Below are 288,358 nucleotides of genomic sequence, written 5' to 3' on the forward strand. Positions count from 1 at the left end.
GTCTGACACTGTCTGTCTCTGTCTGTCTGACTCTGTCTGACTCCGTCTGTTTCTGTCTGACTCTGTTTCTCTCAGTCTGAAACTGTCTGTCTCTGTCTATCTGAATCTGTCTGTTTCTGTATGACTGTCTGTCTCTGTCTATCTCTGTCTGTCTGACTCCCGACTATGTCTATCTCTGTCTGTCTGACTCTGTCTGACTCAGTGTGTCTATCTGTCTGACTCTGTCTATCTCTGTCTGTCTTTATGGCTCTGTCTGTCTATCTGTCTGACTCTGTCTGTCTGTCTGACTCTCTCTGACTCTGTCTGTCTGACACTGTCCATCTGACTCTGTCGGACTCTGTCTGTCTGACTCTGTTTGACTCTGTCTGTCTGTCTGACTCTGTATGTCTGTCTGACTCTGTATGTCTGTCTGACTCTGTCTGTCTGTCTGACTGACTCTATCTGACTCTGTCAGTCTGACTCTGTCTAACTCTGTCTGACTCTGCCTATCCGACTCTGTCTGTCTGACTGTCTGTCTGCCTGACTCTACCTGTCACTCTGTCTGACTGCCTATCTGACTCTGTCTGTCTGACTCTGTCTGTTCGTCTGACTCTGTATGTCTATCTGAATCTGTCTGTCTGGCTCTGTCTGTATGTCTGACTCTGTCTGACTCTTGTCTGACTCTGCCTGTCACTCTGTCTGACTGCCTATCTGACCCTGTCCGTATGTCTGACTCTGTATGTCTGTCTGACTCTGTCTGTCTGGCTCTGTCTGTATGTCTGACTCTGTCTGACTCTTGTCTGACTCTGCCTGTCACTCTGTCTGACTGCCTATCTGACCCTGTCTGTATGTCTGACTCTGTATTTCTGTCTGACTCTGTCTGACTCTTGTCTGACCCTGTCTGACTCTTGTCTGACACTGTCTGTCTCTGTCTGGTACTGTCTGTCTGACTCCGTCTGTCTCTTTCTGGCTCTGTTTGTCTCAGTCTGAAACTGTCTGTCTCTGTCTATCTGACTCTGTATGTTTCTGTATGACTCTGTCTGTCTCTGTCTATCTCTGTCAGTCTGACTCCTGACTATGTCTATCCCTGTCTGTCTGACTCTGTCTAACTCAGTCTGTCTGTCTGTCTGACTCTGTCTATCTCTGTCTGTCTGTATGGCTCTGTCTGTCTATCTGTCTGACTCAGTCTGAAACTGTATGTCTCTGTCTATCTGACTCTGTCTGTTTCTGTATGTCTCTGTCTGTCTCTGTCTATCTCTGTCTGTCTGACTCCTGACTATGTTTATCTCTGTCTGTCTGACTCTGTCTGACTCAGTCTGTCTGTCTGTCTGACTCTGTCTATCTCTGTCTGTCTGTATGGCTCTGTCTGTCTATCTGTCTGACTCTGTCTGTTTGACTCTGTCTCTCTGACTCTGTCTGTCTGACACTGTCCGTCTGACCCTGTCTGACACTGTCTGTCTGACTCTGTATGAATCTATCTGTCTGTCTGACTCTGTATGTCTGTCTGACTCTGTATGTTTGTCTGACTCTGTCTGTCTGTCTGGCTGACTCTATCTGATTCTGTCAGTCTGACTCTGTCTCACTCTGTCTGACTCTGCCTATCTGACTCTGTCTGTCTGACTGTCTGTCTGCCTGACTCTACCTGACACTCTGTCTGACTGCCTATCTGACTCTGTCTGTCTGACTCTGTCTGTCTGACTCTGTCTGTCTCTGTCTGTGTCTGTCTGACTCCGTCTGTTTCTCTCTATCTGACTCTGTCTGTTTCTGTCTATCTGACTCTGTCTGTCTCTGTCTATCTCTGACTGTTTGACTCTGTCGGACTATGTCTATCCCTGTCTGTCTGACTCGGTCTGTCTGTCTGACTCTGTCTGTCTGTCTGACTCTGTCTATCTCTGTCTGACTCTGTCTGTCTGTCTGACTCTGTCTATCTCTGTCTGTCTGTATGGCTCTGTCTGTCTATCTGTCTGACTCTGTCTGTCTGACTCTTTCTCTGTCTGACTCTGTCTGTCTGTTTGACTATGTCTGTCTGACTCTGTCTGAATCTGTCTGTCTCTGTCTATCTGACTCTGTCTGTTTCTGTCTGACTCTGTCTATCTCTGTCTGTCTGACTCTGTCTGACTGTCTGACTCTGTCTGTCTGACTCTGACTCAGTCTGTCTGTCTGTCTGACTCTGTGTATCTCTGTCTGTCTGTATGGCTCTGTCTTTCTATCTGTCTGACTCTGTCTCTGTCTGTCAGTCTGACTCTGTCTGACTCTGTCTGACTCTGCCTATCTGACTCTGTCTGTCTGACTGTCTATCTGCCTGACTCTACCTGTCACTCTGTCTGACTGCCTATCTGACTTTGTCTGTCTGACTCTGTCTGTTCGTCTGACTCTGTATGTCTATCTGAATCTGTCTGTCTGGCTCTGTCTGTATGACTGACTCTGTCTGACTCTTGTCTGACTCTGCCTGTCACTCTGTCTGACTGCCTATCTGACCCTGTCTGTATGTCTGACTCTGTATGTCTGTCTGACTCTGTCTGTCTGGCTCTGTCTGTATGTCTGACTCTGTCTGACTCTTGTCTGACTCTGCCTGTCACTCTGTCTGACTGCCTATCTGACCCTGTCTGTATGTCTGACTCTGTATTTCTGTCTGACTCTGTCTGACTATTGTCTGACTCTGTCTGACTCTTGTCTGACACTGTCTGTCTCTGTCTGGTACTGTCTGTCTGACTCCGTCTGTCTCTTTCTGGCTCTGTTTGTCTCAGTCTGAAACTGTCTGTCTCTGTCTATCTGACTCTGTCTGTTTCTGTATGACTCTGTCTGTCTCTGTCTATCTCTGTCAGTCTGACTCCTGACTATGTCTATCCCTGTCTGTCTGACTCTGTCTGACTCAGTCTGTCTGTCTGACTCTGTCTATCTCTGTCTGTCTGTATGGCTCTGTCTGTCTATCTGTCTGACTCAGTCTGAAACTGTCTGTCTCTGTCTATCTGACTCTGTCTGTTTCTGTATGTCTCTGTCTGTCTCTGTCTATCTCTGTCTGTCTGACTCTGTCTGACTGTCTGACTCTGTCTGTCTGACTCTGACTCAGTCTGTCTGTCTGTCTGACTTTGTGTATCTCTGTCTGTCTGTATGGCTCTGTCTGTCTATCTGTCTGACTCTGTCTCTGTCTGTCAGTCTGACTCTGTCTGACTCTGTCTGACTCTGCCTATCTGACTCTGTCTGTCTGACTGTCTGTCTGCCTGACTCTACCTGTCACTCTGTCTGACTGCCTATCTGACTCTGTCTGTCTGACTCTGTCTGTTCGTCTGACTCTGTATGTCTATCTGAATCTGTCTGTCTGGCTCTGTCTGTATGACTGACTCTGTCTGACTCTTGTCTGACTCTGCCTGTCACTCTGTCTGACTGCCTATCTGACCCTGTCTGTATGTCTGACTCTGTATGTCTGTCTGACTCTGTCTGTCTGGCTCTGTCTGTATGTCTGACTCTGTCTGACTCTTGTCTGACTCTGCCTGTCACTCTGTCTGACTGCCTATCTGACCCTGTCTGTATGTTTGACTCTGTATTTCTGTCTGACTCTGTCTGACTATTGTCTGACTCTGTCTGACTCTTGTCTGACACTGTCTGTCTCTGTCTGGTACTGTCTGTCTGACTCCGTCTGTCTCTTTCTGGCTCTGTTTGTCTCAGTCTGAAACTGTCTGTCTCTGTCTATCTGACTCTGTCTGTTTCTGTATGACTCTGTCTGTCTCTGTCTATCTCTGTCAGTCTGACTCCTGACTATGTCTATCCCTGTCTGTCTGACTCTGTCTGACTCAGTCTGTATGTCTGACTCTGTCTATCTCTGTCTGTCTGTATGGCTCTGTCTGTCTATCTGTCTGACTCAGTCTGAAACTGTCTGTCTCTGTCTATATGACTCTGTCTGTTTCTGTATGTCTCTGTCTGTCTATGTCTATCTCTGTCTGTCTGATTCCTGACTATGTCTATCTCTGTCTGTCTGACTCTGTCTGACTGTCTGACTCTGTCTGTCTGACTCTGACTCAGTCTGTCTGTCTGTCTGACTCTGTGTATCTCTGTCTGTCTGTATGGCTCTGTCTGTCTATCTGTCTGACTCTGTCTCTGTCTGTCAGTCTGACTCTGTCTGACTCTGTCTGACTCTGCCTATCTGACTCTGTCTGTCTGACTGTCTGTCTGCCTGACTCTACCTGTCACTCCGTCTGACTGCCTATCTGACTCTGTCTGTCTGACTCTGTCTGTTCGTCTGACTCTGTATGTCTATCTGAATCTGTCTGTCTGGCTCTGTCTGTATGACTGACTCTGTCTGACTCTTGTCTGACTCTGCCTGTCACTCTGTCTGACTGCCTATCTGACCCTGTCTGTATGTCTGACTCTGTATGTCTGTCTGACTCTGTCTGTCTGGCTCTGTCTGTATGTCTGACTCTGTCTGACTCTTGTCTGACTCTGCCTGTCACTCTGTCTGACTGCCTATCTGACCCTGTCTGTATGTCTGACTCTGTATTTCTGTCTGACTCTGTCTGACTATTGTCTGACTCTGTCTGACTCTTGTCTGACACTGTCTGTCTCTGTCTGGTACTGTCTGTCTGACTCCGTCTGTCTCTTTCTGGCTCTGTTTGTCTCAGTCTGAAACTGTCTGTCTCTGTCTATCTGACTCTGTCTGTTTCTGTATGACTCTGTCTGTCTCTGTCTATCTCTGTCAGTCTGACTCCTGACTATGTCTATCCCTGTCTGTCTGACTCTGTCTGACTCAGTCTGTATGTCTGACTCTGTCTATCTCTGTCTGTCTGTATGGCTCTGTCTGTCTATCTGTCTGACTCAGTCTGAAACTGTCTGTCTCTGTCTATCTGACTCTGTCTGTTTCTGTATGTCTCTGTCTGTCTATGTCTATCTCTGTCTGTCTGATTCCTGACTATGTCTATCTCTGTCTGTCTGACTCTGTCTGACTGTCTGACTCTGTCTGTCTGACTCTGACTCAGTCTGTCTGTCTGTCTGACTCTGTGTATCTCTGTCTGTCTGTATGGCTCTGTCTGTCTATCTGTCTGACTCTGTCTCTGTCTGTCAGTCTGACTCTGTCTGACTCTGTCTGACTCTGCCTATCTGACTCTGTCTGTCTGACTGTCTGTCTGCCTGACTCTACCTGTCACTCCGTCTGACTGCCTATCTGACTCTGTCTGTCTGACTCTGTCTGTTCGTCTGACTCTGTATGTCTATCTGAATCTGTCTGTCTGGCTCTGTCTGTATGACTGACTCTGTCTGACTCTTGTCTGACTCTGCCTGTCACTCTGTCTGACTGCCTATCTGACCCTGTCTGTATGTCTGACTCTGTATGTCTGTCTGACTCTGTCTGTCTGGCTCTGTCTGTATGTCTGACTCTGTCTGACTCTTGTCTGACTCTGCCTGTCACTCTGTCTGACTGCCTATCTGACCCTGTCTGTATGTCTGACTCTGTATTTCTGTCTGACTCTGTCTGACTATTGTCTGACTCTGTCTGACTCTTGTCTGACACTGTCTGTCTCTGTCTGGTACTGTCTGTCTGACTCCGTCTGTCTCTTTCTGGCTCTGTTTGTCTCAGTCTGAAACTGTCTGTCTCTGTCTATCTGACTCTGTCTGTTTCTGTATGACTCTGTCTGTCTCTGTCTATCTCTGTCAGTCTGACTCCTGACTATGTCTATCCCTGTCTGTCTGACTCTGTCTGACTCAGTCTGTCTGTCTGACTCTGTCTATCTCTGTCTGTCTGTATGGCTCTGTCTGTCTATCTGTCTGACTCAGTCTGAAACTGTCTGTCTCTGTCTATCTGACTCTGTCTGTTTCTGTATGTCTCTGTCTGTCTCTGTCTATCTCTGTCTGTCTGATTCCTGACTATGTCTATCTCTGTCTGTCTGACTCTGTCTGACTCAGTCTGTCTGTCTGTCTGACTCTGTCTATCTCTGTCTGTTTGTTTGGCTCTGTCTGTCTATCTGTCTGACTCTGTCTGTCTGTTTGACTCTGTCTCTCTGACTCTGTCTGTCTGACACTGTCCGTCTGACTCTGTCTGACACTGTCTGTCTGACTCTGTATGACTCTATCTGTCTGTCTGACTCTGTATGTCTGTCTGACTCTGTATGTTTGTCTGACTCTGTCTGTCTGTCTGACTGACTCTATCTGATTCTGTCAGTCTGACTCTGTCTCACTCTGCCTATCTGACTCTGTCTGTCTGACTGTCTGTCTGCCTGACTCTACCTGTCACTCTCTCTGACTGCCTATCTGACTCTGTCTGTCTGACGCTGTCTGTCTGTCTGACTCTGTCTGTCTCTGTCTGTGTTTGTCTGACTCCGTCTGTTTCTCTCTATCTGACTCTGTCTGTTTCTGTCTATCTGACTCTGTCTGTCTCTGTCTATCTCTGACTGTTTGACTCTGTCGGACTATGTCTATCCCTGTCTGTCTGACTCTGTCTGTCTGTCTGACTCTGTCTGTCTGTCTGACTCTGTCTATCTCTGTCTGACTCTGTCTGTCTGACTCTGTCTATCTCTGTCTGTGTGTATGGCTCTGTCTGTCTATCTGTCTGACTCTCTCTGTCTGACTCTTTCTCTGTCTGACTCTGTCTGTCTGTTTGACTATGTCTGTCTGACTCTGTCTGAATCTGTCTGTCTCTGTCTATCTGACTCTGTCTGTTTCTGTCTGACTCTGTCTATCTCTGTCTGTCTGACTCTGTCTGACTGTCTGACTCTGTCTGTCTGACTCTGACTCAGTCTGTCTGTCTGTCTGACTCTGTGTATCTCTGTCTATCTGTATGGCTCTGTCTGTCTATATGTCTGACTCTGTCTCTGTCTGTCTGTCTGACTCTGTCTGACTCTGTCTGTCTCTGTCTGATTGACTCTGTCTCTCTGACTCTGTCTGTCTGTGTGACACTGTCCGTCTGACTCTGTTTGACTCTGTCTGTCTGTATGTCTGTCTGACTCTGTATGTCTGTCTGACTCTGTCTGTCTGACTGACTCTATCTGACTCTGTCAGTCTGACTCTGTCTGACTGTCTGACTCTGCCTATCTGACTCTATCTGTCTGACTGTTTATCTGCCTGTTTCTGCCTGACTGTCTGACTCTGCCTATCTGACTCTATCTGTCTGACTGTCTATCTGCCTGACTCTGCCTGACTCTGTTTGACTCTGCCTGTCACTCTGTTTGACTGCCTATCTGACTCTGTCTGTCTGACTTCGTCTGTCTGTCTGACTCTGCATGTCTGTCTGACTCTGTCTGTCTGGGTCTGTCTGTATGTCTGACTCTGTCTGACTCTTGTCTGACTCTGTCTGACTCAGTCTATCTCTGTCTGTCTGACTCTGTCTGACTCAGTCTGTCGGTCTGTCTGACTCTGTCTATCTGTCTGTCTGTATGGCTCTGTCTGTCTATCTGTCTGACTCTGTCTGTCTGTCTCTCTCTGTCTGTCTGACGCTGTCTGTTTGACTCTGTCTCCCTGACTCTGTTTGTCTGACACTGTCTGTATGACTCTATCTGACACTGTCTGACTCTGTCAGACTCTGCCTGTCTGTTTGACTCTGTCTGTCTGTCTGACACTGTCTGTCTGACTGACTCCGTCTGTCACTCTGTCTGTCTGACTGACTCTGTCTGTCACAATCCGACTGACTCTGTCTGTGACAGTCTGACTGACTCTGTCTGTCACTCTGTCTGACTGACTCTGTCTGTCACTCGGTCTGACTGACTCTGTCACTCTGTCTGACTGACTCTGCCTGTCACTCTGTTTGACTGCCAATCTGACTCTCTCTGTCTGAGTCTGTCTGTCTGTCAGACTGTATATGTCTGTCTGACTCTGTATTTTTGTCTGACTGACTCTATCTGACTCTGTCAGTCCAACTCTGCCTAACTCTGTCTGACTCTGCCTGTCTGACTCTGTCTGTCTGCCTGACTCTGTCTGACTCTGCCTGTCACTCTGTCTGATTGCCTATCTGACTCTGTCTGTATGTTTGACTCTGTATGTCTGTCGGACCCTGTCTGTCTCTGTCTGTATGTCTGACTCTGTCTGACTCTTGTCTGACTCTGTCTGACTCTTGTCTGACACTGTCTGTCTCTGTCTGTCTGACTCTGTCTGACTCCGTCTGTTTCTGTCTGACTCTGTTTCTCTCAGTCTGAAACTGTCTGTCTCTGTCTATCTGAATCTGTCTGTTTCTGTATGACTGTCTGTCTCTGTCTATCTCTGTCTGTCTGACTCCCGACTATGTCTATCTCTGTCTGTCTGACTCTGTCTGACTCAGTGTGTCTATCTGTCTGACTCTGTCTATCTCTGTCTGTCTTTATGGCTCTGTCTGTCTATCTGTCTGACTCTGTCTGTCTGTCTGACTCTCTCTGACTCTGTCTGTCTGTTTGACTCTGTCTCTCTGACTCTGTCTGTCTGACACTGTCCATCTGACTCTGTCGGACTCTGTCTGTCTGACTCTGTTTGACTCTGTCTGTCTGTCTGACTCTGTATGTCTGTCTGACTCTGTATGTCTGTCTGACTCTGTCTGTCTGACTGACTCTATCTGACTCTGTCAGTCTGACTCTGTCTGACTCTGTCTGACTCTGCCTATCTGACTCTGTCTGTCTGACTGTCTGTCTGCCTGACTCTACCTGTCACTCTGTCTGACTGCCTATCTGACTCTGTCTGTCTGACTCTGTCTGTTCGTCTGACTCTGTATGTCTATCTGAATCTGTCTGGCTGGCTCTGTCTGTATGTCTGACTCTGTCTGACTCTTGTCTGACTCTGCCTGTCACTCTGTCTGACTGCCTATCTGACCCTGTCTGCATGTCTGACTCTGTATTTCTGTCTGACTCTGTCTGACTCTTGTCTGACTCTGTCTGACTCTTGTCTGACACTGTCTGTCTCTGTCTGGTACTGTCTGTCTGACACCGTCTGTCTCTTTCTGGCTCTGTTTGTCTTAGTCTGAAACTGTCTGTCTCTGTCTATCTGACTCTGTCTGTTTCTGTATGACTGTCTGTCTCTGTCTATCTCTGTCTGTCTGACTCCCGACTATGTCTATCTCTGTCTGTCTGTCTGACTCTGTCTGACTCAGTGTGTCTATCTGTCTGACTCTGTCTATCTCTGTCTGTCTTTATGGCTCTGTCTGTCTATCTGTCTGACTCTGTCTGTCTGTCTGACTCTCTCTGACTCTGTCTGTCTGTTTGACTCTGTCTCTCTGACTCTGTCTGTCTGACACTGTCCATCTGACTCTGTCGGACTCTGTCTGTCTGACTCTGTTTGACTCTGTCTGTCTGTCTGACTCTGTATGTCTGTCTGACTCTGTATGTCTGTCTGACTCTGTCTGTCTGTCTGACTGACTCTATCTGACTCTGTCAGTCTGACTCTGTCTGACTCTGTCTGACTCTGCCTATCTGACTCTGTCTGTCTGACTGTCTGCCTGACTCTACCTGTCACTCTGTCTGACTGCCTATCTGACTCTGTCTGTCTGACTCTGTCTGTTCGTCTGACTCTGTATGTCTATCTGAATCTGTCTGGCTGGCTCTGTCTGTATGTCTGACTCTGTCTGACTCTTGTCTGACTCTGCCTGTCACTCTGTCTGACTGCCTATCTGACCCTGTCTGCATGTCTGACTCTGTATTTCTGTCTGACTCTGTCTGACTCTTGTCTGACTCTGTCTGACTCTTGTCTGACACTGTCTGTCTCTGTCTGGTACTGTCTGTCTGACTCCGTCTGTCTCTTTCTGGCTCTGTTTGTCTCAGTCTGAAACTGTCTGTCTCTGTCTATCTGACTCTGTCTGTTTCTGTATGACTATGTCTGTCTCTGTCTATCTCTGTCAGTCTGACTCCTGACTATGTCTATCCCTGTCTGTCTGACTCTGTCTGACTCAGTCTGTCTGTCTGTCTGTCTGACTCTGTCTATCTCTGTCTGTCTGTATGGCTCTGTCTGTCTATCTGTCTGACTCAGTCTGAAACTGTCTTTCTCTGTCTATCTGACTCTGTCTGTTTCTGTATGTCTCTGTCTGTCTCTGTCTATCTCTGTCTGTCTGACTCCTGACTATGTCTATCTCTGTCTGTCTGACTCTGTCTGACTCAGTCTGTCTGTCTGACTCTGTCTATCTCTGTCTGTCTGTATGGCTCTGTCTGTCTATCTGTCTGACTCTGTCTGTCTGTTTGACTCTGTCTCTCTGACTCTGTCTGTCTGACACTGTCCATCTGACTCTGTCTGACACTGTCTGTCTGACTCTGTATGACTCTATCTGTCTGTCTGACTCTGTATGTCTGTCTGACTCTGTATGTTTGTCTGACTCTGTCTGTCTGTCTGACTGACTCCATCTGATTCTGTCAGTCTGACTCTGTCTCACTCTGTCTGCCTCTGCCTATCTGATTCTGTCTGTCTGACTGTCTGTCTGCCTGACTCTACCTGTCACTCATCTGACTCTGTCTGTCTGACTCTGTCTGTCTGTCTGACTCTGTCTGTCTCTGTCTGTCTCTGTCTGACTCCGTCTGTTTCTCTCTATCTGACTCTGTCTGTTTCTGTCTATCTGACTCTGTCTGTCTCTGTCTATCTCTGACTGTTTGACTCTGTCGGACTATGTCTATCCCTGTCTGTCTGACTCTGTCTGTCTGTCTGACTCTGTCTGTCTGTCTGACTCTGTCTATCTCTGTCTGACTCTGTCTGTCTGTCTGACTCTGTCTATCTCTGTCTGTCTGTATGGCTCTGTCTGTCTATCTGTCTGACTCTGTCTGACTCTTTCTCTGTCTGACTCTGTCTGTCTGTTTGACTATGTCTGTCTGACTCTGTCTGAATCTGTCTGTCTCTGTCTATCTGACTCTGTCTGTTTCTGTCTGACTCTGTCTATCTCTGTCTGTCTGACTCTGTCTGTCTGTCTGACTCTGTGTATCTCTGTCTGTCTGTGTTGCTCTGTCTGTCTATCTGTCTGACTCTGTCTCTGTCTGTCTGTCTGTCTGACTCTGTCTGTCTCTGTCTGTTTGACTCTGTCTGTCTGTGTGACACTGTCCGTCTGACTCTGTTTGACTCTGTCTGTCTGTATGTCTGCCTGACTCTGTATGTCTGTCTGACTCTGTCTGTCTGACTGACTCTATCTGACTCTGTCAGTCTGACTCTGTCTGACTGTCTGACTCTGCCTATCTGACTCTATCGGTCTGACTGTTTATCTGCCTGTTTCTGCCTGACTGTCTGACTCTGCCTATCTGACTCTATCTGTCTGACTGTCTATCTGCCTGACTCTGCCTGACTCTGTTTGACTCTGCCTGTCACTCTGTTTGACTGCCTATCTGACTCTGTCTGTCTGACTTCGTCTGTCTGTCTGACTCTGCATGTCTGTCTGACTCTGTCTGTCTGGGTCTGTCTGTATGTCTGACTCTGTCTGACTCTTGTCTGACTCTGTCTGACTCAGTCTATCTCTGTCTGTCTGACTCTGTCTGACTCTGTCTGACTCAGTCTGTCGGTCTGTCTGACTCTGTCTATCTGTCTGTCTGTATGGCTCTGTCTGTCTATCTGTCTGACTCTGTCTGTCTGTCTCTCTCTGTCTGTCTGACGCTGTCTGTTTGACTCTGTCTCTCTGACTCTGTTTGTCTGACACTGTCTGTCTGACTCTGTCTGACACTGTCTGACTCTGTCAGACTCTGCCTGTCTGTTTGACTCTGTCTGTCTGTCTGACACTGTCTGTCTGACTGACTCTGTCTGTCACTCTGTCTGACTGACTCTGTTTGTCACTCGGTCTGACTGACTCTGTCACTCTGTCTGACTGACTCTGCCTGTCACTCTGTCTGACTGCCAATCTGACTCTCTCTGTCTGAGTCTGTCTGTCTGTCAGACTCTATATGTCTGTCTGACTCTGTATGTCTGTCTGACTCTGTATTTTTGTCTGACTGACTCTATCTGACTCTGTCAGTCCAACTCTGCCTAACTCTGTCTGACTCTGCCTGTCTGACTCTGTCTGTCTGCCTGACTCTGTCTGACTCTGCCTGTCACTCTGTCTGACTGCCTATCTGACTCTGTCTGTATGTCTGACTCTGTATGTCTGTCTGACCCTGTCTGTCTCTGTCTGTATGTCTGACTCTTTCTGACTCTTGTCTGACTCTGTCTGACTCTTGTCTGACACTGTCTGTCTCTGTCTGTCTGACTCTGTCTGACTCCGTCTGTTTCTGTCTGACTCTGTTTCTCTCAGTCTGAAACTGTCTGTCTCTGTCTATCTGAATCTGCCTGTTTCTGTATGAGTGTCTGCCTCTGTCTATCTCTGTCTGTCTGACTCCCGACTATGTCTATCTCTGTCTGCCTTACTCTGTCTGACTCAGTGTGTCTATCTGTCTGACTCTGTCTATCTCTGTCTGTCTGTATGGTTCTGTCTGTCTATCTGTCTGACTCTGTCTGTCTGTCTGACTCTCTCTGACTCTGTCTGTCTGTTTGACTCTGTCTCTCTGACTCTGTCTGTCTGACACTGTCCATCTGACTCTGTCGGACTCTGTCTGTCTGACTCTGTTTGACTCTGTCTGTCTGTCTGACTCTGTCTGTCTGTCTGACTCTGTATGTCTGTCTGACTCTGTCTGTCTGACTCTATCTGACTCTGTCAGTCTGACTCTGTCTGACTCTGTCTGACTCTTTCTATCTGACTCTGTCTGTCTGACTGTCTGTCTGCCTGACTCTACCTGTCACTCTGTCTGACTGCCTATCTGACTCTGTCTGTCTGACTCTGTCTGTTCGTCTGACTCTGTATGTCTATCTGAATCTGTCTGTCTGGCTCTGTCTGTATGTCTGACTCTGTCTGACTCTTGTCTGACTCTGCCTGTCACTCTGTCTGACTGCCTATCTGACCCTGTCTGTATGTCTGACTCTGTATGTCTGTCTGACTCTGTCTGTCTGGCTCTGTCTGTATGTCTGACTCTGTCTGACTCTTGTCTGACTCTGCCTGTCACTCTGTCTGACTGCCTATCTGACCCTGTCTGTATGTCTGACTCTGTATTTCTGTCTGACTCTGTCTGACTCTTGTCTGACTCTGTCTGACTCTTGTCTGACACTGTCTGTCTCTGTCTGGTACTGTATGTCTGACTCCGTCTGTCTCTTTCTGGCTCTGTTTGTCTCAGTCTGAAACTGTCTGTCTCTGTCTATCTGACTCTGTCTGTTTCTGTATGACTCTGTCTGTCTCTGTCTATCTCTGTCAGTCTGACTCCTGACTATGTCTATCCCTGTCTGTCTGACTCTGTCTGACTCAGTCTGTCTGTCTGTCTGACTCTGTCTATCTCTGTCTGTCTGTATGGCTCTGTCTGTCTATCTGTCTGACTCAGTCTGAAACTGTCTGTCTCTGTCTATCTGACTCTGTCTGTTTCTGTATGTCTCTGTCTGTCTCTGTCTATCTCTGTCTGTCTGACTCCTGACTATGTCTATCTCTGTCTGTCTGACTCTGTCTGACTCAGTCTGTCTGTCTGTCTGACTCTGTCTATCTCTGTCTGTCTGTATGGCTCTGTCTGTCTATCTGTCTGACTCTGTCTGTCTGTTTGACTCTGTCTCTCTGACTCTGTCTGTCTGACACTGTCCGTCTGACTCTGTCTGACACTGTCTGTCTGACTCTGTATGACTCTATCTGTCTGTCTGACTCTGTATGTCTGTCTGACTCTGTATGTTTGTCTGACTCTGTCTGTCTGTCTGACTGACTCTATCTGATTCTGTCAGTCTGACTCTGTCTCACTCTGTCTGACTCTGCCTATCTGACTCTGTCTGTCTGACTGTCTGTCTGCCTGACTCTACCTGTCACTCTCTCTGACTGCCTATCTGACTCTGTCTGTCTGACTCTGTCTGTCTGTCTGACTCTGTCTGTCTCTGTCTGTGTTTGTCTGACTCCGTCTGTTTCTCTCTATCTGACTCTGTCTGTTTCTGTCTATCTGACTCTGTCTGTCTCTGTCTATCTCTGACTGTTTGACTCTGTCGGACTATGTCTATCCCTGTCTGTCTGACTCTGTCTGTCTGTCTGACTCTGTCTGTCTGTCTGACTCTGTCTATCTCTGTCTGACTCTGTCTGTCTGACTCTGTCTATCTCTGTCTGTGTGTATGGCTCTGTCTGTCTATCTGTCTGACTCTCTCTGTCTGACTCTTTCTCTGTCTGACTCTGTCTGTCTGTTTGACTATGTCTGTCTGACTCTGTCTGAATCTGTCTGTCTCTGTCTATCTGACTCTGTCTGTTTCTGTCTGACTCTGTCTATCTCTGTCTGTCTGACTCTGTCTGACTGTCTGACTCTGTCTGTCTGACTCTGACTCAGTCTGTCTGTCTGTCTGACTCTGTGTATCTCTGTCTATCTGTATGGCTCTGTCTGTCTATATGTCTGACTCTGTCTCTGTCTGTCTGACTGACTCTGTCTGACTCTGTCTGTCTCTGTCTGATTGACTCTGTCTCTCTGACTCTGTCTGTCTGTGTGACACTGTCCGTCTGACTCTGTTTGACTCTGTCTGTCTGTATGTCTGTCTGACTCTGTATGTCTGTCTGACTCTGTCTGTCTGACTGACTCTATCTGACTCTGTCAGTCTGACTCTGTCTGACTGTCTGACTCTGCCTATCTGACTCTATCTGTCTGACTGTTTATCTGCCTGTTTCTGCCTGACTGTCTGACTCTGCCTATCTGACTCTATCTGTCTGACTGTCTATCTGCCTGACTCTGCCTGACTCTGTTTGACTCTGCCTGTCACTCTGTTTGACTGCCTATCTGACTCTGTCTGTCTGACTTCGTCTGTCTGTCTGACTCTGCATGTCTGTCTGACTCTGTCTGTCTGGGTCTGTCTGTATGTCTGACTCTGTCTGACTCTTGTCTGACTCTGTCTGACTCAGTCTATCTCTGTCTGTCTGACTCTGTCTGACTCAGTCTGTCGGTCTGTCTGACTCTGTCTATCTGTCTGTCTGTATGGCTCTGTCTGTCTATCTGTCTGACTCTGTCTGTCTGTCTCTCTCTGTCTGTCTGACGCTGTCTGTTTGACTCTGTCTCCCTGACTCTGTTTGTCTGACACTGTCTGTCTGACTCTGTCTGACACTGTCTGACTCTGTCAGACTCTGCCTGTCTGTTTGACTCTGTCTGTCTGTCTGACACTGTCTGTCTGACTGACTCCGTCTGTCACTCTGTCTGTCTGACTGACTCTGTCTGTCACAATCCGACTGACTCTGTCTGTGACAGTCTGACTGACTCTGTCTGTCACTCTGTCTGACTGACTCTGTCTGTCACTCGGTCTGACTGACTCTGTCACTCTGTCTGACTGACTCTGCCTGTCACTCTGTTTGACTGCCAATCTGACTCTCTCTGTCTGAGTCTGTCTGTCTGTCAGACTCTATATGTCTGTCTGACTCTGTATTTTTGTCTGACTGACTCTATCTGACTCTGTCAGTCCAACTCTGCCTAACTCTGTCTGACTCTGCCTGTCTGACTCTGTCTGTCTGCCTGACTCTGTCTGACTCTGCCTGTCACTCTGTCTGACTGCCTATCTGACTCTGTCTGTATGTTTGACTCTGTATGTCTGTCGGACCCTGTCTGTCTCTGTCTGTATGTCTGACTCTGTCTGACTCTTGTCTGACTCTGTCTGACTCTTGTCTGACACTGTCTGTCTCTGTCTGTCTGACTCTGTCTGACTCCGTCTGTTTCTGTCTGACTCTGTTTCTCTCAGTCTGAAACTGTCTGTCTCTGTCTATCTGAATCTGTCTGTTTCTGTATGACTGTCTGTCTCTGTCTATCTCTGTCTGTCTGACTCCCGACTATGTCTATCTCTGTCTGTCTGACTCTGTCTGACTCAGTGTGTCTATCTGTCTGACTCTGTCTATCTCTGTCTGTCTTTATGGCTCTGTCTGTCTATCTGTCTGACTCTGTCTGTCTGTCTGACTCTCTCTGACTCTGTCTGTCTGTTTGACTCTGTCTCTCTGACTCTGTCTGTCTGACACTGTCCATCTGACTCTGTCGGACTCTGTCTGTCTGACTCTGTTTGACTCTGTCTGTCTGACTCTGTATGTCTGTCTGACTCTGTATGTCTGTCTGACTCTGTCTGTCTGTCTGACTGACTCTATCTGACTCTGTCAGTCTGACTCTGTCTGATTCTGTCTGACTCTGCCTATCTGACTCTGTCTGTCTGACTGTCTGTCTGCCTGACTCTACCTGTCACTCTGTCTGACTGCCTATCTGACTCTGTCTGTCTGACTCTGTCTGTTCGTCTGACTCTGTATGTCTATCTGAATCTGTCTGGCTGGCTCTGTCTGTATGTCTGACTCTGTCTGACTCTTGTCTGACTCTGCCTGTCACTCTGTCTGACTGCCTATCTGACCCTGTCTGCATGTCTGACTCTGTATTTCTGTCTGACTCTGTCTGACTCTTGTCTGACTCTGTCTGACTCTTGTCTGACACTGTCTGTCTCTGTCTGGTACTGTCTGTCTGACTCCGTCTGTCTCTTTCTGGCTCTGTTTGTCTCAGTCTGAAACTGTCTGTCTCTGTCTATCTGACTCTGTCTGTTTCTGTATGACTGTCTGTCTCTGTCTATCTCTGTCTGTCTGACTCCCGACTATGTCTATCTCTGTCTGTCTGACTCTGTCTGACTCAGTGTGTCTATCTGTCTGACTCTGTCTATCTCTGTCTGTCTTTATGGCTCTGTCTGTCTATCTGTCTGACTCTGTCTGTCTGTCTGACTCTCTCTGACTCTGTCTGTCTGTTTGACTCTGTCTCTCTGACTCTGTCTGTCTGACACTGTCCATCTGACTCTGTCGGACTCTGTCTGTCTGACTCTGTTTGACTCTGTCTGTCTGTCTGACTCTGTATGTCTGTCTGACTCTGTATGTCTGTCTGACTCTGTCTGTCTGTCTGACTGACTCTATCTGACTCTGTCAGTCTGACTCTGTCTGACTCTGTCTGACTCTGCCTATCTGACTCTGTCTGTCTGACTGTCTGCCTGACTCTACCTGTCACTCTGTCTGACTGCCTATCTGACTCTGTCTGTCTGACTCTGTCTGTTCGTCTGACTCTGTATGTCTATCTGAATCTGTCTGGCTGGCTCTGTCTGTATGTCTGACTCTGTCTGACTCTTGTCTGACTCTGCCTGTCACTCTGTCTGACTGCCTATCTGACCCTGTCTGCATGTCTGACTCTGTATTTCTGTCTGACTCTGTCTGACTCTTGTCTGACTCTGTCTGACTCTTGTCTGACACTGTCTGTCTCTGTCTGGTACTGTCTGTCTGACTCCGTCTGTCTCTTTCTGGCTCTGTTTGTCTCAGTCTGAAACTGTCTGTCTCTGTCTATCTGACTCTGTCTGTTTCTGTATGACTATGTCTGTCTCTGTCTATCTCTGTCAGTCTGACTCCTGACTATGTCTATCCCTGTCTGTCTGACTCTGTCTGACTCAGTCTGTCTGTCTGTCTGTCTGACTTTGTCTATCTCTGTCTGTCTGTATGGCTCTGTCTGTCTATCTGTCTGACTCAGTCTGAAACTGTCTTTCTCTGTCTATCTGACTCTGTCTGTTTCTGTATGTCTCTGTCTGTCTCTGTCTATCTCTGTCTGTCTGACTCCTGACTATGTCTATCTCTGTCTGTCTGACTCTGTCTGACTCAGTCTGTCTGTCTGACTCTGTCTATCTCTGTCTGTCTGTATGGCTCTGTCTGTCTATCTGTCTGACTCTGTCTGTCTGTTTGACTCTGTCTCTCTGACTCTGTCTGTCTGACACTGTCCATCTGACTCTGTCTGACACTGTCTGTCTGACTCTGTATGACTCTATCTGTCTGTCTGACTCTGTATGTCTGTCTGACTCTGTATGTTTGTCTGACTCTGTCTGTCTGTCTGACTGACTCCATCTGATTCTGTCAGTCTGACTCTGTCTCACTCTGTCTGCCTCTGCCTATCTGACTCTGTCTGTCTGACTGTCTGTCTGCCTGACTCTACCTGTCACTCTGTCTGACTGCCTATCTGACTCTGTCTGTCTGACTCTGTCTGTCTGTCTGACTCTGTCTGTCTCTGTCTGTCTCTGTCTGACTCCGTCTGTTTCTCTCTATCTGACTCTGTCTGTTTCTGTCTATCTGACTCTGTCTGTCTCTGTCTATCTCTGACTGTTTGACTCTGTCGGACTATGTCTATCCCTGTCTGTCTGACTCTGTCTGTCTGTCTGACTCTGTCTGTCTGTCTGACTCTGTCTATCTCTGTCTGACTCTGTCTGTCTGTCTGACTCTGTCTATCTCTGTCTGTCTGTATGGCTCTGTCTGTCTATCTGTCTGACTCTGTCTGACTCTTTCTCTGTCTGACTCTGTCTGTCTGTTTGACTATGTCTGTCTGACTCTGTCTGAATCTGTCTGTCTCTGTCTATCTGACTCTGTCTGTTTCTGTCTGACTCTGTCTATCTCTGTCTGTCTGACTCTGTCTGTCTGTCTGACTCTGTGTATCTCTGTCTGTCTGTGTTGCTCTGTCTGTCTATCTGTCTGACTCTGTCTCTGTCTGTCTGTCTGTCTGACTCTGTCTGTCTCTGTCTGTTTGACTCTGTCTCTCTGACTCTGTCTGTCTGTGTGACACTGTCCGTCTGACTCTGTTTGACTCTGTCTGTCTGTATGTCTGCCTGACTCTGTATGTCTGTCTGACTCTGTCTGTCTGACTGACTCTATCTGACTCTGTCAGTCTGACTCTGTCTGACTGTCTGACTCTGCCTATCTGACTCTATCGGTCTGACTGTTTATCTGCCTGTTTCTGCCTGACTGTCTGACTCTGCCTATCTGACTCTATCTGTCTGACTGTCTATCTGCCTGACTCTGCCTGACTCTGTTTGACTCTGCCTGTCACTCTGTTTGACTGCCTATCTGACTCTGTCTGTCTGACTTCGTCTGTCTGTCTGACTCTGCATGTCTGTCTGACTCTGTCTGTCTGGGTCTGTCTGTATGTCTGACTCTGTCTGACTCTTGTCTGACTCTGTCTGACTCAGTCTATCTCTGTCTGTCTGACTCTGTCTGACTCTGTCTGACTCAGTCTGTCGGTCTGTCTGACTCTGTCTATCTGTCTGTCTGTATGGCTCTGTCTGTCTATCTGTCTGACTCTGTCTGTCTGTCTCTCTCTGTCTGTCTGACGCTGTCTGTTTGACTCTGTCTCTCTGACTCTGTTTGTCTGACACTGTCTGTCTGACTCTGTCTGACACTGTCTGACTCTGTCAGACTCTGCCTGTCTGTTTGACTCTGTCTGTCTGTCTGACACTGTCTGTCTGACTGACTCTGTCTGTCACTCTGTCTGACTGACTCTGTCTGTCACTCGGTCTGACTGACTCTGTCACTCTGTCTGACTGACTCTGCCTGTCACTCTGTCTGACTGCCAATCTGACTCTCTCTGTCTGAGTCTGTCTGTCTGTCAGACTCTATATGTCTGTCTGACTCTGTATGTCTGTCTGACTCTGTATTTTTGTCTGACTGACTCTATCTGACTCTGTCAGTCCAACTCTGCCTAACTCTGTCTGACTCTGCCTGTCTGACTCTGTCTGTCTGCCTGACTCTGTCTGACTCTGCCTGTCACTCTGTCTGACTGCCTATCTGACTCTGTCTGTATGTCTGACTCTGTATGTCTGTCTGACCCTGTCTGTCTCTGTCTGTATGTCTGACTCTGTCTGACTCTTGTCTGACTCTGTCTGACTCTTGTCTGACACTGTCTGTCTCTGTCTGTCTGACTCTGTCTGACTCCGTCTGTTTCTGTCTGACTCTGTTTCTCTCAGTCTGAAACTGTCTGTCTCTGTCTATCTGAATCTGTCTGTTTCTGTATGAGTGTCTGCCTCTGTCTATCTCTGTCTGTCTGACTCCCGACTATGTCTATCTCTGTCTGCCTTACTCTGTCTGACTCAGTGTGTCTATCTGTCTGACTCTGTCTATCTCTGTCTGTCTGTATGGTTCTGTCTGTCTATCTGTCTGACTCTGTCTGTCTGTCTGACTCTCTCTGACTCTGTCTGTCTGTTTGACTCTGTCTCTCTGACTCTGTCTGTCTGACACTGTCCATCTGACTCTGTCGGACTCTGTCTGTCTGACTCTGTTTGACTCTGTCTGTCTGTCTGACTCTGTCTGTCTGTCTGACTCTGTATGTCTGTCTGACTCTGTCTGTCTGACTCTATCTGACTCTGTCAGTCTGACTCTGTCTGACTCTGTCTGACTCTTTCTATCTGACTCTGTCTGTCTGACTGTCTGTCTGCCTGACTCTACCTGTCACTCTGTCTGACTGCCTATCTGACTCTGTCTGTCTGACTCTGTCTGTTCGTCTGACTCTGTATGTCTATCTGAATCTGTCTGTCTGGCTCTGTCTGTATGTCTGACTCTGTCTGACTCTTGTCTGACTCTGCCTGTCACTCTGTCTGACTGCCTATCTGACCCTGTCTGTATGTCTGACTCTGTATGTCTGTCTGACTCTGTCTGTCTGGCTCTGTCTGTATGTCTGACTCTGTCTGACTCTTGTCTGACTCTGCCTGTCACTTTGTCTGACTGCCTATCTGACCCTGTCTGTATGTCTGACTCTGTATTTCTGTCTGACTCTGTCTGACTCTTGTCTGACTCTGTCTGACTCTTGTCTGACACTGTCTGTCTCTGTCTGGTACTGTATGTCTGACTCCGTCTGTCTCTTTCTGGCTCTGTTTGTCTCAGTCTGAAACTGTCTGTCTCTGTCTATCTGACTCTGTCTGTTTCTGTATGACTCTGTCTGTCTCTGTCTATCTCTGTCAGTCTGACTCCTGACTATGTCTATCCCTGTCTGTCTGACTCTGTCTGACTCAGTCTGTCTGTCTGTCTGACTCTGTCTATCTCTGTCTGTCTGTATGGCTCTGTCTGTCTATCTGTCTGACTCAGTCTGAAACTGTCTGTCTCTGTCTATCTGACTCTGTCTGTTTCTGTATGTCTCTGTCTGTCTCTGTCTATCTCTGTCTGTCTATCTGTCTGACTCTGTCTGTCTGTTTGACTCTGTCTCTCTGACTCTGTCTGTCTGACACTGTCCGTCTGACTCTGTCTGACACTGTCTGTCTGACTCTGTATGACTCTATCTGTCTGTCTGACTCTGTATGTCTGTCTGACTCTGTATGTTTGTCTGACTCTGTCTGTCTGTCTGACTGACTCTATCTGATTCTGTCAGTCTGACTCTGTCTCACTCTGTCTGACTCTGCCTATCTGACTCTGTCTGTCTGACTGTCTGTCTGCCTGACTCTACCTGTCACTCTGTCTGACTGCCTATCTGACTCTGTCTGTCTGACTCTGTCTGTCTGTCTGACTCTGTCTGTCTCTGTCTGTGTCTGTCTGACTCCGTCTGTTTCTGTCTATCTGACTCTGTCTGTCTCTGTCTATCTCTGACTGTTTGACTCTGTCGGACTATGTCTATCCCTGTCTGTCTGACTCTGTCTGTCTGTCTGACTCTGTCTGTCTGTCTGACTCTGTCTATCTCTGTCTGACTCTGTCTGTCTGTCTGACTCTGTCTGACTCAGTCTGTCTGTCTGACTCTGTCTATCTCTGTCTGTCTGTATGGCTCTGTCTGTCTATCTGTCTGACTCAGTCTGAAACTGTCTGTCTCTGTCTATCTGACTCTGTCTGTTTCTGTATGTCTCTGTCTGTCTCTGTCTATCTCTGTCTGTCTGATTCCTGACTATGTCTATCTCTGTCTGTCTGACTCTGTCTGACTCAGTCTGTCTGTCTGTCTGACTCTGTCTATCTCTGTCTGTTTGTATGGCTCTGTCTGTCTATCTGTCTGACTCTGTCTGTCTGTTTGACTCTGTCTCTCTGACTCTGTCTGTCTGACACTGTCCGTCTGACTCTGTCTGACACTGTCTGTCTGACTCTGTATGACTCTATCTGTCTGTCTGACTCTGTATGTCTGTCTGACTCTGTATGTTTGTCTGACTCTGTCTGTCTGTCTGACTGACTCTATCTGATTCTGTCAGTCTGACTCTGTCTCACTCTGTCTGACTCTGCCTATCTGACTCTGTCTGTCTGACTGTCTGTCTGCCTGACTCTACCTGTCACTCTCTCTGACTGCCTATCTGACTCTGTCTGTCTGACTCTGTCTGTCTGTCTGACTCTGTCTGTCTCTGTCTGTGTTTGTCTGACTCCGTCTGTTTCTCTCTATCTGACTCTGTCTGTTTCTGTCTATCTGACTCTGTCTGTCTCTGTCTATCTCTGACTGTTTGACTCTGTCGGACTATGTCTATCCCTGTCTGTCTGACTCTGTCTGTCTGTCTGACTCTGTCTGTCTGTCTGACTCTGTCTATCTCTGTCTGACTCTGTCTGTCTGACTCTGTCTATCTCTGTCTGTGTGTATGGCTCTGTCTGTCTATCTGTCTGACTCTCTCTGTCTGACTCTTTCTCTGTCTGACTCTGTCTGTCTGTTTGACTATGTCTGTCTGACTCTGTCTGAATCTGTCTGTCTCTGTCTATCTGACTCTGTCTGTTTCTGTCTGACTCTGTCTATCTCTGTCTGTCTGACTCTGTCTGACTGTCTGACTCTGTCTGTCTGACTCTGACTCAGTCTGTCTGTCTGTCTGACTCTGTGTATCTCTGTCTATCTGTATGGCTCTGTCTGTCTATATGTCTGACTCTGTCTCTGTCTGTCTGACTGACTCTGTCTGACTCTGTCTGTCTCTGTCTGATTGACTCTGTCTCTCTGACTCTGTCTGTCTGTGTGACACTGTCCGTCTGACTCTGTTTGACTCTGTCTGTCTGTATGTCTGTCTGACTCTGTATGTCTGTCTGACTCTGTCTGTCTGACTGACTCTATCTGACTCTGTCAGTCTGACTCTGTCTGACTGTCTGACTCTGCCTATCTGACTCTATCTGTCTGACTGTTTATCTGCCTGTTTCTGCCTGACTGTCTGACTCTGCCTATCTGACTCTATCTGTCTGACTGTCTATCTGCCTGACTCTGCCTGACTCTGTTTGACTCTGCCTGTCACTCTGTTTGACTGCCTATCTGACTCTGTCTGTCTGACTTCGTCTGTCTGTCTGACTCTGCATGTCTGTCTGACTCTGTCTGTCTGGGTCTGTCTGTATGTCTGACTCTGTCTGACTCTTGTCTGACTCTGTCTGACTCAGTCTATCTCTGTCTGTCTGACTCTGTCTGACTCAGTCTGTCGGTCTGTCTGACTCTGTCTATCTGTCTGTCTGTATGGCTCTGTCTGTCTATCTGTCTGACTCTGTCTGTCTGTCTCTCTCTGTCTGTCTGACGCTGTCTGTTTGACTCTGTCTCCCTGACTCTGTTTGTCTGACACTGTCTGTCTGACTCTGTCTGACACTGTCTGACTCTGTCAGACTCTGCCTGTCTGTTTGACTCTGTCTGTCTGTCTGACACTGTCTGTCTGACTGACTCCGTCTGTCACTCTGTCTGTCTGACTGACTCTGTCTGTCACAATCCGACTGACTCTGTCTGTGACAGTCTGACTGACTCTGTCTGTCACTCTGTCTGACTGACTCTGTCTGTCACTCGGTCTGACTGACTCTGTCACTCTGTCTGACTGACTCTGCCTGTCACTCTGTTTGACTGCCAATCTGACTCTCTCTGTCTGAGTCTGTCTGTCTGTCAGACTCTATATGTCTGTCTGACTCTGTATTTTTGTCTGACTGACTCTATCTGACTCTGTCAGTCCAACTCTGCCTAACTCTGTCTGACTCTGCCTGTCTGACTCTGTCTGTCTGCCTGACTCTGTCTGACTCTGCCTGTCACTCTGTCTGACTGCCTATCTGACTCTGTCTGTATGTTTGACTCTGTATGTCTGTCGGACCCTGTCTGTCTCTGTCTGTATGTCTGACTCTGTCTGACTCTTGTCTGACTCTGTCTGACTCTTGTCTGACACTGTCTGTCTCTGTCTGTCTGACTCTGTCTGACTCCGTCTGTTTCTGTCTGACTCTGTTTCTCTCAGTCTGAAACTGTCTGTCTCTGTCTATCTGAATCTGTCTGTTTCTGTATGACTGTCTGTCTCTGTCTATCTCTGTCTGTCTGACTCCCGACTATGTCTATCTCTGTCTGTCTGACTCTGTCTGACTCAGTGTGTCTATCTGTCTGACTCTGTCTATCTCTGTCTGTCTTTATGGCTCTGTCTGTCTATCTGTCTGACTCTGTCTGTCTGTCTGACTCTCTCTGACTCTGTCTGTCTGTTTGACTCTGTCTCTCTGACTCTGTCTGTCTGACACTGTCCATCTGACTCTGTCGGACTCTGTCTGTCTGACTCTGTTTGACTCTGTCTGTCTGTCTGACTCTGTATGTCTGTCTGACTCTGTATGTCTGTCTGACTCTGTCTGTCTCTCTGACTGACTCTATCTGACTCTGTCAGTCTGACTCTGTCTGACTCTGTCTGACTCTGCCTATCTGACTCTGTCTGTCTGACTGTCTGTCTGCCTGACTCTACCTGTCACTCTGTCTGACTGCCTATCTGACTCTGTCTGTCTGACTCTGTCTGTTCGTCTGACTCTGTATGTCTATCTGAATCTGTCTGGCTGGCTCTGTCTGTATGTCTGACTCTGTCTGACTCTTGTCTGACTCTGCCTGTCACTCTGTCTGACTGCCTATCTGACCCTGTCTGTATGTCTGACTCTGTATGTCTGTCTGACTCTGTCTGTCTGGCTCTGTCTGTATGTCTGACTCTGTCTGACTCTTGTCTGACTCTGCCTGTCACTCTGTCTGACTGCCTATCTGACCCTGTCTGTATGTCTGACTCTGTATTTCTGTCTGACTCTGTCTGACTCGTGTCTGACTCTGTCTGACTCTTGTCTGACACTGTCTGTCTCTGTCTGGTACTGTATGTCTGACTCCGTCTGTCTCTTTCTGGCTCTGTTTGTCTCAGTCTGAAACTGTCTGTCTCTGTCTATCTGACTCTGTCTGTTTCTGTATGACTCTGTCTGTCTCTGTCTATCTCTGTCAGTCTGACTCCTGACTATGTCTATCCCTGTCTGTCTGACTCTGTCTGACTCAGTCTGTGTCTGTCTGACTCTGTCTATCTCTGTCTGTCTGTATGGTTCTGTCTGTCTATCTGTCTGACTCTGTCTGTCTGTCTGACTCTCTCTGACTCTGTCTGTCTGTTTGACTCTGTCTCTCTGACTCTGTCTGTCTGACACTGTCCATCTGACTCTGTCGGACTCTGTCTGTCTGACTCTGTATGACTCTATCTGTCTGTCTGACTCTGTATGTCTGTCTGACTCTGTATGTTTGTCTGACTCTGTCTGTCTGTCTGACTGACTCTATCTGATTCTGTCAGTCTGACTCTGTCTCACTCTGTCTGACTCTGCCTATCTGACTCTGTCTGTCTGACTGTCTGTCTGCCTGACTCTACCTGTCACTCTGTCTGACTGCCTATCTGACTCTGTCTGTCTGACTCTGTCTGTCTGTCTGACTCTGTCTGTGTCTGTCTGACCCTGTCTGTTTCTCTCTATCTGACTCTGTCTGTTTCTGTCTATCTGACTCTGTCTGTCTCTGTCTATCTCTGACTGTTTGACTCTGTCGGACTATGTCTATCCCTGTCTGTCTGACTCTGTCTGTCTGTCTGACTCTGTCTGTCTGTCTGACTCTGTCTATCTCTGTCTGACTCTGTCTGTCTGTCTGACTCTGTCTATCTCTGTCTGTCTGTATGGCTCTGTCTGTCTATCTGTCTGACTCTGTCTGTCTGACTCTTTCTCTGTCTGACTCTGTCTGTCTGTTTGACTATGTCTGTCTGACTCTGTCTGAATCTGTTTGTCTCTGTCTATCTGACTCTGTTTGTTTCTGTCTGACTCTGTCTATCTCTGTCTGTCTGACTCTGTCTGACTGTCTGACTCTGTCTGTCTGACTCTGACTCAGTCTGTCTGTCTGTCTGACTCTGTGTATCTCTGTCTGTCTGTATGGCTCTGTCTGTCTATATGTCTGACTCTGTCTCTGTCTGTCTGTCTGACTCTGTCTGTCTCTGTCTGTTTGACTCTGTCTCTCTGACTCTGTCTGTCTGTGTGACACTGTCCGTCTGACTCTGTTTGACTCTGTCTGTCTGTATGTCTGTCTGACTCTGTATGTCTGTCTGACTCTGTCTGTCTGACTGACTCTATCTGACTCTGTCAGTCTGACTCTGTCTGACTGTCTGACTCTGCCTATCTGACTCTATCTGTCTGACTGTTTATCTGCCTGTTTCTGCCTGACTGTCTGACTCTGCCTATCTGACTCTATCTGTCTGACTGTCTATCTGCCTGACTCTGCCTGACTCTGTTTGACTCTGCCTGTCACTCTGTTTGACTGCCTATCTGACTCTGTCTGTCTGACTTCGTCTGTCTGTCTGACTCTGCATGTCTGTCTGACTCTGTCTGTCTGGGTCTGTCTGTATGTCTGACTCTGTCTGACTCTTGTCTGACTCTGTCTGACTCAGCCTATCTCTGTCTGTCTGACTCTGTCTGACTCTGTCTGACTCAGTCTGTCGGTCTGTCTGACTCTGTCTATCTGTCTGTCTGTATGGCTCTGTCTGTCTATCTGTCTGACTCTGTCTGTCTGTCTCTCTCTGTCTGTCTGACGCTGTCTGTTTGACTCTGGCTCTCTGACTCTGTTTGTCTGACACTGTCTGTCTGACTCTGTCTGACTCTGTCTGACACTGTCTGACTCGGTCAGACTCTGCCTGTCTGTTTGACTCTGTCTGTCTGTCTGACACTGTCTGTCTGACTGACTCCGTCTGTCACTCTGTCTGTCTGACTGACTCTGTCTGTCACAATCTGACTGACTCTGTCTGTGACAGTCTGACTGACTCTGTCTGTCACTCTGTCTGACTGACTCTGTCTGTCACTCGGTCTGACTGACTCTGTCACTCTGTCTGACTGACTCTGCCTGTCACTCTGTCTGACTGCCAATCTGACTCTCTCTGTCTGAGTCTGTCTGTCTGTCAGACTCTATATGTCTGTCTGACTCTGTATGTCTGTCTGACTCTGTATTTTTGTCTGACTGACTCTATCTGACTCTGTCAGTCCAACTCTGCCTAACTCTGTCTGACTCTGCCTGTCTGACTCTGTCTGTCTGCCTGACTCTGTCTGACTCTGCCTGTCACTCTGTCTGACTACCTATCTGACTCTGTCTGTATGTCTGACTCTGTATGTCTGTCTGACCCTGTCTGTCTCTGTCTGTATGTCTGACTCTGTCTGACTCTTGTCTGACTCTGTCTGACTCTTGTCTGACACTGTCTGTCTCTGTCTGTCTGACTCTGTCTGACTCCGTCTGTTTCTGTCTGACTCTGTTTCTCTCAGTCTGAAACTGTCTGTCTCTGTCTATCTGAATCTGTCTGTTTCTGTATGACTGTCTGTCTCTGTCTATCTCTGTCTGTCTGACTCCCGACTATGTCTATCTTTGTCTGTCTGACTCTGTCTGACTCAGTGTGTCTATCTGTCTGACTCTGTCTATCTCTGTCTGTCTTTATGGCTCTGTCTGTCTATCTGTCTGACTCTGTCTGTCTGTCTGACTCTCTCTGACTCTGTCTGTCTGTTTGACTCTGTCTCTCTGACTCTGTCTGTCTGACACTGTCCATCTGACTCTGTCGGACTCTGTCTGTCTGACTCTGTTTGACTCTGTCTGTCTGTCTGACTCTGTATGTCTGTCTGACTCTGTATGTCTGTCTGACTCTGTCTGTCTGTCTGACTGACTCTATCTGACTCTGTCAGTCTGACTCTGTCTGACTCTGTCTGACTCTGCCTATCTGACTCTGTCTGTCTGACTGTCTGTCTGCCTGACTCTACCTGTCACTCTGTCTGACTGCCTATCTGACTCTGTCTGTCTGACTCTGTCTGTTCGTCTGACTCTGTATGTCTATCTGAATCTGTCTGTCTGGCTCTGTCTGTATGTCTGACTCTGTCTGACTCTTGTCTGACTCTGTCTGACTCTTGTCTGACACTGTCTGTCTCTGTCTGTCTGACTCTGTCTGACTCCGTCTGTTTCTGTCTGACTCTGTTTCTCTCAGTCTGAAACTGTCTGTCTCTGTCTATCTGAATCTGTCTGTTTCTGTATGACTGTCTGTCTCTGTCTATCTCTGTCTGTCTGACTCCCGACTATGTCTATCTTTGTCTGTCTGACTCTGTCTGACTCAGTGTGTCTATCTGTCTGACTCTGTCTATCTCTGTCTGTCTTTATGGCTCTGTCTGTCTATCTGTCTGACTCTGTCTGTCTGTCTGACTCTCTCTGACTCTGTCTGTCTGTTTGACTCTGTCTCTCTGACTCTGTCTGTCTGACACTGTCCATCTGACTCTGTCGGACTCTGTCTGTCTGACTCTGTTTGACTCTGTCTGTCTGTCTGACTCTGTATGTCTGTCTGACTCTGTATGTCTGTCTGACTCTGTCTGTCTGTCTGACTGACTCTATCTGACTCTGTCAGTCTGACTCTGTCTGACTCTGTCTGACTCTGCCTATCTGACTCTGTCTGTCTGACTGTCTGTCTGCCTGACTCTACCTGTCACTCTGTCTGACTGCCTATCTGACTCTGTCTGTCTGACTCTGTCTGTTCGTCTGACTCTGTATGTCTATCTGAATCTGTCTGTCTGGCTCTGTCTGTATGTCTGACTCTGTCTGACTCTTGTCTGACTCTGCCTGTCACTCTGCCTGACTGCCTATCTGACCCTGTCTGTATGTCTGACTCTGTATTTCTGTCTGACTCTGTCTGACTCTTGTCTGACTCTGTCTGACTCTTGTCTGACACTGTCTGTCTCTGTCTGGTACTGTCTGTCTGACTCCGTCTGTCTCTTTCTGGCTCTGTTTGTCTCAGTCTGAAACTGTCTGTCTCTGTCTATCTGACTCTGTCTGTTTCTGTATGACTCTGTCTGTCTCTGTCTATCTCTGTCAGTCTGACTCCTGACTATGTCTATCCCTGTCTGTCTGACTCTGTCTGACTCAGTCTGTCTGTCTGTCTGACTCTGTCTATCTTTGTCTGTCTGTATGGCTCTGTCTGTCTATCTGTCTGACTCAGTCTGAAACTGTCTGTCTCTGTCTATCTGACTCTGTCTGTTTCTGTATGTCTCTGTCTGTCTCTGTCTATCTCTGTCTGTCTGACTCCTGACTATGTCTATCTCTGTCTGTCTGACTCTGTCTGACTCAGTCTGTCTGTCTGACTCTGTCTGACTCTGTCTGTCTGTATGGCTCTGTCTGTCTATCTGTCTGACTCTGTCTGTCTGTTTGACTCTGTCTCTCTGACTCTGTCTGTCTGACACTGTCTGTCTGACTCTGTCTGACACTGTCTGTCTGACTCTGTATGACTCTATCTGTCTGTCTGACTCTGTATGTCTGTCTGACTCTGTATGTTTGTCTGACTCTGTCTGTCTGTCTGACTGACTCTATCTGATTCTGTCAGTCTGACTCTGTCTCACTCTGTCTGACTCTGCCTATCTGACTCTGTCTGTCTGACTGTCTGTCTTACTCTACCTGTCACTCTGTCTGACTGCCTATCTGACTCTGTCTGTCTGACTCTGTCTGTCTCTGTCTGTCTCTGTCTGACTCCGTCGGTTTCTCTCTATCTGACTCTGTCTGTTTCTGTCTATCTGACTCTGTCTGTCTCTGTCTATCTCTGACTGTTTGACTCTGTCGGACTATGTCTATCCCTGTCTGTCTGACTCTGGCTGTCTGTCTGACTCTGTCTGTCTGTCTGACTCTGTCTATCTCTGTCTGACTCTTGTCTGACTCTGCCTGTCACTCTGCCTGACTGCCTATCTGACCCTGTCTGTATGTCTGACTCTGTATTTCTGTCTGACTCTGTCTGACTCTTGTCTGACTCTGTCTGACTCTTGTCTGACACTGTCTGTCTCTGTCTGGTACTGTCTGTCTGACTCCGTCTGTCTCTTTCTGGCTCTGTTTGTCTCAGTCTGAAACTGTCTGTCTCTGTCTATCTGACTCTGTCTGTTTCTGTATGACTCTGTCTGTCTCTGTCTATCTCTGTCAGTCTGACTCCTGACTATGTCTATCCCTGTCTGTCTGACTCTGTCTGACTCAGTCTGTCTGTCTGTCTGACTCTGTCTATCTTTGTCTGTCTGTATGGCTCTGTCTGTCTATCTGTCTGACTCAGTCTGAAACTGTCTGTCTCTGTCTATCTGACTCTGTCTGTTTCTGTATGTCTCTGTCTGTCTCTGTCTATCTCTGTCTGTCTGACTCCTGACTATGTCTATCTCTGTCTGTCTGACTCTGTCTGACTCAGTCTGTCTGTCTGACTCTGTCTTTTTCTGTCTGTCTGTATGGCTCTGTCTGTCTATCTGTCTGACTCTGTCTGTCTGTTTGACTCTGTCTCTCTGACTCTGTCTGTCTGACACTGTCTGTCTGACTCTGTCTGACACTGTCTGTCTGACTCTGTATGACTCTATCTGTCTGTCTGACTCTGTATGTCTGTCTCACTCTGTATGTTTGTCTGACTCTGTCTGTCTGTCTGACTGACTCTATCTGATTCTGTCAGTCTGACTCTGTCTCACTCTGTCTGACTCTGCCTATCTGACTCTGTCTGTCTGACTGTCTGTCTTACTCTACCTGTCACTCTGTCTGACTGCCTATCTGACTCTATCTGTCTGACTCAGTCTGAAACTGTCTGTCTCTGTCTATCTGACTCTGTCTGTTTCTGTATGTCTCTGTCTGTCTCTGTCTATCTCTGTCTGTCTGACTCCTGACTATGTCTATCTCTGTCTGTCTGACTCTGTCTGACTCAGTCTGTCTGTCTGACTCTGTCTTTTTCTGTCTGTCTGTATGGCTCTGTCTGTCTATCTGTCTGACTCTGTCTGTCTGTTTGACTCTGTCTCTCTGACTCTGTCTGTCTGACACTGTCTGTCTGACTCTGTCTGACACTGTCTGTCTGACTCTGTATGACTCTATCTGTCTGTCTGACTCTGTATGTCTGTCTGACTCTGTATGTTTGTCTGACTCTGTCTGTCTGTCTGACTGACTCTATCTGATTCTGTCAGTCTGACTCTGTCTCACTCTGTCTGACTCTGCCTATCTGACTCTGTCTGTCTGACTGTCTGTCTTACTCTACCTGTCACTCTGTCTGACTGCCTATCTGACTCTGTCTGTCTGACTCTGTCTGTCTCTGTCTGTCTCTGTCTGACTCCGTCGGTTTCTCTCTATCTGACTCTGTCTGTTTCTGTCTATCTGACTCTGTCTGTCTCTGTCTATCTCTGACTGTTTGACTCTGTCGGACTATGTCTATCCCTGTCTGTCTGACTCTGGCTGTCTGTCTGACTCTGTCTGTCTGTCTGACTCTGTCTATCTCTGTCTGACTCTTGTCTGACTCTGCCTGTCACTCTGCCTGACTGCCTATCTGACCCTGTCTGTATGTCTGACTCTGTATTTCTGTCTGACTCTGTCTGACTCTTGTCTGACTCTGTCTGACTCTTGTCTGACACTGTCTGTCTCTGTCTGGTACTGTCTGTCTGACTCCGTCTGTCTCTTTCTGGCTCTGTTTGTCTCAGTCTGAAACTGTCTGTCTCTGTCTATCTGACTCTGTCTGTTTCTGTATGACTCTGTCTGTCTCTGTCTATCTCTGTCAGTCTGACTCCTGACTATGTCTATCCCTGTCTGTCTGACTCTGTCTGACTCAGTCTGTCTGTCTGTCTGACTCTGTCTATCTTTGTCTGTCTGTATGGCTCTGTCTGTCTATCTGTCTGACTCAGTCTGAAACTGTCTGTCTCTGTCTATCTGACTCTGTCTGTTTCTGTATGTCTCTGTCTGTCTCTGTCTATCTCTGTCTGTCTGACTCCTGACTATGTCTATCTCTGTCTGTCTGACTCTGTCTGACTCAGTCTGTCTGTCTGACTCTGTCTTTTTCTGTCTGTCTGTATGGCTCTGTCTGTCTATCTGTCTGACTCTGTCTGTCTGTTTGACTCTGTCTCTCTGACTCTGTCTGTCTGACACTGTCTGTCTGACTCTGTCTGACACTGTCTGTCTGACTCTGTATGACTCTATCTGTCTGTCTGACTCTGTATGTCTGTCTGACTCTGTATGTTTGTCTGACTCTGTCTGTCTGTCTGACTGACTCTATCTGATTCTGTCAGTCTGACTCTGTCTCACTCTGTCTGACTCTGCCTATCTGACTCTGTCTGTCTGACTGTCTGTCTTACTCTACCTGTCACTCTGTCTGACTGCCTATCTGACTCTGTCTGTCTGACTCTGTCTGTCTCTGTCTGTCTCTGTCTGACTCCGTCGGTTTCTCTCTATCTGACTCTGTCTGTTTCTGTCTATCTGACTCTGTCTGTCTCTGTCTATCTCTGACTGTTTGACTCTGTCGGACTATGTCTATCCCTGTCTGTCTGACTCTGGCTGTCTGTCTGACTCTGTCTGTCTGTCTGACTCTGTCTATCTCTGTCTGACTCTGTCTGTCTGTCTGACTCTGTCTATCTCTGTCTGTCTGTATGGCTCTGTCTGTCTATCTGTCTGACTCTTTCTCTGTCTGACTCTGTCTGTCTGTTTGACTATGTCTGTCTGACTTTGTCTGAATCTGTCTGTCTCTGTCTATCTGACTGTCTGTTTCTGTCTGACTCTGTCTATCTCTGTCTGTCTGACTCTGTCTGACTGTCCGACTGTCTGACTCTGTCTGTCTGACTCTGACTCAGTCTGTCTGTCTGTCTGACTCTGTGTATCTCTGTCTGTCTGTATGGCTCTGTCTGTCTATCTGTCTGACTCTGTCTCTGTCTGTCTGTCTGACTCTGTCTGACTCTGTCTGTCTCTGTCTGTTTGACTCTGTCTCTCTGACTCTGTCTGTATGTGTGACACTGTCCGTCTGATTCTGTTTGACTCTGTCTGTCTGTCTGTATGTCTGTCTGACTCTGTATGTCTGTCTGACTCTGTCTGTCTGACTGACTCTATCTGACTCTGTCAGTCTGACTCTGTCTGACTGTCTGACTCTGCCTATCTGACTCTATCTGTCTGACTGTTTATCTGCCTGTTTCTGCCTGACTCTGTTTGACTCTGCCTGTCACTCTGTTTGACTGCCTATCTGACTCTGTCTGTCTGACTTCGTCTGTCTGTCTGACTCTGCATGTCTGTCTGACTCTGTCTGTCTGTATGTCTGACTCTGCCTGACTCTTGTCTGACTCTGTCTGACTCAGTCTATCTCTGTCTGTCTGACTCTGTCTGACTCTGTCTGACTCAGTCTGTCGGTCTGTCTGACTCTGTCTATCTGTCTGTCTGTATGGCTCTGTCTGTCTATCTGTCTGACTCTGTCTGTCTGTCTTTCTCTGTCTGTCTGACTCTGCATGTCTGTCTGACGCTGTCTGTTTGACTCTGTCTCTCTGACTCTGTTTGTCTGACACTGTCTGTCTGACTCTGTCTGACACTGTCTGACTCTGTTTGACTCTGTCTGATGGACTCTGTATGTCTGTCTGACTCTGTATGTCTGTCTGACTCTGTATGTCTGTCTGACTCTGTCTGTCTGTCTGACTGACTCTATCTGACTCTGTCAGTCTGACTCTGTCTGACTCTGCCTATCTGACTCTATCTGTCTGACTGTCTGTCTGCCTGACTCTGTCTGACTCTGCCTGCCACTCTGTCTGACTGCCTATCTGACTCTGTCTGTATGACTTAGTCTGTCTGTCTGCCTCTGTATGTCTGTCTGACTCTGTCTGTCAGACTCTGTCAGACTCTGCCTGTCTGTTTGACTCTGTCTGTCTGTCTGACACTGTCTGTCTGACTGACTCTGTCTGTCACTCTGTCTGTCTGACTGACTCTGTCTGTCACAATCCGACTGACTCTTTCTGTGACAGTCTGACTGACTCTGTCTGACTGACTCTGTCTGTCACTCGGTCTGACTGACTCTGTCACTCTGTCTGACTGACTCTGCCTGTCACTCTGTCTGACTGCCAATCTGACTCTCTCTGTCTGAGTCTGTCTGTCTGTCAGACTCTATATGTCTGTCTGACTTTGTATGTCTGTCTGACTCTGTATTTTTGTCTGACTGACTCTATCTGACTCTGTCAGTCCAACTCTGCCTAACTCTGTCTGACTCTGCCTGTCTGACTCTGTCTGTCTGCCTGACTCTGTCTGACTCTGCCTGTCACTCTGTCTGACTGCCTATCTGACTCTGTCTGTATGTCTGACTCTGTATGTCTGTCTGACCCTGTCTGTCTCTGTCTGTATGTCTGACTCTGTCTGACTCTTGTCTGTCTCTGTCTGACTCTTGTCTGACACTGTCTGTCTCTGTCTGTCTGACTCTGTCTGACTCCGTCTGTTTCTGTCTGACTCTGTTTCTCTCAGTCTGAAACTGTCTGTCTCTGTCTATCTGAATCTGTCTGTTTCTGTATGAGTGTCTGCCTCTGTCTATCTCTGTCTGTCTGACTCCCGACTATGGCTATCTCTGTCTGTCTGACTCTGTCTGACTCAGTGTGTCTATCTGTCTGACTCTGTCTATCTCTGTCTGTCTGTATGGTTCTGTCTGTCTATCTGTCTGACTCTGTCTGTCTGTCTGACTCTCTCTGACTCTGTCTGTCTGTTTGACTCTGTCTCTCTGACTCTGTCTGTCTGACACTGTCCATCTGACTCTGTCGGACTCTGTCTGTCTGACTCTGTTTGACTCTGTCTGTCTGTCTGACTCTGTCTGTCTGTCTGACTCTGTATGTCTGTCTGACTCTGTCTGTCTGTCTGACTGACTCTATCTGACTCTGTCAGTCTGACTCTGTCTGACTCTGTCTGACTCTGCCTATCTGACTCTGTCTGTCTGACTGTCTGTCTGCCTGACTCTACCTGTCACTCTGTCTGACTGCCTATCTGACTCTGTCTGTCTGACTCTGTCTGTTCATCTGACTCTGTATGTCTATCTGAATCTGTCTATCTGGCTCTGTCTGTATGTCTGACTCTGTCTGACTCTTGTCTGACTCTGCCTGTCACTCTGTCTGACTGCCTATCTGACCCTGTCTGTATGTCTGACTCTGTATGTCTGTCTGACTCTGTCTGTCTGGCTCTGTCTGTATGTCTGACTCTGTCTGCCTCTTGTCTGACTCTGCCTGTCACTCTACCTGACTGCCTATCTGACCCTGTCTGTATGTCTGACTCTGTATTTCTGTCTGACTCTGTCTGACTCTTGTCTGACTCTGTCTGACTCTTGTCTGACACTGTCTGTCTCTGTCTGGTACTGTCTGTCTGACTCCGTCTGTCTCTTTCTGGCTCTGTTTGTCTCAGTCTGAAACTGTCTGTCTCTGTCTATCTGACTCTGTCTGTTTCTGTATGACTCTGTCTGTCTCTGTCTATCTCTGTCAGTCTGACTCCTGACTATGTCTATCCCTGTCTGTCTGACTCTGTCTGACTCAGTCTGTCTGTCTCTCTCTCGCTCCACAGCACCAATGAGCACCACACCAGCAAGAGTCAGCACCACCACCGCTGGATTCAGCAGCAGCCCAGCATCAGTCAGCACCAATAATGCATTAATCTGCACACACCTTTCACACTGCACCCATGATATGCCCCTTAAGCTTCACACATATGTCATTCAGTACCAAGACAGCATCATTCATACCACCACTGCATCACTCAACACCACTAGAGCATCACTCAGCACAACACACCATTAAACAGCATCACCACAGCATCAGTCAGCACCACTACAGCATCAGTCAGCACCACCACAGCATCAGTTAGCACCACTACAGCATCAGTCAGCACCACCACAGCATCACTCAGCCCCAATACTGCATCAATCTGCACACACCTCTCACACTGCACCTATGATATGCCCCTTAAGCTGCACATAGATGTCCTAATAGACCACAACTGTATCCTTTATGCTTTGTACTGCAGTTCTGGTCTTTCCAAACTGTACACGACTTTCTCTCTGCATCTCACTGATGTCTATGCTACATACACATTTCACAATGAAGCTCACCTCACGCCACCAGAATGTACCTAGCTCTTCAAGTGCACCTCACACATTTCGCACATATTACACTCCACATACAATATGTTTGTTGCAAAACAAACACACTTCCTAGTATACATTGCATTGGACACTCACACAGCACATAACGATTACCTAACGCTACATACACCTTTAATACTGCTCCTTAGATGTATCTCTCAACCTCCGCACAACTTGCTAATGTATCCTTATTGTGTCCCTCACGCTTACATACAGCTCTCACACTACACATTACATCAGGCCCTCACACTACAGACATATCTCTCTCCAAACCAAAAACAATGGAACATATTTAGGGAATAACAGTAACCATCATGCCATTTTTGTTTATGTAAAAGAACCAGCATAGCCAATAGGTCTTGCCCTTAGGACATTATAAGTGTTTAACCATGCAACAGTTAATGTTGTTGCACCAAGGATATTGTGCTGCATAACTAAATACTTATAAGGTCCTAAAAGTGAGACCTATTGGCTATGCCAATGCTTGTTAGTCCTCCCGGTGGTATTTCAGTCTGACTATGGTGCTTACCTGTTGCCGTGACCCATCCGGGCTCTATACTGTGCATTACGACTGCAGCACGCACCCCTGTGGCTGGACGAGGCTGAGGGGATGAATAAATGGGAGCTCTGCTGCTCCAGGTCAGTCTGAACAGTGACAGAGTGTTTGATGTGCAGCTATTTGCCCCAGCAGGTAGCCAGGGTAGGCCTGCACACATTGGCAATGAGAACGTAGTTCGTCATGGACTACCTTCCCCACGTACAGCATCTCAGTTCCTTACCTGGGGGCCCAACTGAGGATAGGGGGAGATCATCTGCCGGTATGACATAACAGTTTCGTGTCTGGCTGCCCATCCCACATCGTTCTCCAAAAGGATTTTGGGGGCCCTGGGCTAAACATATTTTTGGGGCCAATGTTTTACGTTTATGATCATATTTCAGCTCTTTCACACCCTCTTTGGCCAGGTGACTGACACTGCACAGGCACACTGGTCCACATACTAAATGTGTTTCTATCTAATATTCAGGAATAGCGATGTGTGTTTTCAATGTTGTAATATAGAAGCATGTCACTAGTATTAATGCAAATAATCTCTGTGACTGAGGTTCTCTTTTGATCTGAAAGGAAACTTTTCATGGATGGTGAGTGGTGTTGAAAAACAAACGTTTCTCTGTGAAATATCTGCAATAAACTGCCATGCATCACGCATATTAAAAATATATGGAAAATAATATTTAAAACAATCTATGTTTAAGAATCATTCAAGGTTATCAAGACAGGACTTTGTTGAGATCAGAGTCAGATCTATCAGGGGTCCCCTGAAAGGCCGGGGTCCTGGGCCAGAGCCCACTTTGCCCATGCCTTAAAACATTTCTGAGGAGCAGCTGTTGCCTTAGAGCAGGCAGAGGGATGCCACATACATGGGTGTGGCTTGACAAGAGCAGGTCACCCTCCCTATTGGACATACAAAGACTAGGAAGTAATGTCCCCCACTGCTAGGCTGAGCCGCAGGCCCGAGGAAAGTGCAGGGGCGCTCATGTACCACCTAGTGGTGCCCCTGAGAATTACGGCCCCCTCCACCACAGAAGCAAAGCATGGGCACATATGTGTAGAGTGGGCACACATGGGTACTTAGACCAGGCACTAGGACCAGCAGACAAACGAGGCCGCAGGGATACCACAAGCAGCAATCTCTGAGGCAGGAAAAGCCTGAGGCAGAAAGGGAGTCATCATGCACAGCACTACACCTGCACCCAGATAGGAATGGTGAAAGATGCACAAAAAATGCCTGGACAGGCAACGGCCTGGCAGTACACCTCTCAGGTAGAACAATAGCCCATGCTTCTATTTTGGCACTGCAACCTTTCAGAGAGTTTATCAGTCCTGCCACAGTAGCCCTCAGGTGGAAAACATGGGTTGACTGCCTCAATAATTTATGACTTCAGAGGAACCAGGGATACAGATCAAACCGTGAAACGATCGCTACTGCTGCACTTCACAGTCAAAGAGATCTAAAAATTATTCAAGCACCTCCCAAAGATAACTATGGCACTGCTGTTACTTTGTTAAATGCCCATTTTGACCCCCATCTGCACCTCAACATTGAGAGGTCGAAGCTGAGGCAAGCCCAGTCAGGGGAAGGAGAGACAATTTACAACTTCCACGCCCACCTATGAAAGTGGGCAAGTACATGTACGGGGGGTGACCAGGTAAAAGAAGTCCACGCTCAGTTGATCCAAGGGTGTTGATCATCCAAACTACACCACCTTATTCTCTGCCAGCCGAGCATCAAACTCGAGATCCTCGCCCGGTCCCACGACCTATCAAGCACTTGCACCAAGGAGATGGAAATGGCTCTACTGCGCCAATGGTCTGACAGATCAATCTGGAGGGAAACGAGATGCCTCACTCCAGAAATCCCAGAAGGTAGATGAGTGGAAAGCCAGAGGAAGACAAGACAGAAGATGAGGAATCCATCAGGATCTCTTTTCCATCCCCCGTGAAGGAGTGACAACCACAGCCGGTCTGTTAAGTGGTAATTGCAGGTACAACAGTGAAAGCTCTCATAGACACCCATAGTCACCAGGACCTTGGTGAATGTAATGAACATAACCCAGTACCAGAAACGAAAACCTTGGCCCACCTTTACCACAACAAAGACACAAGTATGGCGGTTGTGTGTCAATGAGAAGGTCTTAGATGTGATGCTTGTTTTTAGAGAGTAATCGAGCATTTTTTAGTAGGCAGTTTAGAGAATGTGTTTTGGTGATGAAGTGACTTTGTTTTAGTGGACTTGTAGCAGGTGTGTCCTTAGTTTTGGTATTCACTGCCTGAGGATAACAATAGTGTAGTTTTTCTGTATTGTATTCCTCATCCAGCAGGCTAAGAAGGTATTTTGATGGGTCTGCTTGTGAGGGTGGTGGAGATGGTGGTTGAGAGTGGGTTAGTGAGCTGTGTTGTTTTTTCAGAGTAGCCTATTTGTGCAGTAGACATGGAGATGCAGAGTTGTGAAGAGTAGAATGCTGTTTATTTTGTTTGTGTCTGTTTAGCGCTGAAAGTGCTTGCCGTGACGCAGCTGGTTCTACTATCCGTGACAGAAGCCTAGAACTGTTCGCGCTGAATGAAAAAAGTTATAATTTCCCAAATGATCAGCATAAATAGTGTAAGCCCTATTGAGAGTGACACTCCTGAGGCGAAAAGCCGGGAGTCTGATACTGCTATTTTTTAAACATTGTATGCTGTGTTTTTAACTTGCCTTATTTTGCACATTAATGATTCTGGCACCTACCCCAGCCTCGCCGAGCAGCTGATATTATAGCTGCTGGGGCACAAAACGATCGCTTCTTTGGTGCCATTACCACGCCGAGGGAGCCTAGAGACACGCCCATCTCTGCTGGCCACCACCCCCGCCACAGATACAAATAGAGCGCGCTGAGCACAAGCGCTGCCCTATTGAGAGTGACACTCCTGAGGCGAAAAGCCGGGAGTCTGATACTGCTATTTTTTAAACATTGTATTCTGTGTTTTTAACTTGCCTTATTTTGCACATTAATGATTCTGGCACCTACCCCAGCCTCGCCGAGCAGCTGATATTATAGCTGCTGGGGCACAAAACGATCGCTTCTTTGGCGCCATTACCACGCCGAGGGAGCCTAGAGACACGCCCATCTCTGCTGGCCACACCCCCCTTTCCGACGCCTGAACCACCACTACTAGTAATGAGTCCATACCGGAAGCGCAGCGGACGCGCCGATTGCGCGCCGAAGGCGCGCTAAAGGCAAGCTCGTCTGCGCTCGTCCGCGACGAGGACGCGACCAGCGCAGCCATCTCTGCCCAAATCTGCCCGCAGCCCCCACAGTATACCCGGGACACGCTGATTAAATTGCAAGGGTTTGCTCATGAAGGTAAGCTCACCTTTGCCGACACAGCCTCTCCACTGCTTGACTTCACACCTAAGGGTCTGCTCCTGGGAGGTCTTCTGAACGTTAGATCTCTACCAAAGCATGCTAACGAAATCCATCTCCTTATAGAATCCCACCTTTTAGATGTACTCTTTCTAACTGAGACATGGACTCACGCCGACTGCGACATTGACCTAGCAGGGGCTTGCCCTCAAGATTTTAATATCCTGCACCTTCCCAGACCGTGGTGGCGGAGTAGGCATTATCTTCAGAGCCTCATGGAAGATAGACACCATAGATATAGATCCAGTGGCCGGGATTGAGCTTTTCGGCCTTTCCATAAACTGCCATCTAGGAGATACCTTCACGGCGATCATTTGCTATCGACCTCCAGGGTCCTTTTCCTCCCATCAACAGCAAGCACTACTCACTACCTTTACGAACATGGCAACCTCCCATAATAAACTTATGATTTTGGGGGATTTTAACCTCTGGCCAAACGGTAGCCTAGACACTGGTCTAGAAAATCTCCTGATGTCCTGTGACAGCGTAGGACTTCACCAGCTGGTCAAGCAACCTACCCATTCAGCAGGGAATCGACTCGACGTTATCTTTTCTAGTCCTGGGTTAACACATGTGAATGACATTCTGCCTATGAGTTGGACGGATCATGCTCTTATCACATTTTTTATTACCTGCACAAAAACTAGTAAACTGGACAAACGCATTATACCAGAATTTACGTACAGAGATTGGAAAGCTCTGGAAACACTGAGTTCTTCCACCACTGTTTTCAATGTGGAAGATAGCTTCTCACCAACCAACTCGGTTGAAAACAACTACAGAACATTTAGCATGAAGATAGTGTCCACCACGGACTCTATTGCTCCACTGAAACGTTGTAAACCCAAAGTCAGAGCACCTGCTCCATGGTATAATGATGCCCTGAAGAACCTCAAGCTTGCCTGCAAACAGGCTGAGAGGAAGTGGAGACAAGGTTATTGCGACACTAATAAAACCACTTGGAAAAATAAGCTCCTCGAATATAAATCTGCCATCACAAAGAGCAAATCGACCTATTACTGCTCCACTATAGTTAACGCAGCTAATAGCTCGAAAAGTATATTCCAGATCCTTGATAACCTCATCCACCCTGACTGCGCTAAGAAAATCATCCCCCCCTCACAGACCCTCTGCGACAATATCGCCCAGTTCTTCTCGGACAAAATTGAGACCATCATTAATAACTTGGCAACTCCCCCACCGCAAAACAATCTAAACTCCCCCGTAGCCGACACCACCGACTGTGATCCACCAAGCCCTGGCTGCCTACCTAGGGAAGGTCTACCGGCGTTCCCCCCTATCCCCGAGGAAGACTTCACTAGACTGGCACATGGAATCACCTCTGGGTCCCCCCTGGACCCACTGCCCCCTAAAACCTGGAAGGCGTACGGAACAGAACTTTTCCACACCCTCCGGAAGATCTGTAACCAATCGCTGTGTTGCGGACTCGTCCCCACCCCCTGGAAGCGAGCACTCATTACCCCGCTGCTGAAAAAACCATCCTTGAACCCAGAATGTCTTTCCAACTTCCGACCTATTTCGCTTCTACCCTTTCCTGCGAAAGTGGTGGAACGCTGGGTTAGCGCCTGCCTATCAACATATCTCGAGCAGAGTCACGTTCTGGACGACTTCCAATTCGGATTTCGACCAGCACATGGCACCGAAACAGCAGTGCTCACAGCCATGGAAGAACTTCGTATGCGTGCAGACAGGGGCCACGCAGTGGCCTTAATCCTATTGGACCTGTCTGCCGCATTCGATACGGTTAACCACGTGATTCTGCTAAAGAGACTGCGAGAGGCAGGGGTCGGTGGCACAGCTCTGCTCTGGTTCCATTCTTATCTCAGAGATAGGAAACAAGCTGTATCCCTCCCCCCTTTTCAATCCGCCTTCTCCCCAGTCCCTCACGGTGTACCCCAGGGTTCGTCTATTAGCCCGATCCTTTTTAATATTTATTTAAAACCATTGGTCACTTTAATCAGAAGCCACAGAATGAAAACAGTAAATTATGCGGACGATACCCAGCTTATTCTCTCTTGGGAGGGAGAAGACTCTATCCCCATGGAAGCATTCCATGACTGCCTAAGAGATACAGCCGGCTGGCTGCATTTGAATTCCCTGCAATTCAATTCCTCGAAAACCGAGGTCCTGTTCTGCCCCAGGAGCAGAATCCCTCGCCCTTTCCCAGTGGAATTCTGGCCCCCGGAAAACTCTGATAAACCACAGCCGGTTACCAGTGTCCGCAATCTGGGCGTTATGCTCAACAATAACCTAAGCATGGAAACACAGGTAACCAAAACAGTCTCCACCTGCTCGGCCCTTATGCGTTCTTTACGCAAAATCCTGCCTCTCCTCCCCGCCCAGGCCAGAGCGCTGATAGTCAGGTGTACTATTCTTAGTCGCCTTGACTACTGTAATGCTCTCCTGCTCGAGTCCCCAGCTGTACTATTGGACAGACTCCAACGTGTCCAGTCGGCAGCTGCCAAACTGGCCCTAGGTTGGACAAGGAGATCCTCGGCCACAGTAGCCTTAGCCGAGCTACACTGGCTTCCTCTGAAACAACGGATAGCCTTTAAGGCTCTCTGCCTGGTCTTCAAGGCTTTACATGGATCAGGCCCCAGATCCCTGCAACAGATGTTTTCCTGGTACACCCCCACCAGGACCTTACGATCTGCTACAGCCTGCCTTGTGACGGTACCTAGATTCTACAAGGTAAGGACCGGGGGAAGATCCTTCAGAGTGGCCGCTGCTAAACTTTGGAACAGTCTGCCCGCAGACATTCGTCAAACTCCACAGCTTCTACCTTTTAGAAAGCGAATCAAAACGTGGCTATTCCCCTAGTTCTTCCTGCCACCTCATTCCTCAAACAGTCCCCCTTGCTTCCAACTCAGGTGTAAAACTCTCAGCGCCAGGATACCTGCCAGGTGACAGCTGCGATCTACAAATGTATTAAATAATAAATAAATAAGGTGTATGAGTTAGGAGTGGTGGTGCAGCATGTGGGTCATTTTGTAAGGTTCTAAATTGTCCAATGGATAAAAGGTGGTTGAAAGAGAGTTTCTTTGTTGCTGTATATGTGTTAGCTGTGGTGAAAGCAAGTACACTTGGCAGTAAAGTTGGTTTAAGGTGTGTATTATTTGTGTAGTCAGGAGGACTGGGTGTATGTTTTCAGTTTGTAGTGGAAAGTATTATGAGGTAGTGTATGTGTGATATTTTGTTTTCTTGGTGTGTGTGTTATGTTTTGATTTTGAGGAATAGTGAGACAAGATGATGATCTAGTTGTTTTCTGAGAAGTATTTGTATGTAAAGTATTGTTGGTGGGTGGAAGCTGAAAGGTAAAGGGGTGGTGATGTGTTTTGTAAAAGGGTGAATTTTTGTGTATGAGAGGGGATGGACAAGAGTAAGAGTGTTTATGTTGTATTTGATTGCTTCCTGCCGCTGCCTCACTGCGGCCCTGCCCCCCTGGTGCCGCATTTGACGACCCGCTCCCGCCTCCCAGCTGCTCCTCCCACCCTCAGCCCCTCATACGCTGGTGCGCCAAAGGCAAGCCCGTCTGCGCCTGTCCGTGCCTGGACCGCGCCCAGCGCCAGAACCCCTGCCCCAGCCGAAACCAAGAAACCCCTCGAAAGTACGACCCCACCAACCTCCACGCACTGAACACCGGCCGACCATCTGCCTGCTACCAAGCCACTCCGAAGCGCACCCACGGACCCTTCTCCTGCCAAACCTGCAAATTCACCTGCATCCGAACCTGCACCGCACCACCCGGATCAGGCAACAACACCAACCAACTCAAATGCATCCTTCTCAACATCCGCTCCGTCCACAAGCACGCCGTCAAACTCTGGGACCTCCTCGACACCACAGCACCAGACATCGCCTTCCTCACAGAAACCTGGATGAACACCTCCTCAGCCCCCGACATCGCCATAGCCATCCCGGACGGCTACAAGATCACCCGAAATGACTGCGCCAACCAAACCGGAGGAGGAATCGCCATCATCTACAGTAACACCATCAACGTCACGACCAACTCCGAAGATGCCCTCACCCCTGCCGAACACCTACACTTCCAAATCCACACCGACCCCAAGACCACCCTCAGGGGAACCCTCATCTACAGACCCCCGGGCTCACGCACACAATTCAGTGAAGCCATTGCCGACTTCATCAGCCCACATGCCCTCACCTCATCAGACTACATCCTCCTAGTGGACCAGAACTTCCACCTAGAGAACAACAACGACAACAACACCACCACCCTGCTCGACAACCGCGCCAACCTTGGACTCAAGCAACTGGGGAACACCCCCACCCACTACGCCGGCCACACACTTGACCCCATCTTCTCCGCCAGCAGCCATGTTGCCTTCAGCCACTCCACAGGACTACATTGGACCGACCACAGCTGCATCCACTTCACCTTTAAGAAGACCACATCCCACCACCGCCCGCAACAGATCCCCCATAGATACTGGAGCAAAGTCACCGCAGAACAGCTGACCGCATCTCTGAGCCGGAACCCTCTAATCAACACTACCGACACCAACGACTGCAACTTCACACAGTGGATCATCAACTGCGCAGACGACCTTGCAACACTGAAAACCCCCCCAGGCAACCCCGGCAACAGGAAGACAACATGGTTCACCGACAACCTCAACGAATCAAAGAAATCCTGCCGAAACCTCAAGAAAACCTGGCACAGCGAATAGATGACAGAAAACATGACAGCCCTCAAGAACGCCACTCGCAAACACCACCAACTGATCCGCAACACCAAAAAGACTTCGTTCAAAGAACAGCTGGACAACAACACACACAACAGCAAGGAATTCTTCAGCATCGTGAAAGAGCTCTCCAACCCCAGCGCCAGCAGCAGCGACATCACACCATCGCAAGAACTCTGCAACTCACTCGCAATGTTCTTTCACCGCAAGATAGTCGATATCCACGACAGCTTCGGCACTCAGACTCCACCCCCAACCACCGAACCAATGCCCCCTACAACCACCCTCAATGCCTGGACTCCCATCAGCACCAAAGACACCACCCACGTTATGAACCCCATCCACTCCGGCTCTCCTTCCGACCCTTGCCCTCACCACATCTTCAACAAAGCCGACCCCATCATCGCACCCCAACTCCGGAACATCATAAACAACTCCCTCGCGTGTGCCACCTTCCCAGAGAACTGGAAGCACGCTGAGATCAGTGCCATACTGAAGAAACCCACAGCGGACCCTAAAGACCTCAAGAACTTCCGCCCCATCTCTCTTCTTCCCTTTCCTGCAAAAGTCATAGAGAAGACCGTCAATAAACAGCTGACAGCATTCCTCGAGGCAAACGGCTCCCTTGACCCATCCCAGTCTGGATTTCGAGCCAACCACAGCACCGAGACTGCCCTCATCGCAGCCACCAACAACATCAGGACCCTACTCGACAACGGAGAAACCACGGCCCTCATCCTCCTAGACCTCTCAGCCGCCTTTGATACAGTCTGCCATAGCAACCTAATCACTCGCTTCCACAACGCCAGAATCCAAGGTAACGCCCTGAATTGGATCACTTCGTTCCTCTCTGACAGAACCCAGAGAGTCCACCTTCCTCCCTTCTGCTCAGCTGCCACCGAGGTCATCTGCGGCGTACCCCAGGGCTCCTCGCTCAGCCCAACCCTCTTCAACATTTACATGAGCCCCCTCGACACCATTGCACGCAAGCACAACCTCAATATCATCTCATACGCAGATGACACCCAGCTGATACTCTCCCTCACCAAAGACCCAGCCACAGCCAAATCCAACCTCCAGTAAGGAATGAAAAATGTTGCAGAATGGATGAAACTCAGCCGTCTCAAACTGAACTCAGACAAGACGGAGGTACTCATCCTCAGACCATCCACATCCGCCTGGGAACACTCCTGGTGGCCCGCAGCCCTGGGCACCGCACCAATACCCACGGACCACACACGCAACCTAGGATTCATCCTGGACTCCTCCCTCACGATGACCAAGCCAGTCAACCCCATCTTATCCTCATGCTTCAACACCCTGGGCATGCTCCGAAAGATCTTCCGGTGGATCCCCACCGAGACCAGAAAGACCGTCACTCAGGCACTCGGGACCAGCCGACTGGACTACAGAAACGCCCTCTATGCAGGAACCACAGCCAAACTTCAGAAAAGGCTCCAGCGCATACAGAACGCATCCGCACGACTCGTCCTCGACATCCCTCACCACAGCCACATATCTGCCCACCTGAGAGACCTGCACTGGCTTCCCGTCAGCAAAAGGATCACCTTCAGGCTCCTCACCCACGCACACAAAGCGCTCCACAACAAGGGCCCTGAATACCTCAACAGCCGCCTCAAGTTCCACACTCCAACCCGCCAGCTCTGCTCCGCCAGCCTCGCCCTCGCCAGCGTACCACAGACACGCAGAGCCACCACCGGAGGAAGATCTTTCCCCTACCTTTTCCACTCAACAAGTCCCTATGGAGTGGAAGAAGGCCATAGTACTGCCAATAAGGAAAAAACCGAATGTAAGCATGGAGGTGCTGGAAAACCTCAGACCTATTTCCTTATTGCCGTACGTGGCGAAGGTGGCTGAGAAGGTGGTCAACGCTCAGCTTACGGAGCACCTGGAGAGATGGAATCTATTTCATCCCTCACAATCAGGATTTAGGGCGGGCTACTCTACGGAGACGGCTCTCCTTCGAGCCACTGAGACCTTAAGAGCAGGGGCAGATGCAGGTCATACAACGGCCCTGATCATGCTCGACCTAAGCGCGGCTTTTGACACCGTAGCGCACTCCATCTTGCTACGGTGTCTGAGCGAAGCCGGGGTCGTTGGTCCTGCGCTGTGCTGGCTACAGTCGTTCCTCACGGAAAGATGTTTCCAGGTACAGCAAGGGACATGTCGCTCAGTTGAGATGCCATTCGATCAGGGAGTGCCTCAGGGCTCAGCTCTGAGCCCCACCCTTTTTAATCTTTATATGGCCTCCCTGGCGAAAGTTGTACAATCATTTGGGGTGGAATTGGTGTCGTACGCCGACGACACCCAGCTGCTGATCTCCTTATCACAGAACACCTCTAACACCCCCACCAACTTTAAATCCTGTATGCAGGCACTAGCTGAGTGGATGGACTCCCATTGCTTAAAGCTCAATGGCTCTAAAACAGAGGTGTTGGTGGTGGGGGGAAAAAGCGACAACTGGTCAGCTGAGTGGTGGCCTTCATGCCTGGGCCCTACTCCTATACCGTGTGAGGAGGATAAGAATTTAGGAATCTGGACGAACCCCTCTCTCTCATATGATGGCCACATAAGGCGTCTTGTGGGCAAATGTTTTGGAATACTAAGACCCTAAATAAAACCTTAGACCTCCTACCCTTAGCGGCCAGAAGGACACTAACACAGGCACTGGTGACCTCGCGGTTGGACTATGGAAACATTTTGTTCCTAGGGGCAACCGAGGGCAGCCTAGGCCGCCTACAAGTCATACAGAACTCCGCCGCCAGACTGGTGTTAAGAAGACCTAGGAGAGCTAACTCGCAAAAGGCGCTGGATGCGCTTCATTGGCTGCCTGTTAAGAAACGTGTGCTGTTTAAGTGCCTCCTCTTCTGTCACCGAATTGTCTGGGACAGGTCGCCCGCATACCTAAAGGATTTAGTCAGCCGATATGAACCAACTAGGACCCTCCGTTCGGAGGGTGCCGGACTGCTGACAGTCCCCAGGACAAGGAAGGCTAGATTAGGTGGACGATCCTTTGCGCTCCAAGCAGCTCAACAATGGAATAAACTTCCCCCTGCTCTGAGACTGGAGAGCAGTGAAGCGAGGTTTAGGGCCATGCTTAAAACACTACTATACACTGCGTAGATCATAGGCTCTTATGTCATGCTGTTTCACTGATAGCTTCAGCGCGGGGACACGCCGCGATGGCGTTACTGAGCGCTCTATAAGCTCTTTATTATTATTATTATTATTATTACCTGGCTGCCAAGACGTGGAACTCCCTTCCCACCCACCTACGATTGACCCAGGACCATTTCACCTTCAGGAAACACCTCAAGACCTGGCTATTAACTCAGATACTCTGTCCATCACCACCCCCTTTTTGAAATTATTTTGGCCACCACAAGTGTGGAAGGTTATGCTCAGACATGAGTCCCTTGCTCACTGCACCATCAGGATTCAAGCAAGCCCGGCCGAAGACGGCTGTAATGCCAGAAACCGGTCCCTGGAAGCTTGTTTCCTTTCCAGTGAAGAATTGGCTTGGTAGTTTGGTCTGCCCTGTTCCCATGATGCACTGGGCCAGGGACAGACTAATTTGCATATAGCCAGGTTCTGAACTGGGATGGTGCAGTGAGCTAAAAAACGGTGATGGATCAAGCCCTGATCTGTTGACTGGGTAGGAGTGTTCTGATTAACTCAGATACTCTGTCCATCACCACCCCCTTTTTGAAATTATTTTGGCCACCACAAGTGTGGAAGGGTATGCTCAGACATGAGTCCCTTGCTCACTGCACCATCAGGTTTCAAGCAAGCCCGGCCGAAGACGGCTGTAATGCCAGAAACCGGTCCCCGGAAGCTTGTTTCCTTTCCAGTGAAGAATTGGCTTGGTAGTTTGGTCTGCCCTGTTCCCATGATGCACTGGGCCAGGGACAGACTAATTTGCATATAGCCAGGTTCTGAACTGGGATGGTGCAGTGAGCTAAAAAACGGTGATGGATCAAGCCCTGATCTGTTGACTGGGTAGGAGTGTTCTGATTAACTCAGATACTCTGTCCATCACCACCCCCTTTTTGAAATTATTCCAGCGGTAGCAGCTTCTCCCCTGCTCTCAGTGCCTTGAGACCCTCACGGGTGAGTAGTGCGCTTTATAAATGTATTGATTGATTGATTGATTGGTTGATGGTATTTTTTGGTGGTTGTTGTGATATTGAAAACTGGTTTGGGTTTGTTTGTAGTAAATGAGTAGAATGCATTTGTTGTGAGTGTATTAACATGTTTCTGGATGTGGATGAGTTAAGGTGCTTGCTAATGAATGGAAAAAAGGGTAGCATTTCTGGCCCTGGGCCAGATCTGTCCCTAACAGGCCGAAAGAGTCAACTGCCCTTGTCCACTCCATCCTTAGTCACAATGTAATGCTGAGACGCCTTAAGCTTAAATAGCCCTAGGTCAGGTGACCTTTTGCCAACGGGAGCCTTAGCCCTAACCCTAACCAATCAGAACCCTAGCCCCAAATCCTCCAATGGGGAACCTGCCCCATTCATCCAATCCCAGCCCTAGCCCGGTTAGCTAATGAGAACTCTAACACTCAGCCCTAAGTTAAACAGGCACCCTAGCCCCAGGAACCAGTCAAAACCCTAGACCTATCCACCAATCAGAACCCTAAGCCCTAAGTCCAGTACAATTACTACTGCAGGGACCAATCAGAACCCTAGACCTATCAGCAAATCAGAACCCTAACCCTAAGGCCCGTAGAAACACCAGATACAGCAGCTAATTAGAGCACAGATGTAACGTCCAATGGCAAACTTATATGAGTGTGACCTCAATCCCAAGTTGATGGCCAGGGGGCAGTGAGTTGCTCCTGAAGGGTAGAATCTCCTTGGATACCACACTAAGAGGCCCATTATGATTGCGGATAATACTACCGCCGGAGGATGCGGATTATCCGCTGTGGACTGAAGAAATACCCCCCGTCAGATTAGGATGGCGGGGGAATATTTTTTCAGTCCGCAGCTTTTCCGCCGAGGTCGCCTTCCGACCGCGGCGGAAAAGCTCTAACATGTCTGGCGGTGTCTAATAGACACCGCCAGGCATATTAGGATGTCTGCGGTACTATGCCTTTCCACGGCGGCGTTTCCGCCGTGGAAAGGCATACAGTCTTTTGTTTGGGGGCCCGTTGCGGGTCCCCAGGGGTGAAGGGGGGGTGGGGGTTGCACATGGGGGGTACCTATGGTACCCCCCTGCCTTTGCGTGCACGAAGCGGCAGGCACCACGCGGTGCCTGCCGCTTCGTGCATGCAAAGGTCAACATGCATTTTTTAACCTTGCGGCGGGTGCTGCTTGAAGCAGCATCCGCCGCAATGTTAAAGGTAGGGGATGTGACCGCCAGGGTGGCGGTCACATCCTAATTGTCATGGAGGGATCGCCGCTGCCCATGCGGACGGTCCCTCTTCCTCGGGGGTGGCGGACGGACGCAAGTCCGTCTGCCATCATAATAGGGCCCTTAGTTGCTCCTGGATCACCCTGCAGGTAGGCCCAAATCTGAATCACTTAAATATCACTTTTTGCACACTACATCTAATCCCTTTTTCTAGCCAAAAACCATGAATACATACACTTTCCAAACACAGTTTTAAACTTTAAAGCAGATTCAGCAGTCTCAGAAACAAACTCTGCTTAGCCTCTGAGGGTATAGAATACCTTTTTAACTTTGAAAATACCCAAAAGGAGGAAGTCTGGGGGGTGGCCCCTACACGCTTAAGCACAGTACAGGGGAAATTGGGACAGATTTTCAAGCAGTTACGAGTGGAAAAGCAGCAGCTTAAAACAGTACCCAATTTACAGATACCAACAGTTCAATTCAAACAGTCACAAGCAAAAAATGCAATTTTTAACAGCACCAATTGCACACAAGACAAGTGTTTAAATTCAAACAGTGACAGGCAGAAAAAACAACAGTTTTAAAGCTATAAAACACCGCACAGGTTTGTGTCCTTACCACCTTCATCTCTCCTATGTTCAATGGGCTCTGTAGGGCACAGACAGGCTGAGGCTACAGGACGGAGGTGGCAGCTCATTTGTTTTTAAGTGGAAATAGTGGAGAATTCTCCAATGGAGAACTGAAATGCAGGTGATTTTCGTTATTGCCTTCAATATAAAAATCACTTTTGTTTTTATTTTCACATACTATTTTGATTGAAGTATTTTCTAGGCTGAACATTACATTTCTACAGCTAAGCCTTTTCAAGATTCTGAACAATTGTGATGTGTAAACTGAAAGGTAATACTTGCTTTTATAATGAATCCTCACTATAAAGAGGTGGAAGGCATATAGAATATGTTTATCTGGTGCATTATGACTAGGTAAAAGCTGAAAATACAGAGCACTTTAACCACATACTTAAGGGTTTATTAAGAGTCTGCTGGGTTAGGAGCACCTTATAATCTGACAGTGCTCTTGTCCTGCCAAACTCCTAGTTGCCCACCCTATCTGGAGGTGGGGGAACTCCAGGGTTACCACGGACAGAACCTCAGCTGGCTCCACTGTTAAGAACACTTGATCTGGTGGCCCTTCACCACAGGGCTGTCAGGTAACAGTGGCAGTAGCCCAGTCCTATTAGGGCATGGCTACCATCCTTCATTTTGCTTTTAAGCACTCTAGTGATTTTTTGTTGCAAAAAAAGAAATGTTGAGCAGGCAAAATGAACATGGTGGAATGATAAGCATTCCTCAGTGTAAAGATGCATCCTTCACAGTGACAGACACATTTTGTCACAGACATCCCTACCTAGCAGGTTGAATGTTTTGGAGGTAGATGTTTCTTCTACCAAGGTAGTCGAGGTACCATGTTTGGCACACACACAATGTTTGCTTTGTGAAAAAGCACATTGCGTTCCACATCGACCTTTTACATCAAATTCCATACCGACCTTTTATTTTGTTGATCGCACTACAAATGTGGTGAGGTTCTTCACCTTAGAACAGTGGCAGCTGCCAGGAGGGACACGTGGAGGGGCAGACTGGGGGATAAATACATTGAAATTAAACTTACCTGCCACCTAGGTGCTCTTCTCCTGATCACTCCCCCTGTGCCAATCTAGATGCTCCTGAGGGACTGGGAACCTGTGCCTCCTGTTCTTCAGTAATAGCCAGGAGACATCTAAGTGCTATTGCTGGAGACATCTAAATGCGCATGACAGTTTGGCCATCCAAAGACAGCAGGACAAACTGTCATGTGCCCTTGCAGTGCCCACCACTGCATGTGCCCTCCATTCTTGTCTTGGCCCTTCCCACAAGACCTAGCTCAGCTCTGGCCATGAAACATGAAATTATAATAAAACTGCTTTATTATCATTTCATTTTATTTTACATGTTTTTACGCTGCTGAGGCAGTTGGACGTCACTCCTCCACTACAACAGAGGAGCCGCTGCTGCCTTAGAATGTGTAGTCAGTCTGCCTTCATTTCATGTAAATGATGGATGTGACTGTAGAGCAGGCGGACACTTCAATTTTGGGCCATCCACTTTCTCTTGCCCTCATAGTAGAGTAGTGGAAAGCTGTGGAGTGGGTGAGAGACCTCTAATTGTTGGTAGAGGTTCTCTTACCACTCTTCTCTAAATCTAGCATTTAGATGAAATAACTTCTTTATGTTTGCAGTTCAAGAATAAACAAAGTAATTACTCTACATTCTATTTTTTACTGACATTTCAAACAGATAGAATGATGACAAAAAAAGAGGACCACTATAGAAACTTTAACAAGATTCCTAGGCCAAACAGGGATTACTGAGCTCAGATTGTGATGATCAGAGCCTTTTACAACTGATGGTAGGCTTATCCTTAGAACTGAACCCAGAACTGAGCACTAAGTACAGCCCTTTAGCACTTGCCCCTCAGGGTAATGAAGTTGAGCAAAGGCTTACTCCAGGAGGTGGTGTTGCGTTAGACTCTGAACTCAACAGGCTAACCAACAGTAACCAATACATTCATGGCAATCCAGTGATTTTACATAGGAAAGAAAAAGTAGTTTACTTTTGCAGTCAACACAATAGTGTATGTAAGACTTAGGTGGGCACTCTGCATGTTACCCCAGTATCGAAATTAAGAGTAATGGTGCTCTCGGGGGTACAGCCTCAGCTGCTCCATATCTGACAGATCTCAATCAGAAGCTGTGCACAAGCAGACCTTGCACTCTTACTGGGATCCCAGGGGAAGCTGTCCAGATGCATTTCTCATTCCCTTGTTTGGGTTGACCCCCCTGCCCCAGAGCTGGTCAAGTTCAACAAAAATACTGATTTGCATCTTCTGTGTCTGGGGTCACAGATTTGCACAGTACCTTCTCTGTCTCTTATGGGCATGTGTACAATCTGGGCCTGCAGTTGTTAAGTGTTGGCACATAGGCACATACAAGGTCAATAGAATGTAGCCCACACCAGTGCCACAATTAGCTGTGAGCAGGTCACACTGCTTGTAGTCCAGTCAGTCTTGGCTTTATTTTTACTTCCTTGAGCCCAACAACATCCCACCGCCCAAACAAGGCTAGAAGCCTATCCGGGTTGTACAGTTGATCTTCGGGCATTGATTAATGGCCTTTCCGAGGACAAGCGAGACTTCTTTCTGGACACTGGTCAATGAGGTGGGACCATCAAATGCAGCTGTGAGTTACTCAATACTTCCCTCTTCTAGGTACTAGATTCTCCAAGTGTTCTAATTGCAAGGTGTGTTGGCAGTCCTCCACAGTTCATGCACTGCAGGGAGGCCTGTAACACTCAGATCTCACCCATCGGCGTGAAGGTGTAGGTCCTTTTGAGCTTTTTGGAGCATAAAAGAGTTTCTATGTCCCAATTGGCATGAGACCCTGGATTCTGGTAGAGAAAGATTGGCACAATGACTGGAAATTATTATTATTATTTATTATTGAAAAGTTCTTATAGAGTGCATAGCAACCCACAATGGGCTTCCCGGGCCTGACAGAACAACGTGGGTAAATGAGGACAATGTACTACTTAGATAAAAAGATCAGTTTTCAACTGTTTGCTAAAGCCCAGTACATTTTTGTCTTGTTTAAGACAGATATGAAAGCAGTTCCAGAGTTTAGCCACTAGGTAGATGAATGAATAATCCCGCCTCTTGCTCTCCTGATTCTGGGAATGACAAGAAGGAAAAGGTCATTCAATCTCAGCACTCTAGGGGCACTGTAAGGAGTGATGAGATGCTGATGGAGATGCAGATCCAAAGAATGCTTTATCCTGTTTGTAGGAAGCTGGCTCTTTATATGATATATCAAGAATCTGGTCAGGCCAGCTGCTTTTTCTCTCCTGTCTGCTTTTGTGTCCTCTCTCATCTTAGGTCATTGGGATCTCCTTCTCTGGGGCCAGGGACTCCCTTAAATACTGAATTTAGGGGCATTAGGGGAGTGTATAGCAGTAGCCAATGGGCTACTGACCCTTGGGGTTACCCCCTATATGACCACGTCCTGTGGGAAGTGCGCATAACAATGTCCCAGAATTCCTAAGTATGCTAACCCAAAGATGGCTACTTCTGAAAAATCATGTCCACCTCAGTGTAGCCCACCTTCGGGGTGGTACTAGTCTGGAGGTGGTATACTTACCTGACTAGCTAAACCTCCTGCCTGTCCAGGTGCCAAAAGGGTCCTAAAGGGTCCTGGAAAAAGGGGCAGCTTACTGTCCTGTGAGGAGAGCCAGAATCACATTCCACAGGTGGCAGCTCTTTGAAGCTTGCCGGCCCGGGGAGGCTAATCAGCAGGTCATCCTGTGGGAGGGGCTGTTACACCCTCTTCCCAAACAGGCTTTTGTTCTGGGCCTCCTGAGAGGAGAGATTCTCTCCCAAGAAGTCAGAATAGTGTCTTGGGTGGAAGGCTGGCAGAAACCAGTCAGAGAGCACACCAGAGGCTAGTATGGTTTCAGGGGTCGCTTCTAAGTTGCCCTCTGAGTGCGTGTATTAGTAAATCAATCACTGGAATCAGTGTGGGTTTATCAGTATGAGATGTTTGATATCAAACCTCCCTATTTTCAGGAAAGCCATCATGTAGCTGGGGAACTCGTTTTCACCAGTGTCCAGCACATGTTTAAAAATGGCTTCCCTGTCCACTTGCACTGGCAGCACAGGGGCATATCCGTTCATGCTGGTATGCCCTCACATTTAATATTGAGCATCCTGCCCTAGGGCTGTCAGACCTGCTATAGGGGTGACGTACAAATATCACATGCAGTATTATTAGACCTGGTACACAGGGATGTGTGACATGTCGTATTTTTACGTTTGTCTGCATTAAGACATGCAGCCTGCAATGGCACACTTGTATGTCCTTGGTGAGGGGTCCCTTAGGGTGGCACAATTTGTGCTGCTATCCTTAGGGAGCCTGTTTAGTAACTTAGGCTCTAAGGACGAGGGTACCATTTATTAGGGAGTTACAGAGTGTGATAAAATATTTTTTTCAATTGGGAAACAATTGTACAATTGTACAGTTTTAAGGAAAGAACACTGGTATTGGGGACCTGGTTAGCAGAAACCCAGTACACTTCAGTCAAAGTTGCATCAAATACCAGGCAAAAAGTGGGTGTGGGAGGCTACTACAACAAGAACCAAGCTCCCTACACAATTGGCAATACATAAGGCCTTAAATTCTATTATTTTATTTGTAGCCAACCAATAAAGGGGAGCAAGCTCTAAGTGAGCAGATTGAGCTTTGGACTGACCCAGCAAAGCTCTGGCTGCGGCATTCTGAGTAACTTGCCAGTTTCTGATGACATATGAGGTGGCTACCCAAATAGAGTGAATTGCCATAGTCCAAACGGAAGAGTATCAGGCCTTGAACTACCGTAATACGACCCTACATAGGGAGCCAAATGAGTGTCTTCTGAAGAGACCTCAGAAGGCCAAAGCACGTGCCTGCAACCTTCTTTGCATGGTTAGATCTTTATCTAACATGACTCCAAGGCTCTTTATTTCAGGTTTAAGACATTTCTTTCTCATCCTTATATGAAAGTTGCAGACTGTGTATTCAGCGTTGAAATGGGCTTGAAGTAATTCTGGCCTTTTGCTTATTCCTCTCAGACTGGTCCAGCCATGGACTTTGTTTTCCGTTGTCAGCAGGATGATGGAGTGGAGTCAGGTATCCTCTGTCAGGTGAGACCCACAACAAGGGCATAACAGAGGTAGAGGCCAGCCGACTTATCTGCCCATCATTAACCTGCGAGTGGAAATCATTCCAGTGAACATAAGGATAGGAAAGAGCAGGTACTTTTCCCCAAAGTTTAAAGGGACCATCTCTCCCCATCCACACCCTAAAGACTGACCCATAACAAAAGGATCTTCTGAATGTCCTGGAGGACCCTTGTTGATTGCCATTGCTAGCCCATGAAGGACATTAGATACTGAATATCATGGATATTCAATCTAGTATAATAGAAAAAGAAATACAATCGTTATTTTCTCAGATGTCACATAAAATATTAAACATACGAAGAATGATGGTATGGATACATATTTAATACCCACTCATTGTGCAGAATACTTACTGAATGATATTTCAGATAATTTCTCATCTGGATAAAAGAGCGCAGGAAAGGCACATTTTTCATAGTAGCCCCTAAATGGCAGGAGGTCTGTAGAGGAGGTCGGTCTCCTGTTCACATGGATCCAGCAGAAGTGGTTAGCCGAAAAAACTCTTGAAATCAGATATAGCCTTCCTCAGGTAAGCTTGTTGAAAATTAGTTGGTTTTAAAGGATTAGGGGGCATATGTATCATCCGTTTTTTTAGTCGCAAACGCTGCGATTCACAAAAAGCCGTGATTGCGGCTAAAAAAACGGAAAATGCGATGTATGATTGAAATCGCATCGCAAAATTAAGGGACGGCAAAGTTTGCAATTCCTTAATTTTGCGTCAGCATTTAAGGAATCGCAAATTGCGATTCCTTAAATGCTGTGTATGAAGCACCCAAGTTGTGCGATATCTAATTAAGAAATCGCATATTACCACCAACTTGAAGTTGGTGGTAATTTGCGATTTCTGTCACAAATGCACTTTTTGCCATTTGTGAAGGTGCAATGTGGCCCACATTTGCGCCATATGCGCACACATGTAAATTTCAGGGTAGCATCAGGGTGTCCTTATGACACCCTTGCACCCGTGAAATTATTCTCAATTTGCGAATCGCAAATTGAGAATAACTTCCCATTCATTCCTATGGGCCTCCTGGCCCATGGAAATGAATGGGAAAGTATTCCTTAATTTCGATTTCGCAAATTGTGAATCGCAATTAAGGAAAACTAAGAATTCGCTAAAAAATTGCATTTTTTACATACATCCCATTTTGCAATTCTCAAATAGCGATTCTCAAAAAATCTCTATTTGAGAATTGCAAGCACGGATGTTGATACATCTGCCCCTAGATGTCTAAGGGTCTAGAATTACAAAATGTAACCTGTTTGATTTTGTAGTGCATTTTTGGTACTATGTACATTGCTTAACTTGAGGCTTTTGTGCTTGAAAGAATCTTAAATCCACTGTTTTGATTTTTAAAGATGAAATACCTGTATTTTCAACGAATGCGTATGTCAAATCCACAAATGGCGCAAGCTATCAAAACCTCATAAAAGGTACATTTGGTGAGAAAGAATGAAGGGAGTATGATTAGTGTGTGGGAAAACGTCCATCACCAAATATAAGTATCTTTACTAACAAGATCATTGAACACAATTAAACAATAAAAAGTACATCTAAGTTTGCAAATATCTTATACATTTACAATTAGAACCATTGTAATTAAAATGTCCAACATGACAACATTTAAGGCACCTTGGAAGGAAGAGTTCTATTACCTACACAATGTCCTTCAGTAAGTATCCTCAGTCTCTAAATTGAAAAGTAGTCAGAAACCCTCAGGTTTTAAAATTCATCTAATTATTCACCAGCCAGAGCCTCTTGGAAAGACTAACATTGTTAAGAAAGAGTAAATGTAGAACAAACATATATAATGCTTGCAGACGTAACTGACTATGTCCACAAAAACATTTTAAGACTATGCCCCTTACACTGACAGAAAATACAGGATTACGGCAAAAGAGTAGGCATTGGTTAAGGTTTTCCCCAAAAGTACAAAATAACTATGATGTGGACATAATATTGATACTGAAACTAACTCTAATAATAATATTGTTACTGCTAATAACAATCATAGTGTTAGTATTAATAATTGTGTCTTTTACATAGCGGTACTTCTTTGCAATATTGCTGTTCCTTAGAGCTGTAATTATCAGTTTGTGTTATTACCCAGCTCAATAGCAAAGCCTTTGTACTCTAATACTTGCTGGCTGAGCATCTACTTCTAGTGTAAATCCTAAAGAACAAATTGTGGGTGTAATTGTGAGGGCCCAGTGTGGATATGTTTTCCCGCTAGATAAAAAGATCAATGAGGTCATTGCTCACTAACCACTTATTCAGTAATTGTATCCTAGCAGCAGCAAAACACATATGAACCTGGCAGGTGAAAACTATTGCAGTTACTCAGTAAGAAGGGCAAAAGAAAGATCATAAAATGTTTGCTCACCTTTGAGTGCTTTCTTAAAGGTAACATGAAAGAGGAAGTGCTCCAACTACTCAGTGGCGTAACAAAACTTGAGGGGGGGGGCCAGGCAAAGTGCATGGAGAGGGCGCCCCACGCTCCAGACCCAATGAGGAGCTCTCAGACCCGCCTGTACACAGTGCTGGAGGGCGCTCCCTGGAGCTCAAAGCCCCCCCCACACTGCGGGGTCTGTGGGGGCTATTGTTACGCCACTGCAACTACCCAATTTAAAAGCAGAGACTGAAAAAAGCGTATGTAGAAAAATTCAGGTACTGTAAATAGTATATATGCAGCTGCACAGAGTGTAATATGCTGTTTATTAACATTGTCGGGGCAAAGGGGCATTATCAGGCGAGATGAAGCCTCAAATGAGCCCCGATGCCCCTTTCCATTCCAACAAAAATTTGTAATAAACAGAATATTATACTCTGCACATCTCCATATGTAGTTTGTGTTATGGTATTTTTCATATGCCTTTATCTTACTAAAAGGTATATAAATGAATCCATGTTTTAAGGGGTTACATTTGTTTAATGTGGTAATGTGACATTGAAATGACTTTGTGACTGTTAGGAGAGTTGTTTCCTTGTGTAAAGTAATTGCTACATGCAGTTCGTGAGGTAGTACATTTTTTTTTCTCATGTCACTTTTGCTGAACTGTAGTAGTAAGTAGAATTTAACCTTTGCACTGTAGTAGTAAACAAGTGATTGTGCATTCAGTAGAACAGTTGGTATAAATAATAGTTATTTGGACACATTTATTTTCGCAGCCTTGGCATACATCCATTTATATTCATGTAGAATGATGCAGTAGTGTACTTGTAAATGAATGGGCATAGTTGAAATAATCAAATTCTCACTACATTTATCTAGGTACAGTTCTGGGTCTGCTCTTTAATCTGAAGTAATACTGCAGCCAGTTATAAACATTTGTAACTGGTCTCACCATTGATAACTTTAATAGTTGTTTCTTGGATCCCTGACCCCAACACATCTTTAACAGAGCCAGAGCCTTCATCGCACCAGAACTCTGCCGCACAATCAACTGCTCCATCAACTCTGCCACCTTCCCTGGAGACTGGAAACATGCAGAGATCAACCCCCTGCTGAAGAAACCATCTGCCGACCCGGTGGACCTAAAGAACTGCAGGCCATTTCCCTGCTCCCCTTCACAGGCAAAGTTATCGAGAAGGCCATCAATGTCCAAGTTTCCAAGTTCATCAAAACAAACAACATCCTCGACCACTCCCAATCTGTATTCAGAAGCAACCACAGCACCGAGACCGCTCTCCTTGCTGCCACAGACGACATCCGCATTCTCATCAACAGATGCAAGACCCCAGCCCTCATATTTCACAAAGGTAAACGGAGATGAAAGTCTAACTTTCCAACTTTTGGTATTCACAAATGGCATTTACGAGTAGTAAAGTTAGACTTTTGTCTCAGTTAAGCTTAAGGTTTGGTCTTAAGTTTAACTGGGACCAAAATTTAAACTTAAGACAAAAACATAAGTTTAACAGCAACAAAAGTCTAACTTTACTACTCGTAAATGCCCATTGTGAATACCAAAAGTCGTAAAGTTAGACTTTTGTCTCAATTTACCTTTGTGAAACAGGTCCAGAGAGTCAAACTTCCACCTTTGCTCTCATAACCCTCAGATATCAGCTGCAGAGTGCCACAGGGCTCCTCCTTGAGCCCCACCACCTTCAACATCTACATAGTCGTGCTTATAGCCATCGTCAAAACCACAGACTCAACATCATCTCCTATGCCGATGACACCCAGCTGATTCTCTTCTTCCCCTACGAACCCACAGCTGCCAAGAACAACTTCCACAGCGGAATGAAGGCAGTAGCCACCTGGATTAAACACAGTCGACTCAAGTTCAACTGACACACGAACCAAAGTCATCATCCTGGGCCCCACTCCTTCTGCCTGGAATGACTCCTGGTGGCACACATCGCTCTGGACCCCACCACACTCACGGACCACGCACAAAGCCTCAGTATCATTCTGGATTGCTCGCTCTCAATGAACCACCAGATCAACGTTGTCTCGTCCTCCTTCTTCCACATGCTCCTGAAAATCTTTAAGAGGATCCCCACTGAGTCCAGGAAAACGATCACCCACGCACTTGTCAGCAGCAGACTTGACTACAGCAACACACTCTATGCCGGCACCATGTAAAAACTCCTAAAGAAGCTGTAAAATCCAAAACACCTCAGCCAGACTCATTCTGAACATTCCTGGCTGCAGTCACATCACCGTCCACCTAAGAGACCTCTACCTGCTCCCGGTCAACAAAAGGATCACCTACAAGCTCCTCACAATCGCTTACAAGGTCCTCCACAAAGCTGGACCCGCATACCTCAACCACTGTCTCTCCTTTCACATTCCCACCAGACATCTCCACTCCGCCCATCGGGCCCTGGCAACCATCCCATGGATCCGCAGGACCACTGCTGGATGAAGATCCTTCTCCTACCTCACTGCAAAGATCTGGAACTCACTACCTCTGCATTTCAGGCAATCTCCATCACTGCCTCAATTCAGGAAGGACCTCAAGATCTGTCTCTTCGACTGAACAGCAGCTCCCCCAGCGCTTGGAGACCCTTACAGTTGTGCCTTACAAGAACACTGATTGATTGATTTCTCAAGGGCTCTGCATATTCTGATTTGGAAAAGACCCACAGCATCCTCCTGTTAGTGTGAACATACCCATCAATGGCAATAGCACATTCATCAGATATGCCATGGTATGCACTTACAATTTGATGGACCGTAAAAGTCTGGTAAGATAGTTGAATTCCAGTTGTATGTAGTATGTATTATAATCAGTTGATGTTCATTTCAATGATCATAATATGAGTAACTGAAACCTGCTACCCATTATCTACTACTTTCAAGATGCCAGACAACCATGGTGATTTAATAGGAAGCCTGAGCTTTGGCAACGGCACCTGGATATTGCAGTTAAAAACAGCAGACTGTCTTGCTTGAAATATCTCTAATTCAATACTAGATATCACTTTGTTAGGCTAATAATGGTTTATTAACATGAGTCATAATTTAATATATAATGTGTTCCCGGAGGATTTCCTCTGCTGTTTCCTCTTCATGCCTTTTTCTTCTTCTTAACAATGTGTTTTCACATCCTTCTTAGCCAACCAAATTTTACGCCTTCTTTAAAAGACAAAGGTCCCTTTCACAAGCGGTTGGTTAAAACATCTTCCACTTAAGAGCGTCCTTCTTTTGATGAAGTGGGGGTTGCATCACCCTACACTGATTATTTGGTAGCTGCTTACATTGGTAAATGTGTGGATCCCACTGATAAGCCTCTCAAATTGTGTTTCTGCTGTTTGCTGACACTGATTTCAATTCATAATTTTCCAAACGGTTTTGCATCTCTTAATAAAAATCTGAAATCTGTTCATTGGGTTACTAAGAACAGATCACTAGTTTCAAATTCTTCTTTTTCTTCTAAATCTTGATAATATCTATTTCTGGATATTTAATATAGACCACCATAATTGTGTTTGAATATTCAAGATCTAGATTAATGTTAATTAAATTAATTAGTTTCTGTTTAATAGTCTTATGAGAAACGAAAAGATGATATACTATACTAATATGCCACATTTTGCGCACATGAGAATGTCCTGCATAAAACTGAATTAAACAGGAAGCTGTTTATATTAGGTGATTACAAATTAGATTAACCATGAGAGGAGAGTTATTGGGATAACAAATGGTGTTCTGCAGAAAGAGTGTGATGTCCATTGTCAGGATATAGTTGTTAGGAGTGGGAGGGTAGATGGGAACTTGGGGGCATATTAACAACACACAGCGAAAAATATCGCTGAGCGCGCTTAGCGCTATTTTTAGTAACGCCGGCTATCGCTGGATTGAAATGCTGAGATGACGCGGTTTTATCAACGTTTATCTCCAGAGCGTTAAACTATCCGGCGATAGTGGCAGTATAAGGGGACATCGCTGGAAATCCAGCGATACAAATGAGGCGATCAGGAAATCCTTGTAAATAGGGAAATGTGGATTTAGGCTTAGAATCCACCTCCCTTTATAAATATAGCTAAGTCTGGCAATTTGCAGACGTTAGCTAATGGCTATAACCGCGGTTAGCGCGGCTTTTTTATCGCTATGGGTTTCTTGTGCCATCTTGTTAATAGGGAGAAGCGCTGTTAGCAATATCTTCCCTGTTGTTTTTGAAGAAACGCCTACTTTGCATCTCATTAGAGATGCAAAGCGAAGGGTGGTTACAAAGGCTGCTAACATGCGCTAATGCATGTTAGCACTGCCTTGTAAATAGGGCGAAACCATTATCTCCATTTTTTTGGCTTTTAAATCCAAAAAAGCGTAGATAAGGCCCTTGATAATATGCCCCTTTGATAGTAAGGGGGTTACTATTAGTATTAGTCACAGACCAGGAGGAATCGGTCACCTGGTGACTTGCATTGCTGTTTCTGTGGCTCTTAGCCCTCAGTCATTTGACAGTAGGATCAATTCACTTTTTAGTAGTGTACTGTAGAAGGAGTAGTTAGGTTGTGCTCACATGGCTAGTGGGAGAGTGCTCCCGAAATTATCCTTGGATTTTAATCTTTTGAACTTTGACTAGTGAACAGTCTGCTGGATGAATCCTAGATCATTGATTCACATAACTTTGACAAGCATTGGCAATGCCAATAGGTATAGCTGTAAAGGAATGTTGTATGGTAACATGTAAAAGGAACAAATGATGGACGGAATGATGAAGAATGCAAGCATTCACCCCCAGTCATCTGGGTTTAATCCATCATTCTTTTGCTCACCACACCACCCCAGTTTGGACCGAGCCATATGCAAATCAGTCATGACCCTGCCCCAATGAGTACAGTCCAGCCCGAACTGCCAAGCCAGGTCCTCCCTGTTCTGGAAACAAGCATCCTGAGACCGGTTTCGGGACATAACCCCTCATTAGCCAGGCTAGCATGAATCCATGGTAACATGCAGCATTAGATGTAAATAGTATGGAAATAGATATGTATTTATGTGGAAGCAAAGAACTGTAGAATATTTATGTGGCAGCAAGGAACTGTAAAATAATATTGGTGTAAGTTAAAAGGTCAGGTGGGAATCAAGTCAGTCAAGTTAGACCTAGAAATGTATGTAGGCTAATGACTGGCCTGCTCCCTTCTGTGCTGCTGCCAGAGAAAAACAACATAAATTGTCCCTAGTTACCTTAGACTCTTTGATAGCATTCCAGTGTCTTGTGTGTGCCACTGAAAGTTGAAAAATTTAAATATCTATGGTTGCCCAAATGTTTGCAGTGATGGAGGAGTACTGATAATAAATCAGCGTTTTACCAACAGAATAAAGACCTTATTCTGTCTTTACTTCACTGAAAGCTATATTTACAGTATGGAAATGTGTATGCATGTTCGTGCCTTGTTTTGTAAACTGCATTTTATCCACTAATGTCCCTCATCTTGTCACTAATCTACTGCCATTGCTATCCCATTACTGCATGGAAATCATGTTTCTGGAAGTCTGTGAAGGGGCAAAGTCAGGAGTAGCCTGCAAATGATAGCTAGAGTCCTTCCAGAAAAGAGCAGCCACATGGAAAAATCTATGGTTGCCCAAATGTGTGCAGTGATTGAGGAGTACTGATAATAAATCAGCGTTTAACAAGCAGAAAACTCAGAATTCTATTGAGTACCAACATCCTCTGTACCAAAGTGCACCTTTATGAAGACGTTCGACTGGTATCCAATGAATTAGCCTAAGAACAGGAATAATATGATAAAAAAGGCAGTCATGACTAGAGGCCACCAAGCAGCATTTCTCAAATGTGGCAACCATCTCAACAGATAGTCACGATATCAAGATAGTGCCCCTTAGCATAGTATACCCTGGAGAGGATTTGCAAATTTGCTGCCTCAACCTGCTTATAATAAAACAAGACAGGAGCAAACCATATACCAGTTGGAACCTGGGGATAATAATTATACTCCAACACAGCGATCATTTGGAGCTTATTCGGAAAACGTTTATACAAATTTTGTGGTGAATAGAATGCATAGACTCAATGGATATATAGGAGAGTCATTGACATCACAATATAGGTGTTATCGAAATTTTAGAAAAAGGTAAAATGTGTGAACAGATGTTGAGCAAAGTATATATACTGTCTGTGAAAAAGCACACAACTATACTCCAATTAGATTTTATAGACATAATAAGTTTAGTTCCTTGCATCAGCATTGCCATGTCCTGTTAATTTCTGCCATCCTGTCTGATTGAAGCACCGGAAATAAGCACAAGCATAGCTAGAGCCCTGAGGGCCTCACTGAGTCCTGATAAGTGCTCTATTCTACTAACCCTACAGTAGACAAATGGTCCATTTTCTTTGCTTGGAAATAGGACAAAGCAAACACAAGGAGATGATGGACAGAGTGCTGAAGCTTTTCAGACACTCACCCCTATTCACAGATCTAGGTGGAATCCATCATCGTTCTTTAGATCACTTTGCCACCCCAGTTCAAACACAGCGATATGCAAATCCGTCTTGACCCTGTGCATCATTGGAACAGTCCAGCCCGAACTGTCAAGCCATGTGTTCCCTGGACCAGAAACAAGCATGCTGGGACCGGTTTTGGGCTAACAGCCCTCATCATCCAGGTTAGCTTGAATCCAGTGGCAAAGTGAGCAAGGGGCCCACGTCTGGGCATACCCTCCAACTTAGGGTGAACAAATCAAACACAAGGAGATGATGGACGGAGTGCTTAAACTTTTCAGACACTCACCCCAGTCACAGATCTGGGTTGAATCCATCATTGTTCTTTAGCTCACTTTGCCACCCCAGTTCAGACACAGCTATATGTAAATCAGTCCTGACCCTGTGCCTCATGGGAACAGTCCAGCTCGAACTGCCAAGCCATGTCTTCCCTGGACCGGAAACAAGCATCCTGGGACTGGTTTTGGGCTAACAGCCCTCATCAGCCAAGCTAGCTTGAATCCAGTGGCAAAATGAGCAACGGACCCAAGTCTGGGCATACCCTGCCAACTTAGGGCGAACAAAGCAAACACAAGGAGATGATAGACAGAGTGCTGAAGCTTTTCAGACAATCACCCTCAGTCACAATGGTATCCTTGCTACGTTACTGGGAGTAAGTACTCTCTAGAATTTCACTCTTGGTGTCACACAAACTAAAAACATATGTAACAATCGCTACACTCTTGACGCCCTCCCTCCTATCGACCCCAAAACACTCTCGGAGCTTCTGTCTCAGGGTCAACTCCGGGTCGCCTAATGACAGCTGCCCACCACACACTCTGAAAGAGGTCTGCTCGGCTCTACCCCAGAGCATTCTCCCCTTCCTGAATGAATCTCTTTCACAGTGCAAGCTCCCTTGCACTTTTAAAAACGCAACGGTCGTCCCACTCATAAAGGCCTTGGTGCTCCTGGATCTGTCGGCCGCGTTCGACACGGTCGACCATAACATACTGTTGAAACCATGTCGAACAGGCCGGCCTCAGGGGACCCGCTCTCAGATGGACAGCCTCCTTCATCACCAATCGTCAGTGAGACTTGGAACATTTACAGCCCGAGACTATCTTCCCTCTGTGGGGTGCCTCAGGGTTCGTCACTGTCGCCACTTTTGTTCAATCTATACCTCAGACCCCTGATACATTCCCTAAAAAAACGCAAGATTACCATTTTCAACTACGCTGAATTCCCCAGACTCAGCGGCAGAGTTCCAGGCAACAATGTCTCACATACGGAGGCTGGATGGACCTGAACCATCTTAAACTCAATCTGGGCAAGACAGAACTAGTACTGCCCGGGAAGAGTGAGCTCAGTTGGGGCCCACATTTCTGGCCGACCGATATGGGCTCCTCGCCCACGGCTTCCCCTTCGGTCAAAAGCTTAGGGGTCGTCCTCAGCGCCGACATGTCACTTAAAGGACAGGTGGTAGCTGTCGTCTTCTCTAGCTTTTTCCAACTTCGGAAGATCAGGAAAATTGCACACCTGCTGACCCACTCGGCACTCATACAGGTAGTGATAGCCCTGGTACTCTCTTGTTTGGACTTCTCGAATGCCCTATATCTTGGCCTGCCAGTGGGACTGCTAAAACGACTCCAGATGGTCCAAAATCTGGCGGAAAGATTTATATGGAGACAACCCAAATGGCAGTCAGCTAGACCTGGTATGGCAAAACTACACTGGTTACCGATGGCCCAAAGGATCGCCTTTAAGACGGGCTGCACTGCTTTCTAGGCACTGCACAGTAACGGCCCTAAATTGTAAGAAACATGATTAACAACTACAAACCCCAGCGTAGCTTACGCTCTGCCAATCTTTGCCTGGTCACCATCCCCTCGTTCAAACGAAAAAGGCAAGGTGGAAGCTTCTTCTCCTATCTGGCTGCCACTTTCTGGAACTCCCTTCCCTTCTCACTCAGGAACTGCAACAATCTCTTGGTCTTTAGGAAGTCCCTGAAGACGTGGTTGTTCGAGCAAGCCTACGCTTAGGGATTGGTTATGTCTCCCTACAACAGCGCTATGAAACCTACGGGTGTACGCGCACTCTATAAATGGTTATTAACATAACATAACATAACAAAAAAACAAAAGTCAAACGTAGACCATGGGTGTAAACAAATGACCATGCACACACTCTAAGGTGCCCCTCTTATTCTGCTGTCCTGATGAGACTGCAACAATACAAAAGAGGTCAAAATGTTGTTGACAATTAACAGTACACAAATTCAGGAATTAGAAAGAACTAATCTAATTATGGACCAACTTTGCTGGATCAAACATATAAAGACTTTGATAGAAAAGCAGACATTTGAGGTGAGCAGATCTAGAGTGTCGCTGGTGTTGAGAGTGCGCTATACTGGAGCTGCTTTCCACCTAAACCTGAGAACTAACCAGAGTTCTCTACTTCTTTTTTGCATAATTTATTTATTACTCTATGCCTGAAAGGCAATTTTTTTACTTATACTGGGTGCTCCCTTGTGTCTGGAAAAAAGCTATACCTCTCTGAAGAGCTCTAATTAGAGTGAAACACTGTGTCAGGTGTTGCTTTTACTCATTTCAGGTTGGCTTGGTTGGTATTTTGCCAATTCAAGGCTGTAATACTGTGCCTGGAGTGGTAAATGGCTTTTGTCATTTTACAGCTTGACAAGGACAGCACTGTCCTAGTCCTATGGTTAAAAACTTTGCTGTAGGAATGGCAAAATACTTGTCCCTTTCTATCACTGCTTGGATGGCACTGTCCTAATCCTATGCTTAAAGAGTTAGATAGAAAAGCAGACAGTTGAGGTGAGCAGATCTAGAGTGTCGCTGGTGTTGAGAGTGCTCTATACAGGTGCTGCTTTCCACCTAAACTTGAGAACTACCCCTGCGCCCCAAGGACCGCCAACTCCCCCACGCTTTCTTGCTTTTATAAGAAGGAGGTGGGCCAAGGGGACCAGCACCTCCCCCAGGCGGCCAGTGCAAATAGAAGGAGGGAGGCCGTACACCCCCCTCCTGGAGCCATACATGGCCTTAGGGATCACCACCCTCTAGGGACAGGTCCTCCTATGTCCTGTGGTGGGCATTCCCAGAACATAGCTGTTTGCTTTAGCTTGCCGGGAGCTCACAGCTCCCACTAAGCTAAAGGAAACACTCTGCTTCCCGCAGGTGGGAGCTGTCATTTGCTCCCGCCCACTGGAAGCGTAGGTTTCTTCTCGTGCAGGGAAAGAGATGAAACAGATTGCTCTTGCACGTATGGAGTTGCATTTCCAGCAGCTCCCTGTGTGCAGCAGCAATGCCAGCTCCTGCAGCAGGTGGAAAGAGCAAAATAAAGGAGAGAAACAAGCAGAAAGAGGCAGAATAAAGGTGAGAAATGAGCAGAAAGAGGCAAAATTAAGGCGAGAAACGGTCAGAAAGAGGTAGAATAAAGGTCAGATGGGAGCAGAAAGAGGCAGAATAAAGGTCAGAAACAAGCAGAAAGAGGCAGAATAAAGGGCAGAAATGAGCAGAAACAGGCAAAATAAGGTGATAAACAAGTAGAAACACGCAAAATGGAGGTCAAAAACTAGTAGCAAGAGTCAAAATATAGCTGAGAAAAGAGTAGAAGAGGCAGAATTAAGGTGAGAAACGAGCAGAAAGAAGCAAAATAAAGGGGAGAGTGGAGCAGAAAGAGGAAGAATAAAGGTCAGAAACAAGCAGAAAGAGGCAGAATAAAAGGTCGGCATTTAGCAGAAAGAGCCAAAATAAAGGTGAGAAACTAGTAGAAAGAGGCACAATAAAGGTCAGCAATGAGCAGAAAGAGGCAAAGTAAAGTTGGGAAATGAGCACAAAGAAGCAAAATAAAGGGGAGAATTGAGCAGAAAGAGGGAGAATAAAGTTCAGAAACGAGCAGAAAGAGGCATAATATAAGGTCAGCAATGAGCAGTAAGAGGCAAAATAAAGGTCAGCAACATGATGTAAGAGAATCAAAATAAAGTTCAGCAGGGAGGAGCAAGAAGCAAAATAAAGGTGAGAAACTAGCAGAAAGAGGCAAATTAAAGGTGAACAACGAGCAAAGAGAGGCAAAATAAAGGTGAAAAACAAACAGAAATAGGCAAAATAAAGATGACAAACAAGAACAGACAGGAAATACATTACATTTTTAGAGACTGAGAATGTTGTATGGCATTTTAGATTCCGAATGGATTTTCCAGATTCTTGCCCTTATATACGTACAATTCACGTTGCCCTCATTTAGGCATAGCCCATGCAACTCAAATACAGGCATGGCTACTTCCATCGTTCACCAAACGTCACAACGATTTCTTGGAAAACCAGCTTAAGCCGTTAGGGACTTCCCCTTGCTTGAATATTGATTTCTCCAAGAACTCAGTTACTTTACAATGAACAACTATTATAATAGTGACATGTGTTCATTGTTGTTACTTTATACGACGAAGGGGCTTTCAGCCCCGAAATGCATTGGGTTTTAAATAAACACTGCGTGGAATGAACCTGTGCAACTGTCGTGTTTGAGCAAGAGGTCCGGATGGGCACAGTTTATACATGAGAAACGTGGAAAATTGGCAACAGATCCCGTGTGTGGAGCATTGAATAAATTGGAGAGAATATAAAGTTTAAAAAAACAGAATTAAATATTGGTGGAAATGATTACAGAGGATTACATGATGGATGAACTAGTGAAAAGCCACGAAGGCTTCAACTTGCTGTGCATTTGACTTGGGGCGAGAGGTCGCCTCATCCTACCCTATTGTCTATATTATTGGGCCACAGGGCAAGGCTCGATGTCAATCTGCACGCATTCTTATTAATGATGGATAACAACTGTGATAAATGACTACATAAAAATGGTGTGCATCCCGCTCTTCTTGAATTGAAAGACATCATTATGCTAGCCTTCTCCAACCACATTCCAATTCATTTAAAATATATCTATGACAGGAAATGGGCAGTTGCCCAAGCTCCCGCATTATATAAAATCATGTAGGATGGGATGAGGATTCTCCTCACCATAAAATACAGTTAAAAAACCAACAAACTGCACAAAGGCAGTACCCAGTTAAGCAAGAAGCTAAAAAACAGGTCAGGGAGATATTAGATCAACTTGAATACCAAGGGGTGATTGAAACATGAACCTCGTCCATGAACAATCCTTTGTTTCCTGTCTCCAAACCAGACAATACATATTGTCTGGTATTGGATTACAAACACTTAAACTCTTGTTGCAAAACTTTTGCAGTACAAATGCACATAGTGCGGCATTAATGAATAACATTGTGCGTAAAAAATACAAAACCACTTTAGATATTTCTAAGGGTTTCTTGTGTCAAAACATTGCACCAGAAAGTAGGTATTTGACCGATTTCTCAATTATGGGACACAGCGTCACTTCTGCCGTCTCCCTCAGGGATTCAAGAATAGTCCTGGGTTATTTTCAGCAAGAGTAACAGAGTTACTACAGACATATGATGATGAAGCCTTATCATATGTAGATGACATCTATCTAACAGACGATGACTTGGACAGGTACTTGAACAGGGTGAACACCATCATACTTGGCTTTGTCTCTGAAGTGTATAAATTCAATTTTAAGAATTCAAGAATTGCCTACCTCAACGTCCTTTCCCTAGGATATGAGTTATCAAGTGAAGGAAAAAGCCTGGCAGCCAACTTTTTAGAATAATGTGTGCTGCTTCAACCTCCAAAAACTCTGAAAAACTTACAGTCGATTATAGGTTTCCTAAATTTCAGAAGAACATACATTCTAAATTATGCAGAAAGGGTTAAACCTCTCTACGAATTAATCAAACCTGATTTTAAAACAGTTAATTGGACACAAAAACACACTGAAATTTTGCGTTCAGTCCAAACAGACATGTTAGTAACCAAACATTTGCAAACATGCGTAAACGTACGCAACTTAGTGATCTGAATCATTCCAGGACAATGCGGATTCACATTCTTAACTTTTAACGAAGGTGAAAAAGTACCAATTGCTTACAAATCACACTTGTACACACAAGCTGAACTGAAATTCAATTCTACAGAAAAAATTCGAACAGCGGTTCAAACTGCAGTAGCAAAAGAGAGAGCCCTCGCACAGAGTAAGCACATTATGGTCGTTACACCTGAACCTGCCTTTGAAGCAGTGACAAAAGCGAGCATTCCAAATGATAAAGCTTTACATCCGAGATGGATACAATGGGTTAATTCTCTTGCTGCAACAGACGTTGAATACGTTTTTGATCCTTATTTGAAAACACAAGAATTTCTACAATACGAACAAGAATGTCCTCTGCCTGCTGAAATTCTGCCTCTAGAGCAGTATGAATGTATAATTTATACTGACGGATCAGCACAGCCCGCTACGGGGTAAACAAGCATATAGTGCTGCGTGCGTGATCGTTAAAGGTCACTAAGACTCAATCCTTAGGAGATTGTACAGCTCAAGGAGCTGAACTACAAGCACTCAAGATGACACTTGAGAATACGGACCGCTAATTCCCCACACTCATAGTGTGTGATTCGTATTATTGTGTTCAATCTTACAAGGAATACTTGCAGTACTGGGTTTAAAACGGTTACAAAGATGCGAAAGGTGGCACAATCAAGCATAAGTTGCTTTGGGAACAAGTAGTTCAGTTACGACAAGGACTACAAAACACTCACGTGATACATACACTGAGTCATCAACGTGATGGCGTTCACGTTGCAGGGAATTCATTGGCTGATGAAACCGCGGAGGCAGCTGTGCAAACGGCTTCCATAGCTGCAATCACTTGTTCATAAATGAAAATAGACGGCGAAATAATGCTAGCTGTCAATGCTCCAAGCAAAGACAGTGGTAAAACATTACCTAAAGGGTTTCCACTAAAATACTCATATATAACTGATGCAAATATTGTTCAGTTTGCTCTAATCCCTGGAGTGGGGGATAGAGTAATTCCAAACATGGAACATAGATTAGGACTAATCTGAGCAGCTCATGAAGGGCTTGCCTCTGCACATTCAGGTGTTTCCGCCACAGTGTCATTATTAAAACAGAGATACTGGTGACCGCGCATGAGGAAACAGACCCGGAACTATGTTTTGGAATGTGAAATCTGCCAAAAGATGAAAGTCTCTACAGTGAAACGTCCTGCGCAGACGCCCCTGTTAATTTAAGACTAACCATTAACTTGCGTTTACCTGGACTACTGCGGTCCCTTACAGAGGGATGGTAACTATCATGTTCGCAGTGGATTTGTGTTCAAGATTCATTTGGATGTGGCCTCAGCGCTCGGCTGGCGCTCAAACTGTTATAAAAGATTTGTGAGTCTTTATTGGCACATACGCAGTCGGCACGCTACATTCTGACCGAGGTCCTGCGTTTAGCTCTCGAGCTTACAAGGATGCCATGGCCAATCTGGGCATTGCATTGCGGTACTCTAGTCCATTCCATCCTGAGGGAAATTCGGTAGTGGACTTAAAAAAACGGGACATAAAGAATCTATAATAGCTAGGGTATTAGGTTCGGATAACGGGTGGGTCAAACATCTAATAAGTGTACAACGTAGTCTTAACAATCTGCCAAGAACTTCTCTAGGGGGTATCACTCCATATGAAGTCCTTTTTGGGACTAGAATGATAGTAGCGCACCTTGATTGTCAGACTTCAGTGGTAGACCAAAAACCCTTTGATATCAAAGACCGTTTGGCTGTTTTACAGGACTTAAATGAAATAAGAACGAAGCAAAGTAACGTGTTCCTGAAGCCAACAACCACTGAAGAGAAACCGACCATCCCAGCAAGGCCTGTCTGGATCCCAAAGCTCGGCGATCTTGTCACAGAAAAGATCGAGGACAAGGAGGAATTTGGGCCTTCTTACAGACAACCAGTACCTGTCTTAGCAGGTGCACAGACATAATATCGACTCCAAAATATCGTTTGGACAGAATATCGAGTTGTAAATATCGTTTGGACAAAATATCGACAGGACAGAATATAGACAGCCAAAATATCGTTTTTAAGGTAAGTGAAGTAATATCGACTGTAAATAATATAGAAAGTGAAAATATCCAAGTATATAATCTAGATAGTAAAAAATATAGTTTTTTAAATAATATTTAATTATTTATAGTGTTTTTATGTTATAATATGTGTGAAAAGTGTCATTTTATGTTATAATTATTTTTAATTAATGATTTTTTTAAAATTATTGTGTAATTTTATTCTGTAGCGGGTTGTGGGTTTATAGGGGAATAGGGTGGGAAGTAATTTAATTATAATTAATTAAATATGTAAATTTATTAATTGGTAGTAATAATTAATTAATTGGTAATTAAATAATATTTGTTAATTATTTAAAATTTAATTGGTAATTAATTTAATTTAATTGATTAATTGCTAATTATGTAAATTAAAATAATTTATTTCCTGTAGCGGGTTGTGGGTTTATAGGTGAATAGGGTGGGAAGTAATTTAATTATAATTAATTAAATATGTAAATGTAATAATTGGTAGTAATATTTAATTAATTGTTAATTAAAAAATATTTGTTAATTAATTAAAATGTAATTAGTAATTAATTTAATTTAATTGATTAATTGCTAATTATGTTAAATTAAAGGGGTATTTTTAGGGTTCAGGGTCAGTTTTTGTTTTTTGGGTAAAGGGGTATTTTTAGGGTTCAGGGTCAGTTTTTAGTTTTTGGGTAAAGGGGTATTTTTTGGGTTCAGGGTCAGTTTTTAGTTTTTGGGTAAAGGGGTATTTTTTGGGTTCAGGGTCAGTTTTTAGTTTTTGGGTAAAGGGGTATTTTTAGGGTTCAGGGTCAGTTTTTAGTTTTTGGGTAAAGGGGTATTTTTAGGGTTCAGGGTCAGTTTTTAGTTTTTGGGTAAAGGGGTATTTTTAGGGTTCAGGGTCAGTTTTTAGTTTTTGGGTAAAGGGGTATTTTTAGGGTTCAGGGTCAGTTTTGGGTTTTTGGGTAAAGGGTTTTTTTTAGGGTTCAGGGTCAGTTTTGAGTTTTTGGGGTACAGGGGTACAGTGTAAAAATAAAGTAAAATTAAATGTACATTAATTTAATTTCATGAAATGAAATGAAATTAAATTATATTAAAATAATTTTAAATAATTTAAATAAAAAAAATTATTATATACTTACCAATACTTACGTTGTAATGGTAGTGCGTTGTAAAAGTTGCGTTGTAACGTCATATATCCACTGTTGCACTCTTTGGAGTGGGAATAGTAATTTTAACCCCTACGCTATCCAACGCTTTCCCTACTGTTGCACCCACTGGAGTGGGAATAGTAATTTTTACTCTTTTGTATTTGTACGTTAATAATATTGGCTATTATTTAATTAAATTTTGTTACTATATATATATATGTTTTAAGAAATATGATAAAAAAAATATTATTTTTTTACTTTCATTAATTATTTAATTATTAAAAGTTATTTTAAGTATTGTTAAGTATATTTTAGTAATTAATTTTTTATATTAATGTAATTAAACATTGTTTTTATTAAAGTCAATATTTTTTACAACTATATTTTTGTAAACTATATTTTTAACTCGATATTTTTGTACTTACCTGTTTGTAGATAGAAACTCGATATTTTGTCTCTCGATATTTTGTCAACGATATTTTTGTTGGTCGATATTCTGTCCCTCGATATTATTTCAGTGATCCGTCTTAGCAATCCACAGAACAAGACCAGTATTACTGCCGCTCCTTGCTGGTAAATAGGATAACAGGTTTGTGTCCATCGACCTGGTCTACATCATGTGCCCGATCATAAGCAGTAGGTCAATTGGACTCCGCCAATGTAGCAGACGCCCAGCCCTGGCTACTATCCAAGAGGTTCAAACTGAGAGACTCATCACCTTTGTGAATCTGCAGTGCGAAATGAAGGACTAAGCAACAAAGCGATGGAACTTGTACCTCTTGAAACCCAAATAAAAGTTCGTCAAGAAACGCTTGTCTACAACGAAGTAGCATCTTACTACACAAATGTAACAAGTGATCAAGTGGTTCCAGCGATTTCAACTAATCCTGATGCAATCCCAACAATTGACAGTACTGCCTCTGGCTATTTCATTAACTTTGATACGTTTTCTGAGGATCCCAGCGAACCTAAAACAACGCCAGTAAAAAGAACTTTGAAAGAACAAGCAACAGAACTTTGTCATCACCTGGAAAAGACTTATCTGGTTTCACCATGGATTGAACTTTGGATTGTGTTGGGTGTGCTTTTTCTTCTACTTTGGTTGACTCTGGTAATAACTTTGGGAATGCTGATCAATGGAAGATATGTCAAAATGGACACAGCAAGTAGGCACATTAACTTACTCCTCAAGCCACACAAATCATCTCATCGTGAACAAAGAGACTTGTCATCAGTAAACATCACAGCCGTTCCTATACCTGGGGGTATAGCTTGGGACAGAACTGATTATGACATTTTTGGTCCTGCAGAGCTGTTGAAGATTTCACACCAGTTCAAGATTTCCTTGAATGACTTTGTTTCATCTAGTACCTTTTCTGATGATTGGAACTTCGAGACTGTTAATAATATGATGTTAGACTTAGGAATGTCTGCTGTATTTACAAATCATGAATACTTAGAAGCTTCATCAGATTATGAACAAATGTATTGTTATAATCACTATGGTCATCATTTCTTTCTCAAAGCTGCAAACCCTAGAAATGTATTGATGTATAACCAATGGGAACATTGTCCTACGCCACGAAAGGGTAGCTCAAAAACATTGAATGGAAAATGTCCATACTTTTCAGGTTTCAATGTATCCAATCCAGAATCATTTTACTTTAAAAATGTTAACAAGACAGGATTGAAAAGTATGTTGACAAATACCAAACAAATGTATTCTGCAGCCTTTTATGCTCAGCTACACTAGGTTTTGACTTTTGGAAAGACAACATTGAGACAAAAACTGTCAAGATAAAAGACCTAAACAAACCGTGCATACCTGTACCTTCACAAATTAGTGATAACACTTCAAAGGGGGGGGTCGATGTACATACTATTTTGCATCACAACAGAACAGATCTAGATTGGAAAAATGGTTAATCTGGCACAACAGACACAAACAACTGTCAAAATAGATTCCTGAATAAAACACAGGGGTTCACATTCACTAGGCCAGATCCAAAATATGTTCAGAGACAGCATCCCGGAATAGTAACAACATACAGTGTAGGGAAACTATGCCTTGAATGGCTACATAGATCTACACTTACAGATGTTAAACAACACTTATCTTTACTTAAAGAGGGTGCTGATCTTAGGGAATTCTTGCTAGGACCAAGAACACCGCATCATAAACGTTTGATATATATCGGTATATATGCTGCATATAATGAAATATGGAAGATTACCCAATCAGAGACTGCAGAAAGAATACGAGAAATTGATCGTATTAACTTAGAAAAATCTCTCTCTGTAGTTGACAATGGCTTAACAACTCTGTCGTCCAGGATATATTCTTTGGACAGCATAGTATCTTCTGCCATAGACATCAAGGAAAAGGAACAGGACTTGGTAATGTTGCAACATGGTCAGTCACAATCACGTTTGATAATGCTATTAGGCTGGACATTACAAAATGTTCGTTCAGGCTATGTGCCTTGGCGTCTAATCAATACCACGTCACTGTTTTCAGAATTTAATCTCACTGATAAACAGATCAAATTGGCACAGAGGAGAGCAGACTATATGATGCTGAGCATTGAAAAACTGGAAAGATTGCCATTTACTGTCACTGAAAAGACAGCTACAGAATGGATTATACATGGAACAATCACTCTGCCTGTTACAATTTTCCATTTTCAGTATTGCCTAAAACACATACCAGCAGGCACATATGAAAGGTTGGGTAGAGAATACATCAAGACATCCTGGGAATTACCGTACACTTACAGATGTTGGAGTGGGGGCCGTGAAGTGTTTCTTAGCGGAAAAACTGTAAAAATGCACTAAGCGGTTCCCTCCTTTGTCAGGGTATAAGCCTACACGGGGCCTGAAATGATTCCTCTAACAACTTATCCTGCCACCTGCAAGGTTCCCCGGCTGCGGTGATTGACCCACTTTTTGGACAACTTTCAAATGGAAGTTACGTTATGTTGAATGATCACAGCTGCTGTGGCATTTTGCCAGGAATACCATATCTAGTAACTGTGTCAGCCAGGGTCACTTGCTGTATGCAAGCATTGTTTTCAAAAACCAAGACAGACCTGGAGTCGCCTTTATGGCCTTCACTGAACATCTCTTCTATATGAATTGATACTTTAAGCAGAATCAAAGCCATTCTTTTACAAAAAACTGTGCCACTGACCTCGGCCAAAGAAACCTATGATCTGCAAGTCGCAAGGACTTCTGCAGAGATACATGCCCTCTTAACTACAAATTGCCCTATACATTTCTCGGAAATGTTAAGTCGTATCTTAAACATGTCTGATACGAGTGGTATTGTACATGTATTTAAGACAGTATTTTCTGGACTGTTAGCACCTTTTGAAGCAGTCCTAGGAATATTTCCAAACTTCGTGCACTCTGTGTTTGGCGGATTGTCTCTCATTTTGGGACTCGCTGCAGGAATACTATTTTTGCTCCTACTGCTGCGATATGGCAAGTCATTCAACAAGCGACATCCAGTTCTCCATGGAGACAACTCTACTGGCGGTGAAGTGTCATGAGCGCATCGTCCACATTTTGGGACTACCTCGTCTAAGAGAATTAAATACCACATGCTTTCTGTCATTCAGATCAATTTGGCAAGATTGCTTCTTACCTGCTCTACGATGACTGCTATGCGGAGAAGAATGCGTGTTAGGTACCTGTCTCACACTCCCATCAGTCATGCCAACGGAGGTTGATACTTTGCTTGAACCAGTAACGGCCCACGCACTGTGTTGTCCCCAGCGGCTACCAATTCTGATGACGGTATTCACTGAGATCTCACAGACGCAAAATGGTACTGCTGAGGTATGAGAAACAACAGGCACACAGGTACCCAACAATTCGAACATTGCTAATGCGACCAATGCTGATGGTGATGCTTCACATCTATGTGCGGTTGATCTTCTTAACCAGGTAATCCAACTTTCACCTACAATGGTAGACAAGTTTTTTACAGACTTAGAATATTGATGTTTTCTCCTAACACAAACACTGACTTTTGATTTGGCACACAGTGTTCTGAGAGACTCTGAATTCAACCTTCATTTTTCAAAACAAAGTTCTAACTTTGGAACTCTTTTTTTTCTATGATTATTATTTTTTTCCAAATTAGTATTTTCCATTTCTTGGTTCAAAGTAATCTGCTTAAAGTAGAACTATTCATAGAGAACTAGAATTCTTTGAAAAACTTCCAGAGACAATATTTGACCTTGTCCTAATACCAACAGTTATATGTATCATGACATAAAATGGTTTCAGCACCTTTTCTCGTCTGTATTTACGAGCCATTTCATGAATGTATTTTCATGATTCATTCAGATAGCATTTTTCAAATGTCATCTATATGCTTGGAATGAAACATTGCTTTAAATGCATACAGCACAAGTGCTCTTTTCGTGTACAACCGGTACCATTGCATTTTTATGTATTTTAAGTGGGTTTTAAACACTTGTTGTATAGATAGTATTTAGATACATGTATTCATGCTTAGAACTTAGTATTAAGTAGAAGTCGTACCTAAGAAAGTGGAGTGGGTGTTGTATGGCATTTTAGATTCCGAATGGATTTTCCTGATTCATGCCCTTATATAGGTACAATTCACGTTGCCCTTATGTAGGCATAGAAATCAAACCCTTATTTAGGCATAGCCCATGCAACCCAAATACAGGCATGGCTACTTCCATCCGTTCACCAAATGTCACAACGATTTCTTGGAAAACCAGCTTAAGCCATTAGGGACTTCCCCTTGCTTGAATATTGATTTCTCCAAGAACTCAGTTACTTTACAATGAACAACTATTCCCTAGGGGTTCATTCATGACATTCATATGCCCGACTTTACGTCAAACATGGCATTCCTAAACACCTTCAAGGTATAAATATACCTTCACTTGCTATGGCAAAGCACGGTGGTTCAGTGCAGTTCGACAACCTACTTGCCCGACGCAGCTCGCTACAGCAGGTGCCGAAGGACGCCGACTCTCCAGCTGACGCACTGATCAGGAAGCTGCTCTCCTCTGCTGAGAAATCTAGCTCCAGTGTTTCTGACTCACCTTGTGGGTGTTGGGAAATCGAGTCCAGAGACAGAGATACCAGACCTCCTTCATTCTAAGGTATGGAGCTGATTAGAACCTAGAGAAACCTTTGGCAAATTCTTGGCTAAAGACCATACTTACTTTTTCCCTCGTACTAGACTTAGGTTAGGTACATTGGGGTAGGCGTATTTTAGAAGCACCAGTTGAGTATTTTAGCCTGTGTTATTTATTTATGTATTTTTATATGGCTTAGAAACCATACAATGCTCTTACAGTATTATTTCATATTACTGTTTACGCTGTATGCATTATACTTTGCATTCTGCCTAGCGAGTGTAGCAGTTCACCTCTCTTGCATGAGAAAGAAGACTGTTCAATAAACCCTTTTTATTGAAACGCCCGTCTCTCTATTTCTGTGACCCTCTGTAGAAACGAAGCATGCACGATTGACTGAGTGAAATACGTATCTATTGTTTCCACGACTCTGAAGATAGTTATTCCAGTCCTAGGGAAACAAAGTTGTCATGTTTATGTGGTTGTCAGAAACGAATCCCTTCTTGTGTATTCAAGAAAGTTTCTAGTGACCTCTGAGCTAGCTGGCACTCACTATTAAGTTTAGTATATCCGATAGAGACCTACTGACCTAAGTTGTGCGTCATATCTATAGGATATACTATTCCAATGCGCAGAGCCTATTGGGAATATAGGAACTACACTACAAGAAAACTGATCATGAAAATAAATAAACGTGCACCAGCTAGACGTTATAGAAAAGTTGGCGAAAACAAAATAATTTTAGTTACTGCATCTTAAAAGCATGCAGAAAAAGTGTAGATTAGATTATAACATTTGTATAAGTAATATGTATTGTGATTTATTAAAGAAACAAAATACATTTTATTAATGTGTGCTAGAAAAGAAGCAAAATGGTGAACTTTTTACGTTATGGAGTTTATCTCTAAACATTGGGAAAAGAGTGGAGGCAGCACCAGATATGAAGTAAGACAGGACCACGTTGTATCAAAAATTATATTTTTCCTTTATTTTTTCATTTTTAAGACAGCCAACGCGTTTCGCTCCCCAACCATGGGAGCTTCGTCAGGGCTGAAAACAACATAAAAATGATACACCAATATTAATAACACATACTAACATTTAAAATTCACAACAGAGAGACAAACAATATTAAAAACACATTGAGTCAGGCTTCTAAGAGAAGAGATGGCAACACCTGAAAGAGCCACGATGGTGATGCTTCACATCTATGTGCGGTTGATCTTCTTAACGAGGTAATCCAACTTTCACCTACAATGGTAGACAAGTTTTTTACAGACTTAGAATATAGATGTTTTCTCCTAACACAAACACTGACTTTTGATTTGGCACACAGTGTTCTGAGAGACTCTGAATTCAACCTTCATTTTTCAAAACAAAGTTCTAACTTTGGAACTCTTTTTTTTCTATGATTATTTTTTTTTTCCAAATTAGTATTTTCCATTTCTTGGTTCAAAGTAATCTGCTTAAAGTAGAACTATTCATAGAGAACTAGAATTCTTTGAACAACTTCCAGAGACAATATTTGACCTTGTCCTAATACCAACAGTTATATGTATCATGACATAAAATGGTTTCAGCACCTTTTCTCGTCTGTATTTACGAGCCATTTCATGAATGTATTTTCATGATTCATTCAGATAGCATTTTTCAAATGTCATCTATATGCTTGGAATGAAACATTGCTTTAAATGCATACAGCACAAGTGCTCTTTTCGTGTACAACCGGTACCATTGCATTTTTATGTATTTTAAGTGGGTTTTAAACACTTGTTGTATAGATAGTATTTAGATACATGTATTCATGCTTAGAACTTAGTATTAAGTAGAAGTCGTACCTAAGAAAGTGGAGTGGGTGTTGTATGGCATTTTAGATTCCGAATGGATTTTCCTGATTCATGCCCTTATATAGGTACAATTCACGTTGCCCTTATGTAGGCATAGAAATCAAACCCTTATTTAGGCATAGCCCATGCAACCCAAATACAGGCATGGCTACTTCCATCCGTTCACCAAATGTCACAACGATTTCTTGGAAAACCAGCTTAAGCCATTAGGGACTTCCCCTTGCTTGAATATTGATTTCTCCAAGAACTCAGTTACTTTACAATGAACAACTATTCCCTAGGGGTTCATTCATGACATTCATATGCCCGACTTTACGTCAAACATGGCATTCCTAAACACCTTCAAGGTATAAATATACCTTCACTTGCTATGGCAAAGCACGGTGGTTCAGTGCAGTTCGACAACCTACTTGCCCGACGCAGCTCGCTACAGCAGGTGCCGAAGGACGCCGACTCTCCAGCTCACGCACTGATCAGGAAGCTGCTCTCCTCTGCTGAGAAATCTAGCTCCAGTGTTTCTGACTCACCTTGCGGGTGTTTGGAAATCGAGTCCAGAGACAGAGATACCAGACCTCCTTCATTCTAAGGTATGGAGCTGATTAGAACCTAGAGAAACCTTTGGCAAATTCTTGGCTAAAGACCATACTTACTTCTTCCCTCGTACTAGACTTAGGTTAGGTACATTGGGGTAGGCGTATTTTAGAAGCACCAGTTGAGTATTTTAGCCTGTGTTATTTATTTATGTATTTTTATATGGCTTAGAAACCATACAATGCTCTTACAGTATTATTTCATATTACTGTTTACGCTGTATGCATTATACTTTGCATTCTGCCTAGCGAGTGTAGCAGTTCACCTCTCTTGCATGAGAAAGAAGACTGTTCAATAAACCCTTTTTATTGAAACGCCCGTCTCTCTATTTCTGTGACCCTCTGTAGAAACGAAGCATGCACGATTGACTGAGTGAAATACGTATCTATTGTTTCCACGACTCTGAAGATAGTTATTCCAGTCCTACGGAAACAAAGTTGTCATGTTTATGTGGTTGTCAGAAACTAATCCCTTCTTGTGTATTCAAGAAAGTTTCTAGTGACCTCTGAGCTAGCTGGCACTCACTATTAAGTTTAGTATATCCGATAGAGACCTACTGACCTAAGTTGTGCGTCATATCTATAGGATATACTATTCCAATGCGCAGAGCCTATTGGGAATATAGGAACTACACTACAAGAAAACTGATCATGAAAATAAATAAACGTGCACCAGCTAGACGTTATAGAAAAGTTGGCGAAAACAAAATAATTTTAGTTACTGCATCTTAAAAGCATGCAGAAAAAGTGTAGATTAGATTATAACATTTGTATAAGTAATATGTATTGTGATTTATTAAAGAAACAAAATACATTTTATTAATGTGTGCTAGAAAAGAAGCAAAATGGTGAACTTTTTACGTTATGGAGTTTATCTCTAAACATTGGGAAAAGAGTGGAGGCAGCACCAGATATGAAGTAAGACAGGACCACGTTGTATCAAAAATTATATTTTTCCTTTATTTTTTCATTTTTAAGACAGCCAACGCGTTTCGCTCCCCAACCATGGGAGCTTCGTCAGGGCTGAAAACAACATAAAAATTATACACCAATATTAATAACACATACTAACATTTAAAATTCACAACAGAGAGACAAACAATATTAAAAACACATTGAGTCAGGCTTCTAAGAGAAGAGATGGCAACACCTGAAAGAGCCATAGTATCAATCCTATATTTTAAGGGACATATTTACTAAAATCTGAAGATGCATATACAAAAATGAAGAAAGCAGGGTAACTTCAAAATAATACATTAATACACGCTGCAGAATGCAACCAAATATATAGTGTTTACGATAAGAGCTGGAAAGGGGAGACCGGGGAGGTATATGAATTGAAGTCCATGCGAGGGATAGAAAAAGTAAAAAGTAGAGGAAACAGAGAGGATTAAAAAGAAAGGGAGTCATAATAGCACTTGAGTAGACTTGTACAGAATAGTTGCCCAATGTGATAGATATACACATACACCCACTCACAGGTGAATTTGCCCAAAGGTTGAAAGTATACATAGTGCCATTCTCACCAAAGATGTTGGTAAATCCTGATGCGACGCAATAACGTAGACACGGAGACTGGTCAATACACTAGCAAGAGATTCTAAAATGAGAGGACACAGATTGCATGAAATGACTGTGTTGAGATCAAAGCCTAACAAGTATACTGAAGTAACCAGACTCCTTACCCAATATCAAGATTCCTATATCAGGACAAAAGATGAGGACAGCGTCACAGGCTTTAAGGTAAATCTCATCAATAGTCAGGAAGGTAATATTTCAAATATATCTGAAGAGGAAATGAGATTCAAAAAGTATCTCTAAACATGCTTTATTATCATTTCTATGTGTGTACAACTCATGAAAATTAGTTTATCATCAAGATTTAACCTGAATATGATGACAAATTCAATTTAAATGTATTTTTCCTGTGTGAAAGTGTACTCCGAAATGACAAAAGAAATGTAGGTGCCACACAATCCACAGTAAGGATACCTTCTTGACACGTTTATAGATTGTATTTCATACATGTACTAATGCAGTGCAGTCATAACAAATATAATTAACTAATGTTTTAAATGTAATTACACGTAGATACATTAAAAATATGTCTGTCATACTGACATGTATTATTTGTGAACCATACTAAATGATTTTAAGAACATCAAAGTCATGCTTGAATCATGACATCCTATTATTTCTTATAAATGTATGCTAAATAATTCAATATTTTTCACGTTATATCAGCATGATTTAATGTAGGCCAAACTGAATATGTAAAGTCTATGCCTTACTGCATCTACTCTTCGTGAGTGAATTTCTAAGTATAACAAGTAATGTACTACAGTGTTGTCTTTCCTAAGTTCTCACGTACTGTACGAGATACTTTGCTACATTTTAGTGATACAATTCTGACTAGCTGCTAAGGAAACTATCCTCTTGAACTTCCCTGTGTGCTCTTGCTAAAGGAGCATTGTTCTAACGTTTCTCACACAGGATTGGTTAAGGACTGCTTAATGGTCCCACCTTTTTTTCCGCATTTTGTGTCTTCTTTATGTCGCCTGACACCCATCCTATACAAACTGACCAATAGACTGAATGGTCTGAACGTGGTGTAGTTCCCACTAATCCGAAGGACCTGCACGTTTTTTGGACAACATAAACTTTGGGTGAGTTGCCTAGACTGATTCCGAGCACCCCTGCAGGATATGTTGGCCTAACAACCAGCTCGCTCACAGTGCCATTGTAAGCCCCCTAACCTTATCAAGGAGCAAATGGTTTCTTGCAACCACTGAACATGACACCCCTGAACCCTCAGGGATCATGGAAACAGATTGGTACCTTTCGCTCAGTCAGTTGTGCTTACTTGTACTCAGAGAAATATACAAAATACATAGTGGGACATTTTCAATATATTTATTGAACCAACATTATTCTTGTTTAGAATACAAGTGCTGAGATAATCAGTAGACAGCAGCAGATGAAAGTGATTGCAAGCACCAAAAGAGTACATAGTAGATATAGCTTCACCCTGGTGCTAAAACCGTGTACATATGTAGGCATATAAACAAGGCAGCAATCTGGTGTACTCCTACTATGTAATCCCTACTCTGCGTGTATTTAGAGTGTGTGCAGGTGTGAAGCCAAGATTCCCCCTGTGATACGGCATCCCAAGCAGCTGGGACTTTCAAGATGGAGCCCACCGAACTTCCCATGGACACAGAAGGTGACGTGCAAGGGGTGAGGACGGACCGGCATTAGAAGTCAGGTCTGGCACAAAAGGAGTCATGGGAGACTGACCAGAGAACGACGCGAGAGGAGCAGAAAGGCGAGACCGAGAGTCAGGAGGAGAGAAGTAGCTGTGTGCTAAAGACAGAGCTGGTGACCGAAGGAGGCAAACGAGAGGAAAGGAGAGGTGAGAAACCCGAGATACCGCCTAGAGGCAACGCTTACATATTCTGAGGTCCAGAGAGAGAGAGAGGACATTGTGATACCCCTTACTGTGGTCAAGGAGGGCTGCAGTTTTAGGCAAGACCCATTGTTCCACTTCATTAAAAACTGGTGGGGAGCTGGGAAAAAGTTATTCACACCCCAACTGTGGTGATAAGAAGGGAGTACTACCTTTCACTCCCCCCACCCTTCTTTTTCCACTTTCACATTGGGTGACAGCACGGGAGATGGGTAGTTAAGCTAACAACTATAAAATACCTCCAGGTCTGACCTATTTTTTTTATTTTATTTTTAGTATTCCATTGCTTCGGGGTCAGCAGACACATTGCCAAGAAGAACGTGGACTCAAAGAGGACCAAGCACATACATTTCCTGAACCAGGACTGGAAAAGACCAGACAGACTTTGGTTGCTTTATCTTTACCTTTTGTTTTCTGGCCTACCTTACCTGAGAACTTTATGATAGCCTTTGTTTTTTTGGTTCAAAGGCAAACAACAATAACATTTCTGACAACCCTAAAAAGGACCTTGGCTTTATGTAGAAGTAAGATAGCCCATTGACCATCATAGGTTCAGAGACATATGAAACCTCCCAAGTGACGATCCAACCTCATCACCTGGTGGGAGAGAATGTAGAAGCCCAACTTGGTCACGAACTGGATACCCCCTCACAGAGATGTCAGACCACTGCAGGGTGAAGTCTCAGCATGCAGGGACCCTTGGTGTCAGCTAAAGTGCCTCCTCTGATAATCTTTTGGGATGCTCATTATTTATCATTGAAAGCATCCTTGTGATATGCATATAGATTAGCGATGTTATGGATATGTAGATAGCCCTGGCGCTCCGTGGCTGAAGATAGAACGACATTTTTACATAGTGTGTCAAGAGGCATTGTAAATGGTGTTCGAGGCATTGTTATATTGATATATGAAGCTAGCTGTGTAAACAAAGTCATTTCAGAGAAACTAATCCAACACTGTTGCACATACAAATATGTACAAAAGGTCACAGCAGAGATGTTACTGTGCAAAATTAGAACACTGGAAGAAAAATGTGTAGCTCCGTTACTTGGGGCTAACCCGGGAACATAACATGACCAGATGAGGTGATTCCAGGAGGTGAACAGCAAAACACACAAGATGATGGACGGAATGTTGCACAATGGCAAAACATTCACCCCCAGTCACAGATCTGGGTTTCATCCATCATTATTTTGCTCTTGTTTGTTTTGCTGTTCACCCTATGTGGGAAGGGTATGCCCAGGCGTGGGTCCCGTGCTCACTGCGCCACTGGAGTCAAGCTATCCTGGCTGAAGATGGCTGATAGCCAGAAACCGGTCCTAGGATGCTTGATTCTGGTCCAGGGAAGACATGGCTTTCGAGTTCGGACTGGACTGTTCCCATGAGGCACAGGGTCAAGACTGATTTGGATATGGCCATGTCTGAACTGGGTTGGCTCGGTGAGCAAAATAACGATGGATTAAACCCAGATCTGTGACTGGGGGTGAATGTTTTGCCATTGTGCAACATTCCGTCCATCATCTTGTTTGTTTTGCTGTTCACCCTATGTGGGAAGCTTATGCCCAGAAGTGGGTCCCGTGCTCACTGCGCCACTGGAGTCAAGCTATTGTGGCTGAAGACAGCTGATAGTCAGAAACCGGACCTAGGATGCTTGATTCTGGTCCAGGGAAGACATGGCTTGGCAGTTCGGACTGGACTGTTCCCATGAGGCACAGGGTCAAGACTGATTTTCATATGGCCATGTCTGAACTGGGGTGGCTTGGTGAGCAAAATAACGATGGATTAAACCCAGATCTGACACTGTTTTGCCATTGTGCAACATTCCGTCCATCATCTTGTTTGTTTTGTGATTCCAGGAGGTGTCAGCACCAGAACTTCAAGAATATGATATTGTTCTAATGAAATGGACAAAGAAACTCCTCTGGACACACACGCCACAGCTGTTTCTCGCCTTGCCTGGCTGGAGTGAGAAACGGCTGAGTTGTGTCCTTGTGGAACTTTTCCTTGGCAAGTCTTGACTTGCCCAATGTAGACTCACCTGGCTTCTTTTATGACCTGATGCATGCGTTATGTGCGCTGAGTGGTCTCTTCCTTTCTGGGAGACTGCTTGAACTGGCATGTTTCATGTCACCTCCTGAACTCTTGAGCTTTGGTATCTTATTTCAATTTCTTATTAGTATCTGACTAGCTTCCTTTAAATCTGAGATATTGATGCACTTACCTTAAATTTCTGATAAACTAAACTAAATTGTTCAAACGACTCAGCTATCATTATAGTCTCACTTTATTTGGGTGTGCATTCCTAATCTGTGAAAAATGACCAGGGGAGATCATATTAGAGAGATCTCAGAATATCAAATACTAATACTACTATTTCACATTTCTTTAACAGAATGCTTAGTGTGTATGATTTTGGCTCGCCAGCGTTTCTTCAGGAGGTTTGAGCTGGCCGTATTAATCTTCTATCTTTATAGTATGGTATTGTGAGTAATCTATAAGAGTATAATTTCCAGTCTGTAGTTCAGTTACCAAATTCCTGGTACTCATTGGATGACTGTTGGGACCCTTTATATACAAACCCTCTCGACACAAAGAAAGATTCATCGGAGGGCCAAGAGTAAGAGAGAGGTATGAAACTCTGACAGGGAAACTGAATGACAATTATCTTATATTGGCCTACCAACGCTTCAACCAAAACAAGCAGAAAGTGGCAGAATAAAGGTATGCAACAAGTAGAAAGAGGCAAAATAAAGGTCAGCAATGAGCAGAAAGAGGCAAAATAAAGGTCAGCAATAAGTAGAAGGAGCAAAATAAAGGTGACAAGCTAGCAGAAAGAGGCAGAATAAAGGACTGAAGGGAGCAGAAAGAGGCAGAATAAAGGTCAGAAACTAGCAGAAAGAGGCAAAATAATGTTCAGCAATGAGCAGAAAGAGTTAAAATAAAGGTGAGAAATGAGCAGAAAGAGGAAGAATAAAGTCAAGAAGGAGCAGCAAGAGGCAAAATAAAAGTGAGAAACAAGCAGAAAGAGGCTAAATAGAAGTCAGAAACCAGCAGCAAGAGGCAAAAGAAAGGTGAGAAACGAGCAGACAGAGGCAAAATAAAGGCCAGCAACGAGCAGAAAGGTAAAATAAAGATGAGAAACGAATAGAAAGAGACAGAATACATGTCAGAAGGGAGCAGAAAGAGGCAGAATAAAGGTCAGAACTAGCAGAAAGATGCAAATAAACAGTTAGCAATAAACAGAAAGAGGCAAATAAAGGTAAGCAACAAGAAGAAAGAGCAAAATAAAGTTGAGAAACCAGCAGAAAGAGGCAGAATAAAGGTGAGGAATTAGCAATAAGAGTCAAAATAAAGGTGAGAAAGAGGCAGAATAAAGGTCAGAAGGGAGCAGAAAGAGACAGGATAAAGATGAGAAACAAGCAGAAACAGGCAAATGAACAGTTAGCAATGAGCAGAAAGAGTCAACATAAAGGTGAACCACAAGCAGAAAGGGCAAAATAAAGGTGGGTAACAAGCAGAAAGAGGCAAAATAAAGGTCCGCAATGAGCAGAAAGAGCAGAAAGAGGCAAAATAAAGGTGAGCATCCAGCAGAAAGAGCTAAACAAAGGTGAGAAATTAGCAGAAAGAGGCAGAATAAAGGTGAAAAATATGCAGAAAGAGGCAAAACAAGTAGAAAAGCAGAATAACAGTGAGAAACGAGCAGAAAGAGACACAATAAAAGTCAGCAAAGAGCAGAAAGAGACATAATAAAGGTCAGAAATGAGCAGAAAGAGGCACAATAAAGGTGAGAAATGTGCAGAAAGAGGCAAAATAAAGGTCAGCATCAAGCAGAAAGAGGTCAAATAAAAGTGAGAAAAGAGTAGAAAGGCAGAATAAAGGTGAGAAACGAGCAGAACGAGGCACAATAAATGTCAGCAAAGAGCTGGCAGAGACAGAATAAAGGCCAGAAACTAGCAGAAAGAGGCTAAATAAAGGTGAGAAACAAGAAGAAAGAGGCACAATAAAGGTGAGAAATGAGCAGAAAGAGGCAGAACAAAGGTAAGAAATTAGTAGAAAGAGTCAAAATCGAGGCCTGACACAAGTAGCAAGAAGCAGAATAAAAGTCAGAAATAAGCAGAAAGAGGCATAATGAAGGTCAGAAAGCAGCAGTAAAAAATCTAAATAATTATCAGAAACTAGCAGAAAGAAACAGAAGAAAAGTCAGAAGAAATCAGAAAGAGGCAGAATAAAGGTCAGAAACTAGCAGAAAGAGGAAAAATAAAGTTCAGAAACCAGCAGTAAGAGGCAGAATAAAGGTCAGAAATGAGCAGAAAGCGCAAAATAAAGGTCAGGAGAGAGCACGAGAGGCGAAATAGAGGTCAGAAACAAGCAGCAGAGGCAGAATAAAGGTCAGGAGCAAGCAGTTAGCAAAATAACAAGAAAAATGAGCTGAAATATGCAAACTAGAGGGCAGGAGCAAGCAGAGAAGAGGCAGAAAAATTAGCCAAAAACAAGCAGAAGAGGCACAAAACTGAAGGCAGCACAGGGTGGTGGACTGCAGACAAGTTGGACAGGAGGACCGTCACAAAGGGAGCTGGCACCAGGACCTGCTCCTGCATGCCTCCTATGTTTTTACGAGACACCTACTGACAGACCCACTCATGCACTCACTGAAAGACCCACTCAGACTCACAAAACAATTTACAGGCACACTTAGACACCCATTTACCTACTCACAGATCTATTTAACCACTCATAGACCCACTGAGAGACTCACACATACACCCATTCAGACTCACACACACATTCATACACCTACTCACACACTCATGCACCCACTCACACACCTCTGCAGAGCCACAGACTCACTCAGACATGCACCCACTCACAGATCCACTCAGACACTCATGCACCCACTCAGAGACTCTAACAGACCCACTCAGAGACTCAGCCAGTAGAGAGGTGTGGTGCAGCGGCCAGGGCAGCTGACTTCGGAGCACAGGATTCACGGTTCGATCCCCAGTTCCGGTGGCAGCTCAGCTCGGCACCATGTGACTCTGGGCAATAGCTCACTTAATTTCCACGACAGCCCCCAGCGCCTTGAGACCTGTAAGGGTGAGTAGTTCGTGATTTACAAATAAGGATTTACATCCACTCACCTACAGACCCACTGAGACACTCATGTTCCCATTCACAGACCCACTTCCAGACTCTTGCACCCACTCACAGATCCACTCAGAGACTCATAGACCAACTCAGACACTCACACACGCACTCACTCACCCACCCATTCACTCACCCGCCCGCTAAGAGTTTCATTCATCCACTCACAAACCTTTAAAGATACTCATGCACCCCCTCACAGACCCAGTCAGAAACTCACACACCGACTCACAGATCCACTCAGACATGCATGTTCCCATTCACAGACCCACTCCGATACTCTTGCACCCACTCACAGATCCACTCAGACTTATACACCCACTGACTGACCCACTCAGACACTCACACTCGCACTCACCCACTCAGAGACTCATCCATCCACTCACAGACCTTCAAAGACACTCATGCACCCACTCACAGACCCAGTTAGACTCACACACTAACTCACAGATCCACTCAGACACTCATGCACCCACTCACAGACCCACTCAGGCACCCATTCACTCACCCGCCCGCTAAGAGTTTCATTCATCCACTCACAAACCTTTAAAGATACTCATGCACCCCCTCACAGACCCAGTCAGAAACTCACACACCCACTCACAGATCCACTCAGACTTATACACCCACTGACTGACCCACTCAGACACTCACACTCGCACTCACCCACTCAGAGACTCATCCATCCACTCACAGACCTTCAAAGACACTCATGCACCCACTCACAGACCCAGTTAGACTCACACACTAACTCACAGATCCACTCAGACACTCATGCACCCACTCACAGACCCACTCAGGCATCCAGGTACAGAGCCACTAAGAGGGTTGTATGACATTACAATGCATGCTTTTACCCCTGTATGCCGTTACAACACAATATTTTACCCCAACTTGCTGATGGGGTGCGCTGGAGTTTGGAATAGTATAATTTACTATTCCAACTCCAGTCTGTGCAAAAGTAGGGAAGGTGTTGGAGTTAAATCCAACACCTTATACCCCCTACAGCAAGACATTTTCATTGTACTGGCATGCGTGGTAAAAGCATGCATTGTAATGTATGCGTTTTAACGGTTGTTTCACCACTAAGACACTCATGAACCAATTCACCGACCCACTCAGACACTCTTGCACCCACTCACAGACGCACACAGTCACTCCTACACCCACTTACACAGGTATTTATTTATAACACTTATAGAGCGCACAAATACCAGTCGGTGTCCTGGCGCTGAAAGTGGTAACTCCCTGAGGTTCAGACTCCCGGGCTAGAGGGTAAAAAGCCATGTTTTAAGGTTTTTCCTAAAGGCTAACAAGTTTGTGTTTAGTTTGAGGGTCAAGGGGAGGGAGTTCCATGCCTTTGCTGCTCCCCCCACAAAGCTCCTACCCCCCAGCGTGACTTCTTAATCCGGGTTGTTTTAATCAGTCCCATAGTGGCAGACCTCAGTTGTCTCCCTGGTCTGTACCACTGGAAATGATCCTGAAGAAACACCGGGCCCAGACCATGCAGTGCCTTGTAGACAATGCAGAGGGTTTTGAATAAAATCCTCTTCCGCATCGGGAGCCAATGCAACCTCTCCAGTTCCTTAGTGACTGATGAAAACTTGGACAGGCCCCCGATCATGCGGGCAGCTGCGTTTTGTAGGACCTGAAGTTTGTTCAGCACCCCCTGTTGAGCCTCTAGAAAGAGGCTATTACAGTAATCTAGGCGCGAAAGAACGAGTGCCGTCACGACCGTCCTTCTGCTTCCCTCTGGTAGGAAGGGAAGATCCTTCCTGATTGTTTTCAGAATCCAATATATGGACGAGGTCAGCGCCTTGACATGGGGTTTGAAGGTCAGTTGGTTGTCTATAATGACTCCAAGATTTTCACCTTTTGTACTGGAGATGGCGGAGTGCCCATATCTGTAGGCCACCACTTGGAACTCCAGAGATTTGTGTTTGACCCGACGATGAGCACGGTCTTGGAGGAATTTAATTTTAAGCAGCTTTTTGCCATCCAGGAACTGACTGCAGACATACAGTCCTGAAACCTAGCTGCCACCCCCAACTCTTTCCCCGGAAGCACCGAGACCACAATCTGGGTGTCATCTGCGTAGGATGTTAACTCGAACCCGAAGGAACGAATCACTGGGGCAAGGGAGGATACATAGATATTAAATAAAGTGGGGCTAAGGGAGGATCCCTGAGGGACCCCCCCCGGGGAGTTCGAAAGGTCTTGATTCGAAGTCCCCCATAGCCACCACTTGTATCCGATCTTTCAGGAAGGCCTTCAGAATGTTGAGTGCTTGCCCCTGGATCCCGCAGGCCTCCAATCGGTCCACCAGCATAGCATGGTGAACCGCATCGAAGGCCGCTGACAGATCCAGTAGGATCAGCACTGCTTGGCCCCCATCGTCAAGCACCTTCCGGACCTCCTCTGTGGACTTGATCAGGGCGGTCTCGGTGCTATGACCTTCCCTGAACCCATGTTGGGCCGGATCTAAACCCTTCGAGTTACGCAGAAAGGAACAGAGTTGAGAGTTCATAATTTTTTCGATCAGTTTTGCCGGCAGAGGTAATCTGGCAATTGGCCTATAACTGTTAGGGTCGGTGATATCCAGTGATGGTTTCTTAAGTAGTGGGCGGATGGATGCCCGTTTCCACGCTATGGGAAAATCGCCCTTCTCAAACATCAAATTGAATATACTGGCTAAGTAGTCCGAAATAGGGCCAGCTGCCAGTTTTGCAATTGACGTAGGGCAGGGATCTTGAGGAGACCCTGATTTGGTTGCCCTCAGAAGTTTTAAGACATCACCCGAGTTAACTGGCTTGAAGGCCAAGAATTTATCCTCCATGGATCCGGCAGTAGGTGCCCTATGAGACCCCTCCGCAAGACTAAGGGCCACATGATGTTCAAGCGTGGTGAAAATTGCTTGAACTTTAGTCCGGAAAAAGTCAGACAATGATTCGCACAGTTCGATGTTGGAAGGCCCTATCGCCACTTTGGGGGATGTTAAACTGACCACAGTATCGAAAAGTTCTTTGGCTGAATTCTTAGCCTTCTCAATCCGGTCCGTATAGAAGGCAGTCTTGGCCTTTCTAATACTGTCCTTATATGCCCTAAGGCTGATTTTTAGTTTTTCTTTATCAGGCTCATAATAATTTGCTCGCCAGACACGTTCTAGCTTTTTGCATATTGCTTTTGCTTCTCTAAGCTCAGCTGAGTACCAAGGGGCCGAGGGAGCCTGCCTGGTGGGCCGGCACAACTTAGGCGGAGCTAACCTATAACAGGCCCTCTCGAGCCATTCCATATACTTGGAGGTGGCTTCATTCACATCAGTGTGTGTGACAGGCCTAGAAGCTGTCAGCACCTCCTCCAGGGCTGTACTGTCAATATTTTTCCATGCCCTGCACATCCTAGTTAATTGCCCCTCTCTCCGGATCTTCTTAACCGGAGGGCTGCGGATGGTAAATAGTACCACCCCATGGTCTGTCCAGGACACTGGTTCAGCCTTAGAGAATGCCAGATCAGGATTGTTCGAGAAAATGCCATCTAATGTGTGGCCGGCCTGGTGCGTTGCCCCAGAGACCACCTGGGTCAAACCCACTGCGGACATTGCTTCCACTAGCGCCATAGTGTCAACATCCGAGCTTCCTTCCAAATGAAAGTTAAAATCACCCAGGACCGTAAAAGAGTTGGTACAGAGGGCTTCCTCCAGAATACTCCCCACAGCTTCCAAAAAGACGGACCTTTTCCCAGGAGGTCTGTATAAGAGGCAACCCTTAAAGGATTGGTGATTGGAAAGTTCCAGTTTAAACCCCAGGGCCTCACATGCCACCGAGGTCACTGGGAAAAAAACTCCTTGAAGGGATGCTTTATAAATGATGGCCAAGTCCCCTCCTTTTTTAACAGGTCTATCTAAAACATAATTACGATAGTTTGGTGGTGTAGCCTTTACCAAATCGGGGCCAGATGCTGCGTCCGTCCATGTCTCAGTGATAAAGGCAATATGCGCGTTACGATCTAAAATCAGCTCGGCACACTCAATGCTATGTTTTACCAGTGATCTGGCATTAATGAGTAGACAGTTAATAATTTGATCCCTTCGACTCTCTTTAGGCATAGAGGAATAAGTAAAGGCTCTAGTTCTTCCACTGATAATCAGTGGAAGGTTAACTTTGCATGCAGAACAGCGGTGCTGGCCTACCAGCAGATCTTTATCTGGAGCCATCACAGAACAGCCAATCTTCTTATCCCCCCCCCCAAGGTTCAGGAGCTGCGCTCGATCGTATGTGACCCTCCTTAGAGGATCTAAGGGAATCCGGCCAGGGGGAGTGGCGCTGAGCGCGGGCCCGGCGCGGACGGGCGCAGACGGGCTTGCCTTTGGCGCGCCGCCGGCTTCGCGGACGAGGCCCTATGGCCATTTTATGAGGGCGAGAGGAGGGCAGGAGGCTGCGACAACTAGTGTGCACACCCATATAGTCAATCAAACACAAACTCACCCACCTATACAGCCACTCACACACCCACTCTCACTGTAGTGTAGTTCGTATATTCCCAATAGGCTCTACGCATTGGAATAATATATCCTATAGATTTGACGTAGGACTACTAGGTCTCTATCGAATATACTAGATTTAATGGTGAGGTCCAGCTAGCTCAGAGGTCACTAGAAACTTTCTCGAATGAACAAGAAGGGATTCGTTTGTGACAACCGCATAAACATGACAACCTTGTTTCCCCAAGATAAAACTGATCTTCAGAGTCGTGTAAACAATAGATAGATATTTTACTCAGTCAATCGTGCATGCTTCGTTTCACCAGAGGTGCAGAGAAATAGAGAGACGGGCGTTTTCAATAAAAGTATTTATTGAACAGTCTTCTTTCTCGTGCAGAAGAAAGGAACAGCTACAATCGTAATACTGGCTGTAAAGTATAATGCGTACAGCAAGAAGAGTATTATAAAATAATACTTGAAAAGCATGGTATGGTTTCTAAGCCATAAAATACATACATAAATAACAAAAGGTTAAAAAGTACTTAACTGGTGCTTCTAAAATACGCCTACCTCGATGTGCCTAACCTAAGTCTAGTACGAGGGAAGGAGTAAGTGAGGTGTAGAATAAATCTAGTATTCTTTTTGCCAAGAATCTATCCAAGATTTCTCTTAGGGCCTATTCAGCTCCGTACCTTGGTTTAGAATGAAGTAGGTCTGGTATCTCTCTGTCTCAGGACTCGATTTCCCAACATCCCGCAAGGGGAGCTTGGAAAAACTGGAGCTGGATTTCTCAGCAAGAGAAAAGACAGCGTCTCTCTCAGTACGTCTGCTGGAGGGTCGGCTTCCTTCGGCACTTTCTGAAGCAGGATGCATAGGCAACTAGATAGTCGAATTGCTCCAAACCACCGTGTGTTTGCTATGGCAAGTGTGGGCATATTTATACCTTAAAGGTGCCGAGTTTGACGTAAAGGTGGACATAAAAACATCATCAGAGAGTCTCAGTTCTTTGAAAACTCCATGAGTTCTTGGACAAATCAATATTGAAGCAAGGGGAAGTCCCTAACTGCTGCAGCCGAGTTTCGAGTTTTTGGAACTAGTGGAAGTAACCATGCTGTATTTGGACTGCATGGGTCATGTCTAAATATGGTTATGATTTCTATGCCTATATAAGGACAAGGTTATTCATACCTATATAAGGGCATGAATCGGTAAAATTACACTAGGGTCCTAAAACGCTATACAGCACCCACTCCACTTTATTATGTTCAACATTACTAAATCTTAAGCACTAAAACATTATCTAAACCATGTGTTTACAATCCCACCCAAAAATACATAAAATGCATTTTTTAAAATGGTTGTACACAAAAAAATGCACATTTGTACAGTACGCATTTAAAAGCAATGATCTCATTGTAAGCATATAGTGTGATATTGACAATGCTAACTGAATGAATCATGAAATTACATTTATGAAATGGCTCTTAGTTACAGAAGAAAAAGTGGAGACCATCCCATAGCAGAATATATAAACTGATTTGGTTTGCTGATAAGTCAATATTGTTTCTAGGAAGTATTCAAAGAATTCTTGTTCTCTAAGAATAGTTATACTTTAAGCAGATTACTTTGTGCCAAAAAGTTCAATTTTGGAAAAAAGGTCAAATCAAATCGTAGAAAAATACAGTTCCGAAGTTAGAAGTTTTGTATTGAAAAACGAAGGTCGAATTCAGAGTTCATAGAACACTGTGTGCTAATTTCAAAAGTTATTCTCGGTGTCAGGAGAAACCATTAAGTCGTCAAGGCTGGCAAAGAAATCGTCTACCACAGTAGATGAAAGTTGAACCACTTCATTAAGTAGATCAATTGTACACAGATGTGAAGCATCGTCCTTAGCGTCAGTCGCATTAGCAATGTTCGCAGTAGATGGTGCCTGTCAGTCCACATATCTCACCCTCAGCTGGAATTGCCGGTGAGACCTCAATGAATGCCGTCATCAGGATTGGTAGCCTTTGGGAACAACACAATGCATGAGCCGTTACCGAATCAAGCAAAGCGTCAACATCCGTTGGCAGTGCTGATGGAAGTGTTAGACAGATATCCAACACGCATTTATCTCCACAAAGCAGGCATCCTAGAACAGGTAAGATGGAATCTTGCCAGATAGGTATGAACGATAGGAACCATGTGGTATTCAGATCTCTCAAACGAGCCAAGCCAAGAATCTGTGTTATGCGATCACGATACTGCACTGCCAGAAGAGCGTTCTCCATGGTAATCTGGGTATCGCTGGTGACTAAACTTGCCATAACGGAGCAGAAGGAACAAAAATAGTATCCCTGCTACGAGTCCCAAGATGAGAGGCAGGCCCTCGAACACAGAGTGCACGAAATTTGGAAAAATGCCTAGGACTGCTTCAAATGGTGCTAACAGTCCCGAAAAAATCGTCTTAAATACATGTACTATACTACTGGTATCAGACATGTTTAAGATACCTCTGCGAAATGTATGGGGCAGTTTGTTGATAATGAGGCATGTATCTCTGCAGAGGACCTTGCAACTTACAGATCATACGTCTCTTTGGATGAGGTCAGTGGCACAGTTTTTTGTAAAAGAATGGCTTTCATTCTGCTTAAAGTATCAATTCGTATGGAAGAGATGTTCAGTGAAGGCCATAACAGCGACTCCCTGTCTGTCTTTTGTGTGTGTATGGTAAATCCCAGGTCGACTTTATGTATTCTTTACCCAACCTTTCATACATGCCTGCTGGTGTGTATTTTAAGCAATACTGAAACTGGAAAATCGTCACTGGTATCGTGATGGTGCCATGTATTATCCATTCAACGGGTGGTTTCTCAGAAACGGTCAATGGTAATCTCTCCAGTTTTTCTATGCTCAGCACCGTATAATGTGCTCCCCTCAGTGCCAAAGAGATTTGTTTATCTGTAAGGTTAAATCCAGTAACCAATACCGTGGTGTTGATTAGACGCCAAGGCACATAGCCTGAACAAAGGTTTTGTAACACCCAGCCTAGCAGCATTATAGAACGTAATTGAGACTGGCCATGTTGTAACATTAGCAAGTCCTGTTCCATTATGTCTATGGCAGAGGATACAATGCTGTCCAAAGAATACATTTTGGACGACAGAGTTGTTAAACCATTGTCAACTACAGAGAGTGCTTTCTCTAAATTAATAAGATCAATTTCTCGTATTCGTTCTGCAGTTTCCATTTACGTGACTTTCCATGCTTCATTATAAGAAGCGTATATACCGGAGTATATGAAACGTTTATGACATGGTTTATAAGGTCCTTGTAAGAACTCCCTCAAATCAGCGCCATCTTTAAGTACAGTTAAGTGTTGTTTTATTTCCGGGAGTGCAGACTTTTGTAGCCGCTCAAGGCACATTTTTCCTGCACTGTAAGTTGTTATTATCCCAGGATGTTGTCTCTGGACATATCTTGGATCTGGCCTAGTTACTGTAAACCCTTGTGTCTTATTCAGGAATCTATCTTGACAGTTATTCGTGTCTGTGGGCCAGATTCACCATTTTTTCCAATCAGGATTAGTTCTGTTCTGTTGTAAAAGGTAGTTTATTTCTACCTCTTCATCTGTAGTTCCATTACTATCAGGTGTGGGTTTAGGTATGGACGGTTTGTTTAAATCTTTTATCTTAGCCAGGCCAAGACAAGATGTATGTTGAACAGTTTCATTTAAAAACATTATTTGTTCTGGGATGATGCAGGCTCTAAATAAGGCTTCTAAACTTTGCACCTGCCAGTCTTTTGTGCCCCAGACAGTTTTTGTATCAATGTTGTCTTTCCAAAAGTTAAAACCAAATGTGGACAATTGAGCATAATTAATATTTCTAAAGTAAAATGTTTCTGGATTAGTGGTATTGAAACCTGAAAAGTACGGACATTTTTCATAAAATGTTTTAGAGCTACCCTTTGGTAGCGTTGGACAATGTTCCCATTGATCATAAATTAAAACATTTCTAGGATTTGCAGATTTGTGCAAATAATGGTGACCAAAATGATTAAAACAATACATTTGTTCATAATCTGATGAACCTTCTAAGTATTCATGTTTTGTAAATTTTGCTGACATTTCTAAGTCTGCCATCATTTTATTAACAGTTTCAAAGTCCCAATCATCAGAAAATGTGCTGGGTGAAACAAAATCACTCAATGAAACCTTAAATTGGTGTGGAATTTTCAGCAGCCCTACAGGGCCATAAATGTCATAATCAGTTCTATCCCATGCTATACCACCAGGTAGAGGAACGACTGTGATGTTCACTGATGACAGGTCCCTTTGTTCACAATCAGAGGATTTATGTGGCTTCAAGAGCAAGTGGATGTTCTTACTTTCTGTGATTCAGAAAAGGGGGTGGTGATGAACAGAGTGCCTGAATTAAGCAGACCACTCTTACCCAGTCCAAAGATCAGGGCTTGATCCATCACCGTTTTTTAGCTCACTGCACCATCCCAGCTCAGAACTTGGCTATATGCAAATTAGTCTGTTCCTGTCCCAGTGCATGATGGGAACAGGGCAAACCAAACTACCAATCCAATTCTTGTACTGGGAAGGAAACAAGCTTCCGGGGACCGGTTTCTGCCATTTCAGGCGTCGTCGGCCCGGCTTGCTTGCTTGTCCATTTTACTATATTTTCCATCTATCAGCTTTCCCAAACTTAAAACGAGAATCAGCCATAGTAGGAGAAAAAGTACACCTAACACAATCCAAAATTCAACCCATGGTGAAACCAGATATGTATTTGCAAGCTGGTGACAAAGTTCTGTTAATTGTTCCTTGAAAGTTTTATTTGCTGGCGTTGTTTCGGGCTCACTGGGATCCTCAGAAAAGTTATCAAAGTTGATGAAATAGCCAGAGGCAGTTCTGTCAATTGTTGGTATTGCATCCGGATTATTCGAAACCGCTGGACATATTAGTATAGTCAGATGCTACATCATTGTAGGCGAAAGTTTCTCGACGAACTGTTATTTGGGTTTCTAGAGGCACATGTTCCATGGATTTGTTGCATAGTCCTTCTTTTCTCACTGCAGATTCTTCAAAGGTGATGAGTCTTTCAGTTGGAACCTCTTGGATAGTAGCAAGATTTGGTCTTCTGCTACATCTTAGGAGTCCACTGGGCCTACTACTTATTTTAATCCACACAATGTGGTTTGACCAGCTCGATGGACACCAACCGGTTCTCTTTTCTTCCAGCAAGGGGCGGCAGTAACACTGTTCTTGATCCGTGGTCCGATAGTACAGGTACTGGTTTTCTGTTAGAAGGCCCAAATTCCTTCTTATCCGCTATCTTGTGCTTAGAATTTTTCTTGTTTCATTTAAGTCTTGCAAAACAGCCAAACAGTCTTTGATATTAAAGGGTTTTTGTTCTACCACTGAAGTATGACGATCGAGGTCTTCGACAATCATTCTAGTACCAAACAGGATTTCACATGGAGTGATTCCACCCAGAGAATTTCTTGGCAGGTTATTAAGGTTACGTTGGACACTTATTAGAAGTTTGACCCACCCATCACCAGAACCTAATACCCTAGCTGTTATAGATTGCTTTATGTCCCGGTTTTTTCTCTCCGCAACTGAATTTCCCTTAGGATGGAATGGACTCGAAAATCTCAATGCAACGCCCAAATTGGCCATGGCTCCTAGTAAGCTTTGGAGCTAAACGCAGGACCCTGGTCAGAACGTAGCGTGCCGATTGCGTATGTATGTGCCGATAAAGACTCCCAAATCTTTTATAACAGTTCGGGCATCAGCCAACCGCTGAGGCCATGTCCTAATAGTTATGGGACCGCATTTGTCCATGGTGACGTCTGCAATGGTGTCTGTACTGGGCTAACTAAACTGTATTCCGGTATCTGGCAGCATTCTAAGCTGTGATCTCTGTAACAGACATCGCAATTAATCCCAAATTCATAAATATGGGCGCTCATCCCTGGCCACCAGTACATTCCCTTTAATGCTAGTAGAGATTTTGAGATCCCTTGATGTATCAGACCCTCTCCCATATGTGTTTCTTGAATCAAAGCACCTCTCCGATTCCTGTTTGGAATTACCCTGTCCCCCACTCCAGGGATTTGAGCAAAAGGAACGGAGTTGGCATCAATTATGTATGTATATTCAAGTGGATAGTTCAGAGGTAACGCTGCACCGCAGCCTTTGCTTGTGGCATTGACAGCTAGCATCGTTTCTCCGTCTATTTTTGTTTTTGAACGAGTGATTGCAGCTATGGAAGCCGTTTGCACAGCTGCCTTCGCGGCTTCATCAACCAATGAATTCCCTTCAACATGAATGCCATCACGCTGATGACTCAGTGTATGGATCACGTGAGTCTTTTGTAGTTCTTTCTGTAATTGAACTACTTATTCCCAAAGCAATTCATGCTTGATTGTGGCACCTTTTGCGTCTTTGAAACCGTTTTGAACCCAGTTCTGCAAGTATTCATTGTAAGACTGGACGCAGTAATACGAATCGCACACTATGAGTCTATGAGTGTGGGGAATTCGCAATCGGTATTCTCAAGCGCCATCTTGAAAGCCTGTAGTTCAGCTCGCTGAGCTGTATAGTCTCCTAGAGATTGAGTTTTTGTGACCATAGGTCTGAATTTACCATCGCGCCAGCGACCTTTAACAATCGCGCACGCAGCACTATAAGCTTGTTTACCCCCAATTGCGGGCTGTGCTGATCCGTCTGTATATATTATACATCCGTAGTGTTTTAGAGGCAGAATCTCAGGGGGCAGAGGACATTCTTGTTCGTATTGGAGAAATTCTTGAGTTTTCAAGTAGGGGTCAAAGACGTATTCAACATTTGTTGCAGCAAAATAATTAACCCATTGTATCCATCTTGGATGTAAAGCTTTTGCATTTGGAATGCTTGCTTTTGTCACTGCCTCTAAGGCAGGTACAGGCGTAACTACCATTATGCGTTTTCCCTGCGCTAGGGCTCTCTGTTTTGCTACTGCAGTTTGAAGAACCGTCAGAATTTTTTCTGTTGAAGTGAATTTAATTTCAGCTTGTGTGTACAAGTGTGATTTATATACAATGGGTACTTTTTCACCCTCATTAAAGGTTAGGTATGTGAATCCGCATGTCCCTGGGATGATTCGGATTACAAGGTTGCGTACGTTGTCGCGTGTTTGTAAATGTTTTGTTGCTAACATGTCTGTTTGCACTGAACGCAAAATTTCTGCGTGTTTTTGTGTCCAATTAGTTTGTTTGAATTCAGGTTTGAATAATTCGTAGAGAAGTTTTACCCTTTCTGCGTAACTTAGAATGTAAGTTCTTCCGAAATTCAGGAAACCTAGAATTGACTGTAAGTTTTTCAGCGTTTTTGGAGGTTGGAGCAGCGCACACTTCTCTAAAAAGTTTGCTGCCAGGCTTTTCCCTTCACTTGATAAATCATATCCCAACAATAGGACGTTGAGATGGGCAATTCGTGATTTCTTAAAATTTAATTTATACCCTTCAGAAGCGAACCCCAGTATGATGGTGTTCACTCTTTTCAAGTGTACGTCCAAATCATCATCTGTAAGAGAGCATTCTAAGCTGTGATCTCTGTAACAGACATCGCAATTAATCCCAAATTCGTAAATATGGGTGCTCATCCCTGGTCACCAGTACATTTCCTTTAATGCTAGTAGAGATTTTGAGATCCCTTGATGTATCAGACCCTCTCCCATATGTGCTTCTTGAATCAAAGCACCTCTCCGATTCCTGCTTGGAATTACCCTGTCCCCCACTCCAGGGATTCAAGCAAAAGGAACGGAGTTGGCATCAATTATGTATGTATATTCAAGTGGATAGTTCAGAGGTAATGCTGCACCGCAGTCTTTGCTTGTGGCATTGACAGCTAGCATCGTTTCTCCGTCTATTTTTGTTTTTGAACGAGTGATTGCAGCTACGGAAGCCGTTTGCACAGCTGCCTTCGCGGCTTCATCAGCCAATGAATTCCCTTCAACGTGAACGCCATCTCGCTGATGACTCAGTGTATGGATCACGTGAGTCTTTTGTAGTTCTTTCTGTAATAGAACTACTTGTTCCCAAAGCAATTCATGCTTGATTGTGGCTCCTTTTGCGTCTTTGAAACTGTTTTGAACCCAGTTCTGCAAGTATTCATTGTAAGACTGGACGCAGTAATACGAATCGCACACTATGAGTCTATGAGTGTGGGGAATTCGCAATCGGTATTCTCAAGTGCCATCTTGAAAGCCTGTAGTTCAGCTCGCTGAGCTGTATAGTCTCCTAGAGATTGAGTTTTTGTGACCATAGGTCTGAATTTACCATTGCGCCAGCGACCTTTAACAATCGCGCACGCAGCACTATAAGCTTGTTTACCCCCAATTGCGGGCTGTGCTGATCCGTCTGTATATATTATACATCCGTAGTGTTTTAGAGGCAGAATCTCGGGGGGCAGAGACCATTCTTGTTCGTATTGGAGATATTCTTGAGTTTTCAAGTAGGGGTCAAAGACGTATTCAACGTTTGTTGCAGCAAAAGAATTAACCCATTGTATCCATCTTGGATGTAAAGCTTTTGCTTTTGGAATGCTTGCTTTTGTCACTGCCTCTAAGGCAGGTACAGGCGTAACTACCATTATGCGTTTTCCCTGCGCTAGGGCTCTCTCTTTTGCTACTGCAGTTTGAAGAACCGTCAGAATTTTTTCTGTTAAAGTGAATTTAATTTCAGCTTGTGTGTACAAGTGTGATTTATATACAATGGGTACTTTTTCACCCTCATTAAAGGTTAGGTATGTGAATCCGCATGTCCCTGGGATGATTCGGATTACAAGGTTGCGTACGTTGTCGCGTGTTTGTAAATGTTTTGTTGCCAACATGTCTGTTTGCACTGAATGCAAAATTTCTGTGTGTTTTTGTGTCCAATTAGTTTGTTTGAAGTCAGGTTTGAATAATTCGTAGAGAAGTTTGACCCTTTCTGCGTAATTTAGAATGTAAGTTCTTCCGAAATTCAGGAAACCTAGAATTGACTGTAAGGGCCCGATTCACAGAATGAACTTAAGACTAAATCCTAAACTTACTACTATTTGGTATTCACAGAATGCACTTACTACTTTCGGGATTCACAGAGTGAACTTACTACTTTCGGGATTCACAGAATAAACTTACTACTTTCGGTATTCACAGAATAGATTTAAGACTACTAACTCTAAGTCCGAAATCGGGGAGTAAATTCCGGCCCGGAGGCGGAGCTTACGGCCCGGAGGTGGAGCTTACGGACCGGAGGCGGAGCTTACGGCCCGGAGGCGGAGCTTCCGGCTCGGAGTCGGAGCTTGCGGCCCAGAGTTGGAGATTTCAGCATGGCAAAAATCCCCACCTCCGAGCCGGAAGCTCCGCCTCAGGGCCGTAAGCCCCGCCTCCTGGCCGTAAGCTCCGCCTCGGGCCGTAAGCTCCGCCTCCGGGCCGGAATTTACTCCCCGATTTCGGACTTAGAGTTAGTAGTCTTAAATCTATTCTGTGAATACCGAAAGTAGTAAGTTTATTCTGTGAATCCCGAAAGTAGTAAGTTCACTCTGTGAATCCCGAAAGTAGTAAGTGCATTCTGTGAATACCAAATAGTAGTAAGTTTAGGATTTAGTCTTAAGTTCATTCTGTGAATCGGGCCCTAAGTTTTTCAGCGTTTTTGGAGGTTGGAGCAGCCCACACTTCTCTAAAAAGTTTGCTGCCAGGCTTTTTCCTTCACTTGATAAATCATATCCCTACAATAAGACGTTGAGATGGGCAATTCGTGATTTCTTAAAATTTCATTTATACCCTTCAGAAGCGAACCCCAGTATGATGGTGTTCACTCTTTTCAAGTGTATGTCCAAATCATCATCTGTAAGATAGATGTCATCGACACAGGACAATGCCTCATCATCGTACATCTGTAGTAACTCCGTTACTCTGGCTGAAAATAACCCTGGACTATTCTTGAATCCCTGGGGGAGACGGCAAAATTGTGTCTGTGTCCCCATTATTGAGAAAGTGGTCAAATACCTGTTTTCAGGTGCGATATTCTGACAGAAGAAACCGTTTGAAATATCTAATGTTGTTTTATATTTTTTGCGCACGTTATTCATCAGTGCTGCACTGTGTGCATTTTGTACTGCAAAAGTTTTGGAACAAGAGTTTAAATGTCTGTAATCCAAAACTAGGCGATATGTATCGTCTGGTTTGGAGACAGGAAACAAAGATTGTTCATTGACGCGGTGCATGTTTCAATCACCCCTTGGTATTTAATTGATCTAAGATCTCCCTGACCTGTTTTTTACCTTCCTGCTTAACTGTATACTGCCTCTGAGCAGTTTGTTGATTTTGTAACTGAATATTATGGTGAGGAGAGTCCTCATCCCATCCCACATGATTTATATATAATGCTGGAGTCTGGGCAACAGGCCATTTTCTGGCATAGGTGTATTTTTTATGAATAGGAATATGATTCGAGAAGGCTGGCATAATGATTTCTTCACCATGTGGGCATTCCCTAACACATTCTGGTGGCCAGTCTTTTTCAGCTAGAAGAATGTCATACCCCTTTGAGAGCTTCTCCCAAAAGAGTGCTCTTATTTTTTTAGTTATGTCCCCCTCTATCCGGAGTGTTACTTCATATAACTTATGGGGTACACTAACCCTGGTATCTGAAGTTTCAACTTGAATGCATTCATTCAGATCCACTGTCTCCAGATGATCCTTCAGGATCCTGCGAGCTTTGGTGACCTCTGCTGCGCTGTCCAGCATTGTCTGGGCCCACTCCCCGTTCTTGAGTTGTGTCCTTAAGATCCTCTGCATTTCTCATTTTGATACTTGCTACTTTCTTTTTGGAGAATTGAGTTTTCTTATTTTTTGGAATGTGTTGATCGTCTTTAGACTTCACGCGTGCTTCCTTGTGTTCTGATCGTCCTCTTCTTTCGGATTTCTGCGAGGAAGTCCGAAAGGTCTGAGAGGAACGTGTATCAGTATTTTGATATCTATCGGGTTTTCTCAAATTATCCCTATTTCTTAGGTTATATCTCTTTTCAGAGTGCTCCTTTTGATTAGACCTACCTCTGGATTGAGAACGCTTCTCTTTAGGAAGTGTCTGTTTAGTATTTTCCCACTTCTTCTTAGGAGTAGTGAGTGTGTTTTTAATAAAAACTTTTTCAGGATTTTATAGGTTTCCCTCCCAAACTATCTCTTCCTAGTTCTTCATAGGATTTTTCTATTATTCTGGCCACTTCGTGTGGTTGCTCAGTTATCTCAAGTTCTTTTAGTTTTTGTCGGATTGCTACTGATGCTGCTTCACCTTTAATATTAGCTAATATTATAGCTGAGACCTTTTTGAACTGCTTCAGTAATTTCATACCGAGATTTAAAGCAGGTCCTGCCCCATATTCATTTTGAATCTGTTTCAGGACGTCTGGTATTACCGCCATGGACGGAACACCATGTGTTTTTGTGTAAATTGCAGCAAAGACTGTACCCCAACTGTCACAGTCCTCCAGGTGTGGTGCAATCCCCATTGGTAAACAGATTGTTAGAATCCTGTGTTTCTCATGAGGTGTACTATCAGGAAATACTGCCTCTATCTGAGTAATTTTTTCAGCTAACCAGAATGGAATTTGTTCCCTTTTTGTGGGTAATTTACCAATGACTGATTGTATAGTCTGTGGTTTAATTTTGTTTGTGTTCCCCTGATGAGGGGTGTGCTGTGGAATTCTTATAGCAGGTTGGACTGTTAGAGTCCGCATGACATATTGTACCAATTGTCTATGTATTTTAATTAATTGTTTTAGCTGAGCTAACAGTTCTGGACCTGTCATTTGTTCAATGGCAGGATGTGGTGTATAGCTGGCTAGTACCGGCCATGTTGCTCCTGGTCTACCTAGTGGACCGAGCCTGGTAATGTGATTTTGATGTTGTAGGGCGCCCTTAAACCAGAGCTGATGCTCTTGGTAAGTTAGTGGAATTTCAATGTCCTCGAAAGGAGCGTATTCCGCTGGATATTCCTCTATCTTATAGAAGTGGAACACGTGCTGTTGGATTTGCTTCAGGGAAGATAATCCACAAACAGAATACCTCTATCTGCCGATATTCATGTGCCTCTCGGTGATAGGCCATTTTCTATAAGCTTTTATAGCTATGTTTTTCCTTAAGTTTTCCGGGATGATTATAGCATCCGGGTCATTTTGTTGGAGACCTGTAACGTCTAAACCCGGTTGGGTATTAGTGCCTGCAGATCTACCATTCTCTTCGTCGCTATCTTGCATTTTGTTGCAAGTCTTGCAGAGCATGCTTCAAGGAAACAAAGATAAGGTGCACAATATTTTGGAACACTGTATCCTTCAACGTTGAACAAAACCAAAAACTAAGACATAGGATTTTTCGTCCTACTTAGTTATGGCGGATATTTTATCCTTTAACCCACTCCAGATGTCTATTGGAGTATTTTACGGGAAAAAAGGGGTCTCTGTGAAAAGCGCGACTGAGTTACTCTAGTATCTAGTGTTAAATTAGTGTCTTGCACCACGTTGGGCGCCATGTAGTGTAGTTCCTATATTCCCAATAGGCTGTTCGCATTGGAATAATATATCCTATAGATTTGACGTAGGACTTATGTCTAATAGGTCTCTATCGAAAATACTAGACTTAATTGTGAGTGCCAGCTAGCTCAGAGGTCACTAGAAACTTTCTCGAACTAATTAGTTTCTGACAACCGCTTAAACATGACAACTTTGTTTCCCCAAGATAAAACTGATCTTCAGAGTCGTGGAAACAATAGATAGATATTTTACTCAGTCAATCGTGCATGCTTCGTTTCACCAGAGGTGTAGAGAAATAGAGAGACGGGTGTTTTCAATAAAAGTATTTATTGAACAGTCTTCTTTCTCGTGCAGAAGAAATGAACTGCTTCAATTGTAATACTGGCTGTAAAGTATAATGCGTACAGCAAGAAGAGTATTATAAAATAATACTGTAAAAGCATGGTATGGTTTCTAAGCCATAAAATATACACATAAATGGGAAAACATGGCGGCAGCCTGCTGAGCTGCCGTGGCGCTCCGTAACCAAGGCCCCCGCTTGAAGCCGCTCCATCCTGCATGACTCATGGTAGCGTGGTCCCTAATCTCTAGGCGCGTGTGCATTTGATTCTCGGTGCTAAAATAAAGGTAAAGATCTGGTTTGGAGGTGCTTAAGGTGCTATTGGGGAGAAATTCGCGGTGCTGAATATATGATTCCTACCGCGAAGTCTGTCTTCCCTCCCCATGCCTGATCTTCACTGTGGAGTTCGCGGCTGGTCGCTTTTTCCGTCTTGTTCCCCCGAAGTGAGTCCAGCGCCTCTCGCTTTTCCGCCGACTTTGTTGGGCTTGTGGTTTTGGTCTATGGCCGCCCTGGAGCTGAGAAGGGGCAGAAAAGCACGAAGTCTCGTGCATGCACCCTGCAGTGAATCTCTCGAGCACCAGCGGTACGAGGCTGTGGGGAAAGAGACTCAGCCGGTTTACACCGCGATAGTGGAGGGTTTCGAGAAAGCCGGTTTAGTTGAGAGCGGTAAGGAGGGTGCTTTGGGTTTACCAACGGTGCAGCTTTATTCTCCCCAGCCTTCCCAGCAACAAAATAAACTTAAAAACAAAAGTGGGCGGAAAAAGAAGGAGGTGTTGATAAAGGATGTTTCTTCGGGTTTAGACTCTGCTGTAGACTCTGTTGTGAGCCCTGAGGCTGTAAGGAAGAAGCCCTCGTCGTATCTGTTCAATGAGGTGAAGTCAAAAAGGACGAGGTCTTCCAAAACTACTAAGAACCTCAAGGCTGCGCTTAGTTTGGGGACCAAAACAACTCCTTCACTATGTTCCTATTTTAAAGCTATTCCGCAGGTACTTGATCTTTCAGAAGATCGGGCGATGTCAGTTTCTGTAATTGCCACTTCTTGCCCGGTCCCTGCCCTTAAGTCTGTCTCTTTTTCTGCTGATATTAATGTTGAGCCACTGCCAGAACCATCAAGCCCAGCTTTAATAACGACCCTAGAAATGGTTCAGCCACTGTTAGATCCTCCCCCATTAATGGCTCAGCCGGCCTGTATTTTGAATGATGGGCTCAAAGGTGATCTAAGAGGTGCAGCAGATATCGAGGTACGGAATGTTCAAGAGTGTCTTCAGCAAGGGGACCTTATTATGCCCTCCAGTTCTATTTTCAAGCCTCCCGATGCCGGCATTGCTGTTGCCTCTCTACAAGCAATGTTCTCCTCTTTGTCGCTTGACATAAAGAAGGGTTTTGACGAATCTTCTGCCAATCAGATTGAGATCAGGAACTATTGTGAATCCTTGGATAATAAGATAGACGGTCTCACGTCAAGAACAGGGAAACTGGAGGAGACAGTAGCGGCATTATCCATTCATTTGGATCAGGCTAAAGAGGATATCACCAAGCTTAGAAGGGAAGATTTGGCCTTGTCCGAGAGGATGAAAACCTTAGAAAACAATGCTAGACGGAGTAACATCCGTATCCTTAATGTCCCTGAAGGCTCAGAGGGATCAGATATCAAGCAGTTTATTACCCATTTACTGAAGGAGTCATTATGTCTGGATCAATCTACGGAAGAACTGGCTCTTGACATCCAGTGGGCCCATAGGGACCAGTTTAGGCGAAACCCTCAAAGGTCTAAACCTAGTAAAATCCTCGTAAACTTTCATACGTATTCACTGAAAGAACAAATCCTTAATCTGGCCTTGAAGCAGAAGTCCTTGGCTGGGAAAGGATTTACTTTTCAAATAAGGTCTGACCTTTCTAGGGTCACTTTAGAAAAGCAGTGGGAGTTTGTGAGGCGTCTAGACGCTTTTAGGAAGTTAGTTGCAACAGCACAACTCATGTTTCCTGCTGCCCTAAAAATTATGCACAATAATAAGATGTTTAACATCAGATCGGTGCAGACAGCTGATGAGTTATTGTTGGATCTCGGTAATAAGGGCTCTTCTGATTAGGTCTATATCTGGGTAACATCGTTTCGGCCACCATGGTATTGTTCTACTTGTTCTACTTGTCTTAGAGCTGAGGCTCTATGAGTGATTTATAAAACCAAATAAACAAAATAAATAATGAGGAGCGTTAAAAAGGGGAAAAAAAAACACGTATAAAGGAAAGGGGAAAAAAAATGTAATCTTGTTTAAACCATCCCATCCCATCAGACTTCAAGTAGTGGGAGGTTAGGCTTTTGCTATATCTTCCTAGAAGCGATGAGGAGTGGTTCCGATCTTTCCCCAGCACACATGGTCACTATGCGTAGTAAGGAGAACTAGAGGCGGAGTGGCTTAGCGAGAGCTCGGGGAGGAGTGCTATCTACTGGGCTTGTTCCGGTTAGATAGAGCAAGGGTTTTCCGAGGGGTGGTTGGGGGGTAGAGGGGGGGGCACTGGGGCAGGAGGAGGGTTGGGTGGTGGGAAAAACTTAAAAATGTCTTCATTTTCCTTTTGAGTTTTGTCGGGTATGGAATGAAGCAGGTAATTTCTAACAAAATGTTTTTTCAGTTAGGGGGGAATATTGATAACTTCCTCTTATATGGGTGCTTAGGTGGAGTCTGGGTCACTTTATATGTGTAGTTTTAGAATTATCTCCTGGAATGTTAACGGCCTCCGCACCATACCAAGAGCTGACAAAATCATGTAGTATTTACGGGATTCAGATGCGCAGGTCATTATACTCCAGGAGACCCATTTGACTCAGACTGAAACACTTGCCTTAGTAAAGAGGAATAGGTGGATTGATTTTGCGGTGTCCACATCACAACCCATGAATATTAGAGGTATGTCTAATAGCTTTAAGAAACAACTTAAAGTCAGGTTAGTCTCTCAGATGGAAGACCCAGGTGGCAGATGGGTCATCACCATGGTAATCATTGCTGGTGTACAATATACAATTCTGGGTTTACTATGGGCCCAACTTAGATGACCCCTCTACGTTAAAGTCTATTTTTTCACATCTGTTGTCCTTCCCTGAACCGAATATTTCGGCAGGGGACTTTAACATAGTATTGGATCCGCTTTTAGATAAATCTCCTAATAGTCGCCCCCTTGCCCATTCTAAATCTAGGACCTTCTTGCTTAACTCCATGAAGCAATATGGGTATGTTGATATCTGGAGAGTACAGCAACAGGGTATCTCTTTCCGGAATTATAAATACCATCATCAGTCTAGAATAGACTTTGTACTAATCAGTCAGGGATTGGTGGATTCCGTTAAGAGTATACGTTTTCTCCCTTTACATCTGTCCGACCATTCAGCGGTGTTTATGGAACTTGCGGGGTCCCCTAAGGTTTCCCTTAGAAGTTGGTCATTTGACCGTTCTTTTCTCTCACACTCCGACGATATCTCTTTTCTTAGAACTGAAGCCCAAAGTTTCATGAGCATAAATATTGGTTCGGCAGCATCTGGAGTTGTGTGGGACTCCTTTAAGGCTTTTTTAATTATTGGTAAAGTGTCCGATTGAAACAGTTTAAGGAGGAAGTTGTTTCTATTGAAGCAGACATAGCTAAAGCACAACTCGATATTGATGCTAATGCTGCCTCCATGGACCCCGTTTTAAAATCTCTTCATAATCAATTACTTTCTTTGAAGGGGCATTATGGCTCGGTTCTAAATAAAAGAATTCAACAGAAATGGGTGGCCAGTAGGATAGCCCATTTTGAGTATGGCGAGGGGGCAGGGAAGCTATTGGCCTGGAAGGCCAAAACAGATCAAGTCCGTAACAATATTGAGTCTATTACTGTCAACAATTCTACATTCTCCTCAGATGAGGATATAAGACGAGCTTTTAGAGAGTTCTTTCAGATAATTTATCATGAGGACAATAACATCAACCCAGAGCTAATTAAGGACTGGTTAAGTGGAATTTCCCTCTCGGCCCTTTCAGCTGAGCAGCGCACATTCCTCGATAGTGATATTTCAGAGGAAGAGGTTAGGATAGCCATCCGAAGTGGTAAGAAAGGGAACGCGGCAGGACCCGACGGGTTATCAGCCGAAATTTTTAAAGCCTTAGAACAAGAAAGAATATCACCCCTTACCATTCTATTTAATCAAATCTTACAGGATGGCCAGCGTCCCCCTGTCTCTTGGGACAGTGCATCAATCACCCTGATCTTGAAACCTGGGTAGCCAGCCTCTTGTTGTGGGTCTTCAATCTTAAACATAGACTACAAAATCTTTGCTACAGTTCTTGCAAGGAGGCTGGCGATGGTGGCCCCTGATGTTCTACATCATGACCAGAAGGGTTTTGTTAAGGGGCGCCAACTCTATGAGCTGACATACGACCTAATAGGTGCCATCGACATGGCTTTAGCTGAGTCCCTTCCCTTGGTCACTTTAACGTTGGATGCTACCAAGGCCTTCGACAGGGTAAATTGGTTATACCTGTCGGAGGCCTTGGCCAAGTTCAACATCGGGGGAGGTTTCCGGCGGGCCGTCGACCTTCTGTACCAGAGCCCTACAGCTTCTATTCTGACCAATGGAGCATTATCGGACCCCTTTAATATCACAAGGGGGACGCGACAGGGCTGCCCGCTCTCCCCTCTCCTATTTGATTTGTATATTGAGCCCTTCGCTCAACGCTTGAGGGAGGACATTAATATTAAACCTTTTATCTATAGGGGATGGGAGAGGAAAGTGGCCCTGTACGCGGATGATGTGCTTATCTTTTCTTCAGATGCACATACTGCACTCCCTGCAGTACTTAATACTGCTCTAGAATTTGGGGAAGTTTCCGGGTACGAGGTCAATGCTTCAAAAACCGAGATAATTGTCTGGAATGATCATGAATGCGATATTAGTATACAGCCCGGGTCATCCATGTGCTATCTGGGTCTCAACATTGTGAAAGACATTAACCAAATAGTTGCAATCAATTTTTCAGCTGTCGCAAAGGTCTGTCGCAAGCTTATGCAATCTTGGGCACAACTTCCACTATCTTTATCAGGGAGAGTTAATTTGATCAAAATGATCATTCTACCTAAAATTTCTTTCTTATTCAATACCATCCCATTTCATTTTCATCCTTCTTTAATAGCGAAATTACAAGCGGAAATTACTTCCTTCATTTGGGATAAGCATCTCCCAAGGATTGCTTGGAAGAAACTTAGGAGGCGCAGGGAGAAGGGTGGGCTGGCGGGGCCGGAACTGCAGATGTATGCTTGGGCATTCCAGCTTTCCCACGCCCGAATGCTTTTAAAGATGCCTGTAGATCTTGGAGTTGGTTCTCTGTTTTCAGCTCTGCTTAAAGGGGAAGGAGTCGGCCAGTCTGGTTTCCTGTTTAAATTTGGTAATCCAAAGTTTTTTAAGAAGATTGAATTGAAGGTCTTGCAGGGGATGGCAAAAACTTGGGCTAAGTTAACGATGGCTATAAAATTGGGTTACTTTGGCAGTAGGACACCTCTTTGGGGTCTTCCTGAGTGCCCTGTCTGGCTGGGTGACAGTTTAGCCGTTCCACTAAAAGAAGCAGGGCTGGAGGTTTGGGGGGACCTGTTTATGGAGGGGGGCTTGCTCCCATGGGAATGTTTAAGAAATAGGATTGGTCCCGATTTTGCAAGGTTTAAATATATGCAAATTGCTAGTTGGACCCATTCTTATGTCTCCCGGCCCTCCAGAGGAAACAGGTTCCCTATTGGGGGTCATAGTCACTTAGTATCCCTACTGCTAGATAAACCACCTGCTAAAAAGGAGATTTCCCTATGGTATAATTTGATCCTGGAAGAAGCTGATGGCGAATTTCGGTTACCGGATCTGCTTTGGGGATCTACCCTTTAAAAGAAAAAAAAAATTATATTTATTTTAGAGTTTTTCCTGTGAGTAACAGTGTACAAATGAATATAATTCTAAGCCCCCATCCCGCCAATCTGACTTTGTTCACATCCTTGCATTATCAAGAGCGCCACTTCCTCCACTCAGGTGTATACACAGCCATTTAGCCAACAACCCATAGTTGGGCAGGCGGCGCTAGATGATATATTTTAATGTATGCATCCACATAATAGGCAGTTCTTGACAATCAAAAAGAAATAGACATGTCTCTAGTAATCAAGATAAAATCGCGTCTCAGTGTCTCAGAGAGGATACCCTCCACCTCAAGCACTTATAGTGATCCTATGTACCCTCTGCTGAGCGAGTGGCACCTTTATTAACCTGGTATGTCTGGTACAGCCCCCATAAGTTCTTAGGTCTGCTGGTGGGGGGCAGGAGTTCACTGTAGGTCTCCGACTGCGTGCAGCAATACAACATATCATGCGCCCAACGCTTGAGTGTAGGCATGGGGCCTCTCATCCAACAGCATGCAACAACCTTCCGGGCCATGAGCAGACCAATGTCCACTAGTCTCCGTGCCGCTCTAGGGAGTTTTTTGGTATATCCTAGTAATTCTACCAAGGGGTCAGGAGCAAGATCAATCTCTGCTATGTTACTGATATCGGCAAAGACCTGTTCCCAGAAGTCCCAGACACCAGGGCACTGCCAAGCAAGGTGTAGAAAGTCTGCATTAGGGGCATGGCACCTTTCACATTCCGCAGTGGTTCGTAGACCATATCTGCACAATCTAGCTGGAGTGTAGTACACCCTGTTCAGAAATTTAAAGTGTACCAATCTGTGTCGGCCATTGAGGGAGAGTTTCGTAGTGTTAGTGCAGCAGTATTGCCACGTGTCATCATCGAGAACCGTATGTAGGTCAGTTTGCCATGTCAGCCATGCCTTAGTGTATGTGTGCTCTTTGTGTGCCTGAGCTAGTCTATACAGGTTGGTCAAACGTTTGTGGGGAGAATCGGCCTTGATGACATAGGTGAGTTCCGGAACTTCCGGGGGCTCTGCCATGTCTCCACCCAGTAAGTCGGATAGAGCGCTACGAACTCTATGAAACTGGAAACGTGTCAGAAGCGGCGACGCCTCGCTGTCACCCGCAACCCGCTCCCATGTCTTGGCCACCCCATCGCTGAACAAGTCGCCTGCGGCTTTGATGTTCAGTTTCTGCAATGCAAGAGTCACCCCTTTCTCCTGGAGAGGGGGCAGCCACCGGGCCCAGTCTACCGGCATCACGGGGGAGTATAGCAGAGCACCATCTGTGCCTGTAACAGGCTGTGCCAGGCGTGGTTCGTGGCCGTGATTGAGTCTAGTACTCCAGTCCTGCGATCTGTCGGCTGGAAGATCGTGTGAGGAAGCGAGAGTGGACTTGCTAAAAGTGCTTCCATGCGCACATGTGGAATGCCGCGATCCCCATGGACCCAGGTGTGCAAATGAGCAGCCTGGGCTACTCTGTAATAGAGTTCCAAGTCCGGAGCGCTAAGTCCCCCCATGGTGTAGGGCAACGTAAGTAGCGTCCATTTGGCTCGTGGTTGCCCGCCCAGGCTAGTTTAGTCATTAATTGTTGTAGGCGTAAGAAAAAAGATTTGGGGAGGACTATCGGAATAGTCATAAACAGAAATAAAAACCTGGGAAGCACGACCATTTTCATTATGGATATTCGACCCATTAGGGAGAGCGGAAGCTTACACCAGGCCTCAACGTCATCTTCCAGTCTGCTAAAGGCAGTGCCGTAGTTAGCTCTGAATAAGATCTCTACATCCGTGTGGAGTTGTACCCCCAAGTACCTGACCGTGTCGGTGGTCCACTGCAGTGGGTACTCCATAGTTGTATTTTGCGTGATGGGAGTCAAGGGGAAGGCTAGTGACTTTGACCAATTGACCTTTAAGCCCGATAATGCGCCAAATCGGACAACTTCTCTAAGTACCGAAGACAGGTTACTATCCGGATCATGATCATACAGTAGGGTGTCATCTGTGTACATTGACACCACAATCCTGTACCCTGGAAAACCTATGCCCTCGTTCCCGTGGTACTCCCGGAGGGCGCAAGCTAGCGGCTCTGCCACCAGGGCATACAGGAGGGGCGAAAGCGGGCACCCCTGCCTGGTGCCTCTACTGATGGGAAAGGAGTCCGTGACCAGGTCGCCCATTCGGAGCCGAGCCCGCGGCTGATTGTATAGTGCTCCTATCATCTGCAGGAAAGGTTGTCCTAGGCCCATACGTTGTAGCACCAATCGCATAAAAGGCCACTCTACTGAGTCGAAGGCCTTTTCCATATCAAGGAATACTGCCAGAGCCTTCCTATCCTGTCGTACATGTTGTATCGTGCCCAATACCGTCCTGATATTGTATACTAGGTTCCTGCTAGGGATAAATCCGGCCTGTTCTGGAGCTACCAGCTTGGGAGCAAAAAGCGCCAATCAGGTGGCCAAAACCTTAGCGAATAATTTTGCATCGACATTCAGCAGAGATAGAGGCCTGTAGGAGCTACACTCATCCCGGGGTTTGCCCTTTTTCAGTATAGTGACTAGGAGCGCCTCCCTCATGGATTGGGGCATGCTGCCCTCCACGCAGATATCTTTAAAGAGGGCCGATAGGTGGGGGAGCAGTTGAGCTTTAAAAGCTTTTGTAAAAGCCTGCTGTGAGGCCGTCTGCACCCGGCGCTCTGCCCGACTTCATACTGGACAGAGCCTCCAGTATTTCATCTTTTCTATAGGGAACATAAGGAATTCCCTATGTGCGTTAGTCAGCATGGTAATTTCAATGTGGCCAAGGTAGTCATCGATGTCGTCCTCTATGTCCCCACACTTGGATGCGTACAGTTCAGCATAGTAGGCCTTAAATACGTTTGCTATGTCAGTTTCGTCGGTGTGCACCTCTCCGTCTGCGGACTTTACCTCTGTGATATGTTGCCGCCTTCTATTCCCTCCCAATATCCTGGCCAGAACTGCACTGGGTCGTTCACCCTCCCCGTATACCCTAGCTGTGGCATATTTCCCCATGTGTTTAATTTCCCTGTCTACCTCCTCATGATATTCATTGAGTAGCGACTTAATGTCATCTCTTATCGCACTGTCTGCTGTTCTGCACTGTCTGCCCTCTAGGTTAGCCAGCTGTCTCTCCAGGTCTGCTAGTCTCTGTCGAATGGACTTAAGTATACCAGAGTGTTTGGACATTGCTATGCCCCTTATATACACTTTGAATGCCCCCCACACCACTTGGAAACTAGCCACAGAGCCCACATTAGCTTCAAAGAAGACATATATTGCTTCAGCAAGTTCTCCTCTGAACACTGGGTCCAGTAGGTAGTATGGTGGGAATCGCCATGTGAATGGCGGTATGGCCTTTCCCGGGATACGCATCTCCAAGAGCACCGGCGAGTGGTCAGACAGGGTTCTAGGCAACACTCTGCAGTCCCTAATCTGTCCTAATCTGTTGGAGGGTGCCAGCCAGTAGTCTATCCTGGTATGGATGTCATGGTAAGCGGAGTAGTGTGTGTAGCCCCCCTGTTGTGGGTTTCGGGAACGCCACACGTCATCCAAGCCCAAGCACCTCATCACACTCTGCAACTCTAAGGCGGCAGCCGGGGGTCTACGATGAGAGCCAGCTGACCTGTCTAGCGCAGGGTTCAGAATGAGGTTAAGATCCCCCCCCACATGAGGTGATTCGGTTCATAGTGTTTGGCCCTGGCAGCGAGGGTCTGATAAAATTCAGGTGAGTCATAGTTGGGGCCATATGTGTTAATGATTACTAGTTCCAGACCTGGTCCTGTACACTTAGATATGACAAATCTACCTTCTGTATCTGCTAATAGGGTTTGTAACGTAAGTTTAGATTTCGGATTCACCCAGGTTAAGACACCCCTTGCGTGTAAGGTGAAGCCAGCAGCGGCAATGTTACCCTCTAAGCCCCTACAACGCAACATATTACTATTCATGGGGAGATGAGTCTCCTGAATTAGAGCTATATCTATGTGTTGGCGCTGTAAATAACTGATTACTTTCCTGACTTTTCGGTGATCATTTAGGCCACGAACATTCCACGTGAGTGCCCTGAGCCGGGGAACATGTGGAGCCTCAGTCTCAGTGGTCAAGTCAGTCATTGCAGTGGATCTCAGGCGCTCTAAGTGGGAATAGCACGCTCGTGCCTAATGCGCATGTAGCGTCGGAAGTCAGATAAAACAACCCCCCCATTATGAACTGAACATTCCTTCCCCAAAGTCCCTTTACCCCCCCACCCACAGCAGACCAACCCCAACCCGGCCTTGCATGATAGAACCACTTCCTCCCCCCTCCCAACCCTATTAGCTAACTAGTAATAGCTCGAAGGGGCTAAAGGTGCATACAGCACGGGGGCCAAGGTTACCAAGCAGTCAGTAAGTAAACTGAGCACAGCACTTGCTTGAAACCCGGTCCGTGGAGCACCGCCTGACATCTTTGCTTCAGCCGATAGAAACAGTCTAGCACTAATTAACCCGTGGTCCGCGCAGGCTATGAGTGGACATTACGAGCAGCCGCGCCTGCACATACCTCATGGACTAAGCACTATCTCAATAATCATATTAGCTATAGACCCAAAAGGCTGGTTTCATACATAACATGTATAACGGAATAGTCTTACCAGCATTCAGTTCAAACTGTTAACCTGATCTCGATCCAAGTTAGTCTGACTACCCCCAACTCAGGAGGATAGTGATAGCCAGCCTCAATTCCAGTCCCGGGCTAGGCACAGTTCTGATGATCGAGGTAGGTAAGTTCATCTCAAAAACACGACTAGGTCGTTTGCAGCCCATGTCAGTCCTGTTAGTCAAGCTGGCTCCGGCTCCCCTCTCCATCTGCTTGGCTGCCGATGTCTTTCCGATGATCCTTGGACCACACCTTCAGGGCCTGCTGCAGTGCTTTAGTGTCAGTGAAAATATGGGAGTGACCTTGCCGATTAATTCTCAGTTTTTCAGGGTACAACATGGCATAATCTAGCCCTAGATCACAAAGCTGTTTCTTGTATGGGGCGAAATGTCTGCGTTCCTCCTGCACTCTGGCCGTAAAGTCTGGATACAGGGAGATGTCAGATCCCTCATACTGCAGCTTCTTCTTGTCGCGTGCCAGTCGGAGGGCTGTGTCTCTGTCTCTGTAATTTAAGAGCTTAGCAATAATGGGCCGGGGTGGGGCTCCAGGGCGTGGACGAGGACCCAGCGAGCTGTGTGCCCGCTCCACTACAAACATTGGGGAGAAGACATTGTCCCCCAGAAGTGTGACCAGAAGCTTCTCGACGAACTTTTCCATGTTGCCCGTTGGCGTCGTCTCCGAAACCCCCATGATTCGTATGTTGGAGCGTCTTGAGCGGGCCTCTAACTCCTCCGCCTTATCTTGTATGACCTGCAGTAGCTTGCCAATTTTCTTGCGGTCGTTGTCCAGTTCCATTTGAGCCTCCTCCACCTCCGTTAGGCGCCGCTCGGACATGTCCAGACGCTCCGCATGTTTGTCACGCGTTCCGCCATGCGGTCCATCCGATAAGGGAGGGCATCTATTTTGGTGCCTATAGAGGACATACTGTCTTGCAGACCCTTCTCCATCGATAATAGCAAGGATTTGATATCGGAGTAGACCGTGTTCTCTGCGCCGCCCGCATGGTGGGTCTGATCCGCCTCTTGAGTTTCGGAGGGCTTGGTTCGGCGGTTCTCGAAAGGGAGTTTACTTTGAGTCTTGTCCCCTTTCCCCATAGTGGCGTCTAGTCCGTCTGTGTTCCTGGGGCCAGCACCACAAGATTTTGGGGGGAGCGAGTGTCGTCCAGTAGTGGGATAGCACCCCGAGTGGCACATCGCGAGCCGCACCCCGCAAGGATCCTCTCCTGGCGATGTATTGAAGGTCACTAGTGCTCAGGGCGATGGCGAGGCCCGCGTGAGGCAACGGGCATCAAAGATCCCCCAAGGCACCGGGGGCGACCCCCCCGAAGTCCCCAAGGCTCAGTCAGCAAGGCCGGTTCCCCTCGCTCCACTGCGAGTCGGCCGAGGGCGTCTCACTGCGCCACTGGGCCACGCACAGCAAGCAAGGCCCAGCGTCTGCTGTAGGAGTGTTTGCGCGCCAAATGCTATTTTCAGGCCTCAGCGACCCGCCAGCGCACAGATGTGGCGAAGGACAGCCGCCCCGATGTAGATTCAATGTTCCTAGGCGTTCTAGTGCACACCCTTTGCTGTGTGCTCTCCATTGGCTTCCTGTTGCCCTCAGGATTCAGTTCAAAATTTTAGTGATGGCCTACCGAGCTATTCATCAAATTGGCCCTATCTACTTGTGGAAAAGGTTCCGCTTGTATGTCCCTAATCGCCTCCTGCGATCGGCCAACCTGTGCCAAATGTCCGTTCCCAAATTCAAATACTGCAGACTTGGCGGCCAATCTATTTCGGTAAGAGCAGCAAAATCCTGGAACACCCTTCCCCTTCACCTAAAAACTGCTTCGACTCTCAATGTTTTTAAGAAAGGACTAAAAACTCACCTTTTTAATACAATAGCTTAAACTGTTTTTTCTTTTGTTCAGTTATTAGTTATTAGTCCTCTCCCAACTGTTCTGCCTTCAACGCGCCAGGATACTATTTTTTTAGTAATAGAGCGCGATATAAAAGCTTTTAATAATAATAATAATAATAAAGAGGCGGGACATGGTAACTTCCCAGCAGTGTAGGGGACCCCCACTCGCAGAGTTACGTGGCTCCAGGTGGGTGCAGCTGACAGGATTCAGGAGCCAGGAGGACCTCTCCAGCAGCGCTCCACAAGTGTATAAGCACAGGGGCCTCAAAAGTTCCACAGCCCCCACAGCACGATATCAGGCCGAGGTGCGGGAGTGGGGGGGGGGGTGAAGGACGGAGGAAGTGAGGATGCCCCGGGCGCCTCGCGCCTCACCTCCTCGCGAGCCGTGAGCACCGGCACCCCCCGGACGCACGTCAATGCACGTCCCCCGGCGTTCATCTCACGCAAGGTCGCGGATCTGCGGCCCAGTCTGCGCTCCGGATCGTCTAAGGCGCTGGCGACGCTCGAAGCCCCCAGGGTCCGCAATTCGGCTACCGCTGCAGTCTGGAGCGTAGCAAGTGCTAACTGGGGCTTTTCTGTTGCAAAGAAAACAGCAGATGCAGGATTATTGTTGTATTATTTAGGCGGCGGCACGGAGCTCGGGAGTTATGTGTCCGCCATCAGTGCCGGCAAGCTCCGCCCCTTGGGGATCTACCCTTATTGGTCACAATGTGCAGGACTTGTGGATCACATCGTGTAAAGTTTTGTGGGACATCGTCAAGCCAGCATGGTTGCGTAGGAATCATCTGTTTACGCTCCACAGAGCATATTATTCCCCTTTCAGACTTTCAAAGTTCTCACAAGGGAACCCAGTAGTTTGTGCTAAGTGTGGGCTGACTGCTGCATCGGATGCCCACATGTTCTTTGAATGCCCCTGCTTGGCCCCTTTTTAGGATGCTATAAGTAACATACTCTCTGCATCATTGGGTGTGCAAGTAGTGCTTGAGCTCCCTCTTGTGATCTTTGGGATTTTGGATGGGGTTCAGGGCCAGGCAAAAAACCTGCTGTTTTATTCCATCCTACTTGCCAGAAGGGAGATCTGCAGAAAATGGAAAGTCCCTATATCCCCTTCTTTTACTGACTAGCAGGCCTCAGTTTTGCAAGTCTAAAGACTAGATCTAGCAAGAACTGGCAATCAAGATAAAAGAGCATTCTGGAGCTTGTTGGTCTGGGGCCATTGAGTTGGCCGGGGTTTTTTTTTTTCCCCTGGTCCGATGATTACACAGCTGTGGTTCTTTCAACCTGTAAAGCCTCTAATCGATGGGAAGTTTGGAAATGAATGGCTGTATTTTCCACCTGCACCTATTATTTTATTTTATTGCTTACTTGCTTTTCTTGGTTTCTTTGGTGTTTGTCTCTGAGGAAACGTCATTTCTGAGGGATGCTGGTAATCTATATCAACTAATCCCTGCCAGTTTTCTAAACTGTGACAGAATGTCGTATTACTGATTGCGGCTACACCTGAATCCATGGTGGTAAATGAGGACCCAAAAAAATTTAGAAAAATTATATATATATATATATATATATATATATATATATATATATATTCACTGAAAAAACCATAGGTTATAGACCATATATAGTTAGGAATTAGCATTTAAAAAACCTTATTTTACTCACACAAAACCATTGAAATTCCATATATAGTTAGTTGCACTAACTATATATCGCGCACCTGCAATCCACTGCTGATGATGTCACATATTACATCATTCATGACATGGTCAGTGACATCACTGATGACATCACTGATGACATCTCAAATGACATCACTGATGACATCACTGATGACATCATCCAGTGACTGTGTGTTTCTGTAAAGTTTAAATATGTTTTACATATTGAAGAATGAGTAGATGTATAACTGTCTGGACGAAGGATTTAGTAGGTGCATGACTGAATGTATGAGTGAGTGATTAAATGTGTCTCACTGAGTGCATGGGTTAGTGACTAAACTGTCTTAATTTGTGCATCATTATGTCTGTTGTTCTGTAAACTGCTGCATGTGTTGATCAGTAGCTATATGATTAACTATATGTGTTATTGATTGATTGTCCAAGTATTTGTATGGGAGACTGAGTGTGTGTGTGGCTGGCTGGGAGGTGTGTGACTCTGTGCAGATCAATGTGTACTTGTATCAATGATTGTATAAGAAAGTAAGTATGTGTTAGTATAGGTTTGAAAATGTAAGGTGCTCTATGTTTAACTGTATAGACAAGAAAATGGAAGTGTGATTGATTCTTTACAGGACTGACTAGGTGTGTGAGTAACTCCATGGATGAGTGGCAGAGTGTGAGTGTCTGTATAGGTGTATGAGTGCATATGATAGTGTTGTAAAGATGAGTGATTGTATGTATGAATGATTGTATGGGTGAATGAGTGAATGTGTGTGTAGACGTAGGAATCAGTGAGTACATATGTAGTAACTAGTATTGGTGTGTCAATGGTTTCAAAAATTATACTCTGTATTTAACACTGGGTGAAACAGAGGTTATATTAAAATGTGAGGAGATGCATTGTATTGTCACATGAATGATATCATCAGTGATGTGGTCATTGATGTCAAATGAGATGTCATCAGTGATGTCATCAGTGATGTCATTTGAGATGTCATCAGTGATGTCATCAGTGATGTCACTGACCATGTCATGAATGATGTAATATGTGACATCATCAGCAGTGGATTGCAGGTGCGCGATATATAGTTAGTGCAACTAACTATATATGGAATTTCAATGGTTTTGTGTGAGTAAAATAAGGTTTTTTAAATGCTAATTCCTAACTATATATGGTCTATAACCTATGGTTTTTTCAGTGAATTTTCAAGGTTTTGTAAATGCTAATTCCTAACTATATATGATCTATAACCTATGGTTTTTTCAGTGAATTTCAATGGTTTTTTAATAGCAAATATCATAAGCTGTCGAATGTCAAGTACGTGGTAAGTGAAAACATTTTCGTGTTTATGCACACTGATCTGCTTTGAATGGTGCCCCCCCCTCATTTCTATTAGGAGTACTCTCTCTTTGCACATAGTGAAGGGTAGTTAACGCAGGCCTTTGCCCCCGTTGTAATACGTCGTGCCTGCTTCTCTCTCCATTTGATTGATTGTTATCCAAGTATTTACTGTTTTAGAATTGGTTCTCTTTGGTTCATTCTCTATTTACAAACAAACACAGAGCCGCAATACTCTGTTTAGTCTTTGCAGATAACGAAAAATCGTGTAAAAAAAAAAGAAAAGGAATCGAGCAAAATCAGTAGGCCACTAACGGGATCTCTTTTTGACCTCGCTAAAATAGAAACATTAGGAACAACCCCTCATGACAAATACAAAACTAGTGAAATGAACTGAACTCCACACAATGATGGCTGCAAAACAGCTCGGCTCCGCCACCCACCCCGCCCAAAATAACGATAAAGAGCGGCTGCCATGATTGGTTGCGGAATGGCCACGACGGAGCTACGAAATGGTACTGCTCTCATGCTAACCCCAGCTTCAGTCTGAAACATCCAGAAACACTGTAGACTACCAATTCGATCAGTTCCGGTAGCGCCCCAATGTAACCCGGTAGAGAAGTACTAGCCCTCCCCTCTTTGACTGATGTTTCTTGTTGCCTGTCCCTTCTGTTGTCATTTAACAGAACTATTTAGCCTGCTGAAAGGGGTTGTGTTCCGACCGCTGGTTGGTGGAGACATTTTGACTATATTCTGGACCTGCGTTGTCGCGTAATGCGTCATATGACGCGCCGCGTTAGCGCATCCGGAAGTCATCCGGGGCGCGCAGCGCGTAACGTAAGCATAACAAGTCATGTGACTTGTTAATAAAACTTTTCATTGGTTCATTTTACTTTTCTTATTCTAATGATGAAAGGCTTGGTCATATGACCTAAAAATTACGCTTTTTATTACTTCCGAACATTATTTTTTCTTAAATATATGTTATAATGTTCCAGGCTAATGTACTTTCCCGGAAAATTTACAACTGTCCTGCAAGTAAAATATATTCTTTTTTCGAGAAAAAGAGCGTTTCTTCGTCCCATGACGGAGCCGTTGAGCAAAAGAGGGTCGACCTGCTGTCTTAGTCGCCGATACGCCTGAATATGAGATTCTTATCGATCACTTTATGTTGCAGGAATAGAAAACACAACAGCCCTTGACCATTTATCTTTACTGCGTTCCTTCGTATTATACCTTTTACCCTTCATGTAATTGGTCTGCTTTATTTCACTTGCCTTTTAATGATTCTAAAACAGTGACTATTATTAAAAACTTTACCAATGTATATACTACTACCATGTTTTCTTTTAAAAACCTTTATTGTGAAAATTTCATTATACAAATACGAGCCTATAACCACGTGGGCCGGCCACGGAGCAAACTGTAATCGTATATGATGAGTAGACATTTACACTGTAGAGGAACGTAACGGGCGGGCCATTAGGTTGCAAGAACTAAGGTGTCTAACAGTTACGGAATCGGTGGACGTACATTTTATAATTAAAATACGACAGGGCCAGTTACAATAAAATTATCTAGATATACATTTGCGGGCAAGTACCATGGGTGACGTTAATTCGAACTTTCAATAGTACAGTAATCAATAACACATCAGAACTTAATATCAATAGGGATGTCGAAATACTCAATCAATTCTCGTCCCCGCCCGCCATGTGCTTCAAAACTGCATACGTATCTCGTGATTTCAAGGTTCTGCAACCAGTACACAACAAGGAGTTACGAGTCCCATTTATTCCGGCGCCATTTTGGGCGAGGACGGGCAGGTCCAGGATATAGTCAAAATGTCTCTACCAACCATCGACTATGATGATGTTCATATGCTGTATTTATTAGAGTAACACTCATCTGTCCACATGAAATTAATTTGCCACAATCTAAACATGTCATTTTAATCTTTCCAAAGTTCTTCTAAATATTTGGGACCGTTTCCCTTGCCTCTGATGCTGTCAGTGCCACTTCTTTGATGAATGTACTAGCAGGTCAGGGGTTCTCCTCCAAATCTCTCTTTTATGCAGCACTATAATTAATTGGTGCCACCTCTCCATATGACGATGCATGGTATAGTTACCATAACTATATTTTTTTTCGGTTCCTCTGGAGAGTTCATCGTGGCAGATGAAGCGTGTAACGTACCGGGCATTTACCTTTTTTTGCATGTACAGGAAAGGAAAAAAAAATCGAGCGTCCGAGTTCTAAGGTGTCCCAGGGCCATTTTAGTGGACCAGGCCCAAATCCAAAGAACAGGCTGCCATTTTGAGAGTCCTGTTGCAGCCGCCTGTCGCTGTAGCATCAAGAGCAGCCGAAACTCAGCTGAATGGCAACTGAAACGGTAAAGGGGTGCCCCACTACAGCAGACGAGCCTCCACCTAGGAAGGCCCGTTCACGCCGCCTCCCCCCCCCCCCCCCCCTTCGGGCACCCCACGCCGTTATTCGGAGCAGTATTGTAGGATGGCCACACCAGTGCGGCAACTTGCTAGACATCACCTCGGTGGTAACCGAATCTCAACGCCTTGTGGTGTCTTCTATTCAGAAAACATTCTTATGCTGCCTTCGACCTATTCGCCGCAAGTGCGCACACAACTCAACTGCATAGCTTGCTAGACACCACCTCGGTGCCATCCGGATCTTGGAATCTCAGCGCCTTTTGGTGTCTTCTCTTCAGAAAATATTGTTGCACTGCCTTTGGCCCCATTCGCACATCGGTCCGCTACTGACGCCATCTCACAGGCTAATGGGGCGCCCCACGCCGAGTTTCAGCATTGTAGGATGACCACACCAGTACAGCAACTTGCTAGACATCACCTCGGTGCCATCCGGATCTCGGCGCCCCACTGCAGATGAAGTGCCTCTCAACTATGAAACCACCACGGTGACATCCGGATCTTGGCGCGTTGTGCTGCCTTCGGCCTATTCGCACATCGGTCCGCTACTGACGCCATCTCACAGGCTAATGGGGCGCCCCACGCCGAGTTTCAGCATTGTAGGATGATCACACCAGTACAGCAACTTGCTAGACATCACCTCGGTGCCATCCGGATCTCGGCGCCCCACTGCAGATGAAGTGCCTCTCAACTATGAAACCACCACGGTGACATCCGGATCTTGGCGCGTTGTGCTGCCTTCGGCCTATTCGCACATCGGTCCGCTACTGACGCCATCTCACAGACTAATGGGGCGCCCACGCCGAGTTTCAGCATTGTAGGATGACCACACCAGTGCACCTTACTAGACACCACCTCGGTGCCATCCGGATCTTGGCATCTCAGCGCCTTGTGGTGTCTTCTATTCAGAAAATATTCTTGCGCTACCTTTGCCCCATTCACACATCGGTCCGCTACTGACGCCATCTCACAGGCTAATAGGGCGCCCCACGCCGAGTTTCAGCATTGTAGGATGACCACACCAGTACAGCAACTTGCTAGACATCACCTCGGTGCCATCCGGATCTTGGCATCTCAACGCCTAGTGGTATCTTCCATACAGAAAATATTGTTGCGCTGCCTTTGGCCCCATTCGCACATCGGTCTGCAACTGACACCATCTCACAAGCCAACAGGGCGCCCCACGCCGACTTTTACCATTGTAGGATGGCCACACCAGTACAGCAACTTGCTAGACATCACCTCGGTGCCATCCGGATCTTGGCATCTCAACGCCTAGTGGTATCTTCCATACAGAAAATATTGTTGCGCTGCCTTTGACCCCATTCGCACATCGGTCCGCAACTTAGACATCACCTCGGTGCCATCCGGATCTTGGCATCTCAGCGCCTTGTGGTGTCAGTCAGAAAATATTGTTGCGCTGCCTTTGGCCCCATTCGCACATCAGTCCGCTACTGACACCATCTCACAGGCCAACAGGGCGCCCCACGCCGACTTTTACCATTGTAGGATGGCCACACCAGTGCCACAACTTGCTAGACACCACCTCGGTGCCATCCGGATCTTGGCATCCCAGCGCCTTGTGGTGTCTTCTATTCCGAAAATATTGTTGCGCTGCCTTTGGCCCCATTCGCACATCGGTCCGCTACTGCCGCCATCTCACAGGCCAACGGGGCGCCCCACGCCGACTTTCAACATTGTAGAATGGCCACACCAGTGCGGCAACTTACTAGACACCACCTCGGTGCCATCCGGATCTTGGCGCGTTGTGCTGCCTTCGGCCTATTCGCACATCGGTCCGCTACTGACGCAAACTCACAGGCCAACGGGGCGCCCCACGCCGACTTTCAGCATTGTAGGATGGCCGCTGCAACTTGCTGGACACCACCTCGGTGCCATCCGGATCTTGGCGCGTTGTATTGCCTTCGGCCTATTCGCACATCGGTCCGCTACTGACGCCGCCTCACGTGCCAACGTATTTTCTCCGCATTTTATACCCTATGCCGCATAACAGGTCATGTGACTTGTTTATAAAACTTTTCATTGGTTCATTTTACTTTTGGTTTCCTAATGATGGAAGGCTTGATCATATGACCTAAAAACAACACTTTTCATTGGATGAAAACTTTTTTTTTCCCAAACGATGAAAGCCCCACCTTGTTTCTGGATGTTTCAGACTGAAGCTGGCGTCAGCATGAGAGCACCACCATCTCGTAGCTCCGTCGTGGTCATTCCGCGAGCAATCATGGCAACCGCTCCCCACCAGAAGCCTACAGGAGTCGGGGGCCCCCAAAACTTTTGATAAATCCTCAAGGCGGAGGGGACGCTTTCGAGAATGGGGTCCAAGACCTAGCAGACAAGCGTCCGATTTCCAAGGTGTCCCAGGGCCATTTCAGTGGACCAGGCCCCAAAAGGAAAGAGCCTGCCGCCATTTTGAGAGTCCTGTGACAGCCGCCTATCGCTGCACCACAAGAGTGGGCACAACTCAGCTGAATTGCGGCTTTTGACACAGTGGACCAAAAACGGACGGAATGGCAAATGAAACGGTAAAGGGGCGCCCCACTACAACAGATGACACTCCACCTGGAGAAGCCCGTTCACGCTGCCTCCCCCGGGGCGCCCCACGCCGTTATTCGGAGCAGCATTGTAGGATACCAAAACCAGTGCGGCAACTTACTGCACATCATCTTGGTGCCATCGTTCTGCTGCCTTGGAACTATTCGCACAACAGTTTGCTACTGATGACCCACCCCCCGCGACGCCCCACGCCGTTATTTGCTGGGTGGCAACTTACTAGACATCACTTTCGTGTCATCTAGATTTCAGCGCGTTCTGCTGCCTTGGAACTATTCGCACAACAGTTTGCTACTGATGACCCACCCCCCGCGACGCCCCACGCCGGAAATCTGGACGTTGTGCTGCGTTGGGACTATTCGCACAGCCGACCGCTACTTCGTTGTTTTTCCCTAAAAATGTTTATATGTTATTACTATTTTTGTTTTCTTGTATATATTTATAAATTATTAAAGTTTTATAATCTTACTACTTTGTCGGAGTGCTATATATTTTTAATGTGACACATAATTGTAAAAACTTTGATGTACAAAGAGTCATCCCTGGAATCTTCCGCTTCAGGCTCGGTCCCCTCCCCAATCACAATACAGGATGGTTTTCAGATAATAGGAACGCTTCTGCTGTGACGAATCTCATCGAGTGTGGGCCTTGATCTACTATAACTCCTTTGAAGAGGGGTGATTCTTTACAGCTGGGGCCATAAACTACATCTGCAGGGCTAGCTGATAGCCTAGGACCGGCCTGGACAATCGGACACAGAGGAAGAGGAGTGTCAGAGGGTGCGGTAGTGAATAGGGCGAAAGGGAGGTGTCGGGCGGGCACAGGGTGTGATTCTCAGGGAAGAGCAGCGCAGATGGGGGGAGGTTTATTACCCATGCATAAGACAGAAAGCGGGGGTGACCACTGCCTGGGGGAGATGCTTGCGAGGGTGGGGAGCCATGCTAAGGATCGACAGCGTGCAGAGAGTGGGTCTGGTCAAGGCATCTAAAATGGCTGCCGTGCACGACAAAAGTGTGGCATTTGAAAAAAGACAAGATGGCGCAGACAATGTTTTTCAACACTTCCTGATTTCCTTCGAATCGAACGTTAACAGACGTTGGGGCATATTACCAAAGTTAAGCGATATTTATCCCTAACGATGCTTAGCAACGATTTTTTTACCGCTAAGCATCGTCAGAAATTATCGCAGATAAACCTTGCTATTATCAAGGTTTATCGCAAATACGATAATAAACGACCGCAATGCATTAATATCGCTGAAAACTCAGCGATATTCATGCATTACCGAGCTAATGCTCTTAGCCATGTTATCCACCTCCCATTGGATAACATGGCTAAGAACTGCTCAGGGCAGGTGCTACTTTTTGGAGATATTCGCGCTTATCTCGAATATTTCCAAAAGTTGATAATAGGAGATAGCGATGTTAGCGACTGTTTCCAGTCGCTAACATCTTGGCACGCCCACTTTGCATGTCATTAGTGATAAATATCACTCACATGCAAAGTGGGGCCCAAGATGGTCGCTATCTCCTACTAGCCGTCGCTAACTGGTGTTAGCAACAGCTAGGTAATACAGATATAATTTTATCTCCGCGAAGCGGAGCGCTGTTACAGATATATATCTTGTTTTTGAACGTTAATTTCTCAAAATCCACTGAAGCACATATATTGAGACCTAGCAAAGGCACATCGAGCTACCAGTCCCTACAATTTTGCCAAGTTTCGTGCAAATCCATTCAGCCGTTCGATTATTATTATTATTTTTTTTTTGCCCCGCGGGGCCCTTTTAAAACCTCCGCATCAAACCTAAGAGGTCAAGGAGGATCTACTATGCCCCCTTATGGTCATTTGCCCCTTCGCTTTGGCCTCCTCTTGTCTCTCGATCCTACCGAGAGACGAGATGGCGGCCGCTACGGACTGTTTGCAATGTTTACAGACGCCGGAGAACCAATCAGCTTCGCAAACCTCCGTTACGCGAAGCGGAGCGCTGTTACAGATATATATCTTTTTTTCAACGTTAATTTCTCAAAATCCACTGGAGCACATATATTGAGACCTAACAAAGGCACATCGGGCTACCAGTCCCTAATATTTTACCAAGTTTCGTGCAAATCCATTCAGCCGTTCGATTATTATTATTATTATTTTTTTTTGCCCCGCGGGACCCTTTTAAAACCTCCACATCAAACCTAGAGGGTCAGCGAGGATCTACTATGCCCCCTTATGGTCATTTGCCCCTTCACTTTGGCCTCCTCTTGTCTCTCGATCCTACCGAGAGACAAGATGGCGGCCGCTACGGACTGTTTGGAATGTTGACAGACGCCGGAGAACCAATCAGCTTCGCTTCACAAAGCTCCGTTGCGCGAAAAGTACGCGTAGCGGAGCGCTGCCCGGTCCGCTGTTACAGATATATATCTTTTTTTGAACGTTAATTTCTCAAAATCCACTGAAGCACATATATTGAGACCTACAAAAGGCACATCGGGCTACCAGTCCCTACAATTTTGCCAAGTTTCGTGCAAATCCATTCAGCCGTTCGAGCTAAAAGTGAGGCCAACCGCCCTATGGGAAACTCAATGTTAAAAACACGTTTTGGGACCCCCCTTTTTTCTCGGCCCCCCCTTGACGAACCCCCCCAAATTTTCAGGGGCTGCTCAGAAACAAAATGTTCCATTTTCCTGAAAATTTCAGCCAATTCCGTCCACAAACGCCAAAGTTATTAGACATAGAATTTTCAAAAATCCCATAGAGAAAAAATCCTAACTATATATACCTACTGGCGACCGCCAGTAGGTAATATATACATAAATAACAAAAGGTTAAAAAGTACTCAACTGGTGCTTCTAAAATACGCCTACCCCGATGTACCTAACCTAAGTCTAGTATGAGGGAAGGAGTAAGTGAGGTGTAGCATAAATCTAGTATTCTTTTTGCCAAGAATCTATCCAAGATTTCTCTTAGGGTCTAATCAGCTACGTACCTAGGTTTAGAATGAAGGAGGTCTGGTATCTCTCTGTCTCAGGACTCAATTTCCCAAAACCCCGCAAGGGGAGCTTGGAAACACTGGAGCTTGATTTCTCTGCAAGAAAAAAGACAGCGTCTCTCTCAGTGCGTCTTCTGGAGGGTCGGCTTCCTTCGGCACTTGCTGCAGCAGGATGCTTCGGGCAAGTAGATAATCGAACTGCTCCAAACCACTGTGTGTTTGCTATGGCAAGTGTGGGCATATTTATACCTTGAAGGTGCAGAGTTTGACGTAAAGGTGGACATAATAACGTCATCAAAGAGTCTCAGTTCTTTCAAAACTTCATGAGTTCTTGGACAAATCAATATTCAAGCAAGGGGAAGTCCCTAACTGCTGAAGCCGAGTTTTTCCAAGAAATCGTTGTGGCTTTTCGGAACTAGTGGAAGTAGCCATGCTGTATTTGGACTGCATGGGCCATGTCTAAATATGGTTATGATTTCTATGCCTATATAAGGACAAGGTGATTTATACCTATATAAGGGCATGAATCGGGAAAATTACACTAGGGTCCTAAAATGCTATACAACATCACAGGTTACAGGTCACAGTTAGGAAATAAAATTTCGAAAACCGTTGACATTCACTGAAAAGAAACAAAGGTTACAGGGAGGTTATAACTAGGAATTAGAATTTCTAAAAAAATGTAGAAATTTCCTGAAAAAGCCAAAGGTTATGTGGACGTTATAGTCAGGAAATAGAACTAAAAAACCTTTGAAATTCACTGATAAAACCCAAAGGTTACAGGGACATTACTGTTTGGGTCAGATTTCATTCGTACAAAGCCACTGAAATTCAGAAGTTATAGTTAACTGAGCTCACTATAACTTATACCCCCACAGTACACTGTTTATGACCTCACATATTATATCACTCATGACATGGTTAGCGACATCACTCATGATATCTCAAATGGCATCACTGATGAGATCATCCACAGAACCACTCACATACCCACTCACACCCCATACAGCCTCCCATACACCCACTCAAACACCGGCAGAACCACTCACATACTCATTCACAGACCCATTCAACTACTGACACACACTCACTCATTCATACAGGTATTCACACAACCACTCATACACCCATATAGCCACGCACACACCCATTCACCCACTCACACACACACCCACACAACCACTCACATATTCATTCCTAGACCCATACAACTGCCAACATACACAAACACTCAGTCATATGGACACTCACACAACCATTCATTCACCCATATAGCCACTCACACAGCTACTCACAGACTCATATTGTCACCGATCTCCACCAAAACAGTGGAAAGTAGTGTAAGTGGTACAATCTGAAATCTCTCATTGAGAAATAGTGGAACTTGTCTTGTTCATATATAGTTAAACTCAACCTCTTCCAGGCTGGAAAGCAATCTTGTGTGAGATCAAAAAGGACTAGCCTATTTAAGACAGTGTACAAACCCTTTTGTTTGTTCATGAAGCCCTCACCCACCAACCTGGTTGGTGGCATGCTTCATGATCTGGCCCACCCAGTGACACAGAGTGTGTCCTGGGTGTACTTCGACGCCTGAATACAGCGGAGCAGGTATGTTTCTGAGTGTGCAGTGTAGTGACATGAAGGGGAAAATTTTAAAGCTATACAGGGATCCCAGTACCCGAGGGTAACATATATTTTAATAACTGGGTCACTGTTAGCATTAAAAAAGGCTGTTGGATGTTATAGGAGTGTTAATTAGGGTCTCCAACATCCAGGTGTGGTCTACATGTATCAGCCAGGCCTTTATGATTAAAACTGGCTTTCCTCAGGACCAAAGTTTGTAGGTGCAAATTACTTAATTTTAAAGTGATTGTGTGATTTTGAAAACGAACGATGGATTTGGGCCCAGATCTTTTGACTGGGGGAGTGTGTGACATTGATCCACATTCAGTCCATCACTTGTTGTTTTTTGCAATTGCCGCCCTAAGTGCGCTGGGGATGCCCAGACGTGGGTCCCAGGCACTCCACACCACTTGGAGTCAAGCTAGCCGGGCTGAAGAGAGGTGTTACCTCGAAACCGGTCCGGTCCTCGGATGCTTGATTCCGGTCTGGGAAAGATATGGCTGTTGTAGTTCGGACTGGACTGTTCCCATGGGGCAACAGGGTCAGAGCTGATTTGCATAAAGCCATTATCTGACCCAGGGTGGTGTGGAGTGCAAAAAAACGATGGATTTGGGCCCAGATCTTTTGACTGGGGGAGTGTGTGACATTGATCCACATTCAGTCCATCACTTGTTGTTTTTTGCAATTGCCGCCCAAAGTGCGCTGGGGATGCCCAGACGTGGGTCCCAGGCACTCCACACCACTTGGAGTCAAGCTAGCCGGGCTGAAGAGAGGTGTTACCTCGAAACCGGTCCGGTCCTCGGATGCTTGATTCCGGTCTGGGAAAGATATGGCTGTTGTAGTTCGGACTGGACTGTTCCCATGGGGCAACAGGGTCAGAGCTGATTTGCATAAAGCCATTATCTGACCCAGGGTGGTGTGGAGTGCAAAAAAACGATGGATTTGGGCCCAGATCTTTTGACTGGGGGAGTGTGTGACATTGATCCACATTCAGTCCATCACTTGTTGTTTTTTGCAATTGCCGCCCTAAGTGCGCTGGGGATGCCCAGACGTGGGTCCCAGGCACTCCACACCACTTGGAGTCAAGCTAGCCGGGCTGAAGAGAGGTGTTACCTCGAAACCGGTCCGGTCCTCGGATGCTTGATTCCGGTCTGGGAAAGATATGGCTGTTGTAGTTCGGACTGGACTGTTCCCATGGGGCAACAGGGTCAGAGCTGATTTGCATAAAGCCATTATCTGACCCAGGGTGGTGTGGAGTGCAAAAAAACGATGGATTTGGGCCCAGATCTTTTGACTGGGGGAGTGTGTGACATTGATCCACATTCAGTCCATCACTTGTTGTTTTTTGCAATTGCCGCCCTAAGTGCGCTGGGGATGCCCAGACGTGGGTCCCAGGCACTCCACACCACTTGGAGTCAAGCTAGCCGGGCTGAAGAGAGGTGTTACCTCAAAACCGGTCCGGTCCTCGGATGCTTGATTCCGGTCTGGGAAAGATATGGCTGTTGTAGTTCGGACTGGACTGTTCCCATGGGGCAACAGGGTCAGAGCTGATTTGCATAAAGCCATTATCTGACCCAGGGTGGTGTGGAGTGCAAAAAAACGATGGATTTGGGCCCAGATCTTTTGACTGGGGGAGTGTGTGACATTGATCCACATTCAGTCCATCACTTGTTGTTTTTTGCAATTGCCGCCCTAAGTGCGCTGGGGATGCCCAGACGTGGGTCCCAGGCACTCCACACCACTTGGAGTCAAGCTAGCCGGGCTGAAGAGAGGTGTTACCTCGAAACCGGTCCGGTCCTCGGATGCTTGATTCCGGTCTGGGAAAGATATGGCTGTTGTAGTTCGGACTGGACTGTTCCCATGGGGCAACAGGGTCAGAGCTGATTTGCATAAAGCCATTATCTGACCCAGGGTGGTGTGGAGTGCAAAAAAACGATGGATTTGGGCCCAGATCTTTTGACTGGGGGAGTGTGTGACATTGATCCACATTCAGTCCATCACTTGTTGTTTTTTGCAATTTGAAAAATGTGTAGCACTCGCTAAGGTGCTTTACATGTGTGAGGGGGATTCCCTCTTAGAGCATTACTGGACATACAACAAGTATGACAAAACACACATACAGGAGAGAGTCTTAGTATGGTAACATATTCACATAACAGTTTGATTGCCGATATCTATTGTGCTGTGTAGACGATAAATAAGCGGCAAATGGTGTAGTCATATTGGTGGTATGGCTAGGGGGAAAGTTATAATATATACAAGAAGTTTTGTGGTGGGCTAAGCATCGTAAGCGCATCAACACAAAAAAACGGTGGTAAGTGCATGAAAGGAAGAGTAGCCTCACGTTGGCTTGTTGCCAAATTTGCCCCATGGAGTAGTCCGGCAGAGGAGTGTACCCTGAGAAGATAAAGGGGCCTCAGGGGGTTAGGGACCTGTGGAAAGAGAGCTTACCCGGCTCGTAGCTGAAGCGCTCGGTTTACTCACGAAACTTTCGGTCAGTGTCTGCGTTGAACCTCTTGTTGTCTCTGCGGCCCCCGAAAGACTGTCCTGGGCCGTGTTTGTGCCTTAAATGCAGTCTGCATCATTTGTATCACCTGTGCAGGGAAGGACAGAGAAAACAGACTGTGCGAGGACAAGCTGAGTCATGGCTATGCTGCGCGTGTGCAGGAGAGTAGTGTATCCTGCTGTGAGCATGCCCATGTGTGGGAAAGTAGTGTATCCTGCTGTGAGCATGCCCATGTGTGGGAGAGTAGTGTATACTGCTGTGAGCATGCGCAGTACCGATTGTCGGCGCCTGTCCATTGGGTGTGGCTGTGTAAGCTGTACCCAGTGTACAAAGGTTAGTGTACAGGTGTAGTAACATGAACGGTTGAGAAATAAAGAGCACTAACTGGGAAAAAAAGGACTTAAAAAGCGCTGTGGGGTTAAGTTGTGAGGCCAGGAGTATAACTGGCTAATACAACAGAGGGACATTTAACACGGAGAGGAATCAAGAGTAGTGTTTCATGTGAGGAGAAAGAAATTCATGTTTTCAGTGAGCTCCAGGGTATGGAGTCATTCAAGCCCAAACCCAGTTGCAGGGTGGAGAGGAGATAGATCCATCTCTGTTCTTTTGTATGAAGGATCCGGTCATTGTCTGTTTGGTTAATGTCAAATTGTTCAATGATAGTCCAGGACATGTTATTGGGGTTGTGGTGTGCCGTGAGGTTGTGCTCTGTCAGTCTGCTGATGTTTTTGCCACACCTGATCGTGATTCTGTGTTCAACCACTCTAGTTCTGATTTTGCGGGTCGTCATGCCCACGTAACGGAGCCCGCAGGGGCATGTTATGAGGTACACAAGGTTGCTGGAGTTGCAGTTGGTGTGTCGGCATTGTGTCCAGATTTTGCCAGGTTCATGGTTGAGAGTTTTCGTTGGTTTAGTGAGATGGCACACACTGCAGTTGTTGCATGGATAATGGCCAGTGACTTTGGGGAGGCCCCAACAGTTAAGGACTGTATTGTCCATAGATTTAGGAATGGCACGTGGTCTTGTTGACACTAGTTTGTCTTTAAGGTTGTTAACACGTTTAAATGCAAAGCGCGAGATCTCCCATTCTCTCGTGCCTGAATTGATTATCTTCCAATGTTTGCGGATGATACTAGAAACTAGATTTGACGCTGTATTATAGGTGGTCACACAGGTCATGGGTGGTGGTTCCTGGTCTTTTGTCACAGTTTCCAGTAGCGATTCTCTGTTTATATTGCGGACCCTTTTGCTGGTTTTGGTAATAATGGCGTTGGGGTATCCATGTTCCTGTAGTTTGTGTGATAAGACGCAGGATTGTCTTTTGTAGTCCTCTAGGTGGCTGCAGTTTCTGCGGATCCACTTACGATGCTTAGCCACCACAAAACTTCATGTATATATGATAACTTTCACCCTAGCCATACCACCAATATGGCGACACCATTTGCCGCTTATTTATCGTCTACACAGCACAATAGATATCGGCAATCAAACTGTTTTGTGAATACGTTACCATACTAAGACTCTCCCCTGTATGTGTGTTTTGTAATACTTGTTGTATGTCCAGTAATGCTCTAAGAGGGAATCCCCCTCACACATGTAAAGCACCTTAGCGAGAGCTACACATTATTCAAAATTATACAATCACTTAAAAATTAAGTAATTTGCACCTACACACTTTGGTCCTGAGGAAAGCCAGTTTTAATCATAAAGGCCTTGCTGAAACATGTAGACCACACCTGGATGTAGGAGTCCCTAATTAACACTCCTATAACATCCAACAGCCTTTTTTAATGCTAACAGTGACCCAGTTGTTAAAATATAATGTACCTTCACGTCACTACACTGCACACTCAGAAACATACCTGCTCGCTGTATTCAGGTGTCGAAGCACACCCGGGACACACTTGGTGTCACTGGGTGGGCCCGATGATGAAGCATGCCACCAACCAGGTTGGTGGGTGAGGGCTTCATGAACAAACAAAAGGGTTTGTACCCTGTCTTACAGTCTTGAGTCTATGTAAATTCACAAATAGGCTAGTCCTTTTTGAGCTCACATATAAAACCCCGGGGATACGGACTAGCTACCTAGTCCTCTCTCTCTCTCCTTTGATAGTGATAGATATGGAAAGCAATTTTAACATTCAAACTTTAGCTCATCCAAATTAAAGCTTCTGCATTGGTATTTTTTTTTACTTCAATTATGATTTTAAACCCGATATTTGGCTTGATCTTTGATTTTAAACTTTTCAAACACACTAAACATGCTTCCCACTTCCTATTGGCAACATGTAAAGTCAGGGGCCAAGGGTAGAATTCAATGCAGATCTTTAAATCTCTGGGTCCACCCACCTGAAAACCCCTGAGGCATTCACTCAATTAACCACATTTATGAGATCCATGCTTCTTTATACCGCTAACTACAATTTAGGATTGGTGTCATGACCTTCTAGAACGTGCTTGTTTCATCTGTTCGGGAGGTGCAACCTCAAACTCTGTTGTACACAAAAATGAAACCTTGCACGTTTAATGTGACCTTCTGAACACTAGAAGCAGGAATCATAACATATGTTTACAAATTCATGGAACTTACATGTATAAAAAAAAGTGATCAGCGTGGTGAAATTCACTAATCCTAATTCCCAGAATCTTGATCAGTGGACATGTGTGCTTAAACCTGAACGTACAACTGTGGATGATTGGCCAGAAGCCTACGATGGAAATGTAAGCATATTTACTTCAGGGAAACGCTAGCGCACCAACTGATAAACACAACCCTATCTGCCATGGCGTTTTAGTGGCGGGGTTTCTCCATTAGAAACAATGGTTGCCCAGGGGAGTAAAAAAATACATAAGCCCTCATTGTGAGTAGCCAATAAATCCCATTATGTCCTTTAACTATTGTTAACACACATACCAGAATCGTGAGTTGTGTGGCAAACACCACTTGCCTGCAATTTTGGCATGGTAAATTTCAGCTGGTTAAACCTGCCGAAATTTACCGGAGGAAACCTTTTTGTAATTGCTAGAACATATGGATTTTGGTGTGGTTCTCAATGAAATCTGCATGCTATTCCCCAAAACATTATAATTGCACGTAAAATGTAACACTTAAAGGTGGACATAATAACGTCATCAAAGAGTCTCAGTTCTTTGAAAACTCCATGAGTTCTTGGACAAATCAATATTCAAGCAAGGGGAAGTCCCTAACTGCTGAAGCTGAGTTTTTACAAGAAATCGTTGTGGCTTTTCGGAACTAGTAGAGTAGCCATGCCGTTTTGGACTGCATGGGCTATGTCTAAATATGGTTATGATTTCTATGCCTATATAAGGACAAGGTGATTTATACCTATATAAGGGCATGAATCAGGAAAATTGCACTAGGGTCCTAAAATGCTATACAACATCACAGGTTACAGGTCACAGTTAGGAAATAAAATTTCGAAAACCGTTGACATTCACTGAAAAAAACAAAGGTTACAGGGACGTTATAGCTGGGAAATAGAATTTCTAAAAAAATGTAGAAATTTCCTGAAAAAGCCAAAGGTTATGTGGACATTATAGTCAGGAAAGAGAATTAAAAAGCCTTTGAAATTCACTGATAAAACCCAAAGGTTACAGGTACATTACTGTTTGGGTCAGATTTCATTTGTACAAAACCAGTGAAATTCAGCAGTTATAGTTACCTGAGCTCAGTATAAGTTATACCCCCACAGTACACTGTTTATGACTCACATATTACATCACTCATGACATGGTTAGTGACATCACTCATGATATCTCAAATGACATCACTGATGACATCATCCACAGAACCACTCACATACCCACTCACACCCCCTACAACCTCTCATACACCCACTCAAACACCGGCACAACCACTCACATACTCATTCACAGACCCATTCAACTACTGACACACACTCACTCATTCATACAGGTATTCACACTACCACTCACTCACCCATGTAGCCACTCACACTCCCATACACCCACTCACACACCCACACAACCACTCACATATCCATTCCTAGACCAATACCACTACCGACATACACACACACTCAGTCATACAGACCCTCACACAACCATTCACTCACCCATATAGCCACTCACACAGCTACTCACAGACTCATATTGTCACCGATCTCCACCAAAACAGAGGAAAGTAGTGTAAGTGGTACAATCTGAAATCTCTCATTGAGAAATGGTGGAACTTGTCTTGTTCATATATAGTTAAACTCAACCTCTTCCAGGCTGGAAAGCAATCTTAACATTCAAACTTTAGCTCATCCAAATGAAAGCTTCTGCATTGGTATTATTTTTACTTCAATTATGATTTTAAACCGGATATTTGGCTTGATCTTTGATTTTAAACTTTTCAAACACACTAAACATGCTTCCCACTTCCTATTGGCAACATGTCAAGTCAGGGGCCAGGGGTAAAATTCAAAGCAGATCTTTAAATCTCTGGGTCCATCCACCTGCAGGCCCCCGGGGGTATTCACTCAATTAACCACATTTATGAGGTCCATGCTTCTTTATGCTGCTAACTACAATTTGGGATTGATGGTATGACCATCTAGAAAGTGCTTGTTTCATCTGTTCGGTAGGTGCGGCCTCAAACTCTGTTCTACACAAAAATGAAACCTTTCACGGTTAATTTGACCTGAGCACTAGAAGCAGGAATCATAACATATGTTTACAAATACCTGGAACTTACATGTATAAAAAAACGTGATCAGCGTGGACATGTGTGCTTGAACCTGAACGTGCAACTGTGGATGATTGGCCAGAAGCCTACGATGGAAATGGAAGCATATTTACTTCAGCGCCGACTGATAAATGTAACCCTATCTGCCATGGATTGTAGAGGCTGGATTTCTCCATTAGAAACAATGGTTGCCCAGGGGAGTAGAAACACATAAGCCCTCATTGTGAGTAGTCAAAAAATCCCATTATGTCCTTTAACTATTGTTAACACGCATACCAGAATCATGAGTAGTGTGGCAAACACCACTTGCCTGCAATGTTCACATGGTAAATTTCAGCTGGTTAAACCTGCCGAAATTTACCGGAGGACACCTTTATGTAATTGCTAGAACATATGGATTTCGGTGTGGTGTTTACTGAAATCTGCATGCGATGCCCAAAAACATTGTAATTGGTTGTGTTTATCACACCCAATAAATTACGACCTCCACAAACTCGTTTTTTATTGGGGGGGCATCAAACGCAGGACACTCATAATTAGGACGAAAAACCTGGTTCATTTGAAACATTTTGACTATTTGCATACACATAGACGACTAGGCCTACGCCTGCAAAGATTTCATTTTCTTTTAAAACGCGCGAAAGTATATACAAAATGTGTAAGTGTGTCACAAATCCAAAGTTCCAAAATGTTGATACATAAATAATCTCACATATTTTTTCTTAAATATAAGAGCAGGCAATATGCACGTGGCAGAATTATCTGAGCCAGAGATTTTTATAAACCTTTAGTCATTGCAAACCGAAACCAGGACAGGAAAACGAAATGTTTCTACGATCACAAACTCACGTAGGTCGCCTGTTTAAGTTCTGAGATGTGTTTATCTTTAACTGGGAGAATCACGGGTGCACTTAAAATGTAACCACCCCTGTGGCAAAGGTGTTTTTTTATAACCTCAGTTTGGCAGGCACCAATAAAGTGGAATGCTAAAGAAGCTTTAGGAGTGATGCCATTCAATTGTACTAATCTCACATAATTCCTCTAGGGCAAAGTCTCAAATGTTCGGTGCCAATAAGGAAAAAAAGCGAGACTTTGTCTTCTGAGGAATTACCACGTCAAAATCAGACCTGCGAGGCGCCACGCCTAAAGTGTAGTTTCCATTATAAATCATTCCATGTTCTCTTGGACGTCTGTAGGGCAGAACGTTGTGTTCATATTCTACAAGATGTTGCCTACAAAATTCTTTTTGTGTGGGCCTAATAACCTTTCTAGTGGGCATGCAGGCCTGAACTCAGATATAAAAGGCTCAATTAAAGCAGATTAGAAAGAACTCATTGCGGAAAAAAGATTGAAAGCAAGGGAGTAGCCAGAAAAATAAAACACCCCACACTTTGAACCCTACCAATAATGGCACTGAGCGAGCCAGTGAACTTAATGGTCATTCAGGGAGTTGCTTCCCTGGTGGGAAATATGGGATTTCCTTCCCACCAAAATTCTTTCGGTCCTCTTCTTGTCCTACTTCCCTCATTCCTTGTTTCTTTTTTCCATCTTACCTTCCTTCATTCTCCCCATCCATCCATCCATCCACAATGCTTTTTTTGTCGTCATCCATCATTATCCATTTAGTGTTCCTTCTCTTGATCCATCCATCCATCCATCCATCCATCCATCCATCCATCCATCCATCCATCCATCCATCCATCCATCCATCCATCCATCCATTCATCCATCCATCCATCGGTCTCTCAGCCCTCCGTTCCTTCTTTTCATGCTCTTTTGTTCCATTTGTTGACTCGCCCCAGAGCACCATCATACTCTGCTATACTTTTGAGCTTCTCATCGAAGACCAGCAGTTTCCAATTGGAAATCAAAGGCGCTGTGAAAAAAATATAAATGTTTTACATTAATCACAACTGCTCTGAGGCACCAACTCCCTGCTCAAGCTGCAAAAGTGGAGAGTTCATGATGCCCCTGTTCAAAAGAACATTGGAGGAAGGGGTACAAAACAGAAAAAAATAATCTCATAGGATTATAAAATTGTGATCCAATTCCAATTGTATGTAGTGCGATGTATATCACACCAGCTAACTATATGGTGTGAAAAAGTATGCACACTCCATTTTGAATAACAGCGGAATAACAGCTGAATCAAGAGATAGAAAAATAAAGTTACTACGACCTACCCTGGAAGGAAGAGACCGAAGTCCAGCGCGACTGCTCCTCACTGAACTACGAGACTGCCACTATCATCGACTGCTGAGGGCACCGGAGGACGCGGGAAGGCGACTACAAGACGTGTCATCCCGGCACGGTCGATCGCCTCGCATCGACGAAGGCATCGGCTACCACCGGACACAGATGAGCAGATTGCCACTTTGCCCCTGGATGCTCGGCGCCCCCTTGGGAATACTTCTACAGCCCCTAGATTTCCTCCGCGTCAACGAGGAAGCGGAACGAAGAGTGGAGAGCGCCGTTCACTGACGCTGCACCGAACCGAGGTGAGGGACGGCAACGGAGGCGGAGCGAAGGTGAAGCACTTGGGAAGAATTCAAAGGGACCCTGCGCCCCCTAACATAACGCAAGCGGGGGCTGAAGTAAGAACAATCAATACTACTAAAGAGCGGATAGTGAGACTGAAGGAAAATTTCGAAGCGGCGCGCCTGACTTTAAAATGGCGGCCGCTTAGGACAACTCGATTACCCTCTTTAGGAAAGGATAGGTAGCTCTTGCTAATTACAGAGAGAGTACTTCAAAATGGCAATTATTCAGAGGCAGGTGCAATAGAAAGAGGACTGACGAATTACTGGACAGGGAGAAAGGAGCCAATTCCAGATCCTAAACAGATGATGGAAAGTGAAAGAGGACAAATTCTAAGAGTAGAAAGAGAGAAAGTATTCAGCCCATAGAAGGTCAACCAAAACGGCAGACATCTTGAAAAGTCCATTTTAACACCATAAGATCATAACAAAGGCTAGTTAATCAATTATATGAAGAGAGCACTTTCTAGTGGAATTACAGAAGAAACCACATGGAAGAGGAAACTACAACAAGAATCTATTACAATTACTAAAGATAATTTTATTGTTATAATTCTTGATAGAAGTGTGATAATTACTAATCAGTAATTAATGCTAAGAGAATTACAATACCACTAGGAAAAAGGCCTCCATTTTCTACAACGCCAACACATATCACAAGATGGAAGACAACTACCTGGAACGAATAGGCAAGAACGCTTATAACATACTATACCCTTCCTATCTCTCCAAAAATAGAGCCAAAAAATGTAAGCATAACCTCATGAGGAGAAACCCTGACACATTGATCTCTGACACTTCCTTTTGTATGGATAAAGGGATCATTTTAAAAGATATGATTTTCTTCACCAGAAGGAGGGCGAAATGGCGCAATACCTTTACAAACCTGTTACATATTAAAGCCACTACCAACATCCCGCATGGAACAAAATTCATGACCAGGGCATCACCTAAACTCAGAGCGGACATTTGCATAATTATCTTTAAGAATGGAATAGTGTTGATCCAAGCCTCTAACGGCGATCTGGAAAAATTTGACAACATCTTCGCTACCCTAAAAAGAAATGTGGAGAACACGAATCCACTCCTTCACCAGAGTAGATCAGAAGACAATCCCGTCCCACCCGACAATCCCTCTACAAGTAGCTCAACAACTAGAGACCACCAGGAACTGGAGCAAGCCACACAAAGAAAAGACGCTTGGCATTTGCAACGCCTGAATCGGTCAACGGACAACCCATTCTCATCTGACAATAACCCTATAAGTAGTAGCCCAATCAAAGTCCAAATGGAACCGAAACAAGCTATGCAAATAAGAGACACTTCGCTGGTACAAGTCCAGAATACGCCAACAGACAACCTAGGCTCAGCTGACACCAACACTATAAACATTACTCCAACCAGAGAACAACAGGAACCTGTACAAACCAACACCCCATCGAATAACCCACGGGAACTAGTCCCCCAACCTAGAGCCATAGGCGAAATAGAAAATTCGTTAATCGAGAATGAATCAGAGAGAACACAAAATACATATAATAACAGATATAACTGTGGCTCAACAAAGCATGATAGAACGACTAACCCAGAAACCAATGAGAGAGATAATAATCGACCAAAGGGAAATATCAAGAAACCAATGATACATTGCTCTAAACTGAAACTCAGGAATAGAAATAGTGAAAATGGGAACTTATGGAAGATTATTCACACTATGGCACCTAAGGACATGAGAACTATCCACGAGACCCAAACACAAATCGGCAATCTAGCAAAGGATATACAAAACTCCATGAAAGGGATAGAAAAAATATGTGATATCACAAAGAATACTCAGAATGAAGTAAAACTCATCAGAGAGTTAGTAAATACATCCATAGGTGTAAACAACATGAGATCTCTACCATTGACAGACAGACAAAACAGACCAGATAGGAACCAAAATTATCTAACCGAAGAAGGCATAACATCACTACTCCAGGATTATGAATCATCAGACCCCATGATAGCACAGGAAATCAAAAGAGTAGCGATAGACACAAACAGAACATCCACAAGGAAGGAAAGGAAATTAAACCTCAACAACTTACAACAAATCCAAATAACCACGGATCCGTTAAACATGACCTCAACCAGAACGGAGAAATCTCTAAAATGTCTGCTACTCAACTGTCGATCTGCTGCGAAACATGCTTCGGACATAGCTGACATCACCATCAAACAAGAAATAGACATAACAATCCTGACTGAAACCTGGTTTTCTGAATCCTCATCGCCAGTCCTGGACCTTCTGGTACCACCGCACTACAACATATTAAGACTAGACAGGCAGATAAAGACAGGGGGAGGTATTGCCTGTATCCATAGATCGACTTTAGAAGTTGGCCAATTTCAATCCAACACCCTCGAATCATGCGAATACCTAGGGCTCAACATAAGAGCGGCAAACAAACAGATCTGCAATCTACATGCTCTATATCACCCACCAGGAAACAATATGAACTTCATTGACCAACTGATGGAGATCATCGCGGCTAACGCCAACTCCGCCATTAATAATATATTTTTAGGTGATTTCAATCTTCGTTGGAACGACAACAACGACAAACAGGTCAATGCCTTTAAAGAATTTTTAAATGATCTAAAACTATCCCAAGCATGTCTTTAACCAACTCACTCAAAAGGAGCTACACTGGACTGGATTATCTCGAAGAACAAGGACATCGCAATCCTCTCCATTGAACAGTGTGACTGGTCAGATCACCACGCCATAACCTTCCGAATACCATCACGGGAGAAAATAAAAACGACTCAAACTACCAAAATGAAAAGATGGATTCGAGATACCAGGGACTCAAATTTGGACTTGCTATCTGAAAGTGGCAAGAGAGACTTAAACCCACCTGACAACTTAAAAGATGTGAACGATCTAACGAACCATTACAACCCCACAGTAACGGAAATAGTCAATGCCACCATACCACTCAAATTAAAAAGAGTTACGGAAAAGAATACAAATCCATGGTTCAATGGAATATTGAATGAAGAAATACGTAATTTGAGACGAGCAGAAAGAAAATGGAGACAACACCCTTCCTCCCCTACACTGAAATCTCTTAGAAAAATCAGAAATGAATATAACAAGAAGATCATCAACACAAAAAAGGAATTTATCAGAACAGAATTGGATAACGCCAAAAACAGACCACGTAAATTATTGAAAAAATCATAAAACAACAATCTAACAAGCTGGCAAAATCTGTCCAAGAGGTCACTAAAACACAACTAAGTTGCGATGAATTTTCTACCTTCTTCATTAACAAAGCCAATAAGTTGGAAGAAGAACTTAGGACCGCCGCAGATAACATTAAAGACAACACACCTCCATCACCATCTGATCCGAATTATGCAAACAAGATGACTAAAAACAAAGCACACTGGAACACTTTCAAATTATTAGACCATAAGGAAATTGCTAAAACACTTGCGACCACGAAACCCAACAACCATTATAACGAACCACTACCATCGAAATGCCTGAAAGAAATCAGCCATACTATGATTCCAATATGGACAGATATCATAAACGCCTCACTCACACAGGGGTGCCTGCCAGAAAGCCTGAAGACTGGACAAGTAGTCCCGATCATCAAAAAACCCACAGTGGACCCAACAGATCCAAACAACTATCGCCCAGTGGCCAACATCCATTTTCTGGCTAAACTCACAGAGAAATGTGTACAGAATCAGTTGAGTAAACATATCGACAACTTCTCATTGCTAGATGACTGCCAATCGGGATTCAGAGCAAATCATAGCACGGAAACAGCAATCCTACACATTGTCGATGATGCTCTTCAAGCTCTAGATCGCAATCAATCTTGTCTACTCATCCTCCTAGACTTGTCAGCAGCATTTGACACAGTTAACCACGAAAAATTACTGAACAGACTTCACGACAGGATGGGAATGTCGGGCACGGTACTGAAAAGGTTCGAATCATTTTTAAAGAACAGAACTCAGAGATTCCTAATAAACCAAGCACTATTGCCATCATACCCAAACACACTCGGAGTACCGCAAGGATCCACCTTATCTCCTTCACTGTTTAACTTATACATCGAACCTCTCACAGAAATTCTGCGGAATTCGAAAATATCCTACCACATGTATGCAGATGACATGCAACTTTACATCGAGATTGCTAGTCTGGAAGACATAACCACAATGAATGACGCCCTCAAAATATCGCTAACATGGTTAACTAACAATCATCTCAAGCTTAACGCTAACAAAACAGAATTCTTACTCATCACACCACATACAAATCATTCCTTAGTGAAAGAATGGTCCAAAATGATTACAGCATTAAATTGCATCCCAACTCTAGTTGACTCGGCGAAATCTCTCGGAATCACACTGAATGAGAACCTTGATATGAAAACCCACATTAAATCTATGGCAAAAAACGCCCGTTTCCACTTGAACTATCTGAGAAAGATGAAATCCTTTTTAACTGAGACAGACTTGAAACTAGCTGTGCAATCACTGGTTGTCTCTAGGATCGAATATGGTTGTACTGCACTTGCTGGTCTACCAAAAATCTCAACAGCACCCCTAAAAGCCTGCCTCAATACAGGGTATTACAGGGTCAAGGAAATTTGATCATATCTCGCCTCACTTGAAGGCCTTAAACTGGTTACCGTACGAAGCCAGAGTACAGATGAAAATGGCATGTATCTCCCATAAAGCGATTCATCACAACACACCTAAATATCTCGCCCACAAAATAGAAATCTCAGGAAGAAACAGACTTGTCAGGAGTGCCAATTATCTACTCCTGAAACCACCTATCTTTAAAAAGAAAAAAACATATAAGAGGACATTCTCAGGCATAGCTCCCAGGATATGGAACTCCCTTCCTGCAAACATCAGAAAAATTACAAACACTATAATATTCAAGAAAGAAATCAAGAACTTTCTTATGAGCAAGTTCCTTCCATAAACAAGACAAATGCTACCGAAGACTTGTCATTGATTGTATGACCAGATACCCAATATGGGAATAGAATTGACTGAACCTCAAAGAAATACTACCTCAGAACATTGTTAACTTAAGTCTTAATCAATACCGTTCCGTTATTGTTTTCCTTCCCCTATATCAGCCTTTTTAGTTACTAGGTCTAAAAAGATATTATTAAGTCTGTACGATCTTATTTCTCTATGTACACTGTGTCTGAAACCCATACCATATGATGTTAAGCGCTCTGATACCCATGGGTCATGTCCGCACTATAGAAAACTGTAAATAAATAAATAAAATAAATAAGGGACTGTAAGACCTGTTATCCTCAGGGTGGCGTTTCCCAAACATTTTGCTTGCTTACCTCATCTTTTTTCTGTATCTTTTTTTGGCCTTAGGACTCTGAGCACTTTACCACTGCTAATCAGTGCTAAAGAGATTGTGCTTCTCCCCTAAACATGGTGATATTGGTCGTACCAAATTGGCATATTTAGTTTACTTATAAGTTCCTTGTAAAGTGGTATACCATATACCCAGGCCTGTAATCTAAATTTAACTAGTGGGCCTGCAGCACAGGTTTTGCCTCCCACACAAGTAGCCTTTTAAACCTGTACCAGACCTGCCATTGCAAGGCCTGTGTGTGCAATTGACTGCCACCTCCACTTGCATGTAAAACAATTTGCCAAGCTGTAAACTCCCCTTTTACACACTAAGGTAGACCCTTGGTAGCACTAAGGGAAGGGTGCTGTGTAAGTAAAAGGTAGGACATGTACTGTTAAGTTTTACATGTCCCAGTAATGACAAACAGCTAAATTTGTTTTTTACTATTGTGAGGCCCTCATAGACTAGCATTGGGAAATCCTAAACATCATTTTAAGCTATAATTCATAATTAGAAAGGAGTAGCTACATCATGTTTAATTTATTTCGAATGGTAATGATAAATCGTCTTTACTGGTAAAGCTGGATTTAACATTACTATTTTAGAAATGCCACTTTTAGAAAGAGGACATTTCTCTGCTCTTACTGCTCAATCTGCCTTACAGACTGTCTTCAATACACATTTGGGATGGATGACAGCTACACTTTGTGTATTCCCTCTATACAGCCAGACACACAGGAAGGTTGGGTGTGACCGAGAACTCATTTGCATTCTTCTACATTCTGATAGCTTTTCCTGGGCAGGAACATCAAAGGCTTCCTGCAACTCTGCAACATCACCTGGGCTCTTGCAATCTGTGAGTCCTGCCCTGCCAATTGATGTCAATTCAGTCCTGGGCCCTTGAAAGGTGATTCCGCAGTCCAGAACCATCAGAAAAGACGCAGTGACAACTTTGCGCCCATCGGAACTGACGCAGTGCCCTTCAACGCTGATGCAATGCCGATTCGAGGGCATCCCTGCAAGGCTGGATGACAACGTGGAACCCAACTGCAAAGTTGGATGTCACCGCAGTGCCTGCATCATAAGGGGTTGGACGACGACACAGGACACGACTGGGAGGCTTGACGGTGAAGCAACAACCCGAATGCGTGAATCAGAATCAATGCAACAAGTAGTCTTCAATACGGACGCTTGCTACATCGAAGGTACTTTTTCAGCTGGCCCGCGTGGGCCTTTTAGCCGACCTTATCTCCATCTCGGTCAGCTTGAACTTTGGATTTCACTCTGGATAAGCACCACTTTGACCTGCAGTAATTGCTTTTCAGCTAGTCAGGTTAGACTCATGCCCTGTGCTGCTGCTGGTGGTGGATTTCTGTAAGGACTTTAAAGTATCTACAAGGGGTTTCACTAGGGGTCTCCACCAGAAACCTGTCCCCAGAGGAGCTGTCAGACAGGATAGAGAAAAGGAAATTAAAGCTGTAGCTTGCTAAGTTGGAGCAGGCTCATGAAGAAAGTAGGCTGACCACAGAGGAGATAACATTGACCCATGAGATCAACCTCAAAGAGCTGGAAATTAGAGCCCTACAACTGGAGCCCAGCAACCGCAACGGTGGCAGCATACCAGCAGTGTCCACTGGTGAGTCTAAAATCAGGGTTCCAAAGGTTTTGGTGCCTAGTTATGTGGTGGGGGATGAAATAGACAAATGGTTTTCAGCCTATGAAGTAGCTCTGAGAGTACACACACTAGTCTACTACCCTGGACCGGAAACAAGCTTCCGAGGACCAGTTTCTGGCATTCCAGCCGTCTTCAGCCCGGCTTGCTTGAATCCAGTGGCAAAGTGAGCAAGGGACTCACGTCTTAGCAGTTCGGGCTGGACTGTTCCCATGAGGCACAGGGTCAGACTGAATTGCATATGGCCATGTCTGAACTGGGGTGGCGGAGTGAGCTAAAGAAGGTGATGGATTAAACCCAGATCAGTTGGCGGGGGGTGAGTGTTTGTCATCCTCTTTGGTTTTTCTTTGTTCGCCCTAAGTTGGCAGGGTATGCTCAGACGTGAGTCCCTTGCTCACTTTGCCACTGGATTCAAGCAAGCCCGGCTGGAGATGGCTGTAATGCCAGAAACCAGTCCTGGGAAGCTTGATTCCGGTCCAGGAAAGACATGGCTTGGCAGTTCGGGCTGGACTGTTCCCATGAGGCACAGGGTCAGACTGAATTGCATATGGCCATGTCTGAACTGGGGTGGCGGAGTGAGCTAAAGAACGGTGATGGATTAAACCCAGATCGGTTGACTGGGGGTGAGTGTTTGTATTGTCAACGCTGCGTCTATCATTCCCATTGGTTTTTCTTTGTTCGCCCTAAGTTGGCATGGTATGCTCAGACGTGAGTCCCTTGCTCACTTTGCCACTGGATTTAAGCAAGCCCGGCTGAAGACGGCTGTAATGCCAGAAACCGGTCCTGGGAAGCTTGATTCCGGTCCAGGGAAGACAAGGCTTGGCAGTTCGGGCTGGACTGTTCCCATGAGGCACAGGGTCAGACTGATTTGCATATGGCCATGTCTGAACTGGGGTGGCGGAGTGAGCGAAAGAACGGTGATGGATTAAACCCAGATCAGTTGACTGGGCGTGAGTGTTTGTATTGTCAATGCTCCGTCCATCATGTTATGTTAAGGGGGTGCTTATAAAGCGCACTGTCACCGTGAGTTTCATGGCGCTGATTGGGTGCTGAAGAGAATAGAGAGACTATTAGCTAGATTGTGGGAAGAGGCAGGTTTTTAGTGATTTACGGAATTGGATGAGAGTGTTAGAGAGCCTAACTGGGGGAGGAAGGGAGTTCCAAAGTTTGGGGCCAAGGTAGGCGAATCTCCGACCACCGGATCTACAGAGTTTAATGGGGGGGACAACCAGGAGGTGTAAGTGAGATGATCTGAGGTTACGTGAAGGACAATAGGACCGAATGAGGGATTTCAAAAAAGCAGGGCAGGAGCCAGAGAGAGACTTAAAAATAAGGCAGCCAAGCTTGAAGGCGGCCCTTAGGCTGACAGGGAGCCAGTGCAATTTGATAAGGAGGGGTTTGGCAGACTGCCATTTCGGTATCCCGAGGGCCAGTCTCGCCGCCTGGTTTTGAATGATTTGCAGCCTATAGATGGAACATTTAGGTAAACCATAATAGATGGAATTCGAAAAATCCAGGCGGGAGAGAACGAGGGCCATGATAACTTGCAGCAGAGCATCGGGGGTGAGGAGGTAAGCCACCTTCCTAATCCTGCGCAGTTGGAACATGCAGGAGGAGACCACCGTCCCCACCTGCGGCCCGAGAGAAAGCCCAGCGTCAATGGTGACCCCGAGGCTTTTCACCGAGGCCACCGGGATAGGAGGGGAGCCAAGCTCTGCCGGCCAGAAATGTGGACCCCAATGGATGGCGCTCTTACCAGGCAGGAGGAGCTCCGTCTTTCCTGGGTTCAATTTAAGCTGGTTCTGGCACATCCACTGAAAGATATGGGACATAACTGCCAGGAAATTGGGAATAGCAGAGGGGGAGTTTAAAGAAAAGATGAGTTGCAGGTCGTCCGCGTAATTAAAGACGGTGACGTCCCACTGCCTCAGAGAAAAAAGAAGGGGGCGAAGATAGAGATTAAAGAGAAGAGGGGATAGAGAAGAGCCCTGGGGGACCCCACAGGGCAGATGCTCCCTGGGAGCCCTGAATGTACCAAGGCTGAGGGTCTGAGATCTCCCAGTGAGGAAGGATTTAACCCATGCCAACGCCAGGCCCTGGATGCCGGCCTGTTCGACACGGTGGAGAAGGATGTTATGGTCCACCGTGTCGAAGGCGGCCGACAGATCTAGTAATACCAAGGCCTGGGGGGTACCCTTGTCAGCTCCGTCTCTCAAGGTGTCCAGGACGGCCAGGATCACAGTCTCCGTAGAGTGACCAGGTCGAAAACCGGCCTGGTTAACTTCGAGAAAGTTAGAACTCTCGATAAACCTAGAGAGACAGGCGGTGACATGGGCTTCCAAGATTTTAGAAAAGAAAGGTAGAAGAGAGATAGGACGATAGTTCGCCGGGACGGCGGGATTGGCTCCAGGCTTCTTCAACAGAGGCACCAGAACGGCCTCCTTGAAGGAGCTGGGTACCGTCCCGGAAAGAAGAGAAGAGTTAAGCAAGGGGAGGATACAGTCAGGTAAAGAGTGGCAGATGTCCCGTAGTATCAAGGGCGGACAGCGGTCGTCAGGAGAACCAGACTTAATGCGAGCGGCCAGAGTGGCTAGAGATGTAGGATCTAAGGGGGGAAGCTGAGTGATGGAAAGAGCATTATGGGGGGGGTAACAGAATCAGCGCCCGATGAGGTGACCGGAATAGTGTCCTTAATCAAAACAATCTTCTGTATAAAAAAAGTGGTGAGTGCATTGCAGGATTCCTGTGTAGGGGTCTGGGTCGGGAGCGTTCTGGGATCGGAAGTGAATTCATCCAAGACTCTAAAGATCTCCTTCGACTTGCAGGGGGCTAATAAGATTCTCTCTGAGGCATAGGCTTTTTTTGCTGCAGAGATGGCAGATTTGTACTTATTGCGGACTGCCACATAAGTATCTCTGCTTGACAGACAGTAATCTCTTCTCCACTTACGTTCTGATTGGCGGAGTTCCAGCTGTATGGCTTTTAGATGGGGAGTAAACCATTTATGAGAATTGCTGTGTCGAGATCGAGGGAACTTAATTAGAGGGGCGAAGGTGTCGCTAGCTGACACGAGCCAGTTGGAAACCTGGCCATCTAGCTCGTTGATGTCAATATTGTTAAGGATTGGAGGGCGTGTGTGAGACAAATGAGATAGCAGTTTGGAGGAATCAACAGCCTTCCACTTACGAGCCATGCCACCCTCCCGCGGGAGAATCCTGATCTGGCCAGCCACCAAAATGGTGGTGTCAATAAGCAAATGATCAGACCACACACAAGGTGTGGTAAGCGGGAGGGAGGGCTTCACCCCATGGACCCAGATGTGGTCCAGTATGTGACCGCCACTGTGAGTGGGAGAGGTGACCAATTGGCTGAAGTTCAAGCTCGAGAGACCTTCAAACAGTTCAGTGGTATGAGGACCAGCATCCTTATGCTGGAACCAGTAGTTAAAGTCCCCAACAATAGCTATACGTGGGGAAGAAGTAGCTAGACTGGCAAGCTGTTCAATGAAGGATGCAGGAAAAGAGGGCATAGGCTGGGGAGGGCAATAGAGTACCATAAGGGTAACTGCGCCTACCTCAGTCCCAAGGCTGAAAACCAGATTATCCACTTCCGGAAGAGACATAGAAGTGGAGGCAATAACCTTGATGTTCTTACGTATTACCGCTGCGACCCCCCCCCCGGGGCGGCCCCCTTGGCGGTTGGTGTTAAGCAGATAATAATCTGGAGGTAACGCTGCCAGTATGTCCGGGAGGGAGTCATCCGTGAGCCAGGTCTCGGAAAGGAGAAGGACATCAGGCCTCTCAGTCACAAGTAAGTGAAAAATGTCAGTTTGGTGTCTGACGAAAGAGCGGGTGTTTAGATAAAGTAAACGGATCTGTGACACGGGGGTAGTAGGAGCGGTGGGAGGAGTGACTGGGCCCAAATAAGGGGGAAGGTCGCCAGCGATTCCGAGTGAAATAATCCGTGTCCAAGTGTCCAGCGGTAGGGGACAAGCGGCGGATTGTAGGTGCATGAGGACAGAAGGAGAGTAGGAAATAGCGGTAACAGCGTCCCTAGCCCCTGGGCCCGTCCGGCCGCGGACGGGCGCAGACGGGCTTAACTCTGGCGCAACTCCGGCGCGCCTGCGTCGCGCCCGCTGCGCTCGTCCGCTGCGCTTACACATGGGGGACGTCTATATAGGCTATGACGCGGTGATGGGAGGAGTCAGGAGGGCGGGATAGGGGGGAGTGAGTTAAAAATAGAAGTTACCGTTCGCCGCTCGTACTCAGCGGGACGGGCAAGGCGTGGAGCTGCTCGCAGTCAGCAGCAATGAGCAGGAAAGTTAAAAGTAAAGTTACAGCGCTCAGCGCGCAAGCCCTCTGCCCTCTGCCACAGGGCTTCAGACTTCACGCGAGGAAAAGTGGGCGGAGCCTATATAGGCTATGACGCGGTGATGGGAGGAGTCAGGAGGGCGGGATAGGGGGGAGTGAGTTAAAAATAGAAGTTACTGTTCGCCGCTCGTACTCAGCGGGACGGGCAAGGCGTGGAGCTGCTCGCAGTCAGCAGCAATGAGCAGGAAAGTTAAAAGTAAAGTTACAGCGCTCAGCGCGCAAGCCCTCTGCCCTCTGCCACAGGGCTTCAGACTTCACGCGAGGAAAAGTGGGCGGAGCCTATATAGGCTATGACGCGGTGATGGGAGGAGTCAGGAGGGCGGGATAGGGGGGAGTGAGTTAAAAATAGAAGTTACTGTTCGCCGCTCGTACTCAGCGGGACGGGCAAGGCGTGGAGCTGCTCGCAGTCAGCAGCAATGAGCAGGAAAGTTAAAAGTAAAGTTACAGCGCTCAGCGCGCAAGCCCTCTGCCCTCTGCCACAGGGCTTCAGACTTCACGCGAGGAAAAGTGGGCGGAGCCTATATAGGCTATAACGCGGTGATGGGAGGAGTCAGGAGGGCGGGATAGGGGGGAGTGAGTTAAAAATAGAAGTTACCGTTCGCCGCTCGTACTCAGCGGGACGGGCAAGGCGTGGAGCTGCTCGCAGTCAGCAGCAATGAGCAGGAAAGTTAAAAGTAAAGTTACAGCGCTCAGCGCGCAAGCCCTCTGCCCTCTGCCACAGGGCTTCAGACTTCGGTTTTTGGTTTTTCTTTGTTCGCCCTAGGTTGGCAGGGTATGCTCAGATGTGAGTCCCTTGCTCACTTTGCCACTGGATTCAAGCAAGCACGGCTGAAGACGGCTATATTGTCAGAAACCGGTCCTGGTAAGCTTGATTCTGGTCCAGGGAAAACATGGCTTGGCAGTTCGGGCTGGACTGTTCCCATGAGGCACAGGGTCAGACTGATTTGCATATGGCCATGTATGAACTGGGGTGGCGGAGTGAGCTAAAGAACGGTGATGGATTAAACCCAGATCAGTTGACCGTGGGTGAGTGTTTGTATTGTCAACGCTCCGTCCATCATCCCCTTTGGTTTTTCTTTGTTCGCCCCAAGTTGGCAGGGTATGCTCAGACGTGAGTCCCTTGCTCACTTTGTCACTGGATTCAAGCAAGCCCGGCTGAAGACGGCTGTAATGCCAGAAACCGGTCCTGGGAAGCTTGATTCCGGTCCAGGAAAGAAATGGCTTGGCATTTCAGGCTGGACTGTTCCCATGAGGCACAGGGTCAGACTGAATTGCATATGGCCATGTCTAAACTGGGGTGGCGGAGTGAGCTAAAGAACGGTGATGGATTAAACTCAGATCAGTTGACTGGGGGTGAGTGTTTGTATTGTCAACGCTCCGTCCATCATCCCCTTTGGTTTTTCTTTGTTCGCCCTAAGTTGGCATGGTATGCTCAGACGTGAGTCCCTTGCTCACTTTGCCACTGGATTCAAGCAAGCCCGGCTGAAGGCGGCTGAAATGCCAGAAACCGGTCCTGGGAAGCTTGATTCCGGTCCAGGGAAGACATGGCTTGGCAGTTCGGGCTGAACTGTTCCCATGAGGCACAGGGTCAGACTGATTTGCATATGGCCATGTCTGAACTGGGGTGGCGGAGTGAGCTAAAGAACGGTGATGGATTAAACCCAGATCAGTTGACTGGGGGTGAGTGTTTGTATTGTCAACGCTCCGTCCATCATCCCCTTTGGTTTTTCTTTGTTCGCCCTAAGTTGGCAGGGTATGCTCAGACGTGAGTCCCTTGCTCACTTTGCCACTGGATTCAAGCAAGCCCGGCTGAAGACGGCTCTAATGCCAGAAACCGGTCCTGGGAAGCTTGATTCCGGTCCAGGGAAGACATGGCTTGGCAGTTCGGGCTGGACTGTTCCCATGAGGCACAGGTTCAGACTGATTTGCATATAGCCATGTCTGAACTGGGGTGGCGGAGTGAGATAAAGAACGGTGATGGATTAAACCCAGATCAATTGACTGGGGGGTGAGTGTTTGTATTGTCAACGCTCCGTCCATCATCCCCTTTGGTTTTCCTTTGTTCGCCCTAAGTTGGCAGGGTATGCTCAGACGTGAGTCCCTTGCTCACTTTGCCACTGGATTCAATCAAGCCCGGCTGAAGACGGCTGTAATGCCAGAAACCGGTCCTGGGAAGCTTGATTCCGGTCCAGGGAAGACATGGCTAGGCAGTTCGGGCTGGACTGTTCCCATGAGGCACAGGGTCAGACTGATTTGCATATGGCCATGTCTGAACTGGGGTGGCGGAGTGAGCTAAAGAACGGTGATGGATTAAACCCAGATAAGTTGATTGGGGGTGAGTGTTTGTATTGTCAACGCTCCGTCCATCATCCCCTTTGTTTTTTCTTTGTTCGGTCTAAGTTGGCAGGGTATGCTCAGACGTGAGTCCCTTGCTCACTTTGCCACTGGATTCAAGCAAGCCCGGCTGAAGACGGCTGTAATGCCAGAAACCGGTCCTGGGAAGCTTGATTCCGGTCCAGGGAAGACATGGCTTGGCAGTTCGGGCTGGACTGTTCCCATGAGGCACAGGGTCAGACTGATTTGCATATGGCCATGTCCGAACTGGGGTGGTGGAGTGAGCCAAAGAACGGTGATGGATTAAACCCAGATCAGTTGACTGGGGGTGAGTGTTTGTATTGTCAACGCTCCGTCCATCATCCCCTTTGGTTTTTCTTTGTTCGCCCTAAGGTGGCAGGTTATGCTCAGACGTGAGTCCCTTGCTCACTTTGCACTGGATTCATGCAAGCCCGGCTGAAGACGGCTGTAATGCCAGAAACCGGTCCTGGGAAGCTTGATTCCGGTCCAGGGAAGACATGGCTTGGCAGTTCGGGCTGGACTGTTCCCATGAGGCACAGGGTCAGACTGATTTGCATATGGCCATGTCTGAACTGGGGTGGCGGAGTGAGCTAAAAAACGGTGATGGATTAAACCCAGATCAGTTGACTGGGGGTGAGTGTTTGTATTGTCAACGCTCCGTCCATCATCCCCTTTGTTTTTTCTTTGTTCGCCCTAAGTTGGCAGGGTATGCTCAGACGTGAGTCCCTTGCTCACTTTGCCACTGGATTCAAGCAAGCCTGGCTGAAGACGGCTGTAATGCCAGAAACCGGTCCTGGGAAGCTTGATTCCGGTCCAGGGAAGATATGGCTTGGCAGTTCCGGCTGGACTGTTCCCATGAGGCACAGGGTCAGACTGATTTGCATATGGCCATGTCTGAACTGAGGTGGCGGAGTGAGCTAAAGAACGGTGATGGATTAAACCCAGATCAGTTGACTGGGAGTGAGTGTTTGTATTGTCAACGCTCCGTCCATCATCCCCTTTGGTTTTTCTTTGTTCGCCCTAAGTTGGCAGGGTATTCTCAGACGTGAGTCCCTTGCTCACTTTGTCACTGGATTCAAGCAAGCCCGGCTGAAGATGGCTGTAATGCCAGAAACCGGTCCTGGGAAGCTTGATTCCGGTCCAGGGAAGACATGGCTTGGCAGTTCGGGCTGGACTGTTCCCATGAGGCACAGGGTCAGACTGATATGCATATGGCCATGTCTAATCTGGGGTGGCGGAGTGAGCTAAAGAACGGCGATGGATTAAACCCAGATCAGTTGACTGGGGGTGAGTGTTTGTATTGTCAACGCTCCGTCCATCATCCCCTTTGGTTTTTCTGTGTTCGCCCTAAGTTGGCAGGGTATGCTCAGACGTGAGTCCCTTGCTCACTTTGTCACTGGATTCAAGCAAGCCCGGCTGAAGATGGCTGTAATGCCAGAAACCGGTCCTGGGAAGCTTGATTCCGGTCCAGGGAAGACATGGCTTGGCAGTTCGGGCTGGACTGTTCCCATGAGGCACAGGGTCAGACTGATTTGCATATGGCCATGTCTGAACTGGGGTGGCGGAGTGAGCTAAAGAACGGTGATGGATTAAACCCAGATCAGTTGACTGGGGGTGATTGTTTGTATTGTCAACGCTCCGTCCATCATCCCCTTTGGTTTTTCTTGGTAATTACTTTGAGCACACTGTCTGGAAGGAAGTGGAGCTCAGGGCTCATGTGGAGATGTTGGGGTTACCTGCTTATATCTGTGCAATGACAAGGTCTATGGCTGCTCAGGACGGGAGTCAAAAAAGCTGGAGCCTGGAACAATGGCCTAGCCAGCTGCTAAGAAAGGGAAAGGCAGAGGGAATGGGAAAATAGCCCGAGTGTCTTTCTAGTGAGTTGGATGGGTCCCCTGTATTGGACATCCAGGAGTACACTGAGGAGGACACTTCTTCCCCTGGCAACATACCTACACTTCCTGAATGACATGTAGAAGAAGGACTCACCAAGGAGGCGCTCTGTAGGACACAAAAGGAGTGTAGAACCTTTGAGGGCATGAGGAAACAGGCTGAAGCCCAAGCAACAGGTGATGCTTCTGGGAGTTATCACATTTACTGGAAGGACAAACTCCTTTACAGTTAGCCTACGGCTCTTGTGCATGCATGGGACAACGAGGGCCCGGATGGTCCCCCAATGCTATAGGGCCCTCGTACTGGACATGGCTCATGGGATTTTCCTGGCAGGACACGTGAATCAAGACAAGACATGTGCAGGGCTGGTTCCACACTTTTATTACCCTAGTATCAAGAATTTCTCAGATGCATTCTGTAGGACTTGTGTAACCTGCTAGGCCAGTGGGAAGACAGGACAGAGGCTAAAAGCTCCCCTTCATCCCTTGGCTGTCGTTGGCGTACCCTTGCAGCGAGTGGACATTGCAGTTGTTGGCCTATGGATCCCCAGACTACATCAGGCAACAGGTTTATCCTGGTTCTGGTGGATCTGTCACTAGGGACCCAGAGACAATCCCTTAGAGGACAATTAATGCACCTGCGGTAGCAAAGGCCTGATGGGGATTTTTATCCAAGTGGATTTCCCCAAGGAAGTTGTGTCTGACTTGTGCACAAAGTTAAAGTATGCATATATGCAGTCCATGTGGAAGGAGTGTGAGGCAAGTTCTATACCCCGTTCCATCCACAAACCAATGGGCTTGTTGAGTGATTCAACAAGACACTGAAAGGAATGATTAGAGGCGTTTCTATCAATATGGAGCTATAGAGGGACATAGGAGCCAGGTCGCCCTCCTCTCAACTCATTCAAAAAACACACAAGACCTGTTCCTTAAGGCTTATCACTTCTCTAATGTGGACGTAGACTAATTCTCTTTATATCTACGTTGATTACTCCTTCAAATTTTTGTAAGGTAGTATTAAACCACTTCTTTTGCCTATTTTTCTATCTAAAAAACAGTGTTTTTTGTCAAATGACAGTCAAAAACCCATCCATTAATATTTAAACGGGTCACCTTGGTATAGATACCAAAAAACACATCCATCCATGTGTTTTAATGTTCCATAAGTGAAAAAATAGTGAAAAAAGCAAAATGGCACCTCACATGCTCACCACCAGTCGAGCTTGCTGATTGGTACTCGCCAGCTATGCTCACTTTTATCATCATCGGCCACCATTTTGATGAAACTCATAAGTGTCCCCAAAAAAGTGATCAAATGATTCAAAAACAACACACTCTATGTGTTAACTAAGACCCAATATAATATAAAAGCTGAAGTAAGACGCACAGATTTACCAATTTTATTCTTTCCTTGTGCGCTTACTCAGAAGTTTAAAACCGGTTTCATACATGCAAACCAACTCTTTTCTTGGCCTGACATGTTTCATCACCATTAAATCTTTCAGGCAATTTTGTCAGGGCTGGGTCATTCGTCGCTAGGACACTGGTGCACTATTCTTAAAATGACTGTAAAATGACAAAACAACACAATGGCCCGGTTACTACCACCTATACTGTCCTACCCGCCCCTTTGGGAAGAGGGGGGAAGGGAAAGGCACATATACATCACTCAGGGGGAACATCATTACCATAAGGGGGCCAGGGTCAGTCGTACCAGCTCTCCTTAATGTAAGGAGGAATCCTGTTGTGAAATCCTCCCTTCAGGGGCATATCCTACATTAGGTTCCTAAATGTAGAAATATGTAGATATTAATACACACATCAACATCTACCCTTACATATTCTTTCACGGTCATCTCTAACACTTCTGTCATGACTCCCTTGGTGTTGTATGGGTTATTAATTAACCTAAATCTCACACCCATATCTCAGCTGTTGTAACTTTATTTATCCCTTCCTACTCTTATGCTTTCGCTTTGCACTCCCATCCTTTATTCAATATGCCTTCTTTCACATTTCAAAAGGCTTCTTTATAGAACCATGTAGGAAAACAATTCTCTAGCTTCCACACGCCATCCAAATGCAGCCGTTATTTAAAACAAAATGCAGTTCACTTCATTAAGGGTACTGCATCTCTGATCCCGATTTACCAAATTTGGCACCCATTCATCTAACACACCACCATACCAGAATTTCTTATATGGGGTAACATTGTAACTGCCCTCATATAATGCGCTTATCATATGCCCGTATATTGCTCACCGCCCGTCTCCGCAATGCGTGCCTCTTCTCGTCCCTCGCTATCGGGAATCTGAAAATGCCGTCTTTACACGCAATGCTCGGCTTCTCACGTGACCTAATTCTATTCACGTGGTTTGTTTACAATTACTGTCGGCCATCTTGTACTGCCATTGAACCTATGTAATTAGATCTTGTGTACACTACACTTCGTTCAATACAATTCGGAATTCCTTTTTCGAGATCAACTTTCCACAATCTCAACTCTTTTCAGTCAATTGTCGTATTTCTAAGACAAACTACATGTAGGATAATAACATGTGGCAAAATAAAAAACCTTTTGCTATTTTCCTCCTTGCTGTCCCACGCTCAACCATTCTGATTGAAACTCATTTGGAGTGTTCTTTAGTTATATTCATATATACTCCAATCTTTGACATTTTGTAAAGACCTCCTAACAGCTTGCATTGGGCAGTATATCAACAAACTTTATTGATCCCCACATTTCTCTGTCTCTCACGAAATACAATTATAGCTCCAACCAACACCCAATTGTGCCACTAAGATTCATATTCATTTTTTCACAGTAGCCACTTTGGGTATTTACCCACATCTTTAGCCTGTTTTTATAATCAAAAAGTGGCACAGGGTAATAGTATCTCACGAACACTCAATTCCTTGTTTTGTTCCATTCAATGAAATCATTTAGTCCTGTTCGGTCACACCATTCTTGATAAATCCAGCGTGCTTCTTTCATTGCTAGGATCCTCTCTACACTATGCGTATCTCCTGTGACCTTCTCCTGCACTACCCACGTAAAGGAATGTCTATTTTCCTTGTAGTGTTGTACCAGTTTTGTGGATAGTTTACCTTCCCTTATGGTGCTGAGATGTTCCTGTATTCTTATTTTGATCTTGCGTGTTGTGAGGCCAATGTATTGTAATCCACACTCGCATGTCAAACGGTACACTACTTTCATAGTGTTACAGTTGCTAAATTGGGTCAGATGCCATACTCTCCCTGAATTTAGCACCACTTCCGTGGTCTTCTTAGTCAGTTTACACACTGAGCACATACCACAAGGGTAGTGCCCCGGTGGTACGGTAGAGTCAATTTGTGTAGGTCTTCGGCGGGAATGTACCAATTTATCTTTCAAGTTGCAAGATCTTTTAAAAGCCAACCTGGGTGGAGGCATTTTAAACTCAGCCGTTGACAACATAGCCCAATGCTTCCTGATCGATTGCCTGATCCGTGTTGCCAATGGATCAAATGTCATCACAATAGGGAGACAGTCTGTCTTGGTCCTTGTATTTCTTTCTAACAAAGCGCTAAGAGGGGTATTAAAAGCTCGTTTACGCGCCTGCTTGACAACTCTCGGAGGATAGTCTCTTCTTTCTAATTTTTCACAAAGTTCTTCCGATTGTGACAAGAATGTTGCTGTAGTGGAACAATTCCTACGGTACCTAAGAAATTGACCAACCGGGAGATTATCACGCAACGCTCTGGGATGGTACGATTTGTAATGTACTTTTGTATTAAGCCTGTTGTTTTTTGCCTTGATATCCAAATCAAGAAACACAGCTCCCTGGTTACTATATGTCCAGGTAAAGCGCAAGCTGGCGTCCTGTCCATTCAGCCAGCTTAGGAATTCCTTAAGGGACTCTTCACACCCGGTCCAGACAACTATCACATCGTCTATATACCTCTTCCAGAGGAGAATGTTCCTCTGGAAGGGATTAGACTGATGGTAAATGCATTTGTCCTCAAACTGGCCTACATAGATATAGGCCAAGCTCGGTGCCTTGGTTGCGACAATAGACGTACCTGTTGTTTGCAAATACAGGGCGTCTTTATAGCAAAAATAGTGGCGAGTAAGTGCTATCTCTATGCACTGTAGTATGAAGGACTGTGGTGTGTCATAGAACCACTCCTGTTGCCCCAGGGCACGCGCTGCTGCCACCAGCGTGGCATCCTGGGGAATACAGGTGTACAGTGATTCTATATCAATTGTCACCAAAAAGTTCCAGCAGTGTCAAACTCGATGTCCTCTTTAGCTACTCCTACCATTTCTTTTATCATGTTTTGTAATTCACCTACTGGGTAACGCACAAGTAGTGGATAGTTATTCCGTGCCCCAAGTAATCTCAGGACTTCTGTATCGTAGTCTATAGTGTTCATAACAACCACTGCTCCGACTTTATCGGCTGATTTTATTGTGAGCAGATGGTTGTTTTGTATACTATTAACTGCCTTCCAGTCCTCCTGGCTCATATTGTTATAGCCTTGGCATCGATTCCCCTGCTCAAGTGCAGTGATATCCTCCAGCACCTTACTTTCAAATACCACTACTTCAGGACCCACCATGGAATTAGTGGGGCAGAACTGTGATGGTTTCTTTAAAGTTGAAGTGAACAAGGATGGGGGATCTTGTGGTTTATCTGTAAAAAACCTTTTCAGTTTTATTTTTCTCATTGTTTCCTGAAACTCAAGTCTACATTTAAAGCTATCATGAGTTGGTTTTGGGACAAATCCAATCCTTTATTCAACACTTTCACCTCACTAGGCGTCAGTATATAGTCAGATAGGTCGACCACTATGTCATCGACGCCTGATTGCGTGCTCGACTCCGGGTTACTCTGGAGAGGTAAGTTTGCCACGTCTGATTCCGATTGCCTCGGCCTCTGCCTATATGGCCGCCCCCTCTTCCACCCCTTTGATTCTGACCTAAAAAAGAATGGAGTAAATCTCCCAAATCCTCGTTAGTCTTTTCTTGTTGGTTGAACCGAACTCTATTCGGATTAGGAACCTGCGAAGAAAAGAGTTGGTTTGCATGTATGCAACCGGTTTTAAACTTCTGAGTAAGCGCACAAGGAAAGAATAAAATTGGTAAATCTGTGCGTCTTACTTCAGCTTTTATATTATATTGGGTCTTGTTTAGCATATCGGTTGTGTTGTTTTTGATACATTTGATCACTTTTTTGGGGGACACTTATGAGTTTCAGCAAAATGGTGGCCGATGATGATAAAAGTTAGCATAGCTGGTGAGTACCAAACAGTAAGCTCGACTGGTGGTGCGCACGTGAGGTGCCATTTTCATTTTTCACTATTGTTTCACAATTTTTTCACTTTTGGAACACTAAAACACATGGATGGATGTGTTTTTGGTAGATATGCCAAGGTGACCTGTTTAAATATTAATGGATGGGTTTTTGACTGTCATTTGACAAAAAACACAGTTTTTTAGATAGAAAAATAGGCAAAAGAAGTGGTTTGATACTACCTTACAAAAATTTGAAGGAGTAATCAAAGTATGATTAGAGGTGTACCTGAAGCCTTGAGGTATCTGTGGGACATCCTCTTACAATGCTTGTTGTTTGCCTACACGGAGGTACCATAGAAGGGAGTGGACTTCAGCACTTTTGATCTTCGCCATGAGCACCCTCTCAGAGGACAACTGAGTTTGGTCAAGGAAGGATGGAAGCATGTTTCTAAGTAAATTCCCCAGGATGTAGTGAGCTCCATGCTGGCCTTTAGAAGCCAAATGGCTATGCTGTTGAAGCCAGCGTCTGACAAATTTGAAGCCAGTCAGGCTGAGATGAAAGAATGATATGACCAAAATTCTACCGCTTTGGAATAATAGCCCTGGCAGAGATTGAGGATGAAGGAACCTGTGCTACCCAAGGCCCTCCAGGACAGTTGGACTGGACCCTATGAGGTGACGGAGAAGAAGGGTAAGGCTACCTACCTGGTGGACTTTAAGACCCCCAGGCAACCCCACAGGGTACTTCTAGTAATCACCCCAAACCCCATTTTGAGAGGTTTAAGATCACCATTCTGTTGGTGACAGATGGAGAAGAGGAGCAAGAGAGTGAGCCTCTCCCAGACCTCTTAGACTCCAAGGAAAAAGATGGGTATGTGGTAGGAGTAATCCTTTCCCCTGGCCTAACTCCTGAACAGCAGAGAGACTGCCACTACAGTACTTCTCTTTGTTCTTCTTTATTACTGGGACTACCCACCTGTGTACTCCCTGTTAAGAATAAGTCTTACAGGTTGTTGGACATGGTGAGGGCCAGCATTAAGAGTGAAGTATCTAAAATGCTAGAACTGGGGGTGATAGAATCCTCAAGTAGCCCCATGTCCAGTTCTGTGGTTCTGGTACCAAAAGCTGCCCCACCGGGCACCACACCTGAACTGAGGTTCTGTGTGGATTATAGTGAACTTAACTCAGTGACAAGGACAAATGCTCCTTCTAACCCCCGGGCTGATGAGCTTATTGACATGTCCGGGTTCCCTAGTACGTAAGTACCTTTTTTCAGAAATAATACCCAAGTAAAGAATCCCAGTAGGGCCCAGCCCATCCTGAGTGCAGCCTCTATCCTAAGAGGTACAGCATGGTCCATTGCTCCCTGGATGTCCTTATTCCCAGAACTGTCTGAAGACCGAGACGCCTGATAATGCCCATTCCCTTCCCTCTTTAAAGGCATCCCCATGGGGGGACCCATATGCTGTCCTTCTGATATGCCATTAACTTGGAAAGTCACCCAAGAGCAACAGAATTCCCTTACCTTCTGTCACCTCTGGGCCCAATAAAAGTAGTCCTAACACAACAACAAATTTCAAGCAGGAGGGTCCTAGGGAAGTTTAAAGACCTGCAAAGGATTATATCCCCAAAAGGTATCAGACAAAAAACACATACAAAATCCTTGGGTCTATTTCGTGCAGAATATTGGCGAATACAAGATTTGTAAGCAACAGACTATAACACACAGACCTAGCTGTGGGAAATTCCCTTTTCAGGACGAAAACCCTCACTCACCAAAGGTGACATGCTCCATCATATGGGATTCTCCTCTCAAAGGAAAAACCTAGTTCCTTTGAGGGCTACAACCCCCTCTCTGAGAGGGTGGAGCTCAGAGTTGTTTTAAATTTCTACTTTCTTAGGATATTCTAAATCCACATGTGATGAGCAAAATAGTGTGAACGAGGGCACAGTGCAAAGGAAATACAAAATGTGCAAGAGGTGCGAATAAAACTAGCTAGTGGGTGCAGAATATACGTTTTATTCGGAAGCACCCTCTGCCAGGATTAAAAACGGTGCACCAGCCACATGGATTTAAGTCGCAGTGGTATGGTGGAAGGTAGTGGCCAACATGTTTTGTAGTGTAGTTCCTATTATCCCAATAGGCTCTGCGCATTGGAATAATACCTTCAATAGTAAAGGCCTAGACCAGACGTTAACTAGGTCTACTACTGACGATATTAGACTTAAAGTTTTGGGTTTGCCAGCTAGCTCAGAGTTCACTAGAAACTTTCTCGAATGTTCATGAAGGAATTAACTTCCCTGATTAGACAAGAAGGGATTTAGTTTCTGACAACCATAGAACATGACAACTTTGCTCTCCCCTAATCAAGAGTGTATCTCGAGAGTCGTGTGAACAAAAGGCAATTTATTTTACTCAGTCAGTACGTGCATTCTTAGTCTCATCAGAATGTAGAGAAAAGGAAGAGACGGGCGTGTTCAATAAAAAGGTGTTATTTATTGATCAGTCTCTTTTCTCATACAAGAGAAATGGATCGATATTATTGCAATACTTATAGTTAAGTAAAGTGCATACATTAAAAGCAGAAGTATAAAATAATACTGTAAAAACATTGATATGGTTTCTAAGCCATAAGATGTTTTAAAATGAATAAAATATATTATATACACATATACATTTGACTAAACGTACTCAACTGGTGTTTCTAAATACGCCTACCCCGTGTACCTGACCTAAGCCTAATACGTGGGCGGGAATAGAAAGTTACAGTTTAAGTTAAGTTTGTTTTTGCCAAGTGAATAACTAAAGAATTCTCTGTGAGGGGTTATTCAGTTCTGTACCTGGAATTAAGGATGAATGAGGGATGGTATCTCTCTCTCTGGTCTCGATATTCCAGGCTGCCTGCGAGGGCTACCCGGAAGCGCCGGTGCTGGATCTCTCGGCAGGAGAAAGCAGCGCGTCTCGTTCTCAGCGCGTCAGGAAGGCGGGGCTGTGCCAGCGGGGTCTGCTCTGCTCTGGGCTTCGGCAAGTATGGCTGCTCCGTCTCGTCACCACCGCGTGTGTTTGCATAGGGCAATATCGGTAATATTTATACCTTTAAGGTGCCGAGATTGACGTAAGGATGGACATAGATACGTCAATAAGGATGTCATACGACTTGCTCGTTAGCACATTCTTTTGCTGAAGTTCTCGGTGAAATCAAAACAATGGCCGCAGGGTTTTGCCCAGGTTGTCATAGGTTTGATTTGTTATGAGAACTCCGTATGCCTTATCAGGGGCTGGAGGAATATCGCTTGTCTAATTAGATCGCAAGCGTTATGACCTAATCAGATAACACGTTCCTGTGCCGTAGTGTGACTGCGTCAGATAACGGTATCTGCATCATGGGGGTTTTCTGCCTCATGGGCTGACTGCTAGTTAACTTGTTGGTTTGTTTAACCAGAATAGGGTCAGGAATAGGGGGATCAATTCAGAACCTATAAGAATACATCACAGTTTCAGCCTCAAATGCCCCTGAATCGGGCGAGGCTTTCTTCAGGACCTATACGGATGCTGCTGCTACAGTGCTCAAGTGAATAAACAAAAAAAGGATACAAGAACCAGTAGCGTTCATGGTCCAACTGCTCCGGAAGGTGAATTTACCTAATGGAAACAGAACTATTTAATCAAATCTGTGCAACCTGTGGAAAGGTAGTATAACTGATGGCTTCAATCTATTATAAGTGAAAAAATGGAACAAGAGAAACTCTTACCCGCTTTTGCTGGGCAAAGAACTCCACCTCAACCTGGCGACAGCTCAGGATGGGGGCACCGCTCTAGAGGGAAGAACAATAGTGGTGCAACTGCCTTTTATATAGTATGTACTACTCAAAGTCTATTAGCATTGTGCCTGAATCATAAAAACTAGGGTAGTCATAAGGTACTAGGAGCAAAAAATGAAGGAAAACCTGATGGAGTACTTAGACTGTACCAGGCGTCTAGCGTTAGTTGTATCTCAATGATTAGATCCTCACACGTGTGCACATACAATCGGGCTGCACATGTGGCATAAAAAGTATGGAACATCTGGCGATTTACACTTCGCCAAGGCAAAGTAACAGACTAGCCAGGCCAAAGAGTGATCGACCATGAGAGAAACACTTTCATTACCACTTCAACCGCTTACTAATTGAAAACATGCAAAGACATGGGGAGACATGGATGTTGTAATCTTAAACGGTGTGGCAAAACATACATGCAAAAGCCTCCAAATTCAATAGGGCAAAGAGCCGCCATGACACTCACCTCTCCGTCGATACCCTGTGCTCAGAATGAGACTGCAACCGGAGGTGAGTGTCTGTGGCCAGAGCGCTCGCTTTTGTAGTGACCAGATCTACATCAAAAACCGGTGTGGGGAACCCTTGCTTCAAACGATAGTGCGCAGGTGATGGTGAACTGGTGCTTATTCCCCGCGCATGCGCCATTGCTGAACGGAGTGACGGGAAAAAGTCATTATATCCCGTAGGTAGGCTATTATTATCAGGCTCTTTAGTGCAAACTCTATTACAAACAAGTTTTGGCCATCTAAGAAGTATTTAATATATCCAGCAGAAATCAGTTAAATGTTGGAAAAATGTACAAAGTCGCACATGCGCCTCATGTGTTGGGCATGCTGGGATCTGTAGTTTGAGTGTCAGAATGGCACGGTCAATGTCTCAAAAGAACAAGGGAAGTGTGAGTTGTCACAACCCCTGTACAATATCACGACCCATGTCGAATGTTCCATAGTCTCGTTTCTTAATCTCTATTTCATACATCTAGCAGGAATAAGTTGAATATCGGAAACATGTCCAAAGTCGCGCATGCGCCTCATGTACTGGGCATGCTAGGATCTGTAGTTTGAGTGTCAGAACGGCACAACAAATGCCTCAAAAGTACAAGGGAAGTGCGAGATGTCACAACCCCTGTACATTTTCACGACCTATATCGAGTGTTCCTCAGTCTCGTGGATGCAATCTTGGAGATTGCCCTTGAAGTAAGTACAGGAGACAATAGAAGTATACATACTGCGCTGCACATATGCAGCGTGCGCTCCATGTGTCAGAGTGAATTGACTTATCCGACCAAGGGCATTAACTACACCCACAGTCGGTAGTAATATGCCTGGCATTTTAGTTAGCAAGTAATTCGTGTAGATGAACTAGATACCATGTATAAAATGCGCCAAATATACAATATCATGAAAAGTAGAAAAATCCACAGACCCCCTCAACATGGATAGTACTTGTGCATTGGTTACTGGAAGTACTAAGCCTGAGTAGGACGGCACAACAACTCCTTATAAAGACACCCATGGGATCTCATCATTCAAACCAGTGTCACTATCTAATCTGTGCATCCACCGTTGCTCACGTCTGAACAGATATGTAGTGGTGTCCGTGATATGGTTTGGAATAAATGCTTTCTCAAGAACCGTCCATCGGAGATCTTGTTGAGAATGATTGGCTTTGAGAAAGTGGCTGGTCAATTTGGTAGAGGATTTCCTACACCGGTTCGTACTCTTGTTTTCCAGGATACAGGTTTTTATTTGACGTATAGTCATGCCCACGTATCGCAGTGTACAAGGACAAGTAATCAAATAAATTAAGTGTTCACTATTGCAATTCGTGTGGTTGGATAGTACCCAGGGTCTGGCTGACCCGGTGTCTATCTCAGTGGTGTGAGTCGTTTGAGGACAAGATGCACATGAACCACAAGGAAAATGTCCTTTCACCCAAGGTAAACTCCAAAGGGTCACCTGTTGACCCATCTTCCTCCATCGTGGTCATGTGTGTACCAACCAGTCTTGAATGTTAGTAATGCGTTTAAAAGCAAAAAGTGGGCATGGCAATGGCGTGGCCCCAATATTCAAAACTGTCCAATTTAAAAGGATGCTCTTTTTGAATTTATTTGAAAAATTACAAAATGTATTCACACAGGTAAGTCTGTTGTTCGCTTCCTTGGGTTCACTAGGCTCTATAAGTGCTGCCCTGTTATTGTTGGCTGCCCGTCTCAAAGTTCTCTTCACAAGTTTCTTCAGATAGTGCCTAGCTTGAGTTGGGTTGGAAAGTTCTGTACATGTTCCTGATATTTAGAAGTTGATGAGCAATCTCTTTAGATACGTAAGAATTGCCAGAACTGCAAGTCCTCACATAGAGCTTTAGAATGGTAGCTCTTGTATGACAACAATGAGTTACTGGACATCGGTTTTCTGTACAGCTCAGTACTCAGGCCTACGTCTGAAGGGAAGATTCTGATGTCTGGGAAGGATAAGCTGGTGTTGCTATACTCACAGGTGAAGTTCAAATAGTCATTCCTGACGTTTAACCAAGCTTTGAATTCAATGATCAATGATGGTGCCCCTCTCCAAATCACTAGCACATCATCAATGTATATGGCCTTTGTATGGATTCTCGCTGTTCAAAACATGGCCCTGTTCAAAGATTTGAACATAGAGGTTCACCAAACTTGGGGCAAAAATGCTCCCCATAGAAGTGCCTGAGACTTGGAGAAAAAGTTGATCTTCGTACTTAAAAAAGTTCTCCTTCATCGGTAGGCGGCCACAGTCAATGATGAAAAATACCGGGGTAATTGTATCTGGAGCTTTGTTCAGCAGAAGAGTCTCAATGTTGGAGATACATGACATCTAGTTCATCTACACGAGTTACTTGCTAACTAAAATGCCATGCATATTACTACCGACTGTGGGTGTAGTTAATGCCCTTGGTTGGATAAGTCAATTCACTCTGACACATGGAGCGCACGCTGCATATGTGCAGCGCAGTATGTATACTTCTATTGTCTCTTCCTCTTTCTGTTAGGAAACCCCTTGTTCAGCCCTTGATTATTAGCAAATTGGACTATGGCAATGCCTTACTTGCATCACCCAATGAGTCTTTAATGTCCATATTGCAAGTGGTTCAAAAAACTGCCGCACAACTTGTGTATAATCTTCCTTCCTGCTCCTTGGCGGGTCCCTTGCTGTAAGCCTTGCATTGGCTAGCCATTAGGAAAAGGTCAATCTTCAAAATCTGTTGCCTAACAGGAAATGGACCTAGTTACCTAGATCAAAAACTGAATTATGACTGTCCAGTTAACGATCTGTGCTCTAAGGACAAAGCCTTGCTTATTGCCCTTTACATGACCCCATACTATTAGAATGTTTTGCCTTATTATGCTTGCATCTGCCCTCATTACATCAAATTCATAAAATTGTCTTAATTTAATTCTGTGTCAGGTTTTTGCCTTGTTTATCGTTAGTGCTGAGATACCTCTTCGGATGTGATTTGTGCGCCATAGTAAGCTGATTTACTATAAAATAACATAAGATAGTGGAAAAGGACTCCCAAATCATTGCTTGTTCAATCAAAATCTGCAAAGTTCTTTATTCAAAGCATCCGCATATGCAATACATATTACGCCTCACCTGATGGTCATTCCCATGTCTGCAGGCCGCCCTCCTAATCGACATTACCCATCTTGCTTGTTCAAAATTTGGTAGCAAGGGATTGGGTTCACACCGTTGCAGCTCACCATTCTGTACTCAAGTGACTTCTTGAATACCGTAGTGCCACTGGTCAGCTTCTCTACTAAGCTCAGTGTGGGAAGTGCATTCAGAGCTCACTATATACTGCACCTCTATAAAACAAATTCTTGAAATGTGCTTTTGCATGATAAGATTATAAATGTCATTAAGATCATTTAGTTTACTGGCCTCATCCAGCCATCCAGAGACTTTTATGACGCTTCCAAAAAATCTTCTAGAGACTGATCCTACTCCTTATGTGTGACATTTTCGGAGATAATTCTCTGTGCAATAAAGCTACCTTCATGCAGGTCAACTGCTTCCGCTCGATCTACTCTAGGTCCAGGGCTACATCCCTCAAATAGACAGCTTCTTCCACATTAGCCCTCCAGTACATCTTTTCTACCCCATTCATCACTACGGCAACTTCATAAAAAGTGAACAACTTATTTAGGTCATTCCCAACCACAAAAGTAATCACCAGTGGCCATATTGATTATGGGCGTGTGTTGCCCTTGCATCACTTAAAATGACACAAGGGCAACACAAGCCCTTAAGTGAGATTTTTAATGCCAGGCAGAAGCACCTTGTATGGCTCTGCGCGGCATAGTAAATCTACAGTTAAGCAAGGCAGCGCAAGTCTCTGCTTTGCATTACTCTGCCCTGGAAACGTGTTTCATGGGTGAAGTGTGGGTGTTCCCACGCATCCACCTCTGGGTTTTGGTGAATTCCCAGACTTACTAACACTAGTATACCTGGGAATGCATCAAAATGGTACACCTTCCAAGGGGAGGAGTAATGAGGAGAAATATTGTTATTTCTCTTAATTTTTTCATCTTTCTACGGGTGCTGCATTCTGCAGCGCACATATAAAGAGGAACACGCCTCAGAGGATTACTTTTGGGCAGAAAAGTGTCCCTTCCTGAAAATAAACAATCCTGGGTGTAATGCAGGCACCCTTGCACCATTGTGCAAGTGTGCTGTGTTGGGGCTTGGAAGCCACAAGTGTGCCAGTGCATAGGGAGAGCAGAAATGTGCCATATCTTGGTAGATATGGCACATTCCTGCCTTCTCCATTTGACGCTACATAGCGCAGTCAGTTGTCCTGTAGTGTTGCACCAAATATTTGTAAATCTGCCCCAGGTCCTTTGGGAAGCTGGAGTATGAGGGACCTTATCTGTGCACCTGACCTTCACTGAACCTGCATCAGTGGAATCTGAAATCTTGTCTCTCCTTATGAGCCAGCATGGCCTACCATTTCTTGAAAGCTAGACTTTTCTCCTCAAGCACACAAGCTCCTTTCTTCTCCTCAGCAACCAATGTTCTTACCTTCATGAGCCAGCATAGCCAGTAAGGCCAGTATTGTCTCCAGAAGCACACTATCTGCTTTCTTTTCCTCAGCAGACAACCTTATTCCATCAAAAGCAAATGCTCCTTCTATCGTTGCAATGAACACAGCCATCTCCTTATCAGCCAGGGCTGCACTCTTTTACTCAGCAGCTATGTCAACAGCTGTCTTCTTCTCAATAGGTAGCTTGTCCTCCTCTGTGGCAATGGCTATCTATTTCACCGTTAAGTTACTCTCAGCCTTTTTGTCCACGGTCCAAATTTTTTGCATCTAGCACTGATGGGGAAAAACTGTGAGAGGGTGCACTGTTCCCAGTCCTAGATGATAGAGGCAAAGATTCTTTCTGAGGGAGGTCATTGACTACCTCCTCCTGCTTTGGCGACTCTTGCTCTGCATCTTCCTTATTTTGATTCTCCTCATAAGTTACCTTTACTTACTGTCGTAATTTGACAAATATCGGGTTAGCATTTGCTTCAGCTACACGAACATTCCTCTGTTAGCTTGACTATATTCCGGAGGCCATTTTGTATTACTGGCTTCCATTTTAAGTGAATGCGCTGCCTCGTGGTCAGTATGCCCTTTTGTCCTTTCTCTGTCCCGATGACCATTTGGTCTGCCCAGCAACTAGCTATTTTTAGTAATGGTCAAGCCTGCACATGCGTATTCGGGCTTTCAAGGTTAATGATCGGTCACTGCTTAGGAACTGACCAGTGGTACTAAACTCCTCCCACAAGTTGGCTGTGTTCCAAAAATGTCCTTATATGTACCTAAATTGTGAAAAGTGTGTACCGCCTATTTTTCAAATTCCTGTAAACTGTATAAAAGAAGCCATGCATTCGATGTTCGGTGTGATACTTCTTGCATTGCCGAAGGGTGCTGTAGGATTGTACCACCACCCCATGGGGTCTTAATAAACTTGTCTTTTGCATTTCCAGTTTCCGTGCCAACTTCTATTCTAAAGGTATCAAGAATTTTGCAGAGTATGTAGGTCTGCTGAAACCCAATACCACATTACCATGCGTTTACCTCAGGGCTTTCTATAAATAAGGCTTCCTTTGATTTGTGGCTCATCTTCAGCATACTTCCCTTGCAAATAGGCTTTATCTCCACAACAGTATGAATAGCCAGAGCCAAGCCCATCTAAATTCCCCCCCCCAAAAAATCAAAGTTCAGAAATGTGATGCAAATGTAAAACCTCAAATAAGATTAAACAAAAATAAACAAAAACTTTTGCAAAAATCAAAAACAAAATCTTGCCTCAAATGCACTTAGTATGAGTATTGCAGAAGTGGGTGAAAGGATACCGGGGGCCATACTCTTCGATTCTGGGCGTGTTCCTAAACCGATTGCCACTGATTATAACTTTTCTCCCCAAAATGGCCCATACACAAATCCGCCTGGAGATACAGGGTCCTTTACTGCATATTTTTCCCCGGTTCGGGTATGAAAACTGTTGACATTTGCCTTTCGCATGAACAGGTGGAATGTGTAATCTGGAGATCCCATGGGGGCAGTGTGGGTGGGTGGACTGCCAGGATTGCAGAGAACACTTGTGCCTGTCCAGGGGAGCGTTATCTACTCCTCCGGGGTGCTGCAGAGTTTTAGTGGGGGCTTGGAAATGCTGCTGTCTGCAGCCTCTGCAGCGCAGTGAAGGCTCTTTTGTCTCCTACCCCTGAATTATCAAGTCCAAAGTTTACAGATCCAATAACTTTGGGCATGGAGACATTTAGAATTGCGAAATGACTAGCGCGAATTTATTTGACGCTGTAGAACTCTCTACTGATACAACCTCCTGCTGAAGACAAGAAAAAACAAAAACAAAAAAATTAACAAAAAAAAGTGACCAACACCGAATGAAGGTCTTGAAACCGGAGAGAGGGAAAGAATCCATTCCAGCAACGAAGCAATCTCAATGTGTATGAAATCTGATTTTATCCTGAATTGAGCTTTTGGTATCAAACCTGGCAGCTTCAGTGGTAGCTCAACAACCATGTATTCAGCTTTGTTGAACCCTCATGGGCTTCTGCTTCCTACCCTGGCTCACTGAAAGATTTTGAGAGCCAAAAAGAATTTTCCTTTTATTTTAATGACACAACTCAGCAATGTCTGCCTCTGTTAGAGTAAACCAATCACACAATAGTGTTGTGTCTTGCGATATTTTATGCCTCCTAATGGACTCTGTAGAGCTGTGATAAAGGTGTTGGTGCCATGAAAGCTTGTTTTAGAATGTTGGACTCACAGTTACATGCACCAGAATAAGGATTTGTAATACTTAGCTTCATGTATGGCGTAGTCATTGGCGGGTGTCCAGGCTGGGAATACGCTACAAAATGGTGACGAGATAGGAGATAAGTAACCCGAAAATCACCGTACTTTCCCAGAGAGTTTGCAGTGGTCCAGGCAAACTACTTGTGCATAACACCTGTGTCACCGTTGATGAACAGAATCAACGGTTCATGCGCTTTGGAGGCAAAACACAACTCCAGCCACTGTAAAGCCAGTAAAGACAACAAAAGTGTTGCCAAGAATTTGAAAATTGATGGTTGAGAACATGCTGGTCAAGGCATACATAAAGGTACCGCACTGCCACGCAATAAAAAGTTGTACATTATACGGAGCCCTACTGCAAAAGGTGGTTATGTACTGACACAGGAAAAAGTGATGGCTGACAGAATAAATAAGAAAGAAGTATATCATCATTGAACTTACCACAGCCTCAATAAGTAGAGCTTTACGACCTCAGTATCAGGCAATGAAACCCAAGAAGAAGCACAAGGATTGTGCTTACTGAGCCGTCCTATACCTAAAGTGGCCCACCATCAAAGCTGCCAAGTGACAGGGTCTAATGGAGACCAAGGAGGAGGTCCCCACTTTTCTGATTGTTCATGACAACTCTGAAGCTGGTCCATTGCAGGGCCTAAGCAATGGACTGGTTAAAATAGCCTATAAGAGCAGAGAGAGGTCCACTCTCTAGATAGCCACTCCCATAACTAGCTACCATGATGCTGCCTTTTTGAAGCCACTACCACCTTCCAATATGGCCAGAAATCTAAACATGGGCAATAGATGGACTGCATGAATAGTGACATTTGATGATTTCATTGATTCACTTGAAGAGACTAATAACAAAAAGATTATCAAGTATTTCAAAAATCTTGCTGTTGATGGCCTAAAAGAAGTCATAAAGAAAATGCTGTGAACTGATGAAGAAATTACATAATATCAGATTAAAGATGTGCTGAATCTCAAGTTAAATCCAGTACCAAACATTGTTTACAAAAGATACATTTTCAGTCAAGAACGCAAAAAAGTTGATGAAACCATTGATAAGATTGTGGAGAGACTCGATACGCTAATCAAACACTGTAAGTCCATTTAATTTAACAATGAAGAAGCTATGCAACCTTGAGTCATTGAAGGATGCTTTTAGATTCATTCAGATGATAAATTCTGAGAGAAGCTCCTAGTCTGGAGCAAGTGTTGATGGCTGCTAGAGCTGAGGTGTTAAAGCAAACAAATGATGGACGGAATGCTGACAATGCAAACATTCTCCACCAGTCAAAAGATCTGGGTTAAATCCATTGTTCTTTTGCCCACTACGCCACCCTAGTTTCGACTCAACCATATGCAAATCAGTCTTGACCCTGTGCCCCATGGGAACAGTCCGGACCGAACTGCCATGCCAAGTCCTACCTGGACCGGAATCAAGCATCCTAGCTTCAGCCAGGCCTGCTTGAATCCAGTGACACAGTGAGCAAGGGACCCTCGTCTGGGCATACCCATCCCACTTAGGGCAAAAAGTGTTACAGCAAATAAATGATGGACGGAAGGCTGACAATGTAAACATTGTTCCCCAGTCAAAAGATCTGGGCTAAATCCATCGTTCTTTTGCCCACTACACCACCCCAGTTTGGACCCAACCATATGCAAATCAGTCTTGACCCTATGCCCCATGGGAACTGCCCAGACCGAACTGCTTAAGCTGAGGAGCATATTGAAGTACAAGCTTCTGACATGGAGGTTGGAGGTGCCCAGAATGAAAAAGTCATGAGTATAAAAACTCAAAGCCAAAGACCGAAGGACACAAAGTAATGTCTACATATGCAAAGAAGTTATTTTAGCTGTAGATTTTAATTTCTACGCGAAGGTAAATGCCCCGCCACTGGACATATATGTAAAGGCTGGGGGAAAGAGAACCATTTTGTGACAGTTTATAAACCAAAGGAAAAAGCAAGTGTGTCAAGGCGCAAAGACAAAATGGCTGCCACAACATTCCAGAGGCAATGTTCAATGCAACCTCACAAGACCAAGTGGTGACATCAATTGAAGCAAATCAACACTGAATGAGGTTGATTGACATCTAAACCAGTTCATCTGTCTCAATATCAGTGAAAGAGAGGAAGATGGTTGCGCCATGATGTTTACCTCATAGAAACGTGCACATGTCAGACTGACTGCATGTAAAGGAAAAGTGTCAGTCAAAGAAAAGTCAACATGCCAAAGCAACAAAGTCATTCAAACATTGTCTGAAAATTACACTGAAAATAAATGAGTGCTTGATGACTTTCATCATTGACAGTAGTGCATCGATAAACATATTGATTGAAGAGAAATACAATGAATTATTTCCATTGCCTTGACTTGCATCATTGAAAACCAAAGTGTACACATAGGCTGCATCAACCCCCACAAAAAGTCAAGGTTCATTTGTAGTGACACAGAAAAGACAGGATAAGAAAGGTGCAAGCATCCATTCATGTGCTTCAAGGTACAACAGCAAATGCCTGTCTGCTCAGTTGCAGTAAAGCTGCTAATATGGGACTGATTTCTGTGAATCACAATATGAATGCTCACCATGAAATAGTACGTCCATTTTCTACTCCGTTTCATGGTTTCAGTATGCTTAAGACTATGAAAGTTAAGTTATAAATTAATGACAATGTCCGTCCTGCTACTCAGAGACATAAACCAGTTGCTTTCAAATTACAAAAAGCTGTTGAGAAAAGAATTTGAATTGTTACTTAAGCATGACATCATTGAGCGTTCAACTGGTCCGACGCCACAGGTTTCTCTCCTAGTGGTAGCGCCCAAAAAGGTAACTGAAGGAGCTGAATGCTGTGTCAAGCAAACAAGGCAATTGAACGAGAGCGACATCCAGATCCACACATTGCTGATATGATAATGCAACTTAATGGTGCAACGGTCTTCCCTCGCCTAGATATAAATAAAAGTTATCATCAGTTGGAACTCAAAGAAGATTGCATGTATATTACAACCTTTTCTACACGTCAGTTTGTTTTGATTTAAGAGACTCAGTTTTGGTGTGTCATCGGCTGCAGAAATTTTCCACAATGTCATTCAATATTTCATACAGTCGGATGTAAACACATTCAATTATGGTGATGACGTATTGATTTTAGGAGCTACAGAGAAGGAGCATGACAAAGCTCTCACCCAAGTATCTTGTTTACTGACTGATGCAGGCCTGACTTTGAATGCAGACAAATGTGTGTTCCACAAGACAAAGTTAACATATCTTTTCAAATGGGGATGGTGCAGGGACAGATTATCGAGTAAAACATATCCAATTGCACAAATATTGTGTCAAAAATATTGTGGGTTAGGAATATTGATAAGACACATTCTCGTGGTCAAGAATATTGATTTTAGGTAAGTAATATCGATGTAAAAAATATCGAAGTGTTTAATATTGTTTACAAATATATTAATGTAGTTAATGTTATGTATTTTATTATATATTTTATATGTGTGTGATGTAAGTTTTTTGTATAAGAATTGTTTATATTTTTATTATATGTGTTAAATAGTAGTTATTCATTTTTTTATTTGAACTTTGCGTTTTTAGTTCTGGAGCGGGGTGTGGGTTTATAGGGGGATAAGGTGGGAAGTAATGTAATGATATAAAATGTATTGAATAATTTGTATGTGTTAATATTTGTTTAATTGAGATGTTATAGTGTTAAATATGTTAAATAATGTATTATTAATTATTTAATAATTAGTTAAATAATTTAAATAATTAATTAGTCATTAATTATGGTAATTGTGTAATTAATTGTAGGTGTGTTTGGTGTTTATAGGTATAAATGGTGGGAAGGGTGGGAAGTAATTTATGTTTTATTGATGAATTATTAATTATTTGTTAATTAATCTAAATTACTTAATTAGAAATTAATTATGGTAATTGTGTAATTAATTTTAGGTGTGTGTTGTGGTGTTTATAGGTGTAAATGGTGGTAAGGGTGGGGAGTGATTTTTTATTGATGAATTATTAATTAGTTGTTAATAATTTTAAATTAATTAATTAGTAATTAATTATGGTAACTGTGTAATTTTAGTTGTGTGTTGTGGATATTATAGTGCTAATAAATATGTACGCAATATATGTTTATTATTTTTTTATTATTTTTTTATTCATTATTAATTATATTAATTATGGAAATACATGTAAATAAAAATGTTGCAGACATTTTTTATTAGTGTGGTGTTATAGGGTAGGAAAAAAAATACATTTATGTTTTAAATAATTTGTTTGCTTGTTAATATTTGCTCCTTTTAAATAAATATTGTTTATTAATGTATTTATTAATTTATTTTATATAGTAATTGTACCTTTTTGTTATATGTAATTAACATCATGGGGCCGATTCCGTTTCGGTAAAATCCCTTACAAATAGCCGCAGGAAGCATATTTCCTGTACGAATCGTACCCTTAAACATCCCCGTACGTACAATGAAGTACGATTCGGACCCAAAGCAGATCTCCGTACGAATCGTACGTAAGACCATACGAATTAAAAATCCGTACGAATTGCATTCGGAACACGCAGTACGCGACGTCTGTACGGATCGAACCGCGTATGAAACGGACCCCCCTGGGTACGGTGCGTACACCCCATGATTGCAGTGGTACGGTACGTACACCCCATGATTGCAGGGGTACGGTGCATAGGGGTACGGTGCATACACCCCATGATTGCAGGGGTACGGTGCGTACACCCCATGATTGCAGGGGTACGGTGCATAGGGGTACGGTGCGTACACCCCATGATTGCAGGGGTATGGTGCGTACCCCCCATGATTGCAGGGGTACAGTGCGTATGTGTTTGTGTGGCTCTCCGTACACATCGCTCATACACAACGTTTTCCGTACGAATCGCGTTCTCATTCCCCGGTCCGGATCGTACTTGTCGGGTCGTACAGCATGTTTACGATTCGTATGGTTAACTGTGAGGGTCCGTGTCATACGGATTTTCCCTTGCTTTCTGTACGGTCTGCAACGATTCGGTCGTATATTTTTCAAACGAATCATACTGCGCGATTCGGACAGAATTGTACGAGTTGTACGGATAGGGCTATGAATTCAATTTGGTCGTACGATTGGTTTACTGAATTGGAATCGGCCCCTATATGTGGTCTTTTCATATATTTAATCGTATATTTTTAAAATATTGTTTATTTATTTTTGAGATTATTTACTTTTTTCAATTGTTGTTAGTAATTTTTGTTTCTCTGCTATCCAACACTTTCCCTACTGTTGGACTCACTGGGTTGGGAATAGTAATTTTTACCCCTTCGCTATCCATCCCTTTCCCTACTGTTGCACTCATTGGAGTGGGAATAGTAATTTTTAAGCCTCCGCTATCCAGCACTGCACTCACTGGAGTGGGAATAGTAATTTGGAACACTCTGCTATCCAATACTTTCCCTACTGTTGCATTCACTGGAGTGGGAATAGTAATTTTTACCCCTCCGCTAGCCAATACCTCACCTACTGTTGCACTCACTGGAGTGGGATAGTAATTTTCCCCCCTCTGCTATCCAGAACTTTCTCTACTGATGCACTCACTGGAGTGGGAATAGTAGTATTTAGGTCGAGCCTAGCGCGCGTGTATCCTTTGCTCTAGGAGATGACCTCTTGGCATCGGTCTGCACTTTTCTGAAACACGTGCGTGTGGCTTTATTTTTTTCAGTAATTGTATTGCCTTTGCGTTTGTCCTTCAGAAAAGAAAGCACGCAATTGTCCAAGAGATGGAACATGTCCCACCTTTTTCTCAAAATGTTGACTCCCACGGCATTCACCTTGCAGGAGCGAGCAACGGCGTGCAGGAACCATCTGTTTCTAATTAGCGTGGCCAAGCTTGTTTACATTTGCCTGTATCGAGGTCGCTTTCACTTTTGTGCCATGCTTGTTTCTTTCAGTCGCTCCATTTTGAGCTCTGTTGCGTATTGTTATTTGTCTTTGCGTGTTGTGCAAACCTTTACCAAGCCTCTGCAATGCTTTTCTTTAATTCCGAGTTGTAAAGGAGGTAGGTTACACTGTTGCGGTGGCACATCATTCGGCTGCCACTTTTATTATGCTCAAAAGAATGAATTTGGATGACAAAGGACCAAACAACATACAAGCCAGCACAGTCAAAGTCCTGGCTACACACATCAATGTAATATCATCCAGACATCTTTGCCTGCTGTGCGTGTATTCTTTGTGTCTGCTCCGCAGCAGCCCTTTCTCGTTTTGCAGGAGTTCTGCACAGACCGCTTAGCACTGTGTGTTGCGGACTGCAATCACTCAGCACAAGGTATGCGATTTCTCAGGTGCGCCTACAGTGACTGCTAAACCATTGTGCGCGTAATGCGATTCTCCACATGAGTGTAGAAATGCGGGGCATCCTTGATTAAAATATGTTTTTAGCAATCCTGTATTCACAGGCCCTGAAAGGGATCCAGATCGATGAAAAGTTGAGTGATTGTCAAGATCAAGTTCGTACTTCAGAATGTTATTTTCAGTGTCTTTTGCATCTGCTGATTATTACTTATTCTTGCAAATTCTAGATTTCTCTATTGAAGCAAACTCCAGTTTTTCTCTCCCTCTCTTTCAATGGTATGTCCCTTCCTCCTTCACCCTCTTCCTCATTCAGAAAGCAAGTTCAAAATCTGGTGGGCCATCTCCACCTTTCATCTTTCTCAGGTTAATAAATTGTGTACTGTTAAACAGGGTAATAATCACACTTTTTTATATATATATATGTGAATGGTGCAGCAGGTGCAATGGCACCGGGCCAAAAAGTTGTCAGAACTCCTATAAACACCTAATATTGCTATATTTGCTACTAAACAGGCAGTCAAATTGCAGTTACCTTGCAGTTGGAAGAGGCTTTATTTAGATGGTGCAGCAGGTGTAGTGACATTGGGGCCCAAAGCTTTAAAAGCCCCTCTAACCGCCAACTATTGCAATATTTGACTACTAAACAGGTAGACAAGTGCTCTACAACATAGCTTAAACACATTAACAATGCCAATAGCTCAGGCAAAACACTTATAAGGTCCCAAAGGCGAGACCTATTGGCTATGCCAATGCTTGTTTTACCATGTGTCCGAGCCAACATTGACTCACTATTCCACTACCACACTTTGGAGTAAAGGGGGTTTGGTGCCCCTAATTACATTTCTGTACTACCTACTGTAAAATTCACCACTTTCCATTTACCAAAGAAATTATGGTAGCGGTATAATGGGAAGAGCTGCTAACAGCCATCATTGTAACACTAAAAGGGCCGGCGGGTGTCACATGTTATAAGCAGACGTGGGCCCGGTCTGCTTTCAAGTGTAATGTCTGCATGAAAACATGGATGAAACGCTAACCTGAAAAAATGTAGAGATTAATTCTCGCAAGAATCTGTTTAATTTCAGTTTTTCTGGTACCTACTTTCAAGCGCCTCCCAAGCTTATTTGAAAGAGAGAGTAATATTGCATTCAGAATTAGTGGGCTGAGTTTTTAGCAATTATTTAGGTTGCACTTAGTTGTTGCAAAATATGATCAATAGAGGAAAGCCTTTTTTTTAAATTCTTTTTATTTAAAGAAGAACAAAGAAAAAACATCAGGTGACAGTAGCAGTTCTCTCACTGATCATTGTTACTTTCCCATATTTACAGAATACTAAACACAATATAGAAAATCTTGAGTCACGAGGGATTCATGCTCCTCGTCCTCTGCCGCCTTTGCCGGGGGCACACAAATCTCTCCACTCGAAACTTGGGGCAGCTGACTGGTTCCCCACAGCTGAGCTATATTTCGTTTTGCTATCATATATGCCAACGTTACCCACTGTTTACCTTAGACACTTAAGTCTGTGGGTTCCCAAACGTTTAGTATACACCTGCCGGCTTCTGGTTGGATCTCCACCCCCAGGACCTCCCGCACCTCATCATGAATCTTCACCCAGTAGTCCCGTACCTCTGTGCAGTGCCACAAAATATGCATAAAAGTTCTCCACACCCCCTCCGGCACTCTCCACTCTCCACTCGACCCATACGAACCAGGCGGGGTCCCGTAACATATGACCTATGAAGGATTTTCAACTGCACTAATCTAAGCCTCATGTGAATCGCTACCACTTTCGGAGAGGAGACCGCCTCCTGCCAGTCCTCATCGTCCAGTTCCACCCCATCTGCGTTCCATTGTGTTCTGATGTGTCCCAACGGGTCCCCCATATCATTTATACGTTTTTTGTATATTGAAAGCCTTTTACACTGGTAAGTGATTATAAGATTTTATTGACTATCTTTGGCAAACCAAAAGCCAAGATGCCTCCTTGCATTGAACGGTGGGGACTACGATTACAAGAGTATGATTATATCATTGTGCAACATCCAGAAAAGGATCAAAACCCTATTAACTACTTTTCCAAAGTGCCTATACAAGGTCAAGGTACTCCATCCAAGACAGCGGAAGCCTACATTAATTACACTGTAAAATCAGAAATGTCAGCTGGGACATTGTTAGCCCAGTTCATCACTGTCGCGAGCCATGATAGTGACATGTTGAAGTTAAAAAATATAACCAGTGACGGTGAATCCCAAAAGTACAAAATTTTTAATGATGAACTGTCTATAACTCAGGAAATAGTTATACTGTGAGTGTCAAGAATCCTAATTCCGGAAAACTTGAGACAGAAAATAATCGAAGTGGCTCACGAAGGACATTGTGGTTTTGTTGCCACCAAGAGAGCTCTCTGAAATCAAGTTTGGTTTCCATATTTAGATGAGAGTGTTGAAAGGAAATCAAGGCCTGTCATCTATGTAGCTGCCGTTCTGCAAACATTACTTAACATACACTTACTGTGTCAGAACTCCCTTAGCATACATGGGAGAGGACAGCCATCGATTTCTTTGGTCCGTTTGAGAATAGACATCATCTGATAGTAATTGGGGGTGACTACTCACATTTTCCGTCTCATGAGCAAGTAATTGAGAGACTTTAAAAAAAAATGTATTGCATAAAAAAAGAACACAATCATACACAGTTACAAGCCTACAATCCTGGTTCAACAGCAGTAGATACTTTACACAGCTTTAAAGTCAACATCCCAAAGCGGGCAGGCAGGGTCGCAAGTCTAGCGCATATCTTATGCTTCATATGCTTCGTAACTTGATGCACCCAAAGGCAAACACCCCAAATGATGGCATTGTATACTTCAGTCAGGAATTGATCAACGCGTGTTAAAACCCAGAAAGCGTAGTAGTAGCAGACTGTGGCCAATCTACACCGTGTCTCTTCTACCTCTGTCTCCAGTCCCCTCAGAGCTCCCAGCCTAATCTGTTGCGCACACCGTAAAAATAGGCATCCCCCTAAACTTACAGTGAATAGGACCTCTTTGCCATCATACCGCTACCTGCAGTTTGGTGAACTAAGGTGTATAGCACCCTCTCCAGGTTCTGCTGTGTCCACCTCTCCAGGCTCACCGGCCCTATTAAGCGTGTATGCCTTGTATAACCCCCAAAAGTTCTTAGGTCGGCTCTGAGGAGGGAGGAGTTCACTGTAATTCTCCGAGTGTGTGCAGCAATATAGCATATCATGTGACCATTGCTTAATTGCAGGAACGGGGCCTCTCATCCAGCACATTGCTAACCTGCGCTTAGCGATAAGTAGACCCATATCTACCAACCTACGTATTGCTTTAGGTAGTTTTTGGGAATATCCTAAGAGCGCAACGGCAGGGTCAGGTGCCAGCTCTATCTCCACCACTCTACCCAATTCTCGGAAAATGGCCTCCCAGTAAGAAAATATTGCCGGGCATTGCCACGCTAAATGTAGCAAATACGCTGCAGGGGCATGGCACCTGTCGCAAATCGCTTCCTACCGCAGCCGGTTCGTGTATAGTCTCTCTGGAGTATAGTAGACTCTGTTGATGTATTTAAAGTGAATGATTCTATGCCTGCCGTGTAGTGAGATTTGCCTAGTGTTTGTGCAGCAGTAGTTCCACATAGAATCATCTATTGTTAGCTGTAGATCTCTCTGCCAGGCAAGGCTGACCGCAGTGTATCGGTTCGCCCTGTGAGACATAGCTAATCTGTATATAGTGGCGACCATCTTACGAGGAGATTTATTTTTAATAACATAGGACAGTTCCGACACATCAGGGTGCTCGCACAGGTCCTCACCCAACAATTCACGGATAGCCCTACACACTCTATAGAACTGTAACATGGTGCCTGCACCTGCTGCTCCCTCCGCTTGTTCCCAAGTCTTAACGACCCCATCCTGAAATTGGTCTCCTGTCACAGCGATGTTCAATGTGTGTAGCACACGTGTAACCCCCCCCGTCCCTGCAGGGGGCTAGCCAAAGAGTCCATTCAATCGGCATAGCTGGAGAGTACAGCTAGGCTCCAGCCTGCTGTTGTAGTAGGCTATGCCAGGCGTGACGTGTCGAGGTGATGGAGTCTATTATACCGGTTCTACGGTCTATGGGTTAGAATATCGTGGCAGGAAGAGGAAGTGTGTCAGCAAATAGTTTTTCCATACGGAGGAACGGAATGTCCGACTCGCCATGGATCCAAGAGTCTACTTAAGCTCCCTGTGCTTCCCTGTAATATAACTCAAAATCTGGCGCGCCCAGTCCCCCCATACAATATGGGAATGTGAGAACCCGCCACTGCACCCGTGCCTGTTTATCCGCCGAGGCCAATTTTATCATTGATTGATTGAGTCTGTGAAAGAAGGAGCGCTGCAAAACTATTGGGATATTCGTGAAATGGAACAGGAGCCTGGGCAAAATCACCATTTTCATGATGGAGACTCGCCTATTAGCGACAGCGGCAGACGGGACCAAGACACAACGTCGTCCTCCAATTTATCTATTGCAGTGCCATAATTCTCTCTAAACACGGTCTCTGAGTCAGTGTGTAATCGAATACGTAGGTATCCAATAAAATCTGTGGACCATTATAACGGATAATGCATCTCAAAATTTGCCGTGACTGGGGTGAGCGGGAACACAATGGACTTAGCCCAGTTGACCCTCAAACCTGATAGTGCCCCGAAGTGTACGACCTCCCTGAGTACTGAGGATAGATTATTCTCACGGTCCCGTACATACAATGGAGTGTCATCAGCATAAGTAGACACCACTATCCTATAGGTTGGGAAACTGATGCCTTTATGTCCGTGGTATTCTCTGAGAGCACACGCTAGTGGCTCAGTGACCCAGGCGTACAGCATGGGAGACAGTCGGCAGCCCTGCCTAGTCCCTATGGAGATGGCAAAAGAATCAGTAACCAGGTTGCCCAGCCGGATCCGCGCCGTGGGTCCATTGCACAATATGCCAATCAGATGTAGGAAGACTGACCCCAGTCCCATCCTAGACAATACTTGCCGCATGAAAGCCCACTCGACCGAGTCAAAGACTTTCACCATGTCGAGGAAAATCGCTACCGCCTTAGTGTCTTGTTTAACATGCTGCATGGTTCCGAACACAGTGCGAATGGTATAAGTGAGGTTCCTATTAGGAATGAATACAGCCTGCTCTGGGGCTACCAATATTGAAGAAAGGGGGGCTAGACGGTTAGCCAATATTTTAGCAAATATCTTGGTATCCACATTCAACAGTGGAAGGGGGCGATAAGAACTGTACTCCTATGGGGGCTTACCTGGCTTGGGCATAGTGCTTGTAACACACATAACATCACATAACGCAGTGAGATGGGGAAGCAGCAAGTCAATAAAGGCTTTATAAAAGTTGACTGTGAGACCGTACGCCCCTGGGGCACTTTTAGTTTTCATTCCTACCAGTGCCTCTATGATTTCATCCTTTTCAATGGGGTGAAATAGGAACTCTCTGTGCGTGTTGGTGAGGAATGGCAATTTAATATGTTCTAGGTAATCAAGTATCTCCTCGTCCACCCCAGCAGAACGGGATGTATATAATTCCGAATAGAATTGTTTAAACCGATCCGCAATGTCTACTTCTTCAGTCAGCTTAACTCCCTCCACTGATCTCAGTTCTGTGATCAGCGTTTTGCCGAGCTTAGCCTTCAGAATTTGTGCGAGTACCGAGCCGGGCCTGTCTCCCTCCCCGTATGTACGGGCTGTGGCATACTTGCCCAGATGTTTGCCTTTGCTATCTGCAGCCTCATGGTATTTGCCAACCGTAACTTTTATCTCGCTTGCAAGCTCCTCGGCCCCTTGGTTACCCGACGCGATTCCAAGTCTCCCAGTTTTTGTTCTAGGTCCGCTAACCTCTGCCATATAGCCTTAAGTACCCCCAAGTGTTTGGACATAGCTATACCTCTTATATATACACATTGAAAGCCTCCCAGACGGTCTGGAAGCTATCCACCAAACTAATGTTGGTGACGAAAAACGTCTCTATGGCTTCTGCAAGTTCTCCTTTGAAAAGGGGGTTGAGTAGTGAGTAAGGGGGAAGCGCCATGTGAACGGCAGAATGGATTTCTTGGGTATGGCCAGGATCAGCAACAGTAGTGAGTGATCTGAGAGCATGCGCAGGAGTACCATGCAGCTACGGACCTGGTCTATTAGAGACGTAGAGGATAACTAATAATCTAAGCGGGTGTGTAAATTGTGGTAAGCCGAATAATGATTAAAAACCCCTTGTTGTGATTGCACACACGCCATACATCACTTAGGTCCATACTGACCATGACGCTCTCCAACATTTTAGCAGCAGCAACCGGTTTCCTTGTCGGGCCCGCCGATCTGTCCAAATCATGATTCCGAACCAAATTAAAATCTCCACCCTATAGAAACTGTGCATTTTGGAATCGGTTTGTCGTAGTTGCTAATGTTGCTAAGAACTCGGGCCGTCATAATTAGGGCTGTATACATTCACAATGATCAAGTCCATGCCCCTACCCTGACATCTAGATATTACAAAACGTCCTTCAGCATCAGATAACAACTGCTCAATCGTGAAGGCGGATCTAGGGTTAACCCAAGTCAGCACCCCCTGGCATGTGTCGTAAATCCTGCAGAATTTATATAACCCAGCAAGCTCCTACAGCACAGCATTGCACTTGTCTGTGGGAGATGTGTCTCCTGCAGTAAGGCAATGTCTATGTTTTGCCTATTCAAATAGCTCAGCACTTTGCGTAGTTTACGGTAATCGTTCAGCCCTTGAATATTCCACGACATTGCTCGAAGGGAGTCTATTAATTTCGGGATGTCTATCTCGCTAGGTGTCATCATCCTGGGTATCGACTCATAGCATTTCCTGACCTGTGTGTGTAGAGTGTACAATATGCCAAGACCAAAACAAACCCCCCAAACAACCAATATGCATTAACAACCACCCTTCCCTTCCCTCCCCCCACCCACAGCAGACCTCCCCCAACTTGGTCGCGCAGCATCCCCGGGAACACCCACTCAGCCCCCACCCCCCCAAAAGACCCCTTTTAGAACACTAGTGTGTAGCACTCATGGGCGGAGGTCGCTCAGTGTACAAGAGAAGACAAAAAGAGGCATTCTCTCTTCCACCCTGTCCCACATATGTCGTATTAAACAATGTATAGCATTCTTTACTAAACAGTCCCTATCTGCTTATGCTTGTGCCAAACCGCCTATGTTGTCCTACCACCCCGAACTGAGCCCAGCACCCTAAGGTACTATCACTGTGGTAGGCCTGTACACTGGGTCAGGAGTCTCTCGTTGCACGTAAATTCCTGTCCCGCCCATGCGACTAAGCTAGTTCCATAGTGTCGCCGGCAGTGTACCAACATTGTCTGACAGCCGTCGTATAGCTCTGAATCGTCAATAGATAGGCAGAACACTCTGCAGACCACCCATGTTCCCAACGCATCATTCTCCCCTATTATACTCATCATGTAACAGGTGCCCATCCGCGTAAGTCCTGTTCCTCCAACGGTCCTCCAGCTGCTTCGTCCAGTAGCTGTCTTTCCGGGCTCCTTCGCTGTTCTTTGGACCAACCTTTTAGTGCCTGCTGTAGGGCCCTCGGGTCAGTGAAGATATGGGATCGACCTTGCCTATTAACTTGTAGCTTGGCAGGATACAACATGGCGTAGTCTATGCCCAAGTAGCGAAGCTGTTTTTTCAAAGGAACAAAGTGTCTGCGCGCTTCCTGCGCACGAATAGTGAAGACTAGAAACAGCGATATGGTAGAGCCTTCGTACTTCAGGTCTTGTTTCTCACGTGCAAGCCGAAGTGCAGTATTCCTGTCCCGGTAGTTGAGTAGTTTCGCAATGATTGGACGCGGTTGGGCACCCAGGGGTGGTCGGGGACCCAAGGAGCGATGTGCCCGTTCCACCACAAACATTGTAGAGAAATCTCCTTCTCCTAAAAGAGTGACCAGCAGCTTTTCAGTAAATTGTTCCATATTCCTAGTGGGAGTCGTCTCCGGCAGGCTGGTAATTCTTAAATTACAGTGACGCAAAAGGGCCTCCAAATCTTCCGATTTATCTTGCAGGACGCGTAGAACCTTCCAGAGTTTTTGTGATCCGAGTCCAACGTGGTGTGCACCTCTTCTAACTCCGTAAGTCTCCTTTCAGACATGTCCAGACGTTCCACATGTTTGTCAAGATGTTCTACCATTCTATCCATTCTATAGGAGAGAGCGTCCATTTTTGTGCTCAGTGAGGTGATGGCACTTTGCAGGCTCTTTTCCATGGACAGGAGCATGCTGCGGATGTCTGTGCCAGGGTTGTCGGCCATGGGAGCGTGCATCCTGGAGACCTTGTCTGTGGTGGCGTCGTGTGATTTAGAGCACTTCTGTTCGAAGGAGAGTTTAGCTTGTGCTTTATCCCCTCTGCCCATACTTGCAGTCGACCGGTATCGCCAGAAAGGGGCCTCTGCGCTGCTGTCAAGGCGCCTGCTATGCACACCAGTTTTCTAAACTGGTGTGTGGTGTGGTGTCCATTTGTAGTGTTTTAACTGTATTAATGTATGAGTGCACAAATGCTATACATACTGCCTCTGAGATAAGCCTGTCTGCTCATGCCAAGCTACCAAGGGGGTGAGCAGAGGTTATATTAGAAGTGTATCCCCATAACCCTGAATAGGAAGGAGGGTCCCTACTTGGATAAAGATGCAAACCATTGCCAACTAGAAACTCCCATTTCTAACACTCGGCATCCTGGAAAGCCTGTTAACAGAGACTATTCTCACTTTCTGCATTGAATGAAACATTCTTCTAAATAAGATGGTGAAAGAAAGACTGAACCTGAAAACTCAGTTACTTCTTCACCAACTTCAAAAATCAATCTCTGACAGTGAGAATAACAGCTCCCAGTAACCAGACCAGGTCCAATAATTAAAGTGCCAAGAAGGTTGATTGAAGAATTATAATTGCATATCTATATGTGCTAATTTGTAGGATATAGTGTCCTGTAATATTTTATGACAGAACCCAGAATGTTGGGTTCACAGTTACACATATCAGAAAAATAGATGTGCAATACTAAGCCCCATGTGTGGAGTAGTCATTGGCAGGTACCCGGGCTGGGAAGAAGCTACAAATAGATGTGCACTTGTGTAAACCATCTGCCTAGCAGCCTCTTGCTTTCTCACATAATGTGTGTCACAGAGCTTCCAGGCAAGCTGCAGAGAGGATCCTCGGAGGATAAACAGCCACGATCCATGGCGTGCCCGAACCTGCATTACAGCATCTGGAGCACAATAGACTCGACATCCATGCTGCCTTTTGGGGTCCTTCTCTGTGTTAACTGAATGAGCAAGTCGTCTTTTTTTATGTCTCTTACAATCACACAAGCTCCCTATGGAGCATTTGCTGCATTGAGGCCTTAACGGTGTAGACAGCAGGCAGGTGTAGACAGCAGGCAGGCTTTGCCAGGGCTACGGGGCTCTTGTTTCTGTGAGTGAGAGAGTGCCAAGAGGGGGAAAACAGGAGTGTGTGTCTCCACATGTCCACACTTAAATGTGGGCTGAGGTCCAGGGTGCAGATTGGAGAGGATGAGGATGTGGCCTTACAGCCAGAGCTGCCGACTTTGGAGCTGGGATCCAGTTTCGAGTCTCTGCGTCGGCTGAACATCCTGTGATTCTGGGCAAATCACTTAGGGGCATATTTATAATAACTGGCGCATCCCTGCAAATCAGCAGGGATGCGCCAGTTATTGTGCGCCACAACTCCGCCATCATGGACGCGCCGCATTTACAATGCGGCGCACCATGGTGCAAAAACGGCACAGATGCGTGACGCATCTGTGCCGTAAAAGTGATGCATTGCTGGAGTTGCGTCGCAAGCGCGACGCAGCTCCAGCAATGCTCTGGGGGCCCTATCTAGTTAATGCTGCGTCAATCCTTACGCCTGCTTCAGGCAGGCGCAGGGCTTTGACGCAGCATGGGCCTAAAAGTGACTGAGTGAAATCTTGTAGATTTCACTCAGCCACTTTTAGGAGGCGTTCCTGCACCGGAACGCCCCCCCCCCTGCACAGGAACGCCTACATGTGGCACAGGGCATTACAACGTGACGCATCTCCCAGATGCATCACGTTGTAAGTACCCCCGCACCATGGAGCAGGATTTGCGCCGCCGCTGCGTCACAAAAGTGACGCAATGGCTGAGTAAAGGCTTGTAAATCTGCCCCTTAATCTCCCCGTGCCTACCAAAAATTAGTGTGATCTTGTGTAACGTAAGTGGTGCTTATGTAAACTGCTCCAATACCTTTGGGTCGAGTTTGCGCTATATAAAGCTGCAAAAAAACACTAACAAAAATGTCTCTTAACTTCCTGCAGGGGCACATGGCAGAGAGAGGGCCAAAGACTGTGGGCCTCATTTATGAGGCTGTGCGTCACTTTTACGCTGCCAGTGCATCACTTTTTGTGACGCACCAGTGGCGTAAAAAATGCGCCATATTTACAAAGTGACGCATCTAGTTAGATGCGTCACTTTGTAAAACCCTGCGCCACATTATACCTGCGCCAGGTATAATGTATGCAAGGGGGGCGTATTGACGCAATAAAGGGTCGTAGAAGTGACGCAGTAAAATCTATGAGATTTCACTGCATCACTTCTAGGACACCATTGCGTCAAAATCTTGCGCCTGCCTCACAGCAGGCGTAAGACTGACGCAGGCCCTTTCACATGGGGCTTGCCACATGTGAAAGGACGCATTGCTGGAGTTGCGTCACTTTTGTGACACACTCCAGCAATGCGTCACTTTTGCGCCTACAGATACATCAGAAATACTGACGTATCTGTAACTCCTTGCGCCATGATGCGTCATACATTACATATGACGCATCAGGTATGTCGCAAGGAGGACGCACTGAGAAGTGTTGCATCGCTGCTTTCACGCAGCGATGCGTCATTTCTCATAAATGAGGCCCGTGTCTGCCCAGGCCTCAGACCAGCTTCCATAACCACCACAACATTACCTATGTCCCCTCAGCAGTATTCTCTCTCTGCCATACAGCTGTGCCTCAATCCTCCAACATGACAGATACGTCCTACCAAAAAGATATTTTAATTTATGTTTTACCCTTTCCAAAAGCACGTTTCATGCAGTGAACTCAGCAGGAAAATATAGCTTTGGGCAACCACAGCACAAAAATACAAGATAGTCAGTGTGACCTGAAAACAAGGGAGTATTGACGGAAAAGGTCGCGTCAGGTGACTGCACTTAGCATGCCTTTATACAATATTGCTGGGTTCACACGGCCCTCCGCCCCCCCAACAACACTATAATTCTAATTGCTGAAGCTGTTCCAAGTTGGCTACGGCCCATGTATTGTTAGAAACATAATGTAACAAACGGACGCCGGGCACCTGCATTCCTCATCGCTGCTTGTACTTGTCTGACGTCGGTCCCTCATTTCCTTCGCTTCCTATTTGTTTCGCCGAAGTATTTGTTGCCGCTCGGTAGCTTTCCCCTTCCTCCCCGATATTTTTATGACGCAGGGTGGAGCTGCTCCCGAGTGGACCGTCCAAACATTCCTTGGGACTCTTTTTTGGCACTGTAGGTCACTGTTCACTAGTTTAGCAAAAGAATGCGCGCATCGGGAGACCACTGAAAAAGGCCCCGCGTCTGCTCGTTTATAACCGAGTTTATTATCCCAAAGTTGACTTTCTTCTTCGTCTGGCTGGGCTACAGTCCGACATAGAAAACGTTATCAGGTTTTCAGGTACTTCCAAGCTGCTTGTGTGCGGGAGACTCCAAACAGCCGTTACTATGGCGAGGTTTTATTTTGATGAGAAAAAAGCCAAGACATTGGTAAAACTTTGCTATAGTCAGTGCTTTATATGGGCCGGTACTCACCGGTAGTGAGTACCGGCACTTCTCAGTTTTCTGCCCCTGAGTACCGGAACTTAATTTCAGGCAAGGAGTGTATCGGTACTCTCAGAAGCAGCAGGGCTCAGGCCCTGAAGTATGGGTACCTGCAACGCAATAACTGAAAAGGACACTTTCAAATGGAGCGTGTTTATGTGTCGCTCCACTCTGCATGTTGTTGGAAGAATTAGCCCTCCCACCCCGAAATTGTTTCTTAGCGCCACCCCACACACACACACACATAGAAAAAGGACTAAGGGCCAGGTGTAGGTAATTTTATTTTACCACTTCTTAAATACCGAATCATACCGATTCGGTATTTAAGAAGTGGTAAAATAGAGGGGGGGATATGTAGGTATTTCAGATTCGGTAAATACCGAATCGTTAAGATTCGGTATTTACAGATTCTGTAAATACCGATTCGGTAATGCCCATTGATTCCTATGGGCATTGAAGCCCATAGGAATCAATGGGCATTACCGAATCAAGGGTGCAGGGGGTGTCACTTTGACACCCTCTAGCACCCCAAATACAGGCATGTGTGCCATGTTGCACACAGACATGCCCTAAGGGCATATCTGTGTGTCACATGGCACAGGTGTGCATGCACAGATGTGCATGTAAATGTAAATGTACATTTACATTTACATTTACATTTACAGATGTGCATGCACACCTGAATTCGGTATTTTACCACCCAATTGGATTGGGTGGTAAAATACCGAATTCTGAAGGCCTGTAGCACTGTAAACAGTGCTACCTACATCTGGGTTTTACAGAATCAGTAAAATTACCGATTCGGTATTTTACAGATTCGGTAAATTTACCGAATCTGTAAAATATTGGCCCCTACATCTCGAAAACCAATTACCGGTCGGTAACGGCCGAAATCGGCCGTTACCGACCGGTAATTGGCGACCTACATCTGGCCCTTAATGTTGGCACTGGTCAACAGTAAGTCCTATTTCTATGTCAGTTAATTTTCCCATATATATATTTATATATGTTTGTGTTCAGACTAGCCATATGGAACACACCACAGCATGGCAGAGCAAGTCTTTAATTTTCATGCTACAAAGTTACGTGCACACACTCTACTGTAGCATGAAAATGAAAGACTTCCTCTGCCAAACTGGGGTGTGTTGCAAGGGTAGCGTTGTGAATCTGGCCTCTGTAAATGTGCTTTGCAGGGGTTGATTCACCCTTCATTAAACCCTGCTGTGTTGCCTGAATTAAGTCAGGCAGCACAGTAAGAGAAACTTTCAAACAGTTCTCTGTCCCTGGTATCTTGAGAGGGCCGGTGTGAAGGTGAGCCTTCACAGCAAAGTGTAAATGTTCGTGCTCACCCGATACTCTCTCAAAACCGGGGCATTTCTTCAGTTTTGCAATAAGTGTCGGGACACCGGGACATTTCTCGTACAACCGGGACTGTCCCGGCAAATCCGGGACGTCTGGTCACCCTAAATTAGTGAGTACCGGCACTTTTAATTTTCCATTTAAAGCACTGGCTATAGTGAAGGCCCGCATGAGGAGAATGCAGGTTCGTTAATATAGTACCCCAAGGCTTTCAGTGGGATAAAAAAAACTGGGGGGGGGGGACAGCGTGTTGTCAAAGGGGCGTGATCGGTATAATTAAGGGCGTGGCTAAAAACCACACAAAAGCTAACACGCATTAGCATAGCCAAAGGTCTCGCTTTTGGGACCTTATGTGTTTATTAATAAATGTTGGCTATGTTGTAGAGTATTGTGGCTGATGTGTTGTTTATGGTGAAAAATTGTGTTAAATAGTGTTATATGTGGTACTTAGTGGTATTATGTGGAGTGCATTGATGTTGCATTGAGTATGGTGTGTAATTATGTGGTACTGAGTGCTATGTGTAGTGTATGTATATTGTATTGATAGTAGTTATACATTTATAAATTTGTGGTGTGTTATTACGTGGCGCTGAGTGATATTATGTGGATTGAATTAATGTTGTATTGAGTTGAGTGTAATTATGTTGTATGTAATTATGTGTTATTTAATTTTGACATCCCATGGGAGTGGGATTTCTAGCTGTGTGCTGATATTCGGCGTCGAACGAGCATTGGAAGGAAGTTCCGCACCAATTCAAGTGCTTTGTTGAATGTTTTTCTATCCATTTATAAGACGCAGAGGCTCAACCTAAAAAATAAGTAATGGAAGGACGGGTCATGTACCAGCAGTGCCCTGTTGCCATCGCTTATTTTTTAGCATGCTTTCAGACAATTATTAAAAACAGCAATACGCATCAAAGTCTGTGGCAGGGCACAGATGTGCTGTATTTCCACTATCTTTATCCAAATTACAGCGCTGTGAACAGGCCCTTAAGTGTAGTCAGAAAGAGCCCAAAAGCCTAAACAAGACACGCTTCATAAAAATTGTAGTTGTTGCAAAAAATTCGTCTTTTTGTGACTCGTTAAGATGGGCCAAGACAGGTCCAGACTACGAACCCTTTCGAGCCACCTGCTCTCTAAAACAAACAAGACGGTGCACCATTGATGAAAACATTTGGATACTAGGTCAGTATAACGAATGGCCAGTAAATAGGGCCTACAGTGAAGGTAAGATAAGGTATTGGTTCCGGTTATAAAGTAATGTCCATTTGCCAACAAAGAAAGCCAAATAGTGCAAATATGTAATGTCCGCATATAGTGCTCCCAGGTGCTGTGTGAGGCACGCACTGATCTAGCAGCATGAAGTCACAGGTTTTGTTCAGAGGCTTCTCCTGGCCCATGTGGTGCCGTGCTCGGCGGCCTCCTATTGGAGTGCCTCGGGCCTCCAGGAGAGACGCGCAATTGCGCAGTGCCACTACAGGGTCTGTTTTGCTGCGTGATCACAGCAGCCAATCAATCAACAGCAGGGCATCAGAAGTAAATAGCATCTCTAGTACTTGTTTTTTAACAAGTTGTATTGTTGCAAAGACATGCATCGCCGAACGACCACAGGGCCTGTTTCAGTATGCATCAAGAGCAGGGCTCTGGGTTATATGATCCTGCCATGGTGGCCTGACAGAGTTTACTGCACTCATAAACAGCGTTTAGTGTAAACAGCAGGGAGTGTCTAATCTGCAAGCCCGACTTTCGTTAAAATTCGCCAGGGCAATGTTGAAGAATTCATTTTTTAATTTTACAATGACAATTCTTCACCAAGCCTCTAGATGGCAGAAAAGGCACTCATATGAATATATGGTCGTGCTCTGCTCAAATACGTGGACAGTCTGTGATTCTGTACAGTGTATTTTCCCTCCCGTATATCAGTTCGCCCTTATTAGCGGAGCGTAGTCTGCAGTATTTTTTTCTGTACTCATTACACCTTGTGTGGCTCAGAGGAATGAATAAATCTGAGTCCAACAGAAAAGTGGCTTTGATTGATTGCTTTTTCTAAATTGTATGGTATGGATGAGGCATTGTAAACACAAACATTTGACTTCTTTTTAAGCTGCAACAGAGATACTTGTGTAAGTGAGTCCCACTGACAATTGTTCTGTAATACATACCTACTACAGTCTCCCTTGTATTATAACGCGCCTACGGAAGTTGGGATTCAGAAGGGAACAAGGAAGAGTGTTCAACATGGGAAAGCGAGGCAGGACTGAGGACCAAAGGAGAGCTGACAACAGCATCAAAGAGAGAAGAGCAAGGTGGGAGAGCAGGGGCGAGGGAAAGAGCAGAGAAGAAAAAGGGGCGCGCCTTGCGCGGCAGCAGGGGGAGGGACCTACGCGATTCCCTTGCGGAAGCGTGCGACCATATTGCGCCGCGCGCTTCCGTAAGGAAATCGCCAGATGTGCATGCGTTGCTATTGCAAGCAATGCAACGCGTGCACGTTTTTGCCCCCAAAGCTGTGCCGATGGCATTAGGTCTCTCTCCTAAGCAGCGCATGTGTGCTGGTAGGCGAGACCTAAAAATCTGTGCTGAGCTGTGTGACTTGTATTATGCTGTTTCTGTCATTGTATCCATATATAACACAACAAGTAACATTATACTTACGGTGGCGGCAAGTGTCGCCCCACTGCCTTGATGCAGCAAAAGGAAGGAAAAAAATAAATGATAATAACTAATGTTACTATCATTTTATTTTATTTTATTTTCCTACCCGCCCCACTGCTGGTGGGAGGTAGCAGCAGCACTGGCTACAAAAAGCCAGGATTATTAGCTTTGTTAATGGTTGATTGTTGCATAAGAAAAAAAGCAACAAAAACACAGCTTGGCTGTATATAATATTGAAAATGCTTTAAAGTAAAATCAAAAGCAGTGTAAGGTGGTAGGGCTGCAGAGATAAGATTTTTTTTCACCCTGAGGATGAGGGCAGAAATGGAGAGCCGATAGGGACCTGTCTCAGCAGCTGCTTTTTAGAACTTTCTCCTGCTTTGAGTTGTTTTAACATTATTTTACCAGTATTGCATGGGGTACATGGGAGCATGTATTCTGTGCTAGGGGTTGCCGGGCCTCAGTTCGTTTTTAGTTATCCCTACCTGTTTTTACAGCGAGTGCTGTAGTAACGCTGGGTTCTTTTAGACATACCCCTGGACACCCCTCGCTATGACGGGTCTTTTAAGATGTGCTAGAACGTGTCTGCGCAACTACTAAAAAGATCAGTTAAGGACCTCTTGGTCACCATTTGTTTTCCCTGTACGCGCACCAGTGCTTTTCTGGAGGTGATTGGCTCCATCATTCATGGGCGCCATCTTAGTAGAGGTCCTGCCCACTGTTTTAATTAGTTTATGCGTTATTTCTCCTGCTTTGAGTTGTTTTCACATTATTTGACCAGTATTGCATGGGCTGCAGGGGAGTCTGTATCCTGTACTAGGGGTTGCTGGATCCCACTTAGTTTTTAGTTCTCCCTGCATGTTTTTGCTGCGAGCAATGTTGTAGTGCTGGGTGCTTTTAGACACGTCCTTGGACACTGCCCTCGCTATGACATGCCTTTTAAGACACAATGGCGCTCGTCCGAGCAGCTGTTATCAAGGTCAGTGAAGGACCTCTTGGCCACCATTTGATTTCCTTGGACTATTCTAAACTTTGCCCTGCGGCCTTAGATACATCAGGGGTGATGTGACAATCATGCAAAGCTTAATTCACTCATCATAGCATTCATGACTCGGCAAAGGGGTCTGCCGCTCTAGGCGTAAACCTTCCAGCAATTTTGCTGATTCCATGTCCTAAATTTAAATGCACGCTCATAAATGCCAGGTCCTTAATTCAACATCTCTTTGAAGTGGCAGAATTGATAGATACTCACCGGCCAGAGCTTGTGCTTATTTACCGAAACGCATGCTGACAAGTAACCCGGCCTAGAAATGACCTCAGTGGTTCTACCTGGCTGTCTTATTCATAGACAGGATAGAGAACATAAACAAGCATTGGCATAGCCAATAGGTCTCGCTTTTTTGGACCTTATACGTTTTTAGCCATGCAACAGTTGATGTTATTGCACCAAGGATATTGTGCTGCATAACTAAATACTTAAAAGGTCCCAAAAGCGAGACCTATTGGCTATGCCAATGCTTTTTTTGTGGTGTCACCCGCCACACCACCCTTGATACAATTCAGCCGCCACTGCCAAATATTAGACGGTAGCTCATGATGCTAGTCAGTTACCAGAAGTAGCTTTCACTACAGAAAAGGTTAGAGATCCCTTATCTAGACCATACCTTTTCCAAATTCAGATTCCCACTCATTATCTTTCTGTTAGTAAGAAACTGCTATATGGCCATTCGTGAGGAGACATTCCATGGCCACACTTTTAATCAGAGGTAGTTGTGTTTTTTCAATCTATACATACAGTGTGTCATACACGTCTTAAGGGGTGTGGTGATATGGGTGCTGTGGCATGCTGCAGGACATTTGGCAGCCTGCACCAGCTCACTACATGCATCAGGACCAAGTACTGAAATGCGGCACAACCCTTTTTAAAATGAATCGTCGGCCACCCTAGTTACAAAATGTTTGTGCAGTGGGCTTGGCCAAGATGGTTGGGTAGTCTATGAGAGCTCAGCGAAGACCACACAATAAAGTCATGAAATAGCAAGCCTAGAGGGGCAACCTTACCTTGGCTGATGATGTCCCGTAATCGGTGGCAGTAGGGGCACCGGAAGAGAGGCAGCTAGGTTACAAGAGGCGACCTAATGGCACTGGATCACTAAAGTGGCATGGATAGGCCCAGCCGTGAAGCTGAGTGTCCGCAGGTACAGCGGAAAGAGAGGATCATTGCGCGATCATGGACCGGTGCAGCTGGGGGCTGCCACACAAGAGGACCGTAAAAATCCAGATGGTGCAGCCGCGGGGAACCACAGACAAGCCCCCTCCCCCGGGGGGAGAACAGCAAGAGGCTGATTGCCTAGGAAGCCGTAGCAGTGCGTGCTCACTGCACAGCATCAGTGTACACCGGGCACGTGAAGGGCCCGACAAATCCCACTGAAGTGGCCTGCATCGACCCGCGCCTGGTTCTAACAAGCCTGGGAGTTATGTGCGCACGTGCTTTTTTCAATCTATACATACAGTGAGTCATACACGTCTTAAGGGGTGTGCTGATATGGGCGCTGTGGCATGCTGCAGGACATTTGGCAGCCTGCACCAGCTCACTACAGGCATCAGGACCAGGTACTGAAATGCGGCGCAACCCTTTTTAAAATAGATCGCGGCCACTCTAATTACAAAATGTTTTTGCAGCGGGCTTGGCCAAGATGGTCGGGTAGTCCACGAGGGCTCCACGGAGACCACACAATAAAGTCACGAAATAGCAAGCCTAGAGGGGCAACTTACCTTGGCTGATGATGTCCTGTGATCGGTGGCAGTAGGGGCACTTGAAGAGAGGCAGCTAGGTTACAGGAGGTGACCCAATGACGCTGGATCTCTAAAGTGGCATGGATAGGCCCAGCCGTGAAGCTGAGTGTCGGCAGGAGCAGCGGAAAGAGAGGACCATTGTGCGATCGTGGATCGGTGCAGCTGGGGTCTGCTACATAAGAGGACCGTAAAAATCCAGATGGTGCAGCGGCGGGGAACCAGAGACAAGCCCCCTCCCCTTGGGGGGAGAAAAGCAAGAGGCTGATTGCCTAGGAAGCCGGAGCAGTGAGTGCTGACTGCATAGCATCAGTGAACACCGGGCACGTGATGGGCCCGCCAAATCCCACTGAATCATAGGGAGCAGCCTGCAGCGACTCGCGCCTGGTTCCACAAGCGCGGGAGTTATGTGCGCGGAGGCAAATGGCTCTCCTAAAAAAAAAAAAAAAAAAAACTTTAGATGCAAAGGGGCCATGGAGATGTGGGTGGAGGATGAGGCATCAATGAGGAGAGGGTGAGAAAGCAAATGGGGGCTTGTGGGGGGCAACGAAGTACGGTAGGACCTTGAGCCTGAGCTGAGCTCGGTAGGAGAAATAAAAAGTATTAAATAGAAGGCCAGGGAAGGGGTAGAAAAAACAATGACAAGCTTGGAGGGTGCAAGACGGAATGCATGTGGATGTGGGTTTTTGGCGGGTAAGATACAGCACACATGAGGGAGCAAGCTAGAAAACACCTCCTGTGAAAGTGAAACGGATCGTGATCAAGTGAACATGAACGGGAGCGAGAGGAAAGTGGGAAGAGAAGTGAGGGGGAGGGGTGATTGGGAGAAGGGAGGGGTAGGGGAGGGGATTCACACGCTGTAAGGCTTAATGAACCATTACAGAAAGCCAGATAGCTGTAGTGTAGTTCCTATATTCCCAATAGGCTCCGCGCATTGGAATAATATATCCTATAGATGTGACATAGGACTTATGTCTACTAGGTCTCTATCGAATATATTAAACTTAATTGTGAGTGCCAGCTAGCTCAGAGGTCACTAGAAACTTTCTCGAATAAACAAGAAGGGATTAGTTTCTGACAACCGCATAAACATGACCATTTTTTTCCCCCACGATAAAATCAAACTCATCCAAGGCTCTTTTCCAGCATCCGGGCTTTCCCCTGCGGCTGACCATCCAGCTTCCATGTTTTCATCTGGTAAGGATGCTGGCCCTTTGCTTTGGGACTTCCCTTCTATCTCTCCTGCTTCCTCGCTGAATCTGTTCTCTCGGCTTAAATCGGGCTCGCCGCTTGACCCCTGCCCTGCCAAGTGTTTGGGGAAAATTGCACCGGCAGTGAATACTCTGCTCAATCCCTTGCTCAATGCCTCCCTGACTTCAGGAGAGGTACCAAATGCATGGAAGCACGCCCTTATTCTCCCGCTGTTGAAGAAACCATCTTTAGACCCCCTTGCACATGCGAATTACAGACCTATCTCCCTCCTCCCCTCGTTGGCTACAGTGATTGAAAAGCACGTGCACCTCTCTATTTCCACCTTCATAGAGAGTAATAACATTCTGCACGATTCTCAGTCGGGCTTCCGTGCTAACTTTAGCACGGAGACGGCTCTTCTCAAAATCACGGATGCCATTCGAGAGATACTGGATGGAGGGGGAAAAGCCATCCTGGTCATGCTGGACTTGTTGGCGGCTTTCGACACTGTGCCCCACGCCGGTCTCCTGTTAAGACTCTGGGAGATAGGCTTCCGTGGGACGGTGTGGAATTGGTTCAAGTCTTTCCTGACCAACTGCCGGCAAATGGTCTGGGCACCTCCGTTCTCCGCCGAAATGCCGCCGCTTGAGGTGGGGGTTCCTCAGGGGTCTATCCTGAGCCCCACCCTCTTTAATATCTATATGGCCCCTCTTGCGGCGGTGGCGGAGTCTTTTGGTGCCCAGATCATATCCTACGCGGATGACACCCAGCTTCTTTTTTCATGTGGCAAGGGGGAACATTTTGACAGCGGGCGGATTCAGGAATGCCTTGAAGCCGTTTTTAAGTGGTTTCAGGGACATAGTTTGAAGTGCAACTCGGACAAGTCCGAGCTGCTGTTCTTTGGCTGCCCGCCCGATCCAGGCTGGAAGTCATGGTGGCCTGGTGACATGTCCCCACCTAACACTGTATCAGTAAAGGCGAAAAATCTGGGCTTCCTGTGTGATGTCGACCTTTCCCTTAGACCCCAGATCATCGGGCTGACGGGGAAATGTTTCGGCATCCTAAAAATGTTACGGAAGTTCCTCCCTTTACTGTCCCTCCAGCACAAGAAAATCACTGTGCAGGCCCTTATAGGGTCTCGGCTTGATTACGTGAATGCTCTTTATTTGGGCCTTCCTAAATATCTGATGGCCCGTCTGCAGGTTGTGCAGAATTCGGCCGCCAGGGCCATTTTTGGACTCCCTCGTAGGGCGCGGGCCTCAGAGCTTCTGGAGCAACTCCATTGGCTTCCGATCGCCAAGAGAGTAACTTTTAAGACTCTGACTCTGGCTTTCAAGGCGCTGCATCGAATTGGCCCAATTTATCTGCGCAATCGGATTGCCTTTTATGTCCCCAGAAGAACTCTTAGGTCTGCCTTTGAGGCCAAAGCGGTGGTTCCTTCCATCAGGCGCATTCGAATCGGAGGTCGCTCCTTTCGGTACCTTGCACCACGTTGTTGGAACAATCTCCCTCGATCTTTAAGAATGGCTACTAATTTGCTAGCCTTTAGAAAGGAGCTAAAGACCTGGCTTTTTTCTTTGTAAATTCTGCCCTTTTTTGGAGCACTGCTATGCTGTATACTTTTCCTTGTTTCTCTCTTCGCCAAAGCGCCGGGACACTCCTTGGAGTAGCCGCGCGCTATAGAAGAGCCATTTTAACATAACATAACATAACAAAAAGTATCTTCAGATTCGTGGAAACAATAGATAGATATTTCACTCAGTCATTCGTGCATGCTTCGTTTCACCAGAGGTGCAGAGAAATAGAGAGACTGACGTTTTCAATAAAAGTATTTATTGAACAGTCTTCTTTCTCATGCAGAAGAAATGAACTGCTACAATCGTAATACTGACTGCAAAGCATAATGAGTACCGCAGGAAGAGTATTATAAAATAATACTGTAAAAGCATGGTATGGTTTCTAAGCCATAAAATACATACATAAATAAATAAAGACTAAAAGTACTCAACTAGTGCTTCTAAAATACGCCTACCCCGATGTACCTAACCTATGTCTAGTACGAGGGAAGAAGTAAGTGTGGTGTAGCATACGTTTAGTATTCTTTTTGCCAAGAATCTATCCAAGATTTCTCTTAGGGTCTAATTAGCTCCGTACCTTGGTTTATAATGAAGGAGGTCTGGTATCTCTCTGTCTCGGGACTCGATTTCCCAACACCCGCAAGGGGAGATTGGAAACACTGGAGCTGGATTTCTCGGCAGGAGAAAAGACAGCGTCTCTCTCAGTGCGTCTGCTGGAGGGTCGGCTTCCTTCGGCATTTGCTGTAGCAGGATGCGTCGGACAAGTAGATAGTCGAACTGCTCCAAACCACAGTGTGTTTGCTTGAGCAAGTGTGAGCATATTTATACCTCGAAGGTGCTGAGTTTGACGTAAAGGTGGACATAATAACGTCATCAAAGAGTCTCAGTTCTTTGAAAACTCCATGAGTTCTTGGACAAATCAATATTCAAGCAAGGGGAAGTCCCTAACTGCTGAAGCCGAGTTTTCCAAGAAATTGTTGTGGATTTTTGGAACTAGTGGAAGTAGCCATGCCCTATTTGGACTGCATGAACTATGTCTAAAAATGGTTACGATTTCTATGGCAATATAAGGATATGGTGATTTATACCTATATAAGGGCATGAATTGGGAAAATTACACTAGGGTCCTAAAATGCTACACAACATGGCAGCTGTGCACATCCACGCGCACGTAACCGTACGCTGGAGGCCAGCAAAAGCCTTTGGTAGCACTTTTAAAACCCAGTTACTAAATGTCTCGCCAGAGCAGCGCATGCGCTGGCTCAGGCAAGACCCAAAAAGGTGGAGAGTTAGCAGTTATCCACTGCAATGTTTTTGCTGGTAGGTTTTCCCCTGCATGAACCCCGAGTTTGAAAGATTTATATTCAGCCTAGAGTTTACAAAAACGCAATCTTTTAATGGACTCCTGCTGTATCGGCTTCTAGGATCAAGATTCAATTTTTCCGATGCAGTAGGTCCCTTTTTGGAGTCATCACTGCATACTTCAAATTTTACAATAATAGGAGACTTTAATTATCATTTAGATAATCGAAGCGACCATGACACGGAAACACTCATCGACATGCTGGCAGGTCGTGGCATGGAACAACATGTGGTGGGCCACACTCATAATACAGCAGGGGCATAGCAAGGGGGGGGGGTAGGGCATTCCGCCCCTGGCGGCACGAGTTTTGGTGGCAGCGGCGGCACTTTTACCCTTACCCATGTCGTTGTCTGTCTCCCTGCTGCCATCACGCACCACTCTTACCTGCTGCCATCCCAGGGCGGCAAACGCAGTGACCACCATCGGCAGCAAAAGGTCTAGCTACGCCACTGTAATGCAGGAAATACCCTTGATGGTGTTTTCTCGAACTGACTGACTAATTCTGACCCACTTATTCTCCCAATTACATGGTCAGAACATAGTCTAGTCAGTTGGGATATTTCATTGCTAGACCGTTCTTCCCCTAAGAAAGTCGTAGGTAGACCAATCCCTTCCCAGGCACGGCATCAAGTGATAGCGTGCAAACTTGAATCAGTCCTGGCTATAGCTCAGCCTGATGAGATCGATGACGTCGAGATAATGTCAGAAGTAGCCCTCATTGCAGCCACAGAGATGGTCAGGACTACATTAGATGGAGGAGATAATGTCGCCCTAATCCTACTTGACTTTTAGGCTGCCTTCGACATGGTCAACCATTATCTTGTGATCAACCGCTTAGAGTGCCTAGGAATAGGCGGTATGGCACTGTCACTTTTCAAATCTTTCTGACATAGTGAGTGCAAATCGTGACCCTGGAAGAACATCCTTCTCAATCATTTTCTGTTCCTTCTGGTTTTCCCCAGGGATCATTGTTAAGCCCAACTCTTGTCAATATCTATGTAACTCCTTTAGTGGCCCTTGTGAAATATTTTGGGTTGTGACTAGTGTCATACACAGACAACACTCAGATTGTTGTCTCCCTAGCCAAGAAGGGCGCAGGTCTGAATGACATTTTCTACAATTGGATGAAGGCAGTGAATTCATGGATGGACAATACTGCCTTAGGTTCAACTCTGCAAAAACTGAAGTCATCCTTTTTGGAAAAAACATCTCTTTCTGGAACGCATCTTGGTGTCCAGATGAATTAGGTCAGTTACTAGTACCAGTGGAAAGAAATTATAAACCTGGAAATACTAATTGCAATAGACTTACCTTCAAAGATCAAGTAAATAAGTTTATCTTCACCTCCTTTTACATGCTACGTGTCATCAGGAATATAGCACAGTTTCTTTCATCGAACGTGTTGAAGACAGTGGCATAGGCCCTTGTAATGTCTAGCTAAGACTATAACAATGGCCTCTATCAGAATCTGCCCAAAAAAGCATTAAAAAACTTGAGATGTTGAAAAACTTGTTGCTAATGAAAATCCTCAAATTTCATTCAGCCTCTCAAGTTCTGCGGTACCTACATTGGCTACCTGTTAAAAAAAGAATAGTATTTAAAGCCCTATGATTTACTTATAAGGCACTTCAGGGATCTGGCCCTGCCTTTTAAGAGAAAAGCTAAGAAGATACATCCTTAAGAGGACACTTCGATCCAGCTCAGCTGCAAACCTGGTGGTTCCCCCTTACACGCTTTCTTCCTGGGGAGGCAGGAGCTCTGTGGTCTGTACCTCTCAGAGTTGGAACAAGCTTCCCTTGGAAATAAACATGGCTCCTTCCTGCTTAAGCTTTGAACATCTTTGAAAACTTGTCTTTTTAGTAATTAATGATCATGGTTTGCTCCCTTTTCCTTGTTACTGCAGTGCCAAGATGCCTTCAGTTATATGTTTGTGCTTTACAAAAATCCAAATCAACTGCCGTTGCTGAGCGCTAGCAGGAACAGTCCCACTTGAAGCCCTGTTGTATCCCCGACCCTAACCCTTGGTCTGAACTCACCCTGGCCTGCCCAGATCCACAGCAGTGATTTATACAATACATGCCATAGGGAAAGGCATACAGATTTTCCATGCAATAATATTAATAGGGCTCCCAGTTTTATGGTATGTATTTATTAACATTTCAGTCTGTATTTACCCATTTTTCTTTTTTGGCCATCATATTGGCATTTATTCATATTTATATTGTGTTTAGAAAATAAATTAAGTTATAAATAGTATATTTCCACATTTATTTTACTGATAAACGTTACAACCTCAGGTAGCTATTAGCATTATGCTACACAGGCATATGTTAACATACCTCAGGTAGCTATTAGCATTATGCCACATAGGCATATGTTAACATACCTTATGCCTTTATTTAAGGAAGTCTCAACCTGTTTCTTTAATTCCCAATGCTGTCTATCTGCTCAGATGTTGTCCTGGAATTCACAAAAAACAGCATGGAGCGTCATTCTACAAGAAGCACAATTTCCAGTACTCTTCTGCATTTAAAAATTAATAGAGACAGAAACAAATTATTCTCTGTCTGCATTTATCTGTAGAAATCAGTAAAAATAGAAAGCTGGCAGCTTTAATTATTAATCATTTTACGTTTGTAAAATACTGAAGAAAATGGAATTTGAGGACACTTCAAAGGGATTAAAACTTCTGCAATCAAATCCATGTTTTCTTTAGATGTAGAGAAAGGAAGGCCTGCAACCTTTCATAGGTGCAGCAACTTTCATAGGATATGGAAAAAGCGGGCAATAAAATGCCTCAGTGTGTTGGACACAAAAGTTGAACTTTCCTGTCGGGCATTCTGGCACCACCAGATGGGTCAGCATAAAAGGATCAGTGTGTGAAACATGTTTTTGGTCCCATGGGCTGTGATGGGATCAATATATTTTGTAATGTAAATCACAGTATAATATGATTCTTATTGACGCAAGGAAGAGTACTACTGGTTATTAATTGCTTAAACCTAAAGGCGTATTTTAGACATAAAGAATGACTAAACAATAAAAAGGATAAAGAATGGGAAGAAAAAAACATTGGCAAGGTATTGTCTCAGTATCTCTGGCCTTTGAAGTGCACTTCTTTATAGTCAGGTGTGCACATGTGATCTGCAGAATGCTGTCACTCACAATTAGGGATTCCGGTTTTATGGTATTTAGTTTTTTGACATTTCCATCTGTATTTATCCATGTATTTACTTTTTGCTAATGTTACATGTATTTATCCATATTTATTTTGGTTCAGAAAAGGGGGTGGTGATGAACAGAGTGCCTGAATTAAGCAGACCACTCTTACCCAGTCCAAAGATCAGGGCTTGATCCATCACCGTTTTTTAGCTCACTGCACCATCCCAGCTCAGAACTTGGCTATATGCAAATTAGTCTGTTCCTGTCCCAGTGCATGATGGGAACAGGGCAAACCAAACTACCAAGCCAATTCTTATACTGGGAAGGAAACAAGCTTCCGGGGACCGGTTTCTGCCATTTCAGGCGTCGTCGGCCCGGCTTGCTTGAATCCTGATGGTGCAATGAGCAAGGGACTCACATCTGAGTATACCCTTCCACGCTTATGGTGGACAAAATGATTCAGAAAAGGGGGTGGTGATGAACAGAGTGCCTGAATTAAGCAGACCACTCTTACCCAGTCCAAAGATCAGGGCTTGATCCATCACCGTTTTTTAGCTCACTGCACCATCCCAGCTCAGAACTTGGCTATATGCAAATTAGTCTGTTCCTGTCCCAGTGCATGATGGGAACAGGGCAAACCAAACTACCAAGCCAATTCTTATACTGGGAAGGAAACAAGCTTCCGGGGACCGGTTTCTGCCATTTCAGGCGTCGTCGGCCCGGCTTGCTTGAATCCTGATGGTGCAATGAGCAAGGGACTCACATCTGAGTATACCCTTCCACGCTTATGGTGGACAAAATGATTCAGAAAAGGGGGTGGTGATGAACAGAGTGCCTGAATTAAGCAGACCACTCTTACCCAGTCCAAAGATCAGGGCTTGATCCATCACCGTTTTTTAGCTCACTGCACCATCCCAGCTCAGAACTTGGCTATATGCAAATTAGTCTGTTCCTGTCCCAGTGCATGATGGGAACAGGGCAAACCAAACTACCAAGCCAATTCTTATACTGGGAAGGGAACAAGCTTCCGGGGACCGGTTTCTGCCATTTCAGGCGTCGTCGGCCCGGCTTGCTTGAATCCTGATGGTGCAATGAGCAAGGGACTCACATCTGAGTATACCCTTCCACGCTTATGGTGGACAAAATGATTCAGAAAAGGGGGTGGTGATGAACAGAGTGCCTGAATTAAGCAGACCACTCTTACCCAGTCCAAAGATCAGGGCTTGATCCATCACCGTTTTTTTAGCTCACTGCACCATCCCAGCTCAGAACTTGGCTATATGCAAATTAGTCTGTTCCTGTCCCAGTGCAGGATGGGAACAGGGCAAACCAAACTACCAAGCCAATTCTTATACTGGGAAGGAAACAAGCTTCCGGGGACCGGTTTCTGCCATTTCAGGCGTCGTCGGCCCGGCTTGCTTGAATCCTGATGGTGCAATGAGCAAGGGACTCACATCTGAGTATACCCTTCCACGCTTATGGTGGACAAAATGATTCAGAAAAGGGGGTGGTGATGAACAGAGTGCCTGAATTAAGCAGACCACTCTTACCCAGTCCAAAGATCAGGGCTTGATCCATCACCGTTTTTTAGCTCACTGCACCATCCCAGCTCAGAACTTGGCTATATGCAAATTAGTCTGTTCCTGTCCCAGTGCATGATGGGAACAGGGCAAACCAAACTACCAAGCCAATTCTTATACTGGGAAGGAAACAAGCTTCCGGGGACCGGTTTCTGCCATTTCAGGCGTCGTCGGCCCGGCTTGCTTGAATCCTGATGGTGCAATGAGCAAGGGACTCACATCTGAGTATACCCTTCCACGCTTATGGTGGACAAAATGATTCAGAAAAGGGGGTGGTGATGAACAGAGTGCCTGAATTAAGCAGACCACTCTTACCCAGTCCAAAGATCAGGGCTTGATCCATCACCGTTTTTTAGCTCACTGCACCATCCCAGCTCAGAACTTGGCTATATGCAAATTAGTCTGTTCCTGTCCCAGTGCATGATGGCAACAGGGCAAACCAAACTACCAAGCCAATTCTTATACTGGGAAGGAAACAAGCTTCCGGGGACCGGTTTCTGCCATTTCAGGCGTCGTCGGCCCGGCTTGCTTGAATCCTGATGGTGCAATGAGCAAGGGACTCACATCTGAGTATACCCTTCCACGCTTATGGTGGACAAAATGATTCAGAAAAGGGGGTGGTGATGAACAGAGTGCCTGAATTAAGCAGACCACTCTTACCCAGTCCAAACATCAGGGCTTGATCCATCACCGTTTTTTAGCTCACTGCACCATCCCAGCTCAGAACTTGGCTATATGCAAATTAGTCTGTTCCTGTCCCAGTGCATGATGGCAACAGGGCAAACCAAACTACCAAGCCAATTCTTATACTGGGAAGGAAACAAGCTTCCGGGGACCGGTTTCTGCCATTTCAGGCGTCGTCGGCCCGGCTTGCTTCAATCCTGATGGTGCAATGAGCAAGGGACTCACATCTGAGTATACCCTTCCACGCTTATGGTGGACAAAATGATTCAGAAAAGGGGGTGGTGATGAACAGAGTGCCTGAATTAAGCAGACCACTCTTACCCAGTCCAAACATCAGGGCTTGATCCATCACCGTTTTTTAGCTCACTGCACCATCCCAGCTCAGAACTTGGCTATATGCAAATTAGTCTGTTCCTGTCCCAGTGCATGATGGGAACAGGGCAAACCAAACTACCAAGCCAATTCTTATACTGGGAAGGAAACAAGCTTCCGGGGACCGGTTTCTGCCATTTCAGGCGTTGTCGGCCCGGCTTGCTTGAATCCTGATGGTGCAATGAGCAAGGGACTCACATCTGAGTATACCCTTCCACGCTTATGGTGGACAAAATGATTCAGAAAAGGGGGTGGTGATGAACAGAGTGCCTGAATTAAGCAGACCACTCTTACCCAGTCCAAAGATCAGGGCTTGATCCATCACCGTTTTTTAGCTCACTGCACCATCCCAGCTCAGAACTTGGCTATATGCAAATTAGTCTGTTCCTGTCCCAGTGCATGATGGGAACAGGGCAAACCAAACTACCAAGCCAATTCTTATACAGGGAAGGAAACAAGCTTCCGGGGTCCGGTTTCTGCCATTTCAGGCGTCGTCGGCCCGGCTTGCTTGAATCCTGATGGTGCAATGAGCAAGGGACTCACATCTGAGTATACCCTTCCACGCTTATGGTGGACAAAATGATTCAGAAAAGGGGGTGGTGATGAACAGAGTGCCTGAATTAAGCAGACCACTCTTACCCAGTCCAAAGATCTGGGCTTGATCCATCACCGTTTTTTAGCTCACTGCACCATCCCAGCTCAGAACTTGGCTATATGCAAATTAGTCTGTTCCTGTCCCAGTGCATGATGGGAACAGGGCAAACCAAACTACCAAGCCAATTCTTATACTGGGAAGGAAACAAGCTTCCGGGGACCGGTTTCTGCCATTTCAGGCGTCGTCGGCCCGGCTTGCTTGAATCCTGATGGTGCAATGAGCAAGGGACTCACATCTGAGTATACCCTTCCACGCTTATGGTGGACAAAATGATTCAGAAAAGGGGGTGGTGATGAACAGAGTGCCTGAATTAAGCAGACCACTCTTACCCAGTCCAAAGATCAGGGCTTGATCCATCACCGTTTTTTAGCTCACTGCACCATCCCAGCTCAGAACTTGGCTATATGCAAATTAGTCTGTTCCTGTCCCAGTGCATGATGGGAACAGGGCAAACCAAACTACCAAGCCAATTCTTATACTGGGAAGGAAACAAGCTTCCGGGGACCGGTTTCTGCCATTTCAGGCGTCGTCGGCCCGGCTTGCTTGAATCCTGATGGTGCAATGAGCAAGGGACTCACATCTGAGTATACCCTTCCACGCTTATGGTGGACAAAATGATTCAGAAAAGGGGGTGGTGATGAACAGAGTGCCTGAATTAAGCAGACCACTCTTACCCAGACCAAAGATCAGGGCTTGATCCATCACCGTTTTTTAGCTCACTGCACCATCCCAGCTCAGAACTTGGCTATATGCAAATTAGTCTGTTCCTGTCCCAGTGCATGATGGGAACAGGGCAAACCAAACTACCAAGCCAATTCTTATACTGGGAAGGAAACAAGCTTCCGGGGACCGGTTTCTGCCATTTCAGGCGTCGTCGGCCCGGCTTGCTTGAATCCTGATGGTGCAATGAGCAAGGGACTCACATCTGAGTATACCCTTCCACGCTTATGGTGGACAAAATGATTCAGAAAAGGGGGTGGTGATGAACAGAATGCCTGAATTAAGCAGACCACTCTTACCCAGTCCAAAGATCAGGGCTTGATCCATCACCGTTTTTTAGCTCACTGCACCATCCCAGCTCAGAACTTGGCTATATGCAAATTAGTCTGTTCCTGTCCCAGTGCATGATGGGAACATGGCAAACCAAACTACCAAGCCAATTCTTATACTGGGAAGGAAACAAGCTTCCGGGGACCGGGTTCTGCCATTTCAGGCGTCGTCGGCCCGGCTTGCTTGAATCCTGATGGTGCAATGAGTAAGGGACTCACATCTAAGTATACCCTTCCACGCTCATGGTGGACAAAATGATTCAGAAAAGGGGGTGGTGATGAACAGAGTGCCTGAATTAAGCAGAGCACTCTTACCCAGTCCAAAGATCAGGGCTTGATCCATCACCGTTTTTTAGCTCACTGCACCATCCCAGCTCAGAACTTGGCTATATGCAAATTAGTCTGTTCCTGTCCCAGTGCATGATGGGAACAGGGCAAACCAAACTACCAAGCCAATTCTTATACTGGGAAGGAAACAAGCTTCCGGGGACCGGTTTCTGCCATTTCAGGCGTCGTCGGCCCGGCTTATTTATTTATTTATTTTATAGCACTTATAAGGCGCACAGCTACCCACAAAGGGTTTCCCGGCGCCGAAACAGCAAAGACACAGGACACAACTAGAGAGAAAATCAGATCCGAAGGCAAATTATTTATCAAACAGCCAGGTTTTCTTGAATCCTGATGGTGATGGATCAAGCCCTGATCTGTTGACTGGGTAGGAGTGTTCTGATTAACTCAGATACTCTGTCCATCACCACACCCTTTTTGAAATTATTTTGGCCACCATGAGTGTGGAAGGGTATGCTCAGACATGAGTCCCTTGCTCACTGCACCATCAGGATTCAAGCAAGCCGGGCCGAAGACGGCTGTAATGCCAGAAACCGGTCCCCGGAAGCTTGTTTCCTTTCCAGTGAAGAATTGGCTTGGTAGTTTGGTCTGCCCTGTTCCCATGATGCACTGGGCCAGGGACAGACTAATTTGCATATAGCCAGGTTCTGAACTGGGATGGTGCAGTGAGCTAAAAAACGGTGATGGATCAAGCCCTGATCTGTTGACTGGGTAGGAGTGTTTTGATTAACTCAGATACTCTGTCCATCACCACACCCTTTTTGAAATTATTTTGGCCACCATGAGTGTGGAAGGGTATGCTCAGACATGAGTCCCTTGCTCACTGCACCATCAGGATTCAAGCAAGCCGGGCCGAAGACGGCTGTAATGCCAGAAACCGGTCCCCGGAAGCTTGTTTCCTTTCCAGTGAAGAATTGGCTTGGTAGTTTGGTCTGCCCTGTTCCCATGATGCACTGGGCCAGGGACAGACTAATTTGCATATAGCCAGGTTCTGAACTGGGATGGTGCAGTGAGCTAAAAAACGGTGATGGATCAAGCCCTGATCTGTTGACTGGGTAGGAGTGTTCTGATTAACTCAGATACTCTGTCCATCACCACATCCTTTTTGAAATCATATTTATTTTGGGTTTTGTAAAAAAATGAAGTTGAAACTAGTATTTTTACACATTTATGCAACCAATCAATGTGCATGCACGCTTGAACTTCTGATAGGTTTCAATGATATGGACACCCATAGATGATAACTCAGTCCACTTGTACGAAAACAGGAACATTTTAGCATCAAGGTTGTGCATATCTACTGTTGTTTAAGCATCTTTATTAAAATGTCTTTCTTTTCTTAACCTCTTTTCTGTTAATCCTCACAGCATTTGGCCTAACAGCATTTAGTATCAACATACCCTTTAGCGATTCCTAAATAGCGATTTTTAAGGAATCACTATTTAGAAATCGCAAAATGGTATGTATGAAGAAATTTGCTATTTTTTAGCGATTCCTTAAAATTCCTTAATTGTGATTAGCAAATTGCTAATCGCAATTAAGGAATAATTTCCCATTCATTTCTATGGGACAGGAGGCCCATAGGAATGAATGGGAAATTATTCTCAATTTGCGATTCGCAATTTGCTAATCGCAAATTGAGAATAATTTCAAGGGTGCAGGGTTGTCTCAAGAACACCCTGCTGCACCCCTGAAAATGACATGTGTGCGCATATGGCGCACATACATGCCCTAAGGGCATGTATGAGCGTCCCATGGCACGATTGGATTTTCAAAAAAAGCTTTTTTAAAAGAATTCGCAACTTACCACCAACTAGAAGTTGGTGGTAATTTGCGATTCCTTAAGGGCATTTTGGAATATCTTTTTTCCTTGATACATTGCATTTTACGGAATCGCAAAATTTGCAATTCCTTAAATGCAATCGCAAAATAAGGAATGGCAAATTTTGCAATCCCTTATTTTGCACCCAATTTGTTTGATACATACCATTTTGCGAAAATGGGTTCACAAACGCCGAAATTCTGCTAATTTCGGCGTTTGCGAACCCATTTGGCCTTGATACATATGGCCCTAAGAATCTAGAATCACTCAAAAAAGAATAGAATTTCTATTTTTATCCATATTTAAAAATAATTACATACAAGATAATAAATGGTTTTCTGTATGTAATTTATCCGTAAAAATGGAAAACAGGGAGCCTTACTCACAGTGCAAGAGTGCCAATGCTTGAAACAGAACGAACCTTTGCTCTGTGCTGTATACTGAGATGGGAGGAAGCTCAAAGTGAGTGACATTTGAGCAGATCAATGGACGAAGAGAGTTGATCCGAACCCCTTATATATTTCTATATACATTTATTGTTTTTGTTCTATGAAGCTGGAAAGACAGCTAAAAATGCCTGTAGTCTAGCCTTAAAAAGCATGTAACTTTACAGACTGTTCTAGGTAGGGGCAGGATCAGAAGGATAGCAAATTGTGAGTGTTCTCAGTATTTTTTAACACTAATCTTCATAGTAGTACTTCCAGAATACAGAGTACACAGAGGTTAGCCTACATTCATACCTTTACCTGGCAGCATAGTTCCATCTCAATAAACAGATGTTTGTCCTGGAAGGCTCTTGGAGAAGAAGACAACTGTTGTTTCCTGCTGATGTGATAAGGAGCACCTCAGAAGCTTTTTCTTACTGGAAATCCAATCAGATAGATTTTGCAACTAAGAATTAGATCCAGTGTTATACCACAAAAAAATCAAATGGTACCCCCTCCTGGATACTTTTTTATTATGTTTTGACATTATCTTGATGCAGGTTTTTGATCAGAGTAACTGTTCTTTTTTCTGTGCCAGTAAGTCACATTTAAGGTTGGACAAATTAGGTAGCCTTTTAGTCTTTGCACTTCCATACCTGGGAATAATTAATTTATCTGATGAAAATGTAAGTAAGTGATCAGTATGTTCCAAGCAGATTTGAACTTTGCATGCTTTTCAAGTTGCTGACCATGACAGAATGCTGGGCAGACAATCATATTTATAAAAAACCCAATCTGGAATAGAGGAAGGATCTCTGACATGGTCAAAGGGAAACATGGGTCTCCAGCCATTTTATGATTTCTCAGGCTTCAAAACATAAAGTGATGCTTGAAACACACTACAATCTAAGGAGGTTTTTGAAATTTGAAATTACAACTGGGGTTACCAGTGAAATGTCTGAGCACACCATTTACCCATTGCATGATTCAATGTTATTAGTAGGAAGTACACTCACTGTCTGGTGAATAATTCCTGGGTGCTCAGTAAGGAGGAAGAGCAGCCACCCTCATGAGCTCCAGGCTGAGAAACAAGTTCCAATGCATTTAATATGAAATTGCAATCACTCATAATTAGACCACAAACTATCTTCTTAATCCTGCTTTATTCCAGAGTTCCAAACTCAACTTGTTCTAGCCAGTCGTCACATGTTTTGTCATGCAGGTGTAACCCAATGACATCACCAGGCTAGGAAAAATACATACAAGTATGCAATGGGACCAATTATTCTTACAATATTAAACTTCCCATCACAAAAGCACAGTAACAGTATATATTCTGTCATGTGTGCAAAACCACTGCTTGCACAAACCATAGTGTAAAAAACATATATCGTCAAGCTACCGGTCTTAAACATTATAAATACTGTAGACGCGTAGCCTTACATGGTAGTGTGGATAACATAAATCTAAGACCTTGATATATTTGCTGTTATTTCCTGAATAGTTCCATTTGGCCTGGTAGTAAGAGTTCTGCACACGAGGCATTAATACAGAGTAAGTAGTGCATCTGTCACCTTGAAATATTTGTTGTGATTACCTGAATAGTTCAGTTTGAGCTGGTAGTGAGAGTTCTTTTTGGGAAACATGAATACAGAGTGAGTAGTGGGTCTATCATTGGATGTGTTCCTATCCAGGTAACTAAGTCTTAGTCAACTATGTAACCCTAGCATAGAAAAACCTCTAAGGGAGCCCAAGTGGGCGCCTAGATTATGGAAGTAACCCCGTTGCACAAGCACGAGTTTTGGTGGCAGCGGCGGCACTTTTACCCTTTCCCTTGTCGTTGTCTGTCTCCCTGCTTCCACCATGCACCACTCTTACCTGCTGCCATCGCAGTGCGGCAAACTCAGTGACCGCCATATGCAGCAAAAGGTCTAGCTACGCCACTGTAATGCAGGACGTACCTTTGATGGTATTTTCTCGAACTGCCCGACTAATTCCGACCCACTTATTCTCCCAATTACATGGTCAAAACATAGTCGAGTCAGTTGGGATATTTCATTGCTAAACCGTTCTGCCCCTAAGAAAGTCGTAGGTAGACCAATCCCTTCCCGGGCATGGCATCAAGTGATAGCGAGCAAACTTGAATCAGTCCTGCTTAACGCTTCGGGCAGTTAAGCAGGAATGTCAGAGACAAGAAAGTATTTTTAGGAAAAACGATTGCATAATTGAAAAAGACAAATATAAAATGGTGCTTGCAGGTTTTAAAACACTTATCATCAGGGAAAAATCTGATTACTATATTAGGTCCATTGAACCAGCCGGCTGCTCCATGAAAGCCTTCTTTCAAGCCGTTACGAAACTCTCCTCTTCTGTGTCTCATAGCACTGAAAGTAAAAACAAGATTTTTGTAACTCTTGCCCCTGTTTTTTCAGAATACATTTGAGAATATATCAATGTATTCTCCTCCTCTATATCCATGCCTCAAGCCATCAATGATGGCCCCCTAAGGGTTGGTCATGAGGTTTGTTTTTCAGAATTCAAACTAATTTCTATGGACAAAGTTAAACAGATGGTTCTCATGACCAGATCTGGCTCTCCCCTTTACCCCTGCCCTTCAAAAATCCTGAAGTTTATCCCTGAAGTGGTGGCTTCTCAACTTAACCCATGTTTAATGCAATGTTCACACCCAGTATATTTCCCAAGGCTTGAAAAGCAGCTTTGTTTCTTCCGCTGCTTTAGAAAGCCAATCTCAATATCTTTGATCCCAACAACTATAGGACAATATCTAGGCTCTCATTCCCAGCTAAGCTGATAGAGAAGAAAATTAATTCCCAGTTATCTGACTTCTTAGACACCAATAACCTGTTAGATGATTCCCAATTTGGATTCCGTAAGAGGCATGTTATGGAAGCATCCCTCATTGAAGCCACTGAGACGGTCAGGACTACAGTAGATGGAGGAGATAATGTCGCCCTAATCCTATGTGACTTTTAGGCTGCCTACGACATGGTCAACCATGATCTTGTGATCGACCGCTTAGAGTGCCTAGGAATAGGTAGTATGGCACTGTCACTTTTCAAATCTTTCTGACATAGTGAGTGCGAATCGTGACCCTGGAAGAACATCGTTCTCAATCATTTTCTGTTCCTTCTGGTTTTCCCCAGGGATCATCGTTAAGCCCAACTCTTGTCAATATCTATGTAACTCCTTTAGTGGCCCTTGTGAAATCTTTTGGGTTGTCACTAGTGTCATACACAGACAACACCCAGGTTGCCGTCTCCCTAGCCAAGAATGGCGCAGGTCTGAATGACATTTTGCACAATTGGATGAAGGCAGTGAATTCATGGATAGACAATACTGCCTTAGATTCAACTCTGCAAAAACTGAAGTCATCCTTTTTGAAAAAAACACCTCTTTCTGGAACGCATCTTGGTGTCCAGAGGAATTAGGTCAGTTACTGTTGGACCCGGCCTCATGGCGTGGTCCTACCGCTCCCGCATGGCGGGCCCAGGACAACATCAGCCCTCCACCGGATCTCGGACGGCCCCTTCGGCCCGATCCGGCACGCCGCAACACCCCCGGTCCGACTACCATCCCGGTCCCCCATCACCGGCCTGACCCCAGCGTAGGCCCATTCCGACCTAAGCACGAGGCCGTGCCCGACTCCATCTTGGGCCCAGCACGTCCCGACCACGTGGCCTCGGCCCCAGCCCGACCCCAGCGAAGCCCCGACATCGAGGCACCAAGATCCACCCAGGTGGTCGAGTGGCCACTCGACAGATCCCGGAGGAAGGGGAGTTTCGATGGCCCTCCAGCCGTCCCCGGACGCCTGGTATCGATCGCCCTCCGGCCTCCCTGGGCGCGGGCTCCACCCCCCTGCTGGGTGTCTGGACACCATCAACCCGGCCCCTCTGGCCCCCAGGCGCAAGGGTCCGGACATCAAAGGACCTCCATCCTATATCTGGGCCAGCCCCGGAGTAGGACGCCAGTTGTATCCTGGACTGGAAGCCCTGCTGACGCTGTCACGGCCGACACCAGACGAACTCATCCTTCCTGTAATCCGAAGCCATCTTGTGAGCCTGCTGGCGCTGCCGCGGCCTACCTTGCTGAAATCATCTTGAGAGCCTGCTGGCGCTGCCGCGGCCTACCTTGCTGAAACCATCTTGAGAGCCTACTGGCGCTGCCGCGGCCCGACCTCTCGGAACCCCCCAGCTCGAGGATTGAGAGCTGTGCGTAGGGTATCCCTTCTTCCAACCGAGTTGAGACTGTCCCGCTACCCTACCCCCCTTTACGAGACTTTACGGATCCCTCGATCCGCCTGTATATACTGCCAAGAACCAGCAACCTTTATTACCTATAAAAGCTTAAGATCTTGACCTCTGGTGTGGTGTCCGTCTGTAGTGTTGTGATTACTCTGCTGTACGATCCTAGGAGAGGACCCTCACCCAGGAGGCCTCTCGGTAACGCTCGGCTACTTCCCGAAGGAGAGGTGGACCTAGGGGTGGTCAGTCAGACATCTTCTGCCTCCCCCGGGGTCGCCTTTCTAACATAGTACCAGTGGAAAGAAATGATAAACCTGGTAATACTAATTGACAAAAGATTTACCTTTAAAGATCAAGTAAATAAGTTTATCTTCACCTCCTTTTACATGCGACGTGTCATCAGGAATATAGCACAGTTTCTTTCATCCAACTTGTTGAAGACAGTGGCATAGGCCCTTGTAATGTCTAGTGTAGACTATAACAATGGCCTCTATCAGAATCTGCCCAAAAAAGCTCTAAAAAACTTGAGATGTTGCAAAACTTGTTGCTAATGAAAATCCTCAAATTTCATTCAGCCTCTCAAGCTCTGCCGTCCCTACATTGGCTACCTGTTAAAAAAAGAATAATATTTAAAGCCCTGTGTATTACATATAAGGCACTTCAGGGATCTGGCCCTGCCTTTTAAGGGAAAAGCAAAGAAGATACATCCCTAAGAGGACACTTCAATCCAGCTCAGCTACAAACCCGGTGGTGCCCCCTTACATGCTTTCTTCCTGGGGAGGCAGGAGCTCTGTAGTCTGTATTTCTCAGAGTTGGAACAAGCTTCCCTTGGAAATAAACATGGCTCCTTCCCGCTTGAGCTTTGAAAATCTTTGAAAACGTGTCTTTTCAGTAATTAATGATCATGGTTTGCTCCCTTTTCCTTATTACTGCAGTGCCAAGATGCCTCCAGTTATATGTTTGTGCTTTACAAAGTACAAATCAACTGCCGTTGCTGAGCGCTGGTAGGAACAGTCCCACTTGAAGCCCTGTTGTACCCCCGACCCTATTCCTTGGTCTGAACTCCCCCTGGCCTGCCCAGATCCACAGCAGTGAGGTATACAATACATGCCATAGGGAAAGGCACATAGATTTTCCATGCAATAATATTAATAGGGCTCCCAATTTTATGGTATGTATTTATTAACATTTCAGTCTGTATTTATCCAGTTTTTCTTTTTTGGCCATTATATTGGCATTTATCCATATTTATTTTGTGTTTGGAAAATAAATTAAGTTGTAAATGGTATATTTCCACATTTATTTAACTGATAAACGTTACACTCTCAGGTAACATTAGCATTATGCTACACAGGCATATGTTAACATAACATATGCCTTTATTTAAGGAACTCTCAACCTGTTTTTTTAACTCCCCATGCTGTCTATCTGCTCAGCTGCTGTCCTGGAATTCACAAAAAACAGCATGGAGACACATTCTACAAGAAGCACAATTTTCAGTACTCTTCTGCATTTAAAAATAAATAGAGACAGAAACACATTCTTCTCTGTCTGCATTTATCTTTAGAAATCACTAAAAATAGAGAGCTGGCAGCCTTAATTATTAATCATTTTACAATTGTCAAATTTTGAAGAAAATGGAATTTGAGGACACTTCAAAGGGATTAGAACTTCTGCAATCAAATCCATGTTTTCTTTAGATGTAGAGAAATGAAGGCCTGCAACCTTTCATAGGTGCAGCAACTTTCATAGGATATGGAAAGTGATCAATAAAATGCCTCAGTGTGTTGGACACAAAAGTTGGACTTTCCTGTCGGGCATTCTGGCACCAGCAGATGGGTCAGCATAAAAGGATCAGTGTGTGAAACATGTTTTTGGTACCATGGGCTGTGATGGGATCAATCTTTTTTCTAATGTAAATCACAGTATAATATGATTCTTATTGACGCAAGGAAGAGTACTACTGGTTATTATTTGCTTAAACCCAAAGACGTTTTTTAGACATAAAGAATGACAAAACAATAAAAAAGGATAACGAATGGGAAGAAAAAAACATTGGCAAGGTATTGTCTCAGTATCTGTGGCCTTTGAAGTGCACTTCTTTATAATCAGGTGTGCACATGTGATCAGCAAAATGCTGTCACTCACATTTAGGGATTCCGGTTTTATGGTATTTACTTTTTGACATTTCCATCTGTATTTATCCATATATTTATTTGTTGCTAATGTTACATGTATTTATCCATATTTATTTTGGGTGATGTGAAAAAATGAAGTTGAAACTAGTATTTTTGCACATTTATGCAACCAGTCAATGTGCATTCATGCGTGAACTCCTGATAGGTTTCAATGATATGGACACCCATAGATATTACCTCAATCCACTTGTTTGAAAACAGAAACATTCTAGCATCAAGGTTGTGCATATCTACTGTTGTTTAAGAATCTTTACTAAAATGTCTTTCTTTTTTATCCTCTTTTCTGTTAATCCTCACAGCGTTTGGCCTAACAGCATTTAGAATCTAGAATCACTCAAAAAAGAATATAATTTCTGTTTTTATCCATATTTAAAAAGGATAATAAATGGTTTTCTGTATGTATTTATCTGTAAAAATGAAAAACAGGGAGCCTTACTCACAATGCAAGAGTGCCAATGCTTGAAACAGAACAAACCTTTGCTCTGTGCTGTATACTGAGATGGGAGGAAGCTCAAAGTGAATGAAAGTTGAACAGATCAATGGACAAAGAGAGCTGATCCGAACCCCGATACATTTCTATATACATTTATTGTTTTTATTCTATGAGACTGGGAAGATAGCTATAAATGCCTGTAGGCTAGACCTAAAAAGCATGTAACTTTACAGACTGTTCTGGGTAGGGGCAGGATCAGAAGGATAGAAAATTGTGAGTCTTCTCAGTATTTTTTTAACACCTATCTTCATAGTAATACTTCCAGAATACAGAGTACAAAGGGGTTAGCCTACATGCATACCTTTACCTGGCAGCTTAGTTCCATCTCAATAAACAGATGTTTGCCATGGAAGCCTCTTGGAGAAGAAGACAACTGTTGTTTCTTGCTGATGTGATAAGGAGCTCCTCAGAAGCTTTTTCTTACTGGGAATCCAATCAGATAGATTTTGCAACTAAGAATTAAATCCAATGTTACACCACAAAAAAATCAAATGGTACCCCCTCCTGGATACTTCTTGATTATGTTTTGACATTATTCTTGATGCAGGTTTTTGATCAGAGTAGCTGTTCTTTTTTGTGTGCCAGTAAGTCACAAAATTTCAGGTTGGACAAATTAGGTAGCCTTTTTTTTAAGTCTTTGCACTTCCATACCTGGGAATAATTAACTTATGTGATGAAAATATAAGTAAGTGATCAGTATGTTCCAAGCAGATTTGAACTTTGCATGCCTTTCATGTTGCTGACCATGACAGAATGCTGGGCAGACAATCATATTTATAAAAAAAACCAATCTGGAATCGAGGAAGGATATCTGACATGGTCAAAGGGAAAAATGGGTCTCCAGCCATTTTATGATTTCTCAGGCTACAAAACATAAAGTGATGCTTGAAACACACTACAATCTAAGGAGATTTTTGAAATCTGAAATTACAACTGGGGTTACCAGTGAATTGTCGGAGCACACCATTTACCCATTCAAGGATTCAATGTTATTAGTAGGAAGTACACTCTATGTCTGGTGAATATTTCCTGGGTGCTTAGTAAGGAGGAAGAGCAGCCACTCTCATGAGCTCCAGATTGAGAAACAAGTTCCAATGCATTTATTATGAAATTGCAATCACTCACAATTAGACCACAAATGATCTTCTTAATCCTTCTTTATTCCAGAGTTCCCAAACTCATCTTGTTCTAGCCAGCCGTCACGTGTTTTGTCATGCAGGCGTAACCCAATGACATCATCAGGCTAGGAAAAACTACATACAAGTATGCATTAGGACCACTTAATCTTACAATATTAAACTTTCCATCACAAAAGCACAGTAACAGTGTATATTCTGTCATGTGTGCAAAAACCCCTACTGCACAAACCATGGCGTAAAAAACATATATCGTCAAGCTACCGGTCTTATACATTATAAATACTATAGACACGTAGCCTTACATGGTAGTGCGGATAACATAAATCTAAGACACACCTACCACAGGAAGCAAGGGTGTGTGCACTGTGATATATTTGCTGTTATTTCCTGAGTAGTTCCATTTGGCCTGGTAGTAAGAGTTCTGCACATAAGGCATTACTACAGAGCAAGTAGTGCGTCTGTCACCTTAAAATATTTGTTGTTATTACCTAAATAGTTCCGTTTGAGCTGGTAGTGAGAGTTCTTTATATGAAAAAGGAAAAATCAATGTGGACTAGGCCACTGTAAGCTTGGAATGTGTGCTGTTTATTCTAGGTCACTTGTAATTATGGCCTTGAGGCTGGACCCAATTGGTCTTGTTTATAAACCCCTCACACACCAACCTGGTTGGTGTCATGCTTCATCATCAGGGTCCAACCATGCAGCCGAGTGCCGCCTAGTTGTGCTTCCATGCCTGACTACAGCGGAGCGGGTGTCGTGCAATTGTGTGATGTGGATGAAGGTGAGTGTTAAAATATACCTCTGGGAATCCTTACCTATTGTTTTATTCTTGGCGGCCCAGGGTATCAGTTAAAAATATGTGATGCAACTACAAATAGTAAAAATATTACTCTGAGTTGGCTCATGTGATGCGTTCTACATGTTTCAGTACCTTAAACAATTGGGCGGGACTTTCTTCAGGACCACGAAAAATGTGGTGCCACAGGCGATAGTGTCCAACACACACGCTAACGTGTGTGGAAAAGGATAAAAAGAGAGTGTCTATTTACAGACACTTGCTGCTTGCGCGAAAAATCCTGTAGGGGAAGAGAATAAACACACAACATACATGGTCTGAGTATCATGCATTATAAAATGGAGCCCACTGCGGGATTGACTCTGTCATGCATTATGCACGATGGTGCCTAGCGACCGGTACAGGTGACAAATGCTTACAGGAGCGTTTAGCTTGTCATCGAGTATATGGATCAACTTTTTGGCGTGCCCAATGAGCGGTGTGCTACATGACGATCTTGTACAAGGCTCTCCCCGTGGTGTATGGGGGGGCCCTGGTGAGGCTTTTGTGAAAAACTGATTAATAAAAACGATGTGGCTACCAAGATGGCTATATACAAGTGAGACAATACAAACATGTAAAAATTACGTAATTCTTTTAAAAAAGGTGCATCTGCACAAGCTAAGATACATCGTGAGACAAACACACATATAGAAATTACGTAATGGAAAGATTGCACCGGTAATTACTTCGCTACAGCATTCTGCTCCAGGGATTCAGGGCGCGGGGGAGAGGAATTCCCAATACCTATCTGTGAGGGGTTAGGAGAGAGAAGGTGAGGGTCCGCTTGAGGACGAATAAATCGGGCGAGCCAGCGTATCGCTGGTCGAGAGACAAGACCTTATTTGGTTAGGAATGGTCCTCTGCGGATAACCTAGTTCAGGTACCTCGGCGTCCTGGCTGGTGAGAAGCCGTCGGAGGCGTCCGGTTTATATGGAGCCTCTGCTTGTTGTATTTCCAGGTATCGGCAGTAGGAGCCTAAGCGCAAGGGTGCGCATGTGCGGAGAGGGAAGAGCGGCCATTTTGCAATGGGCAGTTGGAGTCACCTCGTTAATGCAAGATTGGGTGGTGTGGCCATGAATGACGTGCAGCTCATAGGTATAGGTGCACGTTCAACTTATTTTAAAAAACGGGGTCCGTAGTGGTGGCCGTGTAGTGGCCCTGGCGCTGGTTAGCGCATGCGCAGGGTGCTATGTAAAGGAGGGAGAGGGGAGCGGCCATGTTTGAATGGGTGCAGGCTGTCAACGGAAATAAAAATAGATAAAGTTAAGCAGTATTATGCAAAGCTTTGGGCTAGGAGGTAGGGATTTACCGCCTGGGATGAGGGATGGTGTACAGCTCAATGTTTTGGGATATCAGAGGTATTTACACAGCTGTAAGGAGATAGTTAGTGCCCATCCGAGGATGAGGATGACACTAAAAAAGTCTGAAAAGGTGGTACAAGTGCCAGTGTCACTAGTAAACAATTGGAATCACAGGTGGTGGCTGGTTGTGAGTTCATGGACATCGAGGAACCAGTATTTCTAAATGAATAGTGTCTATTGAGCAAGTGGATTTAGTGGTTGCTCAAACTGTTCCACGGTATGCTGTCGTTCAGGCCAGACTTGTGACTTGACAGCCTGTATACCCATCTCTGTTCTTTGTTTAGTAGTTTCTCTTGACTGTTGGGCACGTTGAGATTAATGCTCCCAATCACTACCCACCGCATATTATTTGTGGTATGTCCCATCTCAAGGAAGTGGTTGGTCAATTTGGCGGTGCTCTTTTTGCACCGGATGGTGCTACGGTGTTTGCAAATTTGTGTCTTAATTTTCCTGCTAGTCATGCCGATGTATGACAGATTGCATGGGCATATGATGCGGTAGATAACATGTGTGCTGTTACAATTAGTGTGGGTACGAAGTTCCCACAATTTTCGAGGTTCTAGTGCCAGGGTTTTTGTTGTGCTAGTCAAGTGACAGACACTGCATTCGCCACAGGTGAAATGGCCGGTTATCTTGGGGAGGCCCCATGCATTAGTGATGATATTCGTGGTGTTTTTTTTTTGTTTTTGTTAAAGACCTTTATTGTACCATTTCGCAAGGACACAGCGTAAGGCCTACAACACCAGGGGCCGGCCGCGTTGTTCACAATTGCTCTTCAACACTTTTGGAGTAACACAGCCCATCAGCCGACAACCCCGGGGTCCGGCGGCATGGCAAAATAAGGTGTACTTAGATCAACCAGGTCGTATTTCGGAGAACCTGAAGGTCTATTATTTTTAGTTTTTTAACTGCAACAAACATACACGTTGATAATCAATACGACAATAATCCTAGAGAAGTTTTGAATATACAATTGCATGTAATCAGAAATTACGAATATATCATCCAGTGTGAAATTCCACTATGCACTCTATTATGATTAACAGTCCAACAATTTCAGACCCACTCCCCTTCTACCTCTTCATCGGAGCTGGCATTTCATCTTCCTGTAATGGAACACACAGGTCCCCTCTATAGACATTCCAGAAGGCCCAGACTTTATTCCACTTATGCGGGCAAGCCCTATTCACATATACCGCCCGTTCCGTAAACATTAACAAATCCATGTTCCTACTCCATTGTGCTAGTGTGGGCAGTTCTGGAGCGCCTCATTTTTGCGCTATGTCGCGTTTCGCCACCATGATGTCCAATGTGCCCCATATCAGTCCGTACCTGCATAGATCGTTTGGATCCCAAATATTTAAAAGGCATTTGCGTGGTTCAGGAGTTAGCGATACCTTCAGTGTCTGTGACATTGTGCGCATCACCTGATGCCAATAGGCCGCTATCAAGGGACAGTCCCAGAGGGTATGGAATAATGTACCTTCCTCCCCACAACCCCGAAGACAGTAGGGATGTGGAGCTCTCTGTAACTTATGTAGTGTGGTTCTCGTATAATATATAAAATGCAGGATTTTTAATTGTGCTAGCCTAAACTTAGCCGAAATGCCCACCTCCCTCGGGGACGCCAGCGCCTTGTTCCACTCCGTCTCATCCATGTCCCCAGTTCATCCACCCACTTTTTGCGCAATTTCAGTGTAGGGTCTGACTGGTTGTTTAGCAGTTTTTTGTAGGTGAGGGAAGTGGCACTATGCTGCATGTACTACGTGAGTAATCTATCCTCTAGCGGGGAGGAGTCTGGGACTTCGGTATCCGGTGGTATTGCCTGCAGCAGTGCGTGCCGTATCTGCATGTACCGATAGGTTTCGTTTGGTCCCAATTCGTACTGTTGCTGAAGAAGGGAGAACGGGACTACCGTTCCCCTGTTCCACAAGTCTCCCACCGTAGATATTCCAATGTTTTCCCACTGTGTAAACCCTTTACTTCTTCTCAATTGCCCCAGTGCCTTAGTGTCCCACAGCAGGGTAAGCTTAATAACTACACCCTTCCAGCCCAGCCTCGCCTGCGCCGCATGCCACAGCATTGCTGTATGCTTCGTGGGACCTATTAGCTTTGCCGCCTGACCTCTGTTGTAGAGCACGGAAAGCATACTGTCCGTGCCTAGTTGAGTCCTATCAGCCCCGTATGCTGGGTCTTCCTGAGACGCATGAACCCATTGGTTGATGATTTTGAGTTGGGCTGCCCAGTAATACAATTGTAGGTTTGGTAATGCAATCCCTCCCTCGTACCAACTTCTGTTCAGTTTGACATGAGCAATATGTGCCGGCTTGTTACTCCATAACAGGTTGGACACTGTCACCTGTTGGAAGTATCTTGGCGAGACAGGGTAGGGTGAGTTTTCCAGGGCGTAAAGGAACCTTGGGAGAGCCATCATTTTATAGAGTGCAGCCCGTCCGAGAAGCGTCAAGGGCAACGAAGCCCAATGCTTCACATCGGTCCGGAGCCGGGCCAGAGGTGGAGTCAGGTTTTTGTCGAAGAATTCTGTTTGGTTATCAGTGATGTGGATACCAAGGTACTTAAAGAAGGACGTGGTCAGCAATAGTGGGCAGTTTACGTCGAGCAGGGGCGCAGGCCCCCTCAGAACGTATATTACCGATTTTGACCAGTTGAGAGTGTATCCCGACGATGTCCCGTAGTCGTCACACAAAGCAAGTAGGGCTGGTATACTTCTGTTTGGATCTGACAAATATACCAACATATCGTCAGCATATAAGGACACACGATCCTCCCATCCCTCTTTCCAACTAATGCCCTTCAATAACGGTGTAGCCCTAATCAGTGTCGCCAGTGGTTCTAGGACCAGGGCAAACAATAAGGGGGAGAGGGGACATCCCTGCCGGGTCCCCCTCGCCAGATGGATTGTACGCGAAATGTGACCGTTGGCTGTAATGTGTGCGACCGGGTTGGCGTAGCGAAGACGCACCCACGCTATGAACTTGGGGCCAAAACCCATACGCGACAGGACTGCAAAGAGGTGCCCCCATTCTACCATGTCAAATGCCATTCTGGCATCCAGTGCCAGGATCACGGCTGGTTCCGTTAACGATGCAGCTCGCGCTATCACTCCATGCACTCGCCTAAGATTGAAAGCTGTGCTCCTGTTCGGCATGAAGCCAGACTGATCCGGGTGCACCAGCAATGGGAGATGGGCCACTAATCTCGTGGCTAACAATTTCGCAAGGATTTTGGCTTCAGCGTTTAGGAGAGAAATTGGGCGATAGGATGTGCAAGCTGTCGGCGGCTTGCCAGGTTTTGGAATCGCCACTATGGTGGCTGTCCGCTGATCCAGCGTGAGTTCCGCTTTCTCTTTCTCTTTACTCTGAGTGTACATAGCCAGCAGAGGCGGGCTGAGCACTTCCGACATGAGTTTGTACCATTCTATGGGGATCCCGTTCGGGCCCACTGCTTTCCCTGACTGTATCGCTTGTATTGCTAGTTGTATTTCCTCAATTGCTTCCAAATCTTGGACCGCCTCTTGTGGAAGCGTCTGGATCATTATGTGAGTCAAAGAATCCAGGGCTGCATTTTCTATGATGTCCCGATCGGGGGTGTATACCCTCTCAAAGTGGTCCGCTAATGTATCTACGATCTCCTCAGGGTGTGTCTGCAAATGACCCTCACTAGTATACAACTGCTGAATGCCTTTACTACTCCCTCCTTTCTTATCTAACCAACGAAACATTTTCCCTGCTTTGTCTCCCACATCGTATATTTTGTGGGTCGTAGCCGAGACATTGTCAAGTACCTGCAGTCTAAGATGTTCCCTATACCTTTCCTGGCATAGCTGTAGGGTGTGAGCCGTATCTACTGTGGGATCTGCCATATGTGACATATTGGCTGTGTGCACGGACCGTTCTAGCTCCAAAGGTTCCTGTCTTTGCGCCTTTTTGTGCCCCGTGATGGAAGCCATCGCCTGTCCGCGATGGACCGTTTTGTACGCTTCCCAAAGGATCGAGGGGGAAGGCACCGAGTCCTTGTTCTCCTCAAAATAAAGCCTAGTCGCTGTCTTGAGATTTTTCCTAATGCCAGGGACCTTCAGAAAATTAGGGTATATGGGGTATATCCTCTTAAGGGTCTTTTCCCTACTAAGTAGTGTCAAAACTATCGGAGAATGGTCCGATATTCCCCTGGGCGGTATTTCAATGGCATCTACTTCTTGCATCACGTTTCCTAACCCCAGAAAGTAGTCTATACGTGATACGCTATTGTGGACGGTCGAGTGATAAGTGTATTGTCTCGCGTTTGGGTACCTTTGTCGCCAGATATCTACCAAGCCCATGGCCTCCAGGAAACCCTGGAAACTGGTAGGACCGGGCGTGTGCGCCCGCACCGGGAATTTATCCATCGTTGGATCAATCACTGAGTTAAAATCTCCCCCAATGTAGGTGTCTCCCGCCGGGAGGTTCAGTAGAAATTCTCCCAGTGCTGGTAGGGCCACTGTTTGAAGCGCCGGCGGTATATAGACCGACACTACATTCAAAAGCCGACCCTCCCACTGCCCGTGCACCGCTGCGAAGCGGCCCTGATTGTCTACTTTGTGTTGCAAAAAAATGAAAGGGGAGGTCTTCCTCAAGAGAATACCCGTCCCCCTGGAGCCAGAGGTAAATTCTTAGTGTGCTACCATCTTGTAGCCTCTTCAGTCTAGGGCCTGTCACGCTCTCCCCGTAAGGTGTGTCTCCTGCAGCAAAACTAAATGTGGGCCCTGGTGCTTAAGTGCCTGCATCATCAGACCCCTCTTAATTTTGTCTCCTAGACCCCGTACGTTCCAGGTCTGCATCCTTAGGGGTGGAACCGTTGTCTGTTGCATCGAGCCCTATGGGAGGCATCTTGCGAGTGTTGTGACATAGTGAGGTGGTGTAAGTAGGACCCTCCGTGTCGCCCCCATCAGTGCAGTGAACCTAATGCCCCAATGAATAGTGTATATGTTTCTCTCGTCGCTTCGTGTCATTACGTGCAAAACTTGAACCATAACAATTGAAATCCCTCTCCCCACCCCCCTCCCTGCCTCCCTGCTGCAAGGACATAGAACCGCCGGCCTCCCCAACTTAGCAGAGTGCTTATCCCTGTCCCAACCCATTGTACTTGCTTGTGGGGGTAAGGAGTTCCGTGATGACAGCGACCCCATCCGCCCTCTTCCGCTTCTTCCTGATCAGAGCCCAAGGGCAGCACGCCCACCATGGTAGACTACTATTGCCAAATCCATTACAGACAGGTCCTCAGGAGTCAGGCTGTTGTTCTTCTTCACCCAGGTCCGCCTCTGATACATTGTCCATATTGTTCCGGGCCAATGACTGTGAACTCTCTTGGTTCTCGATCCATTGGTGTCGCTGACCTCTGCCCGTGCGGCGAGGTGCTTCTACCTGCCACCAGCCGTCCAGCCATTCTCGTGCCACCTCAGGTGTGTCGAAGAACCACGTTTTGTGATTATCAACTACTCGTAGTCTCGCCGGGAATAGCATCGAATAGGGTAGTTCCTTTGCCCGCAGGGCCTGTTTCACATCTGTGAAAGTTTTGCGACGACGGGCCACCTCGGCTGTGTAATCCGGAAAGAAGGCTACAGTGGAGTTGTGTATCTTAATAGGCAGCGAAGTCCGTGCTGTTTGGAGTATGACGTCTCTGTCCCGGAAATTAAACAGTCTGGCCAGTACTGGTCGTGGTGCCGCCCCCGGTTTTGGTGCTCCTCCGGGTACCCTATGTGCCCTTTCTATTGAGAAGAAGTGTGACAGACCCTTGGACTGCAGCTTGGTTTTGATGAGTTCTTCAATATAGAGATCCATCGCACGCTTGCCCTCCGATTCTAGTATGCCCAGGATACGCACATTGTTCCTTCTTGAACGTCCTTCCTAGTCGTCCAGCTTCTCCTGGAGCTTCTTAGTGATTGCTTCCATACGTTCCATTGCTAACTGCAATTCGGAGGTGTCTTCCATCAGGGACTTTGTGACTACCTCTATCTGCGCCACCCGTTCCGTCATTTTGTGCAAGTCTGCTCGCAGTAGGCCAACGTCTGGTATTCGTGGTGTTTTGCGTAATTCTTGGTCTGGTAGAGACAATTGCATCTTTTATGGATCTAGCTTTTTTATGAGAGATAAGTGGTGGGTCCCATGGTAAGTTCCCGGTCCATCATTTCGAATCAGTGCATCTTTTCTCCAACAATGTACCCAAATTCACAGAAATCAAATTCTATAAAAGATACATTGATGACATTCTAATGATCTGGGAAGTGAATGTAGAGTCACTAATCCACTTCTGCCAATGGCTCAACACCTGCGACCAGAATCTTAAATTCACCCACAGCTATGACACACAGAGAATCACCTTTCTGGATTTAGACATAGAAGCAACTGCTGGCCTACTGAAAAGTAAAACCCACTACAAACCTACTGCTCGAAACTCACTCCTACACTTCTCGAGTTTTCATCCCAGACCACTGAGAGAAAACCTGCCTTATGGTCCATACCTAAGACTCAGGCGCAACTGTAGCGAGATCTCATATTATAAAACACAGGCAAAAGATCTCAGTGTCAAACTAAGCCAGAGAGGCTACCCGAAGAAAATCACAGAGAAAGCACAAAAACGTGCCAAAAACCAAAACCGTGATAGACTCATCGACATATGTCCCCGCGAGACAAAACCAGCACCGTTGACTTGTGTCACCACCTTCAACACAGTTTCCACTCAGGTATCTAAAATCATTAAGAAACACTGGAAAATAATCCAGGACCGGGAACTTACAATGGGACCCACCACTTATCTCTCATAAAAAAGCTAGATCCATAAAAGATGCAATTGTCTCTACCAGACCAAGAATTACGCAAAACCCCACGAATACATCACTAATGCATGGGGCCTCCCCAAGATCACCGGCCATTTCACCTGTGGCGACTGCAGTGTCTGTCACTTGACTAGCACAACAAAAACCCTGGCACTAGAACCTGGAACATTGTGGGAACTTCGTACCCACACTAATTGTAACAGCACACATGTTATTTACCGCATCACATGCCCATGCAATCTGTCATACATCGGCATGACTAGCAGGAAAATTAAGACACAAATTTGCGAACACCGTAGTACCATCCGGTGCAAAAAGAACACCACCAAATTGACCAACCACTTCCTTGAGATGGGACATATCACAAATGATATGCGGTGGGTAGTGATTGAGAGCATTAATCCCAACGTGCCCAACAGTCAAGAGAAACTACTAAACAAAGAACAGAGGTGGGTATACAGGCTGTCAAGTCACAAGTCTGGCCTGAACGACAACATACCGTGGAACAGTTTGAGCAACCACTAAATTCACTTGCTCAATAGCCACTATTCATTTAGAAATACTGGTTCCTCGATGTCCAAGAACTCACAACCAGCCACCACCTGTGATTCCAATTGTTTACTAGTGACACTGGCACTTGTACCATCTTTTCAGAATTTTTTAGTGTCATTCTCATCCTCGGATGGGCACTAACTATCTCCTTACAGCTGTGAAAATACCTCTGATATCCCAAAACATTGAGCTGTATACCATCCCTCATCCCAGGCGGTAAATCCCTACCTCCTAGCCCAAAGCTTTGCATAATACTGCTTAACTTTATCTATTTTTATTTTCGTTGACAGCCTGCACCCATTCAAACATGGCCGCTCCCCTCTCCCTCCTTTACATAGCACCCTGCGCATGCGCTAACCAGCGCCAGGGCCACTACACGGCCGCCACTACGGACCCCGGTTTTTTAAATACGTTGAACGTGCACCTATACCTATGAGCTGCACGTCATTCATGGCCACACCACCCAATCTTGCATTAACGAGGTGACTCCAACTGCCCATTGCAACATGGCCGCTCTTCCCTCTCCGCACATGCGCACCCTTGCGCTCAGGCTCCTACTGCCGATACCCGGAAATACAACAAGCAGAGGCTCCATATAAACCGGACGCCTCCGACGGCTTCTCACCAGCCGGGACACCGAGGGACCTGAACTAGGTTATCCGCAGAGGACCATTCCTAACCAAATAAGGTCTTGTCTCTCAACCAGCGATACGCTGGCTCGCCCGATTTATTCGTCCTCAAGCGGACCCTCACCTTCTCTCTCCTAACCCCTCACAGATAGGTATTGGGAATTCCTCTCCCCCGCGCCCTGAATCCCTGGAGCAGAATGCCGTAGCGAAGTCATTACCGGTGCAATCTTTCCATTACGTAATTTCTATATGTGTGTTTGTCTCACGATGTATCTTAGCTTGTGCAGATGCACCTTTTTAAAAAGAATTACGTAATTTTTACATGTTTGTATTGTCTCACTTGTATATAGCCATCTTGGTAGCCACATCGTTTTTATTAATCAGTTTTTCACAAAAGCCTCACCAGGGCCCCCCATACACCACGGGGAGAGCCTTGTACAAGATCGTCATGTAGCACACCGCTCATTGGGCACGCCAAAAAGTTGATCCATATACTCGACGACAAGCTACACGCTCCTGTGAGCATTTGTCACCTGTACCGGTCGCTAGGCACCATCGTGCATGACGCATGACAGAGTCAATCCCGCAGTGGGCTCCATTTTATAATGCATGATACTCAGACCATGTATGTTGTGTGTTTATTCTCTTCCCCTACAGGATTTTTCGTGCAAGCAGCAAGTGTCTGTAAGTAAATAGACACTCTCTTTTTATCCTTTTCCACACACCTTAGCGCGTGTGTTGGACACTATCACCTGTGGCACCACTTTTGCCACTCACTTCACATTTTTCCTGGTCCTGACGAAAGTCCCGCCCAATTGTTTAAGGGACTGAAACATGCAGACCGCATCACATAAGCCAACTCAGAGTAAGATTTTTACTATTTGTAGTTGCATCACATATTTTTAACTGATACCCTGGGCCGCCAAGAATAAAACAATAGGTAAGAATTCCCAGAGGTATATTTTAACACTCACCTTCATCCACATCACACAATTGCACGACACCCGCTCCGCTGTAGTCAGGCGTGGAAGCACAACCAGGCGGCACTCGGCTGCCTGGTCGTACCCCGATGATGAAGCATGACACCAACCAGGTTGGTGTGTGAGGGGTTTATAAACAAGACCAATTGGGTCCAGCCTCAAGGCCATAATTACAAGTGACCTAGAATAAACAGCACACATTCTAAGCTTACAGTGGCCTAGTCCACATTGATCTTTCCATATCACACTCGGGGACAGGACAGGCCCCTAAAAACCCTCGCTCTCTCTATTGTTTACCTATAGTTCTTTATATGAAACATGAATACAGAGTGAGTAGTGGGTCTATCATTGGATATGTTCCTAGCCAGGTAACTTCTTAGTCAACTAGGTAACCCTAGCATAGATAAACCTCTGAGGGAGCCCCCGTGGGTGCCTAGATTGTGCAAGTAACCATGTTGCACAAGCGTCATGCAAAATCCCAAAGTAGAAGTAAGAGGCATGGTGTACTTGGGTGGTCTGCTGGGTAAACAATAAATATTGTGAGGTAGGTCACCCAATTCCGCTTGATGGTAATATGGTATGATTGTGTGCCAAGGTCAAGGAAGGCACAGTAGAAATGAAGGGCTTCCAATGAGTTCCGTGCACTGTGTTAAAAAGTATAATAGTGTATTCATTCAGGCAATGTGTTGCCCATCCGGTATATGCAAGATGGTCTACATTAGACACAGCTTGTAAGCTTAATGCATATGTGTGGGAGAGAATATGAAGGATTCCATGGGACGTGTTTGCCACTATCTGTGGAGGATTGTGGTGTATTATATGGTATGGTTTTGCAACCTTACTGTGTAATACACTCATAACCTTGGGTACCTGTGGCTTCAAAAAACAATGTTTTAAAAAAGAAACTAGTGTAATGCATTTAGAAGCACTTAACAACGAAATAAGAAAGTCACACAACACAAGAGAAATCTGACACCAATTTATAAAAATAGATTATATATTTATGAATTTTTAGATACCAGGATGAACAACATCCACCACAGGGTTCTGGAGATATAGGGCCAGATGTCTAAAGGCCCTGTTTTGCGATTTCCTAATTGCAAATCTTTGCGATTCGCAATTAGGAAATCACAAAACGGAATGCATGAAAGTGTGTTTAACACTTTTAGTGATTCCTAGGGGATCGTAAATGACCTACCTTTTGAATATTAATGAGGTAGGTCGCAATTTGCGACCCCCTTTGGAATTGCAAAAATCACAGAGATGGTGGCCTGCTGGGTTCAGCAGACCACCATGCCTGTGATTGCTTTTTAATGAAGCAATTATTTTTTTTAATACAGCACTGTTTCCTTAAAGGAAAACAGGATGCGTTTAAAAAAAAAAAAATAGAAAAGTTTTCTTTTCCTTTTTTAGGAGCAGGTCCGTGGGACCACTGCCTGCTCTTAAAAATGATTTAACAAACATTCACAAAGGGGAAGGTGTCCCTTGGGGACCCCTTCCCATTTGTGAATGGGTTACCACCTACTTGAAGTAGGTGGTAATATTCAAATATTTTGCGACTGCATTCACGGTCACAAAACATTAATGCATACTGTTAGGATTCACGAATTGGAAGGGATGCTCAAAACACGCCCCTTCCAAATAGCAAATTGCAAACCCAAAAAAGCCGGGCTGAAGAAGGCTGTAATGCCAGAAACCGGTCCTCGGAAGCTTGTTTCCGGTCCAGGGAAGGCATGGCTTGGCAGTTCGGGCTGGACTGTTCCCATGAGGCACAGGATCAGACTGATTTGCATATAGCCATGTCTGAACTGGGGTGGCAGAGTGGGCTAAAGAACGGTGATGCATTAAACCCAGATCTTTTGACTGGGTGTGAGTGTTTTATTGGTTCGGATGCTCCGTCCATCACTACCCCCTTTTGTACCGCTTTGGCCGCCATAAGTGTGGCAGGATATGCTCAGACGTGAGTCCCTTGCTCACTTTGCCACTGGATTCAAGCAAGTCGGGCTGAAGAAGGCTGTAATGCAAGAAACCGGTCCTCGGAAGCTTGTTTCCGGTCCAGGGAAGAAATGGCTTGGTAGTTCGGGCTGGACTGTTCCCATGAGGCACAGGATCAGACTGATTTGCATATAGCCATGTCTGAACTGGGGTGGCAGAGTGGGCTAAAGAATGGTGATGGATTAAACCCAGATCTTTTGACTGAGTGTGAGTGTTTGATTGGTTCGGATGCTCCGTCCATCACCACCCCCTTTTGTACCACTTTGGCCGCCATAAGTGTGGCAGGGTATGCTCAGACGTGAGTCACTTGCTCACTTTGCCACTGGATTCAAGCAAGCCGGGCTGAAGATGGCTGTAATGCCAGAAACCGGTCCTCGGAAGCTTGTTTCCGGTCCAGGGAAGGCATGGCTTGGCAGTTCGGGCTGGACTGTTCCCATGAGGCACAGGATCAGACTGATTTGCATATAGCCATGTCTGAACTGGGGTGGCAGAGTGGGCTAAAGAACGGTGATGCATTAAACCCAGATCTTTTGACTGGGTGTGAGTGTTTTATTGGTTCGGATGCTCCGTCCATCACTACCCCCTTTTGTACCGCTTTGGCCACCATAAGTGTGGCAGGATATGCTCAGACGTGAGTCCCTTGCTCACTTTGGCACTGGATTCAAGCAAGCCGGGCTGAAGAAGGCTGTAATGCAAGAAACCGGTCCTCGGAAGCTTGTGTCCGGTCCAGGGAAGGCATGGCTTGGTAGTTCGGGCTGGACTGTTCCCATGAGGCACAGGATCAGACTGATTTGCATATAGCCATGTCTGAACTGGGGTGGCAGAGTGGGCTAAAGAATGGTGATGGATTAAACCCAGATCTTTTGACTGAGTGTGAGTGTTTGATTGGTTCGGATGCTCCGTCCATCACCACCCCCTTTTGTACCACTTTGGCCGCCATAAGTGTGGCAGGGTATGCTCAGACGTGAGTCCCTTGCTCACTTTGCCACTGGATTCAAGTAAGCCGGGCTGAAGAAGGCTGTAATGCCAGAAACCGGTCCTCGGAAGCTTGTTTCCGGTCCAGGGAAGGCATGGCTTGGCAGTTCGGGCTGGACTGTTCCCATGAGGCACAGGATCAGACTGATTTGCATATAGCCATGTCTGAACTGGGGTGGCAGAGTGGGCTAAAGAACGGTGATGCATTAAACCCAGATCTTTTGACTGGGTGTGAGTGTTTTATTGGTTCGGATGCTCCGTCCATCACTACCCCCTTTTGTACCGCTTTGGCCGCCATAAGTGTGGCAATATATGCTCAGACGTGAGTCCCTTGCTCACTTTGCCACTGGATTCAAGCAAGCCGGGCTGAAGAAGGCTGTAATGCAAGAAACCGGTCCTCGGAAGCTTGTTTCCGGTCCAGGGAAGGCATGGCTTGGTAGTTCGGGCTGGACTGTTCCCATGAGGCACAGGATCAGACTGATTTGCATATAGCCATGTCTGAACTGGGGTGGCAGAGTGGGCTAAAGAACGGTGATGGATTAAACCCAGATCTTTTGACTGAGTGTGAGTGTTTGATTGGTTCGGATGCTCCGTCCATCACCACCCCCTTTTGTACCACTTTGGCCGCCATAAGTGTGGCAGGGTATGCTCAGACGTGAGTCCCTTGCTCACTTTGCCACTGGATTCAAGCAAGCCGGGCTGAAGAAGGCTGTAATGCCAGAAACCGGTCCTCGGAAGCTTGTTTCCGGTCCAGGGAAGGCATGGCTTGGCAGTTCGGGCTGGACTGTTCCCATGAGGCACAGGATCAGACTGATTTGCATATAGCCATGTCTGAACTGGGGTGGCAGAGTGGGCTAAAGAACGGTGATGCATTAAACCCAGATCTTTTGACTGGGTGTGAGTGTTTTATTGGTTCGGATGCTCCGTCCATCACTACCCCCTTTTGTACCGCTTTGGCCGCCATAAGTGTGGCAGGATATGCTCAGACGTGAGTCCCTTGCTCACTTTGCCACTGGATTCAAGCAAGCCGGGCTGAAGAAGGCTGTAATGCAAGAAACCGGTCCTCGGAAGCCTGTTTCCGGTCCAGGGAAGGCATGGCTTGGTAGTTCGGGCTGGACTGTTCCCATGAGGCACAGGATCAGACTGATTTGCATATAGCCATGTCTGAACTGGGGTGGCAGAGTGGGCTAAAGAACGGTGATGGATTAAACCCAGATCTTTTGACTGAGTGTGAGTGTTTGATTGGTTCGGATGCTCCGTCCATCACCACCCCCTTTTGTACCACTTTGGCCGCCATAAGTGTGGCAGGGTATGCTCAGACGTGAGTCCCTTGCTCACTTTGCCACTGGATTCAAGCAAGCCGGGCTGAAGAAGGCTGTAATGCCAGAAACCGGTCCTCGGAAGCTTGTTTCCGGTCCAGGGAAGGCATGGCTTGGCAGTTCGGGCTGGACTGTTCCCATGAGGCACAGGATCAGACTGATTTGCATATAGCCATGTCTGAACTTGGGTGGCAGAGTGGGCTAAAGAACGGTGATGGATTAAACCCAGATCTTTTGACTGGGTGTGAGTGTTTGATTGGTTCGGATGCTCCGTCCATCACCACCCCCTTTTGTACCACTTTGGCCGCCATAAGTGTGGCAGGGTATGCTCAGACGTGAGTCCCTTGCTCACTTTGCCACTGGATTCAAGCAAGCCGGGCTGAAGAAGGCTGTAATGCCAGAAACCGGTCCTCGGAAGCTTGTTTCCGGTCCAGGGAAGGCATGGCTTGGCAGTTCGGGCTGGACTGTTCCCATGAGGCACAGGATCAGACTGTTTTGCTTATAGCCATGTCTGAACTAGGGTGGCAGAATGGGCTAAAGAACGGTGATGGATTAAACCCAGATCTTTTGACTGGGTGTGAGTGTTTGATTGGTTCGGATGCTCCGTCCATCACCACCCCCTTTTGTACCACTTTGGCCGCCATAAGTGTGGCAGGGTATGCTCAGACGTGAGTCACTTGCTCACTTTGCCACTGGATTCAAGCAAGCCGGGCTGAAGATGGCTGTAATGCCAGAAACCGGTCCTCGGAAGCTTGTTTCCGGTCCAGGGAAGGCATGGCTTGGCAGTTCGGGCTGGACTGTTCCCATGAGGCACAGGATCAGACTGATTTGCATATAGCCATGTCTGAACTGGGGTGGCAGAGTGGGCTAAAGAACGGTGATGCATTAAACCCAGATCTTTTGACTGGGTGTGAGTGTTTTATTGGTTCGGATGCTCCGTCCATCACTACCCCCTTTTGTACCGCTTTGGCCACCATAAGTGTGGCAGGATATGCTCAGACGTGAGTCCCTTGCTCACTTTGGCACTGGATTCAAGCAAGCCGGGCTGAAGAAGGCTGTAATGCAAGAAACCGGTCCTCGGAAGCTTGTGTCCGGTCCAGGGAAGGCATGGCTTGGTAGTTCGGGCTGGACTGTTCCCATGAGGCACAGGATCAGACTGATTTGCATATAGCCATGTCTGAACTGGGGTGGCAGAGTGGGCTAAAGAATGGTGATGGATTAAACCCAGATCTTTTGACTGAGTGTGAGTGTTTGATTGGTTCGGATGCTCCGTCCATCACCACCCCCTTTTGTACCACTTTGGCCGCCATAAGTGTGGCAGGGTATGCTCAGACGTGAGTCCCTTGCTCACTTTGCCACTGGATTCAAGTAAGCCGGGCTGAAGAAGGCTGTAATGCCAGAAACCGGTCCTCGGAAGCTTGTTTCCGGTCCAGGGAAGGCATGGCTTGGCAGTTCGGGCTGGACTGTTCCCATGAGGCACAGGATCAGACTGATTTGCATATAGCCATGTCTGAACTGGGGTGGCAGAGTGGGCTAAAGAACGGTGATGCATTAAACCCAGATCTTTTGACTGGGTGTGAGTGTTTTATTGGTTCGGATGCTCCGTCCATCACTACCACCTTTTGTACCGCTTTTGCCGCCATAAGTGTGGCAATATATGCTCAGACGTGAGTCCCTTGCTCACTTTGCCACTGGATTCAAGCAAGCCGGGCTGAAGAAGGCTGTAATGCAAGAAACCGGTCCTCGGAAGCTTGTTTCCGGTCCAGGGAAGGCATGGCTTGGTAGTTCGGGCTGGACTGTTCCCATGAGGCACAGGATCAGACTGATTTGCATATAGCCATGTCTGAACTGGGGTGGCAGAGTGGGCTAAAGAACGGTGATGGATTAAACCCAGATCTTTTGACTGAGTGTGAGTGTTTGATTGGTTCGGATGCTCCGTCCATCACCACCCCCTTTTGTACCACTTTGGCCGCCATAAGTGTGGCAGGGTATGCTCAGACGTGAGTCCCTTGCTCACTTTGCCACTGGATTCAAGCAAGCCGGGCTGAAGAAGGCTGTAATGCCAGAAACCGGTCCTCGGAAGCTTGTTTCCGGTCCAGGGAAGGCATGGCTTGGCAGTTCGGGCTGGACTGTTCCCATGAGGCACAGGATCAGACTGATTTGCATATAGCCATGTCTGAACTGGGGTGGCAGAGTGGGCTAAAGAACGGTGATGCATTAAACCCAGATCTTTTGACTGGGTGTGAGTGTTTTATTGGTTCGGATGCTCCGTCCATCACTACCCCCTTTTGTACCGCTTTGGCCGCCATACGTGTGGCAGGATATGCTCAGACGTGAGTCCCTTGCTCACTTTGCCACTGGATTCAAGCAAGCCGGGCTGAAGAAGGCTGTAATGCAAGAAACCGGTCCTCGGAAGCCTGTTTCCGGTCCAGGGAAGGCATGGCTTGGTAGTTCGGGCTGGACTGTTCCCATGAGGCACAGGATCAGACTGATTTGCATATAGCCATGTCTGAACTGGGGTGGCAGAGTGGGCTAAAGAACGGTGATGGATTAAACCCAGATCTTTTGACTGAGTGTGAGTGTTTGATTGGTTCGGATGCTCCGTCCATCACCACCCCCTTTTGTACCACTTTGGCCGCCATAAGTGTGGCAGGGTATGCTCAGACGTGAGTCCCTTGCTCACTTTGCCACTGGATTCAAGCAAGCCGGGCTGAAGAAGGCTGTAATGCCAGAAACCGGTCCTCGGAAGCTTGTTTCCGGTCCAGGGAAGGCATGGCTTGGCAGTTCGGGCTGGACTGTTCCCATGAGGCACAGGATCAGACTGATTTGCATATAGCCATGTCTGAACTGGGGTGGCAGAGTGGGCTAAAGAACGGTGATGGATTAAACCCAGATATTTTGACTGGGTGTGAGTGTTTGATTGGTTCGGATGCTCCGTCCATCACCACCCCCTTTTGTACCACTTTGGCCGCCATAAGTGTGGCAGGGTATGCTCAGACGTGAGTCCCTTGCTCACTTTGCCACTGGATTCAAGCAAGCCGGGCTGAAGAAGGCTGTAATGCCAGAAACCGGTCCTCGGAAGCTTGTTTCCGGTCCAGGGAAGGCATGGCTTGGCAGTTCGGGCTGGACTGTTCCCATGAGGCACAGGATCAGACTGTTTTGCTTATAGCCATGTCTGAACTAGGGTGGCAGAATGGGCTAAAGAACGGTGATGGATTAAACCCAGATCTTTTGACTGGGTGTGAGTGTTTGATTGGTTCGGATGCTCCGTCCATCACCACCCCCTTTTGTACCGCTTTGGCCGCCATAAGTGTGGCAGGGTATGCTCAGACGTGAGTCCCTTGCTCACTTTGCCACTGGATTCAAGCAAGCCGGGCTGAAGAAGGCTGTAATGCCAGAAACCGGTCCTCGGAAGCTTGTTTCCGGTCCAGGAAAGGCATGGCTTAGCAGTTCGGGCTGGACTGTTCCCATGAGGCACAGGACAGACTGATTTGCATATAGCCCTGTCTGAACTGGGGTGGCAGAGTGGGCTAAAGAACGGTGATGGATTAAACCCAGATCTTTTGACTGGGTGTGAGTGTTTGATTGGTTCGGATGCTCCGTCCATCACCACCCCCTTTTGTACCGCTTTGGCCACCATAAGTGTGGCAGGGTATGCTCAGACGTGAGTCCCTTGCTCACTTTGCCACTGGATTCAAGCAAGCTGGGCTGAAGAAGGCTGTAATGCCAGAAACCGGTCCTCAGAAGCTTGTTTCCGGTCCAGGGAAGGCATGGCTTGGCAGTTCGGGCTGGACTGTTCCCATGAGGCACAGGATCAGACTGATTTGCATATAGCCATGTCTGAACTGGGGTGGCAGAGTGGGCTAAAGAACGGTGATGGATTAAACCCAGATCTTTTGACTGGGTGTGAGTGTTTGATTGGTTCGGGTGCTCCGTCCATCACCACCCCCTTTTGTACCGCTTTGGCTGCCATAAGTGTGGCAGGGTATGCTCAGACATGAGTCCCTTGCTCACTTTGCCACTGGATTCAAGCAAGCCGGGCTGAAGAAGGCTGTAATGCCAGAAACCGGTCCTCGGAAGCTTGTTTCCGGTCCAGGGAAGGCATGGCTTGGCAGTTCGGGCTGGACTGTTCCCATGAGGCACAGGATCAGACTGATTTGCATATAGCCATGTCTGAAGTGGGGTGGCAGAGTGGGCGCAAGAACGGTGATGGATTAAACCCAGATCATTTGACTGGGTGTGAGTGTTTGATTGGTTCGGATGCTCCGTCCATCACCACCCCCTTTTGTACCGCTTTGGCCGCCATAAGTGTGGCAGGGTATGCTCAGACGTGAGTCCCTTGCTCACTTTGCCACTGGATTCAAGCAAGCCGGGCTGAAGAAGGCTGTAATGCCAGAAACCGGTCCTTGGAAGCTTGTTTCCGGTCCAGGGAAGGCATGGCTTGGCAGTTCGGGCTGGACTGTTCCCATGAGGCACAGGATCAGACTGATTTGCATATAGCCATGTCTGAACTGGGGTGGCAGAGTGGGCTAAAGAACGGTGATGGATTAAACCCAGATCTTTTGACTGGGTGTGAGTGTTTGATTGGTTCGGATGCTCCGTCCATCACCACCCCCTTTTGTACCGCTTTGGCTGCCATAAGTGTGGCAGGGTATGCTCAGACGTGAGTCCCTTGCTCACTTTGCCACTGGATTCAAGCAAGCCGGGCTGAAGAAGGCTGTAATGCCAGAAACCGGTCCTCGGAAGCTTGTTTCCGGTCCAGGGAAGGCATGGCTTGGCAGTTCGGGCTGGACTGTTCCCATGAGGCACAGGATCAGACTGATTTGCATATAGCCATGTCTGAACTGGGGTGGCAGAGTGGGCTAAAGAACGGTGATGGATTAAACCCAGATCTTTTGACTGGGTGTGAGTGTTTGATTGGTTCGGATGCTCCGTCCATTACCACCCCCTTTTGTACCGCTTTGGCCGCTATAAGTGTGGCAGGGTATGCTCAGACGTGAGTCCCTTGCTCACTTTGCCACTGGATTCAAGCAAGCCGGGCTGAAGAAGGTTGTAATGCTAGAAACCGGTCCTCGGAAGCTTGTTTCGGTCCAGGGAAGGCATGGCTTGGCAGTTCGGGCTGGACTGTTCCCATGAGGCACAGGATCAGACTGATTTGCATATAGCCATGTCTGAACTGGGGTGGCAGAGTGGGCTAAAGAACGGTGATGGATTAAACCCAGATCTTTTGACTGGATGTGAGTGTTTGATTGGTTCGGATGCTCCGTCCATCACCACCCCCTTTTGTACGACTAACCCAGTTCCGGCAGACACTAGTGAAACTTTTGAATCTGAAGTGGAGGTCTTCTTGGATTCACGTCAGTGGCGACTCCTTTTGAGTGGATACTGACTGGCAAGGATGGGCAACTTTAGCTTTTGTGGCACTGGTCCTGGAACAAGGGATCAGCCGATTGACCCTTGTAGTCATGACTTCAGACTGGGGTTCAGGAGTAACTCTTCCTCGAACCAGATACCAGAGACAGAGTCCAGCCTCTCGTGTCAGGTCCAGCGGTCAGTAGGGCAGTCCTTCTTCAGTCCTCTCGCTAATCAATGTGTGAGCTGAGGTTCAGAGTGCCAGAAGTGGCAAAGTTATGCCCAGAAAAAACCTGGTGGGTGGTGCAGTCACTAGCCAATAGGCTACCAGGATCCCTCCCACCCTATGATGACTTACAGCTACATGTAGCATCTAGAATTTCCAGAGTGCTCTACTATGCCCACTCTCAAGTTATGTGAACCCTTCCCTGGATGTTAGGAGCTTGGAAGCCCACCCTAGGGGAGTGGATACCTCTGGGCTACATGACCACTGAACAAAACAGTTTGGCAACTGGTTTCCCTTCTCTGTTCCTGCTGCCAGCCCGCTTACCTAAACAAAGAGGCAGCCCTATATGAGTGTGATCGCCATTTACCCACCATTGATTTAAATGGCAAAGTCGAACTAGCAGTTTTAAAACTGCTCTTCTAGGCTGCAGTGGCAGGCTGGGAAATAGTTTGTACTTTGTCACACTCAGGGTGGCACAATCAGTGCTGCTGCCCTGTGTTGTCACTCTAATGTACATGCCCTGGGTACCCATAGTACCATATACTAGCGACTGATAAGTAGGTCAACTTATGCCTCTTGATGGTTGCCATTACACTATACATTTTGGAAGGGGTTAGAACACTGGGACTGAGGTCTGGTTAGCAAGCCTCAGTGCACCTGAGTCGAAAAACCAGCAGCATCAGTCCAAAACCTTGTGGGTGACCATGCAAAAAGAGGTATTTCCTTATAATCTGATAAAGCACAATTAGTGAATAAGCACAGGCAAGAACATGGTCCATGCTATACATAAAGTAGTGTATATATGGCACAGCTAGTAATCAAACACAGTTTTTGCGTGCAAAGTACTGATATAAGCACATGTGCAGCACAATGTGACAGGTACAGAACAGGCACTGGTCAGTTTAGGCTGTAGTGTGTAAACGCCATGTGCGCCTACTCACCAAAAAGGTTATCTGAAAGTGTCAGAAGCAACAGCATGCTAAAGTAAAGCTGCAAGAAAAGGGTAGAACTGTGTAAGACAGATTATGTGTTATGAAATCAGAGCCTCAAAACATGTTACAAGAAATTCACTGTTGGATATGTGATCCGATGTGGGGATAGACGATATGTAAACAGGGCTTGTCATGTACTGAATAGGCCACATCCAAGGCACCAGTAAATATGTTAGGTATAGAAGACCAAGAAGACTGTGTTGATGGTAAGACAAGTGGTAAGAAGATACAGAAAAGGGGGTGGTGATGAACAGAGTGTCTGAATTAAGCAGACCACTCTTACCCAGTCCAAAGATCAGGGCTTGATCCATCACCGTTATTTATCTCACTGCCCCATCCCAGCTCAGAACCTGGCTATATGCAAATTAGTCTGTCCCTGGCCCAGTGCATCATGGGAACAGGGCAGACCAAACTACCAAGCCAATTCTTCACCAGAAAGGAGACAAGCTACCGGGGACCGGTTTCTGGCATTTCAGCCTCTTCGGCCCGGCTTGCTTGAATCCTGATGGAGCAGTGAGAAAGGGACTCATGTCTGAGTATACCCTGCCACACCTATAGTGGCCAAAAACGATACAGAAAAGGGGGTGGTGATGAACAGAGTGTCTGAATTAAGCAGACCACTCTTACCCAGTCCAAAGATCAGGGCTTGATCCATCACCGTTATTTATCTCACTGCCCCATCCCAGCTCAGAACCTGGCTATATGCAAATTAGTCTGTCCCTGGCCCAGTGCATCATGGGAACAGGGCAGACCAAACTACCAAGCCAATTCTTCACCAGAAAGGAGACAAGCTACCGGGGACCGGTTTCTGGCATTTCAGCCTCTTCGGCCCGGCTTGCTTGAATCCTGATGGAGCAGTGAGAAAGGGACTCATGTCTGAGTATACCCTGCCACACCTATAGTGGCCAAAAACGATACAGAAAAGGGGGTGGTGATGAACAGAGTGTCTGAATTAAGCAGACCACTCTTACCCAGTCCAAAGATCAGGGCTTGATCCATCACCGTTATTTATCTCACTGCCCCATCCCAGCTCAGAACCTGGCTATATGCAAATTAGTCTGTCCCTGGCCCAGTGCATCATGGGAACAGGGCAGACCAAACTACCAAGCCAATTCTTCACCAGAAAGGAGACAAGCTACCGGGGACCGGTTTCTGGCATTTCAGCCTCTTCGGCCCGGCTTGCTTGAATCCTGATGGAGCAGTGAGAAAGGGACTCATGTCTGAGTATACCCTGCCACACCTATAGTGGCCAAAAACGATACAGAAAAGGGGGTGGTGATGAACAGAGTGTCTGAATTGAGCAGACCACTCTTACCCAGTCCAAAGATCAGGGCTTGATCCATCACCGTTATTTATCTCACTGCCCCATCCCAGCTCAGAACCTGGCTATATGCAAATTAGTCTGTCCCTGGCCCAGTGCATCATGGGAACAGGGCAGACCAAACTACCAAGCCAATTCTTCACCAGAAAGGAGACAAGCTACCGGGGACCGGTTTCTGGCATTTCAGCCTCTTCGGCCCGGCTTGCTTGAATCCTGATGGAGCAGTGAGAAAGGGACTCATGTCTGAGTATACCCTGCCACACCTATAGTGGCCAAAAACGATACAGAAAAGGGGGTGGTGATGAACAGAGTGTCTGAATTAAGCAGACCACTCTTACCCAGTCCAAAGATCAGGGCTTGATCCATCACCGTTATTTATCTCACTGCCCCATCCCAGCTCAGAACCTGGCTATATGCAAATTAGTCTGTCCCTGGCCCAGTGCATCATGGGAACAGGGCAGACCGAACTACCAAGCCAATTCTTCACCAGAAAGGAGACAAGCTACCGGGGACCGGTTTCTGGCATTTCAGCCTCTTCGGCCCGGCTTGCTTGAATCCTGATGGAGCAGTGAGAAAGGGACTCATGTCTGAGTATACCCTGCCACACCTATAGTGGCCAAAAACGATACAGAAAAGGGGGTGGTGATGAACAGAGTGTCTGAATTAAGCAGACCACTCTTACCCAGTCCAAAGATCAGGGCTTGATCCATCACCGTTATTTATCTCACTGCCCCATCCCAGCTCAGAACCTGGCTATATGCAAATTAGTCTGTCCCTGGCCCAGTGCATCATGGGAACAGGGCAGACCAAACTACCAAGCCAATTCTTCACCAGAAAGGAGACAAGCTACCGGGGACCGGTTTCTGGCATTTCAGCCTCTTCGGCCCGGCTTGCTTGAATCCTGATGGAGCAGTGAGAAAGGGACTCATGTCTGAGTATACCCTGCCACACCTATAGTGGCCAAAAACGATACAGAAAAGGGGGTGGTGATGAACAGAGTGTCTGAATTAAGCAGACCACTCTTACCCAGTCCAAAGATCAGGGCTTGATCCATCACCGTTATTTATCTCACTGCCCCATCCCAGCTCAGAACCTGGCTATATGCAAATTAGTCTGTCCCTGGCCCAGTGCATCATGGGAACAGGGCAGACCAAACTACCAAGCCAATTCTTCACCAGAAAGGAGACAAGCTACCGGGGACCGGTTTCTGGCATTTCAGCCTCTTCGGCCCGGCTTGCTTGAATCCTGATGGAGAAGAATGAAGTGAATCATTTTGTCCACCATAAGCGTGGAAGGGTATACTCAGATGTGAGTCCCTTGCTCATTGCACCATCAGGATTCAAGCAAGCCGGGCCGACGACGCCTGAGATGGCAGAAACCGGTCCCCGGAAGCTTGTTTCCTTCCCAGTATAAGAATTGGCTTGGTAGTTTGGTTTGCCCTGTTCCCATCATGCACTGGGACAGGAACAGACTAATTTGCATATAGCCAAGTTCTGAGCTGGGATGGTGCAGTGAGCTAAAAAACGGTGATGGATCAAGCCCTGATCTTTGGACTGGGTAAGAGTGGTCTGCTTAATTCAGGCACTCTGTTCATCACCACCCCCTTTTCTGAATCATTTTGTCCACCATAAGCGTGGAAGGGTATACTCAGATGTGAGTCCCTTGCTCATTGCACCATCAGGATTCAAGCAAGCCGGGCCGACGACGCCTGAGATGGCAGAAACCGGTCCCCGGAAGCTTGTTTCCTTCCCAGTATAAGAATTGGCTTGGTAGTTTGGTTTGCCCTGTTCCCATCATGCACTGGGACAGGAACAGACTAATTTGCATATAGCCAAGTTCTGAGCTGGGATGGTGCAGTGAGCTAAAAAACGGTGATGGATCAAGCCCTGATCTTTGGACTGGGTAAGAGTGGTCTGCTTAATTCAGGCACTCTGTTCATCACCACCCCCTTTTCTGAATCATTTTGTCCACCATAAGCGTGGAAGGGTATACTCAGATGTGAGTCCCTTGCTCATTGCACCATCAGGATTCAAGCAAGCCGGGCCGACGACGCCTGAGATGGCAGAAACCGGTCCCCGGAAGCTTGTTTCCTTCCCAGTATAAGAATTGGCTTGGTAGTTTGGTTTGCCCTGTTCCCATCATGCACTGGGACAGGAACAGACTAATTTGCATATAGCCAAGTTCTGAGCTGGGATGGTGCAGTGAGCTAAAAAACGGTGATGGATCAAGCCCTGATCTTTGGACTGGGTAAGAGTGGTCTGCTTAATTCAGGCACTCTGTTCATCACCACCCCCTTTTCTGAATCATTTTGTCCACCATAAGCGTGGAAGGGTATACTCAGATGTGAGTCCCTTGCTCATTGCACCATCAGGATTCAAGCAAGCCGGGCCGACGACGCCTGAGATGGCAGAAACCGGTCCCCGGAAGCTTGTTTCCTTCCCAGTATAAGAATTGGCTTGGTAGTTTGGTTTGCCCTGTTCCCATCATGCACTGGGACAGGAACAGACTAATTTGCATATAGCCAAGTTCTGAGCTGGGATGGTGCAGTGAGCTAAAAAACGGTGATGGATCAAGCCCTGATCTTTGGACTGGGTAAGAGTGGTCTGCTTAATTCAGGCACTCTGTTCATCACCACCCCCTTTTCTGAATCATTTTGTCCACCATAAGCGTGGAAGGGTATACTCAGATGTGAGTCCCTTGCTCATTGCACCATCAGGATTCAAGCAAGCCGGGCCGACGACGCCTGAGATGGCAGAAACCGGTCCCCGGAAGCTTGTTTCCTTCCCAGTATAAGAATTGGCTTGGTAGTTTGGTTTGCCCTGTTCCCATCATGCACTGGGACAGGAACAGACTAATTTGCATATAGCCAAGTTCTGAGCTGGGATGGTGCAGTGAGCTAAAAAACGGTGATGGATCAAGCCCTGATCTTTGGACTGGGTAAGAGTGGTCTGCTTAATTCAGGCACTCTGTTCATCACCACCCCCTTTTCTGAATCATTTTGTCCACCATAAGCGTGGAAGGGTATACTCAGATGTGAGTCCCTTGCTCATTGCACCATCAGGATTCAAGCAAGCCGGGCCGACGACGCCTGAGATGGCAGAAACCGGTCCCCGGAAGCTTGTTTCCTTCCCAGTATAAGAATTGGCTTGGTAGTTTGGTTTGCCCTGTTCCCATCATGCACTGGGACAGGAACAGACTAATTTGCATATAGCCAAGTTCTGAGCTGGGATGGTGCAGTGAGCTAAAAAACGGTGATGGATCAAGCCCTGATCTTTGGACTGGGTAAGAGTGGTCTGCTTAATTCAGGCACTCTGTTCATCACCACCCCCTTTTCTGAATCATTTTGTCCACCATAAGCGTGGAAGGGTATACTCAGATGTGAGTCCCTTGCTCATTGCACCATCAGGATTCAAGCAAGCCGGGCCGACGACGCCTGAGATGGCAGAAACCGGTCCCCGGAAGCTTGTTTCCTTCCCAGTATAAGAATTGGCTTGGTAGTTTGGTTTGCCCTGTTCCCATCATGCACTGGGACAGGAACAGACTAATTTGCATATAGCCAAGTTCTGAGCTGGGATGGTGCAGTGAGCTAAAAAACGGTGATGGATCAAGCCCTGATCTTTGGACTGGGTAAGAGTGGTCTGCTTAATTCAGGCACTCTGTTCATCACCACCCCCTTTTCTGAATCATTTTGTCCACCATAAGCGTGGAAGGGTATACTCAGATGTGAGTCCCTTGCTCATTGCACCATCAGGATTCAAGCAAGCCGGGCCGACGACGCCTGAGATGGCAGAAACCGGTCCCCGGAAGCTTGTTTCCTTCCCAGTATAAGAATTGGCTTGGTAGTTTGGTTTGCCCTGTTCCCATCATGCACTGGGACAGGAACAGACTAATTTGCATATAGCCAAGTTCTGAGCTGGGATGGTGCAGTGAGCTAAAAAACGGTGATGGATCAAGCCCTGATCTTTGGACTGGGTAAGAGTGGTCTGCTTAATTCAGGCACTCTGTTCATCACCACCCCCTTTTCTGAATCATTTTGTCCACCATAAGCGTGGAAGGGTATACTCAGATGTGAGTCCCTTGCTCATTGCACCATCAGGATTCAAGCAAGCCGGGCCGACGACGCCTGAGATGGCAGAAACCGGTCCCCGGAAGCTTGTTTCCTTCCCAGTATAAGAATTGGCTTGGTAGTTTGGTTTGCCCTGTTCCCATCATGCACTGGGACAGGAACAGACTAATTTGCATATAGCCAAGTTCTGAGCTGGGATGGTGCAGTGAGCTAAAAAACGGTGATGGATCAAGCCCTGATCTTTGGACTGGGTAAGAGTGGTCTGCTTAATTCAGGCACTCTGTTCATCACCACCCCCTTTTCTGAATCATTTTGTCCACCATAAGCGTGGAAGGGTATACTCAGATGTGAGTCCCTTGCTCATTGCACCATCAGGATTCAAGCAAGCCGGGCCGACGACGCCTGAGATGGCAGAAACCGGTCCCCGGAAGCTTGTTTCCTTCCCAGTATAAGAATTGGCTTGGTAGTTTGGTTTGCCCTGTTCCCATCATGCACTGGGACAGGAACAGACTAATTTGCATATAGCCAAGTTCTGAGCTGGGATGGTGCAGTGAGCTAAAAAACGGTGATGGATCAAGCCCTGATCTTTGGACTGGGTAAGAGTGGTCTGCTTAATTCAGGCACTCTGTTCATCACCACCCCCTTTTCTGAATCATTTTGTCCACCACAAGCGTGGAAGGGTATACTCAGATGTGAGTCCCCTGCTCATTGCACCATCAGGATTCAAGCAAGCCGGGCCGACGACGCCTGAGATGGCAGAAACCGGTCCCCGGAAGCTTGTTTCCTTCCCAGTATAAGAATTGGCTTGGTAGTTTGGTTTGCCCTGTTCCCATCATGCACTGGGACAGGAACAGACTAATTTGCATATAGCCAAGTTCTGAGCTGGGATGGTGCAGTGAGCTAAAAAACGGTGATGGATCAAGCCCTGATCTTTGGACTGGGTAAGAGTGGTCTGCTTAATTCAGGCACTCTGTTCATCACCACCCCCTTTTCTGAATCCCCCCTTTTCTGAATCAAGTGGTAAGAAGAAGCACATTTAAAGACTTTGCTTTCATTTAGGAAATGGCCTTCCCTGGGGGTGAAATTAAAGGGGGTGGAGCCCCAACACCCATGGACAAAAAACCGCTGCTGGAATTGGGTACAAATATATTATTCACAACAATTTCATGCTCACCCCTGAGTAATCTGGTTAGGAGGAAGTCCTATACCTCATCTTTTTTAGTAAGAAATGTAATTTTCTATTCTTTTTGTGTTTAGCTTTACAGCAATTGAGATATATGATCAGGTTATATTTTACATCTATTTTTGTCTCTTAAAGAAAGATTATGTTCCCTTTCGGTTAGAATGATTTATGCCCTTGATCTTGAGTGACAATACATTCAATTTATGCATTTTGCAGAATGTAACAGATGATATAAATATTATGGGGTGAGAGTAGAAAATATGCGAATATGTCACCGGGTAGGATATTCAGCTTTAAAATGACAGAAATTGGAATCATCCTTTTTATAACTGTGTAATTTTGGGTTTGCTGCTTTCTTAAACGAAGAAGGGCTAACTGTACCTAAAGGTTATGTTTAGGGGAGGTACCGGTCTCACAGACCAGACACCAAAATATGGGGGCCTGATCCGCAATTCCACCTGCAACTATGGGAGGCTTTGGGGATGCCCTGGCCCACTGACAAATAAACATGACACATATCAATGGCTGGTAATCCCGCCTTCAAAATAATATCATGGAACATCATGCACACCATGTCCAAGCGGTATAAAATGTTATCCTACTTAAATAAACGGGGAGTCCATATCGCCTTATTAGAAGAGTCTCACTTGTCTCTGAAGGAGAGAAAGGCTCTAAGACATATATGTCTAGGTCAATTATATCACGCATTGTACTCTGCCTTTGCTAGAGGGGTCTTGATTTGGGTTAGGGCGGGAGTCTCCTTTCTGTGCACGGGGGAACTGATGGACTCGGAAGGTCGGTATGTGGCAGTGAAGTGTTGCCTAGATACTCGTGTTATAGCGATCGTGAGCATATAGGGCCCTAATGCAGATGAGGGAGTGTTTTTAACTAAGTTCACGGGTACATTAGTGGCATATCTCTCTGTAATTATTGGGGGTGACATTAATTGCATAACTGACCCTCGGAAGGTTTACTCTCACCCAGCTTTGAGGGAAACAGCAGTTAGCAGAGTAGCTAAGACATTAAAAGATTGGCAGGATCGGTGGGGACTCATTGATTCCTGGAGGTGCCTTAACCCCGAGAGCAGGGACTACTCCTTTTTCTCCCCGGTATACGACTTACATGTACGGCTGGATATGTTTTTGTGTTCCTCAGATGTGTGCATGCACAGGCCCAGATAGTTGAATATCTTACAGGGACCCTGTCAGACCATAATCTGGTCCTTCTTCACTTAAGGTGGGGACAGATTCACCAAGGAATACCAACATGGCATCTTATACCCGAAGTTTTAGAAGATCAGGTGTTTCTTGAGGAAGTAAGGGATGGTATTGTGACATATTTTTACATAAATGCAAACACGTCTGGGTCCCGGTTGACAAAATGGGAGGCATTCAAGGTGGTACTTAGGGGAAAATGTATTTCAGCTTCAATAGGAGCACGGCGTTCCCTTGAAACAGATCTTGAGACGGCAGACAGAGCGCTGCGTGAGCTAGAGGTACAAAGGCTGGGTCATCTGGATCTGGAACATGCACTATTGGAAGCCAAGGAGGAAGTAGCCAAACAAATAGAGAGACTGCGCAACTATGATTATAAAAGATATATGGAGCGCAAGCATGCAGAGAGGGATAGAACTGGGACATTATTGGCCTGGCTGGCCAACCCAGCCAAGAGGGGATCCTTGTTCCTGGCAATTGAGGATATAGAGGGACGTATGCTATACCGACAGGATGACATAAACAGTAGGTTCCTGGATTTTTACACTACCCTATATAGCACTCAGACTAGTCGAGGAGTCAGAATCATTAGCGATTATCTGGCAGATATACTACTCCCCATCCTTGAGGCTGAGGAGGCGGAGACACTAGAAGCCTCTATAGAATGAAATAAGAGTGGCCAGCAAGGGTTTAGCTAGGGGTAAAACACCAGGAAGTGATGGGATGCCGGTGGAATTTTATGCAGCGTGTGCCGAGGAATTAGCCCGCAAACTGACTGAGGTATACTAGGCAGCTCTAGAGGAGGGCATACTCCAAAGCTCTACTTGAGAAGCCCTGATAGTTCCCCTACTCAAACCAGGCAAGCCCCCGATAAATGTGAAGCCTACAGACCATTATCGATGCTAAACTAAGATTTTAAAATACTACATAAAATATTGGCCACAAGGCTCCAGCCATTAATGACAGGTCTTGTCCATCAGGACCAAGCGGGCTGTATCCTGGGGCGCAACACAGCACTTAACATTCAACAGTTAATGGCCATCATGGCAGGAGGGGGTGAAAGGACGGAAGAGGAAATGGTTTTTGCGGTAGACATGAAGAAGGCCTTTGATAGCCTTGTGTGGGGGTTTCTATATGGTGTAGTATATAGAATGGGGCTTGGGCAGGATTTTTCTGAATGGGTACGATTAATATACGCCCAACCAGTGGCGAGGGTCAGAACTGGGCGGAGGATATCAGAGAGCAGTAGAGTCGAGAGAGGGACCCGCCAAGGATGTCCCCTTTTGCCATTGTTATTTGCTCTGGCGATGGAACCTTTGACTTCTTTTGCTGGAACAGGGGTACATTATCAAGGGACTTGCCGGAGACATAATATGCATCACATAGCCCTTTATGCTGATGATCTCCTTCTCTTCATCGGGAATATAGAGGAGAGTCTGCCAGGAGCCAAGGAAATGATGGATAAATTTGGAGAAATGTCTGGGTTAAAAATCAATTGGCAGAAACCTAAACTATGCCCACTGATAATTAACAAAGCCCCTTCTATAGAATTGGGGGCCCTCACATGGGAGCCCAGATGTCTAGAATACTTAGGGGTAAAAGTATATCATTCCCAAAAGGATATATTCGAAGGGAATTTGGGTAAGGCTCTTAGATCCTTAAAGACCTACATGGAATTTTGGAAGTCTCTCACGCTGTCTCTAGCGGGAAGAGTGGCCCTCCTAAAGATGGTTGCATTACCGCGGTTATTGTATTTTTTCACGGTGCTCCAAATATGGATCCCCTCTGCATGGCATGCTAACTTGCATTCTATCATGACGTCCTTTCAATGGGGCACGGGCCGCAGATGACTGGCACTGAGAACGATGCAGAGCTGAACAAAGGGTGGGCTGGCGGTCCCAGACTGTGAGCGATATTATTTAGCCGCCCAAATACAATGGGTGGCGAGATAAATGGGTGATCTCCAGTCCCAGATATGAGAGGTGGATCCGCTTTCGCCCGATTTACAAACATTGTGGAATCTACTATTATGAATAGACAGGGCTACAGATGTAGACTCTGACGCGATATTATTGGCGAGATGCTGCTGTAGACAATGCCTTTGAATTACATGCACCAAATTCCCATACTCACCAGAATTCCCCATGATTGTTTTAAGGATGCTCCCACCAGGGGCACCCTGGGCAGGTATCGAGGACTGGGTGGAAGAAGGGGCGACAAAGATAGGAGACTAATATAACGGGGGAGAACTTATCCCATTTGAGGGCTTCAGAGAGGGTTATGGACTACTCCTGGGGCTCTTCTTGCTCAATGGAGGGTTAGTAGCGGTGATTCAGGGACACTGGAGGAGGGGATCAACCGAACCACCACATCACACAACTGGCAGAAATGTGGGCACAGGAGGAGGTAGAATTAAAGCAGTTTCCTGCTTATATGAAGCCCTGAGTTAGGACTTGACACAACCATCGATCAAATTACGAAGTAGATGGGGAGAAGTTCTGAACCTTCCGCTAGAAGGCAAACCATGGGAAAACAGTTTGACAGGAATCCCCAGGACCTCGAGAAAGGCCCGCTTTAGGCTCATACATTTTTTTGTATTACACAGAGCATACCTCACTCCAGAGCGAATCAATACATTATTTCAAAGAGATGATGTGGGTTGCCGAAATGCGCGGGAAAAGGGGGCAGAATTATTACATATGTTGTGGACATGCCCTGAATTGCAGAATTATTGGACCAAGATTAGTGCTATGATAGGAGAAGTAATAGAGCGACCTGTTCCAAATACACCTGCGCATTGGCTCCTGGGATTATTTCCACACCACTCCAAACTGTGAGTTACTAGTAGGTTCCAAGATTTAGCTTTGATCTTAGCTAAGTGGTAGATCACGCAACACTAGGAATCTCCTACAGGGCCCAAGATTAATATATGGGAGACTGAACTAGAGAAATGGGCGGCATTTGAGGGGAGGGTGCTTCTCAGAAATGCCAGAAGTGGGACTGGATCGCCTTAATGAGCCAGAGCATGGGAAACATTGGTTGATAGCCTAAAGGAACCGGAGCTCACATCAGGGGAAGTGATCCGGAACATCAGGGCAAGAGGGAGGGGAACACAGACCACCCCTGAGAAGGAGAGGAATGGTTGCAGCCTCGGGCCGAAATCAGAGTTATGGAATCCCTGAAATTCATGTGGGAGAACGGGGAGCCATAGCAAATTAAGAATTAAGATTTGATGATAAAAACTGGCTGAATGGGATCTGTGCTGGGGGGTGGGAGGAAGGGAGTTGGGTATTAGAGTTAGATATAAGGGGAAATGCATCAAATCCAGAATAACAATGTATATTAAATTACCGAATAGGCATAAGTAAACTAAAAGACTGTGATATGAAAATGGAATTGTAATTATAAGAGAAGAGATTTGAACACTATGGGCCTCATTAGGATGGCGGGTGGACTTTGCCCGCCCGCCATCCGCGTGGTAAATTGGACCGCCCGCCATGAGGGCGGGGGTCCCGTGGGGGGTATTAGGATGTGCCCACCACAGTGGCGGGCACATCCTGTATTTTTAGTATTGTGGCGGGCGGTGCTCCCTGCACTGCCCGCCACAATACAAAAAATGCTTTGCAGCATTTACATAGAAAAAGCGGCAGGCACCGCGCGGTGCCTGCCGCTTTGTTTATGTAAATGTGGGGGGTACCACAAGTACCCCCCGTGTGCATGTCCCCACTCTGCTTCACTCTGGGGGCCCACAGGGGGCCCCCAGAGTGAACACCGCCTGCCTTTCCGTGGCGGCATTGCCGCCGCGGAAAAGCATGAAACACAGCCCATGTTAATATGGCTGGCGGTGTCTAATAGACACCGCCACCATATTAATCATTTTCCGCCCCGGCCGCAGGGCGACCGGTGCGGAAAACAGGCGGGCGGTGTTTTCTCCCGCTGCGGTCCCCCACTCCATTGTAATATGGGGGGGGGAATTCAGGGAAGGATGTCTGGTGGATTGCCTCCGCCAGGATGGCGGTGGCCACCGCCAGCCTGGCGGAGGCAATCTGCCAGACATCCTAATGGCCCCCCTTGTGTGTGCACAAAACCCTAATAAAGTATGTTTAAAAAAACAGGGGTCCACACCAGCTTAAAAAAGCCAATATTTATCTGAATAAAACAAGACTAAAACGACAAAACTCCAATATGTACAAGTCAAATTATCACTTTTAAAAGTTTGACCAAGGTTAGTCCATAGAAATCAATGGATGTATTTGTTTTAGCACAAAGTACCTTAGTTGCGTCAAAAATCAAAGACAGTGCAAGGCGCAGAGAAGGTGAAGCACCAGAAAAGCAAAGCAAAACGTTGGTTCCTTACTGACAGGGGAGGTAATGCATTGGTTCCTTACTGGCATTAGAGGTGATGCGTCAGTTCGTTACTGCTCGGGAGGTGAGGTGATGAGTTGTTTCCTTACTGACAGGGGAGGTTATGCATCGGTTTTTTGCTGGCAGCGGAGGTGATGGTTTGATTTCTGGACATGCGGCTTTGGTGTCAATGAAGAGTCGAAAATCAATATGCGCTAGCGGCCATGGAGGCACTGCATCAATTGCACAGCTGCGAGGCAGCCTACTTTGATTCTTCAGCCTCAAGCAGATGCCGCTGTCAGAGTTAATGCGTGTGCCATGGACGTCAGTGACAGGATACACGAGACTCACACTACGGCGATGTTTCAGTCGCGCTGCGACAGTGAACTGAGGCCTCTGGTGAAATCTGTGGTCAATGCACTGATTGGGAACCATGCTTCAGCGGCGAGGCATCAGTCTTTTGCTGCGATGCGTCGAGAAAACAGGCACTGGAAGTCGATGCATGGATTTTCTCCTTAAGATCGCCAGATTCTACTTCCAAGGGCCCAAGAACTGGATTTGGCACCATTTGGCAACTCATGGCTTTCAGCAGAAGAGCCCAGGCACTGGCAGGTGAAGTCTTCGATACCCCTGAGACCTCTTAGCAGGAGGCAAGCATGCACAAGCACTTGGAGAACTATGGAAGCAGGATGTAAAAAACAAAGTTCTGCCCTTTCACTCCAAGGACAGAAGCAGCAAGCAGCAGGCCAGCACAACAAAGGAACATGCAGAGTGGCAGTTCCTTCTACAGAATCCAGATCTTCTTCCTTGCAGAATGTTCTCAGTCCAGAAGTGTTTTGATTTTGACGTGTCAGAGGTCCAATACATATACCGCTTTCTGCATTTGAATTAGGCACCCTTCAGAGGAAAGTCTCACCCTGCCTTTCCCTCTTCTGGCTCCAGAGGCATACTGAAGGGGGTGGAGACATCTGTGTGTGAGGACAGGCACAGCCGTACTCAGGTGTCAGTGACAACTCCTCCTACCACTCTAGCTCAGGAAGGCCTATAAACCTTAAGATGGCCCATCAAGATATGCAAGGCACACCTCAGCTACCTTTATGTGACTGTCTAGAGTAAATGCACAAGAGCCCAACTGTCAGCCAACCCAGACTTGTATTCTACAGACAGACAGAGGCACAGAATTGTTAAGCAAGAAAATGCCCTCTTTCTAAAAGTGGCATTTCCAAACACGCAATTTAAAAACCAACAACACCAAAAGAAGTATTTTAAAATTGTGAGTTAAGAGACCCCGAACTCCAAATCTCTATCTGCTCCCAATGGGAAATTACACTTAAAAGATACTTCAAGGCAATCCCCATGTTACCCTATGAGAGAGATAGCCTTGCAATATTGAATAACAAAATTAGCAGTTTTTCACTACTAGGACATGATAAAACAGACCAGTTTATTTCCTATCTTTTAAATACACTGCACCCTGCCCATGGGGCTGCCTTGCGCCTACCTTAGGGGTAACTTGCATGTAGTAAAAGGGAAGGTTTGGGCCTGGCAATAAGATGCACTGGCAAGGTTGAAATGGCAGTTTAAAGCACTCACAGACACCTCAGTGGCAGACCTGAGACGCGTTTGCAGGGCTACTCATGTGGGTGGCACAATCAGTGCTGTAGGACCACTAATAGCATTTGATTTAGAGGCCTAGGGCACCCCTGGTGCACTTTACTAGGGACCTATTAGTAAATTAAAATATGCCAATCATGGATAAACCAATCACCAAAAACATTTAAACAGAGAGCATATGCATTTTAGCACTGGTTAGCAGTGGTATAGTGCAGAGAGTCCTAAATCCAACAAAAACAGGCCAGAAAAAATAGGCGGAAGAAGGCAAAAAGTTAGAGGATAACCTTGCAAAAAGGGCCAGGTCCAACATTCGCCCCTTCCAGCCTAAAGACAGGGTATGCTAATCAATACCATGAGGGACTTCCCCGCTTAGGGCGATAGAACATGAACCCTGGCATGCAACAGCAGGGGCATGTTCCAGTTCTACGCCTTTCTGAACCCAGTTGAATCCCTTTGTCCATACTCTCAGGGCCCACTAAGCTAACCCATGGTAAATCCTTCTCCTCACCTATGGATCCCACCTGTGCAGCACCTAACCTTACTTTGCTCACAGAGGTATCCCAGTAGGCAGACAGCATCACCCTGGCCAACACAGTGGTGTGGCCTGGGTGGCCCTGTTGTGTGTCTTCGGTCCCCAACCCAAGGGCAACTCTGTCCATGGGGACAGCAACCCACAGTGGCCACTGACAGCTGTCAGTGACAAGAGCTAGACTTCAGGCTGTCCTGGGCTATCTAAATCTGTGGATTCTTAGAATATGGGGCATTAGCCTTGTGTGACTGGCACCCTTTGTCCACTTTGCATCCCACCAGTTGTGGGGTGGTGTTCTGAGAATGGTATACCAGTCTAGGGTCTGTACCCTTAGGCTGGACAGGAGACCGGAGTGAGCTCTCCCTCACCATGTCCCCCCTCTTTGGGCCCCGTACCCTCCTTGTGGGAGTAGTACCCAGAGAATCCCGACCTGTCAGGGTGCTTGTGGCAACCGACCTGCACAATTCTCCCACCAGTTCGGGGGTGCTATCCTGCAACTGGTCACACAACACAGGGTCTGTACCTTGAGACTGAGCAGGAGACCGGGGTGGGCTCTCCCCTCACCCTGTCCTGCTCTCTGGGGTCCTGTACCTTTCACTGTGGAGAGGTACTCCCAGATTCTAGAACTATCAGGGTGCTTGTGTCATCCATCCCGCACAATTCTCCCACCAGTTCAGGGGTGCTCACCTGCAACTCGTCCCCCAACCCAGGGTCCGTACCCTCAGGCTGAGCATATGCAAGGGAAACACTTACTGTAAGTGTTGTGCAAGAGTGTACCTGGCAATGGTCTCCCGCCCCTGTCCAAATGACAGAGCATAGAGCCCTTCCAAACCAGAAGTGGCATCACCAGGGTCAATCCTTGGGTGTTCTGACCACAGAGCTGGCAACCCTGACCGACTGGTCCTCCCAGTGGGGACTATCTTCCCCTCTCACCCCCACATCAGAACATCTGCACCGTCCTCTCCGGAGTGGTAAGGCCAGATACTAGAACTGGTGGGACACTTGTGACAGTCACCCCCCAAGTTTTCCTGACTCTATGGGGTCCCCCGTAGTGCACGGTCTCCCGATACAGACTAAGCCCCCCTCCTGGCGCTCCCTCTGGAAACTATCCAGGCTCTGGGGCTGGATTTTGGGCAACCCAGGCCTCTGCCCACCCCACTTTTCCATCTACCCTAAGTAGGGACATGGGACCCTCTACCCATCCCACAACACTGGGATCTACCTGGGCTACAGTGAACCTCCCCCGCCTTCCTCGGTTGGGGGAAACCTGAGACACTCCCTTTAGGATTACTCTCCAATGCCACTTCAGATCCTCTGGCATCCACTGAGATGTCTGCCTCCAGTGCAAACTCCCTGTGGTCAGAGAACTCACCCTCCACCAGGTGATGGCATAGCTCTGGAAAACTGTGACTGAACATATGCTCTCCAGCAATCAAATTGTCCAGCCCCTCACATGTGTTCACCATACTACCCATTGCCCAACCATCCAGTGCCTTGAAAAAGCACCTCACATCACGCTCCCGAGACTGGTGACACAGTATCTGACTGTCCCTGAAACCCAACCCACACTCTTCTGGGGTGTCTTCATACTTCCTTACCAGGGCCTCTACCATGGAGGTACACCTTGCCCTGTAACTCTCTTCCAGAGCCAGTAGAGTGTTCCCCCCACCACTAGTAATATGACTCCCTGTGGCAGTTCCTCAGGGACCCTGCCCACCACTGGAGTTACCCCATAGGCCTGAACCCGCTGGTGTATGTAATCCCCCTTCTTGAAGTCAGGCACCAAGTCTCTGGGTATGTGGACCTTTTCTCCAGTACTGGACATGATACATTCACTGCCACCGTCTGTGCAGGAGTTAACCCTCTTGGCTTCCAAGTTCAGCTCTCTCATGCTCAGCTCATGAGCTAAAATAATTTCCATTCTCTCTACCTCCCATTTCTTTCTCTCTATCTCCAAACCACTTTTTACCATCTCCAATTTGAGCTTCCTGGCATTCCGGCTGTTCTCCATCACCTCTGAAGATGGACCTGAAGAGGAAGCACTGCGGCAAGCTCTGGAGGGAGCTCCTCCACTATTCAGGCAGGCCCCCCACCCCACAGGAGATGCTGGCTTATTCATCCCTCACAGATGCAGACTTGTTTCTCCTCCTCCACAACATCATTCTCATCCTCTGTATGCTCACGAGCCTTCCTCATCACCTTTTGCAGCTCCTCCTTTCCAGCGAGGCCTTTAAAAGAACACTTGAACTTCCTGTAGAACTTTTTGAGCTAGGCCCCTTATAGGTCTCCAACCTCTCCTGCTCAAACACCAAGTCTGCCTGTATTGCTGAGGGCTCTCCTGACTGAGAAATGATTGTGGATCAAACTCAAGAGTTGCAAAAACAGAAAGAGAGAAAAAAGACGGTATGTTGGTACAACATGGTTTATGATATGGAAGTAGTGTACACCAATCACTGAATGCAAAGTACAAACACAAGTCCTTTCCTTACCGCTGACCATCAGTGTTATAAATGGGGTCTGTAATTGGCACCGGTTTGTACCCTGTCCAAGTAGGGAACCTCACTCTAGTCAGGGTAAGGGAGTCACACAGCTAAGATAACCCCTGCTCACCCCCTTGATAGCGTGACAAGAGCAGTCAGGCTTATCTCAGAGACAATGGTTAAAGCATTTGAACCTACACACAGTACAAATACTACAAAAAGAGTCCACACCAGTTTAGAAAAATATCCAATGTTTATCTGAAAAAAAAAGACCAAAACGACAGAAATCCAACATACACAAGTCAAAATATCACTTAAAAAAGGTTAAGCAAGTTTAGTCCATAGAAATCAATGGTTGCGTTTGTTTTAGCACAAAGTACCTTAGGTGCGCCAAAATAAAAGACAGTGCAAGGCGCACAGGAGGACAGATGCTGGAAAAGCAAAGTGACGCGTCGGTTCCTTACTGACAGGAGATGTGATGCATCAGTTCCTTACTGGCAGGGGAGGAAAAGCATCGGTTCCTTTCTGCTAGACAGGGGAGGTGATGCTTTGGGACCTTACTGGCAGGGGAAGTAATTTGTCGGTTTCCGGATGCACATCCTTGATTCCTTACTGTGGCACAGTGTCGATGAAGAGTTGGCATCGAAGGACAATGCAGAAAATATCCAGATGCGCTGCATCAATGTGACAGTGGCGATGCAGGTGATATGTTGATTTCAGAGCAGTGAGGCAGATGAGGAATCGATTCTTCAGCAGCGTGAGGTTCCGTGACAATTGTAAGTGATGTTTTCGACTCGCACGAATATGGTCGAGTCTGGTATCTAAGAACCGCAAATGACGAGTTTAGTAAGTATACGCAGTTTCGCTGTGCTAACTTAAACCGTTCGTTTAATATGTGGGTTTTTCATCTGTACCCACGGGTTCCATCTTAGATACGGCATCCATTTTGTCTCTTGCCCTCAAGTAGCCAGCGAACGGACACTGTCAGCTTCGTTACCTTGGGACTCTCAAGATATTTTTGGAAGACACATGTTCTTTGTAAGTATCTTTTACGATGAGGGGGATGATACTGTAAGGCAGATGGCCCCGCTTCTGCCGTGCCGGTTTATTGTCTCAGCCGTGCATCTCATTAAGCACGTCCCTTTGATGCCTGTATCTCGTGTTTCCCGATACCTCCCCTTTTACACCCTTTTCGATCTCCCCACTGTCTCCATCTTCCTCTGCACCTGTCTTTGTCCCTATTTTTTGTTTTACTGCCGATTGGAATTCACTAATGTTGGGAAGATGGGTTTTTACAGTTGGGAACCGCCAAATGTTTCCGCACTTATGTTCCGGACCTTATGTGTACCAAAGTGACCAAAGCGACCCCTCTGAGGGATAATTATGGGAACCAGGTTGTAAACTTTTGTGTACCATGTTATCCTATGAGTAAATTCTGTATAAAAGGAGCGCTCCACAGAACCAATTTGAAGCAGTCTCCCCAAGTTGCACGTGTTGTACTTGTTGTGACTTCTGTGTTCCCTGCAGTAAATAAACCTTGAATCTTTGACGCCGAAGGAAGTGTCCCGTGTCTCTGTAGTTTGTGCGCCGAAACAGGTATCCCATGAAGGTTATAGGTGTTGTTCCCTGGCACCGCTGGTACTGTTAAAAAGTCCAGTCCTTCAGTTGGCGCCCAACGTGGGGCGACTTCAGCGGTACCGGTCCAAAGCCTGATGATCGTGAGGAACTTCGTGTGAAATCTCCGAGGGAAGGTGCACCCCGCTTCATCGATCCTGTTGTCGAAATAAGTGGCCCGAAGTTTTTCCCTGCGAAGATTCCCGCCTCCTGACGGCTGCGACGGACCGATGCCCTGACTGTCGACCTGTCTTCGACGACCGGCGTAGACCTTATGTACAAGCAAGACGATAGACGGGCCTTCCTGGTGACGCCATTGAAGTTCTGAGTTAAGTATTTGTGGGTCGCTCCCAGTCCTTAGTGGTTGTTCTAGCTTTTGAAAGCTTTGTTGTTAGCCTTTAAGGCTTTGTGGTTAGCTCTCCGAGCTTTGTAATAGCCTTAAGGCTTTGTTGTATTGCATGGTTCCATTGCATTTGTGGTTCTTAGTATTGGTTTTTAGTATTATTTGACAGTTGCAATTGCCAAAAACCGAGGGTTTTGACTTACACGAGGTTTTATTGCTTCGGTAATCCTTGAAGTTTGATACTAGGTTAGTGTGCACGATGCCTAGCCATAGTGATTTGTTTCGTATTTTCAAATGTTGCGCAATGGATTCCCGGTTGGAGGACTCATGTCGGATACCTCCAGTTGGAACTCCGATACATGATCTTTATAGTCGACATGGTGTGGGTCCTATAATCTATAATGATTACTGGGTCCGCTATACAAAGAAAGACGGTGATCTTAGATGGCCACCACATGGAACTTTTGAACTTTCGATTTTAGATAATCCTGAGGCTAAATTATTTTCAAAGAAAGCTAGACCAGCTATGTTTGATTCTTTTCGGATATGGCGTAAAGAGGCCAAGCAGAAAGAAATCAAACAACTTAAAAAGGATCAAAAGCAAGAGTTCGTTCCTGTAATGCAAGCTATAAAAGAATGTAGACAAGACAAAGAAGAAAAAGACATGGAAATCGCTACTAGATTGCATCACATGAAAATAGATAAATGTTACCCAGTTTTACCGAATAAATCAGAAAAGAAAGAAGAAGATTTGAAGGAGGATTCTTTGCTGTCATACTTGATGAAATCACCACCTCCTTATGTACAGGGTGCTACTGCTCCTGTAGTTGCGCCTGTAGTACCTCCTGTTGTACCTCTTGTTGCTCCAGCGGCTGTGAGCCAGCCCGCTGTTAACCCTACGTTTGTTTCACCACCTGTCCTCGTTCCTACTGCTCCTGTACCTGTACCTTCGCAGACTGTTGTTTCTGCTACTCCAACTATCTTGTCCGTTCCTACTATGCCTTCCTTCACCTCCAGTGTTGTTGCCCCTGTTTTTCTTTCTCCTTCTGTTCGTAAGCGTGTTCCTAACTCTGTTGCTACCCTTTATTCACCTCTTTCTGGTCCGTTATTTTCGTCTAATTTATCTGAAACTCCTCAGAGACGGAGTCAGATCCCTAGTGGTAGGGAGAAAGAGACGTTAGTAACAATGGCACATAGGTGGATAAGACATCCTGCTAATTACACTCCACGTGTAGTCTTTGATACGTTTTCTCAGTTTAATGAGCCTACGCAGAGATTCGTATTTGAGGAGATGTGTAACCTTTTGAGAGAAGAATGGTATAATGATGATGTAGATAATGTACCGTCCGACATAATTGAACTTCAGAGTCACTTTTCAAACGGTATGATTATAGGAGACGATGTACGACGTGCCGTGGAACGCTTATTAGCATTCAGACCCACAGCACATTCTCGGGTATCATTAGATGATACCACTGAAAACTGGAAAGCGGTTCCTGGTCAGTATCCTATGAGAGAGGTTCCGCCACTGTGGGTGCCTGGTGATCCTAATGCAAACCCTGTGGTGCTACCGCATTTTCGAAGAGTGTGGATACATCTTCCATGGAAACGATCGGAAGTTTTGCAAGTGAAGCAATCCTTACCCGATCCGCGTAAAAATCCGGCTGGTTATTATAAGGAGTTATCACAACTGATAGAAGCTTCTATTATGAACCTTGCCGACATCGACATGTTGTTTGGCAACGTTGTACCGCAACCAGTTTGGGCTAAAATTCGTCAAGCCAATCATGCAGTTGAATTAGGGGGTGATTGGGCTGCACTGCTAGCAGCTGATGCATTACAAGTTGGTGGGGCCAAGCCTGAACAGTTGATCTTGGATTTGCCTCAGAAAATCATTACGCTCATGAAAACTCTCATGCCAGCGATGAAGGTGAACTGGGATAAGTTATCAGCTTGTAAGCAAAAGAAAGACGAGAGTGTCTCGGATTTCTTTACAAGGTTTGAGGAAGCGTTTGTCGACCACAGCGGCCAGGACATGGGCGCTGAGGGAGGCCAGCGGTTATTCGTTGACAAATTCGTGTCGAATTTGTTGCCTGAACTAAGCAACAAACTAAAGAATTCAGAAAGTGCATGGGCAGTTTCAACCCCTGCGCAAATACTAGCAACGGCTCAGTATTATGAGAATAGGGAAAAGGAAGAAAGCGATCGTGTAGAAAAGAAAACGAAGGAGCTCAAAACGAAGGTTTTGTTGCAGCAAGCATACCCTCCACGATCAAACCAAAATGATGCACAACAGCAGTATCGACCACGAGCACAGCTCGATAGAACACAGCCGCGCTCTGACAACTTTGATTCCAGATCTTCACTTGGGTATAATCAGTGCGCATATTGTAGGAAAGAGGGACACCTAAAATATGATTGTCTTGCCTTACGGGACCGTCTGAATGGTGTGTCGACACGTGGAAACCGTGGTGGTGGTCCTCAACAGGCACTTCGTGGTAGAGGTCGTGGTTCATCCCACAATCAGAGTGATCGTTATCAAAATCAATCGGATGTAAATAATTACTTTGATCAGCGAAATGCGGGGTCAGTTCGATCTGCACAGTATAATGTTGATGATTATTATGCAGACCATGAAACTGTTGTAAATGACCATTACTAGGACAGCCAACGACAAAGAGAGGGAGTAGTGTCAGTTCCGGTCGATCAGAGTGGGCCTTACGTTGCAGTGGCTACATCGGGTGTAGTTGAGCCTTTTCTGTTAGACACTGGTGCGACAAAAAGTTCCATCATGCATTCAAAACTCCCTGGCGCACCTTTGTCTGGCTTAACGAACGTTTCCGTTGGATTCTCTGGCGCCCCTGTTAGTAACCCAGTCTCTAGTCCTTTGCCTCTTATGATTGGACCTCGTGAGCTAACGGCTCCACTGATTCTATCTACAGGTTGTGGTGAAAATCTTTTGGGCCTGGATTTGTTGAAACGATTATATGCAACATTGTATTGTTCTCCCGAAGGAGTGGAACTTACATTGGGACGGAGAGTGATCTCTCCCATGTATTTGTCAGTCGATAAATTCCCACCGGAGTTGAGTTCCCTCCCTGCGTCTTTATGGGCCACAGGTCCCAATGACGTGGGCCTGTTAGACATTCCACCCTATGTGATTCAATTGAAACCAAATGCGCGATTACCGCGTTTACCTCAATATCGTATTTCTCTCGAGGGCGAACGAGCGCTGTTAGAAATTGTTTATGATCTCATTGGAAAGGGTGTTGTTGAAGAAACTCGTGGAAATGTATGTAATAGCCCTGTATTGCCAATTCTGAAACGAACTGACACAACTAAACCTCCTGTGTATCGTTTCGTTATAGATTTGAGAGAGGTAAATAAAATAGTGGTTCCACAATTTCCCGTGGTCCCTGACATTACGGCTTTACTAACAATGATTCCGGCATCTGCCTCCGGGTTCACAGTGATCGATCTAAAGAATGCTTTCTTTAGCATCCCAATAGCAGAGGAAAGCAGAGACCTATTCGGATTTTCATTAGGTGGTCGCAGTTTTAGGCTAAAACGCGCTCCACAGGGCTACTGTGAGAGTCCGTCAATCTACAGCCAAGCACTTAAAGGTCAACTTGATGACTTTGTATTACCAACGGGTGCAGCTTTGATTCAATACGTTGACGATCTTTTAGTGGCAGCTGATACAGAAACTATTTGCAAAACGGCTACAGTATCATTGTTACACTATCTACATGACTTACACCACAAGGTATCGCCTTCAAAGCTACAGTATTGTTGTCAAGAAGTTACCTATCTAGGTCACTTATTGTCAAAAGAAGGGAGAAGGTTGACCCCAGAGAGAATTGCAGCGATTTCCCGAATGACTGTGCCAAAAACCCAGAGAGATGTTCGTGCCTTTTTAGGTATTACGTCCTACTGCAGACAATGGATTCCAAATTTTTCATTGTTGGCGAAACCATTGATAGCCCTTACGTGCAAAGATGTTTCATCCCCAGTACCTTGGTCTGAAGAATGTCAGAAAAGTTTTTCAGACTTGCGTAATGCGTTGTGTTCGGCTCCTGTGTTGGGCACTCCTGACTACAGTAAGCCGTTTACACTATACGTTCACGAGAGGGATGGTTGCGCGTTGAGTGTTTTGACACAACCTTTTGGTGGTAAGCAACGCCCATGTGCCTATTTTTCTTCGACTTTAGACCCAGTAGCAAGAGCCTTGCCAAGTTGCTTAAGGGCAACAGCGGCAGCTGCGGCGTCCATTCGACAGTCCGCAGGTCTAGTCATGGATAATATGCTCACGGTAATGGTTCCGCATGCAGTCGACACTCTATTGAACCGAACGAAAACTCAACATCTGACAAGTGCAAGATTGTCTGGTTATGAATTGACGTTGCTGGCCAGTCATATACGGATAAGACGATGTAATGTGTTGAATCCAGCAACATTGCTGCCGATCGACACAGAATCAAGTGATGAAGCAGTACATGACTGCTATCTCAGAACTGAAGAGGAAACCAAGGGTCGCATTGACCTAAAAGATACTCCATTGACAGATCCCGATGGTACTTTGTATGTGGATGGTTCTTGTTTCAAGTTGCCGAACGGTGATGTGACAACTGCGTATGCTGTAGTTACATTGAGAATGATTGTGGAAAACGCAAGGTTAAGTCAGAATTCGGCTCAGGCTGCTGAGTTAATTGCTTTGACGAGAGCGTGTGTGTTGTCTAAAGATAAACGGGTGAATGTGTTTACAGATAGCCAATATGCGTTTGGTGTGGCACATAGTTTTGGACGACTGTGGAGAGAGAGAGGATTCCTTACGTCACATGGTACGAAGATTCAGCATGGCCAGCTTGTAAATGATCTTTTGGATGCACTTACGTTGCCTGAGCAAGTGGCGATTGTTAAATGTAGTGCGCATCGTAAGGTGACGGATGATGTTGGTCGTGGTAATGCGTTTGCGGATGAGACTGCTAAGGAGACTGCCCGGAACCTTAGCACTCGAATGTTTGTGACGAGTTTGGTTAGGTGGCCTGCAGAATCAAGTATGTGTGAAAACACTATCGAGAGTGTGAAAGCAATTCAGAATGAGGCCACCGAGACTGAAAAGACGAAGTGGAAAGAAAGTAAGGGAAAGTTGGATGCGAATGGCTGTTGGATTGACTTATCGGAACAGAAAAGATGGATGTTGCCTGATGCATATGTGCTGGCTGTTGTGACTATGGCACATGGGTTAGCACATATTAGCGCGAAAGGTATCTGTAAATTGCTGTTTCCTGTGTGGAAGAATGATGGTATTACGAAATGTGCTGAACGCTTGGTTAAGAATTGTATGGTATGTATGTTGTACAATCCTGGTAAGGGAACCCCAACTCCTCCTGGTAGTTTTGCTCCCCCTTCATGTCCCTTTGAGGTGATCCAATTGGACTTCATCCATATGGAGCGATGCAATAACTTGAAATACGTTTTAGTTGTCGTTTGCGCATTCTCCCGATGGATTGAGGCCTATCCTCTCAAAGACAATACTGCTTTGTCCACTGCGAAAATCCTACTGAAGGAATACTTTCCTCGGTATGGAATGCCTAGAATTGTGTGGTCAGACAACGGAAGTGAGTTTGTGGGGAGTGTGATGAAGAGTGTGTGCAAAGGCCTTGGAATTAATCAGAAATTCCATAGTGCCAATCATCCTCAGTCAGCTGGTTTGGTTGAAGGGTACAATGGCACCCTTAAACTAAAACTAGCAAAGATTCAGGCTACGACAGGTCTTTCATGGCCTGACGCTTTACCCTTAGCATTACTGTCAACAAGGGCAACTGTACACTCCCGAGTAGGGCTCAGTCCCTATGAAATAGTGTTCGGTCGCCCTGCCAATGTTTGGGGGGTCCCTAGACCGGGTGCCTTTTGTGATCTTGAGTATCCAATGCTGATCGATTATCTTCATGACTTGACTGCTAAACTGAGGTTAATTCACCAACAGGTTCACGAAGCATTGCCGACGCAGACGGAGGGTCCAGGCCACCAGCTCCAGCCCGGAGATTGGGTGGTAACGCAAAATTTTTCGCGCAAGAACAATTTGGATCCCAGATTCACTGGACCCTATCAGGTCCTCCTTGCCACGAGAACTGCAGTTCGTCTCGAGGGGCGGAAGAATTGGGTGCATGCCACCCATACCAAGAAAGTCCCCATCCCGTTGCCAGCAGACTCGTGGGTGAGGAAAGGCATTGCATCAACTGAAACCGAAGGATTGTCAGCGTTTGTACCTTTCAGCGACGCACAACCTGTCGGAGAATCCTCAGTGCAGGAAAAAGGCATTGTTGAACACTTGTCATCAGAAGACTCAAGACCAGAACATTCAGCTGATCAACAGGGCGTTGTCCCTTCGACGGATCTTTTGTTTAACGAACAGACACGTCCTGGGAAAACCCGATATTTTTTGCGATCCAGCACTAAAGACTAATAAAAAACCCCGTTCTGTCCCTTGACAAGTGCATTATCCCGTTTTCCATGATCAGTTTGAACACTCATACTATTGTAATTATTTTATTTTGTACATATTCATTGAGCTTCGTTCCTTACACTTTTTGTTTCCACAGCTGAGAGACATTGTTTTCGCATATATATATATTTGTGAAATGAAGGCCGTAGGGCCGCGCGCGTACTTCCTTCTGGTTAGTAGGTCTTGACGCTAGGTTAAAGACCGTCGGTTCCTGGGAACTCCTAGGAATTGACTATTGCTACACAGAACGAAGTGCGTCAAGAAACGTTGCGGACGGTCATAGGGAATGGCATTTTCAAAGCTGATGGACTTGGAAAGAGCTCAAGCACAAAGATTCAAGCTGCAGCAACTCAGTCGTACCAAATGTTTTGTGTTCCAAATATTCGTACTGTTTGTGACTGTTTCTGCGTTATTGGTGGGTGGAGTATATTACACGATGTCTTACTTCTTGCCTTCTATCATACCTACTCCTACCCCTGACCTTAAACTCATCTCCACTGATTCTCCTCATTCTTTTCACATCTTACCTGAACACGAGCAGGCTAGACGTGCAAAATTCCGCAACAATTCCTTTATTCAGCTCCTTCATCAGCATCAGTTAGTGGTTAACACTACTAATTGTTGGGTGTGTGGGTTGATGCCGCATACTACGGATAAGGGAATTCCATATCTGGTGTTACCGTATAGCTCCCAAGGGTCTGCTCGAGCATTTCAAACAATGTTTCAAAGCGCACTGGGTTTCCACCCCATTCGAGAACCACGTTCCCCCTACTCTGGTCCTACCTCGTACCAAAAACCTTTGTCTATAGCAATAGAGGATTTAGATAGCGATATCTATGATCCCTCGCTTATCCCTGAAGAAGAGGTACAAGCCTATAGGGTCCTAAGTAGAGGCGAATATAGTGTGTTCACTGGTGAAAAACAGCTTAAAAGCTCGCCTCCGATATGGGTCGTACCCCACATTGGTAACTTCTGTTTAATAGGTCGCGGCCGTAGATCGAAAGCCCGACTTGGAGAGAGTGCTTGCACTGAAAATTATATTTTGCCAATGGTCTCGTCCCCTGTGTTTTTGGCTGCCAAGGGTACATACTTTATTTGTCATGATCGTGCGTATGCATGGTTGCCCTCTGACTTCATGGGCTCATGTTTTATCGCAAACTTGTTGCCTCCGACGTTTACTGTAGATGCAGATTATCACAAAACTAGAGTTGTGAGAGGCGTAATTAGCGAAGAGGATACTGCCGGTCAAGAGGCAGGAGACTTTTTCAAGGGTTTCCTCCCATTTTGGGGACCTATGGTTAATAGTAGGAACCTGAGACAGTTGACTCGAGTGGTAGAATCGACAGCTAATATTACTGCCAGTGCCCTTGGTAATATCACCACAGAACTTCAGGCGGATAGACTTATGACGTTACAAAACCGTATGGTTTTAGACGTGATCTTAGCAGATCGAGGTGGGGTATGTAAGGTGATCCATTCGAGCTGCTGTATTTTCATTCCTGATAACGCTCCGACTGTCTATCAAGCCATCTCGAAGTTGCATAAGATCTCCGAATCCATACACGTGGATGTAGGGGATTGGACGCTACTTGGATGGTTTTGGGGCCTGATGTCGACTTGGGGTTGGAAGATTCTGATGATCATTGGAGTCGTTGTAGCGTTCCTGTTCACGTGTTGCCTTTGCGTGCAGTGCGGTCCTGCCTTATGTGGCCTCTGTGCTACAACGTGTATGAGACAGCCACCTGTTACGAAAGGGTCTCGGTTGGACAGAGCTATGCTACAGCAACATCTCGAGGGTCTGATGAATATCGAATATGATTCCGACTAGTGCTTGCCTACATGAGGGCAAAAGGAGCGTCTGAGGTTCCGTGACAATTGTAAGTGATGTTTTCGACTCGCACGAATATGGTCGAGTCTGGTATCTAAGAACCGCAAATGACGAGTTTAGTAAGTATACGCAGTTTCGCTGTGCTAACTTAAACCGTTCGTTTAATATGTGGGTTTTTCATCTGTACCCACGGGTTCCATCTTAGATACGGCATCCATTTTGTCTCTTGCCCTCAAGTAGCCAGCGAACGGACACTGTCCGCTTCGTTACCTTGGGACTCTCAAGATATTTTTGGAAGACACATGTTCTTTGTAAGTATCTTTTACGATGAGGGGGATGATACTGTAAGGCAGATGGCCCCGCTTCTGCCGTGCCGGTTTATTGTCTCAGCCGTGCATCTCATTAAGCACGTCCCTTTGATGCCTGTATCTCGTGTTTCCCGATACCTCCCCTTTTACACCCTTTTCGATCTCCCCACTGTCTCCATCTTCCTCTGCACCTGTCTTTGTCCCTATTTTTTGTTTTACTGCCGATTGGAATTCACTAATGTTGGGAAGATGGGTTTTTACAGTTGGGAACCGCCAAATGTTTCCGCACTTATGTTCCGGACCTTATGTGTACCAAAGTGACCAAAGCGACCCCTCTGAGGGATAATTATGGGAACCAGGTTGTAAACTTTTGTGTACCATGTTATCCTATGAGTAAATTCTGTATAAAAGGAGCGCTCCACAGAACCAATTTGAAGCAGTCTCCCCAAGTTGCACGTGTTGTACTTGTTGTGACTTCTGTGTTCCCTGCAGTAAATAAACCTTGAATCTTTGACGCCGAAGGAAGTGTCCCGTGTCTCTGTAGTTTGTGCGCCGAAACAGGTATCCCATGAAGGTTATAGGTGTTGTTCCCTGGCACCGCTGGTACTGTTAAAAAGTCCAGTCCTTCAAGCGAGCAGGTGCTGCGTCGGAGTTGGAGCATGTGCCACAGACATTGGTGACACGGTGCTCAGGACTCACGCTGCCGTGATTTTTCTGACCCGCTGAGACAGCGAGCTGGGGCTGTACATTTCTCATATCTTCAGCAAAAACATGAAATTATTCACATTGCATTCTGCACCCTTTGCTGTTGCTTTCATTGTCAACCTGCCATTAGTTTCCCACCGAACGCAGTAGAAGTTTACATTCTACAGAAGCAGTTGAGAGATTATGAGATATGCCAACTGTTAGAAACGGGACACCCGGCCGGCCAACGCTCACGCCAAGGTCAGTCAGGGATCGCCATTTCTAAGTCAGGGCAAGGGAGTTACACGCCAAGATAACCCCTGCTCACCCTCTAGGTAACGTGACGCGAGCAGCAAGGCTAATCTCGGAGGCGATGTGTAAAGCGTTTGCGCGCGCACCCCAGCGACAACACCCTAGGCCCACCACAAAGAAAACTCCACACAAGGTTATATCAAAAATAGCCTTTGTATTATAATAAAAAACACATTAGATAAGACACACACTTTACAATGTGCCAACAGGCACGGGCAAGATTTACAAGGGATTATGTACAGGACAGGGCCACCTGGACCACTGTCAGGGGTATGCACTTTTTAGAAATAATACTTGTAGGTATAACACTTAGCACATAAACATATAATGGCTGTAACACAGAAATAGTAAATGTAGCATACAACCAGTAACTACTGGTAAAGGGTAAATACCTCCTACGCCACCCTAAACACTGTAGGGAAATCACGCAGGGAACTAGGACCTTATCATCAGGACCTATGGAAGGAAAACCATCACCTAAGCAAGTCACATTTAGCAAAGGGAAGGAAACCTAAAATAATCACCTAAGCAAGTCACATTTAGCAAAGGCAATAAAACATCAACAATCTTCTAAGCAGGTCACTTTTAGCAAAGGGGAATAAACCATAAACAATTACCTAAGCAGGTCACTTTTAGCAAAGGTAATATCAAACAATCCTCTAAGCAGGTCACTTTTAGCAAAGGGGAATAAAAACATAAACAATTACCTAAGCAGGTCACTTTTAGCAAAGGTAAACAAACATTCCTCTAAGCAGGTCACTTTTAGCAAAGGGGAATAAAAACATAAAGAATCACCTAAGCAGGTCACTTTTAGCAAAGGTAATAACATAGACAATTGCACATGAAACATTAAAACACATTCAGAGGTGCAGGCAGAACATTTGCACAGGAATCATATAAGCAGTAACTCATAAATTGCGCAGGGTGCATATAGCACAACACTAGGATTGTCCCTCAGGCCAACTGGCCTCGCAAGGGGCTTAAATGCCCTGAGTCTCAATGTCAGGGAAGGCTGCGCAGGCAGCCAAGAACACAAAGCCTAAACGTAGCAACTGTCCACTAAGTGCTGGACAGTTGTAAATAATGCTGGGCAACGTTGGAGCCTCGTGGGCTCAAGACCCACCACTGTGGCACTGGTGAGCCTCTCTGGGCTCTAGAACAAGAACTCTGCCTCACTAGGCAAGGGGGGTCCCTCACGGGGGACCCAGGGACAACTGGAGAGCCTCTCGGGGCTCAAAAGAACGATGGGGCCGGGTCTGAGCCTCGCAGGCTCCAAGAACGATGACCTGGCCTCTCGAGTCTCTCGGGACTCGTCAGCCCAATAACAGCCACGATGGAGTCCCTCACGGGGGACCCAGAGCAAGAACAAATGACCCCAAGAGCCTCACAGGCTCACGAACAAAGCACTGGCCTCGAGCCTCTCAGGGCTCGCGAAACAGGGGTGCCGGCAATCGAGCCTCGCAAGGCTCGTAAACAGGAAACGCCCCCTTTGAAGCCCTTGTGGCTTCACTCTAGAAACTAGCGCGAACTCGCGCTACCGGGCAGAGGGGGGGGCGGACACCGACAATGTGTCCCGGCGCCCCTCCCTTCCTGACACTCACCGGCTGTCTGGGGCTGCAGGACGGCTCCTCTCGCGCTGCTCCTCTCTGGGCGGCGCTGCAGGGGCCGCGGGCGGGGCTCCCCTTCACTCGGGAGCCTCGCAGAGACGCTGCAGGCCGCTTCCTGCGTCTCCCGCCTGACTTCGTCTCGCTGCCCTCCGCCTGACTTCCGCTGGGGCCGCCAATGGCAGCGCGGCCCTGGGGGTCAGGAGGCGGGACTTCCGGGTCGCAGTAGGCAGCGGCCCGGCAACCGTTTTCACGGCTCCGGGGCTTGCGGCGGTGATCACGGGGCAATGCCGGGTGGGCACCGGCTCGTAAATATCAAAACACCATGGGGCAATGCCGGGTAGGCACCGGCCTTTAAATTAAATATAAAGCGAGGTAGGCACTCGCTATGCCGAAAATCGGCAAAATAAAACGGGCAGATGCCGGGTGGGCACCGGCTGCACAAAAAACGCTCCCCAGCGCTTCAGGGACAAAATAAAGCGCTCACAGCGCTAGAAATATAAGCAAAGCGCTCCCAGCGCTGAGGGGAGGAATAAAGCGCTTCTAGGCGCTCTGGCCAAAAGCAAAGCTCCAGCAGGGTCTGGAGGCAGGCAGGGGGGCAAGGCAGGGCCAGAGCCAGCACACTGGGTCTCCAGGCAGGGAGACAGCCAAGTGGCGGTCCTCCTGGCCCCAGCAGCAGCAACAGCCCCCTCTGGCAAGGATCCAAAAGTAGAACAGTTTCTGTGGGGACACAGCCCCATTTTTATACAGAGAAATCCTTTGTTTGGAGGTGCAGGATGGGGGGAAACCAGTTGCAGCTGGCTTGGGAGTACCCTTGATGGCCCAACCACCCCTTTCATTCACTGGGGAGGCTTGGGTCGTTAGACAAACCGCAGGGGGGCGGAGCCAGCATTGTGTGGGGAAAAACCCAGCCCATCCAGGACCCAGGTGCACTCCTCCCACACATCACTCATGCTGATCTCACACTCACCACCGGGCAGACCCATCCAGACTTCCTGGAGCCTGGCATGCCAGCCAGCTCCAGCCAATCACGCTCCAGCACCCTCACTGCACACATACATCAATGTCCAGAAGTAGCACTTCCCTTCTAGACACATACAAGCCGCACATACCATTGCGCAGCATTCATTCTCACGAGTTCACACATACCAAACTCGAGCCTGCACTCCCCACACATCAGGAACTAACATGGACACACACATTCTCCATGCATTCCTATGGGAGGGCAGGCCAGCCATACTACACGCACGCACTTTACCTGGGGCACAGGGAAAAAGTGCGCAGAGATCCAAAAATCACTACACAGGGTCACAAATAAAAGCAAAAAGGTTAGGGGTGAACCTGCCCTAAGGCCCAAGTCCAACACAACCCCCTTCCAGCCAAAACGCAGGGCAGACCAATCACCACCGTGATGGACTTCCCTGCTTGGGGCGATAAAACACGGACGCGGGCCCACAACTGCAGGGACACCATTCTGTTTTACGCCACGGTGAACCCCTAGGGTTCCTTCTAAAACTACTGTAGGGACTAACTGGGGTACCCCACTGGTACTCTCCAGCTGCCCTCGGCCAGGACCAGGCCCGAGGCCACCCAGGTGCCACTGGATCCTGCCTACTCACAAAGTGGGGGGTAGTAACCCCTGGCACATAATACCCACTCTCCACCCTTCCTGTCTGCAAGACAGGGCTAGACTGCCACTGGTTCTCCAACCTAGGGTCTACAACCTCAGGCGGACCAGGAGTCTCAGGGAAGGCTCTCCTCCCTCTACCTCTTCTTCTAGGGTTCCTCCTCCTCCTGCGAGGGGTTCCCTCTAAACAACATTCTCCCAACCTAGGGTTTAACCCCTCAGGTTGCACCAGGGTCAGAGGTGGGCTCTCCCATCCTCTGCACCCCCTTCCAGAGTCCTGCTCCCTCCCAACCGGGGCGGTACCTCTGGCGAAAGAACTGGTCAGGACACTGATTACAGTAGTCCCACCCTTCAGGTCAGGCTGATCCTGAACCTGGCCTTCCAACCTCCGGTCTAGAACCTTCGGTGGAACCAATGCCTGGCACTCCAGGACTTCTGGGGACTCACATACTATTCCCCAATCACTCCTTTTGCTGGACTCCTGTACCCTCCCCACTGGAGCGGTACTGCCAGACTCTAGAACCATAGAAGCTCCGCTTACAGATGCTCCAGGTCCTCTACACACTAGGAGATCTCCCTCAAGTGAACTAACAGGCAAGTCTAGGTTCCCATCCTGGTGTTCCCTAAAGAAACCATCCAGGCTCTGTGACAGGGCTTCGGGCGTCTGGGGACTCTCGGTCACACACTCACTCCTGCTCCACTGAGACAGGCAGTCAGCCCCTACACCCTCCTCACTAACCTGGGACCTAGCTGGGCTACTCTCACCCTCCTCCACCACGCTGGGCTGGAGGACACCTGACCCACTATTGTTGGAATCACTCACTAGTGACTCTAAAGAACCTCTCGCACTGTCCCAGCGATCTGCTTCCTTTGCAAGCTCCCAATGATCAAAGGTCAACCCCAACAGGTGTTGCCGCAACTCCGGCCGACAATGACTGAGCACCTTTTCCTTGAGAATAAGACAAAACAGTTTGTCAAAATCATGTTCCGTGGGAACCTCTAACCACTCAATCAGTGCACACTGACAGTCCTCTGTAAACTCCTCCCAAGACTGGTGAGACAGTTTCCTACTGTCCCTGAACTGCAACCTATACTCCTCTTCTAGGGAAACAGGTACCATACTCGGGGAACTGGGAGTGGGACTGTCTACACTAACACTTAAATAGCTGCCACCACTGGACTCAACCCTCCCTGGGGAATCCAGAAAACCATAACTGCACTCAGGGGATAACCTATCCTCTAGGGTTACCTTCTCCCTGAACAAGGCCCTTTCAGCCTCTAGCTTGGCGTGCTCCAACCTGAGCTGTTCCATCGCTAGCTGATGCTCCCGCTCTTCCCTCCTATCCAACCACTCCTCTGGGGACAGGACAAGGGATGGGGCGCTGGTATTGACACTGGACCCAGCAAGGGACTCCCTATCTATGGGGTCCTCACTATCTGCTGATATCCATCCACTGTCATCATCATACAACTCACATTCTTCAGGGCTCTCCACAGACTCACCACCCTCATGGCGTGCGGCCCGGGCCCTCTCTCTCTCACTGCGCTCAAGATCCCATTGACCCTTTTGCCATAGGATCAGGCTGCTCCTAAGTTCGGACTGAGTATCTGACTCATCCACCCTATGTCTCTCTCTTCACAGAACCTTACCAACTCCAACATACTGTATCTCAAAAGATCCCAGAGATCAAAAGTAGACTCCATTTTGGCGGACGTTCTCAAGAAGAGTTTGACACAGGGAACCTGGGGGTCTGAGCTTACACAGGAGTACACAATTACAAAATTCAGCAAGATTCCTATCTATCTCAGAGAACTTGCACTCCTCTGTCCAGTGTAACACACCACTCATTCACACACACCCTCCCCTCGGACTGGTAAGGCAGTTTCTACCACCCCTGACTTCTCAACCTGACCATAAAGACACAGGTACCAAACTCTGGAAGCAGGGCGGGGAACAAATGTACTGGACAGAAATTACAAAATGACACCTTTCAGGAGAAGCAATACTGAACTTCACCTAAAAACAATAATCCCCAAAATGTGGTTATCTAAAATTGCAGAGTTTTGTAGTGTGGCCTGTCGCCACTGTGGTACAACGCAAACGCAAGTCCAATCCGCACCGCTTGCCACCAATGTTAGAAACGGGACCCCCGGCCGGCCAACGCTCACGCCAAGGTCAGTCAGGGATCGCCATTTCTAAGTCAGGGCAAGGGAGTTACACGCCAAGATAACCCCTGCTCACCCTCTAGGTAACGTGACGCGAGCAGCAAGGCTAATCTCGGAGGCGATGTGTAAAGCGTTTGCGCGCGCACCCCAGCGACAACACCCTAGGCCCACCACAAAGGAAACTCCACACAAGGTTATATCAAAAATAGCCTTTGTATTATAATAAAAACACATTAGATAAGACACACACTTTACAATGTGCCAACAGGCACGGGCAAGATTTACAAGGGATTATGTACAGGACAGGGCCACCTGGACCGCTGTCAGGGGTATGCACTTTTTAGAAATAATACTTGTAGGTATAACACTTAGCACATAAACATATAATGGCTGTAACACAGAAATAGTAAATGTAGCATACAACCAGTAACTACTGGTAAAGGGTAAATACCTCCTACGCCACCCTAAACACTGTAGGGAAATCACGCAGGGAACTAGGACCTTATCATCAGGACCTATGGAAGGAAAACCATCACCTAAGCAAGTCACATTTAGCAAAGGGAAGGAAACCTAAAATAATCACCTAAGCAAGTCACATTTAGCAAAGGCAATAAAACATCAACAATCCTCTAAGCAGGTCACTTTTAGCAAAGGGGAATAAACCATAAACAATTACCTAAGCAGGTCACTTTTAGCAAAGGTAATATCAAACAATCCTCTAAGCAGGTCACTTTTAGCAAAGGGGAATAAAAACATAAACAATTACCTAAGCAGGTCACTTTTAGCAAAGGTAAACAAACATTCCTCTAAGCAGGTCACTTTTAGCAAAGGGGAATAAAAACATAAAGAATCACCTAAGCAGGTCACTTTTAGCAAAGGTAATAACATAGACAATTGCACATGAAACATTAAAGAGGAGGTCGATGATTGGCTAAGCCATATTAACCTACCTAGACTTACACAGGCTCAGTCTCAAGCATTGGATGACTCTATCACGGAGGGTGAAGTTAGGGCCGCTATAAAAAAAAGCAAGAAGGGGAAGGCAGCGGGGCCTGACGGTTTACCAGCAGAGATCTACAGATTGTTAGAAGATGAGATTGCCCCGTTCCTTACTGAGATGTTTAATAAGATCCTTCTTGAAGGCCAGACTCCCCCTTCATCATGGGACAAAGCATCCATCACACTTATATTAAAACCTGGGAAGCCTAGAGACGCCTGCGAATCTTATAGGCCCATATCAATCCTGAATGTGGATTATAAAATTTTTACCACTATATTAGCCTCTAGATTAGCCTTGGTAGCCCCTGCAGTTCTACATGCAGATCAAAAAGGATTTGTCAAAGGCCGACAGCTCTATGAATTGACATACGAACTTATAGGGGCTATGGATATAGCAGTGACACATAGTTTACCCTTGACCGCCCTCACTCTGGATGCGACCAAGGCCTTCGACAGGGTTAATTGGGTGTACCTGTCGAGGGCCCTGGCTAAATTTGGAGTGGGGAGGAGATTTCGTCATACTGTAAGTCTATTGTATACCAATCCATCGGCTAGCCTATTGATTAATGGTGAATTGTCAGACCCCTTTAATATAACACGAGGGACGCGGCAGGGATGTCCGCTTTCCCCGCTTCTGTTCGACTTTTACATTGAACCTCTCGCACAGCAACTGAGAAGAGAGAATGCGATTGTCCCTTTTCATCATAGTGGCTGGGAAAAGAAGGTAGCATTATATGCTGATGACCTACTTGTTCTCACATCAGACGTGACAACTGCACTCCCGGTTATATTTGAAATTGCCAAGGGGTTCGGGAAATTATCAGGCTACCAGATCAACACATCAAAAACAGAGATGTTGGTCTGGAATGACAACCCTAGCTCCTTGGAAATACAGGAGAGCGAGTCGCTTCGATATTTAGGCGTGAATATCACAAAAGATATCAATACCCTCGCCACAGTAAATATGACAGCAATCATTAAACAATGTAGAAAATTATTGCAAGCATGGTCGCACCTGCAATTATCCTTGATAGGGAGGGCTAATCTTGTGAAAATGGTCATTTTGCCTAAAATTTCTTTTCTTTTTAATACTATTCCCCTTTACTTTAACCAAACTCAAATAACCAAAATACAATCAGAAATCACCTCTTTCATTTGGAATAAAAAACTACCTAGAATAGCTTGGAAAAAGCTTAGACGGCGTTGGAAGAAGGGAGGAATAGCCGCACCAGATTTAAAATTATACTTGTGGGCTTTTCAGCTATCTCACATACGAATGCTTCTAAATAAACCTGCTGATTATGGGATAGGATTAATGTTTTCGGCAATGCTAAATGGGGAAGGCCTCAGTCAGACGGGATTTTTATTTAAATTCGGCAACCAGAAGTTCTTCAAGAAGATCAAGTTGAAGGTCCTGTATGGCTTGGCTAAAACCTGGTCTGAGCTAATTAAACCTATTAAACAGGGATACTACTGCGATAAAACACCACTTTGGGGGCTGCCGGATAGTCCAGCCTGGTTGGAAGATTCCTTAGCTAATCCCTTGAGAGAAGCAGGCCTCAAAGAATGGGGGGATCTCTTTTATGAGGGGGATCTGCTTTCGTGGGAGTATTTACAGAACAAAATAGGTCCAACCTTTTCAAGGTTTAAATACATACAAATCAGAAGTTGGACACAGACATATAACGATCCACAATCCAAACGCAACAAGTTTCCACTTGGAGGGCACAGCCAACTAATAACTAACCTGGTTGGTACCCCCCCACCAAAACATGAGATTTCACAATGGTATAGACTCCTTCTAGATGAATCTGATGGGGAATTTGAGTTACCAACTCAACTTTGGGCCGATGTAATTTTGACTCAAGACGTACAAGAACTCTGGTCTACCTCATTTGAACTTTTAATAAATTTGGTGAAACCCTCATGGTTACGTAGAAACCATCTCTTTACCCTTCACAGGGCGTATTATTCCCCCCAAAGATTATCTAAATTTACCTCAGGAACCTCAGCGGCATGTGCAAGATGTGGTTTGATGGCAGCCTCAGATATCCATATGTTTTTTGAGTGTCCCCGTATAACACCTTATTGGGAGGCCATAGGTAAGACTCTCACGGCATCATTAGGTACCCCAATTAGTATAGATTTACCATTAGCGATCTTTGGAGTTCTGAGGACAACTAAAAACATAGCTAGAAACCTGGTCTTCTACACGATCCTTTTAGCAAGAAGAGAGATCTGTAGGAGATGGAAGGATTCCATCCCCCCTTCCCACGGGGACTGGCTGACATCAACGCTACAGACTGCACGCATAGATCTAGCCAGATCAGGAAACCAATGCAAAAGGACCTTTTGGCATTCGATTGCATGGTCTCAATAAAGACCGGGGTTTTTTTTTTTTTTTTTTTTTTCCCCGGGTCCAATGATTATACTACTATGGTGCCAACTCAATCGTATCCGGTCATATCCCGGCCCTGGCCCAGCAGTAGGCCTCCCCACTGGTAGCCTAAAAGAATTTCAAGCTGAGACAGTTGCGGGATCTGTGGCTCTCCTCTCGAATGAAATGATTCCTTCCAGTTACTATACTGTGTAAACTTGTCTGATGCTTATTCTAAATGGCTTTCAAAAACCATGGTGGATATGAGGACTAGAGAAAAAAAAAAAAAAAAAAAAAAAAAAAAAAAAACATAGACAATTGCACATGAAACATTAAAACACATTCAGAGGTGCAGGCAGAACATTTGCACAGGAATCATATAAGCAGTAACTCATAAATTGCGCAGGGTGCATATAGCACAACACTAGGATTGTCCCTCAGGCCAACTGGCCTCGCAAGGGGCTTAAATGCCCTGAGTCTCAATGTCAGGGAAGGCTGCGCAGGCAGCCAAGAACACAAAGCCTAAACGTAGCAACTGTCCACTAAGTGCTGGACAGTTGTAAATAATGCTGGGCAACGTTGGAGCCTCGTGGGCTCAAGACCCACCACTGTGGCACTGGTGAGCCTCTCTGGGCTCTAGAACAAGAACTCTGCCTCACTAGGCAAGGGGGGTCCCTCACGGGGGACCCAGGGACAACTGGAGAGCCTCTCGGGGCTCAAAAGAACGATGGGGCCGGGTCTGAGCCTCGCAGGCTCCAAGAACGATGACCTGGCCTCTCGAGTCTCTCGGGACTCGTCAGCCCAATAACAGCCACGATGGAGTCCCTCACGGGGGACCCAGAGCAAGAACAAATGCCCCCAAGAGCCTCACAGGCTCACGAACAAAGCACTGGCCTCGAGCCTCTCAGGGCTCGCGAAACAGGGGTGCCGGCAATCGAGCCTCGCAAGGCTCGTAAACAGGAAATGCCCCCTTTGAAGCCCTCGTGGCTTCACTCTAGAAACTAGCGCGAACTCGCGCTACCGGGCAGAGGGGGGGGGGGCGGACACCGACAATGTGTACCGGCGCCCCTCCCTTCCTGACACTCACCGGCTGTCTGGGGCTGCAGGACGGCTCCTCTCGCGCTGCTCCTCTCTGGGCGGCGCTGCAGGGGCCGCGGGTGGGGCTCCCCTTCACTCGGGAGCCTCGCAGAGACGCTGCAGGCCGCTTCCTGCGTCTCCCGCCTGACTTCCTCTCGCTGCCCTCCGCCTGACTTCCGCTGGGGCCGCCAATGGCAGCGCGGCCCTGGGGGTCAGGAGGCGGGACTTCCGGGTCGCAGTAGGCAGCGGCCCGGCAACAGTTTTCACGGCTCCGGGGCTTGCGGCGGTGATCACGGGGCAATGCCTGGTGGGCACCGGCTCGTAAATATCAAAACACCATGGGGCAATGCCGGGTAGGCACCGGCCTTTAAATTAAATATAAAGCGAGGTAGGTACTCGCTATGCCGAAAATCGGCAAAATAAAACGGGCAGATGCCGGGTGGGCACCGGCTGCACAAAAAGCGCTCCCCAGCGCTTCAGGGACAAAATAAAGCGCTCACAGCGCTAGAAATATAAGCAAAGCGCTCCCAGCGCTGAGGGGAGGAATAAAGCGCTTCTAGGCGCTCTGGCCAAAAGCAAAGCTCCAGCAGGGTCTGGAGGCAGGCAGGGGGGCAAGGCAGGGCCAGAGCCAGCACACTGGGTCTCCAGGCAGGGAGACAGCCAAGTGGCGGTCCTCCTGGCCCCAGCAGCAGCAACAGCCCCCTCTGGCAAGGATCCAAAAGTAGAACAGTTTCTGTGGGGACACAGCCCCATTTTTATACAGAGAAATCCTTTGTTTGGAGGTGCAGGGTGGGGGGAAACCAGTTGCAGCTGGCTTGGGAGTACCCTTGATGGCCCAACTACCCCTTTCATTCACTGGGGAGGCTTGGGTCGTTAGACAAACCGCAGGGGGGCGGAGCCAGCATTGAGTGGGGAAAAACCCAGCACATCCAGGACCCAGGTGCACTCCTCCCACACATCACTCATGCTGATCTCACACTCACCACCGGGCAGACCCATCCAGACTTCCTGGAGCCTGGCATGCCAGCCAGCTCCAGCCAATCACGCTCCAGCACCCTCACTGCACACATACATCAATGTCCAGAAGTAGCACTTCCCTTCTAGACACATACAAGCCGCACATACCATTGCGCAGCATTCATTCTCACGAGTTCACACATACCAAACTCGAGCCTGCACTCCCCACACATCAGGAACTAACATGGACACACACATTCTCCATGCATTCCTATGGGAGGGCAGGCCAGCCATACTACACGCACGCAATTTACTCTGGGGCACAGGGAAAAAGTGCGCAGAGACCCAAAAATCACTACACAGGGTCACAAATAAAAGCAAAAAGGTTAGGGGTGAACCTGCCCTAAGGCCCAAGTCCAACACAACCCCCTTCCAGCCAAAACGCAGGGCAGACCAATCACCACCGTGATGGACTTCCCTGCTTGGGGCGATAAAACACGGACGCGGGCCCACAACTGCAGGGACACCATCCTGTTTTACGCCACGGTGAACCCCTAGGGTTCCTTCTAAAACTACTGTAGGGACTAACTGGGGTACCCCACTGGTACTCTCCAGCTGCCCTCGGCCAGGACCAGGCCCGAGGCCACCCAGGTGCCACTGGATCCTGCCTACTCACAAAGTAGGGGGTAGTAACCCCATGCACATAATAGCCACTCTCCACCCTTCCTGTCTGCAAGACTGGGCTAGACTGCCATTGGTTCTTCAACCTAGGGTCTACAACCTCAGGCGGACCAGGAGTCTCAGGGAAGGCTCTCCTCCCCCTACCTCTTCTTCTAGGGTTCCTCCTCCTCCTGCGAGGGGTTCCCTCTAAACAACATTCTCCCAACCTAGGGTTTAACCCCTCAGGTTGCACCAGGGTCAGAGGTGGGCTCTCCCATCCTCTGCACCCCCTTCCAGAGTCCTGCTCCCTCCCAACCGGGGCGGTACCTCTGGCGAAAGAACTGGTCAGGACACTGATTACAGTAGTCCCACCCTTCAGGTCAGGCTGATCCTGAACCTGGCCTTCCAACCTCCGGTCTAGAACCTTTGGTGGAACCAATGCCTGGCACTCCAGGACTTCTGGGGACTCACATACTATTCCCCAATCACTCCTTTCGCTGGACTCCTGTACCCTCCCTACTGGAGCGGTACTGCCAGACTCTAGAACCATAGAAGCTCCGCTTACAGATGCTCCAGGTCCTCTACACACTAGGAGATCTCCCTCAAGTGAACTAACAGGCAAGTCTAGGTTCCCATCCTGGTGTTCCCTAAAGAAACCATCCAGGCTCTGTGACAGGGCTTCGGGCGTCTGGGGACTCTCGGTCACACACTCACTCCTGCTCCACTGAGACAGGCAGTCAGCCCCTACACCCTCCTCACTAACCTGGGACCTAGCTGGGCTACTCTCACCCTCCTCCACCACGCTGGGCTGGAGGACACCTGACCCACTATTGTTGGAATCACTCACTAGTGACTCTAAAGAACCTCTCGCACTGTCCCAGCGATCTGCTTCCTTTGCAAGCTCCCAAGGATCAAAGGTCAACCCCAACAGGTGTTGTCGCAACTCCGGCCGACAATGACTGAGCACCTTTTCCTTGAGAATAAGACAAAACAGTTTGTCAAAATCATGTTCCGTGGGAACCTCTAACCACTCAATCAGTGCACACTGACAGTCCTCTGTAAACTCCTCCCAAGACTGGTGAGACAGTTTCCTACTGTCCCTGAACTGCAACCTATACTCCTCTTCTAGGGAAAAAGGTACCATACTCGGGGAACTGGGAGTGGGACTGTCTACACTAACACTTAAATAGCTGCCACCACTGGACTCAACCCTCCCTGGGGAATCCAGAAAACCATAACTGCACTCAGGGGATAACCTATCCTCTAGGGTTACCTTCTCCCTGAACAAGGCCCTTTCAGCCTCTAGCTTGGCGTGCTCCAACCTGAGCTGTTCCATCGCTAGCTGATGCTCCCGCTCTTCCCTCCTATCCAACCACTCCTCTGGGGACAGGACAAGGGATGGGGCGCTGGTACTGACACTGGACCCAGCAAGGGACTCCCTATCTATGGGGTCCTCACTATCTGCTGATATCCATCCACTGTCATCATCATACAACTCACATTCTTCAGGGCTCTCCACAGACTCACCACCCTCATGGCGTGCGGCCCGGGCCCTCTCTCTCTCACTGCGCTCAAGATCCCATTGACCCTTTTGCCATAGGATCAGGCTGCTCCTAAGTTCGGACTGAGTATCTGACTCATCCACCCTATGTCTCTCTCTTCACAGAACCTTACCAACTCCAACATACTGTATCTCAAAAGATCCCAGAGATCAAAAGTAGGCTCCATTTTGGCGGACGTTCTCAAGAAGAGTTTGACACAGGGAACCTGGGGGTCTGAGCTTACACAGGAGTACACAATTACAAAATTCAGCAAGATTCCTATCTATCTCAGAGAACTTGCACTCCTCTGTCCAGTGTAACACACCACTCATTCACACACACCCTCCCCTCGGACTGGTAAGGCAGTTTCTACCACCCCTGACTTCTCAACCTGACCATAAAGACACAGGTACCAAACTCTGGAAGCAGGGCGGGGAACAAATGTACTGGACAGAAATTACAAAATGACACCTTTCAGGAGAAGCAATACTGAACTTCACCTAAAAACAATAATCCCCAAAATGTGGTTATCTAAAATTGCAGAGTTTTGTAGTGTGGCCTGTCGCCACTGTGGTACAACGCAAACGCAAGTCCAATCCGCACCGCTTGCCACCAATGTTAGAAACGGGACCCCCGGCCGGCCAACGCTCACGCCAAGGTCAGTGAGGGATCGCCATTTCTAAGTCAGGGCAAGGGAGTTACACGCCAAGATAACCCCTGCTCACCCTCTAGGTAACGTGACGCGAGCAGCAAGGCTAATCTCGGAGGCGATGTGTAAAGCGTTTGCGCGCGCACCCCAGCGACAACACCCTAGGCCCACCACAAAGGAAACTCCACACAAGGTTATATCAAAAATAGCCTTTGTATTATAATAAAAAACACATTAGATAAGACACACACTTTACAATGTGCCAACAGGCACGGGCAAGATTTTCAAGGGATTATGTACAGGACAGGGCCACCTGGACCGCTGTCAGGGGTATGCACTTTTTAGAAATAATACTTGTAGGTATAACACTTAGCACATAAACATATAATGGCTGTAACACAGAAATAGTAAATGTAGCATACAACCAGTAACTACTGGTAAAGGGTAAATACCTCCTACGCCACCCTAAACACTGTAGGGAAATCACGCAGGGAACTAGGACCTTATCATCAGGACCTATGGAAGGAAAACCATCACCTAAGCAAGTCACATTTAGCAAAGGGAAGGAAACCTAAAATAATCACCTAAGCAAGTCACATTTAGCAAAGGCAATAAAACATCAACAATCCTCTAAGCAGGTCACTTTTAGCAAAGGGGAATAAACCATAAACAATTACCTAAGCAGGTCACTTTTAGCAAAGGTAATATCAAACAATCCTCTAAGCAGGTCACTTTTAGCAAAGGGGAATAAAAACATAAACAATTACCTAAGCAGGTCACTTTTAGCAAAGGTAAACAAACATTCCTCTAAGCAGGTCACTTTTAGCAAAGGGGAATAAAAACATAAAGAATCACCTAAGCAGGTCACTTTTAGCAAAGGTAATAACATAGACAATTGCACATGAAACATTAAAACACATTCAGAGGTGCAGGCAGAACATTTGCACAGGAATCATATAAGCAGTAACTCATAAATTGCGCAGGGTGCATATAGCACAACACTAGGATTGTCCCTCAGGCCAACTGGCCTCGCAAGGGGCTTAAATGCCCTGAGTCTCAATGTCAGGGAAGGCTGCGCAGGCAGCCAAGAACACAAAGCCTAAACGTAGCAACTGTCCACTAAGTGCTGGACAGTTGTAAATAATGCTGGGCAACATTGGAGCCTCGTGGGCTCAAGAACCACCACTGTGGCACTGGTGAGCCTCTCTGGGCTCTAGAACAAGAACTCTGCCTCACTAGGCAAGGGGGGTCCCTCACGGGGGACCCAGGGACAACTGGAGAGCCTCTCGGGGCTCAAAAGAACGATGGGGCCGGGTCTGAGCCTCGCAGGCTCCAAGAACGATGACCTGGCCTCTCGAGTCTCTCGGGACTCGTCAGCCCAATGGCAGGCACGATGGAGTCCCTCACGGGGGACCCAGAGCAAGAACAAATGCCCCCAAGAGCCTCACAGGCTCACGAACAAAGCACTGGCCTCGAGCCTCTCAGGGCTCGCGAAACAGGGGTGCCGGCAATCGAGCCTCGCAAGGCTCGTAAACAGGAAATGCCCCCTTTGAAGCCCTCGTGGCTTCACTCTAGAAACTAGCGCGAACTCGCGCTACCGGGCAGAGGGGGGGGGGGCGGACACCGACAATGTGTACCGGCGCCCCTCCCTTCCTGACACTCACCGGCTGTCTGGGGCTGCAGGACGGCTCCTCTCGCGCTGCTCCTCTCTGGGTGGCGCTGCAGGGGCCGCAGGTGGGGCTCCCCTTCACTCGGGAGCCTCGCAGAGACGCTGCAGGCCGCTTCCTGCGTCTCCCGCCTGACTTCCTCTCGCTGCCCTCCGCCTGACTTCCGCTGGGGCCGCCAATGGCAGCGCGGCCCTGGGGGTCAGGAGGCGGGACTTCCGGGTCGCAGTAGGCAGCGGCCCGGCAACAGTTTTCACGGCTCCGGGGCTTGCGGCGGTGATCACGGGGCAATGCCTGGTGGGCACCGGCTCGTAAATATCAAAACACCATGGGGCAATGCCGGGTAGGCACCGGCCTTTAAATTAAATATAAAGCGAGGTAGGTACTCGCTATGCCGAAAATCGGCAAAATAAAACGGGCAGATGCCGGGTGGGCACCGGCTGCACAAAAAGCGCTCCCCAGCGCTTCAGGGACAAAATAAAGCGCTCACAGCGCTAGAAATATAAGCAAAGCGCTCCCAGCGCTGAGGGGAGGAATAAAGCGCTTCTAGGCGCTCTGGCCAAAAGCAAAGCTCCAGCAGGGTCTGGAGGCAGGCAGGGGGGCAAGGCAGGGCCAGAGCCAGCACACTGGGTCTCCAGGCAGGGAGACAGCCAAGTGGCGGTCCTCCTGGCCCCAGCAGCAGCAACAGCCCCCTCTGGCAAGGATCCAAAAGTAGAACAGTTTCTGTGGGGACACAGCCCCATTTTTATACAGAGAAATCCTTTGTTTGGAGGTGCAGGGTGGGGGGAAACCAGTTGCAGCTGGCTTGGGAGTACCCTTGATGGCCCAACTACCCCTTTCATTCACTGGGGAGGCTTGGGTCGTTAGACAAACCGCAGGGGGGCGGAGCCAGCATTGAGTGGGGAAAAACCCAGCACATCCAGGACCCAGGTGCACTCCTCCCACACATCACTCATGCTGATCTCACACTCACCACCGGGCAGACCCATCCAGACATCCTGGAGCCTGGCATGCCAGCCAGCTCCAGCCAATCACGCTCCAGCACCCTCACTG

The sequence above is a fragment of the Lissotriton helveticus genome, chromosome 6, assembly GCF_964261635.1.
Source record: "Lissotriton helveticus chromosome 6, aLisHel1.1, whole genome shotgun sequence".
Taxonomy (NCBI): Eukaryota; Metazoa; Chordata; class Amphibia; order Caudata; family Salamandridae; genus Lissotriton; species Lissotriton helveticus.